Below are 267,710 nucleotides of genomic sequence, written 5' to 3' on the forward strand. Positions count from 1 at the left end.
TGCTAATAAATAGACTTTATTTTTGTATTTTTGAGACAGAGTTTCACTCTATCGCCCATGCTGGAGTGCAGTGGTGGGATCACAGCTCACTGCAGCCTCAACCTACAGGCTCATGGTCCTCCCACCTCAGCCTCCCAAGTAATTGGGATTCCAGGCACATGCTGGCATGCACAGCTAATTTTTAAAAATTTTTTTGTAGAGACAGGGTCTCACTGTGTTGCCCAGGCTGGTCTTGAACTCCTGGACTCAGGTGGTTATCCTGCCTCAGCCTCCTGAAGTGTTGGGATTACAGGTGTGAGCGACCACACGTGGCCTTGGTACCTTATGATCAACTCAAGTCTGTAGTTTACATGAGGGTTCACTTTTGGTGTACACTTTAAGGGTCTGGACAACGGTGTAACAACATGTAACTCCCATCTTGGCATCATATGGAATAGTCTCATTGCCCTAAAAGTCCCGGGGTCCACCTACCCATTGCTCCTCGTTTTCCTCCTGAACACAATCTCTTTTTGTAACTTCCTCTTGGAAAGTGATATTCTATCACTTCTGCCATATTCTGTTCACTAGAGAGAGCCGATAGGTTCAACCCACATTCAAGAGACCAGCATGAATACCAGGAGACAGAGATCCTTGGGGGCCATTGACCACGCCAGCTGCACAAAGGCGGCCACATCCCTGAGCATGTCTTCCTGTGTGGTCCATGGTGGATGTCCATGAGGCTGACACAGGAGCGCCGTGTTCCTGAGTCTCACACCACCACCTGTGTGTGTACGAAGCATCTTGGTGCCAGGAAACCCAGAGTCTTCTCGTGCTGGGGCTCTCCTATACTGAGCTGGTCGTGTGGACACATTCTAGCCACGTGACTAGCTTGAAAGGTGGAAACTCAGGCGCCACCAAAACCAGGTGCAAATCATCACCCCAAATGTTATCACTGAACAGTGCTGATGGGCTGGCACACTCTGCTCCAAAACAACTCACAGACCCATGATTACAGAGCGCTGTTCGTCTTTGTAAGATTCCATAGCAATGGCCAAGGGTCCGTAGTGTTGGAGATAAGCATGTAGTTCATCCAGATCAATTGAGATGGACTCATGCCATGCAGGCCACTCCCATGACCCGTGGTCAGAGGCTTTTTTTTTTTTTTTTTTGAGACGGAGTCTCGCTCTGTCGCCCAGGCTGGAGTGCAGTGGCCGGATCTCAGCTCACTGCAAGTTCCGCCTCCCAGGTTTACACCATTCTCCCGCTTTAGCCTTCCGAGTAGCTGGGACTACAGGCGCCCGCCACCTCACCCGGCTAGTTTTTTGTATTTTTTTTAGTAGAGACGGGGTTGTTTTTGTATTTTTAATAGAGACAGAGTTTCACTGTGTTAGCCAGGATGGTCTCGATCTCCTGACCTCGTGATCCGCCCATCTCGGCCTCCCGAAGTGCTGGGATTACAGGCTTGAGCCACCGCACCCGGCCTGGCCAGAGGCTTTTAAATATATATATATATATTTTGAGACAGGGTCTTACTCTGTCACCCAGGCTTATTGTATGGCATGATCTCGGCTCCCTGCAGCCTCTGTCTCCCAGGCTCAGGTGATCCTTCTACCTCAGGCTTCCAAGTGGCTGGGACTGCAGGTGTGTACCACCATGCCCTGCTAATTTTTATGTATTTTGTAGAGATGGGGCTTTGCTATGTTACCCAGGCTGGTCTCTTAACTCCTGGACTTGAGTAATCCACCTGCCTCGGCCTCCCAAAGTGCTGGGATTACAGGCATGAGCCCCCGCACCTCACCAAAAATGAATCATTCTTGCTAGGTCACTGGATGGGGTATGAAAAAACAAAAATAAATAAAAATGAATCATTCTTGATAGGTCATTGGGTGGGTTATAAAAAATTTAAAAAGTGAAAATTAGAATCATTCTTCATTTGGAAGGCAATGGAGGAATCTGTTCTAATTGTCTCTTCAGGGAATCACTCTATTCTGTGCAGACTCTGGATTGGCCGGGCACAGTGGCTCACGCCTGTAATCCCAGCACTTTGGAAGGCAGAGGTGGGCTGATCACTTGAACTCAGGAGTTTGAGACTAGCCTGGGAAACATGGGAAAATCCCATCTTTACCAAAAAATACAAAAATTAGCCAGGCATAGTGGTGTGCGCCTGTAGTCCCAGCTACTCAGGAGGGTGAGCGGGGAGGAGCGCTTGAGCTTAGGAGGTGGAGGTTGAGGTAAGCCTAGATCATGCCACTGCACTGCAGCGACCCTGTCTCAAACAGAGGAGAGAGAGAGACAGAGACAATCTGGATACATTTTTTCTTTTTTCTTTTCTTTTTTTTTTTTGAAATAGAATCTTGCTTAGCTGCCCAGGCTGGAGTGCAATGGCGTGATCTCAGCTCACTGCAGCCTCCGCCTCCCGGGTTCAAGCAATTCTCCCACCTTAGCCTCCCAAATAGCTGGGACTACAGGTGAGTGCTACCACACTGGTTAATTTTTGTTTCTTCAGTAGAGACGGGGTTTCACCACGTTGGCCAGGCTGGTTTCGAACTCCTGACCTTAAGTGATCCTCCTGCCTCAGCCTCCCAAAATGCTGGGATTACAGGCGTGAGTCACTGCGCCCGGCCAGATTCTGGATAGATTCTGTAACAATCTGTTTAGCTCATGCGTCCTGCTGGGCTGCCCTGCCCCGCTCCACGTTCTAGGTCTCTGTAGCCATCAAACACTGCATTCGCCTGGCTGCTGGGATGAGTCCAGTGATGGACGTGTGACCCCTGCCAGGCCAGAGACCTTCTTGGGATTGATGCGGACACTGGATAGGGACAGTGGAGTAACTCTCTTTTCCTTACAAAACTGTAAGGATGTCAGTGGCTTTGCCATCCTGTGATGAGAACCTGCCTGAACATAAAGCTGATTTGGAGGAGGCAGAGGTGAAATACGGAGAGAGAAGGACATTTTGATGACACAGTGTGACGTCCTGGATCTGGCCATGACTGAAGCCACAGGCAACCCTGGACTGTTGGCTTTAAAAGTCGACCATTCCTGCCGGGCGCGGTGGCTCATGCCTGTAATCCCAGCACTTTGGGAAGCCAAGGCGGGTGGATCACCTGAGGTCAGGAGTTCGAGACCAGCCTGGCCAAAGTGGTGAAACCCCGTCTCTACTAAAAATACAAAAATTAGCTGGGTGTAGTAGTGGGCGCCTGTAGTCCCAGCTACTCGGGAGGCTGAGGCAGGAGAATCCCTTGAACCCGGGAGGCAGAGGTTGTGGTGAGCCGAGATGGTGCTACTGCACTCCAGCCTGGGCGACAAGAGGGAAACTCTGTCTCAAAAAAAAAAAAAGGCCAACCTTTCCCCTTGGTCTGTAAGGCGGTTTTCACTGCGGTTTGTTTCTTACCCTGAAGGAGTCCTCACTGCTACAGCCTGGGCATGGGAAAGATATTAAAACTTCAAACCCAAGGTGTTCTGAGCTGAAGCCACTCGTGTGCTTCAGGAGCCGTCACCCCACCTGCTTTCTATCATTCTACGTTAAGCTCCAGGCTTCCGGGCCCTGGCTTCCTTCCTGCTCCACTCGCTCCTGCTCTGGCCCTGTCATTTGTTCTGCGGCGTGTGAATTCTGTCTCTTGGCCAGCCACTGAAGCCAGGTTTCTTTTGTGAAGCTCACCCTTCCAGGAGGTAAGGTCTACACCGTCACTCGGGAGTCTGTCTAGCAGACCCGTGGCCACACCACCCTGAAATACCACTGATTAAAACTCTTACAGGAGTTGATTTCCCGGGTGCCAGGCACCATCTCGATGCTTCAGTGCACTTGATTCTCACAGCACTAAGGCAGGAATTTGCAGTCTGGTCTTCAGATGAGGACACTAAGGCTCAGAGCGGTGAAGCAATCTGCCAGGGGACACAACGCTGCATGTGCTGGGAAAGAGATTAATTCAGCTCTGATGTCAAAGCTCACCATCTTAGCTACTTTCCTAGAATGTTACCTCATGGTTGGGAGATGACCATGGCCCCTGCCCCTGCCTCCCACTGCCATGGAAGGCACTGCTAAGTGACCGTCTCAGACCAGTGCACCCTCACACTCCTCCGTGCCCCAGGCCCCAGCCACTGTGGTGGACCCGGAGGGCACACGAGATGCCAGCCCTGTGGCTGCCCCCTGTTCTTTCTCTGCCTTTGCTTTTATACCCTGGACACAAGTGGGGTCCTGTGGCTGGCACTGGAGTATTTCCTGCCCCTTCCTCTCCATGGACAGCAGAGAGGACGGGCCCGTCCTTAGCACAGGCAGGGCCATTCCTGTCTGCTAACCATTCTCCATGGCAGGCCAGGACTCTTCCAAACGTCTCTTCAGTATATTCTAACATGGCGTGAGGGCAAATGTGGAAACTAATGGCCTTTTAAGGAAGGGTGAGAAGAGGGCTGCTCTGCCGGCCCAGGGCTAGCAGGGACCACGACACTTCCACTTAACTTTTTTTCTTTTTTTTTTTTTTTGAGACGGAGTCTCGCTCTGTCGCCCGGGCTGGAGTGCAGTGGCCGGATCTCAGCTCACTGCAAGCTCCGCCTCCCGGGTTTACGCCATTCTCCTGCCTCAGTCTCCCGAGTAGCTGGGACTACAGGCGCCCGCCACCTCGCCCGGCTAGTTTTTTTGTATTTTTTAGTAGAGATGGGGTTTCACCGTGTTAGCCAGGATGGTCTCGATCTCCTGACCTCGTGATCTGCCCGTCTCGGCCTCCCAAAGTGCTGGGACTACAGGGTTGAGCCACTGTGCCCGGCCAACTTTGTTTTTTTTTTTTTTTTTTTTGAGACAGAGTCTTGCTGTGTTGCCCAGGGTGGAGTGCAGTGGTGCCATCTTGGCTCACTGCCACCTCTGCCTCCTGGGTTCAAGCGATTCTCCTGCCTTGGCCTCCTGAGTAGCTGGAACTACAGGCACCTGCAACCATGTCCGGCTAGTTTTGTACTTTTAGCAGAGACAGGGTTTCACCGTATTAGCCAGGCTGGTCTCGAACGCCCGACTTCATATGATCCACCTGCCCCAGCCTCCCAGTGTTGGGATTACAGGCCTGCGCCACCGCACCCAGGCATTTCCACTTAACTGTCAGACGAGCATTCTGTGACGTCTGTATTGGCTTTTAACTTCTCCTGTGTACACTCATTTCTTGTCTACCCCAAAACACCATAACCCCATCAGGGATGTCATCTCAGCCCTCCATGCTGTCCTCAGACCCACGGCGTTGCTGAGGTAGCTGAGGCTTCCCTAGAGGACCCCCTTTTCCTTTGGACTTTTCAGCTAGAAATGCCAGGACACACACACACACGCAGGACCAGCCCCCAGCCACTGCCTTTGGGGAGTATAAATTCCCCAGCTTCCTCACCCTTAGGTGGGATAATTCTAGAAGTGGGTTTCCCTGTGGAATTAAGCTCCAGTTGCCCAGTATGAAAACTGGCCTAATACTCCCTGGAAGCGGGGCCAGACACGGTAGCTCATGCCTGTAATCCCAGTGTTTTGGAAGGCCAAGGTGGGAGAATTGCTTGAGGCCAGGAGTTCGAGACCAGCCTGGGAAACAGTGAGATCCACTCACCCCACCCCAATCCCTACAAACATTTAAAAAATTAGCCAGGCGTGGTGGCACTCGCCTATAGTCCCTGCTACTCAGGGGCTGAGGTGGGAGGATCGCGTGAGCCCAGGAGGCGGAGTGCAGTGAGAGCTGTGACCACACCACTGCACTCCAGCCCGGCCAGCAGAGCTGGATCCTGTCTAAAAACAAAAGTTCCAGGATTGGCCGTCTTCCCTTCTCTGTATCACTCTCTACTCATCCGTTCTTCTCCCAGATACTCTACTTGCATTTGAATCCTCGTCTCAGGGGTTGCTTCTGGGAGGGCATGAACTGCAGCAGCACATAGCCCTCACTGGCTGTTTGTGGCAGGGAGGAATGTGTATTCGGTGTAGCGAGGCTTTTTCTAACGGGGGATTAGGAGAGGACCATGTTCATAAAAGAAGCAATATTCCTTTTGGGACTTCTATAGTAACTTCCCAGGGATGAAGTTCTGGAACCCACTTATTCTGAGGCCGTTTAAAGGCAGGACGTGCATTTAATTAAAACAGAAAAAGGCTCCAAGAGGTTCAGGGCATGGTCCTTGGGCCGACAGAAGCAGGTACTGTATGAGGAGTTTTACCATGAGATGAAGACTTTAAGATGTAAATAATCTACACACTTTCTTTTCTTTTGGGGGCAGATTATAGACACCTAGCTGTGGTGAGAAATAACAGAGATGCTTATTTAAGAAAAAGGAAATTCTGAAAAGAATTCTGTTCACTAAATTGCGTATGTTCTCAAGGAGCTGTGGCTTTCCCGGGCAGCCGAGGGCATCCTGGTGATGGGAGAGTCGGCCTCGTCTCGTCTGTGTATTGGTCTCATTTCCTTCTATGATGACTGTTTTTAACACATAAACTTGTGGTAAGGAGAAATTATCAGTTTGTCGCATTGTGGGTGGAGTTTTACTCCAGCAGAGTAGGAGCTAAATCAGAGTGTAGAAGCTTTGGGGTAAGGTTTCCTTCCAAGTAGAGATTGGGGTGCTCAGCTGTCGATGTGGGCTGCCTGCAGCTGGAGCTGCCGTCTTTGTCTGAGAGGTAGAGTAAGTTCTCAGGGGTCTCCTCCTCGGCATCGGGGTTGGACTGGAAGCCCTTGAGGGCGTCAGCGTCGGACTGGAAGCCCTTGAGGGCGCCGGGGTCGGACTGGAAGCCCTTGAGGGCGCCGGGGTCGGACTGGAAGCCCTTGAGGGCGCCGGGGTCGGACTGGAAGCCCTTGAGGGCGCCGGGGTCGGACTGGAAGCCCTTGAGGGCGCCGGGGTCGGACTGGAAGCCCTTGAGGGCGCCGGGGTCGGACTGGAAGCCCTTGAGGGCGCCGGGGTCGGACTGGAAGCCCTTGAGGGCGCCGGGGTCGGACTGGAAGCCCTTGAGGGCGCCGGGGTCGGACTGGAAGCCCTTGAGGGCGCCGGGGTCGGACTGGAAGCCCTTGAGGGTGCCGGGGTCGGTGTGGAAGCCCTTGAGGGCATCAGGGTCGGTGTGGAAGCCCTTGAGGGCATCAGGGTCGGTGTGGAAGCTCTTGAGGGCATCAGGGTCGGTGTGGAAGCTCTTGAGGGCCAAGCACCGGTACCGCTTTCTCCGGTTCAGTTTATAGATGCGAACCCTTTCCTTCTCTGCCTCTGGGTCAGCAAGAACTCCATCCCAGCGCAGACTTTCGTTGATCTGGTTCGCAAGGTTCTCGGCTATTTCGGCAAAGTCGGGGAGGCTGACGGTGGAGGAGTCCGAAGGGAGGTGCTTGTTCTCCACTTTGTTCTGTCTGTGCTCCGGTTTCGGGCCACGGTCTTTGCCGGGACTTAAGATGTCATGAAAGGAGGAAGAAAGCAGCCGGCTCTTCACGCTCAGGCTCTGATGTTTATCTGCTGAGTAGATGAGCAGGTTAGTGTTTGTGGCAATGTCTGCCCTTGGCCTGCTGGGGATGGTGCCAAAATCACCCAAGATGGAAGAGGAGGATGGGGGCCCCTCCGTACCCAGGGCTCAGGCTGCCAAGTCCACCCGCCTCGTGCCCACCCACTGCCTGTGTGATTTTGCTGGAACCATTTTGGGGAAGGAGGAACCATTCACTGAGCACATGGTCTGAGCCAGGCCCTCTGGGTAAAGGCGATAGGCCCTGTTTTTCGGGGGAGGAAATTGAAGCTCAAAAAGTTTCAGGGACTTGCCAATGTCAAGAGCGAGTGGCAGAGCTGGGACCTGAGTGCAGGCCCGGCCCCCAGTGCCCCGCTCTTTCTACCGGGCCGTGCTGCCTCCACACACCCTCACCACGTGCTCACCATGGCCATTCCCAGGTCTGGGAGTCTGTGACTCTACCCGAGTCTAGACACTTTATGATGGAAGAAACGGAAAACAACAGGAAAACTTCCTAAATTTGACTGATGAAAGCAATATTATGCCAGAAATACTTCTGCTGCGTGGCTTGTACTGATTTTTTTAACATGAACAGCACTTCAGAATTATTTAACATGCACATAAAATGCTACAAATTGTGGTTCTTTCGTCAGCCCATCCTTTTATTTTAGGGGAGAGAGGAGTATCTCCTTCCATAAGAAAAAAAGAAAAGTAATCGTCTTTTGACACTTCTCTCCCTTCCTACGCCCTGAACGCTGTCTGGTGCCCCCTGCTGACGGTATGAGGAACATGTCACTGTCATTTCTACAGTGAAAAGCTAAGCCAAAAGGACGGTGAACCGCCACATTTCTTTTTGCAGATACACACAGGGCTTTTTTTTTTTTTTTTTTGAGACAGAGTCTCATTCTGCCACCCAGGCTGGAGCGCAGTGGCACCACCTCGGCTCGCTGCAACCTCTACCTCTCAGGTTCAAGCAATTCTAGGCGCCTGCCACCACGCCCAGCTAATTTTTATATTTTCATATAAAATATATGAAAGACGGGGTTTCACCATGTTGGGCAGGCTGCTCTCGAATTCCCAAAGTGCTGGGATTACAGGTGTGAGTCACTGTGCCCAGCCACACAGGGCTTCTTGACCCGAACTGCAGAATTTTCTTGCCTTTGTATTACGATGCCACCTGAGAAGGACTTATCATCTTCCCAGTGCTCCCTCCCCACACTGCACGATCAATATGGGCAAGGCTGCCACTCCTGCCTCCTGCTTGCCTTGGTGCCAGCTCTGCCACAGAGCGCCAGGGCCCAGAAGTGGAGCTTAGGGCCCTCTCCCTGACAGCCAAAACCACTGAGGTGGGCCACACGGGCGACAGTGGCCCCACAGCACTCACGGGCACCTGCATTCTCTGTCACTGCTGTGCTCCCTCTCCTCAAAGTGGGTGCTCAGGCCCTTTGTCAAGAAATCTAGGGGTTCTACAAGAAGAGCTTGGTGAGAGGTAGGGACTGGGGTTTATGGCAGGTGGGGTGTGTGTGTTTGTGAAGGTGTCCCTGAGACTGCATTTCCTGCCTGCATGTGACTACACACGTGAATATGTAACACATTAACAGCCTGTGTCTGTGTGTGTAGACTATGAATGTGTGTGCATCACAGGGATCTGTGCTTTAGGTTTTTTTATTATTTTTTTATTTTTTAAAAAGACAGGGTCTTGCTTGTTGCCAAGGCTGGGGTGCAGTGGTGCGATCATAGCTCACTGCAGCCTGGAAGTCCTGGGTTCAAGTGATCCTCCCACCTCGGCCTCCCAAAATGCTCGGATTACAGGTGTGAGCCGCTGCGCCCCGCCCTTTAGTTTCACTGTTGGTGTTACATTGATATGAAGTGGAGAGTGGTGGAGGGTGTCAGGGATTATCGGAGGATGTCAGAGTGACTGGTGTGATGGGGTTTGTGCAGTCCAAGGCTGCCCCTTGGTGGGTGCAAGGGAGAGCCCATGAAGCGAGGACCTTTTATATACACGTCTGTGGGTGTGGGTGTCTACAGCACATCCAGAGGCAGGCAGCTTTAACGCACGAGGGTGTGAGGAGGGGAGGCAGGACTCTGCCCTTCTCTGTGCATGAGAGTGAGGGCCTTTCAAGTGGCATCAATGTGTTTGGGGTGGGGAAAGTGTCTTGTGAGGAGAGCCTCTGTGGGGAAGGTGCAGAAGTTTAAGATTGCCAGTTTTGGCTGAGGGATTAGGAAGTTGAGAGGGTGTCTTTGTGTGGGGCTGGAAGGCTCTTAGGAATGGTGGATGTCTGTGGGGGTCTCTGTGTGGGGCTAAGGGACCGCAAAGTTGGCGGATGGTCTCCATGGGGCGGGAGCTGGGGGCATCGCTACGCTGCTGACCGGCAGGTGTGGGGAGCAGGAGGACCTCGGTCCGGGACCACTGAGCTTCTGTTTCCGGTCTGAAGGGTCTCCAGGTAAATCGGAGTCCCCGAAGAGTCTCCAGAGAACTGGAGCTGACACAGCCGCGCTAGCTGCTCCTCTTACCGTCCCCCTTGCCAGACCCCTTGGTCTTCTTCTTCCTTTTTTTCTTCTTCTTCACTTTCCGTTTGGCCAGCTCGGAGGCGCCGCCTGGGATGGGGGGCAGTCTAGACCCCTGCGGGCCCGCGGCGCCGCCCTCCCGCTCCTCCTCCTCGCCGTCGTTGTTCTGGTACCCCGATGCCCCTGCCCCACCGCGGCGGTCCATCCGCCCGCTGGGCTGCAACCCAACCCGCCCCGGGGGCGCCCGAGACTCGCTGCCGACTAGTGGGCGGCTCTTCGCGGGGACAGCCAGGCCAGGGCCACGCGTCTCCATGGCGACCACCCCCGCTGCGCCTGCGCAGTCAGGACGCTTCAGCCTGGCGCCCCACGGACTGCGGTGTGCGCATGCGTGCTTCTGTCTTTTGGCTCCCTCAGCACACAGCGGTGTGCGAATACGTGCTTCTGTCGGGGGCCCCTCGGCACCCAGCGGTACGCGCATGCGTGCTTCTGTCGGAGCGCTAGGCACCCAGAGGTGCACGCATGCGTACTTCTGTTGGAGAACTAGGCACACAGCGATGCGTGCATGCGTGCTTCTGTTGGAGCGCTAGGCACACAGAGGTGCACGCATGCGTACTTCTGTTGGAGAACTAGGCACACAGCCGTGCACGCATGCGTACTTCCATCTGTTGGAGATCCCGGCACAGCGATGTGCGCATGCGTGCTTCTGTCTGCTGAGCCCTCGCACACAGAGGTGTGCTCATGCGTGCTTCTGTCGGGGACCTCGGCACCCAGCGTCGCGCGCATGCGTGCTTCTGTCTGTTGGAAATTGCACAGTTGACCGCACGAAGGGGAGGGTGGGCAGAGAGATTTTAAATCTCTGGGCTGACACGCGTCTCGTCCAGTCCCCAGCCTCCATCCTCCCGCCTTGGCCTCCCACCCCCACGCCTGGCTAAGATTTTTGGTTTTTGGTTTCAGGCTGGTCTCGAACTCCCGCGCTCCATCGATCTTCCCGCCTCGGCCTCCGAGAGCGCTGGAGTCACAGGCATGAGCCCCCGTGCTCGGCCTCCTGCACCTGTTTAAATGCTGTGTATTCTCACCTCAATTTTTGTTGCCTGAGTGTCAGCCTCGTACATCTACCCTGGACCCTCAAAGCCAATGTGTCCAAAACAAACTTACTTCTCCACTGTTTTCCATTTCAGTGAACAAAACCGCTGGACTGGTGGGAAATCTGGTGGGCTCCCATGTCCTCCACCCTCTCCCTTGTCCCTAACCCAGGCTGGGGCCGACTGCCATGGGTCCTCTCCTGAATGGTCTCTGCTTTCAAACCGTCCCCATGAACTCTCTATCCGCACAGCTGCTAGAACAAACTTTTAAAAATAAACCATTCACTCTCTTGCATAAAACTCTCCAGCGATGAAAAAGCAAAACATAAAAAGCCAAAAAGTCCTCCAGTACCTCCTCATCACAATTCACATCAAGATCTAAACTCTTGCTGGGCTCTGGGAGGGGCTAAAACCCATAGTGTCAATGCTTTGGGAGGTCAAGGTGGGTGGATCGCTTGAACCCAGCCTGGGCAACATAGTGAGATCCCGTCTCTACGAAAGTGCCGAGGGGCACTTGTGGAGAAACTTGAGCCTGCAGTGAGCCGAGATCACACCACTGCTCTCCAGCCTGGGTGACAAAGCAAGACCCTCTCTCTCTCTCTCTTTTTTTTTTTTTTTTTCTGAGACGGAGCCTCCCTCTGTTGCCCAGGCTGGAGTGCAGTGGCGCGAACTTGACTCACTGCAACCTCCGCCTCCCAGGTTCAAGTGATTCTTCTGGCTCAGCCTCCCGAGTAGCTGGGGCTACAGGTGCCTGACCATGCCTGGCTAATTTTTTTTGTAATTTTTAGTACAGACGGGGGTGTCACCATATTGGTCAGGCTCGACTCGAACACCTGACCTTGTGATCCACCTGGCTCTGCCTCCCGAAGTGCTGGGATTACAGGCATGAGCCACCATGCACAGCCTGTCTCTTAAAAAAAAAAAAAAAAAAAAGTGTGGCTTACAAGCCCTGATATAATGTGTCACCTGCTTTTCTTTCCAGGTTTATCCTCCACAGATTCGATTATCTGAACATGGCTCCAGAGGCTGGGCATGGTGGCTCATGCCTATAATCCCAGCACTTTGGGAGGCCAAGGGGGGTGGATCACTTGAGGTCGGGAATTTGAGATCAGCCTGGCCAACATGGAGAAACCCCGTCTCTACTAAAAATAACAAAAATTTGCCAGGCGTGATGATGGGTGCCTGTAATCCCAGTTATTTGAGAGGCTGAGGCAGGAGAATCACTTGAACCCAGTAGGTGGAGGTTGCAGTGAGCTGAGATTGCATCACTGCACTCCAGCCTGGGTGACAGAGCAAGACTCTGTCTCAAAATAAAATAAAATGGTAAAATAAATTAAAAATGGCTGCAGTAATATCTCTTTTCCCACATACTCTTCAAGAATCTTGCCATTCCCACAGCAAGACACAGAGTCTCATTCTACTCTCCTTCAATCTAATGGGTTTGTTGACACGCTTGTAACCAACAGTATGCGGCAGAAGTGCCTCAGTGTGTGACTTCTCAAGCTGGGTCCTAAAGGGAACGCAGCATCCATCCACCTTCTTAGCCCATGACATGCTTGCTCTAGAGTCCTGAGCCTCCCAGTGAGAAGTCTGGGGACCCCAAGGCTGTCACAGCTTCATAAATCCCCACCTAGTCCACATGGAGAGCCTCTAAGATGTATGGAGATAAAAGATTCCTCAGCTTCTTTAGCCCCGGCTTTTCCCATCCAGCTCTCGTCCCACAGCAGCAGCAGGAGAGACCCCAGGCCCGACCCAGACAGACAGGCCTTTCCTGAATTCCTGACCCAAAGAAGCTGCGAGAGATAATACGATGGTTGTAGTTATTTAAGTTACAAAGGTTTGGAGTGATATGTTATGTGACAGTGGATAACTGGATGTGTCTTTTTAAAAAGATATGGAATGGTATTTTATCGTTTATTTAATTTCAACTTTTATTTTAGATTTGGGGGGTACGTGTGCAAGTTTGTTACATGGGTACGTTGCGTGATGCTGAGGTTTGGGGTATGGGTGATCCTGTCACCCAGGTGGTGAGTACAGCACCCAGTAGGTAGTTTCTCAGTCCACACTTCCCAGCCCCTCCTCCCTCTAGTAGCCCCCAGTACCCACTGAAAATCAGCCTTTGATTTTAGCCATTCTGGTGAGTAAGAAGTTGTATTTCTGGCCGGGCGCGGTGGCTTAAGCCTGTAATCCCAGCACTTTGGGAGGCCGAGACGGGTGGTTCACGAGGTCAGGAGATCGAGACCATCCTGGCCTACATGGTGAAACCCCGTCTCTATTAAAAAATACAAAAAACTAGCCGGGCGAGATGGCGGGCGCCTGTAGTCCCAGCTACTTGGGAGGCTGAGGCAGGAGAATGGCGTAAACCCGGGAGGCGGAGCTTGCAGTGAGCCGAGATCGCGCCACTGCACTTCAGCCTGGGCGACAGAGCGAGACTCCATCTCAAAAAAAAAAAAAAAAAGAAGTTGTATTTCTCTGTGGTTTTAAGTTGAACTTCCTTGGTGATTAATGAAATCAAGCACTCTTGAATGTGCTTTCTGGTCATTTGTACGTGTGTGTGTGTGTGTGTGTGTGTGTATTTTATTTATTTATTTATTTTTGAGATGGAGTCTTGCTCTGTGGCCCTGGCTGCTGTGCAATGGCGTGATCTCCACTCACTGCAACTTCTGCCTCCCTGGTTGAAGCGATTCTCCTGCCTCAGCCTCCCTAGTAGCTGGAACTACATGCGTGCACCACCATGCCCGGCTAATTTTTGTGTTTTTAGTAGAGATGGGGTTTCACCATGTTGGTCAGGCTGCTCTCAAACTTCTGATCTCAGGTGATCCACCTGCCTTGGCCTCCCAAAGTGCTGAGATTACAGGTGTGAGCCCCCGCGCCCGGCCTGCCATTCGTATATCTTTAAGTGTCTTTTGAAGTCTTTTGGCCAGTCTCTAATGTGGTTGTTTATTGTTGATTGTTTCTTGTTGTTGATAACTTTGCATAACTTGAATACAAGTGTTTTGTCAGCTTTATGACCGCAAATATTTTTTTTCCAGGTCTGTAACTTATCCATTTTCTGAATGGTGTCTTTGGATAAGCAGAAATTTGAAATTGTGATAAAGAAGTTTTTTCAATTTTCACATCATTTGATCAGTTTTTTCTTTTGGTATGCTGTCCAAGGACACTTTGCCTGCCCCCTATTGCAAAGACAGTGTGCTATGCTATCTTCTAGAAGCTGTATAGTTCTGGTTTTAGGTCAGGTTCATGACCTACCTCAAATTAATTATTATTTTTTGAGATGGAGTTTTGCTCGTCACTCAAGCTGGAGTGCAGTGGCCTGATCTCAGCTCACTGCAACCTCTGCCTCCCGGGTTCAAGCAATTCTCCTGCCTCAGCCCCCCAAGTAGCTGGGGTTGCAGGTGTGCACAAACAAGCCAGGCTAATTTTGTATAATCCCAGAGTGCTGGGATTGTAGGTGTGAGCCACCGCACCTGGCCTACCTCAAATTAATTTTGTGAATAAAGTCATATATAGGAGTCACGTTTATTTTTTCCCAAATGAATTTCCAGTTTTTTCCAGGAACTTCCATTGAAAAGACATTCCTTTTCCCATTGACTTGAGTTAGTACTTTTTATTACGATTTGTTTTTTTTTTTTTTTTTTTTTTTTGAGATGGAGTCTCACTCTGTGGCCCAGGCTGGAGTGCAATGGTACAATCTCCGCTCACTGCAACCTCCACCACCCAGATCCAAGTGGCTCTTCTGCCTTAGTCTCCTGAGCAGCTGGGGCTACAGGAGTGTGCCACCACACCTGGCCTTTTTTTTTTTTTTTTTTTTTTTTGTATTTTTAGTAGAGATGGGGTTTCACCATGTTGGCCAGGCTGGTCTCAAACTCCTGACCTCAAGTGATCCACCTGCCTTGGTCTCCCAAAGTGTTGGGATTAGAAGTGTGAGCCACCGCGGCTGGTTGTTTCTGATTTTCTTTTCTTTTTCTTTCTTCTTCTTCTTCTTTTGAGACAGGGTCTCACTATTTTGCCCAAGCGGGTCTCAAACGTCTGGGCTCAGGTGATCCTCCTACCTTGGCCTCCCAAAGAGTTGGGATTACGGGCATGAGTCACCATATGCAGCCTGACTTGGTACTTTTGTAGAAAATCAGTTAACTATATGTTTGTGAATCTATTTCTGGAGTCTGTTTTGTTCTGTTGTTCTGTCTGTCCTTTGACCAATACCACATCATCTTGACTTACCATCTTGTAGCTTTATGGTAAATCTTTAAAAAATATAAAAATAAAAAATAGAGATGGATTCTCAGTATGTTCCCCAGGCTGGTCTCAAACTCCTGAGCTCACGTTGTCCTCCCGCCTTCGCCTTCCAAAGTGCTGGGGTGACAGGCGTGAGCCACCGTGCCCGGCCCGTGGTAAATCTTGGTATCACGTAGTGTAAGTCTTCCAACTGTGTTCTTTTTGAAGATGGTTTGGACGATGCTAGAGCCTTTGCTCTTCCACATACATTTTCAAATCTTCTTGTTTACTTCTTAAAATCCCCTTTGAGATTTTGATGGGTATTTCACCAAATCTATACATCTCAGTCAGTACTGAGTAAATGACATCACTGGCGTGTGTGTGAGTAAATGACATCATTGGCGTGTGTGTGAGTAAATGACATCATTGGCGTGTGTGTGAGTAATGACATCACTGGCGTGTGTGTGAGTAAATGACATCACTGGCGTGTGTGTGAGTAAATGACATCACTGGCGTGTGTGTGAGTAAATGACATCATTGGCGTGTGTGTGAGTAATGACATCATTGGCGTGTGTGTGAGTAATGACGTCATTGGCGTGTGTGTGAGTAATGACGTCACTGGCGTGTGTGTGAGTAAATGACATCACTGGCGTGTGTGTGAGTAAATGACATCATTGGTGTGTGTGTGAGTAAATGACATCATTGGTGTGTGAGTAATGACATCATTGGCGTGTGTGTGAGTAAACGACATCATTGGCATGTGTGTAAGTGACATCATTGGCGTGTGTGTGAGTAATGACATCATTGGTGTGTGTGTAATGACATCATTGGCGTGTGTGTGAGTAAATGACATCATTGGCGTGTGTGTGAGTAAGTGACATCATTGGCGTGTGTGTGAGTAATGACATCATTGGCGTGTGTGGATGCATTGCTCTATAAGAGGCCGTTCTGTTAGTGGGATGTGTGTCCTCAGTCTTCCCATCCCCTGGCAAGTTTCCTGGTGTGTCCAGCACAGTGTGGCAAGCACAGTGTGTGGTACCTGCCTCTTGCCTGTCTGCTTTCGTCCTTAGGAGTTAAGTGAAATACAAATGGCAGAAGTCCTTTGTGGAAATGACCAGCTACCATCGATGTGTCTGGGGTTTGCATTTCAGATGCTCTTTCATAGTCACCCTGGTACCTGCAGACGGTGCTTGGAAAGGCTGGCTGCCCTCCTGCCCGTCTTCCCTCTCAGCTGGTCCTTCTTGCCTCAATGCTTAGCTGGCAGGAGACAGTTTGGTCATTTCTCTTCTGATTTTAGTGAAGGTTGTGTCGAGGTTACGTTGAGCCATCCAGTGAGCTATGAAAGAGAAAAGTCACCTCCAGCAAAGGGATGCATCTTATGAATGCGTTTCATAAATAATCACAAAAAGGCCATGCAAGGAAAGTGAATCTAAACGTTTACAGGTGTTTCAAGTGTACATTATTCCGTCTGGTCTCCTCTGCAGTCTCTGTCTCCTCACTGATCCATCCCTTCTCAGCCCACTACAGTTGTAGTTCTTGCAAAATTGCGCTACCAAAGCAGCTTTACAATGTCACCGCTGTCCTTCCAAGTCATCGAGTCCAGTGGGCAACCTTTGTCCTTGTTGTCCCTGACCTGCCAGCCACATTTGACACTCCTGATTCCTCTTTCCTTCTTGAAATGTTGTATCTGCCCGGTTTTTGGGACACCATCCTCAGGATTCTCTGGCCATTCCGTCTCCTTTGCACAGAAATCCTCCCTTCTCAGCCTCTGAATGTTGGCCTTTTCTGAGCTTGGCGTAAGGACTCTGTTCTTGAAGCTCTGTCACCTCCACATGCTGAAAGCTTCTTCCTCCAGAAGAAGCTTTAGTAGAGCCGGGCATGGTGGCTCACGCCTGTAATCCCAGCACTTTGGGAGGCCGAGGTAGGTGGATCACCTGAGGTCGGGAGTTCGAGACCAGCCTGGCCAACTTGGTGAAACCCGGTCTCTACTAAAAATACAAAAAAAAAAAAAAAAAAATTGGTCAGCCATGTTGGCAGGCACCTGTAATCCCAGCTACTCGGGAGGCTGAGGCAGGAGAATTGCTTGAACATAGGAGGCAGAGGTTGCAGTGAGCCGAGGTTGCACCACTGCACTCCAGCCTGGGCGACAAGAGCAAAAATGCATCTCAAAAAAAAAAAAAAAAAAAAAAAGGCCGGGCGCGGTGGCTCAAGCCTGTAATCCCAGCACTTTGGGAGGCCGAGACGGGCAGATCACGAGGTCAGGAGATTGAGACCATCCTGGCTAACACGGTGAAACTCCGTCTCTACTAAAAAATACAAAAAACTAGCCAGGCGAGGTGGCAGGCGCCTGTAGTCCCAGCTATTCGGGAGGCTGAGGCAGGAGAATGGCGTGAACCCTGGAGGCGGAGCTTGCAGTGAGCTGAGATCTGGCCACTGCACTCCAGCCTGGGCGACAGAGCAAGACTCCGTCTCAAAAAAAAAAAAAAAAAAAAAAAAAAAAGATAGCTGTAACACATACTGCTACTGTGATAATTTTGTAGCCATCTCCTGTTGCTATTTTAATGAGCCCAAGTGTTGCAAATATCCCCCTTAAAATGTCATGTGACAAAGTAAGTTATCTAGCCAGTGGCTCATTCCTATAATCCCAGCACTTTAGGAGCCTGAGGAGGGAGGATCACTTGAGGTTCGGGAGTTTGAAACCAGAAATTTTTTCTACAAAAGAAAAATTAAAAACTTACCCAGGCATGGTGGCGCCTGCCTGTAGCCCCAGCTACTCAGGAGGTGGAAGCAGGGGATCACTTGAGCCCGGGAGTTTGAGGCTGCAGCAAGCCATCACCGTGCCACTGCACTCCAGCCTGGGTGACGGAACAAGACTCTGTCTCAAAACGAAAACAAAAACACACATGAACAAACCCGCTGTGTGAGGCTAATTATCTCCACATGAGCAGCTTGCCTCTCCAGGAAGTTATGAACAGCAGGACAAAGTGCTCGACTGCAGTTCTCCGGTGTGTTTCACTGTGTTCAGTGCAATACCCTCAACCTTAGCAACATCCAGGACCCAGAGGAGCGGCTGCGAAGGATGCTGGAAGTGCTCCCAAAAAGCAAACGAAAGTCCTGACATTACAAGAAAAAGCTGAATTGCCTGATACGTACCATAGATGGAGGTCGTTGGCTGCCGTTTCAGACAGACGATTCATCTTGTACACAGATGATATAAACTTACAGTGATCAATGTTAGTACAGTACTGTCAGTGTTTTCTCTCTGATTTTCTTAATAACATTTTACTTTATTGTATATGATACATATACAAAAAACGTGTTCATCGACGGTTTATGTTATTGGTAAGGATTCCGGTTAATAGGAGGCTATCGTGGCTGGGCGCCGTGGCTCACGCCTGGAATCCCAGCACTATGGGAGGCCGAGGTAGGCGGATCACGAGGTCAGGAGATCGGGAGCATCCTGGCTAACATGGTGAAACCTCGTCTCTACTAAAAATATAAAAAACTAGCCAGGCGAGGTGGCGGGCGCCTGTAGTCCCAGCTACTCGGGAGGCTGAGGCAGGAGAATGGCGTGAACCTGGGAGGCGGAGCTTGCAGTGAGCTGAGATAGCGCCACTGCACTCCAGCCTGGGCGACAGAGTGAGACTCCATCTCAAAAAAAAAAAAAAAAAAGTAGGCTATTGTTACTTATGTTTTGGGGGAGTCAGAAATTACATATGGATTTCTGACTGCATGGGGATTGGCATTCCTAACCTCCATGTTGGTCAAAGGTCAACTGTGTTTGCGTGGGTGCATATGTTTACATGTAAACATACATAATACATATATAAATATATAAAATGTATAAAAATATGTTTATATATACAATAGATGTTTATATGGTATATGTTTATAGATACTATATGTATAATATATACATTTCTTTCCTTCAAATTATTTGAACCAGTTTTAACATATTACTGGTTTCTTCATCAAAGTGTTGAATAAAATTTTACATCAAAGGCGTGGTTTGACCTTTTTGAAAACCATAATTTAGCACTGAAATAAAATGCTTCCCCCCTTACTTTAAAAGAACGACATTCTATCTTAACTTTTTGTTTTCTTTCTTTCTTTCTTTTTTTTTTTTTTTTTTTTTGAGGCAGAGTCTCACTCTGTCACCCAGGCTGGAGTGCAGTGGCGCAATCTTGGCTTACTGTAACCTCCGCCTCCTGGATTCAAACGATTCTCCTGCTTCAGCCTCCTGAGTAGCTGGGATTACAGGCGCTGGCCATCACACCCAGCTCATTCTTGTATTTTCAGTAGAGACAGGGTTTCACCATGTTGGCCAGGCTGGTCTAGAACTCCAGGCCTCAAGTGATCCACCTGCCTCAGCCTCCCAAAGTACTGGGATTACAGGCGAGAGCCACTGTGCCTGGCCCCATTCTATCTTAACTTCTATTTATTTATCTGGAAAATGCTTCTAAGCCTGCAACAGCACATGGAATGGGCAGCTCTTGGAGCACATCTGTTTGTCTCAGTCGGACCAAGTTCCTTGAGGTCAGAAAGTATGAGAAAGTATGATGTCTTCACTTCTGCTCTTGCAGCCCTGCCTAGCTCTTGGCACAGAGCTGACGTTCTGTGAGTGGCTAAATGAGCAAAGCAAGGGTGATGGAACCGATTCTTGTAACTCTGAAAGAGACTGGTCAAGTGTACTCCTATTGGACAGACGAGGGAACTGATACACAGAGGTGTAAAGTGGATCGCTCAACCTCACAACGCTGGTTAGTCAACAAATGGGCCGGAACCCACGTTCCCAGTTCCACGTCTCCTGCAAGAGCGCGGCAGACTTCACAATGACCTTCACTGAGCAACACGAGAGATGGTGGCGTCTTCACTGTTGGCGTCAGCTTCCTTGTTTATACCTTCTCCTTGGGGTCTCGGCGGCTGTTACTGTTATGAGCTCTTCAAACATTCTCCAGAGTGGAAGTTTCTCCCCCAAGAAGGATCAGGTTTTCCCCTTTGGCTGGCGCTGATGTGGGCAAGCCCTGGGTGGGGCTTGCAGTTCATGCCTTTCCTGCTGGCCTGGCTGCTAATTCCAGCTTTCTACTCTGTCCTGCCCACACCAAGTGTCTTCCCCAAGGCAGACAAGCAGTGCCCACACTTCCGCAGCACCAGCCTTCGGTGTGGGCAAGAGGAGTCCCTGCCCTCTGTCTCGTGCTCCACTGGATCCTGCTCTGACTCCACTCCAGCTGTGTCTCTCCCTGAGAGACAGGAATCATGTGGAATCGAGGGGTCTCACCCATGTACAGCCTATCCCTCTCCTTCCTTCTAGTCCACAATCTGAGTACCTGGGACCTTGGAGTTTTTTGCCCAAATAGCCCCAGCCTGCTTGTGGGGCCTATGTGGGACTCTTTCCTCCTGAGCATCCTGGGGCAGCATGAATGGAAACTGCATGCGCAGGCTCAGGTGTCCACACCCATGTGCTCACGGGACCTTCTCAGTGCTGGAGCTGGAAGTAGGAAGAGGAGGTACAGGCCGGGGGCGGGCTGCAGAACCCTGAAGAATCTGAAATTCTAAATTTAAATCTGACCTTCCAGGTTGTTACGAAAGTATATTCGTCAAGGTAGGAGAACAGGACATATTTTACTTAACAGTTTGTCATAACTTTTAATATTTAGACATAAGGTGCGTGGGCTGCTGTGTCTGCTCTTGCCCCTGTGAAAAGCAGGTCTGCGCTTCCCTTTTCCTCCTTCGAGAACTCACGCCAACCGCTTCCTGATTTTCACTTCATACCTTAGAAAAAAAAAGGAAAAGAAAAACTCTACAACTAGTTAAGTACATTGCACCACAGCCATATGGTGGATTACTTGGCTGCCTCTAAAAAGGAACGAGGCAGCTCATTTTAGGCTGATGTGGAACAAAGGCCCAGACTGTTCACGGAGAGGGAGCGAGGCACGGTGTGTGGGGTTTGCTAACCTCTGCTGCCCCCGTGCTCCACCCCAACCCCAGGACCTCCTTGCTGTTTCTCCGGCACCTGCTGTTCCCTGCCACTGGAACACTCTTGCCCTGGCTGTCGTCACTTTGTTCACATGTCACCTTATCAGAGAAGCCTTTCCTGACCTTTTCTCCGTGTCCCTTTGCTGTGCTTGTTCTCCTCCACAGCACGAGTCACCGCGTGACATGTACATCTGTTTATCTGTGTAGCATCTTTCTCTTTCTACTAGAAACAGGAGAGCTGGAAACTTTGTTTTGTTCCTGGCTGTACCCCCATCACCTAAAGTAGTGCCTGGCATATGGCAGGCATTCAGTCAATACTTACCACATAAACACGTGTGTAAAAAAGATGCATCTGTGCATATATGTATGTACCTGGAATACTGCTAAAGTGATACATAAGAAATGGGTAAAATGTCTCTTTGGAAGGAGAGGAAAAAAGACTTATTTTTCACTCTCTCTTCTTTTGTGATGCTTCACTTTGTTGCCACATGCATATAATACTCCTTTTGAATTTTTTTTTTTTTTTTGAGACAGAATCTCTCTGCGATGCCCAGTCTGGAGTGCAGTGGCGTGATCTTGGCAATCTCTGCCTCCTGGGTTCAAGCGATTCTCCTGGCTCAGCCTCCCAAGTAGCTGGGATTACAGGTGTGTGACACCATGCCTGACTAATTTTTGTACTTTTAGTAGAGACAGGGTTTCACCATATTGGCCAGGCTGGTCTCAAACTCCTGACCTCAAGTGATCCCCCTGCCTCAGCCTCCTGAAGTGCTGGGATTACAGGTGTGAGCCACTATGCGTGGCCTGAATTTGTTTTTTTTTTTAAGTTACACAAATTCATCAACAGAAGGAAAAAATTTTTAAAAGTGGTTGAGGGCTGGGCACGGCGGCTCATGCTTGCAATCCCAGCACCTTGAGAGGCTGAGGAGGGCAGATCACCTGAGGTTGGGAGTTTGAGACCAGCCTGGCCAACATGGTGAAACCTCGTCTCTGCTAAAAATACAAAAATTAGACTGGTGTGGTGGCTCACGCCTGTAGTCCCAGCTCCTTGGGAGGCTGAGGCGTGAGAATCGCTTGAACCCGGGAGGCAGAGGTTGCAGTGAGCCGAAGTTGTGACGCTGCACTCCAGTCTGGGTGACAGAGCCTCCCTCTGTCCTCCCTCCCTTCCTTCCTCCCTCCCTTCCTGTCTAAAAAAAATGGGGTTGAGGCCAGGCCTGGTGGCTTATACACTGTGGGAGGCTGAGGTAGGAGGATCACTCAAGGCCAAGAGTTCAAGACCAGCCTGGGCAACATAGGGAGAACCTATCTCTCCAAATTTTTATTTTATTTGATTGATTGATTGAGAAGGAGTCTCATTCTGTTGCCCAGGCTGGAGTGCAGTGATGCGATCTCAACTCACTGCAACCTCCGCCTCCTGGGTTCAAACAATTCTCCTGCCTCAACCTCCTGAGTAGCAGGGATTACAGATGCGGGCCATCATGCTGCTAATTTTGGTATTTTTAGTAGAGACGGCATTTCACCATGTTGGTCAGGCTGGTCTCAAACTCCTGACCTCATGATCCACCCACCTCGGTCTCCCAAAGTGCTGGGATTATAGGCGTGAGCCTCTGTGCCTGGCCTAATTTTTTTTTTTTTTTTAATTAGCCAGGTGCGGTGGTGCACCCACAGTCCTAGCTACTCAGAAGGCTGAAGCTGGAGGATCCCTTAAGCCTGGGAGTTCTAGGCTGCAGTGAGCCATGATGCACCACTACCTCCCAGCCTGGTGACAGAAGGAGACCCTCTGTCAAGAAAAAAAAAAAAAAGTGGTTGAGTTTCATGATGGAATATTATGTGGCAATGAAAAACACAAAAACTGGGTCTAACGTGACCACATGTACAAATCTCTCAAATGTGCAGCAAAAATCCTATAAGTTTTGGAAGAATACAAATGGGCAAATCCATGAGGCAGAAGGCAGGTTAGTGGTTGCAGGAGCTGCAGGGAGGGCGACACTGGGAGTGATTATTTCATGGACATACAGTATTCTTGCCCCACCCCCCATCAATAGTGCTCAGAGAAAAATAATGTTCTTACATTATCTTCCTTGGATGTGGAGGTTTATTATGGAAATTGGCTTACATGATTGTGAGGGCTGAGAAGTACCACAATCTGCCATCTGCCAGCTGGAGAACCGGAGAGCCAGTGGTAGAATTCAGTCCAAAAGTCAGAGAACCAGGAATTCCACTGTCTGAAGACAGGAGAAGGTGGATGTCCCAGCTCAAGACCAGAGAGGAAGTTCATCCATTCCCTCCTTTTTGCTCTGTGTGTCCCCACATGACTGGATGATGTGCCCACTCACATCGGTGAGGGCGACCTCCACTCAGTCCACGATTCAAAAGCGAATCTCTTTCCAGAAACACCCTCTCAGACACACCCCCAAAAAATGCCTAACGAGACACCTGGGCATCCCTTATCACATCAAATTTACACACAAAATTAACCATCACGATTCTTACGGGGTGATTGAAAACATTTTGAAACTAGGGAGAGGTGGTGGTTGCATAACATTGCGAATGCTCTAAATGGTACACTTTAGAATGGTTAATTGTATATTATGTGAATTTTGCCTCAATTTTTTTTTTTTTTTTTTTTTTTTTTTTTTTTTTTTTTTTTTTTTTTTTTTTTTTTTTTTGAGACGGAGTCTCGCTGTGTCACCCAGGCTGGAGTGCAGTGGCCGGATCTCAGCTCACTGCAAGCTCCACCTCCCGGGTTCACGCCATTCTCCTGCCTCAGCCTCCCCAGAAGCTGGGACTACAGGCGCCCGCCACCTCACCCAGCTAGTTTTTTGCATTTTTTAGTAGAGACGGGGTTTCACTGTGTTAGCCAGGATGGTCTCGATCTCCTGACCTCGTGATCCGCCCGTCTCGGCCTCCCAAAGTGCTGGGATTACAGGCTTGAGCCACCGCGCCCGGCCTGCCTCAATTTTTAAAAGCATACAGCAGGACTGGGCACGGTGGCTCATGCCTGTAATCCCAACAGTTTGCCAGTCCGAGGCAGGCAGGTCACTTGAGCTCAGGAGTTTGGGACCAGCCAGGTGTAGTGGTACATGTTTGTAGTACCAGCTACTCAGGAGGCTGAGGCAGGAGAATCACTCGAACGAGGGAGGCGGAGGTTGCAGTGAGCGGAGATCGTGCCACTGCACTCCAGCCTGGGTGACAGAGCGAGACTCTGTCTCAAAAAAAATAAAAGTGTCAGAATGAAAAGTAGACTCTGCTGAAGACTGTCTCCACTCTGGACCAAATTCTAGTTTCGTATTGCATTCACTTCCTGGGGCTGCCCTAGTAAATTACCACAAACTGGCTGACTTAAAACAAACTAGGTGTGTTCTTTCACAGTCTGGCAGCCGGAAGCCTGAAATCGAGGTGCCAGCAGGGTGGTGCCCCTCTGGAGGCTCCAGGGGAGAATCAATCCTTCCTTCCTTCCTTCCTTCCTTCCTTCCTTCCTTCCTTCCTTCCTTCCTTCCTTCCTTCCTTCCTTCCTTCCTTCCTTCCTTCCTCCCTCCCTCCCTCCCTCCCTCCCTCCCTCCCTCCCTTCTTCCCTTCCTTCCTTCCTCCCTCCCTCCCTCCCTCCTTTCCTCCTTCCCTCCCTCCCTTCCTTCCTCCCTCCCTTCCTTACTTCTTCCCTCCCTCCCTCCCTCCTTTCCTCCCTCCCTCCTTCCCTCCCTCCCTCCCTCCCTTCTTCCCTCCCTCCCTCCCTCCTTCCCTCCCTCCCTCCTTTCTTCCTCCCTCCCTCCCTCCGCTTTCTGGAGGCTCCAGGGGAGAATCAATCCCTTCTGTCCTTCCTTCCTTCCCTCCCTTTTTCCCTCCCTCCTTCCTTCCCTCCTTCCTCCCATTTCTGGAGGCTCCAAGGGAGAATCCTTCCTTCCTTTCTCTGGTTTCTGGAGGCTCCAAGTGTCCTTGGGTTTGTGGCTGCATCACTGCAATCTCTGCCTCCATCTTCCCAGGGCCGCCTTCTAGTCTCTATGTACATCTTGTAATGATGCTTGTCATTGGATTTTGGGCAGGCTGGACGTCCAGGATGATCTCATCATGACACAGCCTCAATTTAATTATGTCTGCAAAGACCCTTTTCCAAATAAAGTCACAGTCACAGGCTCTGGGAGTTAGGATGTGGACATATATTTTTCAGGCCATCATTCAACCTACTAGATCTATGAATCCAAGTTTCTTTCCTCCTCCTCCTCCTTTTTTTTTTTGGAGACAAGATCTGCTGTGTCGCCCAGGCTGGAGTGTCACAATCAAGGTTCACTGAAACTTCCACCTGCCAGGTTGAAGCGATCCTCCTAACTCAGCCCCCCAACCTCCCCGCCCCCCGTAGCTGGGAGTACAGGCATGCACCTCCCCACCCTGCTAATTTTTTTATTTTTAGTAGAGACAGGGGTCTCACCATGTTGCCCAGGCTGGTCTCAAACTCCTGGGCTCAAGTGAGCTTTGAGCTCCCTGCTTTGTCTTCCCCAAGTGCTGGGATGACAGACGTGAGTCACTGTGCCCAACCTAAACCCAACTTTCTTTTTTTCCAATGCCACTCCCTCCCTTCCCTGCAGTTCAGATGCTGGCAGGTGGAAGGAGGGCTCTCTTCTCTTTCTCCCTCATCCTTCTGCCTTGATCCCCTGCAGATGTGGGCATTTGAGGGTTTCCCAGGAGACCCGTTGTAACACATCCTCGGGCTGGCCTCTTGATCCTCTCTCGAGGAACACCTCACCCTCTGGTGATGGGTTCCCTTGCCCCCGGCGCTGCTTGAACCCCGCTTTCTTCCAGTTTCTACTTGGCTTTTGGGAAACTCCCCTGGTCCAAGGGTGGGAAGGCGGGCCTGCTCTGCCTCTACCCAGTTTTGCGCCACTGCAAGCACGGAGCAGTTTCCCCACCCCTAATTCTCTTGGCTAGAAATAGGCAATGGGCCCTGGGCACATTGTTTGGGTTAAGGGGTGGGGAGGGGTTGGGAGGGTGACCCCCAGGGGACAGTTGGCAATGCCTGAAGACATTTTTTATTGTCACAACTGGGGGTTGGATGTGTGCCACTACGATTTAGGGGGTAGAGGCCAGAGATGCTGCTAAACATCGTACCATACACAGGACAGCCCCCTCTCCCCCCAGAGGATTACCTGGCTGAAAGAGTCAATTGTGCTGTGGCTGAGTAACCCTGCTCAGGGTTATTGCTCCTGAACTCCAGGGCCCCACATTCTGCTCCTGGAGCTACGGAGTGTCAGCCAGGCTTCTGGGGAGGGAGAGGCCCATCCTGCAGGCAGCCTCAATTTCTCGGAAGGATCTTCTGGGTCAGGGTGGGGGGGGGGGTGAAGGGGGAAACACAGGTGGGGTTAAAGACAAGCTTGTCTTCTCATAACCCATTGACCTGTTGCCTGGGTGGCTCCCCTCCCAAGGAATACGGTTCTCTGCTATCAGTGGGGAGGCGTGAGGGGCAAAGGACCAGCTTGGTTTCCTCTTGGAAAGTCTTGAAGGGTGTCTGGTAGCTCCTCTTTAGAGGCGAAGGTCCTTATCACCTGTCAGTGGGTATGTTTGAACGTATCCCAAAGGCTTATGTGCTGGCAACTGAATCCCAGTGTAACAGTGGTAGGGGGTGGACATGTTCAGTAAGAGCCTGATACGTGGTGACTAGGTCACGAGGGCCGAGCCCTCTTGAACGGGTTAATGTTGTTCTGGCAGAAGTGAGTTAGGTCTCGTGAGAGCAGGTTGTTCTAAAGTGAGTCTGACCCTGGTGATTCTCCCTCCATTGTGTGCGTCCTTGCTTTTGCCTTCTAACTTCCACCGAGATGACCTGCTTTCACCAAACGCTGGTGCCATGCTCTTGGACTTCCCAGGCTCCAGAACCATGAACTGAATACACTTTTTTTTTCTTTATAATTTACTCAGTCAGTGGTATTATGTTATAGAAACAGAGCAGACTAAGACAGCGGTTCTAGTAGAAATTCCTAGACAATAGGAAGTGCCTCGTAGTGTTCATTTATTCATTTGAAGGCTGCTCCCCTCTCTAGACAGCAAGCTCCTTGGAGGGAGAGGAGTCTCTTCACCTCTGTATCCCCAGCTCCTGCAACAGTGCATAACAGTTATCTGTTGATGAGTAAATGAGTTCACCTTGTTTAGAGAACCGCTGGATTTACAGCTAGCAAGATCTGTCTCTCTCTGTCTGTCTCTCTGTTAATAATTCCATAATTTATTTGAAGAAAGAGAAGAAATGAGCTTGTTTGGACCAAGGAGCAAAAAGAGAAGAGAGGCCACTTTGAATGTCACTGAGTAGATGGGGAATGAGGCTCTTGCCTAGACTTTGGGAAGAGAAGTTAGTAAAAGGGCTGCATCACCAGCCCCTCCCCATGACATTGGCACGAGGAGCTGTGCACCCTGGCGCCTGGTCTAGGGTGGGGTGCACACGTGTGGACTGAGGGGCTGTGCAGCCTGGTGGCTGGTTAGGGTGGTGTGCACACGTGTGGACACCTGTGTGGCAGCAGCCCCCCCCCCCGCAGTGAGCATGCAGGAGCCCCCCTGTGAGAGGATGAGGGCATCTCACACTGGGTTGGGGGGAGGGGAGTGGAACAGTCCTGAGTGTGCTGCCTTGTGAGCCAAGGGGACAAACACTGGGGCAGGAGAGAAGGGAGTGGCTTCGGGAGTTAGCCAGGAGGCTGCACCTGTGTTCATCTGTTAGCCATCCCCAGGGCACAGACAGATAAAGGTGGTTTTGTTACTGTCATTGGGACCTTATGTGGTTAAGACCTGGGAAAACAAGGGTTAAGTGAAACGTGTGAGAATCCCATTTAGGAAGAGCTGGCACAGAGCAGAGGTGCAACAAATATTTACTGAAAGCTGTAATGGTGAAGGAATAGAAGGTTGGGGGATTGGGTTCGTGTGGGCTCCCCCGGGATACAGCTGGAGCCAAGAGGAAGGCTTCAGGGAGGCAGCCTCAGGTCACCTATACGTCTTTCTCAGGCGGTTGGCAGTCCCAGGGAAGGCTGAGTCGCCCCGGAGACGCCGAGTTCTCTGCCACCGTCTGTGCACGCGGCAGTGTGAGCAACTCCCGGGAGCTGGGTGGTGGGCTAAGGCCCGTGGAATTCCTGCCCCCTCCAGGCTTTAGGGTTAAGAAGTGACCAGGGAATATTGTTATTAATAATGCTTTCCAATTGAGGGCCTGTAGTGAGCGAGACCTTGGGTCACACTCTCATTCAATCATCACAACAGGACTATTGTTGTCTCTGTTTTGCACATAAAGAAACTGAGTCTTGAAGTTCGAGACCAGCCTGGGTAACACAGTGAGACCTCGTCTCTACAAAACATACAAAAATTAGCTGCGGCTGGGAGCCCGGCCCGCGGTCCTGACTACTGGGGAGACTGGGGTGAAAGGGTCGCTGGAGCCCCGGAGGCGGAAGCTGCCGTGAGCCGCGCCCCTGCCCTCCAGCGAGCCCGTGGGGACCATCCCGAGGTCACCATCCAGCGGTCGCCTAGCAGGTGCCCTCGGGCCGGGCTCTGCAGCAGCAGGTCCCAGCGGGGCGGGCGGGGCAGGCGCGGGCTTCGCGGTTGCCGCCAGAGGGCAGCGAGGGAGCGCGCGGGCTGCGGGGCCGAACCCCAGGTGAGTCCCGGGGGAAGTGGGGCCGCCCCAGGTCCGGGGCCCCGTCCGAGGCCGGGGGGTGCGCGTGGCTCAGGGCGGGGCTGGCGGGGCGCGCAGGGCGGCGGCGGGGACCCGGGAGCTCTTGGCGCCGCAGGTGGGGGCGATTCCGGGGCCGGCGGGGCGCGGGCAGGGCCTGGAGCCGGGTTTCCTCCCGCCGGTGGCCGGAGCCTGGGCTGCACCCGACTGCGCAGAGCAGCGCCCGGGCCGGAGCCCCCCACTCCGAACGGCTCGCGCTCCGTCCCGGCCTCGGAGACCCCCGGGGATCCTGCGGTGCCCCCAGCTCGGGGTGGGGGCGGGGGAGGGCGGCGCCGGGCGAGTTCCGGGCAGCGAGTCCACAGCGGCGTTTCCCAGCGCCCGCCCCGGCGCGCACGTGCGGGGAGGGGCCCGGTCCAGGCTGCCGCCCCTCTGCACCTGGCCTGGCCTGGGGCGGGGACCCGACGTCCCACGAGGTTGGGGGCACCACGGGGGCCCTGGGCCCTGCACAGTTGGGCTTTCGCCCGTGGCCGGGTGGTCGGAAGGCGGGGCGCGCGTGGGGGATTGGGGGGTCCTTCTCACGGCCGAGACCGACGCCTCCACTCGCCCCGCCCGCCCCTCTCAGCCTGAGGCCCGCGAGGTCGGCTTCCAGCCCTCCCAAAGCCGCTTCCCGGAGTCGGGCGGAGGCGTCGGGGAGGCGCTCCATCCGGCGGGGCGCCTTACTGCCCCGGACGCCGGCTCTGGGCCCGGCGTGGAACCACCTTTCCTTTCCTGCGCTGCAGGGAGGCCTCTGCCGGGGCGTCTGGGGCTTCTGCCTCCTGCCCGGCTGCTCGGAGGGCAGAGCGACCGGGGGTCGCCCTGCGGGGAGGCGTCTTGCTGCAGGTGGAAACTGTCCTCGGGGAGAGATCAGAGCCATGGAGATTCGGGGAATGGTCACTGTCACCCTGCGTCTGTGCAGCGGGCAGGGGGAGCCCTGGGGACGCCCCTGCAGACCCTGGTGGGCGCGTGGGTAGACTGAGGCCTGCAGTCCCGTCCCCGCCCCGCCCCACACCAGGGGAGACCCTACTCGGGCCGCCTCCAGCCCCCACCCCCGCCCCGTGCCTCTAACATCCCCTCGGCCTCCCAACTCTCATTTCCCATCTCCTGAAAAACACAAAACTCAGCTTCTGAGCCTTCAGCTTGTTTCCTCTTTTCTCTGTCACATTTTCCCACAAGAGCTTGGCACCTGCTCACTCTCTCACCCAGCTGCCCCCTCCATCGTCTGCAGCCTGGCTGCCGCGGCCACTGCGCTGAAACTGCTGAACCCAAAAGTCATTTTGTTTCCAAACCCGCCTCTTCTGTGGGGCCGCCGTCGCTCTTCCCTGGAAGTGGACCTTGGTGCGCTGGGGTTCAGCTTGCAGCCTCCCCGCCGTCATTTCTGGGCATGCCTCTCTCCTGGTTCCTTCTTTGCTGAGCCTTCTTCCCTCTTACCTGGGGCTGTTTTCCCAAACCCTGTGTTGTGCTTCTTATGGGGCTGGCTCGGGGAGTCCTCTGGGAATGGTCACTCTGACTTCCAGCCCATCCTGTCTTGCTGTCTGGGTGCCCCGGTGTCACCGAAAACTCAGCACACCCGACTGGCCTCCTCCTCCTCCCCCTCCCAGGCGACTGCCCTCACTCGCTTCCTGCTGGTGGGTTTCCCTCATTCTGTATCATTTCCACTCCTCTCCAAATGTGTCTGCCTCTCCCCTCTCCTTTGTGACCGATTCCTACAGGACTTGAACACCTGAGGCCAGAGTACAGAGGCCTCTTAGCTGGTCTGTCTCCTGCGGCAACCCCCTCCAGCCCCATACGGCAACCCATCTGGCGTGTCACCTCTTGAATGATGGTCCCTTTCACCCTGTCACCGACCCCCTCCCCACCTAGATATCTTCAGAGGCTCCATATGTCCTCCCAGGCAAAGCTCGGGTCCCCTGCCTGGGTTTGAAGGCCCTCAGTCACCTGGCCTCATTCTGGCAAACCAATTTCCAGTCCTGCAGCGTCTTCCCTCCTGCCACTGGGGGTGAGCCCTCTCGCCCCACCCTCTAGGACTTGGCTCAGGTGCGGTTTCCTTGGAAAAGGTCTGCTCACCTCCTTGCTGCATGGGGACCCTTTCCTGGCTTCCCACTCCACAACGCCCTCAAGGCCACCAGCTGCAGCTGTCGGCTGATCTCACATCCCCTTCTGTCCCTGATGGCAGCGGGAAGCTTGTTCCCCTTCTCTCTGGCTCTCCAGGACTGGGCGCCCTGTAAGCACTCAGTAGAGGCGTTCTCACCCTCCGACCTTCAAGAACACCTCCCCAATATCCTTTAGAGTTCAGTTCAAGCGAGTTCAGTTCAAGCACCACCTCCCTCCAGGACGGTTCCCTTCTTCCGGTCCCTCTGCGTTCCTGCTGGGCTTGTTGAAGGATCAGTTGCAGGTTGTGCCACACAGTTTAGTACTTTGTTCTCTGCTATTAGCCTCCCGTTATATCATGAGTGCGAGATACACTTTTCCAGCTCTTAATCACTGCGGCTGTTTGTTGAGTGGGTTGTCCCGTGCCGGGCAGTGTGCTAATCATTCCAGGCAGTCCCTCGTTTTCCTTTGTCCTAGGGACATCCAGAGGGGTAAGCATTAGGATTATTGTCTTCATTCTGTTTATAAGGACACAGAGAGGGCCAGAGACCTGCTTAAATCACACAGCATATAGGTGGGCAAAGCGGAGGCTGGAACTCAAGTCTGTCTGACTCCCAAGGATGTTTTTAGATGCTAGGATTTGCTGTTTGTCCAGGAAGGTGTGTTTTTCAGTCCGGGGAGTGTGTGTTACACTTCCGTGTCTTCTCAGCCCCTGGCCCAGGTGTGCACGACTTCCTGGTGGCTCGATTGGTTGCTTGCTTGCTTGGGACTCTGCTGGACTCCAGGAAAGGACTTTGTAACAAACAGATAGTTAATGATGGGACCAGTGATCCAGGGAGGCTATGACATTAACCCCAGGAGGCCTTGGAAACAGGCCTTTTTTTCTATCTTGCCTTAAGTAAGAGCTGTGAGTAGAGAGAACCTTGCAAGGGCCCTGGGATTATTTCTGCCTCTTAAGGCACCTTAACATGCCTTTTCTTTTGTAACAAAACTCACTCCCCTCACCCCAAATGGGAAAGCCTTCAACTAAGTTTCTTCAGGAGACGTCCTTACCTTCTCTGTGCGGGTCACTGTCATAAAAACGAGCTCCTGCTGTGAAATACGGTTACCATGGCAACCAGTCTCGCAAGGCCGGAATCTCCTGCTCCTGGGCCTCTTGCACTGTCTGTTTTGAGGGGGTTTCTTCCGTCTTTGTCATCTAAAAAAAAGCAAAATACTCCTCTTCACTCTTCTTTTGCATCAACATTTAAAAACATTTTTTTTTTCCAGGCAGTGATTTTTGGGTACTTTGGGTGCCCCAGCAGGTTGTCACCAGGCCGCTGGCACACCATTAATAATGACCCCAGCACAGTGACTGTGGTCGAGGTCCCATTTTGAGTGACATCCAGTACAGTAGCTGCTGCTGCCACGCATCTCTGATGCCTGGAGAGGCTGAGGGACGGGAGCGATCTGGCGTGGAGGGGAGGGCTCACTGGTGGGGGTCCGCTCCAGCTGGAGGTGGTAGAGTTGCTTGTCCTCAGTTGCGATCTCCTTTTCTTTGAGGACCTTGCTCACAGATATCCAGGCAGGGGACGCCCAGAGCAGGCTACCACAGGGGTGTTGAGAAAGACAGGAAACCTTCAGCAGGAATCATTGCTATGAACACTAATGAGGGCTCACCTTGTGCAGATGCTGCTCCCTTGTTTAAACCTCAGTCAGATGATGTTAGAGTACTAGTCCCATTTTGCAGGTAAGGAAACTGATGCACAGAGAGGTTCAGTGTTTGTCCAAAGACACACAGCAAGGAGGGGACTTTAGTCCTAGAAAGTCTGACTCCTTTGGCCAATTGTCATCTTAAAATTTTTTTTTTTAATTTTTAATTATTTCTTCATTTTTTAAATACTCAGACTTCAAGGAGATGGCCAGTACCCTTTACGTGGTGCTCTGTAGACAGTGGAAGGACCATGTTTAAAGAATGAAAGGGTAAACTGGAGGGGGGGGTACATTGACTTTCCCAAGATTTGAGGCTTAAAGCAGTAGTTTTCAATGATGTGTATTTTAGGATGGATTGCAGTGAAAAGGCATATACTAGAATGTTCATAGCAGCACTATTTGTAATAGCCAACCCCCCACCCCCGGAGCCCCCTAATGTTTATCAGCAGTAGATGGACACATAAATTGGGGTGAAGGCCGACAATGGAGCACCCCACTGTGCTGAGACGGAACAATCTGTGACCACACCGCACATGTGGATAAATCACACAAACAATGTCGAGCAAAAGGAATGAGACGGAAAGGAGCATGTCCATGCCTGATTCCACATTGATAAAGTGCCAAGAGGGCCAAATGCATGGAAGGTGTTGGAAGTCTGGGTCGTGGTTTCCGGGAGGGATGAGGAGGCTTCCGGGAGGGATGAGGAGGACTTCCGGGAGGCAGAGGAGGGCTTCCGGGAGGCATGAGGAGGCTTCCGGGAGGCATGAGGAGGCTTCCGGGAGGGATGAGGAGGGCTTCCGGGAGGCATGAGGAGGGCTTCCGGGAGGCATGAGGAGGGCTTCCGGGAGGCATGAGGAGGGCATCCGGGAGGGATGAGGAGGGCTTCCGGGAGGGATGAGGAGGGCATCCGGGAGGGATGAGGAGGGCTTCCGGGAGGGATGAGGAGGGCTTCCGGGAGGCAGAGGAGGGCTTCCGGGAGGGATGAGGAGGCTTCCGGGAGGGATGAGGAGGGCATCCGGGAGGGATGAGGAGGGCTTCCGGGAGGCTGGTACTGCCTGGTTTCTTTATTGGGGTGTCAGTCATAGGACTGTGTTCCTTCCATCAATGCTAATTCTAACCCATGTGTACTCCTCTGTGTGTGTGTGTGTGTGTGTGTGTGTGTGTGTGTGTGTGTGTGTGTGGCTGAATACAATGGAAAGAAACGGGAATAAAGACTGCAGGGATCCTAAACCCGGGATGTGAATACAGACGCACCATTCCGAGAGGCCGCTTTGACTTCACTGTACCTGCAGCCCTGGGTTTCTTGTGACCGGTGGGAGGTGACATGAGGGGGGTGAGCACCCAGGCTCCCGAGGGGTCAGCTCTGGGAACAAGGGAGCTGAGCCCGGACCGGCTCTGGTTTCTTCCTGTCTCCCTCCACCCCGCTGGGTCTGGGGAGAGCTCTCTTAGCTAGAAGGTGGCTGCTTGGGTTGGGCGAGCCCCTGAAGTGGCCCTTTTCTTGCTTTTGGGATGCTTGGGGGTGTAGGCACGGTGATGTGTGTACCCCAGGCTGGCTGTGGGGAGTCCGGCCAGCCTGTAGAAACTGCAGAACACGGGCAGAGCTGCAGCCCCGGGCACAGACATCCTCACCCCTCTGACAGCAGCTAGCTCCCTGCAAAGCACTGGCATTTCAAGGCCTGCACCAGCCCGTACAGTAAGCAGCATTCGTTGGGAGGGCAGCTCCTCCATTCACATGGCAGTTATGTGCTGCTAAAAATACCGGAGCTCCTTATGTAAGACCGCAATTACGTCGTTAGCACCTCGTGTAAGAGCACTTATTTTACCATGGACACTTAATCAGTTGTGTTGGACACTGTCTGTCTCTATCTGGTCCTGTCTCTACCACCCAGCTGTGCTCATGACTAAATGTACATGTTGGTGCATTTTCATCTTTGGGTCTGGCCCATCCCAGCTGTTGAGTGACACCGGGTTTAGTCTCCTCTTGCTCAGCCCCTCCTTCTCGCTCATGGATGGCATATCCCTGACTCACAGAGTGCAGCATCTCAGAGTTAGGAGGCCTGCCTTCCTCATCCAAGAGACTTCTCCACCAGTAACCGGATGGGTGACCGTTTGGGCTGTGCTCCAAGGCTGCTGGTGATGGTGGCAGCCCGTCTCAGGGGTGGGTGACAGTTTTCATAGAAAGAGGAGCCACAGAGCTGCGCTGAGGCCTGGAGTATTCCAGGGAGGTATCAGTGCCTGGCTGAAACCGACAAGGAGACAGGTCTTGGAGATGGGATCTGTAAATCTCTAGGATCCGAGGCTTGGAAAGGAACGTCATGGTGGATGCGGTTTTGCAGGACCTGTCAAAATAAATGCAACTGCCCTGTGACATGGTGATTCAGTGATTCTACTTCTCAGGATCTGCCCTAAAGAAATGCTGGCACCTGTGCACAGGTGACAACTTCTGGGACAGCCTTTGTGACAGTTTGTGGTGACGAAAGATCGTACAGAATCTGAATGTTTGTTTGTGGTGAGAAAACTCCGTAAACTTGTATTTTCATACCTTGGGCTACTGCGCAACATTGAAAAGGAATTAGGTCTTTATATAAGAACATGAATGACAGGTGGGCAGATCACCCGAGGTCAGGAGTTCAAGACCAGCCTGGGTAACATGGTGAAACCCCATCTCTACTAAAGATATGAAAATTAGCCAGGTGTGGCAGCGCACGCCTGTAATCCTAGCTCCTTGGGAGACTGAGGCAGGAGAATCACTTGAACCTGAGAGGTTGCCATGAGCTGAGATCACGCCACTGCACTCCATCCTGGGCCACAGAGCAAGACTCTGTCTCAAAAATAAAACAAAACAACAACAACAACAAAAAAAAACCCTTCCTGAGTGGAGAATTCTTCGTCCCATCAGTACCTGAGTCCTAGGGGGACTGATACAGCTTCACTGCATAATGCTTTGCATTTAGGGACAGCTCAGGAGCTGGAAATTCTTCCCTCTTTTGAGCTGACATCTGCCTCTGTTGTCCCTCTGGAGCCATCTCAAATACACCTTCTGTTTTCCATGGGGCAGGAGTTTCACTGGTTTGGAGCCATCTCAAATACACCTTCCGTTTTCCATGGGGCAGGAGTTTCACTGGTTTGCATTCCCTCTCGTGTCCTCCTCCTCTGGGCACCTCCAGGGTTTCCTGTCGTCTATAGGGTAATACAGCCCATGCCCTCCTGGGTCTGCGGTGCCGACTCCTTGCTCACGCCCTGCCAGGCTCACCAGCCATTCACCTAAAGTCTGCGCAGAACTGGACTGTCCGCTTGGATGTTGCTTGACCTCGACATAAAAGTTCTTCAAAAAAAAAAATAGTTTTTTTTGAATTATAAAAGTAATTCATGTTCATTGTGGAAAATTTAGAAAAAGCACAAAGAAGAAAGTAAAAAGCTGTGATTCCCAATCTCCAGAGAGAGCCAGTGTTTACTGTTTAAAAATGGAGATGATACTTATAGACATGATTTGATAACCTGCATTGATTTCTCTATGTTGACTGACATATGTAACAAACATTTTTTTCCCTCCTTTTGGCATTTTTCTTTGGTTATTTTTCTCTTTTTAAAGATCTTGTTGTATACCAAGTATTATGATTATTTTTTTAATTTTTAATTATTTTTAATTTTTAAAATTTTTTCAAAAAATTATACTTTAAGTTCTAGGGTGCATGTGCACAACCTGTAGGTTTGTTACACATGTATCCATGTGCCATGTTGTTGTGCTGCCCCCATTACCTCATCATTTACATGAGGTATATCTCCTAATGCTATCCCTCCCCCTCCCCACAATAGGACCCGGTGTGTGATGTTCCCCTTCCTGTGTCCAAGTGATCTCATTGTTCAGTTCCCACCTATGAGTGAGAACATGCGGTATTTGGTTTTCTGTCCTTGCGATAGTTTGCTGAGAATGATGGTTTCCAGCTGCATCCATGTCCCTACAAAGGACATGAATTGATTATTTTTAAACAGAAAGTTTAAATGTTTGTGTGGTAATACAGACTGAACGTTTGTGTTCGCCAACATTCCTGGGTTGTGGCGCTCACCCCTAGTGCAGCTGTGTGTGGAGTCAGGAAGTAATGAAGGTTAAATGAGGTCAGAAAGGTGGGGCCCTGATGTGATACATTGGTGTCCCTATGAACGCAGATGCTGGAGGGCGTTCTCCTTCCCCTTCCCCCTCCTCTTTCCCCACTCCCCACTCTCTCTTTCTCAACCTCTCTCAACCTCTCTGTCAATCTCTCTCTCTTTAAAAAAAAAAAAATTATAACAGAGATGGGGTTTTGCCATGTTGCCGGGGCTGGTCTCCATCTCCTGGGCTCAGGCACCCTCCCACCTCAGCTTCCCAGAGTGCTGGGATTACAGGCATGAGCCACTGCGCCTTGCCTCTCTCTCCCTTTCTCAATCTCTCTTTGTCTTTCCCAATCTCTCTCTCCCTCTCCCTTTCTCTCTCCTTCTCTCTCTCTCTCCCCCTCCCCCGCTTCCCCCAACTCTCTCTGTCTCTGTCTCTCCCTTCCCCTGGGCCCTCACCATGTCCACAAGGCAGGAGGAGAGGCCCTCACCAGAATCAGAGCCAGCTGGCACCTTGATCTTGGACTCCCCAGCCTCCAGGACTGTGGGAAAGAAATGCCAGCTATGTCAGCCACCCTGCCTGAGGTATTTCATGGCAACCTGAGCTGACTAATGCATTTGATTAAGTCCATCAGTCTTTTCATTTTATGATTTTCCAAAAACCCTCTTTCTGGGTTTGAAAGGTCTTCCTCACTTCAAGGTCAGATAAATATTCAGCTCTGTTTTCTTCAGGTTCTTTTTTGATTTCAGCCTTTCCATTCGGTTCTCTTTGACTTTCAGGGCTAATCCAATCAAAATGTATTTTGTTTTATGATGGAAGGGAAGACCTGATTTTCTTTCTTTCCAGATTGTTGACCTACTATTTCAGTTCACTTTGTTTGCCCACAAGCTGTATTTTAAACTTAATTTCAGTTTATTTTTGGAAGATACATTATAATCATGTCATTTAAGGGGCCGGGTACAGTGGCTCACGCCTGTCATCCCAGCACTTTGGGAGGCCGAGGCGGGCGGATCACCTGAGGTCAGGAGTCCAAGACCAGCCTGGCCAACATGGCAAAATCTCATCTCTACTAAAAATACAAAAATTAGCTGGATGTGGTGGCTGGCACCTGTCATCCTAGCTACTCTGGAGGCTGAGGCAAGAGAATTGCTTGAGCCTGGGAGGCGGTGGTTTCAGTGAGCAAGATGGCACCACTGCACCCCAGCACTGGCAACAGAGTGAGACTATCTCAAAAATAAATAAATAAATAATGTCATTTAAAATTCTAAAGGTATAAAAAGGCAAATGGTGAGAGTCTCCCTCCTCCTTTATCCCTTAGCCTTTCGAGTCCAGGAACTGATGTTACTAGATTTGGGGTTTCCTTTTCTCTTTCCCTAACTGACTTCAAATATTAACTCATTTGCACACTGTGCTTTTCTTTACCCATTCTTTCCCTTTTAGATTATTACTGATTCGTAGGCGATCTCCGTATGTCCACGTACTGGTACTTAATCAGATGCCTATTATGCTGCAAAGACGTCTCTCAGTTTGTGGCTTGCTTTTTATCTATCTTAATGCATCTTTTGAACATAATAGTCAAATGCTTCAGTAAGCTTACCATGAACTAAAGTTCAGTAGTTGTTTATGGTATTTTTCTTCCATGGTAAAACATGCACACAATGAAATACACAAATCTTACCTGTTGCATCTGATGAGCTCAGATAAACCTTTTGACTTGTGCAACCCAGGCTCCTATCAAAATAGAGAACATGACCACAGTCCCAGAGCATTCTATCACACCCCATCCCCATCAATCCCTGTCCCACTCCCCCCACAGTCAACCACTCTTTGGAGTTTTTTTTTTTTTTTTTTTACCAGAGGTTAATTTTTTTTTAGACAGAGCTTTGCTCTTATTGCCCAGGCTGGAGTGCAATGGCGCCATCTCGGCTCACTACAACCTCCGCCTCCCAGGTTCAAGTGATTCTCCCACCTCAGCCTCCCAAGTAGCTGGGATGACAGGCGCGCGCCACCACACCCAGCTAATTTTTGTATTTTTGGTAGAGAGAGGGTTTCGCCATGTTGGCCAGGCTGGTCTCGAACTCCTGACCTCAGGTGATCTGCCAGCCTCAGCCTCCCACAGTGCTGGGATTCCAGGCATGAGCCACCACATCCGGCCACCATGGGTTAATTTTTCCTGTACTGGAACTTCACGTAAATGGGATCGTACAACGTGTTCTTTTGTGAAGGGCGTCTCTCGCTGTCATTTGGTGTCACGTTGTTGAGATTCACCCCGGTGGTTGTTTGGGTCGGTGGTTGCTTTTCATTGGTCAGTAGTATTTGGTATGAATATGTATAACTTGCTTCTCTGTTCACCTGGTGATGGACCCCCCCGGGCTGTGTTCATTTCTGGCTGTTATCAGTGGAGTGACCATAAGTATTCGTGCTGACATTTGTTTGTATTCCCATCATTTACTTTATTTCTCTTACGTGTTTTACTTCTTTTAAGTGTGGAATTGCTCGGTCATGGGCTAGGTGAATGTTTTTTCTTAAAAAATCGAAGCATAGTGTCTGGTGCGGTGGCTCACGCCTGTAATCCCAGCACTTTGGGAGGCCGAGGTGGGCAGATTGCTTGAGCCCAGGAGTTTGAGACCAGCCTGGGCAACATGGCAAAAATCCATCTCTAAAAAAAATAGAAAAATTAGCCAGGTGTGGTAGCGTGCACATGTAGTCCCAGCTACTCGGGAGGCTGAGGTGGGAGGTCAAGGCTGCAGTGACCCTTGTACCACTGCACTTCAGCCTGGGTGACAGAGCAAAACCTGTCTCAAAAGGAAAAAAAAAGGAAGCATAGCATCTATCAGAAAACGGCACACATCAGAATTATTCTGCATTTTTACAAAGTGGACACACCCCATGTTGTCATCACCCAGCTCAAGGGGTGCGACCGTGGCCCACGCCAGGCTGCTTTGCTGGGCTATCCACTCTGGGATCTGAAACTTGGCAGAGTGAAGCAAGGGGAGAAAGGATTTTGGAGCCACTTATTCCTGTAGTGAAGGCTGATGGGACTTGAAGGCCTAGACTGTTGCAGTCCCCATCAGGATCTTCAGCCTTCTGATGGGTTCTGAGGTACAAGGAGTTCTGCCAGTACATTCCTTTCTGCTTAAGTCATGCAGACTTGATTTCTGTTGCTTTGAACCGAAGAACACGGATGGATACAGTGCCCCCAGCCAACTACGAGAACCAAAACTTTCAGGGAGTGTCCCCCTTGTGCTGCTAAAACTCAGGGTGTAAATAATGGCCTTTAACCAATCCCTGGTTTGTACGTGACCCCATTTGGACAGTTGGATTCCTGGGCTGACAAGGTGAACTCTCAAACTGGCGGTCACTTTAGATCTGACTTTAAAGTTTGTAACAAACTGTAACAAACTGCTCCAAACATTTGGGACTCGTAAAGTGTTATTTTCTTTTCTTCCTCCCTTTAAATTTAGTTCCCAGTTTCGAAACAATTTTCTCTCAGTCCCCAGTGGGACGTTCCTGGAGAACACTGGCTTAATTTAGAAGGCGAGATGTAGGAATGCATGTTATTTTCCGGACTTAATTTTTGGAACCCAGGTTCATTCCTCTTGCTCCTTGATGTAGCGTGTGAGGGATTAGGTGAGGGGGACGTTCGCTGCAGTGATGGGAAAACAAGGGTTCAATCCAATGTTTTTTTACAGCATCCCTTGGGGACTGTTTGCTTACGAAGGCTCAACACCTACTGTTCTGCTCCAAGTGGGGCCTCATTTAAAAGTAAAAAAGGAAATGAGTTCTCTTCTGGTTTCTTTTTTTAATGTCATCCAATCACACAGATCAGAGATGAGAAATGGCCCAATTTCAACTGGTCTCTGAATTGCCACAGCCCGTGTCCTTGTTAATGTCAGGGTCTGGGGAAGTATTTGATGAAGGAGAAGGTGGCATGGGCGAGGTTTGCCAAAAAAAGGTCAGAGATGAATGTGAAATTATCTCTAACCCCAAACGGTGAAACTCAGTCCAGGCCGGGACTCGAAGTTGCACTCAGCTGCCTGTATTTTCCCAGCATTCGTCCCTCCCCTCCTGGCTACCACTGCCTGTTTAGAGAGATGATTCCTGGAGTGACCTTTTTAACCTGCCACTTCCAATCCTGCTGGGGGCTTTCCTCATTTGCAGAAGCCACTTCTCAGGGTCTAGTGATGCCCACCTAGACATGGAGACCTTTCTCACAGCATCTGGGCTTATTATGACCTTCTGATGTGAGCTGAGCAGAAACAAGACATGGTTCTTTGCTATGAAGTCTCTTAGCCCATTCAGACTGCTCCATGAAAATACATCATCTGGGTGGCTTATAAACAACAGACATTTATTTCTCATGGTTTTGTTTATTTATGGCTTTTTTTTTTTGAGATGGAGATTCGCTTTGTCACCCAGGCTGCAGTGCAATGGCGCCATCTTGGCTCACTGCAACCTCCGCTTCCCGGGTTCAAGCGATTCTCCTGCCTCAGCCTCCTGAGTAGCTGGGATTACAGGCGCCCGCCACCACGCCCGGCTAATTTTTTGTATTTTAGTAGAGATGGGGTTTCGCCATGTTGGGCAGGCTGGTCTCAAACTCCTGACCTCAGGTGATCCACCCGCCTCGGTTTCCCAAAGTTCTGGGATGACAGGCCTGAGCCACCACGCCCGGCCTATTTCTGATGTTTTGGAAGCTGGGAAGTTCGAGATCAAGGTGTGGGCAGATTCTGTGTCTGCCGAGGGCCCATTTCCTGGTTCATAGATGGCGCTTTCTTTCTGTGTCGTCACACGGCAGGAGGGGCCGATAGGCTTCCTTAAAAGCCTCTTTTATTTATTTATTTTTTCATGGGAGACTGGAGTTTTATTATTACTCCAATCAGTCTCCCCGAGCATTCAGGGATCAGAGTTTTCAAGGATAACGTGCTGGGTGGGGGAAGCCAGCAAGCCAGGAGTGGTGACTGGTCAGGGATGAAATCACAGGGAGTCAAAGCTGTCTTGTTGAGCTCAGTCAGTTCCTGGGTGGGAACGTCAAGATCAGATGAGCCGTTTTATTGATCTGGGTGGTGCCAGCTGATCCGTCAGGCGCAGGTTCTGCAAAACGTCTCAAGCGCTGGTCTTAGGAGCAGTTTAGGAGGGTCAGAATCTTGCAGCCTCCAGCTGCATGACTCCTAAACCGTAATTTCTAATCCTGTGGCTAAAGTTAGTCCTGCAAAGGCAGAGTCTAGTCCCCAGGGAAGAAGGAGGTCTGCTTTGGTTAAGGACTGTTACCGTCTTTGTTTAAACTATAAACTAAGTTTCTCCTCAAGTTAGTTCAGCCTACGCCCAGGAATGAACAAGGATAGCTTGGAGGTTAGGAGCAAGACGGAGTCGGTTAAGTTAGATCTTTCACCGTCTCAGTCATAATTTTGCAAAAGTGGTTTGAGTCCCTCCGTGTGGGTTTTACGGCACCTGGATCTTAAGGGGTAGAAAAGCCCCTTTTACAAGAACACGAATCCCATTTATGAGGACCTTGCCCATAAGACCTAATCACCTCCCAAAGGCCCCACCTCCTAATACCTTGGGGTTTCAATATGGCTGTTTCCGGGGGTCACAAGCATTCAGACCACAGCGGTCTGTCGCAGGGAGACTGCTGAGTAGGTGCTTTGAGCGGCCTGCTGGGCGAGAGCTGCAGGTAGTTCTGGATGTGGTGCGTCTGCCAGACTCGTTTTGGCAGGCGGGGCATCCCACAAGGACGCTGCGTAGAAGGAGCTGTTCCTGTGGTTTGTTGGTAACTTTCTAGTCAATGGAATTAACGTTGTTGGCTTGTTACGGTGCTTTCTAACCAGGTGGAAGACAAGTGCCTGGACGAGGGGCACCTCTTCTGATCCTGCACACAAGCACCATGAGGGCCGGGCTGGCCTCAGACTCCCCACAAACCCCTCTTCAGGTCTCAGCGTCAGATGGTGAACGGAGTCACCCTTGACAGAGGGACTGGGAACTAATTTAGCAGAAGGGGAAACTTGGGAGTAAAAAGGCCCTATATGGAATCAGAATTTCCTTTACAGAATTGAAAATTTCCGTCAGGGTCATGCTCCAAGGTCAGAGTGGAAAGGACAGGCCGAGGGGCAGCCAGGACTCACCTGTGGGGTGACCTCACTTTGCACAGACCCGGTGTCCAGGGCCCAGGCTCAGCAGCGGCCCGGTTAGGGGTGAAGGTTTGCACTGTGGGTTCATTGCTTTGGGGAGGTTTACCCTAGGATACTCGGTGGTGGACTCTGCCTGCAGAGGTGAACGTGGACCCTCAGAGTGTTCGTGCTGGGCTCTAGGACAGCGTGGGGGATATTCAGCAAGTGGAGGCAGTTGGGAAGAGCTGGAAATAGAGGATCAGGGAAGGGCTAGGATGGCAAGAGGAACATGCCGCGAGTGTGAGTTTAATGGGGGGTAGGGCGGTAAGGCACGTCTCCAAAGGTTGACAGGTTGGAATTCAGCCAGGCTGTTTGCACAGGGCTGACGGGGAGGTAACAGCGTCCTGACATATAGGCAAGGACAGTGATGGGCAGTTTCCAGACAGGAGATTTTTTTTTTTTTTTTTTGGAGACAGGGTCTTCTCGCTCTGATGCCCAGGCTGGAGTGCAGTGGTGCAATCGTACCTCACCACAGCCTCAACCTCCCAGGCTCAAGCGATCCTCCTGCCTCAGCCTCCCAAGTAGGAGGGACCACAGGCATGTGCCACCACACTCAGCTAATTTTTTTTTTTTTTTTGAGAAGGAGTCTCGCTCTGTCGCCCAGGCGGGAGTGCAATGGTGCGATCTCAGCTCACTGCAAGCTCTGCCTCCCAGATTTACGCCATTCTCCTGCCTCAGCCTCCCAAGTAGCTGGGACTACAGGTGCCCGCCACCACACCTGGCTAATTTTTTTTTGTATGTTTTAGTAGAGACGGGGTTTCACCGTGTTAGCCAGGATGGTCTTGATCTCCTGACCTCGTGATCCGCCTGTCTTGGCTTCCCAAAGTGCTGGGATTACAAGCTTGAGCCACTGCGCCCGGCCTCAGCTAATTTTAATGTTTTGTAGAGACAGAGTCTCACTATGTTGCCCAGGCTGGTCTCAAACCCCTGGGCTCAAGCATTCCTCCTGCCTCGGCCTCCCAAAGTGCTAGGATTATAGGACCACGCCCGGTCCAGGACAAGAGACCATTTAGAAGTGTTGGGAATGGAGCCTCAGCAAGGAAAAGGGTCTGTCTGTAGCTGACCCAGAGCCAGAGACCTTGTGCTCAGGGTCTGGAGTATGTGGGTGGGTCCAGCATAAGCCAAGCAGAAGGTCGATGGCTTGGAGGCTCTGGGTTCAGACTTGCTGGGTGTTCATCCTGGCACCATTCCTTCCTTACGCTGTCGTCTTCAGAAGCTGCTTTGCCTTTGTGAACCTCAGTTTTGTCAACTATTAAGTGGGAGTAATAATAGTGTCTGCCACACCCTTGGTGAGGATTAAATGAGAAGTCATTTGCAAAGCAGCCGGAAGGGCCCTTGACTGTGGATGGTGGTTATTACTGTTGTTAGGATTGAGGAGTCCCCAGTTTGGCCCTTTGGACCCATTCGGCCTCCAGGGCTGCTGCTTCTGTTGATTTGATATTTTGTTCCTAGCCCCCATGTTTGTGTCTGTGGCTGCTGGAAGCCTGGAGTTGGATGTGTTGCTTAGTTTAATCATCTGATTTCTGATGACATCTTCTCTTCCTGCTCTCTGCATGGCCTCTGTTCTCTTTAATCCTTAAGTTGTTGATTTTTTATTGCATTTAGCCCTTAAGCTGCCTCAAGCCCTCCTTGAAACAGGCAGTTATAAATTTTGAATGCATGAGTAAGATTTTAGGTCCTCCACTGACTCAGAGTTATAACGTAAGCAAGCATGCTCTGCCTGCCCTCGCCCTTGTCCTCGCCTCGTCACCTGAGTCTGGGGTGTCATTGAGGCAGTGAGAAGGTCAGCTCCTGGGACAGGTGGGGGTGCACTCGCGCCCCCCTCCTCAGCGCCACAGTGGAGGAAGAACCGCAGGCGTTTGGCTGTGCAGAGGAACTCAGGCCCAGTGGTGGAACTGGTGAGGGGGAAGGTGGAGAAGGACAAAGCCTAACTCAGCAAAGTACCTACTGTGTGCCTGGCGCTGTGCTCCGTGCTTAGCACCCTCGGGGCCACTCTAGGAGCTGCTGGCCCCAGAGATGAACTGTGAGACTGTGGGATTCTGGGAAATTTATTCTGTAAGTACAGAGGAGGCTGGTGGATCTGCCTGTGGAACTAATCTGGACCCAATTGTGGGCCACGTGAAGACCTTCCTCAGCTCTCACTCCCAGCCTTCAGACTCACAAGGGCATATGTCTTAGTCATCCATTGCCACCATGTCGTGGTGCAACAGGCGGCCCCCAAACCCACTGGGATATGGCACTGAGCATTTATTTCCCTCTCATGTATCTGGGGGTTGGGTGAGGTTTGGCTGACCTAGGCTGCCCTCAGGAGGACTTGGCTAGCTTCAAGCTGCAAGCTGGGTTTAGATCTGTTCCATGTGTCTCTAATCCCACTTGGACCAGTGACCGCTGTTCTGTCCACCCAAGGCCTGTTCTTTCTTGTGGTGACAGGAGGAGCACAGAGAGCACCCAAGGCCTGTTCTTTCTCGTGACAGGAGGAGCACAGAGACCACCCAAGGCCTGTTCTTTCTCGTGGTGACAGGAGGAGCACAAGAGATCCAGCTCAATCATACACACACGTTTTCAGCCTTTTCTCACATCATGTTCACTAACATCCCATTAGCTAACACAAGGCACACGGCCAACCTCAACACAGGGCAGGGACGTACACTGTCTACTTGCAGGCCCTGGCGTGGTGTGGCTGTTTACACCACTACAGGGAGTGAGAAGCTGAGACCCGTCATGTAGCCTACTCTTGGATGAGTTTCATTCATTCACTCAGTAAATATTGATTGAGAGTTTACAGTGTGCCAGGCATTGGGTGGCTTCTGGGGACAGAGTGGTGAACAAGACAGGCTTGGTTCTTCCTTATGGAACTTACATTCCAGTGATGGGAAAATGCAGGGAAGAGCTCTGTCCATCATTCATTGTTGAATTACAACAGTGATAATCAGTACAAAGGGGAATTCCAGAGGAATGGAGTGCCGGTATCAACGGGCCTGGCCTAGGCCAGGGAGGAAGATACGGTTGAACTCAGAATTGAAGGGTGAGCGTCAATAAGGCAGGGAACGCTCATGAGATTAACAGCACAGCTGACTTCTCATCCAAAGCCCTGGCTGGCAGGAGGCAGTGGGTGGCACAGCCAAAGTGCTGAAAGAATTTAAAAAACTCTTTACAGAATTCTACATCCAGAAAGTCTATCCTTCAAAAACGAAGGAGAGATGAAGACATCCTAGATTAATATAATAAAAATGGAGAAAATTTGTCACTGACCGGCACGGCCTATAAGAAATATGAAAGGGGCCGGGCGTGGTGGCTCAAGCCTGTAATCCCAGCACTTTGGGAGGCCGAGACGGGCGGATCATGAGGTCAGGAGATCGAGACCATCCTGGCTAACACGGTGAAACCCCGTCTCTACTAAAAAAATACAAAAAACTAGCCGGGCGAGGTGGCGGGCGCCTGTAGTCCCAGCTACTCCGGAGGCTGAGGCAGGAGAATGGCGTAAACCCGGGAGGCGGAGCTTGCAGTGAGCTGAGATCCGGCCATTGCATTCCAGCCTGGGCCGCAGAGCGAGACTCTGTCTCAAAAAAAAAAAAAAAAAGACGAAAGGGAATCCTTCAGGCTGAAATGAAAGGGCACTAGGCAGTGACTGAAATCCACATGACAATACAAGGAGCATCTTTAAAGCAGTAAGTAGATTCTGCTAGTGATTCTTCTGTCTGTCTGAAAAGGTAACTGCAGAAAGCAATGCTTGTTAAAACTTTGTGGATGGGCTTATCATGTACCAAGATGTAATTTGTGTAACAATAACAGCACCAAGGAGTGGAGGGAACGAGCGATATTGGAGCAAAGTTTTTGTGTACTATTGAAATTAGGTCAGTATTAATCCAAGTTAGACTGTTTTAAATTAAAATGTTAATTGTAGTCTCCAAGGCAACCATTAAGAAAATAACTTTAAAAAATGGAAGAGGAGAATTAAGAGTTACACTAGAAAATACCTGTTCAACACAAAAGAAGGCAGAAATGGGAAAATAGAGGAATAAAAAGACAAGACATATGGAAGGCAAATAGCAAAATGGCATAAATCTATCTTACCAGTAATTACATTAAATGCAAATGGACTAAATTCTCCAATAAAAAGATGGAGCATGGCAGAATGGATTAAAAACACCATGATACGGCCTGACCAACGTGGTGAACCCCATCTCCACAAACAATACAAAAATTAGCTGGGCGTGGTGGCATATGTCTGTAGTCACAGCTACTCAGGAGACTGAGGTAGGAGGATTGCTTGAGCCTGGAAGCTTGAGGCTGCCATGAGCCGTGTTCACACCAGCACACTCCAGTTTGGGCGACACAGCAAGATCCTGTCTCAAAAATAAGTCAATAAATAAAAATTTGAAACATGATACAACTATTATGTATGCTGCCTACAAGAGACACGCTTTAGATTCAAAGACACAGATGGGTGGGAAGTAAAAGGGGAGAAAAAGATGCTTCATGCCAGCAGTAACCGGAAGAGAGGTGAAGAGGCTCCACAAACAGCAGACAAAATAGGCTTTTTTTTTTTTTTTTTTTTTTTTTTTTTTTTTGAGACACAGTCTCACTCTGTCGCCCAGGCTGGAGTGCAGTGACCGGATCTCAGCTCAATGCAAGCTCCGCCTCCCGGGTTTTCACCGTTCTCCTGCCTCAGCCTCCTGAGTAGCTGGGACTACAGGCGCCCACCACCTTGCCCGGCTAGTGTTTTGTATTTTTTTAGTAGAGATGGGGTTACACCGTGTTAGCCAGGATGGTCTCGATCTCCTGACGTCGTGATCCGCCCGTCTCGGCCTCCCAAAGTGCTGGGATTACAGGCTTGAGCCACCGCACCCGGCCCAAAATAGGCTTTAAGGCAAAAATTATTCCTAGGGACGAACAGGGACATTTTACAATGGCAAAGGGGTCAACCTATCAGGAAACCTTATAATTATAAACCTGTATGCACCTAACAAGAGACCCCCAACATACATGAACCAAAACCAATAGAAATGAAGGGAGAAATACGTAACCTGACAATCATAGTTGGGGCCTTCAAGGTCCCACTTTCAACAATGGAGAGAAAGAGTCGGCAGAGAACCAACAATGAAACAGACTTGAAGACACTGTAAATCAACTGGCCCCAACGCACATCTGTAGAACACACCACCCAGCAACTGCACCGTGCACGTTCTTCTCTCGTGCCCGGGAGGCGTGCTCCGGGAGAGGCCGTATGTTAGGCCGTAAAACAAGACTCGGTAATTTTTCTGGTCTTGCTCTGTTTCGCGGGCTGGAGTGCAGTGGCATGATCACGGCTCACTGCAGCCTCAACCTCCCAGGCTCAAGTAGTCCCCGACCTCTGTCTCCAGAAGTAGCTGGGACTGCAGGTACGTGCCTCCACGCCTGACTGATTTTTGTTAAGACGAAGTCTTGCTCTGTTACCCAGACTGGAGTGCAGTGGCACAGTCTCGGCTCACTGCAACCTCTGCCTCCCGGATGCAAGTGATTCTCGTGCCTCAGCCTCCTGAGTAGCTGGGATTACAGGTTTGCACCACCAGGCTCAGCTAAGTTTTGCATTTTTGGTGGAGATGGGGTTTTGCTATGTTGGCCAGGCTGGTCTTGAACTCCTGACCATAAGTGATCCACCTGCCTCAGCCTCTCAAAGTGCTGGGATTACAGGTATGAACCACCGCACCTGGCCTTAATAATTTTTTTTTTTTTTTTTGAAACGGAGTCTCGCTCTGTTGCCCAGGCTGGATCTAGGCTCACTGCAAGCTCCGCCTCCCGGGTTCACACCATTCTCCTGCCTCAGCCTCCTGAGTAGCTGGGACTATAGGCGCCCGCCACCGCGCCCAGCTAATTTTTTGTATTTTTAGTAGAGATGGGGTTTCACCGTAGTCTCGATCTCCTGACCTTGTGATCCACCTGCCTCGGCTTCCCAAAGTGCTGGGATTACAGGCGTGAGCCACTGCGCCCGGCCCTGGCCTTAATAAATTTAAAAGGATTCAAGTCATACAAAGTATGTTCTGTGACTGTAGTAGAATGAAGTTAGATATCAATAAAGGAAATTTGGGAATTCACAAATGTCCAAAGTAAACACGCTCCCAAATAACCAGTGGGTTGGCCGGGTGCAGTGGCTCACGCCTGTAATCCCGGCACTTTGGGAGGCCGAGGCAGGTGGATCACCTGAGGTCAGGAGTTCGAAACCAGCCTGGCCAATATTGTGAAACCCCATCCAAATTAAAAATACAAAAATTAGCTGGTGTGGTGGTGGGCGCCTGTAATCCCAGCTACTTGGGAGTCTGAGGCAGGAGAATTGCTTGAACTCAGGAGGTGGAGGTTGCAGTGAGCCAAGATCACGCCACTGCACTCCAGCCTGAGCAACAAGAGTGAGACTCTGTTTCAAAACAAATAAACAAACAAACACCAATAGGTCAAAGAAGAAATTAGGCCACGTGCGGTGGCTCATGCCTGTAATCTCAACACTTTGGGAGGCCAAGGTGGGAGGACTGCTTGAGCCCAGGAGTTTGAGACCAGTCTGGACAGTATAGCAAGACCCCGTCGCTAAAAAGAAGAAGAGGAAATCACAGAGAAATTAGAAAATAGTTTGAGATGAATGAAAATGCAAATATAACCTACCAAAACTTATAAAATGTATAGCTGTAAGAACCTATGTTAAAAAGAAGAAAGACTTCAAATAAATAATCTTCCACCTTAAGAAACTAGAAAAAGAACAGCAAACTAAACCCACAGCAAGCAAAAGGAAAGAAATAATAGAGATTAGAGCTATGAATGAAATTGAAAAATTGAAATTGAAAAAAAATGAAATTGTGAATCAAAAAGATCACTTATATGATTCCATTTATATGAAATGTCCAGAATATGCAAATTAATAAGACGGAAAGTAGATTCGTGGCTTCTGGGGACTGTGGAGAAGGGAGGAATGGGAGGGAGAGGCTGCTAATGGGCCTCTTTCTTTCTTTTTTTGAGACGGAGTCTCGCTTTGTCACCCAGGCTGGAGTGCGGTGGTGTGACCTTGGCTCACTGCAACCTCTGCCTCCCGAGTTCAAGCGACCCTCCTGCCTCAGCCTCCCAGGTAGCTGGGACTACAGGCACCCGCCACCACAGCTGGCTAATTTTTGTATTTTCAGTAGAGACAGCGTTTCACCATGTTGGCCAGGCTGGTTTCAAACTCCTGACCTTGTGATCCGCCCGCCTCAGCCTCCCAACGTGCTGGGATTACAGGCGTGAGCCACAGCACCCGGCCGCTAATGAGCTTCTTTGTGGAGTGATGAAAATGTTCTAGAATTAGGTAGTGGTAATGGTGGCACAACCCTGTGAATGTACAAAAAAAGAACACCAAATTGTAAACTTAGAAAGGGTACATTGTGTGGTTTGTGAATTATATCTCAATAAAGATGTTAATAAAATGAATTTTAAAGAGTTAATTACGCAAAGGGGTTGTGGGGAGAGGGTTGGGGGAAGCGTTCCCAGGCAGAGGAGTCGGGGTGCCTGCAGGCCCCGAGGGGACAGCGCGAGGCTGGAGAGGAGCGCTCGGGCCCGGTGGGGGGGAGGATTCTGCTTGTGTCATCAGAACAGCAGGAAGCCACGGGGGCAGTTTCAGGCTGGCCGTTCCATGACAGGGCTGATGCTTCGGTTTTTATTTTTATTTATTTCTTTTTTAAATGCGAGTTACCTGGCACGGGCTGACATTTCGAAGAGCTCGTTGTGGCGATAGTGAGAAGAGACCAGGGAGGGCCTGGAGTGGATCTGGGGAGGTATCGGCAGCAGCCCAGATGGAGGAAATTACATTTTGGGAGGTTTATTCGAGGTCGCTGTGCTAGATGGAGCCAGACCTGGGTCCCTCTGGCGCCGAAACCTTTGCTGTCCCCGGCCACTGATTTGAATACCCCAGGTATTCTCGATCAGCTCAGCCAGGCGCGCGGTGGCTTTGCTGGGTGGGAGGATGGTGGGAAAGTGGATATGATATTCATCAGGCTAGCCAGGACTGGCGGCTAACTGGGGCTGGCTGTGAACAGTAGCGGCCGGACGAAAAGGGAACTTTACTTCAACACTCAGGCCCCTGGGGCTGAACGGAGCACAAATGCTAGAGGGAGGGACCCTCGCTCTGCCCTCTTCGGCTCTGTGTCGGCTCCCCTCTTCTCGGCCTCACTGCAGGCCACCTTTCCGTTTCTGTTAACTGGGCATTTCCATGAGGGGAAAACAGCCCTGCATCAGCCTCAGTGTGCCTCTCAATGCAAAGGGCAGCTGAGACTCAGTCTCTTATCCCATTTCTCAGATTCTTTTTAGTTTTTGTCTGTCTATCTATCTATCTATCATCTATGAAACTCTATGAGTGAAACTCCATGTATCTATCATCTGTGTATCTATCTATCTGAGTGAGACTCTGTCCATGAGTGAAACTATCTCTGAGTGAAACTCTATATAATTTATCTGTCAAACCGCATCTATCTATCCATCTGTCTGTCTGTCTGTCTATCTATCTATCTATCTATCTATCTATCTATCTATCTATCTATCTATCTATGAGTGAATCTCCTTCTCTCTCTCGTCTATCTATTTATGAGACTCCTTGCAGCTTCGACCTCCCAGGCTAAAGTGATTCTCCTACTTCAGTCTCCAGAGTAGTGGGACTACAGATGTGCACCACCATACCTGGCTATTTAAAAATTTTTTTAGTAGACGAGGCTGTACTGTGTCTCACTGTGTTGCCCGGCTCTTCTTGAAGTCCTGAGCTCAAATGATCCTCCTAAGGATCACTTGTTAAGACGAAGTCTTGCTCTGTTACCCAGACTGAAGTGCAGTGGCACAGTCTCTGCTCACTGCAACCTCTGCCTCCCGGATGGAGCTTGCAGTGAGCCTAGATCCAGCCTGAGCCTAGCTCAGCCTCCCGAAGTGCTAGGGTTACAAGTGTGAGCCACTACTCCTGGCCTTACTTTTAAAAAATCAGTTTAATCTTATTTTTTAATTTTTAGAGACAGAGTCCCGCTCTGTTGCGCAGGCTGGAGTGCAGTGGTGTGATCATAGCTCGCTGCAGCCTCGAACTCCTGGACTCAAACCATCCTCTCACCTCAGCCTCCCAAAGCACTGGGATTGCAGGCGTGAGCCACCACACCTGACCTACGTTTATTTTTTTGTAGAAATGGGGTTTCACTATGTTGCCCAGGCTGGTCTTGAACTCCTGGCCTCCAAGCAATCCTCCTGCCTCGGCCTCCCAAAGTGTTGTGATTACAGGAGTGAGCCACCGTGCCCAGCCTTGTTTCCCAGATTCTTAAGGGAGGGACCTTGATGTGCTAGTTTGGCTTAGGTACTCCCCTGGAAGAGCCAGCTGGGCCCCAGGGGACTGGCCGCAGTGTAAACTCAGGGCTTCCAGAGCCCATCCCTGAAGGTGGCTGGACAGCTACAGGAAGGCCAGAGAGGGGCAGGGACATCGTTGATGGGTGGCAAGGTTGCCTGTATTCAAAGGGGTGAGGTCTGGGAGGTCATGCGGGAGGCACACGCAGGGGTGAGGTCTGGGAGGTCATGTGGGAGGCACACGCAGAGGTCGGGCCTGGGAGGTCACGCGGGAGGCACGCGCAGGGGTGAGGCCTGGGAGGTCACGCAGGAGGCACACGCAGGGGTCGGGCCTGGGAGGTCACGCGGGAGGCACACGCAGGGGTGAGGTCTGGGAGGTCACGCGGGAGGCACACGCAGGGGTGAGGTCTGGGAGGTCACGCGGGAGGCACACGCAGAGGTCGGGCCTGGGAGGTCACGCGGGAGGCACACGCAGGGGTGAGGTCTGGGAGGTCACACGGGAGGCACACGCAGGGGTGAGGTCTGGGAGGTCACGTGGGAGGCACACGCAGAGGTCGGGCCTGGGAGGTCACGCGGGAGGCACATGCAGAGGTCGGGCCTGGGAGGTCACGCGGGAGGCACACGCAGGGGTGAGGTCTGGGAGGTCACGCGGGAGGCACACGCAGGGGTGAGGTCTGGGAGGTCACGCGGGAGGCACACGCAGGGGTCTAGGCTGTGAGGTCACGCGGGAGGCACACGCAGGGGTCGGGCCTCGGAGGTCACGCGGGAGACACACGCAGGGGTGAGGCCTGGGAGGTCACGCGGGAGGCACACGCAGGGGTGAGGTCTGGGAGGTCATGCAGGAGGCACATGCAGGGGTGAGGTCTGGGAGGTCATGCAGGAGGCACATGCAGGGGTGAGGTCTGGGAGGTCATGCAGGAGGCACACGCAGGGGTGAGGTCTGGGAGGTCACGCGGGAGGCACACGCAGGGGTGAGGTCTGGGAGGTCACACGGGAGGCACACGCAGGGGTGAGGTCTGGGAGGTCACACGGGAGGCACACGCAGGGGTGAGGTCTGGGAGGTCATGCAGGAGGCACATGCAGGGGTGAGGTCTGGGAGGTCATGCAGGAGGCACATGCAGGGGTGAGGTCTGGGAGGTCATGCAGGAGGCACATGCAGGGGTCAGCTGCCCCAGGGCCCCACGGTTTCCAGCCTTGGCCTGTCCTTTCTCACCTGGCCCACGGGCGATGTGTGCTGTGCTGGCGTTTCTGCAGAGGACAGTGTGGTCAGGGGACTGCCACGGGCTGTCAGAGCCCCAGCCCTTTGCTCCATACCAGGGCAGTCGTTTCCAGTCCTGGGGGTCACCACTGATCTTGGCTGGGGCTTGCTGTCTTGTGAGGAGAAGCAAGGAATCGAAGTCCTTCAGTCAGACGCTGCTCTCAGACATCAGACGGGCAGGACACTCTGAATGCAGATGTGGGTTCTGAGGGCTCCTTTCTCTTTGAATTCCTGCAGCATTTAGTAGGAGGCCGTGCGGTTTGGTGTCTTATTATTTATGGTCGAATGCGAGCTGCCTGGAGCGTCGTCTCCAATACTAATAATGACGCCAGCGTTGTGCATGAAGCTGGTGTTGACGGCACAGTCAGGAACCTCCTGTGTAATTTCTGTTACCACCAGGGGAAGTGAGCAGCGCAGAAGAGATAATAGACATGTAAGAGTTGATAAAGCCTCAGACTGGCCGGGGTAAGGACTTGCGAGTGTGTGTGTTTAACTCGTTTCCCTTCACAGTCACGTCGCTGGTCCGAGCTGGGACTGAGAGTCTGGCTTCTGATCTCTAATTCCATACTCTGTTCACGACAGAGTGCAGCTAACTATATTCTGAATTCTCTCAGCAAAGGCTGTCTTATTCTTCCCTGGTATTTCCTGTCTGTCATCTATCCGTCTATTCGTTTATTCCTCTATCTTGTTCCATAAATGGATTGAGGTTGCTTACAAGATTATATTTATAACTCTCTCTATATTTGATGCATATAAGAAATATAGAGGCTGGGTGTGGTGGCCCATGCCTGTAATCCCAGCACTCTGGGAAGCTGAGGCAAGAGGATTGCCTGAGCCCAGGAGTTCAAGACCAGCGTAGGCAACATAGTGAGACCCTGTCTCTATTTTCTTAAAAAAGATATATTCATAGACAAAAGGTAAAGTAGGTATTACATACCGGACCTATGTGTAGATATTTTATGTTGATATATGTGTGTATGTCTGTTTATATATGTCTATACATATATGTGTGTATGTTTATGTACATGTAACTAAATAGAAATCATAAAAATAAGATCAGGAAAGACATAGATGTAGATTATCTAGAAGGTTGAAGCCAGGGGGAGTGTGAGACCCCCTATTCGGGCCATCGAGCTGTATACACTTTGCTGTATTTGGGCCACACATTTAGCTCTGAGCTAATGAGCAGTTGAGGCAGGAAAAAAAAATCAGTGACCTGGTTCACGTGGTCCATAAGGAAAGGGCAGCAGATGCGAATGCTCGTCCAGGCAATTAGACCTGAAGGAGATTTCTTGCCTGAGTGGTCATTTGTGGGGCCCTGGGTGACAAGGAAAATACGTGGCAAATGTGCTTCTGTGTCTTCTGCCGTCCCCTGATAGACACCACCAATCCGTCAGGGCTGGTCCCCCCGAGTGCAGAGGTGGCCTCGCTGGGCTTCTGGGCCTGGTGCTCTGGGGGTGGAGTCTGCAGGGAGGCAAAACCCGCTTGCTCTGCAGCCCCAGGGCTGCTGGTGATGTCAGGGAGGCCGTGAGGGGTTCCGAGCGGAGATCCTCTCAAGTCCTGGCGAGCGTCTCTGCACGGGTGACACGGGTGGGGCCCGTAGGAGGCGTGAGGGCTGGAAAATGCCTCTGGTTGCCAGTCAGAGTGATCCATCAGGGTGACAAGGGTGGGGAAGTTGTGTCTGGAGCGACACGGGGCACACGCTTGGGATTTCTGGCTTGTTAACCACTCATTTGTTCCACACATGTTTAGCAAACACCAATTATGTGCCTGGAGAGCTGCCCGACTCACTCTGCTCACCCCTCTGGCCCCAGTTGAATGTTGCTTTCTCAGAGTCTCCTCCCCCACCTCCTCTGTCTGCACTGACGCTCGCCTCTCCATCACCTCCAGCTTTCTATCCCAGCCTATATCGCCACTTGTCCTGACGTATTTACTGGTGTTTACTTGCGTCATGTGTTTTTTTCTCTCCGAGATGGGAGTTCCAGGATGGCAGGGACAGTGTCTGTCTTGCTCATCATTGTGTCCCCAGTCCTAGCGGGCGGTCTAGCACATAGGAGGCGCTCAGTTAGTATTTGTGGAATGAATGAACGAAAGAATAAAAGGATACAGAGATGAGTCCGGGAGAAGATAAGCACATAAACAAATACAGCATAAGCTCAGTATGAAGGAAAGGGACAGGCAACTAGTAGTTATGGGAGTCTGGGGTGAGAGAGGCGCCTTCCAGGAGGGTGGGGAGGTCAAGAAAGGCCTCCCGGTGGAGGATGTTTGCTGGGTCCAGAAGGATTCGGTGGAGGGAGGGGCACCTGGGGCCCTGGGGATAGCAGGAGCAAAGGCAGAGGCAGACCTGGAGGGGAGAAGAACCGGATTTTGCTTGAGGTGCCCCTAGGGTGGTGGTGGGGAAGAGCGGCCACCCAGGAAGGGTGGATCTGAGGCGGCTGCAGGAGCTCCGCATAGCAGACCAGCTGGGCAGGATGGGGAGAAGCAGAGATGAGTGGAGTGCAGGGTGAGAGGGGCTTCGGGTAGGCAGGGCAGGAGAAAGAAGAGCTGGGGGAACCGGGCAGGCCTGAGTGTGGCCCGGGGGTGGTGGAGGCAATACCCTGCGAGAATGCACAGCCTTTACTCCCCAGCTCGGTTTATATCCTGCCTCTCCCACGCCTGTTGGTGCTTGGGGACTGCTCTCTGGCAGGCCCTGGCCCCAGGACCCCACCCCAGCCCCAGCTATGCCAGCTGTCTTCCCACTGGCCTGGCCCAGCCGTCCAGAAAGGCTTCATGCAGCCAGTTGTGCAGGGAACACCATTCCCCACACATTACTAATGTTAAAATATGCATCGATCACATCTGTAGCATGTCATTTGAACACACCTTCTTTTAATGCTCTGATTTTGCAATGATAGGTTTATTTTCTTCATTTCTCTTGAGCTTTTAAAGGTGTTTTCTGTCACTCAGCTGAGGACTTTAAATTTCCTGTTTATATCAGTTATCACATTATTTCATATACGAGTCATTCAGCTTAGCCCTTTTTGGTTCCTTCTTGCACCTCTTACGTGTGGATTTATTAGGCAATTCAGCCACCTACTTTCATGTGCAGACTCAGCTGGCGAGATTTTACCTGGAAGGGTGAGGACATGTCATGGCCACGGGGCCCTGTTGCTCGCAGTCCCTGGGTCAGAGGATGGTGCCGGATGGGCAGGTGCTAAGGATGCACACACTGCCCTCGGGTTAGCGCCGAAGGTTCTCCTGTCAGACGCGAGGCTTCCCGTGTTCTTTCTGCCTGCGCTAGTGTCGAAGACCAGCAAACATGAGATGGTCCGACGTGGACTATGGAGCCTGAATGGAGAGCCTGGGGTGCAAGCCCGGATCTGGGATACCCTGGGACAGAGATGTCCCTGCAGATGTGGATGAGCGGGTGAAGACTAAGGGAGCAGGTCACACGTGGTGACAGACAGGAGAGGCTGCTGTGCCATCCAGGGGTCGTGGAAGGAACTCCTGTGGGGAGATTCCCTTCAGCTGTGTGGCTGCATCCGCACAAACACCGGTGCCTGGAAGGGGGGCAGCGCTGGCCTGTGTCTCTGGGCCCAACTGCCACTGGCACAGGCCTCTGAAGGGGCAGGAGCAGGAGAAGGAGCAGAAAGCTAACATCAGGGCTCATGCTGTGCCCATGAAGACGTCAGGCACGTGTTAGTATGTGAGGTGTGTGGTCTCCCGTGAGGACGTCGGGCACGTGTTAGTATGTGAGGTGTGTGGTCTCCCGTGAGGACGTCGGGCACGTGTTAGTATGTGAGGTGTGTGGTCTCCCGTGAGGACGTCGGGCACGTGTTAGTATGTGTGGTGTGTGGTCTCCCGTGAGGACGTCCGGCACGTGTTAGTATGTGAGGTGTGTGGTCTCCCGTGAGGACGTCGGGCACGTGTTAGAATGTGTGGTGTGTGGTCTCCCGTGAGGACGTCGGGCACGTGTTAGTATGTGTAGTGTGCTGTTTCTAGGCAGAGCCAGGTGGCTACTGGCCATCTCAAGCCAGTGCTGTGCTTCCTGTCCCAGACAGTGGGTTTATTTCACAGGAACTCTGGCAAGACCCCAGGAGGACTCTGTACGGCTGGGTCTGGGTCACATGCCCAGCCCTGAGCCAATTACCCTGCCTGGGGGGTAGGGCTATTCTAATTGGTTATCCTCATCACATTCACCCAGGAAGAGGAGGAAGGAGGGGCCTTTTCTCTTGCCCGGGAGGACTGGGCATGACTACTTGGACCTGAAGAGTTATTCTCAAAGAAAGGAAAGGAATGCTGGGTAGACAAAATACATGCCCATTGCAGAACAGCAGCCGGGGCCCCCGGCCTTGGCTTTGGTGAAGGCGGTAGGTGCACAGCTGTCTGGACCCCGGAGCTCAGTGCGAGGGGTATAAAGTTGTGAAGGTGCCGTCTGCACAGCAGTGTGGCCGCGTTCTGCCGTTCTCAGCTGTGCAGAGGACAAACGCTCAGGCCTCTTCGCACCTTCGTGACTGGTGCCCCCTGGACCTTCACGCAGAGCTGGCCTTTCTGTGAAGCAACCTCTGGCACACGTGGAAACCAGCCTCTCGCGGCCATGCCTGCCCCAGGGGCCGACCGAGATCAGCTCCGGTCGCCGACACAGTCCTCCCGTCTCTCTGGCCTCTGGTCTCTGGATCCGCACGTCTGGCCTTGACGTCTGCATCGAGCCCCTGTCCCTGCTGGGTTCAAGTCTCTTTTCCAGAAGCTTGACTTGGCTCAAGCATCTGCTTGATTTGGTGTCACTTGCGTTTCTGAACTTGGTCCTCCTGGCCTGTGGTCCTGCCAGGGGAAGAGCAGAGTGGCCAGGCTGGGCCCTGGCAAAGGAGGCGTCTCTGCTGCACACACGGCACACGTGCAGGACGAAGACCAGCTGATTGCCTGCACGCCTGGGGGTGTGTGTGATCCCGCTCACTCAGAGATGGCTGCTAGCACATTCCACCCTTTCTTTCTTTTCTTTTCTTTTCTTTTTTTTTTTTGATACGGAGTCTCCCTCTGTGTCACCCAGGCTGGAGTGCAATGGCACGATCTTGGCTCACTGCAAGCTCTGCCTCCTGGGTTCAAGCGATTCTCCTGCTTCAGCCTCCAGAGTAGCTGGGACGACAGGCGTCCACGACCATGCCTGGCTAAGCCTCGGCCTCCCAAGGTGCTAGGGTTACAGGCGTGAGCCATTGTGCCTGGCCTCCCTATGAATTTTATTTCTTAAATTTTTTTTTTTTTTTTTTGAGGTGGAGTCTCGCTCTGTTGCCCGGGCTGGAGTGCAGTGGCCAGATCTCAGCTCACTGCAAGCTCCGCCTCCCGGGTTTACACCATTCTCCTGCCTCAGCCTCCCAAGTAGCTGGGACTACAGGTGCCCGCCACCTCGTCCAGCTAGTTTTTGTATTTTTAGTAGAGACGGGGTTTCACTGTGTTAGCCAGGATGGTCTCGATCTCCTGACCTCGTGATCCGCCCGTCTCAGCCTCCCAAAGTGCTGGGATTACAGGCTTGAGCCACTGCACGCGGCCTTATTTTTTAAATTTTAAGACAAGGTCTCACTCTGTCACCTAGGCTGGAGTACGGTGGCTAGATCATGGCTCACAGCAGCCTCAAACTCCTGGGCTCAAGCCCCCCTCCCACCTCAGCCTCCTGAATGGCTGGGGCTACACCATTGCCACCGTGCCTGGCTAATTTTTGTGTTTTTAGTAGAGATGGGGTTTCACCATGTTGGCCAGGCTGGTCTCGAACCCCTGACCTCAAGTGATCCGCCCGCCTCAGCCTCCTGAGTAGCTGGGGTTACAGGCATGAGCCACCACACCGGCCTCCTTCCACCCTTTCATATAACCAGAAGCACATATCAGCACTTCTCAACGTTTTTACTGCAGGATTTTTTATTCAAATGAAATCTTACCTGGAAGCCTGATAGATGAAGAAGAAAAAGCTGAGTTGCTCTGGATTGAGCTGTAATAAGCCCCCTTGTTCCCAGCCCCCTCCTTCTACCTGTACAGTCCTGAAGAGGTACCCGGCACCCCTGGCTCCTTGGAACCCGGTTTGAGAGCCTCTTGGCGATTATATCCATCTGTCTGTCTCTCTCTCGGCAGCACCTGCTGCTCCCATGGGGATACGTTGCTGATGATGTTTTGTTTTTTTTTTAAGCATCAAAACATTTTCTTTTTTCCATCAGTAGCTTGTTTGCACCATGAAAAGGTCAACAAAGAGATCCTTGTCATCCTTCTCTCTGCAGGAGGACGTCAGGCTCTAAACGCTCCCTCGCTGTGCCAGGGTTCATTTCATTACCCTTGTCCTCCTGGAGGCACCTCCGGGAAGCTGTTCCGTTTGCACGTCTGTCAGGTTATCTGTGCTTCAGTTTGCCTTCCTCCTGAAGAGCCGCCCCCAGCAGGGGCCCCGGTCCAGGCAGCCGGGGCTTCGGGAAGCCATGGGATGCTGACGCCCCGGCCCCACCTCCACTGCTGTAAGGACTATATTGAATGCCTTTTCAGAAAATGTGCCCTTTCTAACCAAAAAAAAAAAAAAAATGCTTGAAATGTGTAAAAGTGGCCAGACGAACATTCCCACGCAGAGGGCTGCCCTCTAAGAGGAAGCGTCCCAAGTCTGCTCAGTTTTGGACGACGTGACTTGGGGACATGGTGGGGCCTTGCCTGCCTTGCGTCCACTAGGGGAATCCAGGCCTTGGTTTGGCTCCAGCTGGGCCTGCCTGGTGGCTGCCACTTATTGACTTAAGTTCCAGTGATTCAGCTCCTCATCAGGAGCGCCGCGGGTCTCCCCTGACAGCGGTGGTGGGAGGGAGAGCGGCCTCCTCCTCCCTGTGCGGGGCCTTGTCTGGGTGAAGCCCCTCCGTTCCGGTAGGTGTCTGGGTCTCATGGCTCCCCCTGGAGCATTGAAACATTGGAAGACGCCTCTGTTTTCCTGGAGTCGGGGCCCAGTTCATGCAGGGGTTCTCCCAGAACTTTGCTAACTTCCGGGGAAAAGGCTTGTGTCTGTGCTGGGAGAGCGTCTGGTTAATCGTTGACTGGAAACTTGCTTTTCCAGGCTGCCCCAGGTCCTCAAGAGGCAGCCGGGGCTGGAGAACAGGCCTCGTGCCCCGCTGGTGCCTCCAGTGCTCTTTCTGTGTGGTCCTTTGAAACACCCCAGTGGACAGAGATGGATTTGGGGGTGCAGGGCAGTGGGGTTGTGTGCTAGCAGCAGATGGGCCTGGGGTCAGGCAGACAATGGGGGCCACACAGCTGAGCACACCAGAACATGCTGCTTGTGTTATGCCCTGGGCAGGACCGGCTCAGGGGCTGCAGGCTCTGTGCTCCCTCCCCTGGGATACTCACCTTTGGTGACAAGTCCCCAGATAACTGTGAGATGGGGCCAAAAAACCCAAGGGCCCCAAAGCAAAAAAATAAAGTGCCAAGGCCACGTGTCTTAGAGCAGGAGGGGATTTTTGAAGACTTTAGAAGGCCGCTTGGCCAGCGGACTTGGTCAGGAGCAACTGTCAGGACTCAGCACTCCCCAAACGCATATGCAGGGGCCCGTTCCAGGACCCTTGCCCCTCGAGGTGCTGTTCCATTTACAACCTATATATACATTTACCTCGTCAGGCACACAGACAGGCATTTCAATGTTTTCCTGTTGATTTATTTTCATGTGTAGTAGAGCATAACTTGTTTTTTTTCAGTTGCCTTCTATTTATGGCATATGGGATGGTTTTCTATTTATGGTGGAGATACGAAGTTTCCTTTGAAAATAAATTTGTTCAAGTAAAAGAGTGGGTTGCTTTAAAGGGAAATATTAAGTAAAGAATAGTACGGGAGCCACACGGGGATGGCAGGTGGCACGGGGATGCCTGCACTTTGGAAATTGCATGCTGGAGGAATTCAGAGATGAGAAAAAGAAAGGCTCATGGAAGAGACAGGTGGGGTGCTGGAGGAGTGGAACCCAGCTAGGTGGAGCTGGGAGGTGAGTCTGTACTTGTAGGTCCAGAAATGTGGGCACGATTCTTGGTGTGATCTATTTTGGCTGCAGCAGGCGAGTCCTGCAGGGAAGAGAGGGTAGCGTGGGACTGTATTGTGGAGGACCGTCAGTCTCAGGGTGTGGCCTCTGAACTTTTCAGGAAGCAGTGGGAGCCGTTGAGGGTGCTTGAGGAGGGGAGTGTTTCTTGACCGTCCTTGAAGAGTCTCGTTTTACCAGGACTGAAAGCAGATCACCAGTCAAGGGCCCAAGTAGAGAAGGTTTCAGAAGCCAGACTAGGGCCATAGCCAAAGACAAGCCACCCAGGCCATCTATTAGTGGCTTGGAGGGCAGCCTAGAGGCGCTGGAGAGAGGCGGGTCAGAGGTGGGTGAGCTGAGCCCTGGCCCTCTGTGGGGAGGCCGCGGGTGATGGACAGGTCAGAAGTTGTGCATGGAGTCCTAGAAGGGAGGGGCATCTTCTGCCTGGGCTGGGAGGAGATGGTAAGAGCTACTCAGTGACCTCTTCCTGGAGTCTCCTGGCCTAGCACGGAGTGTTCTGGAATGTTCTGGGGGAAGTGGGTGCGGTCAGCTGAAGGAAGCTCCTCTCTGGGCCAGAGTTCATGCGGGAGGAGGAAGCCTGCTGTTTCCTGCCCTCTGGTTTGGCCCAGATGGCCTTGGCTGACGGCCCCAGGCCAAGATTTCATTCATCATCAGGGTCTGCAGTTGTTTTAACCTCCCATTTCATCCTTTTAGTGTGGAGAAGTTCACCAGCATTCAGGGACCAGCTTGGTTTAAGAAACAGGTTTGTTTTGTTTTGTTTTGTGAGGGCCTGCTACATACCAGATACTGTGTTTGGACCTGTTTTTTTTTTTTTTTTGAGATGGGGTCTCGCTGTGTTGCCAGGCTGGAGTGCAATGGCGTGAACTCAGCTCATTGCAACCTCCGCCTCCTGGGTTTAAGTCATTCCCCTGCCTCAGCCTCCTCAGTAGCTGGGATTACAGGCGCCCGCCACCACGCCCAGCTAACTTTTGTATTTTTAGTAGAGATGGGGTTTCACCATGTTGGTCAGGACGGTCTCAATCTCTTGACCTCATGATCCGCCCGCCTCGGCCCCGCAAAGTACTGGGATTACAGGCGTGAGCCACCACGCCCGGATAATTTTTGTATTTTTAGTAGAGATGGGGCCATTATGTTGGCCAGGCTGGTCTCAATCTCGTGATCCGCCCGCCTCAGCCTCCTGAAGTGCTAGGATTACAGGCGTGAGCCACCGTGCCCAGCCTGGAACTTTTACTCTGTTACCACAATTCACTATGGACAAAACCTGTTGAGAAATGTATTATTTATTACCTCTGTCGTACAGAGGAAAAAATGGAGTGGAGGGACATGTAACAAGCCCCAAAGCAAACCACTGGTGAGCTGTAGAGTCCAATTGCAAACTCACGCCTCTGAAAAGGAGGCCGTGTCTGCAGTAGTGGACATGCTGTTTAACTTGGAGGAAGCTAATTGGCCTCTGTGCTCCTGTGTGTGGGTGTGGGCTGTCCCTGCAGTGTGCTGGACACATCTGTAGTATCGGGGTGCTGATGGCACTCGCTGGGATTGCAGTGGAGATGGTGAGTGATGATATAGGTAAGGTGTTATAGAAATGTCAGGTATTGCTGCTATTACTACATAAAACCAGAGTTACAGAATCCTGGACTCGATTTTACTGGAAGACATTTTTGGAAGGAATATCTCTTAGGGTAGAGAAGAAGCATTATTCTCATTAAATTGAATTAATTAATTAGTACATTTTTGACATTTATTTCTATTAAAAAGTTTTTTTTATACAGATGGGGTCTTGCTACATTGCCCAGGTTGGTCTCGAACTCCTGGCCTCAAGCAGTCCTTCCACTTTGGCCTCCTAAAGGGTTGGGATTACAGGCGTGGTCCACTGTGCCCAGTCATTTTAATTTTAAAAATCATCAATATATGGTGGGATAGAATGTGAATTTAACCTTAAAGCCGTTTGGAGTTTGGGCTGGTGATTTCTGGGCACGCTCTTGGCCCCTGGATGTTGGGAGATGTGGATGACATGGGGAAGGGGAGGGTCTGTTCACTTTCCTCTCTTTTCAGCCTGACTTCAGTGAAAGCTTGAGGTGCACTTGGCTGTTTCTACGGCTTTGACATTCCCAGCTCTGCCCAAGATGGTGCCAGCGAGCTGTGACCTCAGGGCAGTCACTTACCTGCCCAGACCAGTTTCCCTCCTGCCCAGCTACCCTAGTTCCCTGAGTGAGTTTCCTCTTCCTTTCTGGCACTTCTGGGAGGACAGTTCTCTCCCTGGAATGCCGCCTTCTGCCTGCCAAGTCGCTCCTTTTCCCTCTGAGCCCTGCACCACATTCTTCTCTTTGAAGCCCTCTGGGACTGCCACAGGGCAAGATCTTCCCTGCGCCTTCTCTTGGCTCCCAGTGTTCTTTGCATGGCCCCAGCATTTATTGGAGCCACTGTCCGAGTCATTGGGGATTCATCTCGTGCACCGTGCAGTATGCACTGGCTCTTCGGAGGCAGCACAATGGAGGTGACCCTTCTCCCCGTGCACCTTCCAGAGACTGACACATCAACAAAGAAATAAACACAGATTCCAACTGTGGTGCCTGTGATGAAGAATAAGAATTGGGGCCCAGTATTTGTCGAGCTTTCAGTGTTCTGCACTCCCAAGGGAGGGCTGCGTGGTGGGGATAGAGCACAGGCATGGACAGTACGTACCTTCCTCCTTTAGCAAACAGAGATGACGAGCTCCTGTGGTTAATCCACACAAAAGCGTTCGGGACGGTGTGACACCCAAAGGTAATATTAGTGGCATGGCAAGATTCTTCCCCATTGATGACGATGGGTGTGGTATTTTTTTTCTCTATGAAGAAGAAAATTTAAAATTTTTTCATTGCATTTGGTAGCACTTTTTTGTTTTTTTGAACGGTGTTAGGATTACAGAAAAAAATTGAACAAGAAGTACAGAGTTCCCGTCTCAGCTTTTATCTCTTTCAATTTCCCATGGTTAACACCTCTCTTTGGTGTGGTACATTTGTTACAATAAATGTGGTAATACTGATACATTATTATTAACCAAGGTGTATAGTGTACACTTAGGGTTCTATCTGGGAGGTGTAGGTTCTATGGGCTTCAAAAAATGTGTAAAGACATGTGTAGAGAATAATAACTTCACTGCCTTCAAAATCCCCTGCAATCCATTTCCTCGTTTTTCCTGTTCCATCCCCAAATCCCTGGTCTTTTTGTTGTCTCCATAGTTTGGCTTTTTTCAGAATGTAATAGACATAGTTGGAACCGTGCGTAAGTAGCCCTTTCAGACTGGTTTCCTTCTCTTAGCAGTACGCATGTAAGATTCCTCCATGTCTGTCTGTGGCTTGCCAGCTCTTTTTTTTTTTTTTTTTTTTTTAAACTCCTTGCAGAGAAGGGTTACCCTATAGACAGTGTGCCCAGAGTAGCCTCATTTTTCTTTTTCTTTTTTTTTTTTTTTTTTGAGATGGAGTCTCGCTCTGTCACCCAGGCTGGAGTGCAGTGGCCGGATCACAGCTGACTGCAAGCTCCGCCTCCCGGGTTCACGCCATTCTCCTGCCTCAGCCTCCCGAGTAGCTGGGACTACAGGTGCGTCCCACCACGCCTGGCTAGTTTTTTGTATTTTTTTAGTAGAGACGGGGTTTCACCATGTTAGCCAGGATGGTCTCGATCTCCTGACCTCGTGATCTGCCCGTCTCAGCCTCCCAAAGTGCTGAGATTACAGGTTTGAGTCACCGCGCCCGGCCCATTTTTCTTTTAATTAAAATAATTTATTTATTTATTTATTTATTTTTTTTTTTTTGTAGAGACGGGATTTCACTATTATGCCCAGGCTGGTCTTGAATTCCTAGCCTCAAGTAATCCTTCCACCTCGGCCTCCTAAAATGCTGGGATTACAGGCATGAGCCATCCTGCCCAACCCTACTAGCTCATTTTTTTAAATCGCTGAATTATGTTTCATCGTATGAATATATGGTACCATATTTTGTTTATTCACTTGATGGACATCTTGGTTGCTTCCAAGTTTTTGCAACTATGAATAAATATTTAGTCAACATGAGGGTGCCGGTTCTTGAACAGAGATAACTGTTCAGTTCATTTGCATAAATGGTCAGTTCATTTACATAAGCGGTCAGTTCATTTGCATATATCAAGAAATGTGCTTGCTGGATCCTGCGGTAAGAGTATAGTCAACTTTGTAACAAAATACCTTCCCAAGTGGCTGTACTAGTGTTTTGTTTTTGGAACGGATTCTTGCTCTGTCACCCAGGCTGGAGCTGAGTGTGGTTGTCCAGTCACTGCTCCCTGCTGCCTCGAGCTCCGGGGCTCAAGCCATCCTCCCATCTCAGCCTCCCAAGGAGCTGGGACTGTGGGCATGTGCCCTCACGGCTGGCTAAACATGTTTTTATTTTTCATAGATACGGAGTCCCACTGTGCTGCCCGGGTTGGCTGTGCCGTTTTGCAGTGTTTTGGGGGTTCCTGTTGAAAACTTTTTTATTTTTCGTGGATACGGAGTCCCACTGTGCTGCCCAGGTTGGCTGTGCCGTTTTGCAGTGTTTCGAGGGTTCCTGTTGCCGCACATCCTCACCAGCATTTGGTGATGTCAGTGTCACCAGCATTTGGTGATGTCAGTGTTTCGAATCTGGGCTGTTCTAATAGGTGTGTAGTAGTATCTTGTTTTAATTTGCAATTCTCTAATTACATATCATGTTGGGCATCTTTTCATTGGCTTGTTTGCCATGTGTATATCTTCAGTGAAGTGTCTGTTGTTTTCTTATTTTTGACAAAATAGTGTTTTTCTATTTAGAATCTTATCTGTTGTCTCTGACTTACCTGAAAGGAGAAGGAAAAAAGATTATGTGTGTACACGGGATGGCTATGAAATGGTGTGGCTGTGTCCCCACCCAAATCTCATCTTGCACTCCCACCTGTTGTGGGAGGGACCTGGTGGGAGGTCACTGAATCACGGGGGCAGGTCGTTCCCGTGCTGTTCTCGTGATAGTCGGTAAGTCTCACGAGAGCCGATGGTTCTATAGGGGGGCATTTCCCTGCACGAGCTCCCTCTTTTCCTGCCGCCATCCACGTAAGATGTGACTTGCTCCTCCTTGTCTTCCACCATGGTTGTGAGGCTTCCGCAGCCACGTGGAACTGTAAGTCCATTAAACCTCTTTCTTTGGTAAATTGCCCAGTCTCGGGTAGGCCTTAGCAGCAGCATGAAAACGGACTAATACAACTGCGATGGGGAAAGGCCCCAAACACACATCGTTCTGTCCAGCACAGAGTACCATGAAGTGTGAGAAGTTGGACTACGCTTGTGGTTAAGAGCTTATGCTTGGAGTTCAAATCCTGGACCTTTGTCACTTACCAGCTGTCATTCACCTCTCTGAGCCTCAGTTTGCTCACCTGTACAATGGGGGTGTTAAAACCTGCCTCACAGGGTTACTTCAAAAGATAAAGGAGATGATTCCATAAAGCACTTGGCACTAAGCCTGGCAAATGGTAAGCCCTTAATGGTGGTTCTCCTAATTGGTCATTGTCAGACAAACCTTTCACCTCCCCCGTGTGACATTTTGTGTTTCCCTTATGTCCTGGTCTTTGAGACTCAGAGCGCACTAGCATCCCATGTGTCCTTACAGTGCAAAGTTGATGTGTGTGTGCAGACGGGGAGCACGTATGCCCCAGCAGGGTGTGTGTGCAGACGGGGAGCATGCATGCCCCAGTAGGGTGTGCACGCAGATGGGGAGCACGCATGCCCCAGCGGGGTGTGTGCAGACGGGGAGCATGCATGCCCCAGCAGGGTGTGTGTGCAGACGGGGAGCATGCATGCCCCAGTAGGGTGTGCACGCAGATGGGGAGCACGCATGCCCCAGCGGGGTGTGTGCAGACGGGGAGCACGCATGCCCCAGCAGGGTGTGTGTGCAGACGGGGAGCACGCATGCCCCAGCGGGCTGTGTGCAGATGGGGAGCACGCATGCCCCAGCAGGGTGTGCACGCAGATGGGGAGCACGCATGCCCCAGCAGGCACCCACTTCTCAGCCTCAGGGCACTGCTCCTGGCCTCCTGTCACTTGCCCCAGGACTCAGTTCTGCAGCCAGTCCTGGGTGGCTGTTTCTCTTTCCCCCAGTCTGGCTATACAGGTGTAGAAACCCCAGCGATCCCCCTTCCAGCTTCTCTGAGCACAAACCCCTGGTGGGTTTGTTTGAGGAAGTTCCTGCTAATGGCAATGAGAAGTTAGAGAGGTGGGAAAGTGACCAGGCAGATGGAGTCCTCACAGCAGTGGCTGTAGACTTGCCAGCTACTGGCACCTTTGCGGACGGGATTTAGGGTGTTGTGCTTGTTTGTTTGCCTTTGAGACAGAGATTCACTCTGTTGCCCAACCTGGAGTGCAGTGGTATGATCACAGCTCTCTGCAGCCTTAACCTCCCTAGGCTCAGGTGACCCTCCTACCTCAGCCTCCCAAGTAGCTGGGATTACAGGTGCATGGCACTGAGCCCAGCTAATTTTTTCTTTGTGTGCGTGTTTTTTATTTTTTTATTTTTTTATTTTTTTATTTTTCCAGAGACAAGGTTTCACCATGTTGCCCAGGCTGGTTTCAAACTCCTGGGCTCAATGGATCCTCCCTCCTTGGCCTCCCAAAATGCTGGGACTACAGACTAGGATGGTTTTTGATATGGCCTCACCAAAGGTCTCCTGCCTCTCTCAGCAAGGCCACGTGGCCTTTCCCCTCATGCTGATTCCTCTTCCCAGTAGATACACTTTCTATTCATCAGGCCTCCTGCCCAGATGTGAGCCCCTCTGGGCATTTCCCACAATACAGAAGAGGATGATGGTGAGGGTAGTGATGATTGATGGTGACAATGCCTGATGGTGGTGAATATGATGATGGTGACAGTGATGGTGATGGGGTGATGATGGTGATGACAGTGATGATGACAATGTCTGATGGTGGTGATGGTGATGATGACTGATGATGTCAGGAGGTGAATATGATGGTGGTGACAGTGATGGTGATGATGGTGATGGTGCTGATGGTGGTGAATATGATGATGTTGGTGACAGTGATGGTGATGGGGTGATGATGGTGATGATGATGAGGGTGATGATAGTGGTATTGGTGATGATGATGGTAATAATGCTGCTGCTGACGATGGTGGTGACAGAGATGACAGTGATGGTGGTGGTAATGATGACTGATGGTGATGATGGTAAATATCATGATGATGATGATGTTGATGATGATGACTGATGGTAATGATAGTGATGGTGGTGATGATGGTGAGGGTGATGATAGTGGTGTTGGTGATGATGATGGTGATGATGGTGGTGACAGAGATGACAGTGATGGTGATGGTAATGATGATGATGGTAATGATGGTGATGATGGTGATGATGGTGAGGGTGATGATAGTGGTACTGGTGACGATGATAGTGATAATGGTGGTGACAGACATGACAGTGATGGTGATGGTAATGATGATGATGATGGTGATGATGAGGACAGCCATGATGGCCCTACCCTGAGAGTGCACACTGTGACAGGCTTTGTGCTGGTTGTGTTACCTGCACTACCTCTATCAGGTTTTCTCAACTCAAGTGCTTTGGCGTTTAGGCTGGATAACTCTGTCATGGGGGCTGCTTTGTGCCTCAGGGATGTTTAGCAGCATTCCTGGCCTCTACCCACTGGATGGATAGTGGTTAGTAGCACCCCCTACTATGTCTCCAGATATTTCCAAAAGTCTCTTGGGGGACAAAACCACTCTGATTCAGAACCACCGATTGAATTTATTCTTCCCAATAGCCCCAGGAGGCAGCTACTCGTTTATGGATGATGCACCTAAGGCTTAGAGAAATGAAGGAAGTTGCCCAAGGTCACCAAGCTCATAATTCACAGAGCCAGAATGCAAACCTCAGATACGTCATCCTGAGCCTGGAACTGTAACCACTGCCCTTTGTCACCTGGCAGAAGAAGAGAATTCGTCAGCCTGCTCGCGGGGCTACCTGGAGTGTGTGACCGGGTTGAACGCCTGCTTGGTCAGCCCCAGCATCCTTTGCCAGGTTCATTTGGAGGTAATAAAAACAGTGGCTCTGCTCATTTTCTGACTCGCTTTGAACTCAGAGAGCTGAATGTGTTAAAGTAGAGACTGTCTCCACAGTCCCCAGTCCTGTGCCAAGATAGGGAAGTCCTGCATCTTCTCCTTCCTTCAGGCAGCCGTGTCACCTGGTGTGTCACCTGTGGACACCTGTGGGGAGCAGGAACAGGCATGGATGTGTTTTTTTGCGAGTGGGAGCTCCCAAGGTCCTCGTCTGTGTTCTCCTAATGTTGTGAACCTGGTTTTTATGGGTTGAATACCCAAGCAATCTACTTGTAATTTTACTTTTATAATAATTTGTTATGAATAATTAAAAACATGCAGCAAAGTGGAACGAATGTTATCGTGAAACTTACATGCCTGACCTTCGCATCCCATGGCTGACAATTTCCTTTATCTGTTGTGGTGTTTCTTGTTTGTTTTTTTTTTTTTTTTTGAGACGGAGTCTCGCTCTTTCGCCCGGGCTGGAGTGCAGTGGCCGGATCTCAGCTCACTGCAAGCTCCGCCTCCTGGGTTTACGCCATTCTCCTGCCTCAGCCTCCCGAGTAGCTGGGACTACACGCGCCCGCCACCTCGCCCGGCTAGTTTTTTGTATTTTTAGTAGAGACGGGGTTTCACCGTGTTAGCCAGGATGGTCTCGATCTCCTGACCTCGTGATCCGCCCACCTCGGCCTCCCAAAGTGCTGGGATTACAGGCTTGAGCCACCGTGCCCGGCCTGTTTCTTGTTTTTGGAACCCAGATTAGCATCACGTCTGGCTGGTTGGTCAATGAGACACTATAAATTCTCTATGAGGAGTAGAAATTCATAACATACCCAGTGGACATGAGGCAAAGATGGTCTTCATTCACCAGAGTAATGGGGGAGGGCATGGATGAACTTCTAATCACCAACACCAATCATCACCACAAACAAACCCCATTCCCTTTTGCTGTCGCCCTTCCCCGACCCCAAGAAGCCCTAGGCAACCACTAATCTACTTTCTGTCTCTATGCATTTGTCTGTTGTGAACATTTTACGTAAATGGAATCATATAATATGTGGTCTTTTGTGACTGGCTTCTTTTAGCAGATTTTCAAGGTTTGTCTGTGTTGTAGCAGGATCGATACTTCATTCCTTTTTATAGCCAAATAATATTCCTTTGTGTGGATACATCATATTTTGTTTGTCCTTTTTCCAGTTGATGGACATTTGTGTTGTTTCCCATTTTGGCTATTGTGAATGGTGCTGCTATGAACACTGGTGTTCAGGTTTTTTTTTGGACATCTGCTTTCAATTGTTTTGGGTCTATGCCTGGGAGCGGAATTGTTGAGTCAGATGATAATTCTGTGTTAACTTGTTGAGGAACTGCCCAACTATCTTCCATAGTGGCTGCACCATTTTCCATTCCCACCAACAAGGCACAAGTGTACCAGTTCCTACACATCCTCACGAACACTTGTTATTTTTCATATTTTTTCGTATAGCCATCCTAGTGGATGTGAAGTGGTATCTCATGGTGGTTTTGATTTGTATTTTCCTGATGGTTAATGATGTTGAGTCTTTTTTCAGGTGATTTTTGGGCATTTGCATATCTTCTTTGGGGAAATGTCTTTTCAAATCCTTTGCCGGTGTTTAAATGGAATTGTCATTTTGTTGTTGACTTGTGAGAGTTATTTATATAGTCTAGATACTAGACCCTTATCAGATACGTGGTTTGCAAATATCTTCTCCCATTCTATGGGCCGTCTTTTCACCTTGTTTATAGTATCCGTTGATGCACAAAGCTGGAAATTATGGTAACGTCAGCCAGGCACCGTGGTGTATGCCTGTCATCTCAGCAACCTGGGGGCCGAGGTGGGAGGACCACTTGAGCCCAGGAGTTTGAGATGAACCTAAACAACATGGCAAGACCCCTGTCTCAAAAAAATTATGATAAAAAGTCCAATTGGTCTCTTTTTTCTTTTGTCGTGTATGGTGTCATCTAAGAAATCATAAGCAAATCTTAGATGACACCAAAATATAGATGACACCTATCTAAGAAATCATTGCCAAATCTGAAGTCATGAAAATTTACCCCGACATTCCTTGCAAGAATTTCATAGTTTTAGCTCTTGTTTTAGGTTTGATCTGTTTGAGTTAAATTTGACAATGGTGTGTGACCTCAGGGTCCACATCATCCTTCTGCACGTGGCTCTCCTCTCGTCCCAGCAGATGTTGAAAAGACTGTTCTTTCCCCGTGGTATGGTCTCAGCACCCTTGTGGAAATTCAGTTGAGCACTGATGTATGGGTTTATTTCCAGGCTCTCAGTTCTGTTCTAGTGCCACATGTTGTCAATACCATCTGGGCAGGAGGCACCCTGCTCTCAGGGAGTGTTTGGTCCAGTAGGAGAGGTCAGACACGTTCACCAGAAACTGGGAAGTTCTGGGAAGAGGTGAACACAATGTGCTTATGAGGACGAGGCAGCGCTTGCTTTAGCCCGGGGCAGTGAGTACCGATGTGGGGAGGCCTGGGTGGGGGGCAGTGAGTGAGGATGTGGGGAGGCCTGGGTGGGGACAGTGAGTGTGGATGTGGGGAGGCCTGGGTGGGGACAGTGAGTGTGGATGTTTGGAGGCCTGGTCCAGGACAGTGAGTGTGGAGTGTGGGGAGGCCAGGGCGGGGGTGAGTGTGGAATGGGGGAGGCCTGGGCGGAGGTGAGTGTGGATGGGGGGAGGCCTGGGTCCAGGACAGTGAGTGTGGATGGGGGGAGGCCAGGGCGGGGGTGAGTGTGGATGGGGGGAGGCCTGGGTGGGGGCAGTGAGTGTGGAGTGTGGGGAGGCCAGGGTGGGGGTGAGTGTGGATGGGGGGAGGCCTGGGCGGGGGTGAGTGAGGATGTGCAGAGGCCTGGGTGGGGGCATTGAGCGTGGAGTATGGGGAGACCTGGGCCTGGGGATGAGGAATGATACCAGGTGTTTGTTTGTCTGGAGACAAATTTGGCAAGGCAGGGTGGAGCCTGTGGATGGCCGTGAACTCCCGGATGAGGAACCTGGGCTTGATTTTGAGGTGTCTGGGTGGAGCAGGGCCTTTGGAGAGCCTATCTGATGGCAGGATTGGGCGGGTCTGAGCTGAGGAGCCTGGAGCCGGGGGACCCCTTAGGACTGTGGGGTGACTGAGGAGGTCTGGGTGACACCTGGTGCAGGCAGTGAGTCTGGTGGGGAGCAGGGGCTGTCTTTGAAAATGCCCCAGGCCTCCCACATCAGCTCCTTTGTGCCTCTCTGCTCTGAGGGCCTAGGGTGGGATAACAGCAGTGCTGGAGGCTGGTGACCGAGGTCCCACAGGCCTCGCACCTCTCATGCCAGCCCCTGCCTGCTCTGGGAAACAGCCAGCCCATCTCCTCTGCAGTCCCCTTCAGGCTGCCCCGGCCCAGTCTTCTCAGAACTCCTGTTTGGCCAATTACTGCACAACTCAGTTTCTGGGAACTGCTTGCTCCCAGCTGCTGGGTGCAGGGCAGGTGCTCGGAGAATACCCCGGCTTATTGCTTTTGTTGGGCACATGCAGCCCAGTGCCTTGGGAGGCGGAGGGGGATAGAAGGGACCTGGGCTCAGCCCAGCTCTGTTGGGCCAAACCAGGCACCTGGTGCCGGCTTGCGGGGCCTTGGGCAAGTGGCTGCACCTCTCGAGCTGGTTTCTTCTTTTCTGGAAGGAGTGATGGTCGCGTCTTGGGCTTGTGATGATTCCACTTGGCCGGCCAGTGGCAGCACCTGGCAGGTGGGCAGCACCCATGAAGGCGGCTTCCCCCCTCCCGGTTTGGTAGCGCAGGGTCAGGTTGAGCATGTGTAGGGACGTTTGTTAACTTGAGGGCTCCTCCTAGAAGCCCTGAAAACTCCTAGCTAAGTGCCAGTGCTTCTGACCCTTTCCCTGCCCGTCTTCTCTGTCCCAAGCCATGTTCTGGGCCCCCCACTGTTGCCTGAGCCCTCAGCTGGCCCCGTTATGGGCACCCTTACTTATTTGGAGTCTTAGCGTCTGCCAGGAGAATGGGGAGTGTGCAGAGAACCGGACAGCTGGTTCCCAGGCAGGGCAGTGCCTAACCCTGGAGTTGCAACAGAGAAACGTCTGTTTGTGTTTCTGTGAGTAAGAGGAGACAGCTGGGCCCACAGATAGCCGGCGAGGTCAGCCGGGAATGGCCTTGGCTGTAAGTAAACCCTGGCTCTGGTGAGGTGGGGCCAGGAAGGCTGGAGAAGTACTGGGCAGGACCCGCGGAGGGGCCACCTGGGAGCTGGAGTCTGGGCTGGGCTGTGCAGAGGCTGCTGGGGGAGGCAGGGGTGTGGGACACTGCTCCCCAGGACCTGGAGCACCGCCCTCAGCACACCCGAGGACTCCGCACACCCGAGAACTAGGACTTTTCCAGGCAGGTGAGGAGCGGTGGGCCTTCTTTTTCCCCAGAAGCTTCTCTGCTTCATGGAGAGGTTTCTCTCGGGCTCCTTCAACAAGCAGCTCCCAGGTGGGAGCTGAAATCAGGTTTCCTCTGCAAAGATTCTGCCTGCCTGGGACTTTCCAGACCCACATAAATCACGTAAACGGAAACAGGCCTGCATTTCTGCATTCAAAGACAAATAGCATGAATACTCGACACTGCCCGTCCCAAGCCCGGTGCCCTGCAGGCTGGGAGGACTTGTGTGTGTTCTGGGCAGAGAGAGCCCAGGGGCCACGGGGTACCTACGTATTATTCTGGTCACCTTTACACTAAGTTTGAATTTCATTTTCTCCTCTCTCTCTCACTCTCTCGTTACCCTGTACTATTTTTTTTTTTTTTTTGAGACAGGGTCTCGCTCTGTTACCCAGGCTGGAGTGCAGTGGCGCGATCATGGCTCACTGCAGCCTCCATCTCCTGGGCTCAAGTGATCCTTCTGCTCAGCCTCCTGAGTATCTGAGACTACAGGTGCATGCCACCATGCCCGGCTAATTTCTAAATTTTTTGTAGGGATGTGGCCTTGCTCTGTTGCCCAGGCTGGTCTTGAACTCCTGGGCTCAAAAAGTCCCCCCACCTTGGCTTCCCAAAGTGCTAGGATCACAGGTGTGAGCCACCATGCCCAGCCTGGTTACCCTGCTGTTGCTGCCTTCAGCTCCGTGATTACCTTGATACAGAAATTCTAGCTACCCTGTTTCAGGCCTTTCAGAAAAGACAAATGCAAGCTATGCCTCCAGGGACACGTAGGCAGAGCTGTCGCTGTTAAAATCTGAGGGCTGGCACTTGAGATGGGGGAGAAGTAGGTTATTTCACATACCATTTGGGTTGGAGGCCTTGCAGAGCGTGTCTGCCTGGGAAGGAGAACAGTAACAGTTGGATGAAGAGACAAGTAGGGATTTGGGGTCCACTGGAGGGGGAGATGCCTGTCATTAAAGATGCCCAAGGATTTACTTTCCTAGGTTGAAAAAGACCCACAGGATTCAGTGAAACCTCCTACGTGTGCCCCATGCGAGGCCTTGCGGGGTACAAACGAGAACACCCCGCCCGGCCCTCGAACAGCGAGACCGAGCTGCTGGGTAAGGACCTGGTGCCTCGTCAGCACCCAGCGCGTGTTTGTTGGACGAGGCCAAGGAAACTGAAAGGTGCTGTTGTTGGTCCTGCTGAGGACAGGAGCAGATGCTCAGCTCTGTGACCAAGTGGGGCGGCCCCCGGACGGGGTCTTGGGTAGCATGTCCAGGATCGCTGCTCCTCAAAGAGCATGGACAGGAAAGGCTGCGGGAGTCTCAGCAGGGGCTGGAGGGTCCGTCGAGAGCCCAGGTGTGGCAGGGGGAAAGAGGCAGGTGAAGGAGGTGACGGGTTCACACTTTTGGGCCTTAAATTTCAGGCCAGCGAGGCTGGACCTTATTCTGTGAGGTGGTTTTTAAGACAAAATTTTATTGGCGGGCTGGGCGTGGTGGCGTACTCCCACAGTCCCAGCTACGTGGGAGGCTGAGGTAGGAGGATCGTTTGAGACCAGCCTGGACAACAGAGCAAGACCCTGTCTCTACCAAAAAATTAAAAAATTAGCCAGGCATGTCATTCTAGCGACTTGGGACGCTGACACAAGGACCACTTGAGCCCAGGAGTTGGAGGCTGCAGTGAGCTACGGCTGTGCCACTGTACTCCAGCCTGGGCAACACAGCAAGACCCTGTCTCAGAAAGAATTATTGGTGCCTAACCGATTACACAGTTCCAGTGAGTGGCAAACTCTTGATGGTTATAGTCCCCTGAAGAAGTACTGGACACTCACCGTGTCTGGGCATCGGGGTAACGGGTGAAGACCCCTAGGATGCAGGCAGAATGAAGTGCCGATGGGCGGGAGGTGGGCTCAATCGGAACGGGGGCCAGATGTGGGGGGAGCCAGAGAGTTCCCAGGGGAGGTGGTGCTGGGCCACCCCCAGGTGGGGGAGGTAGACAGCGTGAACCAAAGGCGTTCCAGGTGAGAGGGTGTTGGAGACAAGGCTGGGCAGCTGGGGCACATCAAGGTCCTGGCGGCTGGAGCACTGATTTTGCAGAGGGGTGAGGTTGTTGCTAGAATGGAAGGGTGGTTTGTGCCAGATCATGGACGCCCTTGGGGGCAGCTTGGGCTTTTTTCCTTGGTCGTGGGAGCCACTGAAGGTGTTTGAGTGAGGGAGTCATACAGCCTGACCCAGGCTGTAAGGATGACCTCTGGCTGCACGTGAAGAGGGGCAGCGGGAGCCCCAGCAGGTTCCAAGGCAGATGAGGAAGACTTGCCCCTGTCTGCGCAAGAGAGGAGGAGCGTCGGAGCTGGGAGGAGGGGGAGCCGCCAGGAGGAAGGGAGCCACCGGGAGGAGGGGGGGCCGCTGGGAGGAGAGGGGGGCCACCGGGAGGAGCGTCGGAGCTGGGAGGAGGGGGAGGCGCCGGGAGGAAGGGAGCCACCGGGAGGAGGGGGGCCGCTGGGAGGAGGGGGGGCTGCCGGGAGGAGGGGGAGGCGCCGGGAGGAGGGGGAGGCGCCGGGAGCAGGCAGGCCTGGCAGGGAGCTCGGGGATGGGGGAGTTTGAAGGGTGTTTGTGGCAGACACTGGTGTCCCCAGGGCTCCTGTTTCAACTCCAGAATCCTCTCGAACGTGCTCGGTGCATAATCAGCCTGAGATGTCTCCGAGTAAGTGGTTCCTCTGGGGTTTAGACAGGCCTTTGAGGCTCCCTCTCTGAGTCTGTCATCCTCCCAACGCGGCCTGACAGGTGGAGGAAGTGTTGACGTCTCGGTTCACCTTATCTTGCTGTTCTCCTCATGTTTCCCGTATCGTAGTAACAGAGCAGATGTCAGGGCTGTTGCTAAGGGTTCCCTGGGATATTAATACCTTGGTGTTGAACGGAGGCTCCCACACGGTGTCTTCGAGGCCTCGGGACACACCGGCTTGGTGGCAAGTATTCTTTTATATTCGTCCTGGCTGCTTTTCCCTCCTTTAAACCCATCTCCTCCCTGTCGCCCTGGCCTAGGCACAGCACCCTGGCGGGATGGCAAACTCACTCCCTCCATGCTGGGGGCAGACCTGACTGACAGATCACAGCATCCTTTCCCATGGAGGCTGGAGGCCGCCTCCGACCCCTTTTCAACCCAGCCCTCTGGGCGCCAGATTTAACATTTAGGATGAAGCCTCTCTTCCAGCCCTGCAGAGGCTCCAGGCCCTCTCCATGGGGTATCTCCTGTGGCACCGGCCACCTGCGAAGGCTCCAGGCCCTCTCCATGGGGTACCTCCTGTGGCACTGGCCACCTGCGAAGGCTCCAGGCCCTCTCTGCGGGTACTTCCTCTGGTACCTGGGAGGGGTGGGGAATAGTTTGAATAGTTGTGGACACTGAGGTCAGGGTTGGGATTTTATCTGCCAGGTGCCATTTTTATCCGTTGTCTATCGCTGCGGTGACACTGCGTGACAAGCACACCTGCCCAAACCTGGGGTTTTACAGCCACCGTTTATTATGCCTCCTCGGTCTGTGGGCTGGCCGGGCAGCTCTGCCGCTCTTGGCTCAGAGGGCACCAGCCGCCCCTGGTGTGGAAGACGCACCTGAGCCCTCTTTCTGTGGCCAACAGGAACTGGCGTCCTGCAGCGGCTGGTGGCTCGTGTTGGCCTTTGCGTGGGGGTGCCTCTCCTAGGCACAGCGGCTTCCCTCAGCCCCTCCGTCCGCTGCCTCTTTCCCACTGTGCGCCCTGCATCATTTCCTTCATTCTCTCCGTGGAGACGGTCTGTGCCGGACACCTGCGCCCTCATCCCCGGGCCTTCTCTGCCACAGTCGCCCCAGAGTCACGGCGTGGCCGTGCTCGTGGGAATGCGTTTCTCTGGGGGTCTCTGATGAGCGTGACTTCGAGGCAGACCCCAGCCAAGCAAATCCGCTGGTGTCAGGAGCTGGAGTCTGCTGCCCACTCTCACCACGGTGGGACCCTGTGGCTGGACGAAAGCGCACTCGTTCCTGCCACACCGAGGGAGTGTGAAGGCTCAGTGACATCTGAACATGTCCTTGAAACGAGATCGAGGAGGTGAAAATGCCAGGGTGTAAGGTGGGGAGTGATCACGGCCTGGGGTCAGGTGTGGGGAGAAGAAGCCGCATTTGGTGGGATGGTCACCCCGTCCCTGTGCCTGTCCCTGTTCCGCCGCAGTGGACGCGCTGGGGACTCCGTGGGTGTTTCCCAGGCTTCTTGGAGGCAGGTGGTTTTGCCTCAGGATATGTTTTCAGTCTGGTGTGTTGGAGACTGACACTGCAGGCGGCTGGTGTTTTCTCACTGTGCTGTGGCTGTGGCGGGTTTTGGAAGGTCAGGGTTGAGCCGCAGTTTTCCTGGAGCGATGACTATTCACGCTGCTTCCTAGTGCATACGAGAATGAGCTCCCGAGGCACGTTTACGGGACCCGCAGGCAGGCGGAGAACAGTCGCTGGAGGAGGGTCACGTGACCGGCTCCAGCCACTGGGTCGCTCGGGGCTCTCAAGCCGGTGCTGGCTTTGCCAGCTTCTGAGCCCACAACTGCTGCTGAGGAGATAGACTGCTTCTTGTCAGTAGATGCAACTGTTGGCGAAGAAGAGACTTTTTTTGTTTATTTATTTTTTTATTATTTTTTTTGTGAATAGAGGATTGTGACTTTATTGAAACCATCTAATTGGAGAGCCCCAGATTAGGCTCCCAAGACGCGGCTGCCGCCAGCAGAATTTTTGTGGTGGACAATTCTAGGTGCACTTTGGAGAGGGCAAGCAGGAGGCCTGCCGCTGGCAGCTCTGAGTGGCTGTGAACGTGGCTGTGGAAAACATATCTCAAAAAATACACTTAAAAAGTGTCCGAGGAAAATTGCAAACAATCCGTGTGCTCCCCACAGGAAGGTAGTAAAGCCTATCGTATTCAGAATACTAAGTTACCGCTTAAAATCCTATTGTTAAAGAACTTTCATAATGTGGGAAAAGTACAATGTGGTTAAAAAAACCAGCAAGCAGTGTATGTAGTAAGAACCCAGTTTTATTTAAGATTTGCACATAATGCCTAGGAAAGGTTGGAAGGTGCTACATTAAGGTGTTAAGAGTCGCCATGGGGGTGGCTGGCGCCTGAATTTAAGGTGTTTCTTTTTGGGATGAATATCCCACAGCCCCCAGGAGCAACCACATGAGGCTGCATAATGGCTGTGGCTGTGGCTGCAGCCTTTGTCTGCAGTGACTAATACCCGGGGTGGTGAACTCTGAGGGCCGTCTCTGTGTCTGCAGTGATGTCTGCAGTGATGTCTGCAGTGACTAACACCCGGGGTGGTGAACTCTGAGGGCCGTCTCTGTGTCTGCAGTGATGTCTGCAGTGACTAACACCTGGGGTGGTGAACTCTGAGGGCCGTCTCTGTGTCTGCAGTGATGTCTGCAGTGACTAACACCCGGGGTGGTGAACTCTGAGGGCCGTCTCTGTGTCTGCAGTGATGTCTGCAGTGATGTCCGCAGTGACTAACACCTGGGGTGGTGAACTCTGAGGGCCGTCTCTGTGTCTGCAGTGATGTCTGCAGTGATGTCTGCAGTGACTAACACCCAGGGTGGTGAACTCTGAGGGCCGTCTCTGTGTCTGCAGTGATGTCTGCAGTGACTAACACCCGGGGTGGTGAACTCTGAGGGCCGTCTCTGTGTCTGCAGTGATGTCTGCAGTGACTAACACCCGGGGTGGTGAACTCTGAGGGCCGTCTCTGTGTCTGCAGTGATGTCTGCAGTGATGTCCGCAGTGACTAACACCCGGGGTGGTGAACTCTGAGGGCCGTCTCTGTGTCTGCAGTGATGTCTGCAGTGATGTCCGCAGTGACTAACACCCGGGGTGGTGAACTCTGAGGGCCGTCTCTGTGTCTGCAGTGATGTCTGCAGTGATGTCTGCAGTGACTAACACCCGGGGTGGTGAACTCTGAGGGCCGTCTCTGTGTCTGCAGTGATGTCTGCAGTGACTAACACCCGGGGTGGTGAACTCTGAGGGCCGTCTCTGTGTCTGCAGTGATGTCTGCAGTGATGTCCGCAGTGACTAACACCCGGGGTGGTGAACTCTGAGGGCCGTCTCTGTGTCTGCAGTGATGTCTGCAGTGATGTCCGCAGTGACTAACACCCGGGGTGGTGAACTCTGAGGGCCGTCTCTGTGTCTGCAGTGATGTCCGCAGTGACTAACACCCGGGGTGGTGAACTCTGAGGGCCGTCTCTGTGTCTGCAGTGATGTCTGCAGTGATGTCCGCAGTGACTAACACCCGGGGTGGTGAACTCTGAGGGCCGTCTCTGTGTCTGCAGTGATGTCTGCAGTGATGTCCGCAGTGATTAACGCCGGGGTGGTGAACTCTGAGGGCCGTCTCTGTGTCTGCAGTGATGTCTGCAGTGATGTCCGCAGTGACTAACACCCGGGGTGGTGAACTCTGAGGGCCGTCTCTGTGTCTGCAGTGATGTCTGCAGTGACTGACGCCCAGGGTGGTGAACTCTGAGGCTGTCTCTGTGTCTGCAGTGATGTCTGCAGTGACTAACGCCCGGGGTGGTGAACTCGGAGGGCCGTCTCTGTGTCTGCAGTGATGTCTGCAGTGACTAATGCCCGGGGTGGTGAGCTCTCGACTTGAGAGAGAGAATTGCATCCTCCTGGAAGAAGGGGTTGTTTTTTACGGATCTGTCTCAGGAAGTTGCCTGGGGCTGATGAACCTCTGTCCCCTGGGAATTTTCTCAGGAAATTATAACCAGGCAACTCCTGTTCCCCTCCCTGTTCCCCTCCCTGTTCCCCTCGGGTCCTCCTAGTCCCGTTCTGCGGGGTTTTACAAGGGGCTCAGGAACATCTGCCTGCTGGACCCGCCGGCCTGAGTGCAGCCTCTGCTCAGCTTGTCGCCTGGCGGGGTCGAGGTGGCACCAGGAGGTCTCATTTTCCCAGAGGAGGCTCTGGGGGCACCAGCCCTCAGCCAGGAGCGAGCCCAGCTGTCAGGTGGAGCTGCCGTGAGGCCGACTACCCCGTGGGGAATCTTGAGGAAAAAAGGCTTATGAGTCAACACGTCGCAGAGCCTGGTTAGAGCCCGACTGTCTGCTCTCAACACGTCTGGGTTGTTTTCCGAATTCTTCCTTGTCTGGGAAAGGCCACATCTCTCTAATGAAATGCAGTTGAATTAAATGGATATTCCCTGAACACCTACTTTGCAGCAGGCCCTGTGCTGGGCATCAGGGAGGGAGGGAGGGAGGAGGACACAGGGACCCTCTAGGGAGCCCACAGTCCAGCGGGGAAGGAGAAATGGAAATTTCGTGTTGATAGAACTGAAGACTTCGGGGTGGGCTCCTGGGAGGAATGTCCACCCTCCCCATGATGGGCCTGCCTTCCCCAGCTGCGGCCTTGGCCTGTGGGCTCATTGAACATGCTCGTGTACACACACGCACACACACGCACAAACACACCCTGCACACACACGCACACACGCGCATACACGCACACGCGTGCACACCCCCATACACGCACACACCCCCTACACACACCCCCTACACACGCACGCACACACATGCACACACACCCCTACACGTGCACACACACACCCTACACACACACCCCCTACACACACGCGCACACACACACCCTACACACAGCCTACACACACGCGCACACACACCCTACACACACACCCTACACGCACCCTACACACACATGTGCACACACACCCTATACACCCTGCACACACGCACGTGCGTGCACACACACCCCCTATACACACGCACACACCCCCTACACACATGCACACACGCACACACCCCCTACACATGCACACACACACCCTACACACACCCTACACACACCCCCTACACACACATGCACACACCCCCTACACACACCCTACACACACATGTGCACACACACCCTACACACACGCACACACACACCCTGCACACACGTGCACAATGCACACACATGCACACACATGCAACACACGCACACGCGCATGCAACACACATGCACGCACACACGCACATGCACACACACCCTGCACATGCGCACACTGCACAGGCGCACACACTCTGCACACGCGCACACACCGTGCACACGCACATGCAGCTTGCACACGTGCGTGCACACACATGCGTGTGCACACACACTACACACACATGCACACACCCCACATACACCCTACACACGCGCACACACGGTCTGAACACACACACACACATGCACGCGCGTGCACACACACCTACACACACGCACACCCCCTACACGCACACACACACCCTGCACACACGCACACACAGGTGCACACATGCAACACACATGCACACGCGCACATACCTTGCACACGCACATGCAGCTTGCACACACACACACACCTGCACACACACATGCACAGACATGTGTGCGCGCGCACACACACACCCCTTCTCCAGCCTCTTACCTGTCCCAGCCGGGAGTACCTCAGAGACAGACCTGGCCCTGGGGATCACGTCTCTCTAGTTTACTGAGGAAGTGGCCAGAGCTCCACCAGCCCTGTCCACAAAACCTCCTGCCTCTTCTCCCCTCAGAGCTCCACCAGCCCTGTCCACAAAACCTCCTGCCTCTTCTCTCCCCAGAGCTCCACCAGCCCTGTCCACAAAACCTCTTGCCCCTCCTCCCCTGGCCAATTCCATCCTCCCTCCTGAATTTGGGGGTTTGCCCTCCCTGCTTTTCCACTCACCTTCTATAAGGCCCTATTTTGTTCCCTCATCAGTTTAATTTTTGTTCAGGACAAATGGCTGTATATCAGTACCAGGGCACAGTCCCTGTTTAACGCATAAGGCACTGCTCTTAAGAGAGAAGGGTCAGACTCTTTGCCATCCATCCGAGCCCAGGAGGTGAGTGCTGGGTGGTGGTGAGCACAGTTTACTCACTGGTGAAGGGGGTGCCGGGTGCCGGGCATGGGGATTGGCTGGTGAGGCCCTCCGTGCCGAGTCAGGGAGCTGGCAGCCAGTGCAGGCTGAAGAGGTTTGGAGAATCGAAGCTGGCTGTGTGGGCAGTTTCCTAAAATGTGCCTCCTCGAGTTGCCCTTCCTCGCACCGTCTGTCCCGAGGTTTCTCTGTACGAGTGAAGGACAGCTGTGCCTTCTGAGGTGCCAGCCACGGCCAGGGTGGGGGTGCACAGCCGTCCCAGAGCCGGGGCCTGAATTCTCCTGGGTTCTCATGTCTGACCTTTGCTCGGGGCCACCCCGTGAGCGTGGTCAGCCACAGACTTGCCATCGACGATGAACCTGCCCTGCCACTGCCCGTGGCCCCAGCCCTGGAGGCGACATCCTTCCGTCTCCCTTGACCTCTGCAGCATTTGGCTCTGTGGTTCCTTTGCCCTGAAGCTACAGCAGTGAGAAGGGTGGGGACATGGAGGATACAGTTCTTGTGGCCGCCTTCTCTGTCCTGTGGACTGGGCTGGGGAGGCGCTCAGTTCCCACCTCCCACGTGGGAGCAGCCAGCAGCCTCCCTCGCCTCCTTCATGTAACTCAGCAGGGTCAGAATCCGGCGTTGAAATTACCCGAGGTGGTCGCTCTGTTTGTCCGACAGCTCTGATAGGTACCGATGAGGAAACTGAGGCTCGGGAAGACAGTTGACTTATTCCTGGACTTCTAGTAAGTTTACATAAAAGCCAATTTTCACAGATCTCTCTCTTTTTTTTTTTTTTTTTTTTTTTTTGAGATGGAGTCTCGCTCTGTTGCCCAGGCTGGAGTGCAATGGCGCTATCTCAGCTCACTGCAACCTCCACCTTCCAGGTTCAAGCGATTCTCCTGCCTCAGCCTCCTGAATAACTGGGATTACAGGTGCACACCACCACGCCTGGCCGATTTTTTTATTTTTAGTGGAGATGGGGTTTCTCCATGTTGCCCAGGCTGGTCTCAAACTCCTGAGCTCAGGTGACCTGCCCACCTCGGCCTCCCAAAGTGCTGGGATTCCAGGCGTGAGCCACCACGTTCAGCCTGTAGTGTATTTAAATGTTTATTGTGAACAGAGTAATGCTTTCCACACCCTTGTGGGGCGGTGTAACTGCAAAGTACAAGATAACTGAAGTTTTTAAAAAACAAAGCAAAGCAAACCGTAGTGCTCTAAAGGCTGGGATGGGGTGCTTGTTTAAAGTTGTTTGAGGACTGTGTCACTTTTGATCCTGTGTTTCCTGGCTTGTCCATTAGCCTCATCTGGGAGAAGATGGAGCCTACATCTGGGGGGTCCCAGGTGATCTGGGCCTGGCCATGGGGTTTCCACATTTGGCTATTTGGGGTCTGAGGCTGCCCAGGTCTCTTTGCCAAGGCAGCCCACTGGGGAGGGTCAGGTCTGATCTGGAAGAGCAGGTGCCTGGACGTGTCCACAGGGTAGAGGGACCAGTGTGGTTGAGGTCGTGGCCTGGAGCCGTGTGGTCAGGTGGTGGCAGTCGGCGTGTCATCAGGGAAATGGGTGGCCCTGGCCTAGAAAAGCAGTTCTCCAAACTGGGCCCAGGCCTCTCTGGGGGTCCCCCAACTCCGTTCCGGAGATCCACAGGGTCAGAAGTGTTTTCGTAAGAAGAGTAATGGGACCGGGTTTTATCCTCTCACAAATGTACAAAAAAGGAGAAGTTCATTGATGTGGTTTCAGATGCCGCGTTGAAACTAATCTTTAAGAAACTACCATTTGTGGAGTTTGGGTGCAATATCAAAGAAAAATATTTACAATTTCTGGAAGGTAAAAAACAGTCCTCCTCTTTTCAGCCATCATACACATTTGTGAGGGTCTGGATGTCCTTCACGGACTCAGCGAAACCACCTGTCACAAATGCGTGAGTGAAGAATCAGATATGAATGTCCAGCTGTTTTTTTGTGAAGCCAAACATTAAAAACAGTTGTAAAAATGTAAAACAATGTATTTGTCTAATTGCTTTTTAAGTGTAGTTTTTCATAAAATATTAAATCATGTGAACGTCTAAAGGTTTTTTTATTATTATTATACTTTAAGTTCTAGGGTACATGTACACAATGTGCAGGTTTGTTACAGATGTATCCGTGTGCCATGTTGGTGTGCTGCACCCATTAACTTGTCATTTACATGAGGTATTTCTCCTAATGCTATCCCTCCCCCCACCCCTCCCCACAATAGGACCTGGTGTGTGATGTTCCCCTTCCTGTGTCCAAATGATCTCATTGTTCAATTCCCACCTATGAGTGAGAACATGCGGAATTTGGTTTTCTGTCCTTGCGATAGTTTGCTGAGAATGATGGTTTCCAGCTGCATCCGTGTCCCTACAAATGACACGAACTCGTCCTTTTCTATGGCTGCATAGTATGCCTTGGTGTATATGTGCCACATTTTCTTAATGCAGTCTGTCACTGATGGACATTTGGGTTGGTTCCAAGTCTTTGCTATTGTGAATAGTGCCGCAATAAACATACGTGTGCATGTGTCTTTATAGCAGCATGACTTATAATCCTTTGGGTATATCCCCAGTAATGGGATGGCTGGGTCAAATGGTATTTCTAGTTCTAGATCCTTGAGGAATTGCCACACTGTTTTCTAAAATGGTTGAACTAGTTGACAGTCCCACCAACAGTGTAAAAGTGTTCCTATTTCTCCACATCCTCTCCAGCACCTGTTGTTTCCTGACTTCTTAATGATTGCCGTTCTAACTGGTGTGAGATGGTATCTCATTGTCGTTTTGATTTGCATTTCTCTGATGGCGAGTGATGATGTGCATTTTTTCATGTGTCTGTTGGCTGCATAATTGTCTTCTTTTGAGAAGTGTCTGTTCATATCCTTTGCCCACTTTTTGATGGGGTTGTTTTTTTCTTGTAATGGGTTTATTATTTTTAATGAATTAACAAAATTTTAAAGATTTTCTCAGTTTTATTTTCTGGTAGCTAGCAGTGGTCATAGCCCATGTATTTTGGATTCCTTAATAATGTCTTTTTTTTTTTTTTTTGGAGATGGAGTCTCGCTCTTGTTGCCCAGGCTGGAGTGCAATGGCACAATTTTGGCTCACTGCAACCTCTACCTCCCAGGTTCAAGCAATTCTCCTGCCTCAGCCTCCTGAGTAGCTGGGATTACAGGCATGTGCCATCACACCTGGCTAATTTTTTTTGTATTTTTAGTAGAGACAGGGTTTCACCACATTGGCCAGGCTGATCTTGATCTCCTGACCTCAAGCAATCCTCCTGCCTTGGCCTCCCAAATTGCTGGGATTACGGGCCTGAGCCACCACATCCGACCTCAAGAATTTTTTATAGCATTTTGTTGTTTTTTTTTTTGAGAGAGAGAGTCTTGCTGTGTCACCCAGGCTGGAGTGCAGTGGCGCAGTCATGGCTCCCTGCAGCCTCGACCTCCTGGGCTCAGACGATCTCCCGCCCAGCTTCTAAAGTAGGTGGGACCACAGGCATGCACCACGCCCAGCTAATTTTTGTTCTTTTGGTTGAGACAGGGTTTCACCATGTTGCCCAGGCTGATCTCAAACTCCTGGGCTCAAGTGACCTGCCCACTTCAGCCTCCCAAAGTGTTGGAATTACAGGTATGAGACACCATGTCCAGCCTATGAATGAGTTATAGTTCATTTTTTTCATGGTCTGTATTGGTGCTGAAGTTGTAATTCATATACCATAAAATTCACACTGTTAAAGGATGTAATTCCGTGGTTTTAGTATATTCACAAAGTTGTGTAACCGTCACCACTGTCTAATTCCGGAACATTTTTATCACCCCAAGAAGAAGTCCTGAACCCACTGGGAGTCTGTTCCCCTTTACCTGCGGCCCCTGATAACCACTAGTCACCTTCCATCTCGGATTCGCTTATTCTGGACACATCATATAAATAAAATCATACAGTACGTGGTCTTTTATGACTGACTTTTCTTACTTAGGATGTTTTAAAGTTTCATCCATGATTTAGCTGGTGTCAGCACTTCATTCCTTTTTATGGCCAAATAATAATCCATTGTATGGAAACAGCACATTTTCCTCATTCATCGGTTGGTGGATATTTTGGTTGTTACTACTTTTTGGCTGTTATGAATAATACTGCGAAGAACATTTGTGTACAGGTTTTGGCGAGGACATGTCTTGGGTCTGTAACCAGGAGCAGAGTTTCTGGGTCGTATGGTAAATCTGTATTTGACATTTTGAGGAAGTGCCAAACGGATTTCAAACCTGGATATTTTTTAAGAGTGTAAAGGGGTCCTGGGTTTGAGAACCACTGGCCTAGCTGGAATTAGACCAGGCGAGTGTGGATGACTCAGGAGAGCCCTTCATTCTTGCTCTGGGGTTGAGATACCCGCAGCCTCATCCCACTCTCCCTTCAGAATGCACGCGTGGCATCCTCACAATGATCACCAAAGATAATCCTGTCCTTGGCGGCAAGGAGAAAGCCGGCTACACTAGACGGTGCACAGGTGACCCATCGGGGGTCCTGGAGCAGGGTCGCCTCCCTGCGGGATCCCCAGATGCCATGTTCATGGCAGTGTCTATGGGTGGCACCCCTTGGCATGGTGCCGGGTGGCGATCCTGGCTGTAGCTGCCACCCCCTGCCCTCTTGCCTCCCCTTGAGGGCATTGTGACCACTGGTGTGAATCTCTTGGGAAGGAGAGCCAGGTCCCCAGGCTTGGGAGAGGTGTAGGGTTTCAGCCTGTCTGGCCATCACCCCCCAGCCCAGCCCCTCCTGCTGGGTGACGTGCTCAGGTCAGCCCCTGCTGTACTCTGGCCATCACCCCCCAGCCCAGCGCCTCCTGCTGGGTGACGTGCTCAGTTTGGCCCCTGCTGTACTGGGAGGGGGCAGGGAACAGACGGCCTCCCGGGCTGAGTTGAAAACTGCTAAGGGTGTGCCTGCCCTCTCCTTTCTGGCTCGAACCCTTTGATGCCAGTTATGTTCACTCTTGGCACTCGGCCACGTGATCCACCTGGTCACCCTCCCAGAATCATGAGCCTTCTGAAGAGGAGTCTTGAGGGACAATGTTTTGCTGGAGAGACGGTTCCCACACTGAGCTTCCAGGCATCCGTGGGGACAGCGCATGGAGGTGGGGTGAGGGGCTGAGTGCATAGAGACCCTGTCTGCCATCTGTACCCCAGCCAATGATGCACTCTTTCTTCTTCCCTCCTTCGTCTCAGATGTGACTCCCCACCCCCACCCGGGTGCTCCGAGCCATGGCCGACACCATCTTTGGCAGCGGGAATGACCAGTGGGTTTGCCCCAATGACCGGCAGCTTGCCCTTCGAGCCAAGTGAGTACCTCTGGGGCCCCCCAGGCCTTCGCTTCCTGCTGCCTCCCTGCTCTTCTCCTGTGTTTAGCAAGATTCATTCCCAGGAGCCCAGAAGGAAGTGTTTGGAGAGAAGCGCCTGTCGGATGCACACCACACTCCAGGCCCTGGACACAGCCATTCACTCATTCAACTACCGTGCAGAATTTATCCCCATTTCCCAGATGAGAAAAGTGAGGCTGAGCTCCTTGCCCACGTCACTTAACTTGTGGGTGGCAGGGCTGCCACCCACACCTGGGTCCAGCCGACTCCTAAGCCTGTGTCCTTTCTATCACAAAAGGCCGCAGGGACCCACCCCACCTCACGTGCCTTCTCTCTTGTCACTGAGCCGTAGGACTGCAGGTCCCTTAAGACAGGGAGCCTTTGATCCCTGGATGCCCAGTCATTGCCGAATGCTTGGCACTGTGAGACAGGGGAACAAAGGTCTGTCGAATGCTGCCCCTCAGGCTGAAGTGCGACCAGCCCAGAGCTGTCCCAGGGCCTTCTCCGCGCTCTCCTGAGAATCTCACTGGTTCCTCACTTCCAGTTTCTTCCCTTGGGGGTCCTGGCTTTCCTTTTTTTTTTTTTTTCACACTGAGTCTCGCTGCGTCACCCAGGCTGGAGTGCAGTGGCGCGATCTGAGCTCACTGCAGCTTCTGCCTCCCGGGTTCAAACGATTCTCCTGCCTCCCGAGTAGCTGGGATTGCAGGTGCCCGCCACCACGATGAGCTAATTTTTGTATTTTTGGTAGAGATGGGGTTTCGCTATGTTGGCCAGGCTGGTTTCGAACTCCTGACCTCAAGTGATCCACCCACCTTGGTCTCCCAAAATGCTGGGGTTACAGACATGAGCCACCGCGCCCGGCCCTGGTTTTCCTGATCCCTCAGCCTAGTGAGCTCTCACCTCTGGGTAGGTGAGGCCATCTCCTCTGACTGTCCACTGTGGCTGCAGATGGGGGTCTCAGGTGCCTCGGCTGCCTTCCAGCCCTCCCTGTCCCTCCGAGGGGCTGGGGGTCTCTGATGTCTGCTAAGTCCAGATGGGTCCCCTTCGTCCTTCAACCCATGCCGATCACGGGAGCCAGCATGTCCCAAATGGGACCAAATTCAAACACTTTGCAATTAGATGTTACGAACCCGCAGGGGACAGAACTGAAACATCAAAGGGGACGAGAAGAACTGATTTGAAACGCCCGAGAAGAGGGGAGTCCTGCGCCACAGTTAGCTTCTCTCCTCCGCTGGGAGGGCTCAGCTCCTTCGTGCTCACCACAGTGGGCGAGGTCGGTCCGTCTTCCTCTCTGTCCTCAGATGCCGGGCGGATGAAGTGTCCTCCCAGGCAGGGCAGGAGTTTCCGAGGAGAGCTCTGCCACTGTGCTCTAGACACGGCCCAGCAGGACTCTTGACCCTCCAGGCTTCCCTTCGGCTCTCCCTGACCGTGTCTCTCGCTCAGCAGCAGCCCAAAGCTGCTGTAGCACCTTTAGAAGAGAGAATGCTTTTATCCCCTCCCCCGGGGTGCTGCCTTCTCATGCCTGGCACAGTCTTTGGAAAGGAGAGACATACTAATTCCCACCCGCAGAGCCGGGAGCTGTGCCCCGTGGGACCCTCAGGGACATCTGGGCTGCAGCTCGGGGCTTAGGCACTGACTGCACAGCAGTGAACAGGACCAACACGGTCCCTGGTCTTAAAGCACAGGGGGGCAGAGGCGGGCATCATTTGAACAGTTAGGTAAGTTGCTTTGATGGTGACAACAGGCAGTGGGGACGTGGGAGAAGGTGTAGCCTACTCTGGAGATCAGGAGAGGGGCTTCCCTGAGAGTGTGCGGCCTCCACTGAGACCCAGAAGATGGGGCAATGTTAGATGGCAGCAGGAGGGACGCACTTCCAGGCAGCGGAAACAGCGTGTGCAAAGGCCCCGAGGTAGAAGGAACAGGGGCAAGTGGAGCCCTGGCCGCAGGTCAGTGTGTTGCAAGTGCACAGTGTGAAGGGTGGACAGTGTGGAAGGAAGATGGAGAGAGAGGCAGGGGCTGGGCTAGGGCCTGGTCCTCCAGAGACTCACGTTCTGGAGGGTAGATGGGGGGTTTCATGTTGTCTCCTAATAATGTGTCAGCCCAATGAAGGACATAGACCCAGGCCTTCCAGGAACTCTGAGAGTAGATTCTTTACCTGGTTTGGAGGGTATCAAGGAAAAGCCTCCAGGTGAAGGTCATGTGTAAAGAAGTCTTTAAAAAGAATAGGCTGGGCATGGCCGGGCGCGGTGGCTCAAGCCTGTAATCCCAGCACTTTGGGAGGCCGAGACGGGCGGATCACGAGGTCAGGAGATCGAGACCATCCTGGCTAACACTGTGAAACCCCGTCTCTACTAAAAAATACAAAAAACTAGCCGGGCGAGGTGGCGGGCACCTGTAGTCCCAGCTACTCGGGAGGCTGAGGCAGGAGAATGGCGTGAACCCGGGAGGCGGAGCTTGCAGTGAGCTGAGATCCGGCAACTGCACTCCAGCCCCAGCGACAGAGTGAGACTCCGTCTCAAAAAAAAAAAAAAAAAAAAAAAAAAAAAAAAAGAATAGGCTGGGCACGGTGGCTCACGCCTGTAATCCCAGGACTTTGGGAGGCTGAGGCGGGTGGATCACTTGAAGCCAGGAGTTCTCAAGACCAGCCTGACCAACATGGTGAAATCCTGTCTCCTAAATACAAAAATTAGCCAGGCATGGTGGTGAATGCCGGTAATCCCAGCTACTTGGGAGGCTGAGGCAGGAGAATCTCTTGTACCCGGGAGGTGGAGGTTGCAGTGAGCTGAGATTGTGCCATTGCACTCCAGCCTGGGGGACAGACTGAAGCTCTGTCTCAATATAGATAGATAGATAGATAGATAGATAGATAGATAGATAGATAGATAGATGATAGACAGATGGATGATAGACAGATAGATGGAGAAGTAGATAGATAGACAGATAGATGACAGACAGATAGATGATACACAGATCGATAGATAGATGGATAGATAGATAGACACATAGATAGACAGATAGATAGACAGATAGAATAGGAGTGAGAAGTGGACAGAGAGTTTAGGGAGAGAGACAGGTGCTCCAGGTGAAGGGTGCAGCATGAGCAAAGGCCTGGGGACTGCACGCAGCCTAGAACACGAGGGAGTAACTGGTGAGGCCAGGTGAGCCGAGAGACGAGGGCGCCGTGTGGGGAACGTGCGGGGCGGGTTCTTTCTGGAGGTTGCTGCCCATCGATGTCAGCTGCCCTCAAGTTGGCCTCCTTCTCCTCCGGTCGTGTGGAGGGGGCATTGCGAGGGGGGTAGGCAGCACGCTCAGTGGCACTGTGGCTATAGGCGGGAGTCAGGGCCTGGAGCAGCAGGTCGGATGAGAGGACGTGGATGGCTGGGGCCAGGAGGCGGAGCAGATGGAGGCAGGAACCTGGGTGCAGAGGAGGCCCTGGGGGAGGCCGAAATGCTCCCAGGCAGGACTGTCAGCAGCTGCTGGGTGTGAACTCTGCAGGTCAGGGCTCAGACCTTGAGTCAGCGGTGGAGGCGGCCAACCCCGGATTCCTGCTAGCCAGCTACCTGCCACACCCCATCTCCTCTGAGAAACGGGGAGGCCTGCCCCGCGGGGTGGCTGAGGCTCGGGGCCTTCCAGGGCAACTCTGAGGGTCTGGGCCTGCCTTGTGGGATGACTGTGAGGGTCCAGGCCTGCCTCTCGGGGTGATGGAGGGTCTGGACCCACCTCGCTGCAACAGTCGGGACCAGGCAAGACGTGAGACCACCGGGGCCCATCCTGTGTCAGGGAGACCCCAGGAAAGGGTCCGCCTCCCTCAGCCTGCTGCCCTAGGTCCTGCCTCCAGCACTCTTGCCTTCTGACACTCCCCTAAAGAAAGAAAGCCTTTCCAGAGCCCCATCCCCTTCCTGCTTGGTAATTCTCTTGTTTATCCACTTCCTGCCGCCACCTGCGTGTCCCACCAAGCAGCATGTCCCTGCGCCTAAGAGGCCAGGCGTCCCAGCCGGTGCTTTATAATGCGTTGAATGAAAACGCCTTACACCTGTTCGTTAAATAGGTCTCTGTGTCATTGATTTGGCATCTGCCTCCCCCACCATATTGCAGTTCTTCAGGGTGCAGTGTTTTTTCCCGTCTCATTCATCTCTGCACACAGCAATGTCACAGGCACGGAATGTCTCAGGGGAGCTGGCGCCCACCCAGGGCAGGGGCTCTGCGGTTTGATCTGCTGCTGCCACTCTCTCCCTGTCCAGAAAAATAAAAGGAGTTTGAGTCCTTCCCCCGCCCCAGTTACAGCCTCAGGAGGCACCACCCCTGCAGCCCGGTGGAGCAGACAGCTCAGCCTCCGGACCCACTCCCAGCCCTGCCTCGCCATTGCCTGCCCTCACCGTAGCGCCTCTGGTGAAACTCGCTTTCCCCTCCTGCCTTGAAGCTGCCAGTTTTCAGGGTGTTCGTATCAACAGCTGTGTCTTTACCGTAATTACATTCCTTTCCTGTCCCCTGGTAAACTCCGTCTCACTTCCTTACGGAGCTGGGAGCTCCTTTTTTCTTCTCTTGGTAATGTCTCATGCTCCTCCCTTGACCCTCATGTGCCGTGACGTTGGCCTTCTCTGCGTACCTGAGGGCCATATTCTGTGTTTCTGCCTCCCAGGTTAAGATGGTGCTGCCCTCTTTGCCAAGGCCCAGGAGCTGGCGGATGGCAGGGCTGGTGCTTGGAGCCTGTGTCTGCCCCGTCTCTGATGCCCGCACTCCTCGCCCCCGGCACATAGCACCTGGGCTGTCCACTGACTGTTCTCAGGAGGGCTTGGTGGATGCGGTAGGGGCTGCAGGAGTTTGCACCGGGGAGGCCTCAATGCGGTCTGTGTTATTCCCTCTCGAGGCTGCAGACAGGCTGGTCTGTGCACACCTACCAGACGGAGAAGCAGAGAAGGAACCAGCACCTCAGCCCGGCGGAGGTGGAGGCCATCCTGCAGGTCATCCAGAGGGCCGAGCGGCTGGACGTCCTGGAGCAGCAGAGAATTGGGTGAGGCGGGGTCGGAGCCAGCTCAGTGGGAGGACAGCAAGGGCTTTGGTGCAAGCACAGGGGACTGGAAGGCCAGCACTCTGGGTCCTGGTGCTGCATTTCACCTCTGGGAGGGGTCAGGAGGTCACTGGCTCTGCCTGAACACCCCGGAGTGTAACTCAGCCTGCTGAGGCCTCAGGATAGGCCTCTGTCAGACGGCGCTAGCAGCTGAGGTGTGTGCCCTGCTGTGGGTGCGAATGAGCGTGGTGAAGCGCCCCAGGGGCTGTTCGACTCTGGGCACCTGCGGGTCAGCTGTGGTTCAGCCAAGGGAGGGTTCAGGTGGAGGCTGAGCCGTGGGTTGCCCTTGAAAGCTCCCGCAGGAGCCGCTCCCGGCTGGCTCTACGAGCCTCTCCTGGCCTCCGACTCCAGCGCCCACCACAGCTCAGTCTTCTAGCGTTTTCATCGTGTAATTACAAAAGAAATTCGTATTTCCTAGAAAATCTGAAAAACACAGAAAAGCACAAGTAGGAAGACACAAACGCACTGGGCAGGAACTGATTTCATTCTGCTGGCCTCCTACGTATCTTTCATCTTTTCTTGTCTTTTTCTTTCTTTTTTCTTCCTTTTTTTTTTTTTTTTTTTTTTTTTGAGACAGGGTCTCACTCTGTCGTGTAGATTGGAGTGCAGGGGTACGATCACGGATCGCTGCAGCCTCAACTTCCTGGGCTCAAGCGATCCCCCAACCTCAGCCTTAAGTAGCTAGAACCGTGGGTGGGCACCAGGGCACCACCACACCCAGCTTTTGTTTTTGTAGAGACGGAGTCTCACTATGTTACCCAGGCTGGTCTTGAACTCCTGGGCTCAAGCCATCCGCCTGCCTCAGCCTCCCAAAGGGCTGGGATTTCAGGCGTGAGCCCCCGTGTCCGGCCTTCCTGTCTTTACAGTGGGAAAAACAGGCCAGATGGCATGGCTCGTTCTTCAGCTGTGAGTCTGCCTGTTCTCCGAGAGCCATCGCTGGTCCCCATGGAACATGCCACTGTCCCTCAGTCTCCCTTGCCCTCTCTCCCCTCAATCTCCCTCCCCTCAATCTCCCTCACCTTCCCTGCCCTCAGTCTTCTTCACACCCCCCTCACTCTTCCTCACCCCCCCACCCTCAATCTCTCTCGCCCTCCCTTGCCTCAGTCTCCCTCCCCTCAGTCTCCCTCCCCTCAGTCTCCCTCGCCCTCTTGCCCCTGGATCTCCCTCGCCCTCCCTCCCCTCAATCTCTCTTGCCCTCCCTGCAGTCCCTCTCCCTCCCCCGACTATTTCCATTTCATCTCCCTATCTGAAATCAGTTTGCTTGTTTTCTTGCTTATGAATTTTGTTCCTTATTGAAGGTAAGTTCCATGAGAGCAGGGACCATGCCTGTCTCTCGCGTGTTTGCTACGATATTCCCAGTGTCTGATGACTCAGGTACTCAATGAATAGTTGGTGAGTGAAGGAAGGATTCACAGTTAGTCAGGGGATGTGCAAGGAACAACCTCCCGGGTGAGGGGACAGCACACGTGGCACGAGACGGTTTGGGGCCTTGGTGGCTGCTGCGCCCAGGTGGGAAGCACGTTCCCTCTGACTCTGTGTCCTGTGCTGCAGGCGGCTGGTGGAGCGGCTGGAGACCATGAGGCGGAACGTGCTGGGGAACGGCCTGTCCCAGTGCCTGCTCTGTGGGGAAGTGCTGGGCTTCCTGGGCAGCTCGTCCGTGTTCTGCAAAGACTGCAGGAAGGTAAGGCCCTGCTCTGGCCCTGCCGTTCCGGCCTCCCAGCCTGGACCAGCCCCGGTGCTCTGTGGCTTTCATCCTGGCTCCCAGGAGTGTGTGTGTCTGCGCTGAGCGTGTGGTATCCTCTGCCTCTTGGCAAGAAGGACTAAGACTTAAAAACCAAATGGCCTGACGTCTAGGGCCAGCTCTGGGTCTCGTCGCGTGGATGTACCTTCCAGCCCTCCTGCTAGATTCACGCCCAAGCCGCGAGTCCCAGAGCTGGTGTTAGACATCAGGGAGGATCTAGCTCTTCTGCTAAGACTCAGAAAACTTGTTTAATGTCTCACACCTGATGTTCCTCATCTGTAAAATACGGTCATGATGCCATGCCCCTCACCATGCTAAGAGGATTAAATATTCCTAAATGCAAAACTCTTAAAACCTTGCCTGGCACACAGGCACTCAATTAATGTTATCTCCAGGATATATTAAGTCAACAAGAAAAATATGTTTTCAGTTGTTATTAGATACATCCTCTTTTCCTCAAGGCCAAACAGTATGCTAGGATGACACTTCCTGTTCTATTGACCTGCTGCTCTTGATCCCTGGTTACTCAAAGAAGAACGATCTTTGCAGGGAGATCAAACTGATTTTCTCCTTATACTGAATCATGCCACATATTAAATTGTTTCATATTGAATCTAGGACTTTTTTTTTTTTTTTTTGACGGAGTCTCGCTCTGTCGCCCGGGCTGGAGTGCAGTGGCCGGATCTCAGCTCACTGCAAGCTCCGCCTCCCAGGTTCACGCCATTCTCCTGCCTCAGCCTCCCGAGTAGCTGGGACTACAGGCGCCCGCCACCTCGCCCGGCTAGGTTTTTGTATTTTTCACTAGAGACGGAGTTTCACCGTGTTAGCCAGGATGGTCTCGATCTCCTGACCTCGTGATCCGCCCGTCTCGGCCTCCCAAAGTGCTGGGATTGCAGGCTTGAGCCACCGCGCCCGGCCGAATCTAGGACTTTTTAAATATAACTTTTAGTTTTTCCTGGAGTTTCGACTTGCCTTTTTCTTATTGCTGAGAGAATAATGTGCCTTCTAATCCTCAAGATGAGTTAACATCTCAGTTTTACAGTTACATGGAGGCTATTTTTTTTCCTGGCATAAACCCCTTCTGGATTCTTATGCCTGCTCCTCCTAGGCTGGGAGCTGCACGGCTATTATAACGGGACTTCCCTTTGCTGCCCTCCCAGGTTAGAAACACTGTTCTCAAGACACCATGTCTTCCTCGTTTTTGTGTTCACCTTAGTTTTTCTGGAACCCATCCTCAAGTAACCTTCATGTGCTACTCAAGTTTTTTTTGTTTTTGTTTTTGTTTTCTGGAGACAGAGTCTTGCTCTGTCACCCAGGCTGGAGTGCAAATGGCGCAATCTCGGCTCACTGCAACCTCCACCTTCTGGGTTCAAGCAATTCTCCTGCCTGAGCCTTCCGAGTAGTTGGGATTACAGGCGTGTGCCACCACACCCAGCTAATTTTTGTATTTTAGTAGAGATGAGGTTTCGCCATGTTGGCCAGGCTGGTCTCGATCTCCTGACCTCAGGTGATCTGCCCGCCTCGGCCTCCCAAAGTGCTGGGATTACAGGCTTGAGCCACTGTGCCCAGCCTAGTCGTGGTTTTAAGACTTGAGTTACTATACTGAAGAAGACAGAGAAGGAACTTTTTTGAGATGATATTGGGCAAGGGAACTAAAAATCAAGTAATGATCAAATAAACAAGATGATTTCGGAAAATAATAAACGCTGGGAAGAAATAACAGAGGACGGAAGATGGAGGATGGAGGATGGGGTGGGGTGGGAAGTGTTGAGAGGACCGGGAAAGATGGAGAAGTCAAAATAAATGAACATGGACGTGGATCATGGAGGCCGTTGGCAACCTGGAGGGCATTTTCAGGAGCACTCAAAAGCGGGATGAGAAAACCAAAGGTGCAGTGAGGTTAATCTGCCCAGTAATAAGTAGGAAAGCCAGGATGACAGCTGTGGTCAATCTTTTTTTCTCCTGTTCTGTCATATGTGGTAAACTGGGCTGAGGAATGTGGATTAACTGGTCCAAGAATACTGGAGGGATGATGGGGACCCAGGTGTCAGGCTTTGCTGGCTCCTTCTTCAGCCCTGTGAAGGGCCTGGACTACAGGTCATTGGAGGTGGGCACAGGGACTACAGGTCAGTGGAGGTGGGCCCGGGGACTACAGGTCAGTGGAGGTGGGCCCGGGGACTACAGGACAGTGGAGGTGGGCCCGGGGACTACAGGTCAGTGGAGGTGGGCACGGGGACTACAGGTCAGTGGAGGTGGGCCCGGGGACTACAGGACAGTGGAGGTGGGCCCGGGGACTACAGGTCAGTGGAGGTGGGCCCGGGGACTACAGGACAGTGGAGGTGGGCCCGGGGACTACAGGTCAGTGGAGGTGGGCACGGGGACTACAGGACAGTGGAGGTGGGCCCGGGGACTACAGGTCAGTGGAGGTGGGCACGGGGACTACAGGACAGTGGAGGTGGGGCAGGGACTACAGGACAGTGGAGGTGGGGACAGGGACTACAGGACAGTGGAGGTGGGGCAGGGACTACAGGACAGTGGAGGTGGGCACGGGGACTACAGGACAGTGAAGGTGGGGACAGGGACTACAGGACAGTGGAGGTGGGCATGGGGACTACAGGTGAGTGGAGGTGGGGGGCACAGAGTCTTAGGAATGGCCAACTTCCAGGACTCGGGCAGTGGCTGCTGCCTGGCAGAACGGGACCTGGCAGTCTATTTCCTCCTCCTGTCTCTCAACCCCACAGCTGCTGTGAATACTCCAGCTACAGGGGACTGTGGAGAGGCACAGGGCCTGGCCCGCGGTAGATAGTCCGGATACAGGGGACCACGAAGGTCCATGAAGCCTGGCCTGCTTTCCCTGCGACCATCTAGGGCCTGTGCCACAGAGGCCGCTGCTGGTCTGGCTGCTCATGGTTAATCCAGCTGCCCCTTGGAGCTGTGGCTTAGGCAGCAGTGGCCGTCGCGGGGAGGGACCTCAGCTGGAGGTGGTCCCCATGCTGTCCTGGAGCTCTGGGCTGGGCTGGGCGTTTCCGTTGCAAATGGTTCTTGGTGTTCAGCAGGCCGAAGGTCAACGGAGGTGGGACTACAGGTCGTGGCTTGAGCGGTGAGGTGGGGGAGCCTTTGAGCTTCTGAGGGGCTTGTTCCAGGATTGAGGTGGGAGGAGAGGGTATGAGGGGAACACCGCTGGATGGTGGGCACTTGGGGGCTTTGGAGGGTCTCCCTAACTTCTTGGAGAAGGTGGTGTCGTTCGTTCATTCGTAGTCACTCATTCTGTAAATACCAGCCCATCATGTGCAAGCCCTGTTCTGGGTGTTGGCGACGCCGCGAACGAGATGGACCAAGTCCACCCTGTGGTGGAGATGACTCTCCAGGGGTCGGGGCGCGGAGAAGACACATGAACAAACGTGGAGCAGCACTAGGGACCCCGAGGACGCCACTGAGTTAATGCAGAGCTCCTAGGGGGCAGCCTCGGAGGCCTCTCCGGGCTTAGGCCGGAACAAGCAGGAGCTGGCCCTGGGAAGATCTGGGTGGAACAGCTCCCGGCGGAGGGAACGGCAGGCTTCCCCTGGATGAGTCCCGGAGGCCCTGAGGCAGGAACCAGCTGGGCATGTTCAAGGGGCAGATGGTGGCGTCTGGGGCAGAAAGCGTGAGCGGCGGGATGGCCCATCACACGGAGCCTCGCCGGTCAAGGTCAGGAGCTGAGATTTCACTTGAGTTTCATGGGATGCCAGCAGAGTGTCTGAAGCAGGGGTGTGATGTGATCTGTGTTTTTAAGAGATGACCCTAGTGCTGGAGACAAGTTAGGTGGGGATGGCTGTCACTGGGAGAGGATAGGGTTGGGGACGAGGCCACGTAAGGACTGAGGCCATTTGCTAAGACAGAGCGTCGGCCTCTTCAGTGTATTCTCAGCAGATGGGGAGGAATTGGGGTGAATGAGGGTTCTAGGAAGGAAAGAGCCCTAGGCTGCCGGGGGCCAGGGTGAGAGGTTGCTTGGTCCACCCTGAGCAGCAGGCAGCAGGTGGTCCCGGACTTGCCGGTGAGGACTGTCCCCACGCAGATGCCATGCAGTGCTGGGGGCTCGTGCCCGGATGGGAGGGACTCATCTGTACTTCCAGGAGTGCCTCCGTGTTCCTGCAGGGACCGGCAGGGCCAGCTTCCCTCCTCCCTGGCTGCAGGATTGTGAGGTGGTTGTGCACGGAGCTGCAGGACCAGACGGACTTGGGTTGAGGTCCCAGCGTGGCCACGGTGGCGCGGTCTCGCGCAAGTCACTTAACCTCTCCGGGCCTCTGTTCTTTCATGTGTAAAACGGGGTCATTTTTTTTTTTTTTTTTTTTTTTTTCAAATGGAACTTACTTTTTAAGTGATGGAGACATGCACTTGGGGGTGGGTGGGTGGGAGTTTTCATTTGTGTTTTGAAATCCCAAATTAATGAGCATGATAAACTGTTATTGCTGGCACTGGCTTTACCCCAAGTGGCCAAGTGGCACTGTCTGACTCTCTGAGTCCTTGGTGGGTCCTCCCAACCTTCCCCTAACCCCCACCCTTTCCCTTTCCATTGACTTGGGACAGCCCTTGTCGATGAGCCAATCACAGTGGGAAGGAGGAGAAGGGGGGAGGTCACAGTGCATGGGGTTCAAGGTCACAGTGGGCGGAGCAAGGGGGATCACAGTGCAAGTAAGTCAGGTCGTTCCCTCTGCTCAAGTCCAGCTGTCTGCCACGGCAGTGCAACCCGTGGCGGACGACCCAGGAGGCGGTGACGGCAGCAACGGCGGCATCTTTTCTTGCCTGCATTTATCTGCGCTGTTTGAAGCCTTGTGACCCATCAGGACCCAAAGGCTGTCTGATCACATTATTGGGCTGCCTGCTGTCTTCAGGTTGGGAGATCCTGGTTGGCCTGTCGAGGATGGGTTTCTCCTGCTCCTCCTCGGGGCTGGCACTGCCCAGGATCCGCTTCCGGGCCTCGGCGTACTCGGCCTCTCGCTGTGCTAGGGACTTGACCGGAAGGGTGGGGGAAAGCGGCGAGTAAGATGGAAGATGAGGAGGTCGCTGAGAGCTGGGAAGAGGCGGCAGACAGCGGGCAGGAAATCCAAATCTCCTCCCAAAGTGCCCATTGTGATTCAGGACGATAGCCTACCCGCGGGGCCCCCTCCACAGATCCGCATCCTCAAGAGGCCCACCAGCAACGGTGTGGTCAGCAGCCCCAACTCCACCAGCAGGCCCACCCTTCCGGTCAAGTCCCTAAAACGGGGTCATTAAGCTTCCGTCTCTGTTGATGGATGCTGTGGTACAGCAGGAGCCTTTCGCCGACTGCCTGGCCCGCTGGCAGCATGCAGTAAAGGATGCCTGCGATGGTTGAGAATCCACTCCAGGGTCCTGCCTGCTGAGGCCACACACTTGTTACCAAGGATGGAGCAGATCCCCAGACATTTCAGAAGAGGCTGAGTGACTCCCCATGGCATAGTCAGCTCAGGCCGCCGTAAGAAAATGCCACAGACTAGGCGCCTTTAGCAGTGGGCATTTTTCAGAGTTTGGAGGCACGAAATTCTGAGATCAAGGTGCTGGCTGATTCTGTCTGGCGAGGGCCCTTTTCCTGGCATGCAGACAGCTGCCTTCTCCTTGTGTCCTCGCGTGGCAAGAGGAGAGGGCTCTAGTCTCTCCTCCTCCTCTTGCTTTTTTGTGTTTTTGACAGGTTCTCACTCTGTCACCCAGGCTGGAGTGAAGTCATGTGATCATTGCCCACTGCAGCCTCCACTTCCTGGGGTCAAGCAACCTTCCTGCCTCAGCTTCCGGGATAGCGGAGACTACAGATGTGCGCCACCATGCCTGTCTAATTTCTGATTTTTTGTAGACACAGGGTATTGCTTTGTTGCCCAGGCTGGTCTCAAACTCGCTCTCAAGCTACCCTCCCACCTCTGCTTCCCAAAGTGCTAGGATTATAGATGTGAGCCACAGCACCCGGCCTCTTACTTTTCTGATAAAGACATGAGTCCTATTGGATTAGGGCCTCACCCTCGCAACCTCATTTTACCTTAATTACTTCCTAAAGACCCTCTCTCCAAATACAGTCACTCTGGGGTGGGGGGGCGTCAGGGCTTCAATATAGGAATTTTGAGGGGACACAGTGCAGTTCATAGCACCCACATTCTCCTCACTGGAATTCTTGTTTTCTTAAAATTGGAGCTCCCACAGTTAGTGCCATATTTTCTATAATTTACATAAAAGCCTCTGGAAGCCTTTGTAGCTCACTGGATGTCCTGAGCCAGCAGGGAAAACCCTCAGTGTTTGTGCGAGTTATTCATGTAAATGGCTCTCTCAATGGCTTAGCCTGTTGTGTGCCAGTATCCAAAAAGATCCAAAAAGAGAGGTGTTCAGGGTGGTCGCTTCCCTCAGGTCCTGACGGTCACGATGGGCCGACAGTGGTATTCTCTAGCGTGGTGTGCACTGTGGCTGGGACCGGGGTTCCCAGGACTCAAAGCAGCCAGGAGGGCTGCCTGGAGGAGTGGGCCCCTGGAGGCCGGGCAGACTTCTGCAAGGCTGAGGGCAGAGGGAAGGGCATCCGGGGAGGGGAAGACCACACAGGCCGAGGCTCGAAGCTGGAAACAGGCTGGGCGAGCGCCCAGCTGTGAGGATGAGGCCTGGGGAGCACAGAGGTGTGTGCTGAAGGGAAAAGGAGCACAGGATGCAATGGCAGATTCGACTTCGGGACAGTGGACGGTGGAGGAGGGATGGGGCCTGCTCCACCTGCCTCCGAGGCTGAGATCCTGAAAACACAGGGCAGAGCTGAGATCCTGGGGACGCTGAGTTGTAGGTGACTTGTAAGAGGGTGGAGTCTTTCGGAGGACCAGCTGCGTTTGAGCAGTGAATGGGCAGGTGCAGAGGAGTCTTTCGGAGGACGAGCTGCCTTTGAGCGGTGAATGGGCAGGTGTAGAAGGCTTGGGACCCCAGGGAGATGATCGCGGAGGCACTGACCCCCTGGGGGCCCTGCTGTAGGGAGTGGTTGCCTAGAACCCGAGTCACTGGAGAAGCAGGGAGGCCCAGACATAGCCCCTGCGAAGCCCTCATCCCTGCAGGCCTCTCTGATGTCTGGGAGGAGAGACACGGCCATCCGTTCCCCATTCCATGAATATTTATCGCATACCTCCTGGTGTCAGGAGCCAGGCAGATCCTAGTGCCGGGGCGGGGAGGAGGTGTGAAACCATCATGGGTAATTAATTACAGCTGGGGTTGGGGTTAAGCCGGCAGCCCTAGGGGGCTGGGAGGGCTCAACACGGTGCAGGGAATCGGGCCCTCCACTCTGGGCCTGCAGGTCTCTGGGGCACCTCCCTGTTTATCTCCATCTCCACATTCCGCCTCCGCACCTTCTGCGGACGGCTGCAGCCCGGGGCCCTGGGAGGTGTGTGGGCTCAGGCAGGCTAGAGAAGGGATGCTGGGGAGATCCCCGCCGTGGGAAGCATCCAGGCCCAGGCGTGGTCGGGGAGGACAGAGCCTCAGGTGCTCCTGGGCACACAGAGGTGTCCCCAGCAAGAGCCCTGGCAGCGTTCAGCAGCTAATGAGCTCGCGGGCAGAAGCCGAGATGCCGGTCCTGGGCGCTGCGTCCCCTCTGTAATTGGGCCTGCGGGCCTCGGCTGCCTGCCCTCATTATCTGAGGGCCCTGGTGGGAAGGGAGAGGGGCTGGCTGGTTAATGAGAGAGGCCTGGTGCTCCTAATTGCTTGGGATCTGAGTCAGCCAGCTTTGAGTCTCACTGAGAGTCCAGCCAGCGATGGGGAGGCTGGGCGGGGCCACAGCAGCGCCCACCTGAGCCTGGGATGCCTTGTCACTGTTTGAGGGAAGCGATGGGTTTTTTTCTGGTCTCAGCCAAAGGTGTCCCACAGTGTGGGTGCCGGGGAGCCTGCTATGAAACGATGGCCTGAGTCCTAATGAAGGAAGGCTGGGCAGTCTCATATTTGTCCGAGTCCCTTAGAGGAGGTCCAGCTCAGGTGGGGCAGGTGCCACCCAGCCCAGCATGGAGAGAAGGGGCTGGGCCAGAACCTGACCTTTCCCCCAAGCTGGCTTGAGCCCACTTGGCTCTGAGGAGGGGGTGTGTCCTGCTGAGAGTCATCCCGGACCCCCGGCAGGGACGCTGGCAGGAGCCTGGGGTGGGGGACATGGGCGCTGGCAGGATCCCGGGCTGGATGGGGGACATGCCATGTTCCTAAGGTTTCAGCTTCCCTCTGTGTTCAGTATCTGGGACTCGAGGCGCTGAAGCTGTGGAAGGAGCAGGGGGAGTGTCCTTGTCGCTCTTTTGCCTGCAGAGCCCACCTCTTTTCGTCAGTGTGTTCCTTTTTTCAGAGACAAGGTCTTGCTCTGCCTCCCAGGCTGGAGTGCAGCGGCAAACACAGCTCACTGCAGCCTCAAACTCCTAGGCTCAGTTGATCCTCCTACCTCAGCCTCCCTCGTAGCTAGGACTACAGGCATGCACCACCTCGCCTGGGTAATTTTTTATTTTTTGTAGAGACAGGGTCTTGCTGTGTTGCCCAGGCTCATCTCAAACTCCTGGCTCAAATGATCCTCCCGCCTTGGCCTCTCAAAGTGCTGGGATCATAGGCATGAGCCACCACCCCCAGCCTCCATCACTGCTTTATTCCCAGCAGCCAGCCCTCCACTCTTAGACATGGTGGTGATTCGTGACCTGCCTGCAGCAGCCGCCTAGAGAGAGTCTGCTCACCCTGAGAGGTATTCTCCTTCTGCCTTGGGAAGCTGTGGGGGTCCTGGCCCCGTCCAGTTTACAGAGAGCTCCTCCTGGAGGTGGAGGCTTTAGGGCCAGCAGAGTTCAGGTGCTGATGAGGTCTCTGCTACTCAAAGTGTGGGCCGAGGACCAGTGATGTGGACCCTCCCCTGGATGTTCATTACAAACGCAGAATCTCAGGCCCCCACAGACCTCCGAAACTGGAAGTTTCAGTATAACCAGATCCCCTTTGTGTAATGCTTTCAAGTTTCATCCGTAGGAATTTCCATCCTGTTTAAGGCGGAGGAACATTTCGTTGCACGCGCTCCGTGTATCCGCTCACCTGTGGTGGACGTTTGGGTTGCTCCATGTTTCAGCTCTTGGGAATACGCTGCAGTGAGCATGGGCATGCGCACCTCTCTGCGACCTGCCTTCGATTCAGTGGAATTGCTGGATCGTACGGCAGTTCTGTGCTCACTTGTCTGAGGAGCCGCCATCCTGCTTTCCGTGGCAGCCGCACCGTTTTACATCCCCACAAGTAGAAGGCTTAGGGGAAGTCAGTGTTTTGCAGAGCCTGCCTCCCAGATGGGTGTGCGGCGAAAGTCCTCCGTGACCCCGTCCCCTCCTCCCTTTCCAAACCTGACCCTCAGTGCCCATCCTTTGGTGGAGCTGTGGAAGCAGCAGCCTCCTTGAGCCATTTCATCCGAGTCACCTGCAAATTGGCCTCACGATGTCCTTTCTCCTCTCGACCTAATTCAGACGTGGAGGACGTGCATTTGTGACTCATGACAAAGATGAATTTTTTCATTCAGCGACTGAAGCTTCCTAAATTCCCGGAAAAAGTCGCTTAATTCATCTGCCCCGAGGGGCCTGCTCCGGCGGCTCCGGCATCTCCGAGGCTATTTGGCAGGAATGGACTTGGCCCCAGTTGCTGGGATCGGAGGAGTGGACCAGACACCACACGGCGTCTTGGAATATCTGCCTTGCTGGGAGTCTGACGAGCGGAACGTCTCCATTGAGGCCTCCTTTTCTCTTGCTGTCTTGAGGCCTGCATGTGGCTTTTCTTCTTCCAAAGAAAGAACAGCTACTTTGTGCGGTGCTGAGCCCCTGCTGTTCACCCCAGCACACTGCTGACCTTCAGCTCAAGGTCATCAGCACGGAGGTAGCCAAGGGGCTGCAGGGACCCAGGGTGGGCCTGGGCAACCACACGGATCCCTGGCAAGGCCCAGAGCTTTCTGGACGGAGCTTTGCGTGACCTGTCCCCTGGTCAGTTCCTGTGTGCACTCAGCTCACCTTTGTGCCAGGCCCCAGGGCTGAGGAGGTGGAGATGCCAGCCCCTGCCCTCCAGGAGCTCATGGTTGGTGTCAGATATTGCAGTGCAGTGAGAAGTGCTGCTGAAGTAGAAGGCAGGGATGAGCGCGGGGCGGACCTGCTGCTGGATGGGCTTGCTGTGGAAAGGACCTGCCGCCGGGAGGACCTGCCGTGGGAGGACCTGCCCTGGGGCGGACCTGCCGCCGGACGGGCTTGCTGTGGGGTGGACCTGCCGCGGGGAGAACCTACCATGGGCGAGCTGTGGCACCTGGGGAGGTGGGGGAGGACCCCAGGCTGCAGAGTGGAGCGGATGTGGCAGCCAGGCCTGGAGGGGGGTGACCAGGTGCCAGGAAAGGGCACTCCAGGAGCAGGCACAGCTCTGCAGGGGCAGGTGCCGAGGAAGTGTGGGGGCACTGGGCACAGCTGGGGGTCTGGTTATGCCGGAGTGTGAGAAGGAGAGGAAGGGAGGAAAAGGGAAGAGGAGGATGGCAGAGGGGAGAGGAAAAGAGGCAGTGAGAGGTAAGAAGCGGATGGGGAGGGAGGGAAGGAGATGTGAGGATCGGGAGGGCCCTGTGTGCCGGGCACAGGGGCTGGGCTTGTGTCCTGTGGGCAGCAGAGCCATCGAAGGGCACTGAGCAGGGAAGTGACAGTCTCAGGGTCTGGGAGGAGGTTAAGTCCAGATGCAGAGAATTCGTGGATATTGAATTATCCAGTTCGCCATAATGACGGCCTGAATTAAGGCAGGAGCGGCCAAGATGGAGACTCTGAAGACAGGAGTTAGCAATGGCAAAGCTGCCAGCCGTGCAGAGCTCACTCTAGAGGCACCAAGTCCGCACCCACCTGAGGAGCAAAGCCCCCCTGCGAGGTCACGGTGTCCACGTTGCTAGTGAAGAAGTGGAGGCGAGGTGTTCCGGTGAGTCCAGGCTGGATCCCAGGCCGTGGGTTAGAAAGGGGCCAGGGAAGTCGGGCGCAGTGGCTCACACCTGTAATCCCAGCACTTTGGGAGGCCAAGGTGAGACCAGGAGTCTGAGACCAGCCTGGGCAAAGTAGTGAGACCTCATCTCTACCGGGAAAAAAAAAAAAAAAGCTGGTCATGGTGGTGCCCAGTTGTGTTTCCAACTACTTGGGAGGCTGAGGCTAAGGACTGCTTGAGCCTGGAAGGCTTGAGCCCCAGAGGCAGAGGCTGCATTGAGTCACGATTGTGCCACTCCTGGCTAATTTCTTATTTTTTGTAGAGACTGGGTCTTGTTACGTTGGCCAGGCTGGCCTCAAACTCCTCAGGCGATCCGCCTGCTCAGCCTCCCACACTACCGGGATACAGGCGTGAGCTGCCAACCTTAACGATAAGTCATTGAAGCCTCAGATTTTATCTCCACCCAGAATCCTGTGGAGCACTGCCAAGGTTATTTTCTGATTGGGATGCCTCATAGACATTACATATTAAGGTACAATCCAACCCCAGAAAATAAGTCAAACACCACAAGTGTGTGTGAAACATGACGCTCCCGCCCCTGACCATAGTTGTCTGGGTGTTTGTCTTCTCCCAGCTTCCCTCTGTCTCACACTCACACAAATGTTCGCAGGGTGGACACGTGTATACAATCTTCATGGGACCAACATGTATTGCTTATTCTGGAATTTCGTTTTTTCATCTTCTTTTCCTACTTAATAAGATACCAAAAACGTCGTCCCATGACTATACATATAAATCAAATTTCAGTTTTAGGAGCTGTGTTGTACACGGGGCTTTTTTACACGTCCCTCTACCCCCTCTTTTCCAGGTGGCTCACACACCTGCTGGGCAGGCCTGGGGTGAGTGTGGGGGGCAGCTGGGAGGGCCAGGCCTGGACCCACCCTCCCTCGACTGCAGACGCCTCCCATCCTGTTTCCCGTTGAGTTTAGCCTCTTCCTGGGGTCGGAATCTCTCCTGGGGCCACGGCCCTGTCTGCTGTCTACTCCCCACACCGCGCACAGACACACCTGCCCACGTCTGAAATCCAGCTGAAGGCGAGGCTCAAGTCCGTTCCCTGCAACGGCTCCTTGGACCTTGTGTAAACGGAGGGACAGACGTAGGGGGTGGGGCGGGGTGGTGGGGTGAGGCCGTGCTGCCTAAATTCACAGGTAAAACACATTTGAGCCTCCGTGTTCTTGCCTGGCCTGCTACACCCAGACCTGCGGGAGTCGGAAGACAGCGATGCTCGGAACCTCCTGCGTGACCTCATGAAAATCTGTTCCCCTCTCTGGCCTTCCGGTGACAGGCGAAGGCTGGACGAGAGAATCTCTTGGGCCTGCCTGCGGTTTCCTCCCAGGCAGCTGGGGCTCGGTCCAGGCCTTGCAGCCTCGCTGTCTGCAGATGCCACAGCAGCAGCAGCTGGGCTGGGAGCCGAAGCTCGTGCCTTGTGCCTCTGGGACGCGGCTCGATGGGTGGTTATTTTAAGGCTGTGGCAGGTTTGCCGCCCAGTTCGCTTTGGCTCACGCCATAGTGAGTCTGCCCTCTGAGTGAGAGGAGGTCAGGGTAGGGGGTACTTCTGAGAGCCCCTATGCCTGACATTTCTATGATGTCATGTGTCCCTCATGGCCCCCGGGAGATGGGCAGGCAAAAGGCAGTGTTTATACTCGTTTTCCACATGGAGACACTGACCTCAGAGGGATGACTCCCTCTCGGTGACACAGTGAGTGCCTTGCAATTACACCCACAGAGAGCTTCAGAACTTTGCCTACAGGCCGGGCGCAGTGGCTCACACCTGTAATTCCAACACTTTGGGAGGCCAAGGTAGGAGGAGCACTGGAAGCCAGGAGTTTGAGGCGACCAGCCTGGGCAACAAAGCGAGACCCTGTTTTAACAAATGAAAAAATCTAGCTGGGCATGGTGGTGCCCCTGTAGTTGCAGCTACTTGGGAGGCTGAGGCAGGAGATCACTTGAGCCGAGGAGTTCAAGACCAGCCTGGGCAACATGGCAAAACCCCATCTCTACAAAAAAAAAAAAAAAAAAAAAAAAACCCAGAAATGGTGGTGTGTACCCATAATCTTAACTAGTGGGGAGACTGAGGTGGGAGGATTGCTTGAGCCTGGGAGGTTAAGGCTACAATGAGCCGTGGTCCCACCACTGCACTTTAGCCTGGGTGACAGCGTGAGACCCTGTCTCAAGAAAAAAAAAAACGCAGAGAACTTTGTCTATATACCTTTTAAGATGTAAAGAGATCTAAAGATGCACAGGAGACTCCCAAAGAAAGGTGATGTCTGGCCTCACTTCTGAATGAGGTGGCCGATGGAATGAGGTGACTGACGGCTGCGTGCCCCCGATGCTGGGGAAGGGATTGCAGCCCCTGTGGCCGAGCATCTGGGGTGAGAGGTAGCACCCAGCCCTGGGCCCCCCTGAGGCAGGGCCCCCTACAGAGTGGGCCTGAGACCTTGCCCTGGTCTGTCCCACCCTGGACAATGATTGGATACGTGGAGGAGTCACGGCCCAGCCTCACTATGAGGCCAGCCCCTGCTAGAGTGGGTAAGAGCTTCTGTAGGCCTAGGCTGGGGTAGCTGGGACCCTGGTCAGGGCTGTCCTGCAGTGACTCCTCCTCCCCAGGCACCTGCCACCCGGGTCCAGGGCTGTCTTCCCCAGGTCTGGTCAGTGTAGCCTTGGGAGATCTGCGGCAGCAGGAAGAAGGATGGTTGGCAAATCCACTTAGCAGCCGTTACCAGGCGCCGTGATTTTGTGCAGCCTCTCGTCCTCTGTTGTGGTAAATAACAGATAATGACATTTGCAGTCCAGCGCTGCCCCGTGCCGCACACCTCGCCGGCCGTGCCCTGCGAGCTGCCACACCCTGGGAGGCCTGCGATTCTTCACTGGCCTCCCGTCGTCCCTCTGATGCTGGCTCTGACATTTCCCTGCAGCCATTTGCTGTTCGAGGACCCTCGCTCGGGATGGACATAGTCTGTCTCGTTCCCGGTGGGAGGACACGGGGGGCAGGTCTTCTGCCGATGGGGGATTTGAGGGGAAAAGAGGGAGCTGGTTCGTTTCCCCCAGGCTCCTTTTAGCCTGGGCCTCAAAACTGAGAATCAGGCCTTTGTCGGGGGCCTCTAGCCCTCTCCTTCCAGACTCTCCTTTTACCCTTGTTGTCCTGCCTCCCATGGGAGGGAGGGAGGGAGGGTTCTGCCCCAGGTTACAGATGGATAAACTGAGGCTGAGAAGGGTGAGACCCTTCTATCCAGGAACCATATACAGTCTCAGACAGCAGCGGCGTTCGGGCCCTGCAGGGAGTGAGGCCTGAGCACCTGGGTTGCCCATTGCAGGGCCCCCACTGGGTTCCAGACTGGGTGAGTCTCATTTGCTTTCCAGCCCGTCCTCTGCTCTCTTGCTTGTTCAAATGCAGCTCCGGTCAGGTCACTGTCTCCCTCCTTCCCCCCAAAGTCTTCCATGGCTCCCTGCTGCCTGCAGCATCAACTCTAAAACACCCCCACAAGGTCCCAAGGCCCTCAGTTCATTCCTTGGCTGCAGCCTGCTGACTTGAGCAGCATGAGTGAAATCCTCTGCTGGGAGTTCTAAGGCCCAGGGCCAGGCCTGGCTCCCCCGGCCCCGACCTGCCGTCCGCCTCCTTGGAGCTCTGTTCTGTGCATAGCAGGTCCCTGTGGGATCGTTAGTGCCGTTGCTGTTAGAATATTAAGAAATCCTGCAATTCTTGTCTAGTCTGCTGCATTTTTCAAATAAAAAAATAAGTCCCAATAACTTGTACTTGCTGGCTGGGAGTTTTTTTGTTTTTTTTTTTTGTTTTTGTTTTTGTTTTTTTTTTTTGGAGACAGCATCTCCCTTTGTCACCCAGGGTGGAGTGCAGTGGCCTGATCTTGGCTCACTGCAACCTCCGCCTCGCGGGTTCAAGTGATTCTCCTGCCTCAGCCTCCTGAGTAGCTAGGATTACAGGAGTGTGCCTCCATGCCTGGCTAATTTTTTTTGTTTGTTTGTTTTTTAAGTAGAGATGGGGTTTCGCTGTATTGACCAGGATGGTCTCCAACTCCTGACCTCAAGTGATCTGCCCACCTCAGCCTCCCAAAATGCTGGGATTACAGGCATGAGCCACCATGCCCAGCCTGGCTTGGAGACTGTTGACTGTCTCCCAGGCATGGGAACGAACACAGGGAAGGGAGAGGGTATTTTTATGGACTGACTTTTTAAGAGTTGTGATAATCCTAGAACATCAGAGAGGCCGGTGCTCTACCCCTGGGATTGGGGTGGGGAGGGCTACCGAGGGGCCCCAGCATGCCTCACTGAGCCAGTGGGGGCAGAGCTGGAGGATGTGGACAGTCTCCTGACTTTGGCCGGGTGGTCTGTGCTGACTCGTTTTCTGGTGGACCCTGGCACTGGGTCATAGGGGAGGAGACGTCAGGGTTCCTGAAGGATGCGTAGAAGTTTCCCAGGTGTGAGCCACAGGGCATGGAGGCAGGGAGGTGGCTAGAGGGTTGGGAGCAGACAGCAAATGTGGGGCTGGCGTGGTGGGCTTGGCAAGGCCAGTGGGGATGGGACTAGAGAGAGGTGGGGCCGGGGAGGGAAGTTTGTGTGTGTGTCCCTGTGTCATTCTCTTGCCTCACTCCCCATCAGCTCGTGAAGCCTCCCTGTCCTCTGGCTAGTCCAGGGCCCGCTAGTAACAGGGACTTAGACGTGTTTGCGGAACGCCCTTGGCAACATTGGCCCTGAACTGTGACCAACCCTGCTCTTCATCAAATTCTAGGGGACAGGATGGTGGAGAGAGAACCGAGGCTGCTGCCTCACCTTCCTGGGAGGTTTTCAGGCTTCCGGAAGCACAGGACTTCAGCGTCTTGGGCATCAGGCCCTAAAAATAGAGGAAAATGCCGGGGAAAGGGCCTTTTCCTATTCTCTCTCAGTCACTCAACACAGCACACTCCTGGGACCTCGAGTCACCGAGATGTGTGCGGATTTCTCCCACCCACTCGTCATCTGTGTTCTGCAGCAGATTCTCCAGTGGGCTGTGCTCAGTTCAGACGCTGTCTACCCCGAGGTAACATCAGATCCCACAGGACGAGGGCTCGGCCCCAGGAGACTGTCCCCCGCCCCGATGCCAGTCGCACGTCCAGGCCTCTGGAACTTCTGAGCAGCTGGCTGCGAATCGGGGTTCCCACAACCCATACTTTGCGTTCAATAATTTGCTACAGCGGCTCACAGAACTCTCAGAGAAACGCTTTGCTTGTGTTGACTGGTTTATTATGAAGGAAATTACAAGGTACACAGATGAACAAGGCGGCCTCCAGATGGGAGAGGAGCTGCGGGTGGGGCACATGGGGATGGGTGAGGGGCTCTCGGAACTTTCACATGTTCAGGAACTTCCACATGTTCAGCTATATCTGGAATCTCCCCAGGCCCCGTCCTCTTGGGTTTTCGTGGAGTCTTTGTCACGTAGGCCTGGTTTATTAAACCAGTGGCCACTGATGATGGACTCAATCTTTCTAGCTCTTCTCTGGAGATTGGGGGTGGGGTGGGACTGAAAGTCACAACCCCTTGATCATGCCTTGGACTTTCTTGTGACCAGACCCCAGTCAACCCATTGGCATACAAAAGACACTCATTGCTCCGGAGATCCCAAGGGTCTGGGGAACTCTACGTCAGGACGAAGATCAAATATATTCCACAGTGTCCCAGGCCCACAGGCTGGTCAGGTGCCAGGAGCTGCTCTGCCAACCTGAGCTCCTTGTGGGGCCAGGGCTGGCCACAGCGGTGTCCTCCCTCCCAGGTGAGGCTTCCGGCCGCCCTCAAGGAGGCAGAGTCACTTGTAGCCATTGGCTCAGGGGCTGCTGAGAGGGAGGGATGGGGTGTTTTCGGGGATAAAAAATAATGATTTTTTTAACATAGCTCAGGCCAGGTACCACCAGGCACCAGGCCCTTCTCTTCTCTATGAGAAACTGTCTGTGGGACGCCCCTGCCCAGGGCTTCCAGAACACAGAGGTGGGTTATATAAGCAGGGCTGAGTGGCGAGGCCGGGGCTGGCTCCGTCTGGAGTTTTTGTTTCCCGTGTTCATGTTCCCGGAACGGCCAATGTACATCTGAGAAGAGGGCTGCCGTTCTCCTCGGAGGACCTGGAACCCCACCACCCACAGGACGGCTCCATCCTCTTTCCTTCTCCCGGCTCCTTTGTAACCAGTGATGTTTGTTTCTCGGCCCAGTGAGGACCCTTTCCCGCAGGCATGGGGTCAGAGAGTGTGGGCAGAGGCGAGGTCGGGAGCAAGATCCCGGTCCGGCCCCCCACCTGGTAACCTTGTGTGACCAGGACAAACCACCGGAACTGTCTGTGTCTTAGTTCAACACGTCATCCCTGGGAGGCTTCGTGCCACATCCAGCACAAAGTAGGTGTCATCTGAGCTCCTGCTTTCATTATCACATTATTACGGACCTGGGTTCCAGTCCTGGCTCTGCCAGCTCCTCGTTATGTGAACTTGGCCGAGCTGTGCAACGCCTCTGGGCCTTCGGTTCCTCATCCGGGATGTTCAGGCCATGAAGCCTCCCTGGCAGGGCTGTTGTGAAAGTCGACAAGATTAGACGTGATGATGATGATGCATGTTGAACGCCGAGGGCAGTGCTGGGCCTGGAATAAGCGTTCAGTTGGTGACGGCTGTTACCATGATTATGAGTTGTAAGTTGTACTCGAACCACGTGGCAGGGAGTGAGATGGACGTGAGCCGGTGTCCTCCACCTCCTGGGCCTCCTCCTGCACTGACTTCCTCCCTGCCTGGAAGCTATTCTCACAGGCCAGGGAGACAGGTGGGAGAGCAGCTGGCTGCTGTGGGACTGGGGTGGGGGCGGGTCCTGGGAGATGACTGACCGGAACGTCAGTCCCCTGGTGATTCAGGCAGAGCCACATGGAGCCGTGACTGGAGGCTGGAGGACATGCCGGGCTCAGCGTGGCTTAGACTCTGTCAGTTCCAGGGGCCTAGACCGCCGGGGGTGGAGGCTGGGGACATGCCGGGCTCAGCGTGGCTTAGACTCTGTCAGTTCCAGGGGCCTAGACCGCCGGGGGTGGAGGCTGGGGACATGCCGGGCTCAGCGTGGCTTAGACTCTGTCAGTTCCAGGGGCCTAGACCGCCGGGGGTGGAGGCTGGGGACATGCCGGGCTCAGCGTGGCTTAGACTCTGTCAGTTCCAGGGGCCTAGACCGCCGGGGGTGGAGGCTGGGGACATGCCGGGCTCAGCGTGGCTTAGACTCTGTCAGTTCCAGGGGCCTAGACCGCCGGGGGTGGAGGCTGGGGACATGCTGGGCTCAGCGTGGCTTAGACTCTGTCAGTTCCAGGGGCCTAGACCGCTGGGGGTGGAGGCAAAGAAAGGGGTTTCTCCCTTTAAGGCTGGAAGGAGCTGATGCGGGCTCTGGGATTCCAGTCCCAGAAGGATTTGTTGGAGCCGCCAGGCGGAAATGTGAGTTTAGAGCTCGTGGAAAGGTTGACACCGGCCAGGGACTCTCCTAACCCTCGGCGCGGTGTCGGGAAGACCTGGAGGACTTGGAGAGGGTTGTGTGCCAGAGCTTCTGATGGAACTCTCCGCAGAGGGATGGCTCGGATGCACGTGGATTTCCAGTCCTCAGTCACCCCCTGGGGAGAATCGGTGTCACGGTTTGTCCTCACACGACGCCCCACGAGACCAGGCCTGTCCCCTTGGATGTTTGAAGGGGAGGATTCTGGAGTCTCCCAAGAGGCCTCCCGCGCAGGGCTGGTGGATTCCTTTTCCTTCTCCAGCAGGACGTTAGAGCGGCATTGATCCACATTTCAAAACCCAGGCTCCCTTTGGATACTCGTGGAACCCTTCCACATCCTTTTTTTTATACGTGATTTGAAGTTTCAAAACAGTATTGTGTGTTTGAAAAAAGTGGGCATGACACTGAGTAGCCCGTCCATGGGCCCTGCAGGTTCTGACTGCCCCCCACAGCCCTCAGAGGCGAAGGTGCGGACCCGTGGGTGGCCGTGGCGAGCCATCAGCGGAAACGAGCACGCGGGGACTTGCCTGGCCTCTGGGCTTGACGTCCTCAGTCTCGTTACCAAGGTGGGGCTGGTCCAGGAGCTGCTCCTGGCTGTGTCCTCTGGCCCCGTAAGGACAGCTCCTCTGTCCGTCCCACACTGAGGTGCGTTCCGCCTGACGTCCATTTCTGCACAGGTGTTCTTCAGTCCCGGTCAGACTTAATGCTCTGTTCGCTCAGGTTGGCCTTTTTAAAATTTGAGTGGGTCTCACTCTTACCCAGGCTGGAGTGCTGTGGTCCAGTCACAACCTACTGTGGCCTCGACCTTCTGAGCTCAAACGATTGTTCCGAGTAGCTGGGACTACAGGTGTGCACCACCACGCCCGGCTAACTTTTGTATTTTTCTTGTAGAGATGGGGTCTTGCTATGTTGCCCAGGCTGGTCTCGACCTCCTGGGCTCAAGTGATCCATCCTGTGCTGGCGTTTGTACATCTCTTCACCACATCAGCAGTCCCCACACCTCACGCTGGGCTCAGACCTGGCACCCATTGTGTCCTCCACAGATGCTGAATGAACTCCTGGAGACCAAGCCCCACGTCTTGTGCTTCCTCCTTTGATCGAACATTATTAGATTTGCTGGGTTTTATTTTTATTTTATTTTTTTGACACAGAGTCTTGCTCTGTCACCCAGGCTGGAGTGCAGTGGTGCCATCTCAGCTCACTGCAACTTCCGCCTTCTGGTTTCAAGCAATTCTCCTGCCTCAGCCACCAAGTAGCTGGGATTCCAGGTGCGTACTACCACGCCCAGCTAATTTTTGTATTTTTAGTAAAGACGGGGTTTCACTGTGTTGGCCAGGTTGGTCTTGAACTCCTGACCTCATGATTCACCCACCTTGGTCCCCCAAAGTGCTGGGATCACAGCCATGAGCCACCGTGCCCGGCCAGATTTGCTGGTTTTTGAAAACCCCCCTCTCACCTTCTGGTTTAGCCACCCCATCCACCCCTTGGTCCAAGCTCCTGTTGAATGCACTGTGCCCCCGTCACTCATGCTGCACAGCCCTCGGTCCAGTTCCAGACGGCTCGAACCTCCTTTGTTTCCTGTGTCCTGCCGGAAAAGATGCAGAAACCTCTCTGGAACTGAGAGGGGATGCGAGGTTAACCAGGACAGGAAAGGGGTTCACCGAGGCCCCGTGGGGTGGGCAGGTGAGGCGCTGTCTCCCCTGGCCCCCCGGACCCCCTGCCTCCAGCCAGCCTGGCGGTTTCACCTCGTCAGAATAAACTGATTTCCCTGCGACTGACACTCGCTGAGGCACGAGTGCAGAAACAATCCGAAGCCCCGTCCAAGTCATGATTTCTTATTATGCGCTCCGTGAATGTTAATAGCCAACAGCTGATGCTGTTGCCTTTTTTAACCCTCCTCTGCACTCGGGACGCAGTGGTAACTGCATGAGTGGCAGGCGGAGGGAGGAGGTGTTTGGTGTTTTGGAAGCGGAGCTTGAAAGCGACAGGAAACGATGGTGCTTGCTTTCAACCGGGAGGGGTGGCTGGGGGCTGGCACAGGCCTGGGGTTTGCAGGTGGTCCCCAGGCCATGTCAGAGGCTCTTCCGATGGAGGGGAAGGGCCTGCTCGGTGGTGGTGCTGCAGCCTGCCGGCAGCCTTGGTAAAGGGGTGGCTCTGCCCTGTGTGGCTGGTTCCCCTGGGAGCCACCAGCAGCCAGGATGGAGGAGGGCTGGTGTTCCCTTTGCAGGACATGGGTAGGAAGCCCAGAGAGACTTGCCTTCCTCCTCAAATGTTTCTCCCCTTGCCTCTGGCTTCTGCCTCAGACCAAGCAGCCGGTGGCTGTGCCTCTTTGGGGCCTTCTGTGGCTTGGCATTTGTGGGTGGTCAGGGCAAGGTCGAGAGCTCCGCGTGGCCCCCCGGCTGTGTCCTAAGGAATGGGAAGACGGACCTGGCTGTGCCCCTCCCACTTGAACCTTGACCTCATCTCTCATTCTGGAAGAGGAGCCAGGGCCCAGGGAGCCAGCCCTGCCTTTCCTCAGGGTGGGGACAGTGAAGTGGGGTCCAGGCAGGAGGATGCTAGCCAGGCAACCAGGCCCGGCTGGGGTAGCAGGAGCCCAGGTCCGAGGCTCAGACAGAACAGGGTTCGCATCCCAGGTCCCTGCGTCCAGTTGCTTAACCTCAAGCCTCAGATCCCTTGTGTCACACAGGAACAGTCATACCCACCTCAGAGGGCTGTGGTGAAAATTAAATGAGATTCTACGTCAAACAGCTAGCTTGGTGCCTGGTATAAGCATAAGTACCCAAGAAAATATATAAATATTTATAATTATATACATCAATATCTGAAATGTATATACATTTAAAGTCATTTGGCAGCAGGGCCTGGGTTCCAGACAGCGCCTACAGCAACAGAGCCGTATCCAGCCTTTCCACGGCCAGCCCGCTGGGGCAGGTGATGTTTCCCCAAGCCTGTGGATGGTGCTTCAGGGGCTGAGCAGGGCTGAGCTTATGATCGGAGGGGCCAGTGAGCCAGGGACAGCATCTGGGACCTGCTGTGGGGGTGCACAGGCCTGATTACACTTGGGCCGCGGTCAGCCACTGTGACTGTCTCCTGCCTGTCTGCGTGGACACTTTCAGCTTCTTTAATCCATCCTGACCTGCAAAAATCCAGACCTGGTCAGAAAATGAAGTTGGGGCAAGTGACTTTCCAAAGCATTTAGCATAAGCGTCCTTTAAATAGGAATTCTGCTTATCCATTTAAAATAGATTTTGACTTTGCACAGTTGGATTTCCATTTGGGCTGATATCCTTCTAGGTAGTTCTCTGTGTATATATAGATGCCTCTGTAGATGTGGACATATCTACATATTTATGTGGTGGATGGCCCTGCCATGCAGACGGTTTCCAACGTGCTTTTTTTAACTTAACAATTTCTGGTGAATATTGCCCCATACAGCTTCGTCGTCATTTTCGCCACTTTTTCTATTTACGTCATCATTGTCTTTATCGCTGGATAGCCTTCCCCTAAACCCAGTAAGATTTTCCCTTTTGAAGGTATGATTTCTAGCATCAGGAGAACATTGTGTGGTGTGAACCACACCCGTGGAGGCTCCCTCGTCATGCTGCTTTGTGCGTGCACCGAGGCCGTTCAAACGTAGTTATTTCTTTCCCTGTTTTATCGCGGCAGGGGGATGACCCCTCTGGAAGCAGCTATTTCTTTCCCTGTTTTATAGCAGCAGGGGGATAACCCCTCTGGAAGCAGCTATTTCTTTCCCTGTTTTATCGGGGCAGGGGGATGACCCCTCTGGAAGCAGCTATTTCTTTCCTTGTTTTATCGCGGCAGGGGGTAACCCCTCTGGAAGCGTCCTCCGCGGCAGGGTTCCTCCTGAGAAACCAGTTCACCTGCCAATTTCAATTCACTGGAACTCTCAGGAAAGAGTAATTTTCCAGATAAAAGATTGCTGTTTTTTTACATGAGATGGTCGGGGGGGGGGTGCAGGGGCTCACTATGTTGCCCAGGCTGGTCTTGAACTTCTGGCCTCAAACAATCCTCCCACCTCGGCCTCCCAAAGCACTGGGATTACAGGCATGGTCCACTGCACCTGGCCCTAAGTTTTGCTCATTGATAAACGACTCCGTTCCATGGGACACTCTTTGAGGACAAAGGGCCGTGTCTTGTTTGTTCTCAGCATTCTTAGAATAATGCCTTCCCTACAGTACAGTAAACGTGTGTGTGAATTGAAGCTCCAGACGTTTAAACCAGCCATCTTCAGTGTTCATTTCCACAGCACAGCGTACGTTTTCCAGGCCTCCTTGGACAGAACGTTTGAGCCCAGTTTCACCCTAGCCCTCTCGGTGCGGTGGATGGTAACACTGTGGAGCCAGGAGCTGAGGCTCCGTCCAGGAGTGGGAGGCTGTTTGCCGGTGACCCAGTGACTCCAGACCGCGGCTGCTGTGAGATGGCGGCGTCTGCTTTCAGAGCAGTTTCGTTCCCTCCCCCCATGTTGGCACTAAGCCCCTTCCCATCTTCTGATCTGTGGGAGCGCGGGAACCACGCCATGGAACGTGCTGGAACTCTGCATCATGAAATGGACTGGTGAGGACTCAAAGGCCAGCTTGGGCGTGACGTACCTGAACTTCGGAGCGGCCCGGCAGACCATTCTGTTGTGTTTTGACTCCTGGGTGCCCGGCAGACCGTTCTGTTTTGTTTTGACTCCTGGGTGCCCGGCAGACCGTTCTGTTGTGTTTTGACTCCTGGGTGCCGTCTGGAAGGAGAAGGGGTGGGATGGGGAATTGCAGGAAGCAGAAGCATCACTGAAGTGACCGGGATAAGAAGGACGTTGAGGAAGTTGCCTGATCAGGCCTTGGAACGGGTCTGCACATGTAGGCGGCCGCAGCATGAGCCCGGGGGAGGCAGGCAGGAGCTGTCAAGGGAAGGGTCAGGTAAACATCCGCACTCCCCACCCTTAGTGAAGAACTCCCGGCGTCATTTCCGCTGTGGCTGGGCCAGCCTGGGTTTATGCTCCATACTCTGAGAATGAGGCCACCTGGCCACCACCCCACCTCCTCGGACACTCACCCATGTGCAGCTGTCTCTGGCGTGGCCTCTCACAACCCTGCTGGTCAGCATCACTCCGTGTGGACGTGCCCGGGCCCTGCCTCATGCCGTGGAGCGAGCGCCTTCACGCCTCCGTGCAGCTTGTCTTCCCAGCAGATCAGCATGTTTCTGGAGGGACCCTGTCTCGCCTTTTCAACTGTAATATCTTAAGTAGCTTCCGTTTGTTCATTCCGTTCTTCTGTAAATACCATTGTGCCGGGCGCGGGGAGCAGGAAGGTGAACAGAAATGGACGTGGCCTCTGCCCTCGGGGAGCTGACAGCCCAGCGGGGGAAGTGACAGGGGCCCTACAGCACACAGCGGAGGGTGAAATCACAACCTGGACAGTGGAGAAGAGACAGGAACCCATTCTGGAGGCTCTTACCGTGGAAGGAGTCGCGGAAGGCTTCCTTGAAGACGTGGTGCTTGCTGAGGTCTGAGGGCTGCGTAGGTTAATGAGGAGACAGCGTGGTCAAGTGCATCCCAGACAGAGGGGGCAGCACGTGCAAAAGGCCCTGTGACGGAAGGACCAGGGGCTGACAAAAGGCCCACGCGGCTGGAGCTGAGGGTGGAGGACGGGGAAGTAGAGCAGGGCCAGCCCGAACGCCTTCCGAAGTGGGTGGTGGTCACCCCAGAGCAGCGGGAAGCCTCTGATGGCTTTTACGTTGGGAGGGATGGGAGAAGTGGCATGAGGAGATTTGCGTCTTGAGAAGACTGCCCTGGCTGCCATGTTGGGAACCAGTTGGAGGACAGCCGCGGTCGGGTAGGGAGATCTGCCGGGCGGCCTTGGTGTGGGTATGAGCGCTGGCAGCAGAGATCAGGGATGGGGCTGCAGGGGAGTTCGCAGGTTGGAGAGAGATTTGAATTCTTGGAGACGGATTATCTGGGCAGGAGGGAGGGACGATGGGGGCGCAGGATGAGCTCTGGGTTGTGGCTTGCGTGACTGACAGATGCTGGCCGCCTTCACCGAGACGGGCGTGGCTATAAAGGGCTGAGGTTGCTGCCAGCCTAACTTTTTGTGGTGCTAAGCACTTTCATGACCATCTCCCTCCATCGCCTCATCTGCAGCCTGCGGGGGGGAGGGAGGGGGGCCTGTTACCAGGGACCTACAGATGAGGAAACGGGGCTCAGAGAAGGTGAGTTCCAAGTCCAAGGTTGCCTCTCAACAGCACACTCTGCTCTCTCCGGCCCCATAGCCTGTGTCCCATGGGCGGTCCCTGGGGAACCCCCTTTCCTGTGTTCTTGGGGGTAGAGAGAATATACATTTCTTTGCAAAAGAAGCTCATGGAGGGACTGAGAAAGGAGTGGGGAGAGACGGTGCACGGTCTGAAGGCCTGGAGTCATGTGGCTTCTGCCCTGGGGTAGTTAGGCCCAGAAGTTTTGTTGGTTTAACACTCACAGTTCCAGGCTGCAGGGTGCATGAGGCAGCCGAGCCCCGGAAGCCAGGACTCCCCTGCCCTGGGCAAATCCACTCCAAGGAAGCCCGTCTCAGGCAGGGAAGTGAGTGGCCACCCCGGGCCCCAGGACTGGCCTTAGCGGAGGTTGTGAAGTGCTGCGTTCGCACCAAGCTGATGTAGAGGCTGGTTTGCGCGCGCTCATGGGTTTTAAAAATGATCACCTGTTTATTGGAACCTGGGCACAAAGACCAAGCCCATAAGAGGCGGCTCATTACTGTCTTACTGACCTGAGACTTACTGGAGCAGCAGTTACGTGTTATTTGAATGGGAGCACGTCATCTTTCCGTAGCCTTCACCTCCTGGGAGCGCCCCGTGCTCCCTGCCAGCCAGAGACACCGAAGGAAGCTGGGGATGACTGAGACGTGGAGAACTGACCGTAGGTGTCACCAGTGATGGTTGTTACCGGGAAACAGGCTGCCCGAGGTGGGACGGGATTGTTCTCTCCACCTGGCCAACCACAAGCTCCTGCTGGGGCCCGGGGAGCGGGGACAGCACCAGACCCTACGGGGAAGGCGGAGGTTCCTGGGCCCTTCACCGAACCTCTGGAGGGCGACTGGTCCATGCTGCTCCTGTCCCCAGATCCGCGGGCTCCGTGTCCTCGTGGTCTGTGAGTGGAGACAGGACCCAGTTCCATGGACACCCTCCTGCTTTCTCTCCCTGCCCCCCACAGCACCCTGTTTCATCAGTGAGACACGTGGACACTTGTCCCTCAAAACTCCCCACAGGGCAGCCGAGCTCCCCGCGGCAGCAGCAGGGGGATGTCAGAGCAAGCGTTTAGGGCCTGGGCCCCACGCTGTTCGTCCATGTCTGTCAGGCCAGGCCTGTGCCCCTCATGGGTGCCTAGCAGGTGATGGTGACGTGGATCAGTGGATCGGGGGGCAGTGAGCGCTGGATGGGGTGGGGTGGAGATAGAGCCATGCTGAGGGGCAGCACATGAGTGCATTCGTCTGATTGGAAGCTCTAGCGGGGCAGGGGGAGCAGGCTGGTGGCAAGTTGAGTGGCGAGACTGAGGGCAGGGTCCTCCAGCCCAGCGCTGTCCTGCAGAACCTCACGGTGAGGATGAAAATGTATTTCTGTCCTGTCCCACGCAGTAGCCACCGGCCACGCGAGGCAACGGAGTATCTGCAATGGGGTCAGTGTGGTCTCAGTGCTGTATTTCATTTTATTTAATTGTAATCAGCTTGCATTTAAATAGCCACCGGCAGCTGGCGGCTACGTGTTCAATTGTGCGGGACTAGAGGAACATCGTGCTAGGCTGCAGAACGCGGTGTGAGGGCTGCACTCGTGATAACTGCAGCTGCCGTTCATCGAGTGGCTCTTACGTTGATCCTCAAAACAACTCAAGGGTGTAAGTGTTATCCCACTTCACAGATGAGAACATCTGAGGTTTAGAGAGGCTTTGGTAGCTTGCCCCGGGCCCACCCAGGTCTGCCGGCCCCTAAACCTGTGCATGGCGCTGTGCGGCTTCGGAAGGAGCTGAGCCACGTTTCAGGAACCGGACTTGGTTCCAGTGCAGGATGGCGTGAGGTGCAGACTCAGGAGGATGGAGGGCTGTAGACGGCTCCAGGGCTGAGAGACAATGATGCTCCCATTTCTGGGGCTCCCGAGTACAAAAGCAGAGAGAGGATCCCAGTCCTGGTCGGGGGCTGCCATGGACTGAATGTTTGTGTCACCCCAAGATGCCTACATGGAAGCCCTTGCTCTGACGTGGTGTTTGGAGATGGGGACGTTGGGAGGTGAGAAGAGGAGGTCCTGAGGGTGGGTCCCTGTGATGGGATTGGCGTCCTTATCGGAGGAGGAGGAGGCCAGACCTCACTCTCTGCCACGGGAGGGCACAGCAAGAAGCTGCCCTGTGTACGCCAGGAAGAGCCTGCCCCAGAACCTGCCGTGTCAGCACCCAACCGGGGCCGTCAGGCCTCTGCACATGTGACACACACGCGTCTGTTGTTTCAGCCACTCAGTCTGTGGTGTTTGTTACGGCAGCCTGAACTGACTGAGAGGGGGCAGAGGCTGTCCCCTCCCCCTTGGCTGTGTGCGCAGGGCAGAGGCCCGGCTGTGAGGGCGCCTGTGGGGTACAGTGGGAGGCCGTGGGGCTTTGTGCTGATAGCTGGAAACCTCTCCCCCTGCACTGGGAGACAGCACGGAGGGAAGGGCCAGACTCCCCAGCCTGGGCCGTTGCTCCTGGAGCCAGCATCAGGCCACACCCATGGCCCCAGCAAAGCTTTTTCCCAGGCTCAGCCCCTGGCACCTTCTCTGCCCCTTGAGAGCCATCAGCACGCCCCCGGGGACCCGCCTGAGCAGAAGCAGTTCTCTGGAGAGCCGTGCCGCCAGCCTGGCACCAGGGCAGGGGAGGGTGTGACCAACTCTCCTGAGATCTGAGCAAAGATCCCGCTTTACCCCCAACGAACCGTGTGACCTCGGGCAGCCGGAACCATCCCTGAGCTTTTGTTTTTTCATCTGTATAGTGGGGATCAGAACACCCGCCTCCCTCTTACTCCGTGGCCTGGGCCGTGGTCCCTGGTCCGATACCTCGGCTGTGGTCCCTGGTCTGGTCCTGGGCTCTGGTGCTGACTAACTGTGCCGTGGGTGTTTGATCCCTCCTGTTCCCGCACCATCATCTCGTTCAGCAGCCTGAGCAGGGCAGGGCACTCTGGGTGTTTGTAAGGTGAGCGGCCCTCAGCCTGTGCCTGTGTAAAGAGTGCAGAAGGCAGAGCTCACGTCTCCGAGGGCCACACTCATGTCCGCCTGTTCCTGTGTACACAGCGATGCTGGGAATCTGCAAGGAAAACAGAGCTAATGAGCGTCAGTGCCTCCCTTCTTCCTCCTTTACCCAGAGAGGAAAGGCCACGCTGTGGTTCTGGAACCCGCCTCACGGGCTGATGGGGTCCCTGTTGTAGAGGTAGAAAGATTGGGAGCGAAGGGTGGGAGGCTGGAGAGAGGCTGCTTTCTTGCGGAAGGGGAGAGTCACCGGACTGTGTGAGGGATGGTGGCCTAGGGTTCCAGGGGGACAGGCTACCGGTCCTTGGAGGGGCTGAAGCCCAGCCTAGCAACAGTCCCAGACCCAAGACTGGCACAGACATGGCCACGTGCTGCCCCCGCCCTTGAGGGGCCACGGGAGCTTGGGAAGCAAGCAGGCCAGCAGTGAGGTTTGTGGACGGCGCTCAGGGGACCCTCTGCCGATGGGCTGGGCCATCAAACACCCCAAGCCTGGGGCCTTCCTGAGAGCTTGGAAAGGGGCCCTAAGTGTGGCCGAGGCTTGGGCAGATTTTCCTGCCACCCAGAGGGACAGGAGCTTGGAGCAGAGGGACAGGAGCTTGGAGCAGATTGCATTTTATTTGGAGAATTAAAAGAGAGGTGACATCTCTTGAACCTGACCATTGGATGGTAGCAAATCTGTCCCCCGCAGGAATGTGTCATAGCTTCCGTCCCCCGCGAGCTTGCTCCCCGCTCCCCGGGGGCACTGAGCTCAGCCGCCCGATCAGGCCAGTGACCTCCACACGCTCGACACGGAAGCCAAGTTGGTGACCTTTTTCCTCGCCGTGGAGAGGTGTGCTCCTTGCTGAGTTGGCAGCCTGCAAAAAAGGCTGAGCAACAGATGCCGCCTTCCCTCAGTGGGGGGCTGCAGAGAGCCCCCACCCACGCAGGGACCACGTGCCTTCTGTGTGGCAGAAAGATGGATGAGCTGGGGCACCAGTCCTGAGGCGTTGCCAGCTATCGCTGAATCAGACTCTGCCGGGGTCAGCCTGGAGCCGGCCTCAGCCCCAGCAGATCCACCTCAGCCCCAGCAGATCCACTTCAGCCTCCCAGCAGATCCACCTCAGCCCCAGCAGATCCACCTCGGCCACAGCAGATCCACCTCGGCCCCGCAGATCCACCTCAGCCTCCCAGCAGATCCACCTCAGCCTCCCAGCAGATCCACCTCGGTCCCAGCAGATCCACCTCGGCCCCAGCAGATCCACCTCAGCCCCAGCAGATCCACTTCAGCCTCCCAGCAGATCCACCTCGGCCCCAGCAGATCCACCTCGGCCCCAGCAGACCCACCTCAGCCTCCCAGCAGATCCACCTCAGCCCCAGCAGATCCACCTCAGCCTCCCAGCAGATCCACCTCGGCCCCAGCAGATCCACCTCGGCCCCAGCAGATCCACCTCAGCCTCCCAGCAGATCCACCTCAGCCCCAGCAGATCCACCTCAGCCCCAGCAGATCCACTTCAGCCTCCCAGCAGATCCACCTCGGCCCCAGCAGATCCAGCTCGGCCCCAGCAGATCCACCTCAGCCTCCCAGCAGATCCACCTCGGCCCCAGCAGATCCACCTCAGCCTCCCAGCAGATCCACCTCAGCCCCAGCGTGCTGCCTCTGGCCTGTCCCAGCTCTGCTTGTTGCCACACGTTCAGGGGAAGCAACAGAAGTCCAGTCACGCATCCCATAATGATGTTTTGGCCAACAAATGTCCCACACCATTATCACACCACATTCTTACTGTACCATTTCTACGATATATTTAGATATAGAAATACCTTCCGCTGTGTCACAGTTGCCTGCAGCGTTCGGTACAGTAGCACGTCATACAGGTTTGCAGCCTGGGTGTGCAGCCGGCTGTACCATCTCGGTGCGTGTCTGTGTGCTCCATGTGGTATTTGCAAAATGGTGCGATCACCTAACAGTGCCTTTTCTCAGGACGTAGTCTTGTTTTTTTTTTTTTTTTTTGAGATGGAGTCTCGCTCTGTCGCCCAGGCTGGAGTGCAGTGGCCGGATCTCGGCTCACTGCAAGCTCCGCCTCCCAGATTTACGCCATTCTTCTGCCTCAGCCTCCTGAGTAGCTGGGACTACAGGCGCCCGCCACCACGCCCGGCTAATTTTTTGTATTTTTAGTAGAGATGGGATTTCACCGTGTTAGCCAGGATGGTCTTGATCTCCTGACCTTGTGATCCACCTGCCTCGGCCTCCCAAAGTGCTCAGATTACAGGCGTGAGCCACCGTGCCCGGCCCATAGTCTTGTTTTTAAGCAACACTAATTGTATTTATAAGTTATGAACTTAATCAACCTTGCTTAAAGCACAGCCCCTTTCCAGTTCTCATGAAGCGCCTGGGCTTGGGGTCTTGGATGGCCCAGCATGTCAGCAGCCTGTAGTTTCTAGATTCTGGCTATTTCTGTGTCCAGAAAACATGATAAAATGTCTCTAGAGTCTGACCTGAATCCATGGTTGCCACGTGGACCTGCGCAAACCCTCAGACTCTGCCAAGCGCCAGGTTCCTCACCTGTAACGTGGGCCCGAAGTTGACATAACTAGGGCACCAGGGTCACTGAGCGTGGCTTGGTGTGAGGGAAGCGCTCACGTTGTTATGAGTGTTTCTCGCGATTGCGTCTTCCGACGTGTCTGGCCCGCAGGTGAGTTTTGGGTACGATTTTACGCGAATGTCTGTTTCTTTGGTGAAGCACGTTGTTTTCTGCCCCATTTCCAGGTAGCACCGCGACCTGCTGTGTGAAGCCCAGATCACCTGCCGTCGTGTGTGCCTTGACCCTCCCCTGGCGCTGGGTGTCTCGGTGGTTTCCAGTTCTTTGCTGTCAAACATGGTGCAGCTGTGAATGTCAGCAAGCTCAGCTTCCTCGCTGTGACTCTAACAGAACCAAACTCAGGGGGAGTCGGTATCGTGGAGGTCCGTGGATGGGGCCATCCATTATGTCCAAAGCCAGCTAAGGAGTTTTAGATGATCTGTGCCTTTGGGGTGATGGATTCCTTCTGTCCTGAAGCACGAGACCCTCCTTGGCAGATGCCAAGTGTCCCTTTGTTACAGTTGTCCGAGTCCCTTGGTGGAGGAGGAAGCGGCTGCCGTCTTTACAACCCCATGTCCTCTCTCTCGTAGAAAGTCTGCACCAAGTGTGGGATCGAGGCCTCTCCCGGCCAGAAGCGGCCCCTGTGGCTGTGTAAGATCTGCAGTGAGCAAAGAGAGGTAGGGCGTCCAGGCAGTGGTGGGGAGGGCTGGGTGGGCGGATGTGTTCTCAGATGGGGATGGGTGGATGGTCAGGGTGGCAGTGGGGAGGGCTGGGTGGGCGGATTTGTTCTCAGATGGGGATGGGTGGACGGTCAGGGTGATGGTGGGGAGGGCTGGGTGGGCGGATGTGTTTTCAGATGCGGATGGGTGGACGGTCAGGGTGGCCGTGGGGAGGGCTGGGTGGGCAGATGTGTTCTCAGATGGGGATGGGTGGATGGTTAGGGTGGCAGTGGGGAGGGCTGGGTGGGCGGATTTGTTCTCAGATGGGGATGGGTGGACGGTCAGGGTGGCAGTGGGGAGGGCTGGGTGGGCGGATTTGTTCTCAGATGGGATGGGTGGATGGTCAGGGTGGCAGTGGGGAGGGCTGGGCGGGGCGGATTTGTTCTCAGATGGGGGTGGGTGGATGGTCAGGGTGATGGTGGGGAGGGCTGGGTGGGTCGGATGTGTTTTCAGATGCGGATGGGTGGACGGTCAGGGTGGCCGTGGGGAGGGCTGGGTGGGTCGGATGTGTTCTCAGATGCGAATGGGTGGACGGTCAGGGTGGCGGTGGGGAGGGCTGGGTGGGTCAGATGTGTTCTCAGATGGGGATGGGTGGACGGTCAGGGTGGCCGTGGGGAGGGCTGGGTGGGCGGATTTGTTCTCAGATGGGGATGGGTGGATGGTCAGGGTGACAGTGGGGAGGGCTGGGTGGGCGGATTTGTTCTCAGATGGGGATGGGTGGACGGTCAGGGTGGCAGTGGGGAGGGCTGGGTGGGCGGATTTGTTCTCAGATGGGATGGGTGGATGGTCAGGGTGGCAGTGGGGAGGGCTGGGCGGGGCGGATTTGTTCTCAGATGGGGGTGGGTGGATGGTCAGGGTGATGGTGGGGAGGGCTGGGTGGGTCGGATGTGTTTTCAGATGCGGATGGGTGGACGGTCAGGGTGGCCGTGGGGAGGGCTGGGTGGGTCGGATGTGTTCTCAGATGCGAATGGGTGGACGGTCAGGGTGGCGGTGGGGAGGGCTGGGTGGGTCAGATGTGTTCTCAGATGGGGATGGGTGGACGGTCAGGGTGGCCGTGGGGAGGGCTGGGTGGGCGGATTTGTTCTCAGATGGGGATGGGTGGATGGTTAGGGTGACAGTGGGGAGGGCTGGGTGGACGGATTTGTTCTCAGATGGGGATGGGTGGACGGTCAGGGTGGCTGTGGAGAGGGCTGGGTGGGCAGATGTGTTCTCAGATGGGGGTGGGTGGACGGTCAGGGTGGCCGTGGGGAGGGCTGGGTGGGCGGATTTGTTCTCAGATGGGGATGGGTGGACGGTCAGGGTGGCGGTGGGGAGGGCTGGGCGGGGTGGATTTATTCTCAGATGGGGATGGGTGGACGGTCAGGGTGGCGGTGGGGAGGGCTGGGCGGGGTGGATTTATTCTCAGATGGGGATGGGTGGACGGTCAGGGTGGCGGCGGAAAGGGGTGGCTGGGGCAGATGTGCTTTCAGATGGGGGTGGGTGGACGGTCACTGGGAGGGGTTTCTCTGGAGGTCAAGGAAGAACTGACCACCCAGGGGAGAAAAGCGCGTAGGGACAGCCTGCCGGCCGGCCACCTCCCCCACGCAGGGGCGGCAGGTTCTACAGCTGGGAGCGTCCGAGGTTTCGGCAGGAAGCCCTCCACTGTGGGTGTGAGAGTGTGTGGTGTTTGTGGGGGCTGGTGTTACGGGAATGGTTGTCGCTACCCCAGGGTGAACGTTGACTGTGTACCTGGAACTGCCGTAAGTTCCTTGCGTGTATGAATTCATTTCATCCCTACACAACCCCGGTGGCGCAATTCTTATCCCCTTTTCCTGATGGGGAAATAAAGACACAAGAGGTTAAATAATCTGTGAGCACCGAGCCAGTTAGTCGGGAGCCGGAAACTGAACTCAGCGTGGTCTGCGGTCATGATGCCGCCCGAAGCCCCGTCTGCTGCTACGGTTCATGGTTCTAGTTCCAGCCCCATTTGAGGGAAGGAAGTTGAGGCTCAGCGAGGACTCTGGGAAGTGGCAGACGAGCAGGGATGGTCAGAATCTCCCTGTGCCAGGGTGTCAGGTCGGAATGGAGCCAACACGGCAGGACGTGGCAGGTAGCTCCTGGGAAGTGCCCTGGGGGGCAGCACGGGGACAGCATGTGAGGGGCGAGGAGGCCCGCAGCTGGTCTTCCAGACGGGGATTTGTTACTTTTTAAATCCCGCTTGTCACGTCGTATATACTTTTCATCTAAGGGTCCACAAAACACCTTCAGTTCTGGAAATTTCTCAGCCATGATGTCTTTGAATACAGCTCCTCTGCCATTCCTCCTCTCCTCTCTGGAAATCCCGCTGGATACATTTTAGAGCCCCTCAACCATCCCCCATGGCTCTTTCTTGTTTATTTCTTTATCTTTCTGCGATACTTCCCGCTGAGTTCCTCGGTACCGCCTTCCAAGTCACTAAGTCTTTCCTCGAGATCACCTCCCCGTTGGTGTCTTTCTTACGGTTAGTTTTCCTCGGGTGTTTTGGAATTGTGGTTTGCACGCTCATCTTGTGTGATAATGGTCCCTTCTCTCTATTTCCCACCCAGCTCTTCTAGCTGAATAGCTTTGCAGCTGCTCCCACCTGGGTCCGGGGTTGCCCGGTGCTGAGCCATGCGTCCGGGGTTGCCCGGTGCTGAGCCAGGCGTCCGGGGTTTGTGGCGAGCTGCTTATCCATGGGGATACTGGTATTATTCCCAGAGCCTCACCCCGGCTGCGACAGCTTGGCCTGGCCCTGCTGCTGCTGGCTTGCTTGCCTCTGAGCTCATTTCCTTGTATATGCTGTAGTCCCGGCGCAGGACCCTGCTGATTTCAACCTCCTTTCCCAGGTGGACAGTCCCTTCGCCAGCCTGATTTTAGTGACTCTGCTCTGGTCCCCCACCTCCCAAGGGACACTTTTAGTCCCTGCACCCTGGAAGACCCATCTCCCAGCTGCCTCTGTCTGCTTCTGACAGACAGAGAATAAATGCATTTATTCACATAGGCAGCTGACACATTTATTGAGCATCTCCTATGTGCCAGGCACAATAGTTCTTCCAGTGGGAGAGGGAGACCACAAACCCTGTAAATTCTGCAGAGTCACAGACGGTGATCAAGGCCTCGGGGCAAAGGGGAGAAGGGGTGCTGGGGACACTGGCGTGGCTGCTGGCTTACATGGGGATCAGGGAGGGCCCACTGACAAAATGACTTTTGAGCAGAGATCTGAAGCATCTTCTGTGGCTATGTGGAGGGAAAGCATTCCAAGTAGGGGTGCAAGAGGTGCAAAGGCCCCGAGGCAGACGTGTGTGCTCAGTCGATTGGAGGCACAGCTCGGAGACCAGCGTGGCTGGAGTTAGGTTGGGGCTGGGGAGGGGTTGTCAGATGTATTAGTCTGTTCTCACGCTGCTGATAAAGACGTGCCTGAGACTGGGTAATTATAAAGGGAAGAGATTTGATGGACTCAGTTCCATATGGCCGGGGAGGCCTCCCAACCATGGCAGAAGGCAGAAGGCATGTCTTACACGGTGGCAGGCAAAGAAAGAATGAGACCAAGTGAAGGGAGTTTCTTTTATAAAAACATCAGATCTCGTGACACTTAGTCACTACCACGAGAACAGTCCGGGGAAACCACCCCTCAGTTCAATTACCTCCCACTTGGTCGCTCCCACAACACGTGGGAATCATGGGAGCTACAGTTCAAGATGAGATTTGGGCGGGGACGCAGCCAGACCATATCGTCGGAGACATGATAGAGTGGGTCAGATCGTGTTGGTGCTTAGAGACCTTTGTAAGGACTTTGGGTTTGGGGAGTTGTTTGTTTGTTTTGTTTTTCTGAGACAGGATCTCACTGTGTCACCCAGGCTGTAGGGCAGTGCCACGATCTCAGCTCACTGCAACCTCTGCCTTCAGGGCTCAGCCAACCCTCCTACCTCAGCCTCCCAAATAGCTGGGACTGCAGGCTGTGCCACCATGTCCAGCTAATTTTTTGTGTTTTTGTAGAGATGGGGGTTTGCCATGTTGCCCAGGCTGGTCTCAAACTCCTGAGCTCAAGCAATCTGCCTGCCCCAGTCTCCCAAAGTGCTGAGATTTCAGGCGTGAGCCACTGCACCTGGCCAAGACTTTGGTTTTACACTCAGGAAAATGAGTCGCCCTTGGAGGGTCTTGAGGAAAGCAGAGACAGAATCCCATCTCCCCCTCTTTTAAAGGGTGCTCATGCTGCTGTGTTGAGAAATAATTGCAGACTATCTCAAAGCCAGTAGCACAGTATTTTATTTTTCTTATTTAATATCGCCCAGATACATAAGTTCTTGTCTGTTGTTACCTTTGGAAGTTTTCATTTTTTAAACATATATTATATACATTTTACTCTTTTCTGATGATAAAATTAATATGGATCATTGAGGAACATTTACAATTATAGACAAGCATAAAGAAGTATGCACCTTCCAAAAATCCAGAATCAGGGACAACCATTGGAATATTTAGTATATTCCAATCATTTTTCTCTGCCTTTTTTCTTTATATTATTGAACCTATGTTTTAGAATGAATATCTTAAGTCTTTTCTGGTGTAATCAAGAACTCTTTGTGAACTTTCTCGTTGATATTCTGTCATACAGATATTCTCCTAACTGAGGACATTTAAATTGTTTTCATTTTTTCTCTTATTACTGTGTGCATAGCTCTTTGTCTCCATTTAGGTTCTATCCTTAGAATGGATTTCTAGAAGGAAAATCAATGATTATTTTCTCGTAGACTCTTGAGTTATTATTTTTATTTATCTAAGAATTAGCTGCTCTATAATTTTATGTAATTTAAAAAATAAGGGGCCGGGCATGGTGGCTCAAGCCTGTAATCCCTGCACGTTGGGAGGCGAGACGGGTGGATCACAAGGTCAGGAGATCAAGACCATCCTGGCTAACGTGGTGAAACCCCATCTCTACTAAAAAAATACAAAAAACTAGCCGGGCGAGGTGGCGGGCGCCTGTAGTCCCAGCTACTCGGGAAGCTGAGGCAGGAGAATGGCGTAAACCCAGGAGGCGGAGCTTGCAGTGAGCTGAGATCCGACCACTGCACTCCAGCCTGGGCGACAGAGCGAGACTCCGTCTCAAAAAAAAAAAAATAAGGGCGCATGGATGATACGTTTTCTGAGTCCAGGGCTATCTGATAATTTTTGCCTTTATACAAAAAAGACCACTTTATGGGTAATGCAATTAATCCTAATCTTTCCCACTCAAAATTCTGTAGATTTTACCCCCGTTGTCCACCAGCCACATGAAGAAAAGCGGGAGACATGGAAAATGTAACAGCTACGAGAATGGTACCCAGAAAATGAGAGAGAATCGTGAAATGGTGAAAGAGATGATAAATGTGTTTTTAAAAACTAATTAAAAGGTGTAAGAGAGGCTGGGTATGGCAGCTCACACCTCTAATCCCAACACTTTGGGAAGCTGAGCAGGAGGATCTCTTGAGCGTAGGAGTTGGAGACCAGCCTGGGAAACACGGCAAGACTTTTTCTCTGCCAAAAAAAAAAAGAAAAAATACAAAAATTAGCCGGGCATGGTGGTGCACGCCTGTAGTCCCAGCTCCTTGGGAGGCTGAGGTGGGAGGATGACTTTTGCTCGGGAGGTGGAGGTGGCAGTGAGCTGAGATCGTGCCACTGCACTCCAGCCTTAGTGAACAAGGCTCACGAAGAGCTTTAGAGCAAGACCCTGTCTCTAAAATAAAACAAAAGATCTAAGAGAAGGAATAGAAACCAGGTTGAACCAACCAGACCTTTGAGAAAAGTAGAAACAAATTTGAAAAAGAACCCCAGGAACCATTTTCGTTCTGAAAAAAGAGAGATCTCCTAATTAATTTTAAACTCAATTGAACTGTATTTTAGTCATGTTCTCTTTTGTTGTTTTACATGTGCACAACGTGCAGGTTTGTTACGTATGTATCCATGTGCCATGTTGGGGTGCTGCACCCATTAACTCGTCATTTACATGAGGTATATCTCCTGATGCTATCCCTCCCCCCACCCCTCCCCACAGTAGGACCTGGTGTGTGATGTTCCCCTTCCTGTGTCCAAGTGATCTCATTGTTCAGTTCCCACCTGTGAGTGAGAACATGTGGGGTTTGGTTTTCTGTCCTTGTGATAGTTTGCTCAGAATGATGGTTTCCAGCTGCATCCGTGTCCCTACAAATGACACGAACTCGTCCTTTTTTATGGCTGCATCATATTCCATGGTGTATATGTGCCACATTTTCTTAATGCAGTCTGTCACTGATGGACATTTGGGTTGGTTCCAAGTCTTTGCTATTGTGAATAGTGCTGCAATAAACATACGTGTGCATGTGTCTTTATAGCAGCATGACTTATAATCCTTTGGGTATATACCCAGTAGTAGGATGGCTAGGTCAAATGGTATTTCTAGTTCTAGATCCTTGAGGAATAGCCACACTGTCTTCCACAATGGTTGAACTAGTTTACAGTCCCACCAGCAGTGTAAAAGTGTTCCTGTTTCTCCACATCCTCTCCAGCACCTGTTGTTTCCTGACTTTTTTTTTTTTTTTTTTTTTATACTTTAAGTTCTAGGGTACATGTGCATAACGTGCAGGTTTGTTACATATGTATACATGTGCCATGTTGGTGTGCTGCACCCATCAACTCGTCAGTACCCATCAATTCATCCTTTATATCAGGTATAACTCCCAATGCAATCCCTCCCCCCTCCCCATGATAGGCCCCGGTGTGTGATGTTCCCCTTCCCGAGTCCAAGTGATCTCATTGTTCAGTTCCCACCTATGAGTGAGAACATGTGGTGTTTGGTTTTCTGTTCTTGTGATAGTTTGCTAAGAATGATGGTTTCCAGCTGCATCCATGTCCCTACAAAGGACGCAAATTCATCCTTTTTTATGGCTGCATCGTATTCCATGGTGTATATGTGCCACATTTGCTTAATGCAGTCTGTCACAGATGGACATTTGGGTTGATTCCAAGTCTTTGCTATTGTGAATAGTGCTGCAATAAACATACGTGTGCATGTGTCTTTATAGCAGCATGATTTATAATCCTTTGGGTATATACCCAGTAGTGGGATGGCTGGGTCATATGGTACATCTAGTTCTAGATCCTTGAGGAATTGCCATACTGTTTTCTATAATGGTTGAACTAGTTTACAATCCCACCAACAGTGTAAAAGTGTTCCTATTTCTCCACATCCTCTCCAACACCTGTTGTTTCCTGACTTTTTAATGATTGCCATTCTAACTGGTGTGAGATGGTATCTCATTGCGGTTTTGATTTGCATTTCTCTGATGGCGAGTGATGATAAGCATTTTTTCATGTGTCTGTTGGCTGCATAAATGTCTTCTTTTGAGAAGTGCCTGTTCATATCCTTCGCCCACTTTTTGATGGGGTTGTTTGATTTTTTCTTGTAAGTTTGTTTAATTTCTTCATAGATTCTGGATATTAGCCCTTTGTCAGATGGGTAGATTGCAAAACTTTTCTCCCATTCTGTAGGTTGCCTGTTCACTCTGATGGGGGTTTCTTTTGCTGTATTTCAGTCATTTCTTAGTGCGGTGAACCTTGTCATTCCTATAACAGCCACAGATGTTTCGTTATCATTTGCTTCTCATTGGTTATTTTTAATTTTTGATTCCTGATTGGTGCTCCCAATTGTCTCGTCCCCGATTTCCTCTCTACCAAGTCCTGGAGACGAGGTTCTTGAGACCACACAGAACCATGACATTCTCCTAATAAGCTGCCTTTGTAAACCGGCTGCTTAGCTCAGCGCTCTGTTTCCCAGCTCTGGACTCTCCATTCCATTCCTGCCATGGACTGGCACACTCTAGTCCCTCGCCTGGTTTTCTTGCTGGTGGATTAATAAACTGTGACGTGTGTTCAAGATTTAAATAAACAAAAAAGGGGATAAGCCTGGACATGGTGGCTCATACCTGTAATCCCAGCACTTTGGGAGGCCAAGGTGGGTGGATTGCTTGAGCCCAGGAGTTTGAGACCAGCCTGGACAACATGGTGAAACCCCCTCTCTACAAAAAATCCCTAAATTATTAACCGGGTATAGTGGCACGCACCTGTAGTCTCAGCTAGTCAGGAGGCTGAGGTGGGAGGATTGCTTAAGCCCCAGAGGTCGAGGCTGCAGTGAACCATAATTGTACCGACGTACTCCAGCCTGGGCAGCTTACAGTTCTAAACTGGACTCAAAAAAAACTCGTGTACAGTTTAAAGAATCATAAGAAAAGAGGTACCCACTAATTACCTTGGGAGCTGAGAAATAGGACATTACCACACTGTAAAAGTCCCCATGCTTAGTTCTGCTTGTGTTTGCATGTGACATAAGCAAGGTGGGTCTGTGTGTATTTTTCTGTATGTTTCTTCTTTATTCATTCAACTTTGTGATCCTGAAATTCACCCATGTTGACACGTGCAGCTGGATTCGTTCCCATCACTGTGGCGTATATCCCACTGTAAGAAATACATGCCTGTTTATCCGTTCTACCTGGGTGATCATTTTAGTTACTCTCCGCTTTTTTGCTATTATAAATAATTCTGGGCCGGGCGTGGTGGCTCAAGCCTGTAATCCCAGCACTTTGGGAGGCCGAGACGGGTGGATCACAAGGTCAGGAGATCGAGACCATCCTGGCTAACACGGTGAAACCCCGTCTCTAATAAAAAATACAAAAAAAACAAAACAAAACAAAAAAAAAAACAAAAAAAACTAGCCGGGCGAGGTGGCGGGCGCCTGTAGTCCCAGCTACTCGGGAGGCTGAGGCAGGAGAATGGCATCAACCTGAAAGGCGGAGCTTGCAGTGAGCTGAGATCCGGCCACTGCACTCCAGTTTGGGCGACAGAGCGGGACTCCGTCTCAAAAAAAAATTAAAAAATAAATAAATAAATAAATAATTCTGCTGTGAACATTCATGACTCCTGGAGCACATGTACCTGTGCAAGAGTTTCTGCAGACTTTAGGCCTGAGGGTTTCTCTTGGATTATGGGGTGTGTCCACATTCAACTCTATTGGGTGATTCCCGATCCTTTTCCAAAGTGCTTGTGTTAATACCAGCTGATGCTCTTCTGAGCCTAGAAGAGCCTTCCAGCCACTTCCGTTTTCCTGGCAGCCGTGTCTGCTCTTCCCTCCTCCAGCGTAAGTTTTGCTTCTTCTCTCCACTCTCTGGTTCCCCTGCAGTCCTCCACTGTTTCCTTTATTTTGCTCATTTTCTTCTTGTGGTTCTCTATTTTATTAGTAAGGCCAGTCTTGACGTTTCCTAGACACCAAACAATTGTCTAATTATTTTCCCGAGCCCCAGCATGCCACATTCACCTGCACGAAATGCTTTAGAGGTTTTCCCCTCCCTGCTTCTACCCCAGCCTGTCCCAGGCCCCCGTCTCCCTGTGTGTCCACACTCCGATGCGGCAAGCCCTGCAGTCCCAAGACTGGTTCCGAGGCCTCTTCTCATGGCCCTTCCCTTGGCCTGGGACTGTGCCTGTGACGCTGCCCCACGCAGGAAGCACCTTTGACTCTCCTGTGACCTGGCCCCTCAGAGCCAGGGAGGACGAGGGACCGCAGCCCCTGGCTTGTGCTGTCTCCTCGGCTCTTCCTGCCTCTCCCTGCTCTCCCAGATGGAGCCTTGCTTCAGGAAATACTCCTTCCGCAATGCAGCTCACATTGCCGGCCTGGCTGATTCTGGAAGCTGTATCTCCCAGGGATGATAAGAGGGTTGGAGGAGGGAGGACAGCCCCTGTGGCCCCAGGAACTGGCAGCCCTGCTGTGCCAGGAAGGCTGCTCAGGTGGCTTCAGCTCCTGCCCCCTATCCCAGCCAGGCAGGTGAGGCCCAGGTGGGCAGGCGAGGCCCAGGTGGTCCATAGCATGCCTCCTGCCTCCCGCCTCCTGCCTCCCGCCTCCCGCCTCATCCCCTCATCCCCTCATCCCCTCATCCCCTCATCCCCTCACCTGATGTGGAGCCTGGCACTGAGCTGTCAGAGGCCCCGTGCTGGGGTTTCGCGGTGCCTTTTTCACGTGCTTTCATGGGTGCGACAGTTGGGACTGGGAGGAACTGCACTGGCAGCTTCTAAGCACACGATGTGGCAAACCAGAAATTCATTTCGTTTACTGTTTAGCCTGGAATCCCTATCCACTCAAAGAAAACAAAGAATGACTCACTCCAAGTTATGCTGTCATCAGTAGAGAAGTTGGTTGGAATCGAGATTCCCCAGGATTCTGCAAACCATCCCTGCGGCCTCTCAAATGTGCCTTGGCCATAAGAAAACTTCTTGGAGGACACGGGTGTCATCTGAGGGGGGCGGCCTAGAAAGGGGTGAAGAAGAACAAGTTTTAAGGAGCTGAAGGCTGGTTAAGACAATTACGTGTTCTCTGTTCAGCACCGGCTTTGCCACCTCAATTTCCCGCCACATCCTGGTTATAACCCAGCAGCCGCAGGCAGCAGCCAGCAGTCACTGTGTCTCCTGCAGTGTGTCATATACAGAGGCACTCGGGAAATGTTTGTAGATTGAAAGAGAAATTTGCAAAGAAATTTCATGTTCTGATCTCTTCAGAATCTTTTCCCTGCGGGGCACTTTGGATCTCCCTGACGTAGCCCTTGCTGGGGTCTGTCCCTGACGTCGCCCTCGCTGGGGTCTGTCCCTGACGTCGCCCTCGCTGGGGTCTGTCCCTGACGTCGCCCTCGCTGGGGTCTCTCCCTGACGTCGCCCTCGCTGGGGTCTCTCCCTGACGTCGCCCTCGCTGGGGTCTGTCCCTGACGTCGCCCTCGCTGGGGTCTGTCCCTGACGTCGCCCTCGCTGGCGTCTCTCCCTGACGTCGCCCTCGCTGGGGTCTGTCCCTGACGTCGCCCTCGCTGGGGTCTCTCCCTGACGTCGCCCTCGCTGGGGTCTCTCCCTGACGTCGCCCTCGCTGGGGTCTCTCCCTGACGTCGCCCTCGCTGGGGTCTGTCCCTGACGTCGCCCTCGCTGGGGTCTGTCCCTGACGTCGCCCTCGCTGGGGTCTCTCCCTGACGTCGCCCTCGCTGGGGTCTCTCCCTGACGTCGCCCTCGCTGGGGTCTCTCCCTGACGTCGCCCTCGCTGGAATCTCTCCCTGACGTCGCCCTCGCTGGGGTCTGTCCCTGACGTCGCCCTCGCTGGGGTCTGTCCCTGACGTCGCCCTCGCTGGGGTCTGTCCCTGACGTCGCCCTCGCTGGGGTCTCTCCCTGACGTCGCCCTCGCTGGGGTCACTCCCTGACGTCGCCCTCGCTGGGTTCTTTCATAGCCACTGGACCACTGACACTGGGTCTGCATTTCTTCCTCCTGGCCCCTCTCTCCTGCTTGTTGATTGACTAAAAAAAGAAAAGTGGCTTCACCGGGTTGGTTTTACGTGTTTTTTTGGTGTGTGTGGGGGTGGGGGGCTTTTGTTTTTTTTTTAATATTTAAGTTCTAGGGTACATGTGCACAACGTGCAGGTTTGTTACATATGTATACGTGTGCCATGTTGGTGTGCTGCACCCATTAACTTGTCATTTATGTTAGGTATATCTCCTAATGCTGTCCCTCCCCCCACCCCACAACAGGCCCCGGTGTGTGATGTTCCCCACCCTTTGTCCATGTATTCTCATTGTTCAATTCCCACCTATGAGTGAGAACATGTGGTGTTTGGTTTTCTGTCCTTGCGATTGTTTGCTGAGAATGATGGTTTCCAGCTTCATCCATGTCCCTACAAAGGACATGAACTCATCCTTTTTATGGATGCATAGTATTCCATGGTGTATATGTGCCACATTTTCTTAATCCAGTCTGTCACTGATGGACATTTGGTTTGGTTCCAAGTCTTTGCTATTGTGAATAGTGCTGCAATAAACATACGTGTGCATGTCTTTGTAGCAGCAAGATTTATAATCCTTTGGGTATATACCCAGTAATGGGATGGCTGGGTCATATGGTATTTCTAGTTCTAGATCCTTGAGGAATCGCCATACTGTTTTCCATAATGGTTGAACTAGTTTACAGTCCCACCAACAGTGTAAAAGTGTTCCTATTTCTCCACATGCTCTCCAGCACCTGTTGTTTCCTGACTTTTTAATGATCGTCATTCTAACTGGTGTGAGATGGTATCTCATTGTGGTTTTGATGTGGATTTCTCTGATGGCCAGTGATGATGAGCATTTTTTCATGTGTCTGTTGGCTGCATAAATGTCTTCTTTGGAGAAGCGTCTGCTCATTTCCTTCACCCACGTTTTGATGGGGCTGTTTGGTTTTTTCTTGTAAATTTGTTTAAGTTATTTGTAGGTTCTGGATACTGGAAGCATTCCCTTCGAAAACTGGCACGAGACAGGGATGCCCTCTCTCACCACTCCTATTCAACACAGTGTTGGAAGCTCTGGCCAGGGCAATCAGGCGGGAGAAAGAAATAAAGGGTATTCAGTTAGGAAAAGAGGAAGTCAAATTGTCCCTGTTTGCAGATGACATGACTGTCTATTTAGAAAACCCCATTGTCTCAGCCCAAAATCTCCTTAAGCTGATAAGCAACTTCAGCAAAGTCTCAGGATACAAAATCCATGTGCAAAAATCACAAGCATTCTTATACACCAGTAACAGACAGAGAGCCAAATCATGAGTGAACTCCCATTCACAATTGTTTCAAAGAGAATAAAATACCTAGGAATCCAACTTACAAGGGATGTAAAGGACCTCTTCAAGGAGAACTACAAACCACTGCTCAGTGAAATAAAAGAGGACGCAAACAAATGGAAGAACATTCCATGCTCATGGTTAGGAAGAATCAATATTGTGAAAATTGCTATACTGCCCAAGGTAATTTATAGATTCAATGCCATCCCCATCAAGCTTCCAATGACTTTCTTCACGGAATTGGAAAAAACTACTTTAAAGTTCATATGGCACCAAAAAAGAACTCACATTGCCAAGAGAATCCTAAACCAAAAGAACAAAAGCTGGAGGCATCATGCTACCTAACTTCAAACTATACTACAAGCCTACAGTAACCAAAACAGCATGGTACTGGTAGCAAAACAGAGCTCTAGACCAGTGGCACAGAACAGAGCCCTCAGAAATAATGCCACACGTCTACAACCATCTGATCTTTGACAAACCTGACAAAAACAAGAAATAGGGAAAGGATTCCCTACTTAATAAATGGTGCTGGGAAAACTGGCTGGCCGTATGTAGAAAGCTGAAACTGGATCCCTTCCTTACACCTTATACAAAAATTAATTCAAGATGGATTAAAGATTTAAATGTTAGACCTAAAACCATAAAAACCCTAGAAGAAAACCTAGGCAACACCATTCAGGACATAGGCATGGGCAAGGACTTCATGTCTAAAACACCAAAAACAGTGGCAACAAAAGCCAAAATAGACAAATGGGATCTAATTAAACTAAAGAGCTTCTGCACAGCAAAAGAAACTACCATCGGAGTGAACAGGCAACCTACAGAATGGGAGAATTTTTTTTTCTCTCTTTTTTTTTTGTGGAGATGGCATCTCACGATGTTGCCAAGGCCGGCCTCAAACTCCTGAACTCAGCCAGTCCTCCTGCCTCTGCTGCCCTAAGTGCTGGGATTACAGGCATGAGCTGCCATGCCCGGCAGGGTTGGGTCTTTAAATCATCTCCAACCCACTTATCCTGGAGGTGATGAGCAGCACACTGAGGTCTTCCAACCAGGAGACTCTTCCTCAGTCTGGGCCTCATAGGCCTATGGAAGGTCAGGATCATCGGGGGCTCCCAAATTCCGCAGCCAGCCCAGCCACTGGTGGGAACTGGCCGTGCTCGCCAAGCCCGAGCCCAGCATCCTTGTGGCACCTGCTTCCCGGGCAGGCGGCCTGTGCTCACCGCACGCTGCCATCTGTTTCGCCACGCTGTTTCTCTCCTGGTTCTGCTGTTACTTGCAGTTTGGATTTTTGCTGCAAACAGTTTTGCCGGAGGGCCCCCTCCGGAGGTCTGTGAGTGCATTCAGGAGTGGGTGGCTGGTGCTGGGGTGGGCGGCTGCCTGAGCACCCCTCCGTCTGTGCCTGGCTCACTCTGGGCTGCTGTCACGGCGTCCCTGGGGGACCTGGATGGTCACACTTCCTCAGTGTGCTGGTCGCCTCCCATGCCTCCGTGGCTCTGCCGGAGAGACCCGCTATCGGTGCAGCCTCCTGGCCTCCCACATGTGGGCGGTGGCAGGAGGAGTGGGCTCCTGGTGCCCACCAGCCCCCAGGGCAGTCTGCCTCATGAGGACTCCTGCACTGTGCCCCTGTAGATGGACTCAGCCATCCCACCCTCTGCTGCCCCTTGCCTGGGGCGTCTACCTGAGCAGTGCCTGTGCACAGGAGAAGTTTGCCTCTGAGGCTCTGAGAGATCCAAGAGGCGGCTGACTTTCTCAGCCCTGTGCTCCAGTTCGCGAGTTCATTGTTCACACCCAGGCACATGAAAGGAGTCCTGTCGTTCACAGCAGGCATGAGCTGAGTGCCCACTAAGGGCCAGGCCGTGAACATCCCGCTTCATCCCCACGGGAGCCCATTGTCCCCTGTGACAGTTGGAGAAACTGAAGCTTAGAGCGAGGAGGTCACGTGCCCAAAGACGCTAGATGTGCTTGATGGAGCCAGGCTTGAAGCCAGATGTGTCTTCCTCCAAAACACCTTCTCACAACTCTATTCATCGAATCACTTACTCCTCTGATGTTCACTGAGGATTTGCCATGGGCCGGGCACTGTTTGAGGCCCTTGGAAAACAGCCGTGGTGAACTAGCTCTGCCTTGAGCTTGCGTTCTAGTGGGGACTGGGCCTGAGGGTGGGGAACAGACAATGAAATGTAAATAAGCAGATCATATCACATATTAGATGCTGAATAGGAAAAAGAATGAGTAGGTCAGGCACAGTGGCTCACACGCAGCACTCTGGGAGGCTGAGGCAAGAGGACTGCTTGAGGCCAGAAGTTCAAGACCAGCCTGGGTGACATGGTGATACCTAGTCTCTAAAAAATAAAACATCATCCGGGCCTGGTGGCGTGAACCTGGTCCCAGCTACTCAGGAGGCTGAGGCAGGAGGATTGCTCGAGCCCAGGAGTTTCAAACGGTAATGAGCTGTGATCACACCACTTCACTCCAGCCTGGCAACAGAGCAAGACCCTGTCTCTAAAAAGAAAAAAGAGAAAGAACTGCGTAAAGGAATCAGGAGTGTTGGGAAGGCTGGGCGGGCTGGAGGTTGCCGTGTTAAAGTAGACTGGCCACCACCGCATACCCATTAGGATGGCTGTTATCTAAAACGCAGAAGGCACCAGGCATTGGTGAGGATGTGGAGAAATTAGGACCTTGTGCGCTGTTGGTGGGAATGCAAAGAGGTGCGGCCGCTGTGGAGAGCAGGGTGGCGGTTTCTCGAAACATTAAGCAGAATTACCACTGGGCCCAGCGACTCCGCTTCTGGGACTACGTCCAGAAGAACTGAAAGCAGGGACTCAGATGGATGTGTGTACACCCGTGTTCCTCGCCACATTATTCTCAAGAGGCAAAACACGGGAGAAACACAAGTGTCTGTCGTCAGACGGACGAATAAACAAAACATGGTATAGACGTAAATGTTACTGGTATTCTTCAGCCTCCCAGAGGAAGGAGATTCTGACACTCGCTGTGTCTCAGATGAACCTTGAGGACAGAGTACCAAGTGAAAAGAGCCGGACGCAAAAGGATACTGCAAGATTCCATTTATATGAGGTCCTAGAACAGCCAAATTCTTAGCGACAGGAAGCAGAAAGGCGGTTGCCAGGGGTCGGCAGAGGAGGCAGATGGGGCGTCAGTAGTGAATGGGCAGAGTTCAGTCTGGGATGATGAAAAAGTCCGGAGGATGGATGGTGGCGATGGTTGCACAACCCTGTGAATATACTTAACGTCACTCAACTGTATACCTAACAACGGTTCGAATGGTACATTGTTTCGTACATTTTATCATAGGTAGGAAAGGTAGACTGGCCAACGTGGGCTTCTTTGAAAAGGTTCTGTTTCGGCCGATTTGAAGCAGAGGCAGCAGGAGGCCAGTGGCTATCTGCAGGGAAAGTGGTCCGGGGAAGGGGACGCTGTCTCATGCTCAGGGTATTCACAGTGAAGCCGGGGGGCCAGCAAGGCTCCCCACTTTCTAAGTACTGGGCCCTGGTTCCCCTAAGGCAGGTGGCAGGTGGTCCTAGAAGGCTCCCTGGTTGTGGACAGTAGGGAGGTGGGCTGACGTGGTTCACCGAAACACCCTGGCCCACCAGAAATGTAGCCCACAGCTCCTGACATTTGACTCTGTGGGGCCCGTGGGAGACCATCACTTTCTTAGCCATAGCAGATGAGCTCAGAGTGGGCAGAGCTGGGAGCCCTGCAGCCTGCAACCAGCCTTGACTGTGACAAGGTGCGGGACATGAATCTGCCCAGTGACTGTGGCAAGGTGCAGGGTGTGAATCCACCCCACGGGGCAGCTGATGGGACGCCGTCCAGACACAGCAACCACCCTGCCTACTCCCTCCTCCCTGCTGGGCCTCCTGCTTTTCCCCAGTGCCATGCCCTCCTGTGCGTGCTCCTGGAGAAGGGGGCGAAAAGCTAAGGAGAAAGCATCTGAATTTGGTCTTTCTCTTGCATTCATTTGAATAAAAATTTGGATGAGCCGATTTTCCTGCCCGTTTTTCAGATGCCAAGTGACATTGGCTGGCACAGTGGTGCCCCTCCCCCTAGCCAGCTGTCTCGCAGATGGAGACTGGGGAGTGGAGGGTGGCACCCTCCTTCAGGAAGTATTTAATAAGCTCCTAGGTGGTGCCCAGCCTGGAAAAACACACCCATCCCCTCTTCTCAAGAAATAATTCAAGATGCATGTTCTCCCGAGGTGCCAGAAAATTCTTCTGATGAAAAACAGAAGCAGAAGAGAACTGGCCCTTGCTGAGATCCTCCTCTGGGCATGGCATGAGGCTTGGGGACGGGGGAACAAATGCTCCCATTTTACAGCTAAACGGAAGCTCCCGGCCCTTACGTGAGAGTCCAAGGACTCGTAGCACTGGAAGTCCACCCGGGCTGCTGGACCGGCTCTTCCTACTAGATCAGCTCCCTCCGCCTGCCCTCAGACCCTCCTGTTCCAAGCCGAGGCTGCAAGCTGGAGAAGTACCTTTGGACAGAAGTGGCCTTTCATCCTTGTCTTCTCCTTAGTTGCCAACGTGGTGACTCCCGACTGTTATATCTGGGGGACTCCTGAGTCCCTGCTTCTCATCTCCTTGCCCTGACCTTGTAAATGGTTCCTTCCCAGACTGGGTTCATGCTCCGACAGAAAGCGCAGCCCACAGTCTGGCCCTGACTGTCATGTAACAATTTGCATCTCTGAACTTGGCTTTGGGTCCCAGGACCTGGTTGTCCTCTGGGTCCTTGAACTTTGCCAGCTGCTGCCAACCCCACATTGACTTGAGGGTCAATGTCATGGCCATGGACCAATTCCTGATGCTCCCTGTCTGCAAATTAAATCCGAGAAGCCTCTTCTGCAGGAGTCCCGGCTGATTCATCGTATTGCACCTGGCACCTCATAAGTTCTAAGTATCATCTCCGTGACATTTGACCTGGAAACCCACTCCTAGGTGTGGGCCCCAGAGAGGCTGTGCTCCCCGGGAAACAGGCCACAGATGCACGTGGGAGGATTTTTGTAAGAGAAAAAAACCCTGGAAATAATAACCTATTATACATGTCCCTTCATGTAGAAAGGATGAATTTTGGCTGTGAAATAATAGGCAGCAGTGAAACATACAACTGCAGCTAAGCTCACCAAAGGACGCATTAAAAATACAGTGAGCTGGGCGTGGTGGTTCACACCTGTAGCCCCAGCACTTTGGGAGGCTGAGGCAGGAGGATTTCTTGAGCCCAGGAGTTTGAGACCAGTCTGGGTAACAAGGCGAAACCTGTCACTACAAAACGTTTTTAAAAATGAGCCTGGTGTAGTGGCTCATGCCTGGTGGTCCCAGCTACTTGGGAGGCTGAGGTGGGAGGATTGCTTGAACCTGGGAGGTGGAGGTTGCAGTGAGTCACGGTGGTGCCGCTGTACTCCAGCCTGGGCAACAGCATGAGGCCTTGCCTCAAAAAAAAAAAACAAAAAAAAATAAAAACAAAAACAAAGTTAAAATCTTAATATAACTATTAACTCTCCAGAGCTTAGCTAATAGCCTATTGTTGACTGGAAGACTTACCAATAAAAAACATTCAGTTAACACATTGTGTGTATTATATGCATAATATATTATATTCTTACAATAAAATAAGCTAGACAAAAGACAATGCTATTAAGAACGCCGTAAGCGGCCGGGCGCGGTGGCTCAAGCCTGTAATCCCAGCCCTTTGGGAGGCCGAGACGGGCGGATCACGAGGTCAGGAGATCGAGACCATCCTGGCTAACACGGTGAAACCCCGTCTCTACTAAAAATACAAAAACTAGCCGGGCGAGGTGGCGGGCACCTGTAGTCCCAGCTACTTGGGAGGCTGAGGCAGGAGAATGGCGTAAACCCGGGAGGTGGAGCTTGCAGTGAGCTGAGATCCGGCCATTGCACTCCAGCCCGGGCGACGGAGTGAGACTCCGTCTCAAAAAAAAAAAAAAAAAAAAACGCCATAAGCAAGAGAGAATTTACTCTTCCTTAAGGGAAGTGGGTCATCGTGATGGTCTCATCCTTGTCTTCGTGTTGAGTAGGCTGTGGAGAAGGAGGAGAAAGGGCTGCTTTCGTTGTCTCTGGGGTGACAGAGGGAGAGGAAAATCCAGCTCGGAGTGGGCCTGTGTAGCCGCAGCCCATGTGGTTCATGGGTCAACAGTATTTATTTATAAATGCGGCCGGGCATAGTGACTCCTGCCTGTAATCCCAGCACTTTGAGAGGCCAAGGTGGGCGGATCACGAGGTCAGGAGATTGAGACCATCCTGGTTAACACAGTGAAACCCCGTCACTACTAAAAATACAAAAAAACTAGCCGGGCGAGGTGGCGGGCACCTGGAGTCCCAGCTTCTAGGGAGGCTGAGGCAGGAGAATGGCGTGAACCCGGGAGGCGGAGCTTGCAGTGAGCCGAGATCGCACCACTGTACTCCAGCCTGGGCGACAGAGCGAGACTCCGTCTCAAAAAAAAAAAAAAAAAAAAAAGCATACGTATGTGTTTTTTTTTTAAACTAGAAAAGCAAGAGATTGCTTAATACAAAATTCCAGGTGGTGATTACCACTGAGAAGGGAGGGTGGGTTTATGGGAGCTGCTCAGATCCAGCACCATTTTTTTTCCTGATGAACTCACAGGTATTTACTCGAATACGATTCTTTGAAATGTCTGTATGAAATACACTTTTGTAGGTTTGCTGGCTTTCACGGGCATACACCTGAAAGATGAGAGGAGATCACTAAAATCAGGCAAAAAATAAGAAGCTTAAACCAGTGATATGGAGAGAGACCTGTAAGATCTCCCAGAATGCAAGGGAAAAACCAAAGAGCTAAACGTGGTCAGGAGACAGTGATGGCTCTGGAAGACAGAGAAAGCAGTGGAATCCAGAATTAGAGGCTTTCCCTGAGAGGAAACAAGCCCCATCGGAAATGAGGTACTAATCAAATACGTAATTGGAAAAGTGGCCCCAGATGTCGCCCCCACGCCGCACCACCCTCGAACCCTGCTGAGGAGGGCTCAGCCCAGACAGGGTTTCTCCTTGGCTTGGGAGCATGTTTCCGAGGCTGTGTTTAAACACAGGCATATTTGTTGTCCTGGGAATTGAATCAAAATCATGAAGCTCCTCTGAAAAGACCTGGCTCGGTCTAACTGGCCTGTCCAGTTTTCTGCCTCCAGCCCCTATTCATTTCCTGCACGCAGCCCACTCCATCCAGGAACAGGGCACGGCTTCACAGCCAAACACCACGGAACAGGCCTGCCCTCTCCCAGACCGCTGTCAGAGCAGCCTCAGTACCGGGGCTCAAAGGGATTCCATGCTGCGTGCCGGCTGAACGTGAGGGGAGTGTGTGTCCGGTGTTGACCACCCGAGTCTTTAAGAGCAGCAGATGAAAGTGTCATTGGCCTCCATGGATTTGCTGAGCTTCCAAGAGCATCTGGACAAAGGGAGAAGATGGTGTGCAGGACCAGAGAGCAGACAGGGGCCCTTGTTCTCAGCAGCTCTAGGGACCTTTCCTCATCACAGGTGACCTGAGAGACGATACAAAAGCCATGGGGTGTCCATGGAGCACAGATCTCGAGGCTGGGCTACAAGGCAGGGTGAGGCCAGCCGTGAAGTTTGGCAGCCTGTCCCCAAGTTCTCCCTGATCCAGGGGCACGCAGCCCCGCAGCCATCGGGAGCCAGCGCTGGGCGACACCTCCCTCTGCGGCTGGCAAGCGCTCCTCACGGGTAATTGTGCAGAAGCCGCGCGGAAGCCAGCCCCTCGCCAGGGGTTAATGGAAGCCAAAGCATTTCCTCTAGTTCTGAAATAATGTAGCCAAGGTGTTTAAATCATCTGTCAAGAAAACAGCACCCTCAGAATTCTGTTTCTCATTGCCATTTTTCCTTTCTACTGTGCTGGCAATTGCCTGCCTCCCAGACTGACCTGGTTGCTCAAAAACCCACTTGAAATGAAGAGGAAACTCAGGCTCTGGAGAAAGCTGTGCTCTCCTGGGTTGAGTGGGGAGCTTTGCTGCTCCAGGGGGGATTTGGAAGAAAGGGCAGGTGCAGGTGCGTGCTCTGTCTTTCCTGGGGTGTGATTTCCAGCCCATCTCCTGGTGAGGGCAGGGCCCTCCAACTGGGTATAGGGGAGCCAGCCAGCCACCTGCAGCGTGGGGAGGCAGCGGACTTTCCAGGCAGGATGAATTTGATGAATCTGTGCATTCCCACCGGGTTTGGGGGGAGCATGGTGGTGCTGGGGGCTTTCTCCCTGGCTCACCAGCATGCACGCAGGTGCACACACACACACACACACACACACACCCCACAAAGGCCTTAAAGTGTCATCTTTTAAAATACAAATACATAAATCCTCCTGGACGGGGTCTCACTTCGCTTTGAGCTCACACCTCAATTAGGAATGAGTTAGCACTTTAGAAGGAATTGGACCAAATGGATGCCTGGGTGGGGAGAGAGGCAGGAGGAAGAGGCTGCCCACAGCTCTGCCCAGCTGTCCTGGCGCGGCTCAGACCCTCTTGGGGGCTTGGATCCCTTCCTTGTGCTTTGCCCCCTCATGCTGAACATCTGCTGCAAGCAGAGGCTCACCCTGGGCTGGAAGTCAGCGGAACCCTCCCAGAACAGAAGGGCCCAAAGGCAAGGCATAAACACTCATGTGGGAGAGAAGATAGCCCACTGCGGATCTGTGCCACCGGCCTCCCGTCTGCAAGACCATTGGATTTTGCTTCCTTAGCTCAATCTTAGAACAGTACAGGAGATGCTTAATAAATGTGATTTGGATGAATTAATATCCACTGACTCCCTCTTCAGATGCTGTTTGTGTCATTTTCCCGAGGTCAGGGAAGGAAATGATGAGAAAAGACTTACCCTAAACTTGATTCCTACTGAACGGAAAAGGACCACAACAAGGAGAAATTATAAACAGAGCCCAAGAGAGGGAAGAGGGAAGGAAGGAATAAAAGAAAAAACCGTCAGCAGATCAAGTATTTCAGGATGACAAAACTGTTTTCTAGTTTTCATTCTGCTGGTTGTCTTAGCTGAATATGTGTATGCACATATGTAACTTTTGAATATTCAAAGCTATACTTATCTAATCACTTATATTATAATAGAAAAAATAACTCTTGGCCAGGCACCTGTAATCCCAGCACTTTGAGAGGCCAAAGTGGGAGGATCGCTTGAGTCTAAGAGTCCGAGACCAACCTGGGCAAAATGGTGAAATCTCATCTCTCTTTAAAGAAATTACCAAAAAAATTAGTTGGGCGTGGTGGCACGTGCCTGCAGTCCCAGCTACTCGGGAGGCCTAGGTGGGAGGATCGATTGAGCCTCAGAGGTGGAGGTTGCAGTGAGCCGAGGCTGCACCACTACGTTCCAGCCTGGGTAACAGAGCAAGGCCCTGCCTCGAAGAAAAAAAATAGTCTCTTCCCTCTTCTTATAAAGTGTGAGGGACCCAATGTGTTTATTTCCAGCTACTTTTTGGGTTTTATTGAGACAATCTGGAATTTTGGGTCAGATTTGTTTCATTTACTGATTCTTTTATATCTACTGTCAAAGCATAATTTCTTTCAGATTTTCATGTTTTGTAGTTATGTGTACATCAGTAATTTAGGCTGAATTTTGTCTTTCGTTGACCACTGTGAATTCTCGGGTACCACAAGTTCCCCATTCCTGAGATTTTTATTTGACTTCATCCGCTGGTCACCTGAGCTATGATACACCTGTAAGCAGGTGCTTGGGGAAGAAAGGCTGCAGCTCTGTGTGTTCCGTTTTTCCCGATACCAGTCACAGGTGGAAGTGTCATCCTCCACCCTTAGAAGAGCAAATGCTGACCTCTTTCTGCCTTGGTCCCGTGTGGTCACACATGCGTCCAACAGGCCAACAGGCCTTGTGACGTGCTTCATGCATTCCCCACACCAATCAGCGGAAAACCACCACGCAGTGGTCACACACACACTGCAGATCCCGAGTCCCCATCCAGCGTGCACAGCTCTGAAGGGTAATCCTGCTGTCCACATGCTATGGACTCTGAATTCCCATCCAGCGTGCACAGCTCAGAAAGGTAATCCTGCTGTCCACACGCTATGGACTCTGAATTCCCATCCAGCGTGCACAGCTCGGAAGGGTAATCCTGCTGTCCACACGCTATGGATTCTGACTCCCCATCCAGCGTGCACAGCTTGGAAGAATAATCCTGCTGTCCACACGCTATGGATTCTGACTCCCCATCCAGCGTGCACAGCTCGGAAGAATAATCCTGTCCACACGCTGTGGATTCTGACTCCCCATCCAGTGTGCACAGCTCTGAAGGGTAATCTTGCTGTCCACACGCTATGGATTCTGACTCCCCATCCAGCGTGCACAGCTCGGAAGAGTAATCCTGCTGTCCACATGCTATGGATTCTGACTCCCCATCCAGCGTGCACAGCTCGGAAGGATAATCCTGCTGTCCACACGCTGTGGATTCTGACTCCCCATCCAGCGTGCACAGCTCGGAAGGGTAATCCTGCTGTCCACATGCTGTGGATTCTGACTCCCCATCCAGCGTGCACAGCTCGGAAGGGTAATCCTGCTGTCAGCCAGAACTTTGAGGTAGGGTGGTTCTATTCGGGTCTGAGTGACAGATGGCATTTCCGGTAGAAAACAATGCTAGAAACAAGTATGTATGTTACCTCAGCACACCTCACGTCATCTGGGCTTGTTTAGTATTGGTGTGGGTCCAAGGCTCTTGGAGAGTCCAGCTTGTCGCATGTGGCCAAAACTGTGGCTTTGAAACCTGATCAGAGATCACTGCCCAGCCGTCTCAGAAAGTAGCGTTGTGTCCACTAACAGCACGATGCCCCCAGCCCTTGTTTCCTGCTGGTCCCACTTTGGTTCCCCTTGAAAACCTGACGAGGTGCCCGCAGCCAAAAATCTGACTGAGTGGTTAGGTGGGTGCAGTGATGTGCCAGAGGGAAGTTGGCCTTCTTCAGGGACAGAAGTGTCGGTGTGTTCCCAATGTACACTGACGTTCTCAAACTAACGATAACCTCACAAAGTCTCTTCCATGGCAGAAAATTTTACTCACTATGTCCCTTTCCTTTCCTGAGCTACCAGCTTTTCTCCCTTAAGCTGCATCCGGACTCAGGATACCAGCCATAGACTGTGCCGGCTCCCCACGAGTCGACCTGCCATGCAGACTGAGGATTTAATAATGTCAACATCCAATTACCAATCTGTTACGTTTTAATTTTAATCAAAGTAACACATCATATGGTTTTAAAAAATCAAATTGTTCAGAAGAGCTAATGCTGGGGAACGGCAGTCGCCCAGCGGGTTCCTTGCCAGCACGTCACCCGCTGCTGCCTGTTCGTCCACGTGCCAGTTCCTGCCGTGCCTTTCTTGATTTACCAACTTGGGAGACTCCTGGCCATGCAAGGTGAGGAGCTGGCTAGCTTGGACTACTCTGCTTCCCGTCTCTCCTGTGATGTTGATCATTTTGTTATTACTTTTGGCTCTTTGATTAAGTTTGTGACTTCGTATCATATTCTCCTCTGTTGTCTTCCATCAGCTTTGGTACCCTGGACTCCCTCTGTGTGAGCTGTGGGTATGGAGGCCTCCTCTTCCTCCCCCATGCCCACCTCCCTCCTTGTCTAGTTGGTATCTTTACTTGTAGATTGCCAGCATTTACATTTTGATTCTCTTCGTTGCTATGATTAATTCTTCCATGCTTTATGATTTGTGCCCAGGTCTTCAGGCAGGTGACGGAGTGATGATGCCAAGAGGCTAATGTCATTGAAAGAGTTTCTTGCTCACAGCTCCAGAGAGGAGGGGACCACCTTGTCGGGCGGGGCCCCGTGGGGAAGCAGCAGAGCCGGTCATGGGCAGAGGAGAGGGGAGAGCACATCCACAGCCTTTCCTGGGGCTCCTGCGGGGACAGCAAGGTGGGGCCGGTCTGAATAACCCCGCGGGCTTTGTGGCACAGGGGCTGCCCCTCGTTTTCTGGTCCCTGGCTCTGCACTGATTTAGGGCAGGGGAAATACTGACTTGGTGTGTGGGTGTTAGATAAAGGAGATGGCTCGGGGCATGGACTTAGGATTCGTTGGATGGTTTGTCGCGTGACTTTTGCACACCCACAAAAGCTGGGCCACAGGGAAGATGTAAACAGCGTGCCCAGGCTGGCCTCAAATTCCTGGCCTCAAGTGGTCCTCCCACCTCAGCCTCCCAGAGGGTTGGGATTATGAGCGTGAGCCGCTGCGCCTGGCTGGGATTTACATTATAAAAAAATTATTTTGTAGACCAGGCACAGTGGCTCACGACTGTAATCCCAGCACTTTGGGAGACCGTGGTGGGCTGATCACGAGGTCAGGAGTTCCAGACCAGCCTGGCCAACATGGTAAAACCCCATCTCTACTAAAAATACAAAAATTAACTGGCGTCGTGGCAGGCACCTGTCATCCCAGTTACTCGGGAGGCTGAGGCAGAGAATTGCTTGAACCCGGGAGGCGGAGGTTGCAGTGAGCCGAGATTGTGCCCCTGCACTGCAGCCTGGGTGACAAAGCGAGACTCCATCTCAAAAAAAAAAAAGTCAACATTAAACATCTTAGGCTCAAACGTATGCGAGGATCACATTTTTATAATGACCTTGACCCCTAGACCACCCCAAGGAGAATGTTCCCACTATTCTGAGCAAACATTCCTTTTAAACTCTGAATTTCTTCAACCCTGTCACATTTTAATTTACCCAGTATTTGGGCCATGATGTTCTGGTGTAACTTTTAGTTTTTCCTGGAGTTTTTATTGACTGTGTTTCTTATTGACAACAGAATAGTGAAATTTTACATCCTCTTTTATGCGGTTTTTAATTTTACCATCTATCGTGTGGAGCCTTCTGTTTTCCTGTGAGATCCGCTCCAGACCCTGGAGTAGTTCCTGCGTGCTGCCTTCCAGAAACTTCCCCTCAGCTCACCTTTTGAGTTGGAGACTGTTTCCAGGATCCTACGTTTTCCTCTTTCTTGTTTTTCACTGGGGTTTTCCTGGAACCTGTCCTTAAGTACTTCTTGAAAGGAGTGTGTGTGAGGGAAACTCCGCGTCCTGGCCAGTTTAAAAATGACTGTATTCTGCCCTCCCATTGGGTTGATAGAATTCCAGATCCAGAGTCTTTGGGCAGCCGCTGCTCCAGCTGTAAGTCTAAAGCGATTCTGAGCCTGCTTTCCTTATAGGTGGCCTATCTTTTCCATGTTAGCCAACTTGAGCCACTGTAACGACATGCCATGGACTGAGCGGTGCAAACCGTGGGAATTTGCTTCTCACCGCTCTGGGGAGGGGGAGGATCAAGGGGCTGTTTCAGATCCTTGGTGAATTCGGATCCCTGGTGAGGGCTCTTTTTCTGGCTTGCAAGTGGCTGTGTTCCCGCTGTGCCCTCACAAGGCAGAGAGAGGATGCACATCCTCCTGGCGTCTGTCTCTTCATAAGGGCAGCAGTCACCCTCATCTAACCCTAATTCCCTTCCCCAGGCCCATCGCCACTCAGCAGCACGTGAGGGTTAGAGCTTCAACATGTGGATTTGGGGCACACAGTGCAGCCCCCAGCACCCCCGAAGAGCCTGCGCTTCTCCTAAGCAACCTGAGTTACTGAAGCCTTGCAATTTGGATGTGTGTTCAGTTGGCTATTTGTTGGGTATCTGCTGTGCGCGGGCACCTGCCAGGTGCTCTGCCAAGCTCGCGCTGTCATGGAGCTTTCCCTGCAGCAGGAAACAGACACAGAAACAGGTGCTCCTCGTCCAGGGTGTGTGCGTAGCAGTGGAGACATGCAAGATTCTGTCTGTGGAAGCTTCTGGATAAAAGTGATTTCCCAGAGGCTGGAGATGAGCTAGTCCAGGGAAGCGAGAAGTAACAACGTCTTCATAGAGGAGAGCTTCGTGTGGTCACGGGAGTGAGAGTAGGTGTGCCTGGTGATGGGGGTGGGGGGGTGAGAGGTGAGGCTGGGTCCTGGGGCGTTGTTGGCCTGCTGTGGAGTTTAACTTGCCTGTTCCGGTTCCTGGGAGGCCAGCATTGTGAGTGTGTGTTCAGGTAATGGGGGAGGGAGGGGTGCTGCCTCTGCTCTGCCAGAGCGGGTTGGCCCTTGAAGAGATCTTTAACCGCAGTGTAAATGGGAAGACCGCTGTGTCACAGGTCATCTCCGTGGTTCTCCAAGACTGGTTCAGTCTGGAGCTTGTTAGGCAGACAGAACACAGTCTACCTTGAAGGCAAGGTCTCCCCTCTGTCCCCTGGAGACAGTACCTTTGCTTGCCCTTCGTGGTCCGTGTGGCCAGTCAGTAATAAAGCAGGCTCCTCACCGGGTCCCGGGAATCCGGAGATGGCTCAGGCACGGCCCTGCCCTTGAAGAGCTCACAGCCTCCTGCTCAGGAAGGTAGGTGAGTCAGCTCCAGCCCGGGTGTGGCGTGCTGTACCAGTGGGACCACATGGCCTCCAGGAGCATGGCAGAGGGGCCCTGGTTCTGCACGAAGGGGCACCCACTGAAGGCCTCCAGGGGAAGCATGGCTGCCTGTTAGAGATGCCGATGAAAGGCACTCCAGGGAGAAGGAACAGCAGGTGCACAGGCCACAGACCATCCCCTGCTCTGACCCGTGGGGCTGGGGCAGAGAGGTTGGACCCCTGGGCCAGTGGATAGGCTCATCTGAGCTCAAGCCAGGTGCACTCTCAGGGTGGCATGGGAGAAGGAGTAACACAGGGAAGGGGTGGAGCAATGGAAAGACAGAGAGGGGTCTTCAGGCTCCCCCTGCCCCACCCTCCCCGATGGCCGGTCCGTGAGACTCCTCTTTCCAGCACCAGGCTGACAATTACCACCTTCTCCAGCCACAACCATTTGGGAAATGCTAGTGATTAGCAATTGTTATGGTAATTAAAATTCCCTGGGAACAGCTGGGCGAATATCCATTGGTATCTGCCGTAAGATTGGCCGTGAACTGAAACAGTAACGCACACCTCGGAGCAGGGAGAGCAGCAGCACCAGGAGCATTTACTGCTGCCGGACACCCTGGCTACTGCCATGGCGGCTGTAGGTTTTTTCTCATTAAATGGCATTTTCAAGGCTGGTTGCTTTGCCGGCCTTATCACAGCAAACCACACGTGGGGAGCCGAGTAGGGTTTTGCAGAATTGCTCGGCTTCTCCAGAAAGTAGCTGATTTTCAATCTGTGGGATGGCCTGGGGTGGGTGTGGGGGGTTAATTCCCACAAGGGCTTTTCCTGCCACTGTTCCCTGTGGGGAGGGGCAGATGTGGATGCCAGACAGCGGGTGATGGGTCCAGACGCACAGAGCAGAAGTCACGTGATTAACGCTCCCGTGGTGTGTTTTGCAGAGTGGGGGCGGGCAGCGAGGAGAGAAGGCCTGTGGGTGTGCATAGATTGGCCTGGGGGTGGGGGTTGCAGCTCAGAGCTCAGCCCAGCTGGGGTCCTTTGCACCTCACCTCACCAGACCTGCTCTCCCATGTGGAAGGCATTTTCCAAAATACTGATAGTGTGTTTTGTGCACGTCCGCATGGGTGCACCTCCCGTACTGGCTGATACACCCGTGTGCTCCGGTCCCCGATGCTAGGACTTAGGAACTGCTGCTCCTCGTGCTGGTCCAGATCACCGGCCACGCTGGGTGGTCAGGGTGAGTCCTCATACCTTCCACCTGGACTACACGACAGCACGAGAGAGTCAGAGCAGAGGCCCCGTTACGATGGACTCACAGGGAATGGCTGATCCGTCGGGTGCTCATGGACCTGCCCACAGATCCCCAGGGAGGAACGTGGCCTGCCCGGCCTGTGGGGTCCTTGCCCCTGCTGGGCATGAATATCAGGGTGAATCGTATGCAGCTGATGGGTTTTTTTATAGTTCAAAAATGATTAACTTAGCAGGCCATGGTGGCGTGTTCCTGTGGCCCGAGCTACTCGGGAGGCTGAGGTGGAGGATTCCTTGAGCCCAGAGTGTCAAGGCTGCAGTGAGCCATGATCGTGCCACTGCACTCCAGCCTGGGCAACAGAGTGAGACCCTGTCTCAAAAATTAAAAAAGGTTGCCTAGCCCCGAATGGCTGAGTATCAATGGCAGTTCAGCCTGATGCTTGGGATCGTGTGATCTTCATCTGTCTTCCAAAAGAACTTCGCTGAGCAGTGATTGTCGAGTGGGGATGGGAGACAGACTGTTGCAGCAGGAGGCAAGGCTGAGGCACGGGCTGGGGGCTCGGATATGCCAGGGGAGGCAAGGCAGCTGGGGAGGAGAGTCTGGGAGCACCCTGGGCAGTCAGGAAGGCTCACTGGGCTTTCCTCTCCACCAGCACACCCCCTCAAGCCCTTCCTCTTTATTCCTCTTTTAATATGAAATAGGAAGTCCATTTGATTAATTACAGGAACTTGAGTGAAACCCCCAGGCCTCTTCCCCAGGAACGTGGCAGACTGTAGGTTGAGACGTGTTGCAGCAAACGACGCACAGCTGCCAACACAGCCATTCAGCCAGCGTTTACTGAACACCTACGATGTGTCAGGCGTGTGCTAGGAGCTTGAAGACAGTGGTGAGCAAGATGGCTGTGATGCTTCCTCCTGTTTGGTGGGGCCTGGTGGGGGGACAGATGACAACAGAAGGACCAGCCAACAGGTGGAAGCATCCCACGCACCTATCACAGAAGGACCAGCCAACAGGTGGAAGCGTCCCACGCACCTATCAACAGATGACAAAATGTGATCTTTCCGTGCAGGGGAACATTGCTCAGTCTCAGGAAGGAAGGACGTTCTGATATAGGCTCCCGCATGCGTGAACCCTGAAGAAGTGATGCCGAGTGAAATAAGCAACAAAAAAGACAGACACCGTGCAGCTCTCCTTATAGGACATACATAGAGTAGTCATATTCCTAGGGACAGAAAAGGACAGACACCGTGCAGCTCGCCTTATAGGACGTACAGAGTAGTCATATTGCTAGGGACAGACAGCAGACTGGGGTGGCCAGGGGCCAGGGCGGCGGAGGGCTACTGCTTAGTGGTTACAGAGTTTCAGTTTTGCAAGATGAAGAGTTCTGGAGACGGATTGCACCTAGGGTGATACATTTTATGTTATGAATATTTTAACACAATGAAAACATTTAAAATGTCTTGAAAAAGGACCATGCACACCCAGAGGCCAAAACTGTGGTCCATGGCTACAAAGGAGAAGCCCAGAAGGCCGTGAGATGAGGACTCACTGGCACTGATGAGGTTCTTGGCCCCACAGAGTATGGGAATGCAGCTCTTCCCCTGACGCCTCACGACAGAGATGGCTCAGCCACACGGCCACGTCACCCTGAGCATCAGCCTGCTGGCTCCCTATTCAACAGAGCCTTGACTGGCTGGGCGTGAAGTGGGGCAGCGCTCTCAGCCCCGAGGCCTGTCCTAGGGGTGGTAGGGCAGCTCCATTGTTCGCCCTGCGCCCGTCACTCCGGCGACTTCATGTCCTGACGGATACCTTTCCCCAGGCCCCCCATGGTTCCGTGGGAACCGCCCCCTATCAGGTCCACAGAGGAGGCCTTGGATTCCACCAGGGAGCGTATGCTGAGGTCCCCACCCTGCAAACACTCACTGGGGCCTCCTGGGAATGTGGCGTTTCCTCCTAGAGGGTGGCCGGACTCCGTGTCATCATCTAAACACACACAGTTCTCGACCCTGCAACCCCGCTCTGTGGAATACAGGCTGAGTATCATTAATCAGATAACCCAAAGCTGAAATGCTGCAAAATCTAAAACTCTCTGAATGTATGATGCTTCAAGAAATGCTCATTGGAGCATTTCAGATTTCGGATGCTGAACTGGTTAAGTATAATGCAATTATTCTAAAATTCGGAAAAAGTCAAAATCGGAAGCGCTTCTGTCCCAAGCATTTTGGAAAAGGGCAAAATCATCCCGCGTTTCCTAAAGCAATAACCGACAACTGGCTTGATGCGGTGGGTACAGGGTGAGGGGTGCGGTGGGTACAGGGTGACAGCTGTGGTGGGTACGGGTGAGGGATACAGTGGGTACGGGGTGACAGCTGCTGTGGGTACAGGGTGAGGGATGTGGTGGGTACAGGGTGATGGCAGCAGTGGGTACGGGGTGAGGGATGCGGTGGGTACAGAGTGATGGCAGCAGTGGGTATGGGTGAGGGATGCGGTGGGTACAGGGTGAGGGATGCGGTGGGTACGGGGTGATGGCCTTGGTGGGTACGGGTGACGGGTACAGTGGGTACGGGGTGACGGCCGTGGTGGGTACGGGGTGATGGCCGCGGTGGGTGCGGGATGAGGGATGTGGTGGGTTCGGGTGATGGCTGCGGTGGGTACGGGAGGAGGGATGTGGTGGGTTCGGGTGATGGCTGCGGTGGGTATGGGATGAGGGATGCGGTGGGTTCGGGTGATGGCTGCGGTGGGTACGGGAGGAGGGATGTGGTGGGTTCGGGTGACGGCTGCGGTGCTGCTCGTGAGGACGAGAGATTGGAAACATGTCCTTCGGTGGGGCGCTGGATTAATTAAGTGTAATAAATCCAAACTGTGGAGCAATTAGAAATGATGATGGAGAAGTTATGAATCCGGAGCGACGGTGTGATGTGTAGTCAGGTGTTGAGGAGCAGGAACAGGCTGCAGCTACATTAGCCTAGTTTTCAAACGAACAAACGGTTTGCCCAGCCAGGGTGTGAGGAACCTCACACCACCACACTCCGCAGGGCTGTCTCCGTGCAGCGATGTTATAGGTGGCCTAGTTTCATTTTGCTTTTTTGTTATTGTGCTCATTTTGTGTGCTAGGTATGTATTTTTCAGGAAGATAAAAAAAGGGAGAGGCTCGTGCTTGTAATCCCAGCACTGGGAGGCTGAGGTAGGCAGATTGCTTGAGCCCAGGAGTTTGAGACCAGCCTGAGCAACATGGTAAAACCCCATCTCTGCAAAAAATACAAAGTTAGCCAGGTGTGTTGGCGCGCACCACCCACAGTCCCAGCTACTCAGGAGGGTGAGGTGGGAGGATCCCCTGAGCCTGGGGCGGGGAAGGCTGCAACGAGCCGATTACACCACTGCACTCCAGCCTGGGTGACAGAGCAAGACCCTGTCTCAAAATAAAAATAAAAATAAAAAAGAGAAAGCTTCCGTGGCGGGTAGGGGAGAGTGCGGTGTGAGGTTCAAAGCCTGCACAGGCCTCGCTGTCCAGATGGCTCTTAAGGGCTTGCTTCATTTGGTGTCCCCCGGCCCAGCCCACGGTGGAGGACAGGGAGGTGGCGTGCTCGGGGCAGGATGGGCGCGGGGAGGTGGCGTGCTCGGGGCAGGGTGGGCGCGGGGAGGTGGCGTGCTCGGGGCAGGGTGGGCGCGGGGAGGTGGCGTGCTCGGGGCAGGGTGGGCGCGGGGAGGTGGCGTGCTCGGGGCAGGGTGGGCGCGGGGAGGTGGCGTGCTCGGGGCAGGGTGGGCGCGGGGAGGTGGCGTGCTCGGGGCAGGGTGGGCGCGGGGAGGTGGCGTGCTCGGGGCAGGGTGGGCGCGGGGAGGTGGCGTGCTCGGGGCAGGATGGGCAGAGCCTTTGCTTATCAGTGGGAGGCTCAGCGAGCCCTTCGCCGGCACCCGTGGCCCCCTTGACCTCTCGGACTTGGGCACCTGCTCTAATGAGCCTCGCAGGAGCTCTCCAGAGATGGGGTGGCCTTGGTGGCTGCTGTGTGTTTGCTCCTTCCTCCCATCGGGCAGTCCCCTCCGCGCTGGGGTCCTGCCTGTAGGACATGAGGAGTCCACACTGACGTCCGACCCACTGAGGATTTATTCACCACTCATCTGTGGTTTAGTGAGCATCTGCTTTGCATCTGTAAACTGTTGGGTGAGACTCTGGGGCCTTCCGTGTGGAGTAGAGGCCCATAGAATGGTGTGCTGGCCTTGGGGAAATGGCTGAACTTGTTGGAGCCTCAGTTTCCCCACCTGAAAAGTGGAGATAATAACCAAGCTTCCTCGAACACCTGTAATCACCACATGCTTCTGGGAAGGGGGAGGAGACTGGCTACTTTCGCACTTTGTGGATTTTTAGACCGTGTGCCTTTATTACCCATTCAGATAAATATGTGTTGTAGGAAGGATTTGAGAGGCTCAGAAAGGGTTTTCCAAAGCGGGTGCCACGAAGCATCCATCCCACCAGACAGGCTCAGTCTGTTCAACAACCACACAAAAGCAGGCCCTTCACACAGGGTGGCTGGGAAAGCCAGTGAGGGGTTCACGCCAGGGACCTCGTCTGGACTTGGCAGTCCGTGCCTGGTACTCTGAGCAGAAGGAGGTGCCCACAGCCTACTCGGCGGTGCAGACGCACATCACTCTGAGTGGACGGTCAGTGCTGCTCAGGTAGGTGCGGAGTCTATGCAGACCCATGACCACTGTCGAGTTTCTCTAGGAACCATCCAGGCAGATTTTGGGTAGAGAGCATGATATATTCTTTTGCCCCTGGGATGATCCTGTGCACCTGAGCTTAGTAAAGGCTCTGAGAAGTCCCGCAGCAATGGAGCCTAGTAAAGGCTCTGAGAAGTCCTGCAGCGATGGAGCCTATTAAAGGCTCTGAGAGTTCCTGCAGTGATAGAGCTTAGTAAAGGCTCTGAGAAGTCCTGCAGTGATGGAGCTTAGTAAAGGCTCTGAGAAGTCCCGCAGCGATGGAGCTTAGTAAAGGCTCTGAGAAGTCCCACAGCGGTGGAGCCTAGTAAAGGCTCTGAGAGTTCCTGCAGTGATAGAGCTTAGTAAAGGCTCTGAGAAGTCCCGCAGCGTTGGAGCTTGGTTTAACCTAGTACTTTTCAAGTGTATGTGATTAGAAAACATTTTTTTTTTTTTGGCCTGGCTCTTGTTAATATCCCACAGTATTAATGTGCAGAGGAAGTTTGGGGGGTGGGAAGCAATGTCTCAGAATCAGGTGGACTCTGGTCTTCTGGTTTTAAATTCTTCTAGTAGGGAACTGGCCCACCAGTGATAAAGCTGTTTGTGTTTGCCAGGTGGGAGGAGGGGGTGGCAGTGGTGCCCATGGGCCTCTCCTCTGTGGAGAGGCTGCTGTGTGCCTGGCACTGACCCTCGAGGCTTCACGATCATTCTTGGGCCTGATCCTCAAGTCCTCCCCGTGAGATAAGCCTTGCTCCTGTGTTTGCCTAACGATGAAGAAACTGAGGGCCAGGGAGGTCAGTGTTTCCGAATCACACAGGTGCTGGGTGCCGGACCCCGGATTCAAATTCAGGACGTCAGCTCGGAACCTTGGCCTGCCCTTCTCTGAGAAGGGTCATGTCAGTTGAGGTGTTTGCAAAGTTTCGTTTACAGGCTCCCACGCCTCCTGACTAAACACCCTGAATTTATTTCCTTCATCAGAAAAGAGACTACACAGCATGTGGTGTTTTCTGAAGGAGGCATTAAACATTTAGGGACCTTAACTCAGTGGCTGGTCTGAATTCCAATCGGTGGCTCCAAGACGCAGTCCTTTCTGCTGCTGTTGGAGAGGCTGTCCCAGCTGAGAAGCCTTCAGAGAAGAGCTTCCAAGGGCTGTGATGTGGCCCAGCCCGGTTCTCCCTCCAGCCTCTGTTGGTCCACCCTGGAGCCCTGAGCAGAAGGGACAGGAAGGAGGCAGGCAGGTGGCATCTTGTGAACACCTTCTGGGTGCCGTTTGCTCTGCTGAGCACTTCCAACTTTCTCAGAAGCTATCACAGTTAATCAATTTAATCAATAAGGAAACTTAGGCTCAGAGAAGTTAAGTAATCCTCTCAAAGCCACACAGCGAGTGTGGAAGCTGCCATTGATCCAGCCCCGCTTCCAGGGACAGCAGGAGTGGGGAGCCTGGGCGTCCGAGCTGGGGGTGGTGGAGGAACAGAGGGACCCCTCAGAGCTCAAGGGGTTGTGCGTCCCAGACCAGAGCACCTCCCACCCTTTGAGTTCAGGGTGGGCATCCCTGGATTCCTGGGGCTCTGCCAGCCTTTGGGGATGTCTGGGCAGCTTGAGGGTGACTCCTCTCACCACTTCCCCAGGGCAGTGATAAAGGGATGCTTTGTACCTGCTTGGGCCCTGGCAGGCACCGTCTGACCCATCTGGCTCTCAGAGTTCCTGGGGGACCACATGGGGTCAAGAGGGGCTCCTGGGAGGCTCAGGACCCAAGCAGGACAGAACTGAGGCAGGAAAGAGGGTGGAAAGTCAGTGGCTGTGCCCTGGGGGCAGCCAGAAGCTTTGTGGCCACTTCTGAGCCCCTCTCCCAAGGGGCAGTGACAAACATGGTGAGAGGGGGTGACTCGACGAGAGGGGACTTGGGACAGCGGAGGAACCGCGGGTGTTGTCCTTGAGAAGCTGGGGGTCTGGGCATGGCACCGAGGAGAGCTGGGGGCTGGGGAGGTGTCTGCAGGACCTCGCGGCTGGGAGGGTCCGTCCCGTGCAGCCCTGTGCCTCGGGCCAGCAAGAGAAGGTGCCCGGGAGGTCAGCTGGCGGGAAGGAAGTGCCAGTCACTGGTAGATCTAGTGGAGACTCAGCAGTGCCTGGTGGCTTGTGGGCTTCCTGTCACTAGGAGTTTTCCAGCAGGAGCTGGACAGGCCTGGGGATGGGCAGGGGTCTGACTAGGCACCCTCTAGGATCCCGCATTGTGGAGGATACAGACGGTAACAGTGGTCAGTTGTCATAAACATTTCTCACATGACGGGCCCGTACGGAGGTCCCTGCTCTGCAAGAGAGAAACAGGAGGATGTGGACTTGTCTTTAAAGCAAGCCTAGACCCAGGTGCAGCGGTCCCGGCTGCTGAGGAGGCTGAGGCAGGAGGACCACGTGAGCCCAGGAGGTGGAGGCTGCATCACTGCACTCCAGCCTGGGCAACAGAGCAAGTCCTCAACTCTAAAATAAGGGAGAGAAAGAAGTAGAGAAAGAAGGTTTAGATAGTTCATGGGACTTAGCTCCTGGTTGTCCTGAGTCCTGGGAAGGTGAGTGACAGCCCAGCCCATCAGCTGGGGAGGGCAGAGCCAGCATTCCCACTCCCACTCTGCTCCTAGCTCTCCGCGTCCTGCCTCACGTCATCTGGGCGAGGAGCAGGAGGAGAGACTCCTCTGCGTCCTGTGCCCCACGCAGCTCTCTCCCCAACTCAGGTCTGGAAGAGGTCGGGGGCCTGGTTCTACAAAGGGCTCCCCAAGTATATCTTGCCCCTGAAGACCCCTGGCCGAGCTGATGACCCCCACGTCCGACCTGTGCCATTGGAACCGGCAGAGCGAGAGCCCAGAAGCTCCGAGACCGGCCGCATCTACACGTGGGCCCGAGGAAGAGGTAAGTCCCCTCTGCCTGTCTCCCAGGATAGCCTGTGAAGTCTGGGTCGTCAGGCAGCCCGGGAGATTGCAGGCACAAGGCCAGTCCCCCGTACCCTCCATCCACGTGGCTCATTCTGGTGATGCGTCCCCCTCGTGCCCTCGGCTGCACACCTTCTCCTGAGTGAGCAGCGGGGACCTCCAGCCGCTGACGTTTGCTCTGTGCAGGAGCGTGGCCGGAGGGCCTGGGGGGCACCTTCACATACAAGTTCTGATCTGGGGGCGAGGGTGCCATGAGCAGCACTCTGTATCTTCACAGAAATGGGATGTCCATTGAGGTTTTTTGCAAAGTGTAAAACCTGTGTCCTTCCCAGGCAGGCCCTCACCATCTCTTCCTGGCACTTGTGTCTCAGTAAGGGAGGACTCCTGGCTTCCTGGCCCTGATGAGTAAGGTGACTTTGTGCCCAGTGCCCCTGGGTGTTCTGGTGGTGGCACTAAGGTGCGTGTGTCCCAGGTGGCCTCCCCACTTGGCAATGATGGTGGCACCTGGTTGTGGACCACTCTCCGCAGTTTTCATGTTGCTTTGATGTTTGTGGTTTTATTTTCAAAGTTCCTGGTCTCACCACAGGCTCGGAAGGTAGACAGGGCAGTGATTTAATGACTGCGTTTTAGAGACGGGTGTACCTGTGGCTCAGAGGAGAGGAGGGACTTTCTCAGCAGGTGTGTGGCTGAGCTGGGATCCAAGCGCAGGCTCTTGCCCTCTCTGGTGTCTGGGTCCTTTTGCTCTGAAGTGCTCACGTTTCCGCCGAATACTTGGAGTCTGAGGGTCTTAGATGAGACAGGCAGAGTGGGGAGGGAGGCTCATTCGGATCATGGCTCATCTTGGAGGAACGGACCCGGGGCAATAGACCTGGTGGCCGCTTCTCAGGGACTGTGGAACATCTTGGTCTTTGGTTGTGACTGACATCTGACCATCTTTATGTCATTCGGGCTTTTTTCTTGCTACAAAAGTAATGCATGTTTAGTACAAACATGTGAACGTTGTCCAACAACGTATGTAGACGTATAAATCCCTCATCCCCGGACCTGCCAGGCAGATCGGCGTCCGTGCCTTGGCGTGCAGCCTGCAGGCTGTTTGTCCTCAGCACCCCAGTTCCCTCGTAGCAGCGTCTCCTCACGGGTCCCACCAGGTGCTGTGTACGCTCTGCTGCCTGTGAATTCAGCCCCTGACATCGCTGCCGTGGACAGACTTTCGTGGGGACCGTGGGATGCAGTGCAGTGTAGACCGGGCAGGCGGCAAGTCCCTCAGGAGGAGGGGTGCAGGCCTGGCTGGGACACTGGCCTGAGGGGCACTATGGCCACCCAGCCTGGAAGTGAGTGTCCGATTGGCTGGAGAAGGGGCGTCCTCCATGTGGTCCCTCTGCCTGCCACCCTCGGAGCCCAGGCTTTCTCCTGCTGAGCCCTGAGGTTTGTCCACGTCCCGCAGACAGTGGGAGCAGAAGCTGGTGGACACCTGTGGGTTTAAAATGCTGCTTGGAGCTGTTAGAGCAGGGGAGGCTGAAGGCCTGTGGGGCAGCTGCAGCCTATGCCCCACTTCCAGAGCTGTCACTGCCCGTCTGCTCCAAGTCAGGGCACACACACGCTCACACACATACACACACTGGCATCCATATCCACACACGCTCTCACACACACACACACAAACATCCACACACGCTCACACCCACACACACGCTCACACACACATCCACATCCACACATGCTCACACCCACACACGCTCATGCCCACACACATCCACACACGCTCACACCCACACACACGCTCACACATACACACATCCATATCCACACATGCTCACACCCACACATGCTCACACCCACACACACACACTGACATCCACATCCACACACGCTCACACCTACACACACATGCTCACAGATACACACTGACATCCACACACGCTCACACCTACACACACACACATCCATATCGACACACACTTACACCCACACTCACATCCACACACACACACCCACACAAACATCCACATCGACACACGCTCACACCCACACACTGACACGCACACACACATCCACATCGACACACGCTCACATCCACACACCCACATGCACACACGTGTACCCATACTTGCGCACACATGCACACACACGCACACACACACTTGCTCACATGCACACACAAGCTCAGACACTCGCACTCACACATGCACACATTCACACGTGCGTGCACACACACTAGCTTTACACATACACTCCCATGCACATGAGCACACCCTGGGGAGGAGCAGAGCCCCCTCCCTTCAGCCATGCAGATTTAGCCTTTTAATTTCATGGGCGAGGAGGGCAGGGGCCCCACACTCTTGCAATAGACATTGTTTATTGACTGACTCTGCACAGAGGCCAGGACAGACAATGCGGAGGCTCCCTTGTGTGAACTTGTGATCCCTCCAAGGCACCGACTGCAAACCCCCCTAGGACCCTCTGTGCCGGGCTCTGTGATTGTCCAGGTGACCCATGTGGTGTGTCAGCCCCCGGGCAGCAGGGCGGTCAGGGCTGGTGGCCAGGCTGCTCGTGGCGGCTCGGGAGGCATCTGTAGCCACACACGGGTGGAGGGGGCACCGCCTGGGAGGCAGGAAGGAGGCAGATAGTTTCTGTCCCCAGAAGTCCAAGTGTCAGGTGTGCAGGGTGACCACGGGGGACCACGCTTAGGGGATGGCTCCTGGCCTGCCTCTGGCCTGTTCCTGAGTGGCCGCGGTGTGCCCTCTGATTAGCCTGTGCCGAGGCCGAGGTGTGTGCTTTCTGACTGAGCGGTCCCTTGGCCATCCCAGACCTGGCTGTGTACTTGCAGGGGACACGGGGTGGCTGCTGGGTGCCTGTGGGAGGCCAGATGACCCTGTCCGGCTGGAACTGTCCGTACAGCAGCAGTCCTGAGCCTGGGGGTGGGGCAGAGGCCTGCCAGCCCTTCTGTGCCTTTGTGGTGATCCACAGGGCCTCCGATAAAGTCCTTGGCAGCCTTTGGGGAGGGCTCAGCCTTGCCTGCCTCTAGGAAGCCCCCTAAGCTGCCAGAGGCCACTGCCTATGGCCCTTCTCAGGCTGGTCTCACAGCTGTCAGGCTCCTGCAGAAGACGGCCCTCAGTGAGCAGTCCTGGGGGACTGGCACGGGGACTGGGCCTGTCTGGTCTGCTGCTGACTGAGGACCCACTGTGGTTTTTCTGCCCCTGAGAGTGGCATCCCTGCCACCACCCCCAGCCCCACCAGCGTGGGAACCCCAATGCCAGGCAGCTAGCTGGGCTCAGGGCTGCAGCTGTGTGCCGCGTCGGAGCCTGTCTGACAAGCACGGCCCTCACAGCACCAGACTCAGCCCAAACTGTGCTCAAGTGGAAACAGAGTGGCCAGCACTGAGGCATGGTCCCCCAGCACACTGGCAATTCCAGGTGGGCAGCACCATGTCTGTCCTGAACAGGCCGATTCCTCAGCACGTGGCAGGGGGTAGGCATGGGATAGATACTTGTTACATGAGTGAGCAAATGAATGGACGAGCCGCCCACCCACTCCTGAACGCCTGAAAGGCCTGCGGAGAGGTTTTCATGGAGGTCAGCAGGCTCCTCCGGGTCGGGGTCTGCTGGAAGGTCCCAGGAGATACTCAGAGGCCGTGAAAACCACCCTCTGCTCTCACCAGACGCTGTTCCTCCTGGGACACAGCATATCCTCCTCCTGCCCCACAGTCCCTGTCACTGGCCTGGAGCTGATCACAGCACCAGCTCACTCGTGCTCTCAGCCCCTCTCTAAGCCTCTTTGCCACCTCCATCCCTCTCTCCCTCTCTTTCCCTCCTTCTCTCCCCCTCCCTCTCCCCTTCCCTCCCTCTCCCCTACCCTCCTCTCCCCCTCCCTCTTTCCCCCTCCCCCTCCCTCTTCCCCCACCCCCTCCCTCTGCACCCCTCCCTCCCCCCTCCCCTCCCTCCCTCTCCCCCTCCCACTCCCCCTCCCTCTCCCCCCCCTCCCTCTCCCCTTCTCTCTCCTTCCCTCCCCCTCCCTCTCCCCCTTCCTCCCTCTCCCCCGTCCCCCCCTCCATCTCCGCCCCACCAACATCCCTTAGGCTCATACATCTGCAGCTCCCAACTCCTTCAGCTTCTTCTCCCTGCATCCCAGCCTACCCCATTTTCTTTCTCATGCGCTGTTGGAAGAGGAAGGGTAATCAATGGATACTACAAGTCGTGAACTTTTCAACCCACAGAGCAATCAGGTGAAAAGCATTGATGCTGCTGAGGTGGGTTCCTTTCTCTTACTCCTTTAAGTATTTTTTGTTAATTTTTTTTCGTTTTCTTTTTTTTTTTTTTTGAGACATTCTTGTTCTGCCACCCAGGCTGGAGTGCAATGGTGTCATCTTGGCTCACTGCAACCTCCACCTCTTGGGTTCAAGCAATTCTCATGTCTTAGCCTCCTGAGTAGCTGAGATTACAGGCGTGCACCACCAAACCTGGCTAATATTTGTAATTTTAGTAGAGACGGGGTTTCACCATGTTAGCCAGGCTGGTCTCAAACCCCTTGGCCTTAAACAATTCACCGGCCTTGGCCTCCCACGGTGCTGGGATTGCCAGCGTGAGACACTGTGCCAGGACTTTCTTTGTTTATTTTTAATTACATAAGAATACATGACATATTTTAGCAAGTTAATTCAAAAAGTGTATGAAAAGGAAAAACGTCTTCTACTTCCCTTCATCTCCAAACCCTTTCTCTGTGTTCCTACAAACATATACTTGATAAAGAGGTGGGTTTTTTTTTTTTTTGGCTTTTGTTTTAGCAATAAAAGTAGGCTCTCACCCATCACTCTGCATGGTGCTTTCTTAAAAGACTATCATGAGCATCCCTCCAGGCCAACAGATACAGATTTTACATTGTTCATTTTCATGGCTGAGTAAAATCCCACAATATAGTGTATTTTAATGTAATTAATCACCTATTGATGGACATGGAGATCAATTTCTAGGTTTTTTTTTTTTTGCTTTTTTTTTTTTTTAATTTTAGAGTCAGGGTATTGCCCTGTCACTCAGGCTGGAGTGTCGTGATGCAATCATGGCTCACTGCAGCCTTGACCTCCTGGGCTCGTGTGATCCTCCTACCTCAGCACCCCCGGTAGCTGGGACTACAGGTGCACACCACTGCACCTAGCAAACTTTTAAATTTGTATGTTTTTGTAGAGATGGGCATCTCACTATGTTGTCCAGGCTGGTCTCGAAATCCTGAGCTCAGGCTGTCCCCCCACCTTGGCCTCCCAAAGTGCTGGAATTACAGGCATGAGGCCACCATCCTTAACCAACAAGATGATTTTTAAATTTTTTTTTGAGGTGGAGTCTCACTCTGTCACCAGGCTGGAGTGCAATGGTGCAATCTCGGCTCACTGCAACCTCTGCCTGTCAGGTTCAGGCAATTCTCCTGCCTTAGCCTCCTGAGTAGCTGGGACTAGAGGCACGTTCCACCACGCCCAGCTGATTTTTTGTGTTTTTAGTAGAGACGGGGTTTCGCCATATTAGCCAGGATGGTCTCTATCTCCTGACCTCGTGATCCTCCTCCCTCAGCCTCCTAAAGTGCTGGGATTACAGGTGTGAGCCACCGCGCCTGGCCTAAAATGATTTTTAAATATTCATAAGGACACAAATGTTCACAGGAGCGTTATAACCAAAGAGTGGCAACAACTCATAAGTCCGTCATCTGATGAATGGATAAAATGTGGCGTAATCATAGAGTGGAACGTTACTCAGTCATAAAAAGGAGGGAAGTGCTGATCCACGCTGTAGCCTGGATGAACCTTGAAAACACCATGCGAAGTGAGTGAAGCCGGAGACAAAACGCCAGTGGTGTGTGATGGTGTGTGATCTCACATGTACGAGCTGGTGGGAACATGCCAATGCACAGAGGCAGAAGGTAGATGGGTGGTGGCCAGGGCTTGGGGAGAACGGGGAGGGCCATGCGGGCTGACTGCTGGCGGGCACAGGGTCTCCCTCAGAGCTGATGGAAATGCTCCAAAACTAGATGGTGGTGGTTGCATAAATGTGTGGCTACACGAAAAACCACTGGATTGTGTACTTTCTAAAGGTACTTTCTAAAAAATTTTATGGCGTATAAATTATGTTTCAATTTTTAAAATTCGTAAGGTCAAGAATGGCTTAACAACAAAAATCATTTTTTTTTTTGAGATGGAGTTTTGCTCTTGTCACCCAGGTTGGAGTGCAGTGGTGTGATCTCGGCTCATTGCAACCTCCGCCTCCCGGGTTCAAGTGATTCTCCTACCTCAACCTCATGAGTAGCTTGGATTATAGGTGCCCACCACCACGCTTGGCTGATTTTGTATTTTTAGTAGAGGGGGTTTCTCTGTGTTGGCCAGGCTGGTCTTGAACTCCTGACCTCAGGTGATCCACCCACCTTGGCCTCCCAAAGTGCTGGGATTACAGGCATGAGCCACTGCACCCGGCCAAAAAACACTTTTTAAGAATAGCAAGGGTAGGCTGGGTACACTGGCTCATGCCTGTAATCCCAGCACTTTGGGAGGCCAAGGCAGAAGGATTGCTTGAGTCAAGAGTTCAAGACTAGCCTGGGCAACATAAAGAGACACTGACTCTACAAATAAATTTTTAAAACTTAGCTGGGTATGGTGGCACATACTTAGCCCCAGCTACTCAGGAGGCTAAGGTGGGAGGATCACTTGAGCCCAGGAGCTTGGAGCAGCAGTGAGCTGAGACCGCACCACTGCACTCCAGCCTGGATGAAAGAGTGAGACCCGTGTCTCTCAAAACACAAAACAGAATCGCAAGAGTAGTGGAAAGAACAGCCAAATTGTAAAGCTTTCTGTAAAGTTACTGTATTCAGTAAGAACAGTATAGTATTGGCATCAGGATAAACAGAATATTTATTTGCAGAATTAATCAATAGACAAGTGGAATAGACAAGAATAGAGAAAGGGTAGCCTGAGAATGTATGGACGCCAGCCATAAGTTGCTTTTCAACTCAGTGAGAAGGTAACAGACCTGTCTTAAAATGGAGCTGGTGCAGTTAGATTTCTTTCTCTTTCTAGGTGTATCCAGAAACACATCACACATAGATAAGATGGAAATGTTAAAAATAACACAATGGAAGTATTAGGGAAAGAGGAGACATGTTCCCGTCCTCTGTGTTACCTCAGGGAGAGCCAGCGGCTGCGCTGCAGATGCAGGACAGGTGCTCTGACTACCTGAGTTTGCTGCTCTCTCCCTCCCCTGGACGCTGGGTGTTGATTCCGGCCAAGGATTTGCCTGCCTTGGTGGGTCTCAGCAGGGCACTCCTTCTTTCCCCAGGAGGGGTCGGGGAACGGCATGGCCTGAGTCCCTCTTGGTACCTGACCCCAGGATCCACCTCTGAGCGATGTCTCTCCCCCTCCACCTGATCCCTGCCAACAGTGGGTGCTCTGCCCTGCCCTTCCTGGCATATCGTCGTGCGTATATGACAGCAGCAAAGTCAGCTTTTGCATGTGGCCTGGTCTCTTTGGTCCCGTGTGATATATGAGGTGTAAATGGTGGCACCGGTGCTGCAGGTTCTGGGGTTGTGACACCGTTAGAGCTGGGCTCACCCCCTCTGCAGGCTTCTTTCCTTCGAGCTGGATTCCTACCCTATGCACAGAGTAGCCACACCAACCTGGCATATTTGAGTAGCGAGAGTACATCTTTTCCTGATAAAATACGGAGCTCAGAGGCAGGAGTGACGGCTTCGGTTCGGCAGCTCAGCGATGCCAGGACAGACATCTTTGCAATTCTTCTGTTTCCCTCATGGTCACAAGACGGGTGCTACAGTTCCAGCTGTCACTGTAAAGAAAGGAACGATAGAGGTGTGGCTGGAGGAGCAAGGCTGCCTGGAGTCGTTACGCTGGAAGTGATTCTCAGATGGAATGTTCTTCGCCTCCAATGCCGAGGACAGCTAGCAGCCTCCAGAGCCATGACCCAGCAGCACCGCTGCCTAGGTCTGCCCCAAAGGGAGTTAGTTCCTTCTTTTCTTTTCTTCCCTCCCTTCCTCCCTCCCTTCAAGACAGGGTTTCACTCCGTCACCCCGGCTGGAGTGCAGCGGCTCAGTCTCAGCTAACTGCATACTCGGCTTCCCAGGCTCAAGCAATCCTCCCACCTCCACCTCCCAAGTAGCTGGCCGTGTACTACTGCACCTGCAGGTAGATTTTGTATTTGCAGAGATGAGGTGCTTCCACATTGCCCAGGCTGGTCTCGAACTCTTGAGCTCAAGGGATCCGCCCGGCTCAGCCTCCCAAAATTCTGGTACTACAGGTGTGAGCCACCACGCCTGGCCTGCTCTGTCATTTCTGTCTGCCTTTCTCAACTGCGACTGAGTGCCTGACACCAGGGGCCTGAAGCCCGTGTTCAGAGGGCTTTCTGGGACACGTGTCCTTCTCTCAGGTGGGAGCCAGGACCTCTGGATTCATGAGGTTTTGCCATCTCTGGATTCATGAGGTTTTACCATGTGGACCTCGGCCCGGGATCCTGGGGTATCTTCGAAAGCCTTGTCACTGGGCTGTGGCCTGGCCAGATTTGGGGAGGCCTTCCCACTTTGCCCAGCACCATAAAAAGCCCTGCTCACAGGGTATAAATACCCATTTCTTCCTCACGTCCATGCCCTTAGAGAGGAACCGAAAAGCTCCCAGGCTGGGATACAGGCACCTCCGGCTATGAGGCAAATTCCTTTTCCTTTCTCTGCTGAGGCCTGGGTCATCGTCGCTCCTCAGGCCTCTGTGCAGGAATCCTGCCGCCTCCCACCCTCCATCCTTCCCCAGAGGGCAGTGCAGGCCTCCTGGGGGGTTTTGAACAGGGTGGTACACGGGTCCCCTTCAAGGTCTCAGGGAGACTTGGGAGAAGAAGCGATTGGCCCAATTATTTCTCTTCAGTGTTCGATAGTCAAACATAACGGATGGCATGGCCGGCTAAGGCCACTTTTCCCAGAGCAGAGCTGAGGCAGGGCAGGGGACATTTAGGTTTCCTTGATCAACAGCCATCCAACCACAGAACGGAGTGTTTTGCATCTGACGGAGGAGTGAGCTCCCTGTCAATGGGAGCATTCAAGCCCAGAGGTGGGACATTAGAGTGGGGGTCCTGCGGGTCAGAAGCTATGAGAAGCTCACCGTGGGCTGGCACCATGTGTCCAGAGTTATGCCCAGGTTGGGAGCAGGGCTGGCGCAGGGCAAGGCCTTCTGTGCTTCAAGATCAGGGAAGCCGCGTGGCCCATGCAAGCTTCGAACCCGGGACCCGTCTTGTTCGTGAGTGCAGAGCCACCGCCGATGCGAGCTTCGAACCCAGGACCCGTCTTGTGAGTGCGGAGCCACCGCCGACCCGAGCTTCGGACCCGCGATCCGTTCTTGTGAGTGCAGAGCCACCGCCGACCCAGGCTTCGAACCCAGGACCCATCTTGTTTGTGAGTGCAGAGCCACCGCCCACCCGAGCTTCGAACCTGGGACCCGTCTTGTGAGTGCGGAGCCACCGCCGACCCGAGCTTCGGACCCGCGATCCGTCTTGTTTGTGCAGAGCCACCGCCGACCCAGGCTTCGAACCCAGGGCCCGTCTTGTTTGTGCAGAGCCACCGCTGACCCAGGCTTCGAACCCGGGGCCCGTCTTGTTTGTGCAGAGCCACTGCCGACCAAGCTAATAAGCAGCCCTGTGGCTGCCGTTTTTCCATCAAACGCATATGCTGTTTCCTGACTTCTTCACGCGGCGTGCTATTTATACCAGCCGATCCATTCATTCTTAATGAGGCGCAGTTGTGGATTGTAGAATGTTTTATTTTCAGACAGGATCGCTCACTGCCCAGAGCCAGCTGCTGCTATACTGCCTTCCTTCTCTCTCTGTCCCTGAGAGATTTTGCATTTTGAAAGCTCAGCCTCCCTCTCCTCACCCCCAGCCCACTCCCCACCCCAGTATTTTGCTAGCAGACTCTGGATTTGCCATTTCTGTCACATATACCAGCCGCGGTACGCGAATTCCCCACAGCCTGCAGAGCAGCTGGGAAGTGTGTGTTGTGCACATTGGGGCCGGGGGGCTGGGGCTTGCAGAGGGAGGCAGAATGGAGTAGGAAGGCCTCCGCATCGGGAGGTGGTGGTCTGTCCTCCGGGACCAGACATGGCCTGTGTTATGGGTCACAGACTGGTGGAGCGGTGATTCAATCTGGCCTGCTGCTTAAAACTCATTGCCAACTTGTTTAAATGTGGAGAATTCTCATTTTTTAAAAAATGGAGCTCTGGCTTATTTTGTGGAAATCAGAAAGCCTGCCGATACCTCCCTGCTGGGGGAAGTTGGTTGGGGTAAGTGGCCGCTCCCCGCTCAGGAGAAGTTAGTTGGTCAGGGTAAGTGGCCTCTCCCTGCTCGGGAGGTTGGTCAGGGTCAGTAGCTGCTTCCCGCTTGGGAGGTTGGTCAGGGTCAGTGGCCGCTCCCCGCTCAGGGGAAGTTGGTTGGTCAGGGTCAGTAGCCGCTCCCCGCTGCAGTCTCCACCTGGCTGTATCATCTCTGACACCCTTTCAGCGTCTCCGTTGCAGTGGATTTAAGAAGAAAGGGACACCGTTCTTGTTACACGTCCCTATGAAAAGAGAGAATAGAAGACAGACCAACAGGGACACCTGTTGCAAGAAAAATGGGCATGCTCCTCTCAGAAGGGAAGGGTCCTCATGTCCAGCTCACGTCACTCCCTGACCTTCGCACCTGGCCCGTGGAAGGCAGGGGCCTGACCAGGTCATGTCCGTGTGTCTGGACTCCTCACCCTGACCCCTTGACCCTGCCCCAGGCTGCTGTGATCATGGAGGTGGCTTTTCCAGCAGGGCTTACAGTCCCAGCCCCTGCAGGGCAGGTGTTTTCTGGGGGACTCCTGGGCGGCACAGTCTTGGCGTTGGAAGCCCTTTTTCCTCTCTGGGTGTTGGTTCCCCCACGAGTAGACTGGATGAGGGGCTGGGACAGATTCTTTTCTCTCCCAGCGTTCACATCTTACAGGTCTAAATCCAAGGGAATGAAGCTTGCGGAGGAGTTCCAGGCAGGTGGTGGAGCAGTGGCTGATAAGGCAGCTCTCAGATCAGCCTCGACTGGAAAGCCCAGCCCCATTTCCACATTGGCCCCACCCTCTTTGCACACAGACAGGCATGCGCTGCCAAACGAAATCCCGTCAGACCCACCGGCATCGCTGTTGTGCTGTGATAAACGCTCACTAAGTGCCGTGAACTAACTAACCAAGGCTTCCTTCCCAAGTCCTAGCCCAGGAAGGCCTCTTATGCTCAGTTAGCACCTTCTCTGTCTCGTTCATTTTCCTCCCTGCATGGGTTCTACGGTCCCAGGGAGCTGGAAATACCTGGGATTTTTGAAATATAAAGGTAACAGAAGCCAACAAGCACGCGCACACACATGCATGCACGCACACACACACGCACGCGCACACACGCACATGCATGCACGCACACAGGCACACACATGCACACAGGCACACACATGCACGCATGCACCCATGCACGCACACACATGCACAGACACACACATGCATGCACGCACACACACACGCACGCGCACACACACGCATGCACGCACACACACGCACGCGCACACAGGCACACACATGCACGCACGCACCCATACATGCACACACACATGCACACACACACGCATGCACGCACACACACACGCACATGCACTCACGCACACGCACACACATGCACGCATGCACCCATACCTGCACGCACACACATGCACGCACACACACGCACACACACGCACGCACACACGCACACACATGCACGCATGCACCCATACATGCACGCACACACACATGCACACACACGCACACACACGCACGCACACACATGCACGCATGCACCCATACATGCACGCACACACACATGCATGCACACACACACAAGCCACAAAGGACTGTGTAGAGACAAGGAAGGGAGGAGTTTTCTTTGAACTCCCAAGGGGGGAGTGTCTGAGAACCGCACTGTAGGCCCCGTGTGGCACCTTGAAAGCCACTGACTCAGATCTCCCTGGTGTAGGTCTGCTGTTTGGGTCAAGAAAACAAACAATCAAACAATGTCATAGACAGTCATGTCTGTGGCTCTGGTCCAGCCAGATGTTTGGGGAGTGAATGTCATCCATCCCAGCTGAGGCAGGGCTAGGGGAGGGGGTGACACTGCACTGCCCGAGGCCGCGGTGGGTCCCGCTGAGAGAGATGCTGACAGTCGGCCTTGGTCTTCTCAGGCAGCTGCCATTCTGCCAGGCTCAGCGGAGGCCTGGGTACCCTTTGCCTGTCTGTCTGTGCAGGTAAAAGGGACGGGCTTTGGCCCTCGGTGCCGAGGAGTCAGATAAAAACAGCAGCAGCAGTAGCCGCCATAGATGACACGGTTGCTCATTGCAGGCTGCGCTGGGCGCTGTGCATCTCTGTTATTTCGTGTCATCCCCTAACAACCTGTGATGGAGGCACTGCTATTGTCCCATTTTACAGAAACTAAGTCCCGGAGAGGTCAACGAATCTGCACTGTAGTCTCAGCATGGAAAGGCAGAGAAATACCCGCAGCAGTCAGGAAACTGCCCTTTCCGTAAATCTCTGGGGAGTAGAGGCCCGGCCGCATCTTGCATGGCAGGGAAGCCCACACACGAATTTGTTTTGACCTTTGGAGCCCTTGGTTAAGCCAGACACAAGCTCGGTGATGATGGGCATGAATGGAGAGGCCACGCCCAGAGCAGAAGTCCGGAGCACGAATGAGCTACTGTTGCTTTCCTCACCTGCTGCACCTGACCCCTTCCCCCAGCAGCCCACCTGCCTGTTGGGGGCCTCTTCGGTGGCTTAGAGATTGATTTCCAGGAGAAGGACTTCATTAGCCACACCACGGAAGTCAGGAGCATGGCTGTTGCCTCTAATCTGCCCAAGACCCGGTGGCAACCTTGGCTGGTCGATCCCAGCTCCAAGGTGACATCTGTGGGCCCCTTGCCCCTGTCTTAGCTGAACTGGGAGAGTGGAACCCAGCCCCCAAGGGCCAGCCTCTGGCTTCCTTTTGGTGTGCAGAGCTCCCGTGTGTGCCTGGCGTGTGTGCCCGGTGTGTGAACCTGGCGTGTGAACCTGGCGTGTGTGCCCGGCATGTGTGCCCGGCATGTGTGCCCGGTGTGTGAACCTGGCGTGTGAACCTGGCGTGTGTGCCCGGCATGTGTGCCCGGTGTGTGAAACTCTGGCCCATGCTAGGCCCTGCCTTGTGCAGTGAAGCACGTCCGTCTCCAGCCAATCACCTATCTCGGGGACTAAGTGAAGTGAATAAATCGGGGCCTCCCTGCCCCATCTGACTCCAGCGAAGGCCTAGGAGATAACCGCCCTGGCTCCGCGCAGCTCGCAGCCCTCTCCCATGGCCTCCTGTCCGTCACAGGTGAAGCCTGGGCTTGTACCTGGAGCTGAGCTGATTCCCCGCTGGTGTCCGGAAGCAGCAGGGCCCTGGCCTGCACACAGGAAGGAGTGGGCGGGCCTCCCTGCCTTGTTTGCCCCTGGGGTAGACAGGAGATCCAGGCAAAGCAGGCAGCCCACCCCATACCTAAGCTCTGACCACAGACCCCGTGGGCCTGAGGAGGGACTGAGATTCAAGTCCAGGTGGGGGAAACTGAGGCACAAACCCAGAGGCCAAGAAAGCAGGGCCCTGAGGATAGGTGACAGACCTGGGGAGGGAAAGACGGAGATGGAGACGCAGAGATGCAGAGAGCCAGATCCTGGAGAGTGAGAGGAGCTGGCATAGACAGAAGGAGGAACCAAGAGACACTCAAGGAGGCTCCGAACGCGCAAAGACACAGACACGGATGGAAATGAAGACAAGAAATTCAGAGGCAGAGGGAGATTTTAGAAACATCAGCAAGAGGCCGGGCACGGTGGCTCACGCCTGTGATCCCAGCACTTTGGGAGGCCAAGGCAGGTGGATCACTGGAGCCCAGGAGTTCGAGACCAGCCTTGACAACACAGCAAGACCCTGTATCTATTGAAAAAAAAAAAAAAAAAAAAGCAAGAGAGGCAAAAAGAGATGAGGTGAAAGAACAACGAAGGCCCAGACACACGGAGAGAAAGGCTGGAGTCAGGACGCACACAAAAGCACGCCCTGCACCCCAGCACAGCTGTGGGCAGGAGGCACGGACTTGCTGTGCTTCGTCTCTGTCATAAACCAGAAGCCGTCATCGTCCCTGACAGCACCCAGCCCAGACCGGGCCATGTCCCCTGTATGCCTGAGCCTGGAGCCTTTCTCCTGAGCCAGCGGGACTGTCCTGGCCCCAGAGGAGTCCACTCCTGGCCTTGGTTTTTCCTGTTCTCTGCCCAGGATGCCTGGCATGCCCCAGCCTCAGCGTTTGTGTCTAAATTATACCCATCCTTAAATTCCACCTCTTCCAGGAGGCCCTTTCTGACTGCCCTTCTCCCTGAAGAGTCCGCCGCCCTTCGCGTTCTCTCTGGAGGGAGCAGTTCTTATCTTCCATCCATCCACCTTTCGTTCTGTCTGGAGCTCCTCAAGCGAGGGCAGGGACCACAAGATTTCAATGCTGGTGACCACAGCTCTATTAATTTGAGGATTTGTCTTCATTATCCGGTGCCTCCTGTCTGTCTCTGGGCCTGAAGGAGGGAGTAAATGAAAATCGATGGTAAATGAATAAGCGAGCACAGGACACCTCCTCCACTCCCGAGATGTGGATTCCCAGCCCCGTCTGTGCCCCGTCTGCTCCCGTGCCTGGGGCTGTCCTCGGGGGCCTTTCCGTGGCAGCCTGGATGGGGGACCAAGGAAGGGGGGCTCCCCAGGTACCACGCCCTCTCCCACCCTGTGAGGTAGTCCTGAGGCTGTCAGGGGTGGTCAGGTTAGTAGCCAGCAAAGGGCCAGACGCGCACCCGTATCTCCTGACTTCAGGGTCCCTGAGGGAGGGAGGGGCAGGCTCCGAGCCTCTTCTGGCTGCCAGTGGGCTCCTCCCTAAGAGGACAGGCTTTCTAGGCCTTGGAGCCCCCTTTCTCCCTTTCTGGACCCTGCAGGAGTTTCCAAACCAAAGGAAGAGCTTGTTTCCCCAGCCCTGCACCCGGCCCGGAGGTGGGTTTGGAAGAAGAGCAGGCTCTGTGTGAACCGAGTGCCCTCCCCCAGGACCCACTCATCCGTGTCCATGGAAGCAGCCTCCTACAGCTCCTCGCCGTTCAGCTGTTTTTTGCCCAGGCTGAGGCTACCAGCACCCCTTCCCTGAGTGTCCCTTTAGGGGAGGCTGGGAGAGGCGCCTGGCACCCCTGAGATCCCTCCATCGTGGCTCAGAAGGGCTGCTTGCCCTGCTCTCGTCCTGGGGGAAACCTCAGCTCCTCGGGGGGTGGAGGTGACAGACGGGGCCCTGGGGTCTCCTTTCCCTCTGTGGCCAGCCCTGGCTGACCCCAGCCGGCCCTGCTGTCTTTGTGCAGTGCGGTTTCCTGTCCTGGGGAGGAGTTTTGGGAAAACAGCAAGTATTTCCTGAGTACCCGCTCTGTCCAAAGCCCCGCAGTGGGGCTGCATATTCAGGTATGGCCTCGACCCCGAGTGGCGCCTGAAGCTGTTGAGGAAGTCAAGGCAGGTGTTGGTAGGAGCTGAAGTGCAAGCCAGACAGCATCTGAGCAGGGAGAGGAAGGAGGTCGCGTCTTCCCTGCTTCTTCCCGTTGGCATTTCGCCCACAGGGTTGAGGAGACTTTTCAGTGGAGAAATTATTAGAATGGGTTCCTCGAGGAGGTGGATTAGATTCAAATTTTTAAAAATATTTATAGGCTCGTACAGCCTTTTGCATTTGCAAAGCCATTTGTCCGACGGTGGTTATTTCTGTCTCCATTTTACAGATGGGAAGACTGAGGTTGAAGGAGATTAAGGTGTTTGCCCAGGAGCATCCGAGGCAGGACCAGAGCTCAACCCTAGCTGCTGAGAGTGAACTAGAGTTTTCCCCGCGCTGCGGCCTCTGCTGCGACAGGAAAGGGGTCCAGAGGGGGCGCAGAAGAGCATGGTGGGGAGACCGAGGGGACTGGCCGCGTGGAGAGAAGGATTTCTGAGCGGGTAGAGCCGTTAGGGTCAGGCAGGACCCTGGATAGCAAGGCCTAGGTTCAAATCCCAGCTCTGCCTCTGAATGGCTGCTGAAGGCATCCTGTGTCCTGGGTGTCCTACAAAGCCCAGTTTGGGAATCCACGTTCCCTCAAAAGGGGTGAGTCCACCTGCGAGGTTGGCCTGGGCACCTCAGGGCCAGCGCTGTGCTGCGAGGCGTCTCCACTGTAACAACTTTTGCCTATCAAGCACCTACCACAGGCCAGATGCCGACCGCATTCTTTTGACCTTCACGACAACCCGGGGTGGGAGCCCCCAATCCCCCTTTCCCCAGGTGAGCCCCTGAGCACACAGGTAAAGGACTGCTCCGGGGCCGGACACTCACGCCTGTGATCTCAGCACTTTGGGAGGCCGAGGCAGGAGGATTGCTTGAACCCAGGAGTTAGAGACCAGCCCTGGCAAATAGGGAGACGACGTCATTACGAAAAATGAAAACTAGGAAACTGGCCTAAAGTCATACTGCTGGGAAGTGGCAGAGGCAGGGCACCAAGCCAAATCTCAGAGCCAGAGACTCCCCACCCCAGACTCCCCTCCTGCTGCCACCAAGATGGAGCCTGGCCTTGGGAGGCATCTCAGTGGGACTTCAGGCCCCTCATCCTACCCTGCGTGCAGGTGGAGCGGCTGTCCCCTGTCCCAGCAGGGACCGACAGCCCTGCGTCTCTGCAGCTGTGCCTGCCTGACAGGCTGGAGACGGCTAATTGGGAGTGTCTACCCTACCCAAGGCCTTATCATCGTTCCTTTACATTAAGAGAATTTTTTTGTTTTGTTTTTAGTCTGCAAAATTTTCCACCATCTGCTTTGCCTTGGCAGAATGTTTGCTGAAAATATCTCTCTTCCTCTATAATTCCCATAATTTCTGGGGGCTTTGGGAGCCTTCAAGCAGAGCAGTGGTAGCTCACAAGTGCCTCCCAAACTCACAGGCCGCTGGCTCTCCTTGTACCGGCAGCAGAGCTGTATGGCCCAGAAGGAGCATGTCCCCATCCCCAGACCAGGGAGAGGCACCAGGGCTGTCTCCACCAACGGGCTGACCCGAGCCTGAATCCCAGGATTTGGACCCAGGGTGGGTGCCCAGGTCAGCCCCTGTGTTTTTGTAGCGAAGCCTGGAGAGATACCTTGGGGCATGGAGAGAGGTGGTGGCTGAGCAGAGCCTGGAAGCAGGGCCCCTGCATCCCAGGGTAGTGCTGTGAGGCCACACGGCCAGCATGACCCTGTTCCCTGGACCATCCCAGGCCAGGCGTCTCCACAGCGCAGCTGCTGCCCATGTCCTTTGAGGCACTCAAGACGGAGTTTCCAGAAGGAAAGACTCTTCCCCCCGCTCCATGTACCAAACTCTGAGTTTCCATGGCGACAGTCAAATTGCAAATCCAGCCAAGAGTGAGCAGGGGAAAGAAAAGCTGGCCTCTCTCCAGAGAAGTGGGCACGGCTGGCGCTGGGGCTGGCCGCTGCTGAGGATGAATGCCGGGCAGGCAGGCAGCCCTTCCGGGCCGCGGTGGGGAAGCCTCAGGGATGCCAGGTCCCCAGGAAGTGGCTCAGGCCCCGTGGTGAGCCCGGGAGGGGGCTTCTCCCCACCCCTGCGTCTCGGCGGCAGCCAGGTGGCTCCATCTGATACTTCTTCCTCCAAAAGGCGGTTGGGACGGCCTTCTCCCTGGTGTACTCCCGTCTTCCATCTGAAAAATCAGGCGTGGGCAGAATTCAGGGCTCGTCGGCGAGCCATCCCAGACTCAGCCTTTGGGGAATTAAAGAGGAAAAAATATATCAGCCTTCAGACACAGCGTGTTATGTTGAGGATGGAAGAGCAAGGGCCAGAAGATGTATGAGCCTAAAAGCTTTGTTAATAGCCCTGGAAGACTGACAGTCACAGCTGCTGTGCGGGGAGAAAGGTGGCAACGGCAGTCGAATGGCAAATTAGCTGAGGTTTGGGTTTTACGGTGACATTTCACCGGAGGGAGGAAGAAGAAAAGGCTTCCCCCTCTGCAAGAACAAGCTGACTTAACTCGGGGAGGGTTTCTACCTTTTATTCGTTCATCGTTGTGCACACGGGCACCACATGGGGACTAGGCCAAGTGGCACCCTGACCCTAACTCCACCTCCAGGGTTGCTGTTTTGGATAAAATGCACAACTCATAACAAACGCCATCCTCACGACATGGCACGGCACGGTTCATTGTTGTCTTGCGGTTTTCGCCTGCTTCCAGCCCAACTCCATAACCTTGTGTGATAGATGACAGAACAGGGAAGAGTAGGGAGACGGAGAGTGAGCCTGCCTCCCTAACCCCAGTCCTGGGACATCCCATCCCGTCGTCTCCGTCCAAGTCCTTTGGCATCTGTCCCTTTGCACCAAAGGAGCCCGGCACTGCGTGGCACGACAGAGCCCTGTGCCCACCCCCAGCCCCAGACTGTGTAGATTTTGCATATTAGCAGTGGGGGAGATGGGACATTCCAAGTCAGGAAGCATGACTGGACCTCCCATGAGCATCTCTGCCAGAGAGAGGCGGAAAGCAGTGTGGAGGCGAGCCGCCCTGCCCTCTGCAGGACTGTCCTCCTGCTGGACACCTCCCTGCTCCCGGGAGGATGAGCCACAGGCCTCTAATTTCACCGTAGCTGCCCCAAGGGCAACATGGAGAACGACTTGCTCCAGGAGCCCAGCAGGAATCCCTGGCTCCTTCCCACCTCCTCCCATCCCTGTTTCATGGGACCTATGAGGTTGGCATCTAATCAGTGAGTCAAAACTACATACATGCTTATAAAACGGATGTCCATGAGGTCTAGTCTTGGTGGATTCATGATCAAAGCAGCTCAGTCCAGGACCCAAAAGACAATCGCAAAATAAGGCAGGTTTTCCTCGCATTTCTCATACTATCAAGAGGGCACACAGACCACAAGCATGCCCCATCCCCATCTGCTCTTGCTGCTGCGTCACAAAAGTCCAAGGAGCCAAAGCACAACTTCCCCCCGGAGAGCAGGACAGAAAAAGGCAGAGCCTTTGAGCAGATGGAGGAAGGAAAGGCCAGGCCCAACCCCATGCTCATCACTCCTGCCCCAGTGCACAGGTCAGGGCCACAGAGAGGAGAGGCCACAGAGAGGGGAGGCCACAGGGAGGGGAGGCCACAGAGAGGAGAGGCCACAGGGAGGAGAGGCCACAGAGAGGGGAGGCCACAGGGAGGGGAGGCCACAGAGAGGGGAGGCCACAGAGAGGGGAGGCCACAGAGAGGAGAGGCCACAGGGAGGGGAGGCCACAGGGAGGAGAGGCCACAGAGAGGAGAGGCCACAGAGAGGAGAGGCCACAGGGAGGGGAGGCCACAGGGAGGGGAGGCCACAGGGAGGAGAGGCCACAGGGAGGGGAGGCCACAGCGAGGAGAGGCCACAGGGAGGGGAGGCCACAGGGAGGGGAGGCCACAGGGAGGGGAGGCCACAGAGAGGGGAGGCCACAGGGAGGAGAGGCCACAGCGAGGAGAGGCCACAGAGAGGAGAGGCCCCACCAGCCTCATTTGCATGTGCAATTTGGTCCCCGCCCTCGAGGAGCCTCATGACCTGCTAGGGGAAGCAGACATGCAAACAGCAGAAAGTGGTTTGGTGCAGTTGTAGCAGAGAGCACAGGGCGTTCAGCCAGCCAGGGCGCAGGTGAGATGGGCTTCCTGGAGGAGGCAGTTTTCTAACTGATCCGAGAGAAGACAGGTGGGCAGGGCAGAGGCAAGCCAGTCCCAGTGGGAGGTGGTGGCAGGAGCCACAAACCGCAGGAGGCTGGAGGCACCCAGGGCGAGACGGCGGGGGGCGTGGGATGCAGTTGGAAGTGTAGACAAAGGGCAGGAGCCCAGGGTGGTCCTGGGGACATGGGGAGCCTTTAAAGAGGGTGAAGCTGGGATCAGCCACCCTCGGTATAGACAGATTTTGTTTCCAGTCTTATCTCCCACCGGCGGGTATCATGGCTCAGGGCTGTTTGGAAGACGGAGGAAGATGGTACTCAGTAAGGGCCCAGCACAGTGCCTGGCATAAGAGCTCTACCCACCCTAACCTTCCTCCGTAAGCACCAGCGTTCTGCATTCCCCAAGGAAAACCCTGACAAGCACCCTGACTCCTGCCCCATCTGCTGAGTTTCTCACTTGTGAGAGCTGGTTACCCTTGATCCAGACCTTTCTGTGCAGTTGTACTCGGTATTGGAATGATATCACTTAATTAAATGTTATGCAAATTGATGGGAAGAGTCATAAAAGAGACAGAATTGTTTCATGGAAACTGAGGCTTTGGAAAGTTGTTTTTGTTTGTTTGTTTGTTTGAGACGGAGTCTCGCTCTGTCGCCCAGGCTGGAGTGCAATGGTGCGATCTCAGCTCACTGCAACCTCTATCTCACGGGTTCAAGTGATTCTCCTGCCTCAGCCTCCCGAATAGCTGGGATTACGGGAGCCCGCCACAACACCAAGCTTATTTTTGTATTTTTAGTAGAGACGGGGTTTCACTATGTTGGCCAGCCTGGTCTTGAGCTCCTGACCTCAAGTGATCCACCCGCCTTGGCCTCCCAAAGTGCTGGGATTACAGGCGTGAGCCACTGCGCCCCACCCTGGAAAGTCTTGATGGAAGCAACTTGCTTTATAAAAATCTATGGAATTAGGGGTGGGCAGGACAATTAGGGGTGGGAACCAAGAGGAAGAAATGGAAAAAGGAGGATTCTGCGGTTGTCCTGCTTTGCCAGGGTCTGTGGGTCCCGCTGCAATTCAGAGAAACTGCAACTGGGGTCGCAGACAATGCAATACGTGTGCAGTTTATGCCTGAGAGACTGTGCGGACCAATCTTGCAGAAGCACCTAAGCCTGGCATCGAAAGATTGGTGAATGGATGTACATTTCCGTGTTTAAACTAGAACATTTAAAGGGTAGCTGGATCCTGTGTTATGACTCCCACTGTTGAGTACCCAGCCAAATACGGTTTCCATTTAGTCCAGAAAAGAGAGTTTTTCCACGGTAGGTGTTCACTGTGACAATATCCTCGCCTCCCCTTGCTGGGATTCCAGCCCCATCCGTCTGGCTCCCTTCCGCATTTGCGAGACCCCACTGTGCGTTACTGGATGAACTGGGATGAGAGCCCAGGCCTGCTGGCTCCCACTTCAGTTCTTGCAGTGAAATCAGAGAGTGGTGAGCAGGGGGCCGTGGAACCGGCCTGCTGGGAGGAGAATCCCGGCTCTTCCACTACGACTTGGGCGTATGCCCCTGTTTTCTTGCCTGTGGAATGGGGGTCGTGCTGTTTCCTACCTCACAGAGTTCTGAAGCTTCCGTGAATGTGTCTGTGCCTGGAATGCTCCCCGAGGGTCAGCTCCGACTCTCCCCGCACCTGTACCCGCACCCGCAGAGCAGGCCTTGTGCCTTCTGCCTCACGCGTGGAGGCCTCAGAGCTGTCCCCTCTGCACCGCAGTGAGAATCAGCCTCCGCCACGGCAAGCGGGTTCTGGTTCTGCCAGAGGAACTAGAACGGGGAGTGGCGTGTGGAGATGGCTGGCCAACAGGCGAACTCTCTCTGCTGGTCATGCAGAGCCCAAGTCCCAGCCTCCTCACACCAGGACTCGCCTCTTTGGCCGGCAGAAGTGCGCGTACTCCTATCCCCAGGCCATTGTCTCGGCCCTGGCCCCTCCGCCCGTGCCTGCAGGCAGAGGCTGGTCGGGTGACCTCCTGTGCTGTGGTCTGTCTCTTCCAGTGGTTTCCAGCGACAGTGACAGTGACTCGGATCTCAGCTCCTCCAGCCTAGAGGACAGACTCCCGCCCGCTGGGGTCAGGGGCCTGAAAGGCGACAAACCCTGGAGGGAGTCAGGTAAGGTGGGGAGTCAAATGCTGCTTATTGGCTGGGTGCGGTGCACTCCAGCCTGGGCAACAAGAGCGAAACTCTGTCTCAAAAAAAGAAAAAAAAAAAAAGAAATGAAACTATTAGGCTGGGCACAGTGGCTTACGTCTGTAATCCCAGCACTTCAGGAGCCCGAGGTGAGCAGATCATGAGGTCTTGAGACCATCCTGCTCAACACGGTGAAGCCCCGCCTCTACTAAAAATAAGAAAATTAGCTGGGTGTGGTGGCCGGTGCCTGTAATCCCAGCTACTTGGGAGGCTGAGGCAGGAGAATCGCCTCAATCTGGGAGGCGGAGGTGGCAGTGAGCCGAGACCGTGCCACTGCCCTCCAGCCTGGGGACAGAGCGAGACTCTGTCCCCCCCCCCCACCAAAAAAAAAGTGCTGCTTATTTCTGAGGCCCCAGGGACAGAGTGGCTTTGCCGCTTCCTCAGATTGCTGCTTCCCAGCGGGTGTCCAAGGAGTTCTATACCTGGAAGGAGAAACGGGCCTAGGGACGGGACAACGAGGCTCTTTGAGGCTCCTCTGTACACACAGTGGGGGAAGGAGAGCAGGCAAGGGACAGGAGCCAGGGCCAGCCAGGCCACCGCATGTCCTTGGCTCACACACCTGGGACTCCTCCCATGCCCACCTGTGAGTGTTCCCAGCGGAGAGTTCGCCTCCTGAATCATGAGAGCTGAGAAAATCAGGTACAGAACTCCCTGCACTAGGTCAGTCCTGCCATGAAACCACCATGAGGTCCCCAGGACCTGCTGTGACCTCTGGGCCTGCATTTCCTTCTCGTTAGCAAGTGAGACAGAACGGGTGGCCTCCAAAGCGCCTTCTGACGTGGATATCCCTGAGCTCACCCTCTGGGACCTGCTGTATGAAAGAGAGTTAACTGGGGCATTGAGACTGGTGCAGAGAAGGCCTGGGAGAGGCAAGGAAAGACATTTTCCTGTCCTTCAAACACACGAAGGACTTCTGGGAAAAGGGCTTCAGTCAGTCACTCCACAGGTAGGAACTGGGATCCTTGACAGAAATTTCAGGGAGGCCAATTTTAGTACGTAAGAAAAAAGGGTTCTGTAATAACTGCCCCAAATAGGAATGAAATGCCTTGGGGGTCCTGTCTTGGGACCAAGACTGGGTTGGGAATGGAAGTTTGAGCTAAATCAGAGCCGGCAAAGGCCTGGCACACGTACCACCACCCCCCACTCCCGTGACCATGGCAGACATTACTAGGTGCTCCTGATACTCTTTCCACAGAGCCCTGATGTGCCTTCCGAATCCTCCTCAGTGCAGTTTTCTAAATGGCCCATATCAGTGGGTAGAGATGGTGCAAGAGATGAAAACGGTCGCCGCACCAGTGACTTCCTAGGCCCCTCAGGCTGAAGAGTCTAGAGATTTAGACGAGTATAAAGGAAACGTACCTGCCGGCCTCGGTTTCCATGGCAGGCTTTATACTCCCCTCCGCCTCCCACCGCGGGCCCTTGTGCCCTCGCTCCACACCCACGCTCAGCTCTAACCAAGCAGGACTGGGAGACGGGAAACGGTCAGCAAAGCAGCAGGCTCCACGTCTGCTCTCTTGGCCAGGCCAGGACCAGAAACCATGTTCGAGTGAAGACCCGTTAGTGAGTTAAGGCAGCAGTCAACATCTCTGTCTTACTAGGTTAACCGAAATACATATCCCCCACCCCACCCCCACCCCCATTCCGTGATCATTGTGGATTTTCAAGTTGGTGACGTGTGACTTAGCGAAACGACCTGCAGGCCTGTTCTTGGATCCAACAGCAGCGGTCAGAGGGTGGGGCCATGCCAGAGCCTGGCAGCCGTTTGGGTGGGGTGGGGGGCAGACATCCCACAGAGACCCACCACAGTTCCAAACGAGGAACTGGACTGAGATCACCCTGTCTCAGTTTGAGATCCGCAGGGCCCACACTTGATCTCCCACAGGTGGCAGTGTGGAGGCCCCCAGGATGGGGCTCACGCACCCGCTGGGCCACCTCTCCGGGAGCCAGAGCAGCCTGGCCAGTGAGATGGGGACAGGCTCTGCCGACCCGCAGCGGGGGGCCCTACCCCAGGCCGACCTGAAGGGCCGCGGTGAGTACCCAGCTGCTGTCTTCTCCCCTCTCCTGCCCCCGCGGCCGCGTCCTCTGTCACTCACTCCTTCCCAACTGGAGGCTGGTTGGTGACATTTTCAATTCTGCATGTTTACCAAGCACCGTGCGGGGAACCAGGTGAGCCAGACCCCGTCCCTGCCTGCAAGGAACAGAGAGAGGGACCCAGAATGAGAATGGTAACCATCCCTAGCCACTCTCACTAATTACAGCAGTGGTTACCATCCTCCGCTTTATAAAACGTGCCAGCTCCTCTGGGCCAAACTTCCATTGTGTTGGCAGAGTGGCTGGGAGGCTTATTGTCCCCATTGGATGGGTGTAGAAACGAAGGCACAGAGAGAGTGCGGGGAGAATCGTGGGCTCCCACCCTGCCCTGTGCCTCTGGACCCAGTCCTGGCTGGCCCAGGAGCATCCTGTGGTGGGGGTGGGAGACTTCTTAAACTAAAGCCGGAGAGAACTGCGCAGGTGCAGGATCAGCCCTGTCTCCTTCAAGAAGGAAGTTCCGGGCAGGTTGGGCCCCTCCCTGGCCGGAGGATTCATGGGTCCACGCGTGCACCAGGGCGGCAGCTGATCTCTGTCCCCGGGGTGTGGAGGGCACTGGCAGCCCCCCGCAGGAGCACCTGCCCCACCCCTCTCCTTCCCCACTTGATGGTTCCCCAGGAGCTGCAGAGCATCCGGGAGGCATCTGTGGCTGCAGAGCGGACCCTGCCCCCTCCCTCGAGCCTCCTGGAGGTCCTCCACAGAGGACAGTGTGGAATCGGCAGCCCTGAGTTCTTGTCCCAGCCCTGCCACCCACAGCCACGTGACCTTGAGCAGACTCCCCAGGTTGAACCATATGAAATTGCATTTTTAAAATTTTTTTTGAGACAGGATCTCATGCTGTTGCCCAGGCTGGAGTGCACTGGTGTGACCATAGTTCACTGCAGCCTCGACCTGCTGTGCTCCAGAGGTCCTCCTGCCTCAGCCTGCCAAGTAGCTAGGACTGTTGGCAAGTGCCTCCAGGCCCGGCTAACTGTTTTGTATTTTTCAAAGGGATGGGGTCTCCCTATGTTGCCCAGGCTGGTCTTGAACTCCCGGGCTCAAACAGTCCTCCCACCTTGGCCTCCCAAAGTGTTGGGATTACAGGTAAGAGCCACCGCGCCCAATTGAAATTGCGTTTTTCTGGTTCAAAAACGTGAAATATCAGTAGTTCAATACGGTTCACCCTTAGGTTTAATCTCTGCGCCCAGTTCTGTTATCAGTACAGTGTCCTTCGGAAGGGTTCTGGGGAGAGAAAAGTCAGTGTCATGTGGACGGCCTTCCCCTAGGAGGTCCTCAGTAAATGTCCGGTAATAAAGGGGGAAGCCGTGTGGCCCAGCACAGAGAGAGGTTTTCTGGGCTTAAGAAACAACGTGGGAAGGATGGGCTTGGAGGAGGATTTTCTATCTCCCTGCCCATTAGCTCCTTCCGGCATCCTGAGGTCGCCATGTTGATCACCTGGGTTAGGAGGGGGCCTGAAGCCCAGAGGGGCAGGTGACTTTCCTGCCATCACACAGCAGAGCAGAGCGGCGCTGGTCTCGAGTTCGGGCTCAGGCACGGGTGCTGTCAGCAGAAGCTTGCCTTCCCCACTAGCCCCTCAATCTCATTCCCAAAGGCCGAGCTGTCACTGGGGCGGGAGCGACTCCACCCCTGCTCACCCTGCGGTGGCCTCTTCTCTCCTCCAAAGGTAAAAGACACACCTGGACGAGCCCCCAGTGCTGACGCGGCTCCAGCAGGCCCCTCTGGCTGCCTGGGCTGAGGCGTTTGGTGCCTGGAACAGACTTCTCTGTGGAGGATTCCTGCCAGACCTTGCCCGGCTCCCCCAACCAGTCCTTGTGCCCTCGCCAGCCACCCTGTTGGCCATGACTCAACAAACCAGTGTTGGGAGCGGTCTGCCTCCCCCACCCGGTGCCTTTCTGTGCCCCTTCTCTCTGGGGAGCAGTCTGCATCCGCCACCCCCTCCAGCCACTGCCCTCAGCCCCTGACCTTATTTATTACCCTCCCCTCCCACACCCCCAACCTACCTTGTGATGATTTTAAGTTTGGGTGTGTCTTGGGTTGGGCTGGGGGTTCCCACGTGCCGTGTCCGAGGGGCTGCCTGGCCGGGCTTTCTCGTTGCTGTATTAATGGAAGATGAAACCCCAGGGCACGGCCTCTGAAGCTGTGTGTGGTCCCTTAGAGGTGACCACTGGAACCAGAGCAGTGAGCATGAGATTCACCCACCCTCTGCCTCTCCCTCTAGCTCTGGGAGGCAGGAGCAGTGGCCCCTCCCATGGGCTGGCCCAGGACCGCAGGCGAAACCTGGCTCGGGTTTCTTTGGTTTTTGTATGTTTGTTTGTTGTTGAGACAGAGTCTCGCTCTGTTACCCAGGCTGGAGTGCAGTGGCGCAATCTAGGTTCACTGCAACCTCCGCATCCCAGGCTCAAGTGATTCTCTCACCTCGGCCTCCCAAGTAGCTGGGATGACAGGTGCCCTCCACCACACCCAGTTAATTTTTGTATTTTTAGAAGAGATGGGGTTTCTCCATGTTGGCCAGGCTGGTCTTGAACTCCTGGTCTCAAGCGATCCACCCGCCTCGGCCTCCGAACGTGCTGGGATTACAGGTGTGAGTCACCACGCCCGGTCCTGTTAGGTTTCTTTGACTCCCCTCACGGCCTGCCTGGTTTTTGCTCAGCCTGTCTTCAGCTTGAGGAGCTGGGAAGCTCTGGTGGACGCTGTGAACTCACTCACTGAAGAGCAGCCTTCAGGTGCATCCCTGGCCAGGGCACGTGGCTCCCTCCGCCATGAATTCACTTCTCTTCAGGAGTTTTGGCTTGGCATGAAAATACTTCATTCAGAGTATGGGCAAATGCTTCTGGAAAACCCTTCCCTGAAGAGAGAGAACGTACGTGTGTGTGTGTATGTGTGTGTTGGTCGGTGTTCACACCCTCCCATCCTTCCTGTCTCCTGCCCCAAACCCTGGGTCCCTGGGTCTGGAAGGGCCTCCTCTCCAAACTGGGAGCTCCTGGGTCCCCACCATTCACTTTTTGTCCTAGCTGCTGGCAAATAGTAAGGAAATTCACTTTCCCTGTGGCACGTTATGCTTCAGAATTAAAACAATGAAGATTAACATTTGCATTGAGCCACTGTGTTGATCAAAAGACCATGATTGCCTGTGTTTCTGAGATGCATCAGTGGAAAAACTGTGGTGCCTTGACTTGCTGGAACGTTTCCTAAGCCGCTGTGAAAGGAGGGGCCAGATCTGTGTGTTCATGCAGCTCACACATGTGATGCTGAACCGATCAGGCCATGTACACACAAATAATCAGAATGAGTTCTACAAACATACATGTACGTACGTTAAAGTGTCTTTTAAGTGGACACGCACTTCTGGTTACATATGGTGCTCTGAATATGTTCATATTTTCCTCTGTCCCTCAAAACCCCACTAGAATGACATAAAGGAATGAAAATGGCATAAACCACGAAGACAAAAAGAACAGAGAGAAGATGACAGCGAGTGACAGATATCTGAAGAGCTCTGGAAGCCGTAACAGTAAGATTTGCTTAGCGTCAACCCCAAAATATCTACAAAGAAGGAAGCCAGAAGCACGAACAAGCACAAACAAACCCATTTACTCTGCAGAATCGCCCAAATGCACAGAACTTGGAGGGGCCAGGTGTCCCGCAGGTGGAAGTTCAGGGTGGGTCTGAGGATTGTCTTGACTGAAAGAAGTATTTCCATCTGCAGGTCCCCTCTCTCGGCCTGGTGACTGCCCTTCTCTGACCATGGTAGGAGACAGGTTTACTGCCGGCCAAGGGTGATCTGAAAAGATTCTGGATTGGGGACCCCAAGGGTAGTCAAAGGCTGGGGCAAGGTGCCTTACTGAAATCAGCATGTAAATGGAGAAGCCCGAATCCCCCATTAAAATCCGTGATGGAGGCTGATAAAAGCCAGGCCTAGTCAACATCCATCCACTCCCAAGGCAGGACATTTATCATTTTGAGACAGAGTTTTGCTCTTGTTGCCCAGGCTGCAGTGCCATGGCACGATCTCGGCTCACTGCAACCTCCGCCTCCCGGGTTCACGCGATTCCCCTGCCTCAGCCTCCCGAGTAGCTGGGACTACAAGTGCCCACCACCACGTCCAGCTAATTTTGTATTTTTAGTAGAGATGGGGTTTCTGCATGTTGGTCAGGCCGGTCTCAAACTCCTGACCTTGTGATCCACCCGCCTCGGCCTCCCAAAGTGCTGGGATTACAGGCGTGAGTTTCTGCTCCCGGCTGGCAGGACATTATTGAATTTCTCTCTGGAAAACTGATCAAAGAGAACAGATGGACAAATCCTGACACTGGGGGTTCCCCAATCAGTGGGTCTCTGCCCAGTCCACTGTGAGATCTCCAGTCCACAAGCCTCACCCACATGTTCAGTGCTGCCTAGTAGCTTTGCTGTGTTTCACTTATAGTGGGGACAGCCAAGGGCATCTGATGTCTGATGAAATTCAATAACTGAAAATACAGAGACTCCAGTACACAGAAAAAAGGAGTCAGAGGAAAATCCCCTGAAGTATTGCACCTATTCAAAGAGAAAAGAATGTTATTTTTTTAAAGGCAGTGTTAAAATTCTTGAACATTAAAAATATAATAGCAGGAATTTAAAATGCACGAGAAGGGATGGAAGAGAAGAGAAATCTCCGAGGGTAAAATGCATAAACGCAAAAAGAGGGACAAGTCAAGAATACTGAAAAACAACAAGACCAGCTTAACACAGAAGATCCATCAAACAGGAGCTTCAACCCGAGAAACAGAAAACAGGAGAGGAGATTGTTTAAGAAATGACACAGAATACTTCCCAGGACTGAAGGGAATGGGTTTCCACAGAGAGCCCTGCAAGTGCTCAGCACAGGGACACGAAGCCTCCATACCGGTGTGGCCCCGGCCACCATCCCGAGCAGCAGTTTGGTGATGCCCAGTAGGCGAAGGTGGGCGCAGCTTGCAGCCGTCCCTGAGGTCTTGCTGAAACACAGATGCTCACTCGCCAGCTCTGGGGTGGGACCCGAGTGCGCACATCTAACAGGCTTGTAGGTGACACATGATTGAAGGGCCACACCTTGAGTAGCATTGGAGCGCTGGTCCCGGAGGAGCACTGGAGCGCTGGTCCCGGAGGAGCACTGGAGCGCTGGTCCCGGAGGAGCACTGGAGCGCTGGTCCCAGAGGAGTGCTGGAACATTGGTCCCGGAGTAGCACTGGAGCACTGGTCCCGGAGGAGCACTGGAGCACTGGTCCCAGAGGAGTGCTGGAACATTGGTCCTGGAGTAGCACTGGAGCACTGGTCCCGGAGGAGTGCTGGAGTGCTGGTCCCGGAGGAGTGCTGGAGTGCTGGTCCCGGAGGAGCGCTGGAGCGCTGGTCCCGGAGTAGCACTGGAGCACTGGTCCCGGAGGAGCGCTGGAGCGCTGGTCCCGGAGTAGCACTGGAGCACTGGTCCCGGAGGAGCGTTGGAGCGCTGGTCCGGGAGTAGCACTGGAGCGCTGGTCCCGGAGTAGCACTGGAGCGCTGGTCCCGGAGGAGCGTTGGAGCGCTGGTCCGGGAGTAGCACTGGAGCGCTGGTCCCGGAGGAGCGTTGGAGCGCTGGTCCCGGAGTAGCACTGGAGCGCTGGTCCCGGAGGAGCGTTGGAGCGCTGGTCCCGGAGTAGCACTGGAGCGCTGGTCCCGGAGGAGTGTTGGAGCGCTGGTCCCGGAGTAGTACTGGAGCGCTGGTCCCGGAGGAGCGTTGGAGCGCTGGTCCCGGAGTAGCACTGGAGCGCTGGTCCCAGAGGAGTGCTGGAACATTGGTCCTGGAGTAGTACTGGCGCGCTGGTTCCGGAGGAGTGCTGGAGTGCTGGTCCCGGAGGAGCGCTGGAACTTTGGTCCTGGAGTAGCACTGGAGCGCTGGACCCAGAGCAGCACTGGAGCGCTGGTCCAGGGCAGTGGTGGTTCCCCTTGGCTGCTCACTGGAATCACCTGGGGAGCTTTAAAAGCACTCATGGCAGACCCACCACTAGAGATTTGGGTTTACTTGATTTTGAATGTATCCTTGGCCGGCATTGGGATTTATAAAGCTCTCCAGAGGACTCCAACGTGCTGGGAGGCCTCAGGACCGTTGCCCTCCAGAAACTCGTCTCCATGGGCTCCAGGAGACGTGCACAGAATATTTACAGTTCAGATTTAGAAACAACCAAAAAGGCTTCAACAGAAGAGTAGATACGTAAATTGTGATATATGCAGACAATAGAATATTATGCAGTGGTGAAACTGAGTCACCACACTCAGAGTATGTGCATCTCACCAGTAATGCTGACAAACAGGCAGGTGGCAGAAAAATACATGACACCATCTATGTGGAGATTTCACAAACATGCAAGAACGTTATATGTTAAAATATATTTTACACAGCAAGCGGATTCAGAAGCAGGAAGGATAACAGACTCGGGACACATCTTGGGGAGAGGAGAAATACAATTAAAGAGGATTCTTAATGTTTTATTAAGCTCAGTGATAGGTAGATCGGTTTATAATATTTATATTTTACTTCATATTGTGTATTTATATGCTTATTATAGATTTTTTTTTTTTTTTTTGAGATGGAGTCTTGCTCTGTCTCCCAGGCTGGAGTGCAGTGGTGCGATCTCGGCTCACTGCAACCTCCGCCTCCTGGGTTCAAGCAATTCTCCTGCCTCAGCCTCCCGAGTAGCTGGGACTACAGGCGCCCGCCACCACACCCAGCTAATTTTTGTATTTTTAGTAGAGACGGGGTTTCACCATGTTGGCCAGGATGGTCTTGAACTCCTGACCTTGTGATCCACCTGTCTCAGCCTCCCAAAGTGCTGGGATTACAGGAGTGAGCCATTGCGCCCGGCCTAGATTTGTATTTTTTATATGTCAGAAATATTTTAAAGTAAATTAAGGAGCTATACCAAACCTTATTATGAAATCTCAGGACACCAGGATAATCGGAAAATATTCCAAAGCCTTCCAAAGAGAGAGAGAGAGAAAAAAAGTCGCATACAAAGGATCAGGAATTCAAATGCCACTGAAATTCTCAAAGCAAAATTTGAAGTCAGAGCACAGTGAAACAAGATCTTCTGAATTCTGATGGGAAACAATTTCTAATTTGACTTTTCTATCCAGCTAGAACTTAGTGAAGTGTGCAGGTAGAATGAAGATATGTTCAGACATGTGAGTTCTTGAAAAATATCACCTCCCTTGCCCTCTTTCTCAGGCAGCTACTGTAGGATGTGCTCCAACCAAACAAGGGAGAAAACCAAGAGAGACAAGAGAGAATCCTCAGGGTGGAGCTGGGTGGCTGGTCTAGAGGCCAAGGTCAACTAGCCCAGGTGAGGACAGAGGAGGTGCACAAGGGTCTACAAGAAGCATTTGTGTGTCAGGGAGATCCTATATGAGAGCTACATCATGACATTTTATAATACATAATGCTCTGTAAAATTATAAAATCAGGACAGAATGTGCATGAGGTTTTAGATACTGAGGAACTAAAGGAGTTCTAAGGTGACTGACTCGAGGTGAGCAGGGGATTCCTGCGTTATGCTATAAACTTTGCAGGACAGTTACCCTTTTAAAACAATATACTCTATTTCATTTACAACAATGAATTTTTATGGAAAAATACACGCCAAACTGCTGACAAACTCACAGGGCAGGGGGGTGGGGCAGTGAGAGCCCCAAGGCCATAGCAGATGAGCAAGTGAACACCTGCCTGGCAGAGAAAAGACAGCCTGTGGGCTGCCCCGCAGCCCCTAGGTCCACACCCGACCTGGGAACACCAGCCTTGCAGTGGCTCGGGCCTCTGCCCGCAGTTCTAAAATGCAGGTGCACTACCCACGCCTGTGTGGGACCGAAGCCCTCTCAGACCTGATGCAGGTGAGCCCCACACTCAGCCCCACACTCAGCCCCCCATGACTGGGCCAGACCCAGTCCCTGCACTCCCAGGGTGGATTCCACATGTGTTTCCTGAAAGGCATTCGGTACGACAACGTCGGTGTGGAAGTGGCAGCTCGGAGCCGAGCTGGGATGCAGATGGCCTGGGAACCAAGAAATCCTTTCTTCACAAAACTGCTTTCTTAGTCCCAAGCAACCAACTTACAAATTAGCTTTCAGAACGGAGCCTTTCCTGGTAGAAGGTGGAAGGTGTTCTGTGACGTCCGTAAAAATCAGGGCGCACAGAAGGGACCAGATTCATCCTAAATACCAGATAACACAAGTGGCTTCTAAAAGAGGCAGCGAGTGGAGAGCTCATGAACTCTGGACGCTGGTTTCAAATCCCAGATCTGCTACTTAGTGCCTGAAACTATGGGTGCGTTCCTGTACCCCTGTCCTCTCATCTGTGGAATGGGGATAACACTTCCTTCTCAGGATGACTGTGGACATTTAAAACGTGAGACCCCAGCACAGCTCCCACCTCAGTGACCAGCATGTCAACAGCTACCAGCTGTTCCTCCGGTAGAATTCAGTGAGGAGTGAGTGCCTCAGGAGTGATCGAGATGCCGTAAGAACGTGAGCAGGGTGGCCGCCTGGTACCCGGGGCACAGTAAACCTTCACGCTCCTCCCTTTAGTGCTTTGGAATAATGGTGCTAATCAACATTCATTCCTCCGTGGAGCATGAACTGGGCAGCTGCTTGTGCAGGTGCAGTGTTCTAGGCCCTGGGTTTGGTAGTGGACAAAACAGACATGGCCCCGCCCTCCTGTTGCATCCGAACCACTCCGGGGACTTGTTAGAACACAGGACGCTGGTCCTACCTCAGAGTTTCTGATTCAGAGCCTGCGTGGGGCCGATAAGGCGTATTTCAGTTCCCAGGTGCTGCTGAGGTTCCCATCGGAACCAGCTCACCTGTGACTCCTGGGGCGGCCATCCCTACACCCGCACCAGCCGGGGCAGAAGATACACGGACCTTGGCAGACGACCAGGGCAGGGGACGAGGATCCAGCTGGCAGAGAACACGCAGCCCTCACAGCCCCGCGGCCGCGTCCCACCCCGACAGATGCACGGCCCCAAGCGGATGCTCGACCCTGGTGCACAGGGAGGATTTCCACCCCAAAACGGGGGCTGGCACATTTCCCACATGACAGAACGCCCACTTTCTGCCCTTGCTTCTCAGGGTTCTCAAAAGTCGGCGGTATCTGTCCCGCCTGATCCCGCCTCTCGGTGAACCGGTGGTGGCAGCGGCCTGTTCTGCCGGGCCGGGCGCAGCGGGCTGAGGAGAAGGAAGCTGCCTGGCTCAGGGAGGGAGGCCCATCAGGACTCCAGGCCATGACCTCCCTGGCTTCCCCACTTCCCTCGCCGCGGCCCCCACCTCCTCTCACCAACTGACTGTGCTGAGGACAAACAGAGCCTCCGTTCCACGGAGCCACGGCCAGGGAGGGAGGAGGCATCTTGCTGTGCGGGGTGACCGTCACCATCGTGGCCACCGTTTGTGCAGTCAGGCACCTGCGTGAGCTTTGGGGAGATCCCCGCCCGCCTAGGAGTCAGGGACGTTTATGCTCCCACTTTACAGAGGAGGAAACTGAGGCCCAGAGAGGCCAAGAGGGCCCGACTTGGAATCGGGGTGGTCAGATGCCAAAGACCACGCCCCGCAGGCTGCACTGCAAGGCCAGGGTTTGATATGAAGAAAGTTGGGGTTCCAAGGGCAGAGGATGCAGGTGTCGGCAGCACAGATGGAAACGTCTTGGTGAATGGGGGAACGTCAGCCCCTTGTCCCGCTGGGGTATTTTCCCAGTGCTGATGTAACAAATGAGAGTGAGTCTCAGTCAGTGCAGAGATTCTGCCCCCGTTCCGGAAACTGTCTGGTGTCTATGGCCCCACCTGGCTGTGAGCCCCAGGTTCGGAGCTCAGCCTTCCTTCCTGGGCACTTGGGGGTGGGTTCACTGAAGCAGCCGCCCTTGCAGGTGCAGGGGTGGCTTTGGCTGGGAGGGTTTCCAGCAGCTTCCATGGATCAAGGGGGCTCTCAGGGCCTTTGAAGGCCAGGGCCTGTCTCTAGGCTGACCTTCAACCTCAAGGATGGCTGTGGGAGCCGGGCCATGGAACGTGGCGCCTGAACTCCAAGAAGGGGAGCTGATCCCTCGGGCCCCCAGCACCGCTCACAGGCTCCCACAGTTGTCTCATCTTCCCACAAGCACCTGCCTCCCCTTTTTAAAAATTCCAGCAAAATTACGTAGAATGTAAGTGTAGAGTTCAGTGGCATGAAGTACATTCACAGCAGTGCGTAACCATGACCATCAAACATTTCCAGAACTTTCCCATGATACCATAAACAACTCCCCGTTTCGCCTCCCCCAGCCCCAGGAACCACCCTTCCACTTTCTGTCTCTATCACTGACTACCCTGGCTTCCTCATATAAGTGGAATCATGTATTTGTCCTTTTGTGTCTGGCATCTTTCACTTAACATCATGTTTTCAAGGCCCATTCCTGTTGGAGCACCTGTCCGATTTTTATTCCATGTTATGGCTGAATGATACGTGTGTATATCCATCGTCTGCCGATGGACACTTGGGTTGGTTCCGCCTTTTGGCTGCTGTGACTAAGGCTGCTGTGAACACAGGTGTACAGATACCTGTTTGAGTCTCTTCTTCCAGTTCTTTTGGGTAAATACCCAAGAGTGGGCCGGGCACAGTGGCTCACGTCTGTAATCCCAGCACTTTTGGAGACTGATGCAGGTGGATGGCTTGAGCCCAGGAGTTCGACACCAGCCTGGGCAATGTGGCAAGACCCCATCCCTACAAAATATACCAAAAAATTAGCCAGGCACAGTGGCCCACACCTGTAGTTCAAGCTACCAGGAAAGCTGAGGTAGGAGGATAGCTTGAGCCTGGGAGGTCAAGGCTGCAGTGAACCATGATCATGCCACTGTACTCTAGCCTGAGTGACAGAGTCAGAACTTGTCTTTAAAAAAAGAAAAACCTAAGAGGAATTGTTGGATCATATGGTAATTCTAGGTTGAGTTGTTTTTAGGACCATCGTCCACTGAGACTGTACCACTTCACACTCCCACCAGCGATACACAAAGGTCTGCCTTTCATTTGAACACAGGATGCCATCCTCCTGAGCCCTTCACTGGCCCCCAGCACCATCCCCTGCCCCAGGAGCTTCAGCTGTTCCCGTGATGCTGGCTGCATGGGCATGCACCCTGGGCAAGCAGGCAGGGCCCTGGGCTCGGCTCAGTGATCTGCTGTCGCCATCTGGAAATGCTTCGTTACGTTGAATAAGGGTGCCCCCGTTTTCATTTTGCACCAGGCCCTGTGATTGTAGAGCGGTCCTGCCTGGCCTGGCTGTCTTTCTGGGCACGGACTCTGTAAGTGCAGCTAGATCAACAGTCCAGGCCGAACGGGATGAGTCCTCTGACTCTCTGCAGAGGGGACGCCTGGGGAGGTGGCAGGAGTGCCTGACCGGGCATCTGGGACACAGGTTCACATCCTGGCCCTGCCTCGAGCCCTCCGTGTTTGTCACTCCCCGTCTGTGAGATGAGATAGTCCCTCAATGTGTTCTCCAGTGGGGAGAGAAGCCTCCTACATAGGGTGACCAGCTGGAGGGCCCAGGTGTTGGAGGTACTAGGCAGAAGCGGCCCTCGCCAGGGGAGATGGGCGGCCCACAGACGCACACACACGTGTGCATACACTAGTATGTACAGACACAGAGAGGTTCACCTGTTTACAGAATACGGAGGAGGCCAGGTGCAATGGCTCTTGCCTGTAATCGCAGCACTTTGGGAGGCCAAGGCAGGAGTATCACCTGAGCCCAGGAGTTCGAGACCAGCCTGGGCAATGTGGGGAGATGCCATCTCCACAAAAATAAAAAGATAGCCAGACATGGTGGTGCATGCCTGTAGTACCAGCTACCCAGGAGGCTGAGAAGGGAGGATCACTTGAGCCCAAGAGTTGGAGGCTGCAGTGAGCTGTGACTGTGCCACTGCACTCCATAGTACCAGCTACACAGGAGGCTGAGAAGGGAGGATCACTTGAGCCCAAGAGTTGGAGGCTGCAGTGAGCTGAGACTGTGTACCTGCATTTCAGCCTGATTGACAGAGCAAGACCCTGTTTCAAATATATGCGGAGGGCCTGTGAGTTTAAATTGCTCATCCAAGTGCCAGCAAATGCTCTTCTGCACAGGGGAGGGATGAGACCAAAGGAAAACCTGGCGCTAGCATTGCCCGGAGCATGTGAGGAGAAGGGCCTCGCCAGGCCATGTGTGAAGAGCATTGGCAGAGCCCCTGCCACGGCTAAGTCCTGGCGTCCCCTGCAGAGCAGGGCCTTGATGCTCCAGTTTCCTGTCCCTTTCCTTTCCTCTGCAAACGGTCAGGGCTCTGACCTGCAGCGCCCGGCGCCACCCCTGGGGCTGTCTTGTGCAGAAAGCACAGCAGAGCGTGCCTCTCCCAACCCCACAGTACCGCAGAGAGCAGACAGGCGGGAGGAGGAGGTGGGAGCTCAGAGAGCCTTGGGAGCCCCCGAAAAGGTGCCCCCAGTCTCCACCAAGACGGGCCGAAGCTCTGAGCCTTTGATGCAGACCCCAGGATGTCTGCAGCTTCTTCAGTGCCAATTACCAGAAGATAATTCAGCGTGCTCACCCTCTGCCTCTCAGCGGCTGCTCTTTGGAGACATTTTAAGTCTGACTGTACCCCTCCCTCCTTCCCATCTGCCATCGCCTCCACCTCGGCCCAGGGTCTTTCATGGGGAAAAGGGAACCAAAAGCTGGGCCGTGTCATCCCTGCCCCCAAAGCAGGGACCTGCCCAGATCAGTCGCTGCACCTCCTTCCCAGGCTCTGCTTCCAGAGCGGTGTGGCAAGGCTGGGTCCCTAGAGCCCGGCTCCTGAAGGCAGAAGTCAAGGCTTATTCACCTTTGGGTCCCTGGTTAGCTGTCAAGAAATATTGCTGGATCAATGGACACATGGATGCATGGACAGATGGAGGGGTAGGGGGTGGGTCAGTGGGTGGTGGAGGGGTGAGGAAGGTTGGGGGATGGGTGGACGGCAGATGAGTGAGGGGATGGATGGAGGGATGGATGAGTAAGGGACGGGTGAGGAGATGGATGGGTGAGTGAGTGGAGGAGTGGGGGATGGGTAGGGCAATGTTTGAGTGGGGAGTGGGGGAAGGATGGGTGGGGGATGGGTTAGTGGATGGATGGGTTGGGGAAGGGTGAGTGGGGGCATCGGGGGTGGTTGGATGGATGACGATTGAGTGGGGGATGGTGGGGGTGGGTGGGTGGCTGGGGGATAGATGGGAGGATGGATGATGGACAGACTAATGGAGCACTGGACAGACGGATGGAGAGACAGGTGCATAGATATTCTGCAGGGACCAGTGTGCTGAAGGACGTCTGAGAGGATGGACCCGTGAGCAGAGGATGGACCGCTGTCCTGATGGGACGAAGGATGTGTGGATGGATGGAAATACTGCAGGCCCAGGGCCTGTGTGCTCTGCATCCCTAGGGAGGGGCCCGCAGATCAGGAGCCCCAACCCACAGTTCCCACAAGCTGTGGGTCCTCGGCCAGGGGCGCTGAATTCAAAGTTGCCACAGGAATCCTGGGCAGAGCACCTCTTGAAGCCTCGCCAGCCGCTGGGGACTCGGTCTTCTGGGCCTCAGTTAGTGCCCTGCCTGGGGACCAGGCCAGGCCTGCAGGCCTCAGAGCAGCCACCACCCAGGGAGGGAGGAGCAGCTCTGGCCTGCCAGCCTCTAACTGTCCACTCACTGCCCAGGCCAGCACCTGCCCAGGCTGGCTCACTCTCCATGCCAGGCCACTGGCGAAGCGGAGTGGGGCTGTGAAAGGTGCCAGGGCCCTTGTGCGGAGCCCTGGTCTGTGTGCCCAGCCTGGTCTGTGTGCCTCAGAGGGCCCTTGTGCGGAGCCTAGGTCTGTGTGCTCCAGCCTGCCTCAGTGACCCCCAACGAATTCCCCCCCATCAAAATCACTACAGCTGTAGTCCCAGCTACTTGGGAGGCTGAGGCAGGAGGATTGCTTGAGCACAGAAGTTGGGGGGATGCAGTGAGCCATGATCTCGCCACTGCACTCAGCCTGGGTAACAAAATGAGACCCTATTCAAAAAAAGGAAATAAATGAAAGAAAAATCACTGCCACATTCCTTGTGCTAATAAGACAACCCTAAAGTGTTTTTACAGATGAGGATTAACTGATTTACTTGACATGTTAATTAGCCAGCCATTAATGTGTGTGCAGGTTAGATCTCACTCACACTCATTCACACAGAAGTACAGGCATGTGTCACCTAACAACCAGGATACGACGGGGATCCTTCCAAGAAATGTGTCATCAGGCGATTTCATCGTTGTGCAGACATCATAGAGGGCACGGACGTAAATCTAAATGGCAGAGCCTACAGCACACCTAGGCTATGGGGGAGAGCCTGTGGCTCTTGGGTTACAAACCTGTACAGCACGTGACTGTACTGAATACTGCAGCAACTGCAACACAGTGGAATTATGTGTGTAGCTAATCATAGAAAAGGTACAGTAAAAACACGAATAAAAGATATTTTAAAATGGCACAGGTGTGTAGAGCACTTACCGTGAACGGAGCTTGCAGGACTGGAGTCGCTGTGGGAGAGTCAGTGTGTGGTGAGTGTGAGGGCCTAGGACATTACTGTCCACTCTTATGTGACTGGCAGTGTAGTAGGTTTGTTTACACCAGCATCACCACAAACAAGGGATAACGTGTTGCACCGTGACATAAGAGCTGCAACATCACTAGGCAATGGGAATTTTCAGCTCCTTTGTAATCTTATGGGACCACCGCTGGATATACAGCCTGTCACTGACAAACTTCGTTATACAATGCATGACTGTGTTTTAAACTAACTCACGCAGCTAGGCCACAGCACCACTCTCCTCTGCTCTGCGCCTCCAGAGTGTGTAAGTGCAGACAGGTCACTTGTGCCAATGTGGGCCTCAGATTCCCTGCTAAATCCAAGATTGAGTCAGATGCACTCCGGGGTCTCTTGGCCCTGAAAGTCTGTGACTTTGCAGCATCTCAGCCGCCGGGGGGCGTGGCGTGGCGTGGCGGCGGCTGGGGGCCCCTAGGCTATGGGGTGAGACCAGGCCAGGTCGCCAGCCTCCTCAAACTGGGGGAGAGCCCTTCATCCAAGCCCAGCAGCTCCTGCAGAACCTGAGAGCTGTGCCAGGCACACCCGGGAGAGCACATCAGCCAGACTCTGAACTGGGGTCCGGAGCCACCTCCCTCTGAAGGAGCTGCTGATGTGGCTTGGATCTGTGCCCCACCCATGTGTCACGGTCAGGTGTAGCCCTCAGTGTTGGCGGTTTTCTCGTGACTGGTTTAGCACCATCCACCTCGCGAGTTCTCACCAGCTCGGCCGTTTACAAGCGTGTAGCGCCTCCTGCCTCAGTCTCTTGCTGCTGCTCTGACCGCGTGGCGTGCCTGCTCCCCCTTTGCCTTCTGCCATGATTGTAAGTTTCCTGAGGCCTCCTCAGAAGCTGAGTACAGGCCAACATCGAGCTTCCTGTACAGCCTGAGGGACCGTGAGCCAATTACATTGCTTTTCTTTATAAATTACCCAGCCTTGGGTGCTTCTTTATAGCAGTGCAAGAAAGGACTAATACAGCCAGGGACGGTGACCTGCAGGGCCCGGAGCAGCCACAGGTGTGGCCGTCCCCAGCTCGCAGGGCCTTCCAACTCTGAACCGATAACAGCATTGTGGCAGGTGGAGCACATCTGCTGTTTTCTGCGCAGCTGGGGAGGGAGCAGCTCCTCTTGGAGAGCAAGTGTCTTCGTTTAGGAAAAAGCTCCTTTCTAATTAGCCATTTTAAAGGCACATTTCAACCAGGGGCCAAGGCCACAAAAGAGACATTAGAAACGAACACAATTTAGAGGAAAGCACAGAGGTCAGAGCGAGGAGTTGAGGCAGGAGGTCCCTGAGTGACGCTCCCTTCCACCCCTGCGTTCCCCCCACTTTCATGGGGCGGCCAAAGGACTTGTATGTCATGTTCCGTTTGATGCTGTTTGCACTACAGTGATCTCAGTGCCTCCATCCCCACCCCAAACGTCTGCAGTGTCTCCCACACACCCAGATGCCTTGTGCCTGTGGATTTATGGGGGAACAGGGGCGGAGTGTCACATCTGAGTCTCTGTGGTTCAGAAATGTGCAAGGACACGTATCCACCTCAACACTGAAATAACTCAGCCAAAGTAGAGCTCAGAGCCACAGGCGATGTTATAGAAACCTCAGCAAGGGCTTTGCGGCCTTCCGCAGGACACAGACGTGACCTGGCACTTTTTATGCAGCTGAGAAGCAGGTGACCACAGGCAGAGCGTGCAGCCACCCAGGTTTTCCAGGACCAGCGGGTTTCACCAGGTGCGGGACTTTCGGGGCTGAAGCCAGGAAAGTTTCCAGCAAACTGGGGAGAGTTGATCACCGTAAACAGCCACCACCTGGGTCACATGGGCCCCGGCTGGAGGCCAGACTAGGTCTCTACACACTTCTCAGTCAGCTCTCGCATTAAAGGAATCATGGGGGTGGACACCGTGCCCTCCGCTTCACAGAGGAGGAAACTGAGGCTGAGAGAAGTCCATCAATGTGCACACGACCACACCACCAGCGAGTGGCAGAGTGAGGACTTGAGCCCGAGGCCCGTGCTCTTCAGCGCTGTGCTTGTCACGTGGTCTCCTGAGGCGCCTTTAAACCGAAACCAACACCCTCAACAGCCTTACTCCGGGCCCTGGTGCAGAGCCTGGCCCAAGAGTCCCCTTGCTTTCCGTAGCCCCTCCTCATTCCTACCAATGCCTTCGCCTTCCTCAGACCACCCCCTGGCTGTAGGTCGCGGTCTCCCTCTGCCACCCTTCCCACGTGTCAGCCCAGCAGAGCCCTGTGGACTTTCACCACACACCCCGCTCTGGATTCAGAAGAATCACAAATGCTGCCTGCTTTGTGTCCTCAGCCCCCTCCCCACTGTGTCCCTGTCCCACACGCCCCGCCCTGACCCTCGGCCAGGCCTGCAGGCAGCACCTTCCTGTCTGCTCCTCGGTCAGGAAACAGCAATTCCCTCCCAGCTTGGGGATTTCCAAGCTGGAAATTCAAACAGCTCAGCACGGAAGAGGCTTCAACAGGGTCAGGTAACGGAAATAACAAGACGATAAATTATTCCAGGGAAAGGGCAATTTTCCTCATACCCTGCCTGACTCCAGGAACACCGTGATCGTGGTGGAAACTGGAGGGAAAGAGAAAGGAAGTCCCTCTGCCTGCCGCTGTCAGCGCAGCTCCAGGGGCGAGAGACGGTGCGAGGTCAATCCCGGGCTGGGCCCACCACCGGCCACGAGCAGGCGCATCCTCCCTGGAGGCCCAGGACCTGCCACCAGCCAGCTGAAGAGGCTGGAGACTCGAGGCCGAAAGCCAACATCTGGAGTCGCACCAATGCATGCTCTCGTCCCAGCTCTGGCACATGCCAGCTGTGTGACCTTAGGTAAGGAACTTGACCTCTCTGAGCCTCCTGGACACAGCAGTAGTGAGGGCTGCATGAAATAATGTGGGGCACATGGTCAGGACGGTGCAGCAGTAAATGGCAGCTGCCCACTCCCGGGGTCAGAGAGCTCTCAGGTGCGAGCTGCAGCAGGGCGTGGTGGGAACTGCCGTGAGATGCAGTTATCTAGGGAACCAGGCCCGTGTCAGAGGAACAGCTGCAGAGGTGAGGCCACACCACTGCTCATTCTGCAGAGGGTCCAGTCTGACTCCGACCTCCCAGCCGTGCACCCTCTGCTCTCTCCGAGGCTTCCGGATTACGGGAGTTTGTCTCTTGCCTGTTTGTGTTTTGTTGTGGTTTTATGATTGCTTTTTAGCCCGTTTTATGGAAATCTTTCTAAGATGTACCAGGAGCGCCTCCTTTTTCCAGATCAACGTAGAAGTGTCTTGTAAACTCTGATGACTCAGGGTGCTGTGGAAGTGAGGAGACCTCTTTGCCCCCACACTGCCTGACCCCAGCCTATTGGAGCTGCTTCCTTCTCCAGCCCCAGACAGCCCTCCCAGCTTCCTCTTGAATCTGCTGCTGGTTACCCCTGGGGAGACCAAGCCTTGCTGGTGGAGGGGAGATAAACAAGCTCACCAAATCATTATTCTTAATTTGCAGGAAGGCCAAAGCTGTCTCCGAGCCGAGCTCTATTCTAAAGACATTTTTCACTGTTTAAAAGCCTTTGATTCCTTTACTTCCCAGCAACTGGCTGAGTTCCCAGGGCTGAAGTTGCCTTGAAGTTTGACTGCTGAATAAGAAAAAGAGTTTTCCTCTCTTTTGTTGTTAACTCAATCCAGAGTTTGAGCTGGTAGTATAAAGGTTTCAAACATACTGAATCGGATTTCTTCAACTAGATTGTTTTGGAAAATACAAATATGAAACCTGGGAAGGACAGATACAGAAGAAAAACAAGTCTCCGTTCCAGGCTAAGGTGGATGGAAGGGGGGTTGCCGCAAGGAGGCTCGAACCTGAGACAGTCTGAAAACCACAAAAACCTCCCCTGCATTTGGGGGCTGGCGTGCAGCTGCTCACATTTTTATCTTGCTAAATTAAGAATATAAAATAATAACCATTGGATAAGATCACCCTTATTTTAGAAAACAAAGGGGAAAGTCAACAAAAAGGCTGTTTTGTTTTGTTTTAATTAAAGGGATTTAACTTTCTGAAAAACTTCCCACATTACCCTCTGCTTTTCTTATTTTGTCACGGGTGAGAAAAGCTGTCAGCTTCTCAGCTTCTGTAAACCACCAGGGTAGGACCAACACTTGGAGGCCGGATCCTAGAACGCCTGGGTTCCAGGGTGGGGATCCTGCTGTGAACAGGACATGGACAGACTGATGGAGCTTTGGACAGATGGATGGAGGGACAGGTGCATAGATATTCTGCATGGACCAGTGTGCTGAAGGACGTCTGAGAGGATGGACAGAGCTTGGAGGTTCCAGGGTCGGGATCCCGCTGAGGACGCCTGGGTTCCGGGGTTGGGGTCCCGCCGAGGACTCCTGGGTTCCGGGGTCGGGATCGCGCTGTGTTGCATGAGCTGGGTTCGGGTTCGAGTGTTCTCTGTGCTGATTGTGCAGTCCAAGTTGTGCAGACACACAGCCTGGGTTTGAATCTGGGTTTGAATTTGGAGTCCATCTCCAGCCACGGGGTCCTGCAGAAGGCCTCCATGCCTCAGTTTCCCCGTCTGTAAAATGGCAGTGGTTGCCGTGCCCTGCTCGTGGACGTAGGGTGAGGCCCCCTCTCTGGCACTCGTGTCTGCTCACTGGCTGCTGCTTGTGCTTGCTCGTTGGATGTGGCTCCTACAGGCCCTTGCAGGTCTGTGTAGACTCGGAGGAGTTGGGTGGCAGAAAGGAGCTTTGGTGATGGAAGCACCCAGGCCAGGGAGAAGAGACGTGGAGGATTCGACTCCTGGCCGCACGGGGCCGGGCAATCCCCAGAGATCTTGCCCAGCTCCGTCTTCCAGGTCCTGAAATTTTATCTAAGGACCTCAGCAGGCACTTGGGAGCACAAAGAGAGGGTGGTGGAGCATGGGGCCCTCCTGGCTGAGAGTGCCTTTTGGAGAAGGGGTCTGCCCCGATGCAGCATTTCTGAGATCCGGACCCTGACAGATGGGCCACCAGGGGACCCTGGAAGACTGAACTCCCATCTCCCACCACACACACACGCGCACACGTACACACACGCATGAGCACACATACTGACATTCTTCTCACCCTGAGTAACACAGGATCTGTGAACACCAATTCTAGTCATTTGAGTGTGTGTACAGCTGTGAGTGCGTGTACAGCTGTGTGTGTACAACTGCATGTACAGTTGTGTGTACAGCTGTTTGTGTACAGCTGTGTGTGTGTACAGTTGTGTGAGTGTACAGCTGTGTGTACAGCTGTGTGTGTACAGTGTGTGCGTGTACAGCTTTGTGTGTATGTACAGCTGTGTGAGTGCATGTACAGCTGTGTGTACAACTGTGGGTGTCTACAGCTTTGTGTGTGTGTACAGCTGTGTGTGTGTGCATGTGCACATGAGCATCTGTGTGTACATGTGTGCCTGTGTGGGTGTGCCTATTAGGGTGTGTACACCTGTGTGGGTGTGCATCTGGAATGGTGTGTGAACACATATGTGGTCGAGTACACATATGCATGTGTGTGCACACACATGTGCAGCCTACACATACAGAGCTGTGCATACACTCAACTGACTAGAGGTGGTGTTCAGAGATCCTGTGTTGCACATGTATGTATGTAAGTATCTGTGGATATAGGCTGAGCATAAAAGAATTCAAAAGTTTGTTCTGGCTGGGTGCGGTGTCTCATGCCTGTAATCCCAGCACTTTGGGAGGCTGGGACGGTGGATCACTTGAGGTCAGGAATTTGAGACCAGCCTGGCCAACACGGAGAAACCCTGTCTCTGCTAAAAATACAAACAATTAGCTGGGCATGATGGCGGGCGCCTGTAATCCCAGCTACTCAGGAGGCTGAGGCAGGAGAATCACTTGAACCCAGGAGGCGGAGGTTGCAGTGAGCCGAGATCGCACCACTGCACTCCAGCCTGGGCGACAGAGCCTGACTCTGTCTTAAAAAAAAAAAAAAAAAAAAAAAAAAAAAAAGCTTTTTCTGACGTCTCTCTCTCCCGCTTTCCACCCATCCTCCTCTTTTCTGTCTTTTATTCCTTTACTGTAATGAAAAAAAGGAAAGGCAGCTGAGGAGACCAGCAAAGCGCCAGCAAGCTTGAAGTCACGTAGACCTAGATTCAAACCCCAGCTCTGTTATTCTCTGTCCAGTGATACTGAGCAAGTCACTTAACCCCTCCAAGCCTCGGTTTCTCATTCATACCGTGGGATAAAAACATTTGCCTGACATAGCACACGACAGTAAGAGTGCATGAATGCAGAGTGGGTGGCTGTGTAGTGGGTGGCTAAGGGCTGACTCTGGGGTCAGACTGGGTTTGCAGCCTGTTCTGTGAGTTTCTAACAGGGTGGCCGTGGACAGTTTGTTGCCCCCTCTGTGCCTCCATGTCATCCCGAAGACCGTCACTTGTGGAGGTGCTATGAGGAGTGAATGTGGTGGCGTATTTAACACTTCACAGCAGTTCTTGGCACATAGCAGGAGCTTTATAAGGGGCAGTTATTAAAATGTGTATCAAAAGCACTGAGGAAAAAAAAGAGAGAAAGCAAAAAAGCATTTAGACTTTTTTTCTTTTTAGAGACAGGATCTTGCTCTGTCGCCCAAAGCCGGAGTGCAGCGGTGAGATCCTAACTCACTACGTGCTGGAACTCCTGGGCTCAAGCAATCCTCCCACCTCAGCCTCCCAAGTAGCTGGAACTGCAGGTGCAGCCACTGTGTCCAGGTAATGTTTAAAAAAAAATGTTTTGTAGAGACAGGATCTCACTATGTTGCCCAGGCTGGTCTGGAACTCCTGGACTCTCAAAATCCTTTCATCCTGCCTTCCCAAAGCACTGGGATTACAGGCATGAGCCACCATGCCCAGCCTATTTAGAGTTTTTAGGAGGGATGGATATATTCTAAAATTGGATTGTGCTGGTGATTGCACAACTCTTTAAATTTACTAAAAATCATTAAATTGTGCACTTGAAATGGTTGAATTTTATGGTGTATAAATTATGCCTCCATAAAGCTGTTTTTTAAAAAGCACTTAGAGTTAGTGAAAAAGCAACTTGCAGAATAATATGCACACTATTGTTGTCATTTATGAAAAGTTTTAAACTATGTAAAACAATACTTCTCTAATACAAATATATGTAGTAAAAATATCAAATGCAGCCTGGAATGATATATGTAGATTTCATAATTATGCTTGCTCCCTGGGGTGGGGTTGAGACACAAGAAGGGAATTTTTATCTGTAATGTTTTATTGTATTTATATTTTTAAAAGACCAGGAAAGCACCATGTGCAATGGTGTCACGTAAAGTCACAATATAAAAAGGCAAAGCCAGGCACAATGGTGTGGCCCTGCGGTCTCAGCTACTCGGGAGGCTAAGGCAGGAGGATCGTTTGTGTCCAGGAGTTCAAGTCCTGTCTGGGCAATATAGCAAGTCTCCATCTCTAAAAAATAAATAATCATGGGGGCAGGGAGAGGTGCCTAATGGGAGAAACCCATGCTGGGGTGGGGAAGGCTGGCAGCTTCTTGCTTCGTGACTTGGGTGGTGATTATGCTGATGTCTCTTTGTAACTAATCATTTGAGGCAATTGTGTTTTATGCAGTTTTATGTGCTATCGTTCACAATCTTATGAGTTCAAAAATCTCAGGCTGGGAATGGTGGCTCCCACCTGTAATCCCAGCATTTTCGGAGGCTAACGGGGGAGGATGACTCTAGCCCAGTAGTTTGAGAGCAGCCTGGGCAACGTGGCGAAACCCTGTCTCTGCAAAAAAAAAAAAATACAAACAAATTAGCCGGTTGTGGTGGCATGTGTCTGTAGTCCCAGTTACTCAGGGGGCTGAGGTGGGAGGATCACTTGAGCCCAGGAGGTGGAGGCTGCAGTGAACCGTGATTGTGCCACTGCACTGCAGCCTGGGCGACAGAGCAACACTCTGACTCTTAAGGAAAAGCAAACCAAACCAAACCCTCCATAAAAAATGAAAGTGTTAGTTTGGGTGGATATGTTTTGGAATTTGTTATGTTATTTTCTACAATCTTGTGTAATAAAATTCAAAACAATGAAAACAAAATGATGGCCTGCCTTGCAGGTTGGGGTGGGGGCTGTGAGGTGTTTGGGATGACACACGGAAGTGCCTGGGGAAAGGGAGGGAGGCTTCCCCGCCCTCCTCAACTAGGGGAGCCCGAGATGTGGCTGCCTCCAATCCCCAGAGTAGCAACCTGCCCGCCCAGGCTCCCGGATGCCAGCAGAGGCTTGGCAAAGGGCCTCAGACAGCCTCCCTGATTTACGAGGCTCTCCACGTTCCCTCTGATGGATGGCCCTCCGCTCGCCCTCCCTCCTCCCTCTAAACGCTGCTGTATCCAAGGCCACAGGCCCAGAGTGGGAGCTGCACAGGCAGGGAGGAGCCGAGCTGGCCTCCCTCCTCCTCCCACCCAGCTGCCCCGTCACCCAGTGGTCTCCCCCGCAGCTGCCTCCCTTCCGCCTCCGTGAATTGAGTGCTTGTCCGCCACGAGCCAGGCACCCGGCTGGGTCTCTGCCTCCAGGGAGCCTTGCAGACCAGAAACGGCAGGACCGGAACACCGCTGCTTTCCACGTTCCCCGGGCCTCTCTAGGAGTTGGCCTCGAGTGAGACCTTCAGTGGGAATGAGCGCCCCGTGGGATGGTTTGGTGCCAGAATATTCCAAGAGGAGGCCCCGGCCAGTGCAAAGGCCCTGAGGGACGGGGGACTGTGAGCCTGGGCAGGGGTGAAAGTGGGGAGGGTAGGACGAAAGCACTGAAATGGGTTCTTCCTGAGTACTAAGAACTTTCTACCAAGGCCCTGTGGGAGGGGATGAGCCACAGTCACCACTGGGGCTGTGGGAAGCCAGGTGGGGCAGGAACAGTCACCCCGCTGGCCGCACTGGGGTAGACTTGGAGCCCTGAGCTAGAACCCCAGAGGGAGCTGGGAGCCCTGGCCCTGCCTCATAGTTGGTCTATGACCTTGGACAGCTCAGGCCACCTCTCAGCCTCCGTTTCCACGTTCGCAAAGCTGGTGAAAGCTCTGCCGGAACCCCGGCTTCAGAATACTGGGCCCTACCCTGGGCCTGAAGCCTGGGCTCCCTGGGAATGGGTCCTGAGAATCTCCCACAGGGTCCTGAGGCAATCAGGTTGGACCCCATAGCTCAAGGGGCACAAAGATGGTGATCCTCCATGCAGGTCCTCAAGAAACTCAGCTCTGCCAGGGAGACACCCCTGAACAGTAATCACCAAGTGTGATAAGGCCCGTAAGGGTGGCACAGATGTGGCCATGCCAGGGGACCATCATGGGAAGCTCGTCTGCATTGGCTTCACGGAGGAAGCAACACCTGCGTAGTGTGTTGAGGGCAGCGTAGGAGTGTGCCCGGTGGTCAAGGGCGAATGAGGGTGCCCAGCAGGCAGGGCGGCCCGAGCAGAGGCGTGGTGGCTGGAGCTCACTGGTGTGTTTGGGCGCTGGGCTGTGGTGGGGGTGGGGAGATGGGGGTACTGAATGTGTTATACGGATGCTTCATCCCTGAGTCTTGGACTCAATGCAGACAGCAAAGGGCTCCCCGCACTGACCCATAAGGCAGGTGGAGCCCACAGCATTAGTGGCATCCAGGGGAGTGTGATAGGAGGGTGACCAGGTGCCAAGCCCAAGGGACAGGTGCAACAGGAGCCACTGGGCCTCCACCCTCTGCCCCGTAGGGCCCCTTCACACCAAGAACTCCAGCCAGGCTCAACCACAAGCACCCTCCAGCCAGGCTCAACCACCCTCCTCCCCATGCCCGGCCTCAGCACGTGCTGTACCCCCTGCCCAGACCCCTTCCTCCTTCCTGCAGCTCTTTGCTGGGCGAACCTTTTCTCAGCCTTCAGGTTTCAGGGCTGGGGCCAACACAGTGCCTCAGTTCTTACCTCAGGGCAGAAGAGAGATAAGGGAGACAGCAGGTGGGGCTGCAGAGGCAGGGGCTGCCATGTGGTTAACCTGATGCAGACCCCTAGCCCTCTGAGGAAGGCTGGGCGTGAGCCTGAAGGCCAGGCCTTGTAGGGAGTCTGGGACCCCGGGTCATTGTCCTGTGGGTTCGAGGGAGCAGAGGACTGGCCTAGCACTGGCAGGTGCCACCAAGGATGGTAAACAAAGCTCAGCTCAGCTCGCCCTCCCTACTCACCAGCGAAGAACTATGCTCTGCCACCTACAGCCTTAACATGTTGGCATGTCCCGTCCCGGGGGCAGGGGAACAGGTGACTGTCACAGGCCAGGGGTAGGTGGCAATGGTCAAGGGTGTCACTTCTGGAGCCGGACTGCCAAGCCTCAGGCCAGCCTGCCTCTTTCTGGTTATGAGACCTTGGCCATTTGCTTAACCCTCACTGACTTAACACAGCCTATTCTACTGTAATAATTATGTGTTTATTTCAATGTGCCATCGAGAGACACAATCAGCACATCAATTCCCATCATAGATATTATTGTTAGAACAAAGCTCACCTGGGTATTTAAGGGATTTTTAAGTAAGTCTGTTTAAAGAAAAGTACTAAATAAATAATAGGGCAGGTTCCAGGTGGGAAGCTGATTTGTAAGTGATGAAAGTGAAGGTAATGCCAGCTGGGGTTTTCCTTGGACCCAATAGTCTTCGAACTGTTCCTCAGACCCTGGGAGCCCCAGAAGGTTCCAGGCAGGCAGAGATGCACAGACTGGGGGCTGGGAGACCAGGGAGCATGAGGAAGCTGCTCACCCCTGTGGACTAAGCGCTCCCCCCAGTGCAATTAAAATTTGTTTATTGTGAGCTTATTTTTTCCTGCTCTTTTTATTGTGGTAAAAGACATAACCTAAGATATATCATTCTAACCATTTTTCTTTTCTTTTCTTTCTTTCTTTCTTTCTTTCTTTCTTTCTTTCTTTCTTTCTTTCTTTCTTTCTTTCTTTCTTTCTTTTTTTTTTTTTTTTTTTTTTTGAGATAGGGTCTTGCTCTGTCACCCAGGCTGGTATACAATGGTGCAATAATGGCTCAATGCAGCCTCAATCTCCCTGGTTCAAGGGATCCTCCCACTTCCTCCCGAGTAGCTGGGACTACAGGTACATGCTACCATACCCCACTACTTTTTTAAAAAATGTTTTGTAGTGATGGAGTCTCACTGTGTTGCCCAGGTTGGTCTCGAATTCCTGGCCTCCTCCCACCTCGGCTTCCCAAAGTGCTGGGATTACAGGTGTGAGCCACTGTGCTTGGTCTTGTCTTTTTTCCTTTCTTTTCTTCCTTTTCTTTTCTTTTTTTCTTTCTTCTTTCTTTTTCTCTCTCTCTTCTTTCTTTCTTTTTCTTTTTTTCTCTCTCTCTTTCTTTCTTCTTCTTCTTTCCTTCTTTTCTTTGTTTTTGAGACAGGGTCTCACTGTGTTGCCCAGACTGGAGGGCAGTGCTGAGAATATGACTCACTGCAGCCTCCACCTCCTAGGCTCAAGCAATCCTCCTGCCTCAGCCTTCCGAGTAGCTGGGACCACAGGATGTGGGCCACTGCACCCGGCTAATTTTTAAAAAACATTTTGTAGAGACACAGTCTCACCATCTTTCTCAGGCTGGTCACAAACTCCTGGGGCTCAAGTGATCTTGCCTTGGCATCCGTAAGTGCTGGGATTATAGGTGTGACCCACTGTGCCAGGCCACTTCAACCTTTTTTTTTTTTTTTTTTTTTTTTTGAGATGCGGTCTCGCTCCTGTTGCCCATGCTGGAGTGCGGTGGCATGATCTTGGCTCACTGCAACCTCCACCTCCCAGGTTCAAGCAATTCTCCTGCCTCCGCCTCCTGAGTAGCTGGGATTATAGGCGACCACCACCATGCCCGGCTCATTTTTGTATTTTTAGTAGAGACAGGGTTTCACCATGTTGGTCAGGCTGGTCGTAAACTCCTGACCTCAGGTGATCTGCCCACGTCGGCCTCCCGAAGTGCTGGGATTACAGGGGTGAGCCACCGTGCCCAGCCCATTTCAACAACTTTTAAGCATCCAGTTGAGTGGCATTAAGTACAATCACAATGTTGCACAACCATCACCACTATCCATTTCAGAACTCTCTCATCATCTCAAAAAGAAACTCTGCATCAATCAACTAAAAACCCCCTATTCTCCACTCCAAATTCTGGTAACCTCTGTTCTACTTTCTGTCTCTATGAATTTGCCTATTCTAGGGCTAATTTTTTCCAACGGGCTAATACACATACATGGTAAGAATTCACAGAGCAGAAAAGTTTCCCTGTCCCCTAGTGCTCTTCCCAGATGAACTGCTGTTGCCAGTTTCCTGTTCATTCTTTCAGAGATATTCTGTGCACATACAAATATGCATGTGTATACATATCCTTTCATTTGTTTACAAAGTGAATATGCTTTTTATGCCTCTTGCTTTTTTATTTAACAATAAATCTGAGAGATGAAAAGATATTTTGTACATCAGAATATCAATATATCTTCCATATCAGCACTCAAATCCTTGTTAATGGTTGTGCCGTATTCTATTGTACAGGTGAGGCATACTGTATTTAGCCAATCCCTTATTGATAGAAGCTCTTCAATTTTTAATTTGTTGCATTTATCTATTGATACCGCATGCCCACCCTTAGCAGCAGAAATGAAGTAGCACCTACTTAGCAAGGAGAACTAATTAAACATAAAAAACAAAACTATCAGACTAGCAAAAATTCAAGTCTGGCAATACCAAGTGTTGACAAGGACAGGGAGGAACTGGCACTGTTATAGATGGTTGGTGAGAGTGGCAATTGTTCTAACCAGTTTGGGGAGAAGCTAGGCACTCTCTAGTCAAAGCCAAAGGTATGCAGACCTTAGGCCCAGCAAATTTCCTATCCAAGAAACTCTCCCTGGCCAGCTGTGGTGGCTCATGCCTGTAATCACAGCACTTTGGGAGGCTGAGGTGGGAGGATCACTTGAGCTCAGGGGTTTCAGACCAGCCTGGGCAACATGGCAAAACCCTGTCTCTATAAAAATTATAAAAATTAGCCAGATGTGGTGGTGTGCGCCAGCAGTCCCAGCTGCTTGGGAGGCTGAGGTGGGAGGATCACCTGAGCCCAGGGAGCTTGAGGCTGTGCTGAGCTGAGATGGTACAACTGAACTTCAGCCTGGGCAACAGAGTGAGACCCAGTCTCAAAATAAATCCCATATATGGACCAGGAAACAGGAATAGCCATTGCAGCATGTTGATGATAGCCATGCATAGGAACCAACTTAAATGTTCAACAATAGGAGAAAAGAGAAATAAATTATGGTGTATTCACATAGTGGAATAGTAGACAGCAATAAAAACAAACTATAGCTAGATGCATCAACAGCAATAAACTTCACAAACAATAATAAGTCAAAAATGAGTTTAATAAGGTTACATGCAGTATGATGCCATTTTTACAAAGTTTTAAAGCATGCAAAACAATACCATATATTGTTTATAGGTACACACATTTGTAGTAAATGTAAAACTAAGTTCATGTAAGCCTGGGCAACATAGCAAGACCCATCTCTAAAAAAACAAAACATAAAAAAATTAGCTGGACATGGTGGTGCAGGTCTGTGGTTCTGGCCACTCAGGAGGCCGAGGTGGGAGGATCACTGGAGCCCAGGAGTTCAAGACTGCAGTGAGCCATGATCACTCCACTGCACTCCAGTCTGGGTAACAGAGCAAGGTCCAGTCTCTCAAAAAAAAAAAAGTGGGCGAGGCACGGTGGTTCATGCCTGTAATCCCAGCACTTTGGGAGGCTGAGGTGAGCAGATCACCTAGGTCAGGAATTCAAGACCAGCCTGGCCAACATGGTGAAACCCCATCTCTACTAAAAATACAAAAACTATGCCCGCCAAACAAGGTGGCAGTCACCTGTAGTCCCAGCTACTCAGGAGGCTGAGGCAGGAGAATTGCTTGAACCTGGGAGGCAGAGGTTGCAGTGAGCCGAGATCATATCATTGTACTTCAGCCTGGGCAACAGAGTGAGACTCTGTCTCAAACAAACAAACAAACAAACAAACAGTGGAACACATTAGCATTGGAAGCTACCACTTGCATTGTTAATACCTTTGAATTGCATCCTCAATTCAAAGCTATTGGAGGGAACATCTGTGGCTGTTGTTCCTGGGTTTCCACCAGCCCTGGGCTGGTTAGAGTTTCTACCCATTCTAGTTCATGTATAACGCTGAGATGTTCACCCCAGTCATGAAGATGGCTCCAACAAAGACCCTGGGCTCTAGTGGCCTCCAGCCTGTGGAAGGAAGCTCGTCTGTGCTGTCACATAAGCCTCAGGCTCTGCCCCTCTTTCTCCCAGAGGTCATTTCTACAGCTTCCCCAGAGGATTCAGCATTATCCGTCTGTGACATCTAATCTCCTGCCTTAGGCAGCCTGATCCTGGGCTAAGTCTCTCATGGCCGGGGAGCCTCTCACCCGGCCTCTTTCAAATCCCACAGCGCAGACCTTGGCAGTGTGGAGGGAGAGAGCCTGGTTCTTCCACCCAGCCCTGGGCAGCCTTCTGGTGTCCCAGGATAGAAAAAAGACTCGCATTTCTTGCACCATTGACCCCATCACCGTGGCACCAGAGCATCTGACATCTGCAAAACATCATTAGGTAGGTGTTAACTTTTCCCCATTGGCAGGCCTGGTGCTCGTAAATGTACTGTGACGAGTGTAATGTGTTTATGAGAATGTGCATAATAAATTATCAGAAATAGGCTGCATTTTTAATATCGTTTAATATATCAAGTTGGCCTCTCAGCAGCCACAAGCTATATTGCAAACGCTGAACTGACTTGCTGGCGTCAGCGCTCCACCGTGCTCTCCATGCCGAGGCCATAGTGTATGCCAAGAAGGAGGCAGGAGACCCCCATAGTGGTGGTTCCTACCTCCCTTCCTGACTTCCCCTCCGTCATCTGGAATCTAAAGAAAAAGGGGCTTCATTTATCCCTGGGCCCCCTACAGAACGCAGCCTGGGGCCTGTTACAGGGTAGGTGCACAATAAATATTTGTGGCTTCATGAATAAATGAATGGACAAGAGACCTTGGAAGGCCCCTCTCCATCCACCAGCAACATTGTTTGGAATTCCTCCATCCAAGCGCCTCTGTTGGGTTAACATTTGCTGTTAATACAAAGAATGTCCTATTAGCACAGCAGGACAAGAGCTCCTCGGGTAATCAGGGAAGGGTGGAAACATGTTAGGCCTGGGTCAGAGAGGGCCCTTCTTCTCCGGGCACATGGACACCAGCCAAGATGCCAACCAAGGAACATCCAGTTAAGTGCTGCACAGAGGGCATTTCCTCAAAAACACACATTACCTACTCTAAAGATCTGTTAGCTGGTCCTTCTCCACCAGGAAAGAGGTCAGAATACCCAAACAGGAGGATACCAGACTTCCCCAGTGTGGCTTTGCCAAACCTTTCTGGAAATTCCAACACCTGCCTTGGGTTAGGCACTCACTTCCCCAGTGAAGAATCACTAAATATTGAGAAATATCACTGATGGGCATATGTTACACATGTGAACAGCATAAAGGCAGCCCAGCAGGTTGAAAAATCACTGTTAAACCATTAGCACCCTCTAACCCAGAAAGTCTCAACCTTCATTGTGCACCAGAATCATCAGGGTACTTAAGATGCATCCTGAGTGTGCACACACATATTCTGAGTCAGTGGGTGTGATGTGGGGGCCTGGAATCTGCATTATTGATAGACATCCTGGGCTGGGCGTGGTGACTCATGCTTGTAATCTCAGCATTTTGAGAGACCAGGGCAGGCAAACTGTTTAAAGCCAGGAGTTTGAGACTAGCCTGGGTAACATGGGGAGACCCCGTCTCTACAAAAATTTTAAAAATTAGCTGGGGATAGTGGTGCATGCACGTGGACCCAGATACTTGGGAGGCTGAGTTGGGAAGATCACTTGAGCCTCAGGAGGTCGAGGCTGCAGTGAGCCATGATCTCACCACTGCACTCCCGCCTCAGTAACAAAGTAAATAGACACGCTAGTGCTACAGATACCTGGATCATTTTTGAAAGAACCCACTTAATCTCATTTGACAGGAGCCTTTGAGAGGGTCTGTGGGGAGTTAGGAGAAAGCTCAGAAGCTTGTTGGGAAAAGCAGGGGGCAGAGAGGCAAGGGCATGGGGCTTCTGAGGGCTGTGACCAAGGGCAGACTCTATCCACTTAGCTTTGCCAGAGGCTGATTCAGCTGCCCAGCTGCCCACCTCAGCATTGGGAATGGAAGGCGACGTGATTGATGGGGCTCTGGACATATCCAACAGCTTAGAGATGCCCACACATGCCACCAATGCCCAGCCTTGGTAAGTGAATCCACTTGTCACCTGGTCCTGGCAGCAGACAGGGAGCAGCCAACCGCATGTCACTGGTAGAGAAATCGAGCCAGGCACTGGGAGTGCAATGACAGTTTGCACCAGGAAGGTTTGCACCAGGGCGATTTGCACCAGGAAGGTTTGCACTGGGACGGTTTGCACCAGGAAGGCAGGAGCAGCAGAATCACAATTCCCTGAGCGCCAGTTGCACACTGGGCACTGTGTACCCATCCTCATCTTTAACTCACACAAGCTTGTTCTTATTCTCCCCTATTGCTGATGAGACCCAGGGCCTAAGTTAAACAACTTGCCCAAAGTCTGGCACGCTTAGGAGGAGGCACACCTGACTTTTGACTCTAAGTCTGCCTACTCCCTGACCTATGCTCTTTCTAGAAAGTAGACACCTGCCCAGATAACACCACTTCTATCCTTTGGGGAGGCCCCACCCCATTTCAGCTGGGCTCAGAGCTGGGCCGATTCAGACCTAGAGTGGATTTCAACTCTGCCACCTGCCAAAGGCTGGACCCCAACATGCCATGTGTTTCTCCAGTGGGCATCCTGGGGTTCCCTGGCTCCATGCTTAGAAGGCTGGGCCCTCCACCTGACTTCTTCCAAACCCTCCCCAAGAGCCAGCTCCTGCAGAGCCAAGAGCTGTAAGCTGATCCTCCAAAAACCAGACCCACAAGAGAAGAGGCCAGGAGGGAGCAGCCAGCTCTCAGTGAACACAGTCACAGGGCCTTGATGTTAAAAGGGCAAGTCTCAGGGATCAGGACATCCAGGTCTCATCCTCATTCTGCCTCTTGCTAGTCACTTGACCTCCCGCAGCCTCAGTCTCCCCAACTGGAAGATGATGACGACACCCTGTAGCTCCTTAGTAAAGGAATGATAAAATGACAGCTCAGTGTCTGTATTTTAATACCTGTGTTATTATATAATCATTTTGTGATGCAGCCACCTCTGGCACAGAAAAAGTCACTCTGTGCCTATTTAAGGATTAATCCCCTTAAGCATTCCTGAAAATGAGAACCCCTCTGTGCCAGGCTGCCCTTCCAGGCTCTTCTGTCCTTCCCTTGGCCTTTGGCTCTTGGAAGGCTGAATATTTCTCCCACCAGGACCTCAGACTATCTTTAGGGATCCCCCAGGCCAGTCATTACCACTGTAACCCCTGAGGCTCTTGGCCTCCTCCCCTCCTTCTCTTCCTCCTCCTTTTTTCCCCCTCCTTCCCCTCCTCCTCAGTTTGGGCTTTCCATGTCCAAGAAGCCTCAGGATGAGGCTTGGGAACAAGGTTTTACCTGTGTTTCCAACTCTGCTCTGAGCCTCTGAGCTCTGTAGTGGAGGGGACGAAAGGGAGAAGGGAGGGAAAGTAGAAGCATCAAAAATCAGGACACTGGGCTCTCATCGCAGCTCTGCCACCAGCCAGCAGTCACCCTGGGCACATCCTTGTGCCTGAGCGGTAATTTCCTCACCTGTGAAATGGGAACAGCAGGCCCTGCCTACATCCTGGGGTGGTTTAAGGAATCAATGAGATGACAGCTGTGAATGTTCTTGGCACAGTACAACATATGCCATGTGTTTCTCCAGTGTTTTCAAAGGCCGGTAGTGCCCGCCACCACCCAGTTCAGAACTCAATACAAAACATGAATTTCTCATCGCTTCTCACCATGAGTCTTGTCTTTCCAAATGAAGGGAGAAGGGAAAGCCAACTGAGCCCCTCTTATCTGTCATGTTCTGTGCTGGATGGGGCTTTGCCACAATGCTGTGCAGTGGGAAATAGCCTCACTTCATAGATGACCAAACTGAGGCTCAAAGAGGTCAAAGAGCCAGAACTGTGCAGCTGGAAGCCGTAGAGCAAGGTTCTGCCTCTCTTTACTCTGCTCCCCATCACTCTGCAAGGGTTACGGTGGGGGAACAAGAGCGGCTTGGAGCCCCTTATTCAGACTCAACAAAGGCACCCAGCTAAGAAGCTAAGTGTCTTACACGTCAGTGGAAACCAGAGGGTAAACAGGATTCCATTCATGCCCAGGGCTTTCCCGGAACACACCTGTCCAAGCAGCAGCAGTTCCCAACAGAGCTCTGGTCCGGAAAGCCAGACAACCAGGGCTGGGCCCACTGGGATTTGTTTAGTGATCTGACCATGTGGGAGGCCTAGAGTAGGAGTGTGGATGGGGGAAAGGTGCTGCCCAGCCTCATTGCATCACTCACCGCCCAGACCTTGCCCTCACCGGCTCCTGACCAGGCCCTGTCCAGGTTCTCAGCCACCCGCCGCGGTGGGTCCTTCAGACTACTCACTGACCAAGTGAAGGACTGACCCGAGGTTCGAGTGCTGTGTTGTATGTGACCTGAGAATATGTGTGCACAGACTGTGCCCCCGTGTCCTTGCACAGTTGAGCGTCTACATGTCCTGCCCGTGTGTAGGCAGCCTGTCCCTACACACTAGGAGAGTGACTCCATGTCCTGCTAGATGGGGGAGGAGAGAGGGACTTGTGCCCAGGGTCCCCTGGTCACTTCTATGGGCGCATGTTTGTGTGTCTTGTTAGGGGTGTTTGGGGGTGTGGAAGCCTCTGTGCCCTGGGTGCCCTTGACCTGTGTGTGTGCTCCATGAGGTGTGCGCGCGTGTGCACTGGGGGTGCACTGTGTCACAGCACCCTCAATCAGCTCTGTATGTGCGCATGCAGACGTTTGCATGTGTGTCCTACGGTGTGAGCGAGCGGATGCTTCCACCACGTATCTCTGCACACGCGTGTGTGCACTTGCACACCTGCGTGCGTCCCGAGAGAGCGAGCAGAGCCCAGCGTGGGCTGGCAGACGCGGGAACGTGTGGGTGCGCGTCCTGCGGGTTCCTGCCCGGCTGGCTCCCCGCTTGTACCGCGGCCGTGCATGAGCGGAAGGCGCCTGGCGGCCCTGCCCGGCCGCGAGTGTGCGCGCGCGGGGTCCCGGGCCGGCGTGCGCGCCGGTGTGAGTGCGAGTGAGTGTGGCGCCGCGCGGCTCCCTCCGCTCCGCGCCGCCCGCGCAGTCCGCACACTCACCCTGCTTGGTTGCTGCCGGGTGACGCGGGCTGGGCCCGCCCCCTGCCTGCCGGCCCCTGGCACTCACTCGAGCCGTCCGCAGCGGAGCGGGCAGCAGCCAAGTCAGGGCCGTCCGGGGGCGCGGCCGGCGATGCCTGCAGCCCCCGCCGCGCCCCGCCGGGCCTGCTGAACCGCCCCCGGGCCGGGGTCGCACCGGGCCGGGCCGCGCCCGGGGCGGGGCGGCGCTGCCTGCATGACCCTCCGGGCGGCGCGGGGAGAAGGCGACCATCAGCATCCAGGAGCATATGGCCATCGACGTGTGCCCCGGCCCCATTCGTCCCATCAAGCAGATCTCCGACTACTTCCCCCGCTTCCCGCGGGGTCTGCCCCCGGACGCCGGGCCCCGCGCCGCTGCACCCCCGGACGCCTCCGCGCGCCCGGCCGCGGCCAGTGCCGGCCGCAGCAGCCCCTCCGACGGCGCCCGCGAGGACGACGAGGATGTGGACCAGCTCTTCGGAGCCTACGGCTCCAGCCCGGGCCCCAGCCCGGGTCCCAGCCCCGCGCGGCCGCCCGCCAAGCCCCCGGAGGACGAGCCGGACGCCGACGGCTACGAGTCGGACGATTGCAGTAAGTTTCCAACTCGCCGACTTCGCGCCCCCTCCCCTGGCTCGGGCTTGGCGCCCCCAGGCCTCGCGGGTCCCCTCGGCCGGTCCCCCGCGCGTGGTCGCGCTCTCCCTCGGCTCACAGCCCCGCCGCGGGGTTGCGGGCCCCTCGCGCGCTCCGTGCACTCTCCGCGCCCAGCCCACCCGCCTCGAGCCCTCCCTGACCCAGACCGGAGAGGAGGGAAGTTTGGGGGCACCCCCTGGGGGTGTCCCATTTCCGGGGCCGGGTTCCCAGGAGCCGGCGCCGCGCCCCCTCCCTGCCAGCCCGCCCTCCCCAAGCTCCGGCGCGGGCGGCTGCTTTTGTTCCCGGGAAGGGCGGAGCTGTGTCCCGGGGAGACACCAGTTGCTGCCGGCCTCGCGCTTGCTCCCCGCTCGCCAGCCGCTCCGGGAGGGCCTCGCGGCCGAGGGTCGGGGTTGGGGCGGGCTGAGGAGGGCCCGAGGCTGGGAGCGGCCCGGCCTCCCGCGTGGGCCCGGCGGCCCGCAGAGCGCAGCGGCTTTGCTGCGCGGGCAGAGGACCAGGAGGACCGCGGGGCCGCTTGTCCTTTGGAAAAACCTTGGCGGTTCCTCCTCCAGTGTCCATGGACCCCGCCGCGGCGCTGGCCAGGGCCGCGCACCTGCGCCCACCTGTTACGCCCACGGCCCCCGGGCAGAAAGGGCCTCCCAGCCCGCTTCCCCTCCTCCTGGACTGAGCCTTGAGCCCCGGGGAGTAGGCAAGCACCGGAGTCCCGGGACCGAGGCCCGGCCGGTGGGCGCTCCTGGCGCCGTTTCCCATCCGCCGGGCCGGACAGGCTGGGAAACCGAGGCCGGAAGAGGTCGCAGTCCAGTGAGGAACCGGTTTGCGCGGGGTGGGGATGGGATGTGAGAACCCCCTCCTAGCCCAGCTGTGGCTCCCGACTTGCCACTGAGACCTGGAAAACCAGCGTCAAATCCCAGCCCTTCCCCGGTTGTGGCCCGGGCAGGAGTCCTGCTCTAGCTTCTCCAGGGCTGGGACTGCCCCTCCCCTGCACAGCAGGGGTGTCTGCGCCTGGCTTGGGCACTCACCAGGGCCTGTGGGCTGCGGGCCTGGAGCTTCCCAAGCATCAAATGTGCCAGCAGAAGCTGAAGGTAGGGATTACCAGTGCCCCCGGGGCGGAGATCTCCCCCATCGCTCCACCTGGGGAGGCCCATCAGCAGTGGCCGGTTAGAGCAGGGCCCCTGTAGGGAAACTGCCTGCCAGGCACTTTCTCGAGGCTTGGACCACGGCCCTCGGGCCAGCGCCTGGCATATGAAGGCCCTGCCCTGGGGTGTGGGGGCTGGGGAGCCGTCTTGTCCCTCCACTTTCCTGCCAGCTTGGGGAAATTGGGTCGGAAGAGAATTTTGCCCTCAGGGCTGTGCCCTAGATCCACCCCCTCCCCTCTGCTCCTGGCACCCTGTGTAAAGCTCACCCTGGGCTTGCTGAGCCTCTGGGCAGGCCCTAAGTGGGACCCAAGTCACTCGTTTGGCTGCCCTGAATCCAAAGCCTCCGCCAGAAGAAGGGATGGGAAACTTGTTCCCATTTCCTTCATCACTGCCACTGCACCAAGGAAGTAAGAGGGGAGGGCAGAGCTTCAGGCCACCCTCCTGGTTCCACAGAGGGCCCTCTGGATAGCGAATGGCCAAGAGACTTTTTTTTTTTTTCTGTCTCTGAACCCACAAAGCAAGGAGGGGACCAGGAAGCTTGAAACTCAGGCCAGCCGGCCGCATGTCCAATTCATCAACTCAGCAGCACTTCATGGAGCATGTCCTGGCAGCAGTGCTGGGTCCCTGGCCTCAGATACATGGCATGCAGGGGCCAGACTCACATGGGGTCAGCAGTGCAGGGCAGAGCTGGATGCAGCTTTGCCAGCTTGAACTGTGGGCTGGCCACACCCGTATTACCAGGACACGCCAAAGAAATGCTGAAAACGTGCTCAGAGGAGCTAAGGAGGACGGTGTGCCACCGAGCCAGGGCCTGCTTGGGCTCCTGTCGCCCCCTTCAAGGGGTACCCCCCCAGGCTTGGATCCTATGGGAGGCTGAGCAAATATCCTAGGCACAGGAGCCTAGAAATCTTGGCTCTTGTCCGTGGTGGGGGAACAGGTTCTGGGGTGGGACTGCCTTCCACCCAGTACCCCAGGCCGTGCCCCCCTCTGGGCTCTGACAACCAGATCCCTAGAATAAGCCTAAGTGATTCAAGCCAGATGGTTCATTATGGCTTTAGCCAGGGTTATGCTATTTGCTGCCCTAATTATTGGATTATCTCTGTTCTGACAAAAAGAAATGAGGGCGGTTGCTCTGTTGTCCAAGGCAGAGAGTGAAGTGCTGTTTATTTACTCAGCCTTTTCTCCTGGCTCTTTAAAGCCCTTCCTTTATTAAGTCATGTCAAAGCACAAGCACACAACTCACATGTTCCCAGCAGATCTCGCAGAGGGGCGATGACAGGGAGGAAAGGCAGTGAATGTACTAATGAGCAGGACCTGGTGTCCGCCCTGCCAGTTCTCCTAGGATGGCCTCTGTGGCGTGCTGCCCTCCAGTTGGGCCGTGGGCCCCACACACCACACGCTGCCCCTACCTGAGTTGCTCTCCTGCCTGGCCCTCACCTGTGGAAGCCCAGTTCATTCTTCAAAGCTGTAATCACTAGAGTGCTGTGGGTTGCAAGTGACAGAAAACCAACTCAGAGTGGCTTAAACAATGAGGACAGCTGAGGTCTTGCCACACCAGGGTGCACCAATGTGTCAGCACCTCAGCACCGTCAGGGGTGATGGTTCTGTCCATCTTTGCACATGGCTGGCGCTTTTCCTTGTAGACCAAAAATCAAGGCCCATTTCCTATTCCAAAGGGTGTCTGGGTGAGGAAGGTTCAGGTGCAAACCGAGGTCAGAATGACACTGTCAGTCTCCATCAACAAAGCAGGACCCTCAAGTCCAAGGTGGCTGCTGCAGGCCCAGGCATCACACGTAACAATAAGGTCCTTGATTGGGTAAGGACTGATTCCTTTTCTCATGTCTCAGTTTAGGAGCAAGGAAACCTCTCCCAGAAGTCCCCAGGAGACCTGTCCTTGTGTCTTGTTGGCCAGAATTGCATCCTGTGCCCATGTTAAACCTGCCCTGTGTGGTTCACCCGGGACCAGGTCAGGACTGATGCCCATGCAGGTCTGGAGCAAGGACAAAATGTTGAGTCCACCGCAAAGGCTCTCCTTGTCAGGGGGTATATTCCAGCCCCCACCGGCTGTGGTGCCCCTTCCTTTGAGCCCAGAACCTCTTTGGCCCCAGTCGTGTTCTACCTGGACCTGTGATGTTTTTAATGCACTCAATGTTACAGCACCGACTATGTGGCAGGCTCTGTGTTATGCACATGTAACATACAAGAATGCTGAGAGGCAATCTCTGAGCTGAGGGTATTCATCAAAACCAAGACAAACAGGTGACGCCGCAGCGAGGGTCAGGGAAGCAGGAACCTAAATGGGAAGCTCTGGCTTGCAGAGGTCACTCACAGAGAGGGCTCAACTGTAAGACTGGGAGGAGGGAGGAGGCGGGCTGGCAGAGGGAAAAGAGGAAAGGGAGGTGCTCCTGGCAGAGGGACAGCTGTGTACACAGGTCCTGAAGTGTCAGAATCTCAGCCCAGTGTAGGCAAAACAATAGAACCAGTGGCTCAAAGAAGCGGAAGAGACCTGTGAGGAGGCCAAAGCAGTCATATCACAGAAGGTCTTAAAGGCCACACCAAGGAGGTTGAACTAAGTCCAGGAGTTGATGGAGAACCTTCCAACAATTTAAAGCAGATGATGAAGATGTTTATAAAAATCTTAACACTCATCTCTAAGCTCCTGGGAAGCAGGGATGACAGCTCATTTCTCTCTATCCTCCCTGCAGTGCCAGCCTGGCTCAGTGGCTCAGTTTCCCCAACTATAAAATGCTTTCAACACAAGCTCGATGGTTTTCTATGGTTCTTGCCACAGATTTTTTTTTTTTTAAACTATTTGAGAGCCTGATATTTTTCTTCCAAAAAAAAAAAAAGGAAATCAGGGTAGATTTCCTATTCCCAAGGGTGTCGGGAAAGTCCAGGCACAAACCAAGGTTATGGTGATGCTGTCAGTCTCCATCAGCCAAGCAGGGAGGTGTTCGGCCTTCGAGGAGCCAACAGGGGCTTGAGTTTGATTTTCTCTGAATTAGCCCCATTAAAGCTCTATCATTATCGACAAGCGGGTGACAACTCTCAAAGGCCCATTAGTGACCAACCCTCATTATTTTTCGGAAGATGTGAACTTCAGTGAGGTCATGTGATTTGCGCGCTCCAAGGGCAGGGCGCTGTGGCTCACAGAGAAGCACCTTCTCCTGCCCTTAGGGCCCTCGTCAAGCCCGCGGCGCTTTTCCAACGCAGAGGGCTCTGCAGGGTGGCGAAGCGGCTGAGCCCTCACCCTCCTTTGCCAAGAGCAACTCTGCTTTTCTCTCTTTTTGTTTCTTAGTTACATCCTCCTAAGATTTCAGATAAACAAAGTGGCAAAAAAAACACAACAAAAAAAAAACCCAAAAAAAAACCTTTTTGGACCAGGGCAGAGTGGCCCGTGCCTATAATCCCAGCACTTTGGGAGGTGGAGGCGGGAGGATTGCTTGAGCCCAGGAGTTCAAGACTAGCCTGAGCAACATCGTGAGACCCCCCCAACACACACACCACTGTCCCCCCTCCCCACACACACACCACTGTCCCCCCCTCCCCCCACACACACCACTGTCCCCCCCACACACACCACTGTGCCCCCTCCCCTCCCCACACACACCACTGTCCCCCCCTCCCCCCACACACACCACTGTCCCCCCCACACACACCACTGTGCCCCCTCCCCTCCCCACACACACCACTGTCCCCCCTCCCCTCCCTACACATACCACTGTGCCCCCTCCCCACACACACACCACTGTCCCCCCTCCCCTCCCCACACACACCACTGTCCCCCCTCCCCACACACACACCACTGTCCCCCCACACACACCACTGTCCCCCCACACACACCACTGTCCCCCCACACACACACCACTGTACCCCCCCACATACCACTGTCCCCTCCCCACACACACCACTGTCCCCCCCTCCCCTCCCCACACATACCACTGTCCCCCTTCCCCTCCCCACACACACCACTGTCCCCCCCCACACACACCACTGTCCCCCCTCCCCACACACACACCACTGTCCCCCCCCACACACCACTGTCCCCCCCCACACACACACCACTGTCCCCCTCCTCTCCCCACACACACCACTGTCCCCCTCCCCTCCCCACACATACCACTGTCCCCCCTTCCCCTCCCCACACACACCACTGTCCCCCTCCCCTCCCCCCACACACACACCACTGTCCCCCCTCCCCTCCCCCCCCCACACACACCACTGTCCCCCCACACACACCACTGTCCCCCCTCCCCCCCACACACCACTGTCCCCCCCACACACACACCACTGTCTCTACGTAAATTTTTTTTTTTTTTTTTTTTTTTTTGAGACGGAGTCTCGCTCTGTCACCCAAGCTGGAGTGCACTGGCCAGATCTCAGCTCACTGCAAGCTCCGCCTCCCGGGTTCACGCCATTCTCCTGCCTCAGCCTCCCGAGTAGCTGGGACTACAGGCGCCGCCACCTCACCCGGCTAGTTTTTTGTATTTTTTAGTAGAGACGGGGTTTCACCGTGTTAGCCAGGATTGTCTCTATCTCCTGACCTTGTGATCCGCCCGCCTCAGCCTCCCAAAGTGCTGGGATTACAGGCTTGAGCCACCGCGCCCGGCCTCTACGTAAATATTTTTTAAACTAGCTGGGCATGGTGGTGGGCACCTGTAGTCCCAGCTACTTGGGAGGCTGAGGTGAGAGGATTGTTTGAGCCTGGGAGGCTGAACTGTGATTGCGCCGCTGCACTCCAGCCTGGGCAACAGAACAAGACCCTGTCTCAGGAAAAAAAAAAAAAAAAAAAAAAAAAAAAAAAACTTCTTGGGAGCCACTAGGCTTCCAGGGAGAAACTATCATGTTTGTTATGGAACATGATGGAAGTGAAGAGGCCTAGATTCTGTGCCCTGGTCTGCTGGGCCGTGCTGAGCAGCTCACCTGCCCTCTCTGAGCCTCATTTCTCTGAAGGGAAATGAAGTTGGGCCATGTGCTCCCTAAGAGAGCTTCACTAGCCTCTGAAAATTGTGACCGAGCTTCTATTTATAAACTATCATTTCTTACCTTCCAGTGGAGTTCAAAGAAATTCATCAGTGCCTTCCTGGTGACACACTGGGCGTGCTGTTCCTTCCCAGGAGGTGGTGACAGGTGTCAGTTTTCCCCCCCGAGCAGATGGAGCAGGTCGCTGCCCTCCTTAGACAGGGGTTTCTATAGAGCCAGTGCAGGGGCTCCTCCCCTCCAGGAGCTGGGTGTTCCCGGGGAGCAGACAGCCACTCTGTCTTCTGGCTGTCCTTCTCCGGGGTTGGGAAACAGGCAGCAATCAGACGGTGCATTTCCACAAGTGAGGGTCACACCAGATCCAAGCTCCTGGGAGCACCTGGAGGGCAGGTGGGCTTGAATGGACCAGCCACGTGTGTCTGCATCTGTTTGTTGGTCTCAGAGGTGTGGCCAAGGCATGGTCCCATTGCTCAGGAGGGTGAATCATGGGGGGAACGCACCCCAGGTAGGCCTGACCTGAACGGCAGATCGATTGACTGTCACGTAAAGCCAACAGCTTTGGAGAATATTGTTACAAAAGCACAGATTGGTGTGTCTTGGGCTGTGGCTGTGTTCATTGCTGCAGGAGCGGTGGGACATACCTACCTTCCAGCAGCCTCACCTGCTTGGTGTGTAGATGGCAGCAAGCATGCCAGCTACAGCTATTGCTGAGGCACACATACCCTTCTCAGGAGAACATGCCCCAGGCTTCACTCAAGACCTAGTGTTTATTGATTTTTTTGAGACAGGATCTTGCTCTGTCACCCAAGTCGGATGCAGTGGCACAGTCACTCTCACTGTTGCCTCAACCTCCTGGGCTCAAGGGGGTCCTCTCACCTCCGCCTCCTGAGTAGCTGGGACCACAGGCATGCGCCACCATGCCTGGCTATTTTTGTATTTTTTGTAGAGGTGGGTGTTGCCATGTTGGCCAGGCCGGTCTTAAACTCCTGGCCTCAAGTGATCCACCCGCCTCAGCCTCCCAAACTGCTGGGATGACGGGCATGAGCACCGCGCCAGCCACCAAGATCTGTTGGCTCTTAGTTTGCGCATAGTTCTAACAAGTATCATCACCTGGTTTCTTGGGAGAAACAATTACTGAACAGGTGAGAGAGCTGTTTGTACTACCACAGACAAGTAATCTAATAGGAGTTTCAGGCTGATGTCAAAGAAAGAGGCAGAAAAATAAAACCGAAAAGAGGACCACCCGGGACCCTCTGGTTGGTTCATGTCCCTGTTCGCATCTGGACTATGACTGACATTCGGAAGAGTAATCGTAGCCATAGCAGTGACTGAGGTTATTCAGAAAAGCTTAAGTGACCATTTGTATATTCTGTTCCCAAAGGCAGGGAGGGAAATGATCCAGTCAAGGACGGTTTCATTCCAGAATGGGTCTCACAGAAGCCAGTACTGTTAGCTGGAGAACCCACCAGAGGGATCTGCTTCTTCTGTAATGATCTACTGATCCCCTCCTATACCCCAGGCACACTGTGTGCTGTGAGGTGGATACCACTGTTGTCTCCATTTTACAGATGAGTAAACTGAGGCATAAAGACGTTAGATAAGCTGGTCACACAGCAGGGAAGTGCATGCTGGGATTTGAACCCAGGAGACTGATGTCAGAGGGCAGGTCTTGCACCCCACACTGCTGCAAACACAGACATGTGCCTGATCCATGTTAGAAGGGGGTGATCTGGACAAATGCCACTCCCATCACCAGCTCACAATAAAGGACACTCCACACCAATGGCCTTTCATTAGCCAATTTCCCTGCAGACCCAAGAAACTTTATTATGCCTGGCTGGGCCCAGCACTCACCCAGAGATCTGCAAATTTGTTCTATAAAGGGCCGGACAGTAAATATTTTCAGCTGTGCAGGCCATATGGTCTGCTTCTGAAGCAGGAAAGCAGCCGCAGACGAGATGTAAATGATGGGCCCAGTCAGGTGTGGCCATAATTGGATCTAGATCCATGTTGGGAGCATAGCTCAGAGCCTGAAGAATACAGTCTTTCAAGTTTGGCCTTCCCTTATCCCAGGATCACACCAGTCGTTAAGCCCGCACCTGCTGGTTGGCCTGTGGTTGGAATCATCACCTCCCCCAGCCCCACTGTACCGTTGGCCAACTCCTACTCATCCCTCATGGCTCAGGTGAAACATCACCTCCTCCAGGAAGCCTTCCCTGATGGTCCCAATTCACATTGGCTCCCCGTGGCTCCTGGCTCACCAGACTCTACTGCAGCAAATTCTTTCCTTTTGTTCCTCCCCTTAAGCTGTGCTTTCCTTGGGGTAGGGACTCTGCCTCACAGATGTCCATCCCCTAGAGTCTGGCATATTGTAAACACTTGGTAAATAATGAATGAATGTGACACCAGTTGACCAGCCCTGCAGCCTGGGAGCAGACTCTGGGCTTCTGAGGCCATCTGTGAATGTGCATCTTGCTGTCTGGGGATTGCCCCCAAGCTCTGCCCCCTACCATCACCTCGGCCTTCATGCTGGGAGCCGCTTCTGCATGGAAAGCCACAGCTGCTGTGAGTGATTGCCCCCGGGGAGGGAGGCAGCTGCACCCAATTATGGTTGCACCCTCCCCCCTGGCTGTAGGGAGTTATCACTGCCATTGAGAGACTTGGGGGCAGCAGTAGGAGGACCCAGCTGACTCCTCACAGCCTGCTCGGGGTCCCCAAGGGGCCCGAGAGGCAGAGGAGCCGCAGTCCTGTGTATTGGCCAGGGCCTGCCTCTCTCCAAGCCTCGTCTCTTCTGCTTTCTCATGTGATCCTTGTGACATCTCACAGGGGAGGGAAACTGAGGCACGGGGCCCAGACTGGCAGTTGCACCAGTAGGGCAGGAACTCGTTTGACTGGGTGCCCAGCTCAGGCGGGCTGCACACTGGGCCAGACGGGACTGGCGTGACCCACCCGACCTCTCTGGGTCTCAGCCCCTCCTCTGGAAAGTGGGGAGAATATTGTAACTTCCCAGGGTTGGGTGGGACTGGGAGGACGGGTGAGGGGCTGGCATACAGCCAGTGCTCCGTTGGTGGCAGCCACCATGGAACAGTGGCACCTGCCCAGGCCAGGCCCATCCGGCCTCACGGGGACAAGTGACGCTTCTCCAAGACGTGGCCAGGGTGGGACCTGTGCGCTCCTCTGTCCGCAGCTGCCCTGGGCACGCTGGACTTCAGCCTGCTGTACGACCAGGAGAACAACGCCCTCCACTGCACCATCACCAAGGCCAAGGTAGGCCCCGCCGGCCTGCCCCCAAAGTCCCTGCCCCGGGGTCCGCAAGAGAGGGCCTAGGTCAGGGAGGCCAGACCACACCACCCGCCAGGTTCCTGTCCAGGCTTTTGGATGTCTGAGCTGTGTGGGGTGTGGGCCAGGAAGGAATTCTTGTTTAAACCTTCGTGAATACCCAACTCCAAGAAACGCCCTGGACAGTCCGGCATTGAGGGGAGCAAAGAAACAGCCGAGAATGGGAAGATGGAGGCCTGGACGGAGGCCTCCGGAGCCTGGGGAGGGGTGGCTGAGAGGGACAGAGAGGGACAGGGTGCTGTCTGTCCTGCAGGCCAAGGGAGGGTGGGTTGGGTGCTGGTGCCTCCAGGCCTCCCAGACGCCCGAGGAGTGGGGACGCCACTGTGCACCCTGGAAGCCGAGCCACTGGAGGAGGCTGACACCATTCGAGGCAGGGTGTCCAGGGCCTGAGCCCAGAGGCCCTCCGATCCTCACTACGTGGGCTGGGGTTGTAGGTGTGTGTGGACCCCTCTGCAGCCTGGCCCGGCCCCTGGTGCTCCCCTCTGGCTCTGCCACTCGAGCCAGCATGTGTCAGTTCCATGTTCTCACCTGTCCTGTTCCCTTGCCCCCTCACCCCATTGCTCCCTGTGGGAGGAAGGTGCCAAAATTGATGTTCTCTCGCAAGGTAAGGGCCTGCGTGGCCAGTGGAGTCTCCCTAGTAGTGCCGTGGAAGGGCCTGAGCCAGCCCAGTTCATATCCAGCGGCTCCCGCAGAGCCCCACCCAGACTCCCAACCTACAGGCTCCCTGCCCCTCCTCCCAGCCTGGCAGTGAGGGCTGCCCTTGGCGCCGTGCCCACCCAGTAGGACAGGCTACTGCGTGCCACCCCAGGCTGTTCCCCAGCCCAGCCTGGGGCGTGACACGTAGACTGCCATGGGTAGGTGTGAGTGCCATCCACGCCAGGCCCAGGGCCCTGGTTGGGCACTGAGAGGCCTGCACACTCCATCCCACCCCTGCCCTCCCCTCTAGAACCACCTGTGCTGTGGCTCAGGGCATGCCCAGCCTTGCCTGGCAGGGGCTCCAGCCGCCCCTAGGAGCAGAACTGAGCATTTATCACACCCCAGCTGTGCCAAGGTAGAGATCAAGCTAGACCCTCCCTACTTTCCCTCTGTCCAGCTTTGTAGAGGTGGTCCAGGCCTGGGGACTGGAGAGGTGCTGGCTGCCAGGCCACTCTGGCCAAAGCCCACACCTTCCTCTCTGTCTGCCAGACACCAGGGCCTTTCCTTCCTTGTTCCAGGTGTGTGTGTGTGCAGGTGCGTGTGTGTGCAGGTGCGTGTGTGTGCACATACATAGCTCTGTGTGTGTGTGGGTACTGTGTGTGTGCGTGTGTGGGTACTGTGCGTGCACACATGTAAGTGTATGTCCACTTTGGGCTGTATCCCTCAGGTATCAGAAGTGGGGATGGGAGGCCCAGTTCCTTCTCTGTATGAATCCAGTTCTGTAGGGAAGGGGTGGCACAGGCTGGGGAAGAGCTGGGGTTCTGGGCTGGGGTGTGGGGAGGGGCCTAGGGTGGGCGAGCTGAAGTGAGGCTGGCCTCCGGAGGGCCGGGGTGGGGGCTGGACACTCCAGGTGCACCCCTGCTTGTCACCCCTTATAAGGGTCAGTCTCAGTTTGCCCATCTGTAAGGAGGGTTGACTGTCCCTGCCCTACACGGCCATTGTGAGCATTATTGGGTTAACACGCGGCCCCTGGCACTGCCAGTTCTGGGAGACTCTTGTTTTTGTTTTTTATTATTGTGGTAAATTACACAGATCTAAATTTCCCAGCTCAACCGTTTTTTTTTACTCCTCCCCTCAGCGCTCAACCATTTTTAGCATACAGTTCAGTTGTGCTAAGTACCTTCTACCTTCACACTGCTGTGAGACCCTCTCCAGAGCCCTCTTCAGCTTGCAACACTGAGACTGGACCCACTAAACAACTCCCTCTTCCTCCTCCCCTGGCCCCTGGGGAGGCCGCCATTTGGCTTCCTTCTCTATGGATTTGACTCTTCTAAGGACCTCATATACCTCATATAACTGCAGTCCCCCAGCGTCTCTCCTTCTGAGTCTGCCTTTCACTCAGCAGAAAGTCTTTAGGCTTCATCCCTATCGCAGTGCATGTAAAAGTTCCTTTTTCAGGCTGAATGATACTTCAGGCCAGAAAGCTCCTCTCCTGAACACTTCGCCAGCAACAGTCTCTGAGGGGCCCAGGGCGGGGTAGGGCTAGGGTTTTGGGGAAGAGGCTCTCCTCTCAAAGCCAGACCCCCCGTCTGTTCCCTCAGTGCCAGTACTAGCCAGGGCCTCCCCCGGGCCTCCTTTGCCCATCCCGCCTGTATTAGTCCATTTTCACGCTGCCGATAAAGACCCGCCTGAGAATGGGTGATTTATAAAGGAAAGAGGTTTATTGGACTTGCCGTTCCACGTGGCCGGGAAGGCCTCACAATTATGGCGGAAGGTGAGAGGCACTTCTCACACGTTTGGTGGCAAGAGACAGAATGAGAGCCAAGCAAAACGGGATTCCCCTTATCAGACCAGATCTCATGAGAGTGATTCGTTCCCACAAGAACAGTGTGGGAGAGGCCTCCCCCTGACCGGGTCCCTCCCACCACCTGTGGGAATGATGGGAGTACAACTCAGGATGAGATTTGGGTGGGGACACTGCCAAACCTTATCACCTCCCGTGGGGCCCGCCCCTGAACTGTGGGACCAGTTTCTGTCTCTCTTTTTTTTTTTTTTTTTTTGAGACGGAGTCTCGCTCTGTCACCCAGGCTGGAGTGCAGTGGCCAGATCTCAGCTTACTGCAAGCTCCGCCTCCCACGTTCATGCCATTCTCCTGCCTCAGCCTCCCGAGTAGTTGGGACTACAGGTGCCCGCCACCTTGCCCGGCTAGTTTTTTGTATTTTTTAGTAGAGACGGGGTTTCACCATGTTAGCCAGGATGGTCTTGATCTCCTGACCTCATGATCCACCCATCTCGGCCTCCCAAAGTGCTGGGATTACAGGCGGGAGCCACCGCGCCTGGCCTTGTGTCTCTTGCCAACTCCCAAGCTGGGGAGGGTGTGCCCAGTAGCCCCACTAACAGCTCCCTGCCCTGGAAACAGCCTCCTGCCCTTCCCCTTCCGTGGACAGAGGTCAGGCTCTGTGGGTGGAGGCGTGGGTGGAACCCAGGTCAGGGCCAGGGAAGCTGCCTGTTTGGGCACAGAAGCTGGTGGCAGCACCGTGACATGGCTTCAGGCAGTGACACTGGTCCTTTTGCTTTTGGCCAAATGTGTGGCTGCCCAGGGTGCTCAGGGACCTGCTGGTGGAGGAGTAGAGAGGCAGCAGCAGGGGCCTCGTCACTGTCCAGGGGTCTGAAGGACAGAGCAGGCGTCACGCCTGTCCCAGCATGACAGCGCCCCTTGACCCAGCCTGGCTCCCACGGGTGTCTCCGGGTACAGAGGTGGGACCACCAGAGCCACTGGAAAGACATGCCAGAACTTCTGGTGGCCCAAAGATTTGTAAGTGAAATGTGTCAAGAAACATGGCCCACATGGAAACATTTTAAGCTACAACAAACAAATGTATAAGAACTGTAAGACTAAGACACAGCTGTCAGGCTCCCCTGGGTCAGGCTGGGCCACCACATTCCCAGAACTCTGCACTTCAGGCACTTGGTGGGAAAGCGCAAGGCCAGGGTGAGGGAGTTGAGTTTGGAAGAGCAGCCTTGTCACCTTGAGCACATGTTGGGCCACTGAGCCAGGCCCTGTCCCAGAGGCAGCCCCACTGGGCAGGGCACAGCTCAGATGCACCCACTGGACCTCAGCCACTTCTCCGGCATCTCACAGGGGCCTGGCATGCAGAGAAGAGAGCAGACACTGTGCCTGCCAGATCCTGTGTCCACACGGTCTCCCTCCCTCTCCCTCCAACCCTAGGAAGATGAGACTATTAATTATACCCCCGCCTTTTTTTGTTTTTAATTTGAGACAGGGTCTTGCTCTGTCACCCAGGCTGGAGTGCAGTGGTGCCATCACGGTTCACTGCAGCCTCTGCATCCCAGGTTCAAGTGATTCTCCCACTTCAGCTTCTCTAGTTGCTGGAACCACAGGCACTTGCCACCCCACCCAGCTAACTTTTTAGTTTTTTGAAGAGACAGGGTCTTACTGTGTTGCCCAGGCTGGTCTTGAACTCCTGGGCTCAAGCACTGGGATTACAGGCGTGAGTCACCGTGCCCGGCCAACCCCTTTTACAGATGACAAAGCTGAGGCTTAGTAGCTCATCCACTTCCCAGGTGGTGAACACAGGAGCTGAGCCTGGAACCCAAGCAGCCAGGCCCCCAAACCTCTGCCCTTTGCCAGTGGCCGGGAAGTAGGTGTTTGGAAGCCCGTGCTGCATCCCCCAGAGCTCCATCAAAGCAAGGTGGGGTGGGCCTGGGAGGGAGCCCCAGCCTCCCCTTGGAGATGGACCTGGTGTGAGTAGCCACGCTGCCTCCCCGACCCTGCTGGGTAGGAGCCTGGCGGTGCACCTGTGAATCCTGTCCTGGGGTTGCTGGCTGCACCTCCCAGACGCCACAGCTGCCTCCCTGCATCCTGAGCACCATCCCAGAAGAAAACAAATGCAGTTTTCGGAGACAGGTGCCTGCTGAGGTCAGCAAAGCCCCCATCTGTCCGTGCTTCTGTGTGCCTCTGGCTGTCATGCGTGGCGAGGTTTTCTGAGAGAACCAGAGTGAGTGAGGGGAGCCATCTTGTGGAGGAACCCTCTGTGGCCAGGCTTGTGTGATCTCTGTGGACTGACTGGGAGTTGTGGCAAATATGGCCGAAAATGGGGCTTAGTCTCGGACCGTGTCCCGGGGTTACGTGGATTTAGGGTCGATGAGGGGTGTGACCACTCAGGAGGCCATGCTTGGAAGATGGGGGAGGGGAGTCAGGACGATGGAAGGACCTGACCAAAGTGCGAGGGGAGAGGGAGGCTCAGAGGAGGGTGAGCCACCTGGCTTCCAGGATGAGGAGAAGAGAAAAAGTCTGTCCTGACGGAGGCCCCATGACAGCTGCCCTGGGCCAGGATGTTTTGGGGAGAGGAGATTGCACTGGCATTGAGCCATCCTCACTCCCTCCATCTGGAGGTGTGGGGCCTGGGGGCTTCTGTGAAAGGGGCCATAAATAGACCCAGTGGACAAGGGTATCTGCTGGCCCAGGCACCTGCAGGCCCTGGCAGTTCCGTCTCCCCAATTTCCACTTCACACCCTTTGCTGTTCTCTGCCCAGGGCCTGAAGCCGATGGACCACAATGGGCTGGCAGACCCCTACGTCAAGCTGCACCTGCTGCCAGGAGCCAGTAAGGTGAGGGGTTTCACCCGGGCCTGCCCACCAGCGACACCCACCCACCACCTCAGGCAGTGCACACTGATCCTTTTGCTTTGGGGCCTGGACTGGGCTGGGGGCACCCAGGGAGGCCCACCGCCGCCACTCCCCTCAGAGCCCAAGCAAGCTGGTGGGACCTCAGCCGTTCAGCTGCACACTCAGCCATTCAGTGTTAGCTGCCTGCTGATCTGGGAATTCCAGAATTTCCAGGCCAGCATTTTATAAGAAGCATTCTCAGTTGGAGGTTACTATTATGGACCTATCAGAGCATTTAACGTGTTGATGGGCTGTTCCTTGACTCTCCGTAAGGGGGATGAAGTGGGCAGAATCTGCCCAGTATATTTGACCACAGGATCCTCATTCCTATGCCAGATGACCCAAGAGTCCGACCACACATGTGGAAAGGGCACCAGCACAGCAGGTGCATCTAGGAGAGGAGAGAGAAATTGCTGTTAAATAAAAGCATCAAGGTGACCTCGAGCTGTGGAAAATCAGAACTTAGACTTCCTTCTGTGCATCGTGCACTTCAGTGCTGCTTTATTTTTAATTTCATGGGGCAGAGTCTGAGTTGACTTGGGGGCCTAAATGGGTAGGCCTGGGCCCGCAGCCATCCAGGAGGCCCACCCCAGAAGGGGCCATTCCCGCTTCCCTCGGGAAGTCAGGGCTGTAGGAGAAACGGCAGCGCCCCACCACCTACTCCTGGGGAAGAAATGGGCTCCCCCCGCTGGGCCTCGGTGTCCTTATGCTGCAAGAGGGGCTCGGGGATGTGAGGGCCGAGGGCGAGTGTGACCAGGGAAGTGTGCCCCACGTGGGAGCTCAGTGACCCCTCATTTGTGGGACTGGAGTCGGCAGTGCCTGGCTGCCGAGTTGTAGGAAGTCCCCAGGATTTTCCCCAGTGTTTTATAAAGAGCAGTCTCCTTACAAACAAGCTCCCGAAAGCAGCGGTAGAGAGGGATTCCCCTGCCCTTTCCACAGCGGGAACACTGACGCTGCCACAGAGCTGGAATTGGAAGCCCAGGCTGTCTGACCTCGCAGCCTGGGCCAGGTGTGGCAGACATCAGACCCATGCAGTCAAGCAGCTCAGAGTCGCTGGCACAGGAGGAGGGCGTGGCGGCAATATTCCAGCTCGGAGAGGCCGCCCCTGAGGCAGGCCCGAGGACAGGATGGGTTCCAGGCAGAGGGGACAGTCCGCAAAGGAAGGGAATGCCCTGGGAAGGAGACTCCAGTTCCACGCAGGCCTGCTGCAGAACCCACCCCAGGGCCTCAGGGGCTGGAGGCGGAGTCCTCTTTGGATGGGCCTCCTATGGCTGCTGCAACAAATGACCACAAACTTCGTGGCTTAAAGCAGCTCACTCATTCTCTGACTGCTCTGCAGGTGAGAAGTCCAACAGTGGTCTCCCTGGGCTGCGTTCCTTCTGGAACCTGGGGACCCCACCCATGTCCTAGCTCTTTCCAGCTTCTAGAGGCCGTCCACCCTCCCGGGCTCGTGGCCCCTTCCTCCGCCCTCACAGCAGGCCCTGTTGCATCTCTCTGGCCCCCTGCCTTGGTGACGTCTCACTCTGACTCTCTGCCCTTTCTGCTCTTAAGAACCCTGTGACCACACTGGGCCGCCCGACAATCTAGGATATAATCTACCTATTCTAAGGTCCGCTTGTTATGAACCCTAACTCCACCTACAGCCTCCCTTCCGCTTGGCCGTGTTGATAACACATTCACAGGCTCCAAGATGAGCATGTGGCCATCTCTGGGGGCCGTTGTTCCGTCTGACACACCCTTTGATGCTAAGACGATCATTTTTCTCTTCTCCAGGCAAATAAGCTCAGAACAAAAACTCTCCGTAACACTCTGAACCCCACGTGGAACGAGACCCTCACTTACTACGGGATCACAGACGAAGACATGATCCGCAAAACGCTGCGGTAGGCGAGGCCCCGGCCGCCTGCCCCTCCCCCACCCCCGCCCGCTTGTCCTCGTGAAGGCAGGACTGGAGGGTCAGAGGGTCTCCTGTGGGTTCAGCCTCATGCAAGCAACTCCAGCCTGGGGTTTGAAGAAAGGCAGAAAGCTCTGCTCACGCCAGTGGAGCCTGGTGGATGCAAAGGGTCACCCTGGCCCCAATCCCCTGAAGGTGCTTCCTGGGGCCTCTCCGGGTGCTGGCGGTGGATCCCTTCAGAGAACCGGCTCTCCCAACCTCCTGGCACTGGCCCTACCTTCTCCTGTCCCCTCTTCCAACCTGAGGACACGTGTCCTGGAGGACAGTACCTGACATCATACCACACTCTGGCCCTGTCAGGGCCCAGGCATCTTGTGCGCCTCCCACCCCAGACCAGGGCAGGGCCTGGGGCAGGACAAGCCAGGGCTGGCCCTACCCGCGCACACTCCCCCCACGCCCAGTGCGTCTGAGCTGCTGGCTGTGCCTCTCACCCCCAACCCAGGATCTCTGTGTGCGACGAGGACAAATTCCGGCACAATGAGTTCATCGGGGAGACACGTGTGCCCCTGAAGAAGCTGAAAGCCAACCACACCAAGACCTTCAGTATCTGCCTGGAGAAGCAGCTGCCGGTGAGAGGATTCATTGAGCGCCTGCTGTGTACCTGGCTCGGTGGCAGAACTTCCTGCCTTTGGTGGGGCTACTGAGGGGCAGAGTGAGAGGGGAGGGGAGACTGAGGAGGTGAGCGTGGAGAGGCAAGGGGGTGGAGGTGAGGAAGGACCCTGGCTTTCACTCTGAGTGGCCACGGGAGGGTGCTAAGCGGAGGGAGTACGGGGGATGACATTTTACCAGGCTCACTGGCCTGGGCTCAGGATGGCTTGAAGAAGAGGGAGGAGAGGGCAGGAGGCCTGGGGAGATGGGGAGAGATGGGCACAGCCCTGGCCTGACCTTGGCGGTGGTAGGAGAGCTTGACTCTGAACCGGATGTCCAGGCAGCAGATAAGACATCCTTGGGTGAGGGAAGGGCAGGTCCGAGGTTTGGGGCCTGAGCCACTGGAGCCTGAGGGGCTGTTTGCTGCACTCAGAGGACTGTAGCAGAGGCCATGGGTGGACGGGACTCTAAAGGAGCATCCTTGGAACGTGTTAGACTTGAGTGCCTGTGAGATACTCAGAGGAGACAGAAGAGTCCCTTTTCTAGAAATGGCCTTTGTCTGAACGTTATGTCAGAACAGATTTTGCCCCCTGGCCTGCTCCGGCAGCTACGCCCTGCCGCGTCTTGGTCTCTATGTCCCTCTTCCCTCCCCCACCCTCCCTTGTCTCTGGCCTGGCCTTCACCTGGTTCATAGGGCTGATGAAGCCAGGAGTCCCTAGTGCCACTAGGGTCAAGAGAAATGCTGGGGCCTCAGCCTCCCAGCGTTCAGGACACAGGCAGAGGCGTGGTCCCCTCGCTGGCACGTTGTCTGCCTAAGAGGGCTGGGCAAGGGGCACGTTCAGAAGGGCAAAGCCCAGCGGTTGTCCCCAGTGTACCCAGCCCCAGTGGGCCCGGGGATGTTGACTCACCTCAAGCCCTGGGAGTGAGTCAGCCTGTGGCCAGGGCTTCTGCCCAGAATCCCAGTTATTTTTTCATAATTTGATCCAGTTTTATTCCCTTGTCACATTCTCTCCCACTCAGATATTTGTGTGATGGGTATAACCTTTTCTGGTTTATTATTAGTCACTAACCACAGGTAACCCGGTTTTTCCACATGATCTATGTCACTTAAGAAAGGCAACATCTTGGGAGGCCGAGGGAGGCGGATCACGAGGTCAGGAGTTCAAGACCAGCCTGGCCAACATGGCGAAACCCTGGCTCTACTAAAAATACAAAAATTAGCCAGGGGTGGTGACGGGTGCATGTAATCCCAGCTACTCAGGAGGCTGAGGCAGGAGAATTGCTTGAACCTGAGAGGCGGAGGTTGCAGTGAGACAAGATTACACCATTGCACTCCAGCCTGGGTGACAAGAGGAAGACTGTCTCAAAAAAAAAAAAAAAAAAAAAAAAGGCAACACCAGCCCTACTGTAGTGTTCCTGAGTTTTGATCACTGGCATAAACAACTGTGTGGGTGTGTGCTTGTGTGTGACTTGTGTGTAAGACCATGTGTCAGTACGTATCTGTGTGTGACTGTCTACGTGTGTGTGGTGTGTGTTCGTGAAAGCATGTGCATGCGTGTGCAACCCTGTGCATGGCCGTGATCACGGCATTACTGGGTGTGCTACCAGCTCATTGGTGCAGTTCAGGGACTCAGTGACCACAGGAGTACAGTTTGGGATACACCCCTGGCAGTGAAGCCACATTCTGTTGATACTTTTATTTTATTTTCATTATTTTTTTTGAGACCAAGTCTTGCTCTGTCAGGCTAATTTTTGTATTTTTGGTAGAGACGGGGTTTCACCATATTGGCCAGGTGTCTCAAACTCCTGACCTCGAATGATCCGCCTGCCTCAGTCTCCCAAAGTGCTGGGTTTACAGGTGTGCACCACCATGCCTGGTTAATTTTTGTATTTTTAGTAGAGACAGGGGTTCGCCAGGTTGGCCAGGCAAGTCTCGAACACCTGATCTCCAGTGATCCTCCTGCCTCAGCCTACCAAAGTGCTGGGATTACAGGTGTGAGCCCCTGTGCCAGGCCTCTGGTGGTACATTTAGAATTTACAATCTCCGAATATTGTCTGTTTTAAGTCAATACTGAGCAATACCCAATGGTCTTCCTATGAAACAACCCAGAGCACAATATCCCAGCCCTGAAAAAACAGTGAAAAATATCCCTGAAAAAACAGCGAAAGATATCCCTGCTGCTGCTGCTGCTGCTGCTGGTGGTGGTGGTGGTTTTGAGATGGGGTCTTGCTCTGTCGCTCAGGCTGGAGTGCAGTGGTGCGATCTCGGCTCCCTTGAAGCTCCGCCTCCTGGGTTCAAGTGATTCTCCTGCCTCGCCTCCCAATAGCTGGGATTACAGTTGCCTGCCACCACGCCCAGCTAATTTTCATGTTTTTAGTAGAGACGAAGTTTCACTATGTTGGCCAGGCTGGTCCTGAATTCCTGACCTCAGGTGATCTGCCTGCCTCAGCCTCCCAAAGTGCTGGGGTTACAGGCGTGAGCCACTGTGCCTGGCCCCTGCTGGTTTATATTGTTTAATTTTCACACCACACACAGTGACACAGGCAGCACAGTGCATCGAGGCCCTCACACACAAAGCTCTGCCTGAGGGGCAGATAGCCAGATCTCGCAGGCCTGGCCTGATCCACCGGGAACGGCTGCCTGAGCACTGTTGAAAAGGATTCTGAGGGGGTGTTGGAGCTCAGGACAAATGCTGAGATCGATTAGCCTGCCTGCTCTGGGTGTGGGGCTGAGATCGATTAGCCATGCCTGCCCTGGCGTGGGGCTGAGATTGATTAGCCATGCCTGCTGTGGCGTGGGAGGTGGTGAAGGTGGCCAGTGGGGCATGTGTGTCCTCCCTGCTCAACATCCCTGCTCACCTCACAGGAGTCTTATCTCCAGAAAGGGTTAGATGTAGCCAGAGGGACTCACTTTGGTGCTAGGCAGGGCACGGTTGTAAGTAAAAGAATGTGGCTGGGCCTGCTTAGGAGAGGAGCCCGGTGGAGTCCTAAGGGGATCCAGGGGGACACAGGGCTCAAGCTGGGTAAGTCTGGCTGCGCTGAGGGCCCAGGAGAGAGGGTTTGGGTGCACAGCAGCCAGAAGGAAGAGGCCAGGTGGTCTTGGGAGGTCAAGGAATGGAGAAGCATCAGTCTGGCTGGGGATGGGGAGGCCTGGAACTGAGATCTCCCCTGAGAGGCAGGCACCGGGCAGCTGCTGAGGCAGGGGAGGGGACTGAGTGGCCTCCCCACCTGGCTCCCAGCTTCCCCAGGGTGAGGAAGTACCAGAGCTCTGTCTTCTGGGTTCTCCTGAGGGAGCCACCTCCAGCACCCTGAGAGGCGCCAGGAAGCACCTTCAGGGGACTGGGGCCAGGGTTACCCTTTTCCATCCACCGGGCTCCGTTGGCGTGAGCAGACGTTTCTGCCTTTCTTTGAACCTTCCAGGCTGGAGTTGCTTGTGTGAGGCTGAACACGCAGGGGTCCCTCCATTCCTGCCTTCACTAGTATAAGCCTCCAGTGGGCCTTTAGTGCCAGGCCCTTGCCCAGCCCTGAGCTATTAAAGATGATGCAGGTATTAGCCAGATGCAGTGGCTCATACCCGTCATCCCAGCACTTTAGGAGGCTGAGACAGGTGGAGTGGTCAGGAGTTCGAGACCAGCCTGGCAAACATGGCAAAATCCTGTCTTTACCAAAAAACACAAAAATTAGACTGTAGTTCCAGCTACTCAGGAGGTTGAGGCAGGAGAATCGCTTAAACCCGGGAGGCGGAGGTTGTAGTGAGCCAAGATAGTGCCACTGCACTCCAGTCTGGGTGATAGGAGTGAGACTCTGTCTCAAAAAAAAAAAAATTTACAGGCAGAGTTCGAACTTCAAGGAACTTAGAGGTTGGGGTAGACCCATGAGGAAGCAGGGGGTCACACAGGCCATGACAGGATAAACCCGAGGCAGTGGGCACACAGAGGGGACGGCCAACCCACCCTGAGGGTCAGAAAAGCCCCCCAGGCCCGGAAGGACCAGGAATGTATCAATGGTGAACACAGAGGAGGATGCTGGAGCTGTGGATTAAGCGTGCACTAAGGTGTGGAGGTGGGACCTGGCTTCAAAGCCGAGGGACTGCAGAGAGGGCAGGCCGTGAGGAGGACCTGGCGGGAGACCATCCGCGGAAGCCGAGCACGCCAGGCCGGGGACTGCAGAGCTGTGAAGGGCCAGTTAGCGCATGTTAGGGTCTGTGCACCATGCTGTCTGTGGCCACCACGCAGCTCTGTCCTTAGAGCAGAAGCAGCCATAGAGGAGGCATCGAGGAGCTGGCAAGGCTGTGTTCCAATAACATGTTATTAATGGAAGCCGAAGTGTGAATTTCATATCATTTTCATGTGTCACAAGATATTTTTCATTTCATGTTTCTTTCTGCTATTCTGAAAAGTAAGAACCAGCTGGGCATGGTGGCTCACGCCTGTAACCCCAGCAGTTTGGGAGACCAAGGTGGGAGGATCCCTTGAGCCCAGGAGTCTGAGATCAGCCTGGGCAACATAGTGAGACCCCGTCTCTCTTTTTTTGAAAAAGAAATTTTTTTTAAAAAGGGTAAGAGCCACTCTTAGCTCACATCCCATACAGAGCCAGGCGTCGGGTCTGATCTGGCCCCGGGCTGCAGTTGCCAATCCCTGGGCTGGCCCTTGCTGGGCTGTGATGGGCACCCCAGGCCATGCAGCCAAGAACAGGGAGGGTGAGGGTCAGATCCACCCCCAGCAGAACCCTTGGGAGGAAAGAGATGACAGAAGGCCTGTGAGTTCACAGTGTGACCACTCACCAGGGACCCTGACCGGGTCTGGCTACAGCAGCGAGAGTGGGTGGGCTCAGGAAGAGGAGGCCAAGTATGGCCAAGAGAGGGGTGGGAGCAGGTGAGGACTGAGTGACCGTCCCGTCCAACAGGTGGACAAGACCGAAGACAAGTCCCTGGAGGAGCGGGGCCGCATCCTCATCTCCCTCAAGTACAGCTCGCAGAAGCAGGGCCTGCTGGTGGGCATCGTGCGGTGCGCACACCTGGCCGCCATGGATGCCAACGGCTACTCGGACCCTTATGTGAAAACGTGAGTGTGCTGTGCGCGCGACCACCTGCCACCTCTTCACCTCTAAGGACGGGGTTCCGTGTGCCGGCTCTGTGGTCTCAGGTGGCAGGCACCCAGGGAGTATTAGAGGTACAGGGGCGCCGTGTTCCTGATGGGCTCCCTTGGCAACTCCAGGGGTTAAACATGGCCAGCCCACTTCACAGATGGGGAAACTGAGGCCCAGAGAAGCTGAGTGGCTTCCCAGAGTCATGCAGATATTAGTTATCACCTGATGCTATGTCCAGGCCTCTCTGTGACTGAGGGGCCATGAGGAGGTCGGAGGAGGGGACAGAAGGTGGGGCCAGTGCCAGGGGTAGCCAGGAGGCTGGGGGAGGTGGCAGAGGAACTCTGCTAGGCCTTGGCAAATGCCCACATGTGCCCAGCCCTATACTGGGGCCACAGATGCAGATAAGAGTCCACCCAGCTCTACCAACAGGGGCTGATGGTGGTCCTGGGAAGAGACACTAACTCAGGATCCATGCCCGGTGACCTGGGCCCCAGAGCTGTGGACCCGTGAGCCTGGTCAGGAGAGGCTGTGTAGCTCTGAGAGCCAGGCAGGAGCTGGCGACCCTTTGGAGAGGGGTGCCACAGGTGCCACAGTGACTACCATCAGTGCCTGGGGCTCTCCAGAAACTAGGTAGGTATGAGTGTGAGCTCGCAGGGAGATTCTGGAAAAGTGAGACTTGGGGAGGGATTCAGTTCACAGAAAGGAGAGGCAGGTGCTTCAGGGAGGGGATGACAGAGGAATGGCCCTGACCCAGGGGACACCAAGGACCCAGGGGGACACCAAGGACCCAGGGGACACCAAGGACCCAGGGGACTAAGGCCTCAGGGACATCTTGGCACCATGAAGAGGCCAGTACTCCTCAATGCACAGCTCTGGGGGCACCATTCCCATGGCCATGATCATATTTCTGTCACTTCAAAAATTGTATGTGGCAGGTACAGTGACTTACACTTACATTCCCAACACTTTGGGAGGCCAAGGCAGGAGGATCGCTTGAGGCTAGGAGTTTGAGAACATCCTGGACAACATAGTGAGACCCCCATCTCTACAAAGAAAATAAAAATTAGCTGGGCGTAGTGGCATGTGCCTGTAGTCCTAGCTACTTGAGAGGATTGCTTGAGCCCAGGAATTTGAGACCAGCCTTGGCAACATCCTGAGACCTTGTCTCTACAGTTAAAAATAGTAATAAATTAGGCCGGGTGCAGTGGCTCATGCCTGTAATCCCAGTACTTTGGGAGGCCGAGGCATATGGATCACTCAGCCTGGCCAATATGGGAAAACCCCATCTCTACTAAAAATAAAAAAATTAGAAAGGCACGGTGGCTCATGCCTGTAATCCTAGCACTTTGGGAGGCTGAAGTGGGCGGATCACCTGAGGTCGGGAGTACGAGACCAGCCTGACCAACGTGGAGAAAGCCCGTCTCTACTAAAAACACAAAATTAACTGGGCATGGTGGTGCATCCCTGTAATCTCAGCTACTTGAGAAGCTGAGGCAGCAGAATCGCTTGAACCCATGAGGTGGAGGTTGCGGTGAGCAGAGATTGTGCCACTGCACTCTGGCCTGGGCAACAACAGTGAAACTCTGTCTCAAAAAAAAAAAAAAAAAAAAAAATTAGCTGGGCATGGTGGTGGGAGCCTGTAATCCCAGCTACTTGGGAGAATGAGGCAGGAAAATCACTTCAACCTGGGAGGTGTAGATTGCAGTGAGCCGAGATCGCACCACTGCACTCCAGCCAGGGTGACAGAGCAAGACACTGCCTCAAAATAATAATAAATAAAGAAAAATAGTATGACAGTAATGGGATGGCTACTTTGGGAAGCAGCCGATAGTTCCTCAGAAAGTTAAACACAGAGTCACCATTTGATCTGGCGATTCCACTCCTAGTTATGTACCCAAGAGATAAAAACATGTCCATCCTAAAACTTGTGCAGGAATGTTCATAGCAGCACTATTCACAACAACCCAAAGTGGAAACAGCCCAAGCGTCCATCCACTGATAAATGGATACACAAATGAGGTCTGTCCCTGCAGTGGAGTATCAGCCCTAAGAAGGAGTGTAGCAGGTGTGTGGAGTATCAGCTATAAGGAGTGTAGCAGGTACGTGGAATATCAGCCCTAAGATAGAGTGTAGCAGGTACGTGCTACACCGTGGGTGGACCTTGAAATCAAGTTGCTAAGTGAGAGAAGCCAGATACAGAAGGCCACGTATTGCACGACTTTATTTCTATGAAGTGTCCAGAATAGGTCAACCCACAGAGGCAGAGAGTAGATCTGTGGTTGCAGGAGCCGGGGGGATCTTGGGGGGACACGGGCAGAGGCTGCTGAAGGGTTCTAGGTTTCCTTCTGGGGTGATGAAAATGTTCTAAAATTGATTGTGATGATGGCTGCATAATTCTGTGACTATACCAAAAACCACTGAATTATACACCTAAAAAGGTGCATTGTACAGTATGTGTATTATGTCTCAAAACATCTGTTATTTTTAAAAATCCAATCACACCAGGCTCCAGGAGCAAAGCCCAGGACCTGCTGCATCTTTGGGGGAAGTTAGGCTTCCAGAAAGAGTGCAGGGGCTACTGGTTTTCTATGTGGAAAACACTAAAGTGGGCCCCAGCCTCAACAACTTAGCAAAACAAAGTATCCAGTGCACTAGAGACCCGAGTGCTGGGGGAAGCTCTGTGAATGCTGAGAAGACACTCAGGAGACTCCCATAATAACCATTGGAGAGAAAGTTGGCAATATCCAGTCGACGTGGGAAATGTGTGCGCCCTGTGGCCACGTTATTTTCCTTCCAAGTTTATTTCCTAGAAACCTGGGCATGGGTGGGTAGCTATGTATCACAGCATTGCTTGTAATAGCTATAAACTGGAAATAGCCAAACATTCATCATCAGAGGAATAGATTAATAAAATGTGGCATATGTGTAGAATATAGTACTATGCAGTTAAAAATGAATAAATTAGAACTAGATGAATTATTATAACATGGACAGCTGTTGAAGACACACCAAATGACACACAGTAGGATACTGGTTTGTGTCTATATATTTTTTCTTCTGACTTGTCATTGACTTGAATGTCATTCGTATATATCCTTGCAGGAGGATATGCAACCTGAAGCCCAAATGGTGTGGTTTTGTTTTTTGTTTGTTTGTTTGTTTGTTTGTTTGTTTTTGAGACAGAGTCTTACTCTGTTGCCCAGGCTGGAGTGCAGTGGCATGATCTCAGCTCACTGCAACCCCTGCCTCCCAGGTTCAAGTAGTTCTCGTCCCTCAGCTTCCCAAGTAGCTGGGATTACATGCATGCATCACCATGCTCGGCTAATTTTTGTATTTTTAGCAGACAGGGTTTCACCAGGTTGGCCAGGCTGGTCTTGAACTCCTGACCTCAAGTGATCCGCCCGCCCTGGCCTCCCAAAGTGCTGGGATTACAGGTGTGAGCCACTGTGCCCAGCCTATGGTGTGAAACTTTTAAACCAGTTTCAGTGCTCACCTGCCAGATGGACAGGAATTCCAGGGTCACCTGCTGGGTTGCCCAGAAAGCAGAGTCTTACCTGCTGTGACAGACAGTCTGGTCAACTTCCACAGGCAAGCAGGGGGCCGCCTGGGCAGGGCCTGTCTGCTGTACCACAGGCTCCTCCCTGCCACAGGTGGCTGTTGTGGGTGCTGCTGGACTCCTGCAGCTGGGTCCCACCTGCCAGCCACGGGTCAGGTACCGTGGTCTTTCAAAGTCACACCAAGCTGTGGGCCACTCCCTGTATCTGAGCCACACCTCACCTGAGACCTCCACATCTGTTTCAGACTTCCTGGGTGAGACATGAGGGCTGCTGCTCGGGTCACCTCAGGGGTCCCCATCTCTGAAAGGCCCCTTCATGGACCAAGGGCCTTTTCCTCACTAAAAGCAGGGGAAATAAGGGCACAGGTTAGATGGTAAAAGGGGCACCCCTCAGCTGCATCCTAGACCTGGAAGAGAGTGTGACCTGTGCCCCAGAAGAGAGGGAGGGACGTATCCAGCGGTTGATGCTGAGGGTCAAAGCTAGATGGGTCAGGGCCTTCTGTCTGCACCATTATTTTTATTTATTTTCTTTATTTCTTCCTATCTTTTTTGAGACAGTGACTCACTCTGTCACCGGGCTGGAATGCAGTGATGCGATCATAGCTTACAACAGCCTCAAACTCCTGGGCTCAAGCAGTTCTTCTTCCTCAGCCTCCCAAGTAGCTGGGACTACAGGTGTGTGCCACCATGCCTGGCTAGTTGTTTTTTGTATTTTTTGTAGAGACTGGGTTTTGCCATATTGGCCAGGCTGGTCTCAAACTCTTGGACTCAAGCAATCCTCCTAGCTTGGCCTCCCAAAGTGCTGGGATTACAGGTGCAAGCCACTATGCCCAGCTATGCACCGTTATTTTTATAAACCTCATCTCTGGTGACAGTTGCCCCAGTTTCCCTGGAACTTGACCCCAGGCCCAGCTCTTGAGGGTTTATGGGGAAACCCCAGGAGTAACAATGCCTGTGACAATCGCTGACATGTCGAGTTACACGTAATATCCCTGGGCAGTGCGATGGCTGAGTGTGACCCTCCCAGCAGCCTGTGCAGTCGCTGCTGCTGTTATCTCCATTTCATGCCAGTGAAAATGGCGGTAACTGGCAGTAACTTGCTGTGCCACCCGGGGCAACTCCCTTCTCTGGCTCTCTTATGTATAACCAGAAGGGGTTTCTTCTCGAAGCCACAGGCAAGCGGAAGGTGCTGTGCAGAAGGCCAGAGGTACATGGCACAGGGTGGCTCCATGAGCTCCAGGGGCCAGGACCACTGTCCTGACAGCAAGGGAGAGAGAGACGCCACAGGGCAGGCCTCAGGGGCTTTGCAGGGTGTGCTCAGGGAGGGTGCTGAGGGATCTCCGCAGAGGGGTCAGGTGAGGAGGGAAGGGCGCTCCTGGCAGAGAAAACAGAACAGAGGGCAACACTGGTGGCACTGTGTATAGCTGAACGTGCTGAGGCTGGTGCCTGTTGTGGAAGTCTGGTGGTTGAGTGAGGGGTCAGCAGATGGGCGCAAGTTGTCCAGGCTGAGGGCGCAGAGATCCCAAAACAACTTTCCTTCCAGGGGCCTATGAAGGCAGGGCATGCGGGACCCTTCTGTCCTTGCCCCTCACCCGTTACCAAACGGGCCACGGACAATTCACAGCAGACACAAAACCAATACGTAGCAAAATGGCCAAGGAGCCTAGTAAGTAACTAAGGAAATCCTCTGTCTCCGGGTGGTGGGCTTAGGGGAATCTCCCCAACCTTTTTTTTAAATCAGGTTTATTGAGGTACAGGTTGAGTGTCCCAAATCCATGAATCCAAAATCCCAAACATTTCAAGCATCGACATGACGCTCAAAGGAAATGCCCATTGGAGCGTTTGGGATGTCAGATTTTTGAATTTTTGAAATTTTGAATTAGGGATGCTGAACTGGTAAATATACTGCAAATATTACAAAATATGAAAAAAATCAAAATGCAAAACATCTGGTCCAAGCATTTCAGATAATGGATCCTCAACGTGTATCATTCATGTCCAGTGAGTTTTTCTTTTGTTTTCTTTTTTAGAGACAGGGTCTTGCCCTGTCGTCCAGGCTGAAGTGCAGTGGTGCAATTATAGCTCATTGCAGCCTTGAACTCCTGGGCTCAAGCGATCTTCCCACCTCAGCATTGTGAATACCTGGGACTACAGGCATGCACCACCATGCCCAGCTAATTTTTAATTTTTTGATAGAGATGGGGTCTCGCTGTATCATCCAGGCTGGTACAGTCTTGTTTCCACCGCCACAGTCAACATACAGAATATGACCCCAGGAAGTTCCCCAGCCCCAGGCAGCCACTGACCTGTTGTGTGTCTTCATAGTGTTGCCTTTTCCAGATGTTCCCATGAAGCAGTCACACAGTGTGTCTGCGAAGCCCTGTGAGTCAGACAGTGTGTCTGCGAAGCCCTGTGAGTCAGACAGTGTGTCTGCGAAGCCCTGTGAGTCACACAGTGTGTCTGCGAAGCCCTGTGAATCAGTGTGTCTGCGAAGCCCCGTGAGTCACACAGTGTGTCTGCGAAGCCCCGTGAGTCACACAGTGTGTCTGCGAAGCCCCGTGAGTCACACAGTGTGTCTGCGAAGCCCCGTGAGTCACACAGTGTGTCTGCGAAGCCCCGTGAGTCACGCAGTGTGTCTGCGAAGCCCCGTGAGTCACGCAGTGTGTCTGCGAAGCCCCGTGAGTCACGCAGTGTGTCTGCGAAGCCCCGTGAGTCACGCAGTGTGTCTGCGAAGCCCCGTGAGTCACGCAGTGTGTCTGCGAAGCCCCGTGAGTCACGCAGTGTGTCTGCGAAGCCCCGTGAGTCACGCAGTGTGTCTGCGAAGCCCCGTGAGTCACGCAGTGTGTCTGCGAAGCCCCGTGAGTCACGCAGTGTGTCTGCGAAGCCCCGTGAGTCACGCAGTGTGTCTGCGAAGCCCCGTGAGTCAGGCAGTGTGTCTGCGAAGCCCCGTGAGTCAGGCAGTGTGTCTGCGAAGCCCCGTGAGTCAGGCAGTGTGTCTGCGAAGCCCCGTGAGTCAGGCAGTGTGTCTGCGAAGCCCCGTGAGTCAGGCAGTGTGTCTGCGAAGCCCCGTGGGTCACGCAGTGTGTCTGCGAAGCCCCGTGGGTCAGGCAGTGTGTCTGCGAAGCCCCGTGGGTCAGGCAGTGTGTCTGCGAAGCCCCGTGGGTCAGGCAGTGTGTCTGCGAAGCCCCGTGAGTCAGACAGTGTGTCTGCGAAGTCCCGTGAGTCACGCAGTGTGTCTGCGAAGCCCTGTGAGTCAGTGTGTCTGCGAAGCCCTGTGAGTCACGCAGTGTGTCTGCGAAGCCCTGTGAGTCAGACAGTGTGTCTGCGAAGCTCTGTGAGTCAGTGTGTCTGCGAAGCCCTGTGAGTCACGCAGTGTGTCTGCGAAGCCCTGTGAGTCACGCAGTGTGTGTGCGAAGCCCTGTGAGTCAGGCAGTGTGTCTGCGAAGCCCTGTGAGTCAGGCAGTGTGTCTGCGAAGCCCTGTGAGTCACGCAGTGTGTCTGCGAAGCCCTGTGAGTCACGCAGTGTGTCTGCGAAGCCCTGTGAGTCACGCAGTGTGTCTGCGAAGCCCTGTGAGTCACGCAGTGTGTCTGCGAAGCCCTGTGAGTCACGCAGTGTGTCTGCGAAGCCCTGTGAATCAGATAGTGTGTCTGTGAAGCCCCGTGAAGCTGGCTTCTTTTACACCGAGAAATGCGTTTGAGATTCATCTGTCAGTTGCATGTACCAGGAGTTTTATCCTTTCTATTGCTGAGTGCTCTTCCGTTGTGGATGAGTTCCCCGGTTGAAGTATGGTTGTTTGCAGTTTTTGGTGGTGGTAGAAAGCTGCAATGGACAGGTTTTTGTGTGGACATATGTCTTCATTTCTCTCTCCTAATCCCAACTTCTGTCCATATGCATTTTCTAGTGCTTCTATAATAAACCAGTATTATTTATGCCATGAAAGTCACAATTTTAAAATATGCAAAGTAAAGCAACTATGAGATATCATTTTCTGCCTCTCAAACCAGCAAGGATTTTTTAAGTGATAGCATTCAGCTTTGTCACAGGCACTGTGTGTCAACCATGCAGCCTTCCTGGAGAGGAACTGGCAAAATAAGCCAGATATGGACGTGCCTTTGGGCGGTGCCTTCACTTCTAGGGATTCAGGTATTCGTTGGACAGATGTTTGTTCAGCTCCCCAGTGCCAAGCGCAAGGAGTTGGTAGTGGGTGAGACCGCAGAGCACACTCAGCAGGGTCAAGGCAGTTGTCATGCAATTATCCATGCGGGAAGAGGGGGAGTTTTGCAAAGAAGTTGAGGACCTCTTGTCCCCTTCTCCAGCCTGCACATGACCTCCCTGTCATACAGAAAGAAGCCTGAGCCTGGCTTCCAAGCACCACGCTTGTGCTTGCCGGCTGTGTGACCTTGGGCAAGTCCCTCCACCTCTCTGGGCCTCAGAGGAAGACAGCTGTTCTGCATCATAGTCTAAGGCCTTAATGGCTGTGGAGGGAAGAATATCTGTGTGGCCTCCCTGTTACTGCACAAAAGGTCTTGTCCTTCCTCAAAGCTCCAACGAGGTAGTCGTGATGGTTGTACAACTCTGGAAGTCTACTAAAGGCTACTGCGTTTTACACTTCAGAAAGATTGATTTTATGGTATGTGAATTGTATCTCAAGAAATCTGCTATTTTATAAAAGAAGCTTGAGGCTGGGCGCGGTGGCTCATCCCTGTAATCCCGGCACTTTGGGAGGCTGAGGCAGGTGGATCACCTGAGGTCAGGAGCTTGAGACCAGCCTGGCCAACATGGTGAGATCCTGTCTCTACTAAAAATAAAAAAATTAGCCGGCCGTGGTGGCAGGTGCTTGTAATCCCAGCTACTTGGGAGGCTGAGGCAGAAGAATCGCTTGAACCCAGGAGGTGGAGGTTGCGGTGAGCTGAGATCCCGCCACTGCACTCCAGCCTGGGTGACAAGAACGAAACTTCGTCTCAAAAAAAAAAAAAAAAAAAAGTCTGGGCACGGTGGTTCACGCCTCTAATCTCAGCACTTTGGGAGGCTGAGGTGGGTGGATCACAAGGTCAAGAGATCAAGACCATCCTGGCCAACATGGTGAAACCCCGTCTCTACTAAAAATACAAAAATTAGCTGCGCATGGTGGCGGGTACCTGAAATCCCAGCTACTCCAGAGGCTGAGGCAGGAGAATCGCTTGAATCCGGGAGGTGGAGGTTGCAGTGAGCCGTCTCAAAAAAACAAAGTTTGAACAAGTGACCAACTCTGCTAAAAGCTCTGTTCTGCTGGGAAATGTGAGCCTGATGAAAATGAGGCTTCCAGAAATGAGGAAAAATCCCTTCCCTAGGGGGATGGAGGCCCCCCCCCCCCACCATGGTTAACTTCAGGAATGTGTGTGTGAACAGAGGTGCGGTGGATTAAGGGACCACTTGCTTCTCGGAAACAGTGTCTCGCCTTTGCCACAAAGTAGCGTTGGGAACATGCAGTGATGAGGACAAAAGACGGGTCCAGGAGTCTCTCCAGGGACAGAAAGCCCTTCAAATCCCTGCTGGGTTGATCTATACCCCGTAGCATGTCGCCATCCTCTGCCTGTCCCTTGGATGTAATTCCAGATACCTGAGGCCAGATGTGGACAAGAAATCCAAACATAAGACAGCAGTGAAGAAAAAAACTCTGAACCCGGAGTTTAACGAGGTATGAGGGGCTGGTGAAGCGTCATGAAGGCCACTCCTCTGCCCCAGGGCGGTGGGGCTGTGGCTGGGTTTTCAAAAGGTCATGGTGGGATGGGGAGGGTGGTCAGAGATGGTGGGGGTGGGCCGCACCGAGCCACAGACACAGGGGAGCTGGGGGACCCCTGGAAAGCTCTTGGCAGGACTTGTCGGATGTGGGGCTGGGGAGAGGGAAGTGTTGAGGGGTGTCCTGGGTTCCTCATGGAAGCCACAGGGCAAAGAGGGGGTGAGGAAGATGGGGAGAAGCTCTGTGTGGGACAAGGGGACTCGAGACACCCTGGGGCCCCAGGAAGGTGTTCAGCCCAAGGTGGCGAGTACAGCTGGAACGCGTTTCCCCCCAAGGAACAAGAAGGAAAGAAGAGCGGAGGGACCTTGGGTAGAGCCCACGCCACACCAGTGATCCAGAGGCAGGCAGGCAGGGGAGGTCGAGAAGATGCTTCCAGGGAGTGAGGGGAACCCCGGATGGAAGGGAGGGTCCCAGAAGCTGTGGAAAAGAGGGACCCACAGAAGGGAGGGGTCAGCAAAGCCAGGCCCGAGAGAGGCCCAGGACGACAGGGACTGTGGGACAGGCAGTGCCTCTGCAGTAAGGAGGCTCCCGGGATATGGGGAGAGCAGGCTCAGGGACAAGGAACATGTGGGCGAGGGGATGGGGGCCCTGAAAACCCCAGCTGAGCTCGGGGAAGTGGGCGAGACATGTGAGCATCCACTCGTCGTCCACCCTGAGCACTGATCACCCCGTCCCCCGTCTCTCCCTACACCTCATACCCCTCCTGGCCACCGGCCAAGGCCCAGGCCTCGTGGCATCAGGCCCTAACATTCCCTTCTGACCAGCAGGAGTTCTGTTACGAGATTAAGCATAGCGACCTGGCCAAGAAGTCCCTGGAGGTCACCGTTTGGGATTACGACATTGGAAAATCCAACGATTTTATTGGTAAGGGGGGCACAGTGGGAGCACCGTCTCGCTGTGTGCCTGTCCTGGATCAGGCCACAGCCCTTCCTTCCTGGTCCCTGGGGAAAGCTGGAGCCACGAACCACCTGCCCCCAGACCTGAGGGGCCTCAGACCTCCAGCCTGACCGTTGTGCCCCAGGAAGACACAGGCCCAGAGAGGGAAGGAGTTCTGGGAGGGTCACACAGCACTCTGTGGTGGAGCACAGACCAGAGACGACGATGGGCAGTGCCTCGGGCTGGACTCTGAACCCTAGAGGCCCCAGATTCCTGGTGGGCCTGGTGGCTGTGCACAGTGGGGCTGCCCGGCCCTTTCTCCCCTCTTCGGGCCCCATTCCTTGACCCCTGACACTGCCTCTGCACCCTGCCCCTATCCCTGCCCTGGTGGAAGAGGGACAGGATGGCTGGGCCCTGACGGGGCTGGAGTGTGGCATGGAGGGCAGGTCCTGTCCATGCTCGGAACCCAGTGGGCAGTGGGAGAGGCTGGCCTTCGAGCACAGAACCTGGGAGGGGGCACGGGTCCCACGCCTGGGAGTCAGGAGTCCCTGTGCCGCGGCTGCCCCTCCTGTCCTCCCGCAGGTGGCGTGGTTCTGGGCATCAACGCCAAGGGGGAGCGCCTGAAGCACTGGTTTGACTGCCTGAAGAACAAGGACAAGCGCATTGAGCGCTGGCACACACTCACCAGCGAGCTCCCGGGGGCCGTGCTCAGCGACTGACGGCCGCCTGCCACTGCCACCCCCACCGCCACCTGCGCCCAGCACGGCCGGCCCAGCCTTCCCCAGCAGCCACCAAGGCCTGTGGCCCCCACACTGGGGGAGATCCAGAACCCCTGCTTGGACCCAGAGCCACTGCAGTCCCCGCTTGGAGGACGTGGAGGGCTCAGCCACTCTGGGACGGGGAGGGCAGGGAGCTGGGGGTGCTCTCAGCCCTCTGGGGCCCAAGAGGCCGGTGGTGGAAGGAGACCTCAGCACCTGCCCAGGGGAAGGGGACAGGCCCATCTGGGAGGAAAGACCTGCTGGAGGCCAGCCCAGGCTGAGAGGGCAGGAGTGTGGGGGCACCCTGGGGGACAGTGGGAACAGAGGAGGGAGGTGGTGAGCAGGCAGACGGGGAGGACGGGACCTTGAAGACAGACTGCTCCAGCCCAAGAAAGGCTGACCGCATCCCTCATCTCCATCGCTGCTGGGCCGATGGAAGAAGCGGGCCTGCCGGCCGAAAGTCTGCAGAGTTCCCGGAGGCTCCTGATGAGGGTAAATTGGCACATGCTTCACTCAGTGATTCCACAAGCCCTGCGGGTGAGTGAGACGCAGGGCCTGCCCTCAGGGAGTTGCCGTCTGGTCAGGGAGCTGGGAACAAACCACTCCAACTGGGGTGAAAAATACCGAGACCAGCCTGGCCAGTCTGCAAATACCATGGGCTCTGCTGACTGCTGGGAGGTCAGGGAAGGCTTCCTGGAGGAAGCAGTGCTTCTGTAAGGCCTTGGAGGGTGAGTGGGGAGTTCTAGGCAGCAAAGGGGAAAAGTGACCCAGGCAGTGGGAATGGTCTAAAAAGGCCTGGAGGAGAGAGAAGGCCTATGGGGCTGGGGAACTGTGGACCCAGGGTCTCCTCTCTGAGGCAGGGTTTGTTAGGAAGGTGTGAGGCTCGAGGCAGGAGGTGGGGGAAGTGATGGAAGCACCAGGAGAAACTGGTGCTGGTGCAGGGCCAAGTTCAGACCTCAGACCCAAGTATCCCACTTTGATCTCTTTCTACTCCTGAGGGACCTCGAGGACGGAGCCCGCCCCTCCTCCTTCCCGGCGTAAGCATCAGATCAACTGCAGTGGGGAAAAGGGTCCCTTGTGCTTGGAAAAAAAGCAAGCATTCCTATAGGTTCTCACTCTGCCCTTTCCCTTCCCCTCCACTTCCTGGCTCACACTGAGGACTGGGGGCCTCCAGGTGCTTGCTCATGGCGTCTTGGTCCTACCACCACCACACATGTCCCTTCTGGGAGTAATCAGTGGCAGGCCAGGGCCTTGTCTCTGGGGAGGCCTGTGGGGCTGGCTCCACCCTCCAGGAGCTGAGCAGGAATTGCCCTGCCTGGTGGGCCTGTCTGCTTCCCTGAGTTAGGCTCTCCAGGAGGCTTGAGAGTATCTTAGTCTTGGGGCCCATGCCTGAAGCCCACAAACTTTCCCTGCCTACCAAGGGGCCCCCAGGAACACCGGGTGAACAAATGCAGAGCCAAGGCGTTGCACAGCCAGAGTCCTTTTTCTCAGCCCATCAGTGTGTGATGGAAACAGAGGCCCAGAGAGTTAGGTGACCTGCTCAGGGCCTTCCAGCCCCCACAGAGCTGGAACCAGGATCCACAGCCCCCAGCCCAGAGTGCTGGACCCCACACTTCAGGGGAATTGCTGTGCTGAGCTCACATGAGAGAGGTCCTGCTAGCTGCCAGCCTGGGGCTCACCCGCCTGCTGCCCACCCCTTCAGCACCGGTAGAGGGACTGACAGGCACGATGGTGGGGACTTGCACTGCAGACACAAAGCACACCACCACCTGAGGTGCAGAGTCATGATTTGAATCCCACCAAGTGCCCATCATGCCTTACCCAGGTTGCGGGGAAAACAGGACCCCAGCCCCCACACGGTCCCTGGCCACCTGCTGCTCATGGAGCCTTGTCTCCCCACCTTTAGGAAGGATTTTGTGTGTGAAGGCTTTCGCATGCACTTGTCTGGACGCGTCTTCACAGCCCTGCAAGGTGGGTTTGATTCTCATCCCCATCTTGCAGGTGAAACATGTTCCCAGAGTCTGAGTAGTTTGCCAAGGCCACACAGCCAGGAAGGGGTGAGCCAGGACTCAAACCCAGGTCTTATGACTGCCACTTTCTCTCTCTGGGGGTCGGTACCCCCAGTCCCTTCCCTCCTGGTCTGTCAGAGACTCAGCAGAGACCCCAGGTGTAGGCTCAGTAAGCTCGGTGCATGATGGAGACCTGGGGTCTTGCCACTGTCCTGCCCCCTCGTCCACTGGCTTTGAAACCATCTCTGCTACTTCAGGCTTCCCCAGAGGCGCCTAACCCGGCCCCAAAATTCAGCCACCCCACCCTAGCCTCTGGGGGCTGAGGCAAGGGCCCCTCTTTTCTCCACACAGAGTGGGCATCCTCTGGGGGCCTAAGGTAAGACGTGGTCTATTTCTAAAAGTTCTGGTGTCTACTTAAGTTCTGGGCATCTTCTTAGCTTTGCTTTTTTTTGTGGGTCTCATTCAGAGAGGAGACTTGACAGCCTCTCTGAAGACACAGAAGTGAATGGCAAAGCTAGAAGAGGCTGCACCCTCCACCTAGCATGACTTCCTTATAGGCACATAGGGAACTTGGGGCCTATGGGCGGAAGGGGCCTGCAGGGGCACAGCTGGGACAAGAACGCAGAACTCCAGCCCCCCAGTCCGGGGCCCTCTACTGCCCAGGCTGCACAAATGGGGCTGGGCCTGAAAGATGGGGACAGTCAGGCTGGGAGGCGGGATCACTGGCCATCCCGGGGGCAGCACGGGCACTTGGGCAGGACCCCCCCCCAGGAAGTTCAGAAACCTTCCTTCCCCAGGATCCCAGCACCCTTCTAGATCCCGTGCAGATTGTCTTTCTGTTAAAGCGCTTTGAGGCTGGGCGGGATGGCTCACGTCTGTAATCCCAGCACTTTGGGAGGCCGAGGCGGGAGGATCACCTGAGGTCGGGAGTTCGAAACCTGCCTGGCCAACATGGCGAAACCCCGTCTCTACTAAAAGTACAAAAATTAGCCGGGCGTGGTGGCGCATGCCTGTAGTCCCAGCTACTCAGGGAGGCTGAGGCACGAGAATCGCTTGAACCCGGGAGGTGGAGGTTTCAGCGAGACAAGATCACATCACTGCACTCCAGCCTGGGCGACAGAGCAAGACTCCGTCTCAGAGAAAAAACAAAAAAACGCTTTAAGAAGCTGCAGAAGCGGCTCTGCCTTTGACCCCGGGCATCTTTACTCGGGTCCGTCAGCCCCACAAAGACAGGAAATCTGATGCCAAAAAAGTCATTCCAGATGTCAGCAACCAGGCACCGCATCCGGCCCCGTCCCGCCCCCCGCCCTGCCCTCCGCCGGCACTAGCCAATCCCCGACGGGCCCGTCTTCCAGCCCCGAAGCGGTCACCTCCTGACCTCTAGTGGCGAACCTGGGGAACTGCGCCCCGGCCCGTCCGCCCGCCGAGCGCAGGCCGTGCATGCCCTGCCCGTTCTTCGCAAACCGAGCGAACCTCCCGATGCATGGACTGTGGCTGTCGTCGACGCAGACTCTCGTGCACTGCTTAACACCGTTTTGCTACCATGTGACGGCTGCAGACACTGCCCTCAAACTGCAGCCCCACACACAAGTTTTGTACTTTGGTCTGACCTACCCGAAGGTGTCCTTTTTAAGTCTCATTTGTTAATATTTATAATGACATATAATCCAAAGTAAATGGAAACATCATACTGCGATCTCATTGCCTTGGCGAGACGCTCACCTTTTAATAGATTTGAACGGGGTGGGGGCGGTGGCTCACGCCTGTAAGTTTTTGGAGGTCGAGGTGGGAGGATTGCTTGAGGCCAGGAGTTTGAGACCAGCCTGGTCAACATGGAGAAACCCCGTCTCCACACACACACACACACAAAATGACAATTAGCCTGGCGTAGTGGCACACACCTGTAGCTCCAGCTATTCGGGAGGCTGAGGTAGGAGGAGGAAGATTGCTTGAGCCTGGGAAGTGGGGGTTGCAGTGAGCCAAGATCATGCCACTGCACTCCAGCCTGGGCAACAGAGGGAGACCCTGTGGGGGGGGGAAAAAAAAAAAAGATTTGTAAGGGTTGGAGGGGAGGGGGAAAGAGGGAGGAAAAGCAACTGACAACTACTCCGGATATAGTCTTGTTACTCTTCACCAGGAACCCGTTTGAGGTAGGCCCTCAAGTTACAGATGGGGAAACTGCGGACCAGAGAGGTTAAAATACTTGTACAGAATCACACGGCTGGTCGATGGCAGAAGCAGGATTCAAACTGAGACCACCCGAGACTTTTTGCACCAGGACCTGTTGGCCATGCTGTTGTCCAGTCATCCACCAAACAGCTGTGGAGTATTGACTCAAACGCCAGCCCCTGTCTGAGTCTCCAAGGGAGTTAAATGTTGGAAGGTACTTTAAGACACGTATTGTGGGCCAGGCGCGGTGGCTCAAGCCTGTAATCCCAGCACTTTGGGAGGCCGAGACGGGCGGATCACGAGGTCAGGAGATCGAGACCATCCTGGCTAACATGGTGAAACCCCGTCTCTACTAAAAATACAAAAAAACTAGCCGGGCGAGGTGGCGGGTGCCTGTAGTCCCAGCTACTTGGGAGGCTGAGGCAGGAGAATAGCGGGAACCCGGGAGGTGGAGCTTGCAGTGAGCTGAGATCCCGCCACTGCACTCCAGCCTGGGCGACAGAGCGAGACTCTGTCTCAAAAAAAAAAAAAAAAAAAAAAAAAAAAAAAAAAAAAAGACACGTATTGTGTAGGTTTTGAGGGGGAAAAAACCTTGCTAACACAGTTTATTAAATACAGTTGATTGTACATCATTCTTTAGGTCAGATAGAAACTTCTCAAGAGATACAAGCCTTTGCTTTCTAACATTGACTAACGAAGAAAATGTATGTCACTGAATGTGCAAACCTCTCAATCTCTTTCCTCTATGTCTCCCCTCAGGGTCAGGGTCAGGGTCAGGGTCAGGGTTAGGGTCTAGGATCAGGTTTAGGGGTTAGGGGTTAGGGTTCAGGCTTGGTTTCGCACTAGGTCCAGGTCTAGGTCCGGGTCAGCGTTTCGCATTTAGTGAGGGTTTGGAGTTTGGTTTTGGCTGGGTTAGGGTGGGTTAGGACTCGGGTCGTAGTGTTACGTTGGTGCGTGGGCATCCCTGCTGTAATTTCCTTTCTGGTTGTCACCGTGACCGTAACCCTAATTCTGGTTCCACTGCACTCCCCTGTTCAGTTGTCAGGGCTCTTTTCACGGCTGGCTCCATTCGTTGCTCTCTCCTCCTACTTATCTCGCCTGTCCAATCGGCAGAGCTCTCCACCTTCTTGTTCCGCCCTCTTCTCCCTAACATCCAATAGCAGCCTTCTCCGCAGTCCTTGCTCCTACCACTCCTTCTCTTGCCCAATCAGCAGGCTCTACCAATGCTCACTCCGCCCACTTCTCGCTCTTGTCCAGTTGGCAGGGTCTCCTCAGTGCTCGCCCCACCTACTTCATCCTGTCCCATTGCAGGATCTCAGTGCCAGCTCCGCCTGCTTCTCGCTCCTATCCACCCAGCAGGCTCTACCCAGTGCCCACCCTGCCCACTTCTCTTTCTTATCTAATGACAGGATCTGCTGGTGCTCACTCCGCCCACTTCTCTCCCCCAGCCAATCCGCGAGCTCTGCCAGTGCGGTGCGTTCCTGTCCTTGGAGGAGGGAGCCCGGGGTCTCTCGGGGAAATGGAAACACTGGCTCGGGTGTGAGGCTCGTTTCCTTGAGACGCGGGCAGAAGAGCTCTTCCGCCGCGCAGTGGTTTTGTGGGGCAAAGGCCGCGCGGTTCCGCAGGCCCGGACCCTGCAGGGACTCGGGGGGGCGCGGCCGCTTTGTCCGGGTGGAGCGGGGGCCCGCCCGGCGGGAAGTGTGTGCGGCTGCGCAAATGGCCCCGCCGGCACCGCGCGGGCCCGGGAGGGGGGCAGCCTGGGGAGGCAGCGGCTGCGGGTGCCGCCCACGCCGAGCGCTCTCTGTCTCTCCGAGCTTTTGCTCCGGACTCGTTCCTTCATCCAGGGCGCCGTGCGCCGGGTGCCGTCGCTGCTGTCGGCTCAGAGGCTCGGCTGGGGTCCGTCCCTCTCTCGGTGGAATGAGCTGTCAGCCGCCTCCGCGCACACCTGTGCTCAAGGAATGGAAGCTGGGCTGGCTTCATGCCCCGGGAAAGGGACTTTTGGCACCACCAGCGATTGGCAGACCAGTTGCACACCAGCTTAGCTGTCAGGCTTATCTGAAGGACAAGTCCTCCTGCCTCCAAACAGCAAAACCTCCAGCGCGGCTGGAAGGCGGAGCTGTGGCTGCCCATTTGCATTTCGAAGTCACTGTGTGGTAGGGCCAGGAGCTGAGCTGGAGACGAGGGCATCGTGTGGCCAGAGGAGGGTTCAGTGAGTATATTTGAGAGGTGAACCAAGCACCAGGTTTTGGGGTGTCTTGGTTGATAGTAATGGATTGTTGGTTCAGACCAAAGACATGCCAAGAAAGAAAGCATACTGGGATGGCCCCGTGGCAACAGCCTTTTCCAGCCAGCAGGGCTGCTCTTGCCTGCTGGGAAGGAGGCTGGGACCCGGAGCCTCACTAAGCCTCCCCTCCCATCTCATCACTTGCAGAGGGACCTGAGGAAAAGGGGCCTCCACAATCCCAAGAGACAATCCAAGGACCGTGGGAGCTGCTGGCCTCAGCCCCGGACTCCCCTGGAGCTGAGACAGTTTCAAAGCCACTGGCGGCCAGGTACTGTCATCCCATGGCCGTGGGACCATCTCACGTGATCAGTTCCTCTCTCCTCAGATGAGACTGGAGCGTGGCGTGGGTGTGGGGGTGCCAGGACCCCGACATGGGGACGAGGTCAGACCCCAGGGAGGGGGAAGCCACCAGCAAGGAGCCCACATCGGGGACCGGGGTCGGGGGCTTTCTGTGACCCTACAGTGCCCCTGCAGCCTGACTCATCACCAGAGTTCATGTCTGCTTTGGAGAATGAGGGGACAGACTTAGAAGGAAACACATGCAGGCCTGACACCTAAAGACAAAGCCAGCTGTCCCTGTGGTTTATTTCTAGTATTTTGTCTGATTGCTTTTCACTGAGTCAGTGATAGCCAAAGTCTCTAGTTCCTAGTCCGTACCAGTGCTGTTTGGACTCTTCCTGCGCTCCGTGCTCTTCCTATGATGAAGTGAGAACTCGATGTAAGGACAGGAAAAGGGTAGCCTGGCCCGCTCTGGGGCAGAGTTCACGTAGGGTCAGCCCATGGCATGTCTGGCCATCACGCCTTGCTCACTTCAGCTCCTCCTTTTCCTTGTACTGTTATGACATCAGCGTCTCTCCTGACACCACCTGTGCCTGCTCATATTCAGGCCTGACACTGCCCAGGTGTGTGACCCTAGGCAGGTTCACAAACCTCTCACCTGTAAAATGGGAATGGTGCTAGGACCTGCCATGGGGTGGTTGCAAAGCTTAAGTGGGGGTGGTTAAGAAAAACCTAGGAACACCAAGGAGCATCATTGAGCACAGTGAGTATTTGTGGAATATTAATTCTTAATTCTTTAATAATTCCCTAATGAATTATTTACTTAATTGCTTTAGGATCAGTCATCATTTATTCACTCAACTGTTAGGCTCTTAACATTTTCAGTTAGGTTAGGGATAGCATAGGGTTAGGATTGTTAGGGTTAGGGTTAGGGTGGGGATTAAAATTCTATATGAGATTTGGGTGGGGAAACAGAATCAAATCATATCACTTCAATATTTTATATTAGGAGTTATAGAGATGTTGAACTCATATTCCTCATAGAGGTTAAAAACTATATGATGATGAGAAGTTGTAGTTAGAAAATTTATTTATTCTATAAATTTATCTTTGACTGTTAAATCCCTTGCACAATAAGGACCCGTATTCATTAAACTGAATGAAAGATTCTGAGAACAGTGTGGTGTGACTAAGCTATTACCACACCAGCTCATTTAATCCTTACCAACTGATAACTCTAGTGCCCACATTTTACTCATGAGGAAACTGAGAATTAGAAAGTAAAATATCTTGCCTAGGCTCCCAGCTAGCAAGTGACCTATCCCAGGCTTGAGTCCAAAATTATCTCCTGACAGATCTGAAGTCTTGGACTTTCAATTACTATTCCTATCCAAGTCTATCATTTCGGATGTATTACCCGGGTGACAGGGTGAGACCCTGTCTCAAACAAAAAAACAAACCCAAAAAGTTGGCTTGTGAAAAGGAGGAAAACTAGTTTTATGTGGTGTTATCAAGAAGTGAGAAAGGAAAATGTCTTGATCTTAGAGCATGATCTGATACTTTAAAAGTTGCTGAGAGGTCAAATAATGAAGGCAGATGAGGCCTTTTGAGCTTACTGGTGACCTTCATATGAGCAATTTCACTGTTGGAGTGAGGTGAAGCCATGTTGGTGTTCAATTACTCAATATTATTCAACATCCCTTCATCCTAAAAACTCTCAATAAACTAGGTATTGATGAACATATCTCAAAATAATAAGAGCTATTTATGACAAACCTACAGCCAGTATCATACTGAATGGACAAAAGCTGGAAGCATTCCCTTTGAAAACTGGCACAAGACTCCTATTCAACATAGTATTGGAAGTTCTGGCCAGGGCAATCAGAGAAAGAAATAAAGCATATTCCTATAGGAAGAGAGGAAGTCAAATTATCTCTGTTTGCAGATGACGTGATTGTATATTTAGAAAACCCCATTGTCTCAGCCTAAAAACTCCTTAAGCTGATAAGCAATTTCAGCAAAGTCTCAGGATACAAAATCACTGTGCAAAACTCATAACCATTCATATACATCAATAGACAAACCAAGAGCCAAGTTATGAGTGAGCTCCGATTCACAATTGCTACAAAGGGAATAAAATACCTAGGAATACAACTTACAAGGGATGTGAAGGACCTCTTCAAGGAGAACTACAAACTACTGTTCAAGGAAATAAGAGAGGACACAAAACAATGGAAAACCATTTCATGCTCATGGATAGGAAGAATCAATATCGTGAAAATGGCCATATTGCCCAGAGCAATTTATAGATTTAATGATATTCCCATCAAGCTTCCAGTGACTTTCTTCACAGAATTAGAAAAAGCAACTTTAAATTTCATATAGAACCAAAAAAGAGCCCATGTAGGCAAGACTACCCTAGGCTAAAAGAACAAAGCTGGAGGCATCACACTACCTGACTTCAAACTATACTACAAGGCTACAGTAACCAAAACAGCATGGTACTGATACCAAAACAGATATCTAGATTAATGGAACAGAACAGAGATCTCAGAAATAACACCATACATCTACAACCATCTGATCTTTGACAAACCTGACAAAAACAAGCAATGGAGAAAGGGTTCCCTCTTTAATAAATGGTGCTGGTGAAACTGGCTAGCTATATTCAGAAAGCAGAAACTAGACCCCTTTCTCACACCTTATGCAAAAATTAATTCAAGATGGATTAAAGACTTAAATGTAAAACCCAAAACCATAAAAACCCTAGAAGAAAACCTAGGCAATACCATTCAGGACATAGGCATGGGCAAAGACTTCATGACTACAACACCAAAAGAATTGCAACAAAAGCCAAAATTGACAAATGTGATCTAATCAAACTAAAGAGCTTCAGCACAGCAAAATAAACTATCATCAGCGTGAACAGGCAACTTACAAAATGGGAGAAAATTTTTGCAAGCTACCTATCTGACAAAGGTCTAATATCCAGAATCTACAAGGAACCTAAATTTACGAGAAAAACAACCCCATCAAAAAGGGGGCATATCGCATCAAAAAGGGGGCAAAGGATATGAACAGACACTTCTCAAAAGAAAACATTTATGCGACCAACAGACACATGAAAAAAAGCTCGTCTCTGGTGACTAGAAAAATGCAAATCAAAACCACAATGAGATACCATCTCACACCAGTTAGGATGGTGATTATTAAAAAGCCAGGAAACAACAGATGCTGGTGAGGCTGTGGAGAAATGGGAATGCTTCCACACTGTTGGTGGGAATATAAATTAGTTCAATCATTATGGAAGTCAGTGTAGCGTTTGACCCAGCAACCCCATTACTGGGCATATACCCAAAAGATTATAAGTCATTGTACTATGAAGACACATGCACACGTATGTTTATTGCAGCACTATTTACAATTGCAAAGATTTGGAACCAAACCAAATGCCCATTAATGATAGACTGGATAAAGAAAATGTGGCACATATACACCATGGAATAATATGCAGCCATAAAAAAGAATGGGTTCATGTCCTTTGCAGGGACATGGATGAAGCTGGAAACCATCATTCTCAGCAAACTGGCACAGGAACAGAAAACCAAACACCACATGTTCCCACTCATAAGTGGGAATTGAGCAATGAGAACACATGGACACAGGGAAGGGAACATCACACACCGGGTCCTGTTGAGGGGTTGGGGGCAAGGGGAACGAGAGCATTAGGACACATAACTAATGCATGTGGAATTTAAAATCTAGATGACAGGGTGATGGGTGCAGCAAACCACCATGGCACATGTATACGTATGTAACAAACCTGCACGTTCTGCACATGTATCCCAGAGCTTAAAGTAAAAAAAAAAAAAAAAAAAAAAAAAATGCTGAAAAAAATTGCATAAAGCTTTGAAAAATTCAGGAAAGAAAAGTTTTTATTTACGAGAAATTATTTTTTAAATGACTGAAAACACCCAAATCTGAGGAAATACATGAGGGTCAGTGACCTTGAAGAAGGATGCACTCAAAGGACGAACATTATAGTCAATCATTGAAACACAATGACAAAGTGAGAATTTTGAAAGCAGCAAGAGAGAAGCAACGCATCAGTAAGAGTAACAGCTGGTTTCTCCTCAGAAACTGTGGAGGTCAGAAGGCAGTGTGATGACATATTTAAAGTCCTCAAAGGAAAAGAAAAACAAATGGTCAACCGTGAATTCTATATTTTGCAAAACTACCTTTCAAGAATGAAGGAGAAATTAAGAAATTTCCAGATAAACAAAAGCTGAGGGAGTTCATTACCAGTAGGCCTGCTTGTCAAGCACTGCTAAAGGGGCTCCTTCGAGCTGAAATTAAAGGACATTAGATAGTAAGTTGAAGCTGTAGTTAAAAAAATAACAATAGTAGAGGTAACTTTATAGGTAAATATAAAAGCCAGAATTATTACATTTGGGGTTTGGCTTATAACTTCTCTCTTTTTCTAATATCTAATATGCATAAAACAATAATAATAAATCTATGTTACTGAGCATATAATGAGTTAAGATGCAATCTGTGACAATAATAACATAAAGGGGGAGGGACAGAGATGTGTAGGAGCACAGTTTTATGTGCTGCGGAAACAAAGTTGGCATTATTCAAATTAGACTTATCAGTTTCAAATGTTAATTGCAATGCCCAAGGTTACAATTTATGTAAAAAAATATACAGCAAAAGAAAGAAGGATATCAAAATGTTACACTAGAACAAGTTAGCCTAAAAGGGAGTAATGGGGGAATTAAGTAGCATAAAGCTTTTAGGACATATAAGAAAAAATAGTTAAATGACAAAAGTAAATTTTTCTTTGTCAATAATCACATTAAATGCAAATGGATTAAACTCAGTAGCAGAGATTGGGCGCTCAGATTAAAGAGACCACATCCATCTATAAATATGTGCTACCTGAAAAGCCTCACTTTAGCTATAAGGTCATAAGGAGGCTAAAAGTGTAATTATGGAAAAAGTTATTCCATGAAAATGTTAATCAAATGAGAACTAAGGTGACTATTTATTGGCATGCAAAATAGACTTTAAATTTTTAAAAGTTCATGATATTAAAAAGTTCTATTTTGCAAGAAGATATAACTATAGTAAAACTATACATAACTAACAACAGAGCCCCAAAATATATGCAGCAAAAATGGACAGCAGTGACGGGAGATATATACACGGTTAAACAATAATTGTTGAAGACTTCCGTACTCTACTTTCAGTAATCAATATGACAACACAACAAAAGATCAGTAAGGAAATAGAGAACTTGGTCAGCACTGTATACCAAATAGACCTCACAGACACACACAGAACAGCAGAATACACATTCTTCTGAATGGCACGTTGAATATTCTCCAGGATATTATGTTATCCATATGTTAGGCTATAAAATAAGTCCTAATACATTTTAAAAGATTGAAATATTTCCAGATATATATTTTTTATCATAATGGAATGAAAGTAGAAATCAACAAAAGAAGCAAAGCTGCAAAGATCATATGTGACAAATAATACTTTTTTTTTTTTTTTTTTTTTTTTTTTTTTGAGACGGAGTCTTGCTCTGTCGCCCGGGCTGGAGTGAGAGGCACCATCTCGGCTCACTGCAAGCTCCGCCTCCTGGGTTCACGCCATTCTCCTGCCTCAGCCTCCCGAGTAGCTGGGACTACAGGTGCCCGCCACCACGCCCAGCTAGTTTTTTGTATTTTTTTTTAGTAGAGACGGGGTTTCACCGGGTTAGCCAGGATGGTCTCGATCTCCTGACCTCGTGATCCGCCCGTCTCGGCCTCCCAAAGTGCTGGGATTACAGGCTTGAGCCACCACGCCCGGCCCGACAAATAATACATTCTTAAATGTGACTCAAGGAAAAATATTACAAAGTTAGAAAATAAGTGGTGAAAAGCAAAAATGAATATATAACACACCATAATGTATGAGTGTTCAGGACATTTATAATCATAAACGTCTACCTCAAGAAAGAATACAGATATTAAGTCAGAAACGTAATTTTCCATATAAGGAATTCTAAACATTACAGTGCACTAAAGCCAAACCTAGCAGAAGAAAGGTAATAACAATTAGAGCATGTAAGGTTTTTGTATCCGTTTAAATGCCGAAAGGACAAGACGAGGCGGTGTGGACAAACATGCTGCTTGCTGTTTTTTTTAGACGGAGTCTCGGAGTCTCACTCTGTCGCTAAGGCTGGAGTGCAAACGTGCAATGTCGGCTCACCGCAACCTCTGACTCCCAAGTGCAAACAATCTTCCTGCCTCAACGTCCTGAACAGCAGGGACTACAGGTGCCTTCCCCCACGCCCGGTAATTTTTTGTATTTTTAGTAGAAAGGGGTTCGGGTTAGGTGTTAGCAGTTAGGGTCTGGGTTAGGATTGAGGGTGAAGGCTAGGGTTCAGGGTTGGGGGTTAGCAGTTCAGGTAAAGGTTAGGGCTAAGGGTCAGGGTCTGTGGTCAGCATTAGGCTTTAGGGTTGGGTATCAGCGTTTGGGTTCAGGGTTAGGCTTTAGGGTTGGGGGTTAGCGGTTAGGGTTAGAGGGTTCGGTTAGGGTTAGGGTTAGGGTTTCGGGTGAGGGTTCAGGTTCGGGTTAGGGTTAGAGTTCAGTTAGGGTTAGGGTTAGGGGTTAGGATTAGGGTTTGGGGTTAGGGTTAGGGTTAGTTTAGGGTTATGGTTAGGGTTAAGAGTTAGGTTTAGGGTTAGAGTTAGGGTTAGGGTAGAGTAGGGTTATCGTTAGGGTCAGGGTTAGGATAGGGTTAAGGTTAGGATTAGGGCTAGGGCAAGAGCTAGGGCTAGGGTTAGGGGTTAGGTTTAGGGTTAAGGTTAGGGTTAGGGTTAGGGAATAGTGTTCATGTTCTGGTTCGGGTTCGTGTTCGTGGTTACCGTTAGTGTTTGACCCCCCAGCCGCCGGGGGGTGTTTGTGTTGCCTGCGGGAGGTCGGATTGTGGGGGTTGCCTCACCCCTCGGTGTTAGGGTCCCAATAGCCATGGGTAGAGGTGTTGACTATTAGTCCCCATATCACAGGGAGTGCCCCACAGATATCACCGTGTTGGTGTTCACCTGCTGCCATTTGCGGAGTAATACCATGGTCTCCTCTTCCGGATATCAGAAA

General features: G+C 53.4%; 4 protein-coding genes and 1 long non-coding RNA gene across 15 annotated transcripts; 4 read left to right on the forward strand and 1 right to left on the reverse strand.

Annotated features, from left to right (window-relative positions):
• Nucleotides 1-5,936: 5,936 nt before the first annotated feature.
• On the reverse strand, nt 5,937-10,214 carry C19H17orf97 (chromosome 19 C17orf97 homolog). The gene is made up of 2 exons (XM_010373477.2): nt 9,908-10,214; nt 5,937-7,407 (listed from the first exon to the last, which is right to left on the reverse strand). The coding sequence occupies exons 1-2, from the start codon at nt 10,212-10,214 to the stop codon at nt 6,464-6,466; spliced, it is 1,251 nt and encodes a 416-aa protein (XP_010371779.2). The 3' UTR covers nt 5,937-6,463.
• Nucleotides 6,283-188,970, forward strand: RPH3AL (rabphilin 3A like (without C2 domains)). 10 transcript variants are annotated; one of them, XM_030922716.1, is made up of 9 exons: nt 6,283-6,595; nt 88,017-88,129; nt 93,015-93,158; nt 94,767-94,896; nt 125,825-125,911; nt 161,623-161,797; nt 183,579-183,692; nt 185,653-185,799; nt 187,522-188,970. In XM_030922716.1, the coding sequence occupies exons 2-9, from the start codon at nt 88,053-88,055 to the stop codon at nt 187,554-187,556; spliced, it is 909 nt and encodes a 302-aa protein (XP_030778576.1). In that variant the 5' UTR covers nt 6,283-6,595; nt 88,017-88,052; the 3' UTR covers nt 187,557-188,970. The 10 variants fall into 10 exon arrangements, with proteins under 10 accessions (XP_030778576.1, XP_030778579.1, XP_010371778.2 ...); XM_030922719.1 differs by lacking the exon at nt 6,283-6,595 and adding an exon at nt 28,734-28,780; XM_010373476.2 differs by lacking the exon at nt 6,283-6,595 and adding an exon at nt 60,167-60,293.
• A 12,431-nt stretch (nt 188,971-201,401) lies between these two features.
• Nucleotides 201,402-204,498, forward strand: LOC115894748. The gene is made up of 3 exons (XM_030922714.1): nt 201,402-202,939; nt 203,012-203,286; nt 203,947-204,498. Exons 1-3 carry the CDS (start codon nt 202,337-202,339, stop codon nt 204,002-204,004), a joined length of 936 nt encoding a protein of 311 aa, XP_030778574.1. The 5' UTR covers nt 201,402-202,336; the 3' UTR covers nt 204,005-204,498.
• A 15,365-nt stretch (nt 204,499-219,863) lies between these two features.
• On the forward strand, nt 219,864-257,530 carry DOC2B (double C2 domain beta). The gene is made up of 9 exons (XM_030922713.1): nt 219,864-220,383; nt 229,744-229,823; nt 235,089-235,163; nt 236,994-237,103; nt 237,617-237,743; nt 242,668-242,825; nt 252,003-252,084; nt 252,954-253,050; nt 253,645-257,530. Exons 1-9 carry the CDS (start codon nt 220,062-220,064, stop codon nt 253,779-253,781), a joined length of 1,188 nt encoding a protein of 395 aa, XP_030778573.1. The 5' UTR covers nt 219,864-220,061; the 3' UTR covers nt 253,782-257,530.
• A 1,806-nt stretch (nt 257,531-259,336) lies between these two features.
• On the forward strand, nt 259,337-266,816 carry LOC115894734. Of its 2 annotated transcripts, none has more exons than XR_004054879.1 (3): nt 259,337-259,471; nt 260,430-260,550; nt 266,760-266,816. It is a non-coding gene; the product is annotated as an uncharacterized LOC115894734 (long non-coding RNA). The 2 variants fall into 2 exon arrangements; XR_004054880.1 differs by lacking the exon at nt 259,337-259,471 and adding an exon at nt 259,480-259,535.
• The last annotated feature ends 894 nt before the right edge of the window (nt 266,817-267,710 follow it).

This window comes from Rhinopithecus roxellana, chromosome 19, assembly GCF_007565055.1.
Source record: "Rhinopithecus roxellana isolate Shanxi Qingling chromosome 19, ASM756505v1, whole genome shotgun sequence".
Classification (NCBI taxonomy): domain Eukaryota; kingdom Metazoa; phylum Chordata; class Mammalia; order Primates; family Cercopithecidae; genus Rhinopithecus; species Rhinopithecus roxellana.

Excerpts from the sequence above, each read along its gene's own strand:
- C19H17orf97 (XM_010373477.2), bottom strand. The coding sequence starts at position 10,214 with ATGGAGACGCGTGGCCCTGGCCTGGCTGTCCCCGCGAAGAGCCGCCCA. Across the intron at positions 7,408-9,907 it reads GGGGTCTGGCAAGGGGGACG|ATAAACATCAGAGCCTGAGC; the intron begins GTAAGAGGAGCA and ends TCTACTCAGCAG.
- RPH3AL (XM_030922716.1), top strand. The coding sequence starts at position 88,053 with ATGGCCGACACCATCTTTGGCAGCGGGAATGACCAGTGGGTTTGCCCC. Across the intron at positions 94,897-125,824 it reads TCTGCAAAGACTGCAGGAAG|AAAGTCTGCACCAAGTGTGG; the intron begins GTAAGGCCCTGC and ends TCTCTCTCGTAG. Across the intron at positions 185,800-187,521 it reads GGCCGACCTGAAGGGCCGCG|GTAAAAGACACACCTGGACG; the intron begins GTGAGTACCCAG and ends TCTCCTCCAAAG.
- LOC115894748 (XM_030922714.1), top strand. The coding sequence starts at position 202,337 with ATGGGGGTGGACACCGTGCCCTCCGCTTCACAGAGGAGGAAACTGAGG. Across the intron at positions 202,940-203,011 it reads AGAGGCTTCAACAGGGTCAG|GAACACCGTGATCGTGGTGG; the intron begins GTAACGGAAATA and ends GCCTGACTCCAG. Across the intron at positions 203,287-203,946 it reads TGCCAGCTGTGTGACCTTAG|GAAGGCCAAAGCTGTCTCCG; the intron begins GTAAGGAACTTG and ends CTTAATTTGCAG.
- DOC2B (XM_030922713.1), top strand. The coding sequence starts at position 220,062 with ATGGCCATCGACGTGTGCCCCGGCCCCATTCGTCCCATCAAGCAGATC. Across the intron at positions 235,164-236,993 it reads TGCTGCCAGGAGCCAGTAAG|GCAAATAAGCTCAGAACAAA; the intron begins GTGAGGGGTTTC and ends TCTCTTCTCCAG. Across the intron at positions 252,085-252,953 it reads TGAACCCGGAGTTTAACGAG|GAGTTCTGTTACGAGATTAA; the intron begins GTATGAGGGGCT and ends TCTGACCAGCAG.